The sequence below is a fragment of the Balaenoptera ricei genome, chromosome 8 (genome assembly GCF_028023285.1).
Source record: "Balaenoptera ricei isolate mBalRic1 chromosome 8, mBalRic1.hap2, whole genome shotgun sequence".
NCBI classification, from domain to species: Eukaryota; Metazoa; Chordata; class Mammalia; order Artiodactyla; family Balaenopteridae; genus Balaenoptera; species Balaenoptera ricei.
This window is the reverse complement of record NC_082646.1, coordinates 34,603,291-34,891,648: the sequence shown is the minus strand read 5'-3', so window position 1 is coordinate 34,891,648 and position 288,358 is coordinate 34,603,291. Positions and strand designations below refer to the sequence as shown.

At 37.0% G+C, this 288,358-nt stretch overlaps 1 protein-coding gene, 1 long non-coding RNA gene and 1 pseudogene across 5 annotated transcripts; 1 reads left to right on the top strand and 2 right to left on the bottom strand.

Moving 5' to 3' along the window:
* Positions 1-3,066: 3,066 nt before the first annotated feature.
* LOC132369697 (calponin-3-like) lies at positions 3,067-4,276 on the bottom strand (annotated as a pseudogene).
* Positions 4,277-63,899: 59,623 nt separating this feature from the next.
* On the bottom strand, positions 63,900-185,137 carry TRPC6 (transient receptor potential cation channel subfamily C member 6). Of its 4 annotated transcripts, none has more exons than XM_059930529.1 (13): positions 184,581-185,137; positions 113,044-113,818; positions 96,310-96,495; positions 94,261-94,425; positions 88,248-88,464; positions 82,186-82,419; positions 79,547-79,811; positions 78,107-78,302; positions 77,096-77,299; positions 75,358-75,432; positions 67,906-67,989; positions 66,035-66,110; positions 63,900-65,333 (listed from the first exon to the last, which is right to left on the bottom strand). In XM_059930529.1, exons 1-13 carry the CDS (start codon positions 184,748-184,750, stop codon positions 65,182-65,184), a joined length of 2,799 nt encoding a protein of 932 aa, XP_059786512.1. In that variant the 5' UTR covers positions 184,751-185,137; the 3' UTR covers positions 63,900-65,181. The 4 variants fall into 4 exon arrangements, with proteins under 4 accessions (XP_059786512.1, XP_059786515.1, XP_059786513.1 ...); XM_059930532.1 differs by lacking the exon at positions 184,581-185,137 and adding an exon at positions 184,391-184,410; XM_059930530.1 differs by lacking the exons at positions 63,900-65,333; positions 66,035-66,110; positions 67,906-67,989 and adding an exon at positions 69,546-69,777.
* LOC132370474 (uncharacterized) lies at positions 184,843-195,986 on the top strand. Its single transcript, XR_009504588.1, has 2 exons — positions 184,843-185,273; positions 195,679-195,986. It is a non-coding gene; the product is annotated as an uncharacterized LOC132370474 (long non-coding RNA).
* The last annotated feature ends 92,372 nt before the right edge of the window (positions 195,987-288,358 follow it).

Here is a 288,358-nt window from a genome sequence, read left to right as displayed (position 1 = left end):
TAATTAAGCTTAAAAACTTTTGCATGGGAAAGGGAATCATCAACAAAACAAAAAGACAACCTACAAAATGGGAGAAAATATTTGCAAATGATGTGACCAACAAGGGGTTAATATCTAAAATATACAAACAATGCATACAATTCAACAACAACAACAACAAAAACAGCCCAGTGGAAAAGCGGGCAGAAAACCTAAATACACATTTCTCCAAAGAAGACATACAGATGGATAACAGGTACATGAAAAGATGTTTAATGTTATTAATTATTAGAGAAATACAAATCAAAGCCACAATGAGATATTACCTCACCCTTTCAGAATGGCTATCATCAAAAAGTCTACAAGTAGGGGACTTCCCTGGTGGCTCAGTGGTTAAGAATCTGCCTGCCAATCCAGGGGACACGGGTTCGAGCCCTGGTCCAGGAAGATCCCACATGCCGCGGAGCAACTAAGCCCGTGCGCCACAATTACAGAGCCTGCGCTCTAGAGCCCATGAGCCACTACTGAAGCCCGCGGGCCTAGAGCCCGTGCTCCGCAACAAGAGAAGCCACCGCAATGAGAAGCCCACACACTGCAACAAAGAGTAGCCCCCGCTCACCGCAACTAGAGAAGGGCCGCGCGTGGCAACGAAGACCCAACGCAGCCAAAATAAATAAATAAATAAATAAAATAAAAAAGTCTACAAGTAACAAATACTGGGGAGTATGTAGAGAAAAGGGCACTGTTGTACACTGTTGCTGGAAATGTAAACTGATGAAGCCTGTATGGAAAAGAGTATTGAAGTTCCTTAAAAAACGAAAAAAAGAACTACCGTGTGAGCCATCAATTACACTTCTCTGTATGTATGTGGAAAAAATGAAAACACTAATTCAGGAAGATATGTGAACCCCAATGTTCATAGCAACACGATTTACAATATTCAAGACATGCAAGCAACCCAAGGGCCCATCAACAGATGATTGGCTTAAGAAGATGTGGTATGTAATATTACTCAACCATAAAAAAAAAAGAAATTCTGGTATTTACAGCAACGTGGATGGACCTAGAGAATATTATGTTTCATTAAATGAGTCAGGCAGAGAGAGACAAATACTGTATGATATCACTTATATGTAGAATCTAAAAAAGAATACAAATGAATGCATATGCAAAACAAAAACAGACTCACAGATTCAGAAAACAAACTTGTGGTTACCAAAGGGGAGAAGGCAGAGAAGGGAGGGACAGATTAGGGGTATAGGATTAACAGATACAAGCTCATACTTATAAAATAAATAAGGAAAAAGGATATACTATATAGCACAGGGAATTATAGACATTTTCTTGTAATAACCTATAATGAAGTATAATCTGAGAAAATACTGAATTGCTATGCTGTACACCTAAAACTCACATAATGTTGTAAATCAACTATATTTCAGTAAAAAATTAATAAGGGGAAAATAAAATAAAAATAAAAAGAGAATATCAATCTGTACATAACCATGCTTACATATTTTAGACAATTTTCCCTTAAAGGAAAGCTAATTGATGCTGTCCATTTTTCTCAGCACCACTTATTGAAGAGACTGTCATTTCTCCATTGTATATTCTTACCTCATTTGTCATAAATTAATTGCTCATATAAGTGTGGGTTTATTTCTGGGCTCTCTCTTCTGTTCCATTGATTCATGTGTTTCTTTTTGGGCCTGTACCATACTGTTTTGTTACTGTAGCCTTGTAGTATAGTTTAAAAGTGGGGAGTTTTGTACCTTTGTTCTTCTTTTTCAAGATTGCTTTGGATACTCAAGCTCTTTTCTATTTCCACAAATTGTTGTATTATTTGTTCTAGTTCTGTGAAAAATGCTCTTGGTGTTTTGATAGAGATTGCATTGAATCTGTAGATTGCCCTGAGAAGTACGGCCATTTTAACAATATTAATTTTTCCAATTCATGAGCATGGTATGTCTTTCCATTTGTTTATGTTATCTTCAATATCTTGCCTCACTGTCTTATAGTTTTCAGAGTAAAGGTCTTTCATCTCCTGGTTAGATTTATTCCTAGGTATTTTATTCTTTCTGATGCAGTTGTAAATGGGATTGTTTTCTTAATTTCTTTTTCTAGTACATTGTTATTAGTGTATAGAAATGTAACAGATTTCTGCATATTAATTTTGTGTCCTGAAACTTTACTGAATTCATTATTTCTATTAGTTTTTTGATGTAGTCTATAGGGTTTTCTATATATAGTATTGGGCTGGCCAGAAAGTTCACTCAGGTTTTTCTTGTAACAGCTTACGCACAAACCCAAATTAACTTTTTGGCCAACCCAATATTATGCCACATGAAACAGTGACAGTTTTATTTCTTCCTTACTATTTGGAGTCAGTTGATTTTTTTTTTTGTTGCTGTTGTTGTACGATTTCTATGGCAAGGATTTCCAATACTAGTTTTTTTTCGAAAAAATATTTATTTATAAAAAATACAATGGGATAAATTTATGCTGAGAAATGCAGCAATAAATACAGTGGAAGAAAACAGAGCAACTCTACATCAATACATTGGCACAAACAGGAAGAGCAAACGCACCCCCCAGACCTCGATGTCTGCAGGCCAGCTTTGTACACACTCCTTTCAAAACACCACTCGGAAAAGATCTTGTCGGCTTAGCTAAGAATGAGTACACATATAGTCACAAATGCACACTGATCAGGACTTTATTTAAAAATTAGCAAACAATACTGTAGAAACATTGATATGTAAATTTCTAAAAAGCTGCATCTTAAATTTAGTTGGCAAAGACCACATTTAGCTATAAGCATGAGTTTAGTCTTCCATGTAGAACAGATACTAAACTGTAAAAAAAAAAAAAAAAAAGCTTCCTATTGTTTGAAAATACCAATTTAAGTAGAGGATTGTAAAAATGTATAGATCTTTAATAAAAGAATTGACTGTACAATAGTACTCCCCTTTCACCGTACTCCTTTTTACTTCATATGCGAGTTATTGGTTATGCTGTAGGATTTAACTGTTACAGCACTGAAAGGCAACTATTTAGGGAAGAGGCAGAAAAAGGAAAAAAGAATGTATGTAAGGCAGTATTTCCTTTAGGTACAATAAGCATAATAGTGTTTTAGGAAGACAAGGTAAAAATTACTCAAGGCTAGCTTGGTTCTCACTGAATAAAAATAACGGGCTAAATACTGAGCTCCTCTGTGAATCTAATAATCAATGCCTTGGTCTGTATATTGGTAATCTCTGGGGTATTTGGTCATCTTGGTACTCGCCATGATATTCATCTGGGTATTCTGCCTGATAATCATTATCACTGATTTCCGACCCATCTGTTCCGGTTCCTTGGCTTCCATTGTGAATGACAGGTTCTGTGGGAGCAGCACAGTATTTGGGGTCATATACTTGCCGCCCAAGCCCATACACACTCATTCCTTTCTGGGAAGCGACTTTCTTGGTACCCATCTGTAGAGAAATCGTCGAGTTGTCCACGGGTTGTAATGTTAGCTTCTGATCGTAGATGTCTCTTTGGGTACCCCGGGGCTAACATCCCCGCCTGGCTGGCTCCTTTGTTGGTGCTCATCTGCAGACTAATCGTGGTCTGATCAGAAGGTTTGTCAGTTTGCATTTTGGGATCATAAAGATGCCTCCTAGTCCCATAGGCTGTCATACCTGCTTGGCTGGCGCATTTGTTGGTTCCCATCTGTAAACCAATTACACTTTGTCCAGCTTTTAATTTTCCTTCATCAAAACGTCTTGTTTGTTTTTCTACATACTTAACTCCAATGTCAATGGTTGTATGGAATCCTTTTGTTTTAGCCAGACCTGCTAGGGCCACCAGCGTAGTCTGAACCTGGGTCATGTTTCCATTCTCAAAAAGATCATTTGCTTCAAATATGTCATGTGGCTTCATACCATAAGCCTGAATAGCTTTGATAAGGTTGCCAATATTCTCCAACTGAGGCCAGTTTAATGAGGACTCATTGACCTTCTTCACTGAGCCCGGCTGTTAACTTGTTTATGAGTTCACAGAGGATTATGCCATCTTTTAAGCCCAGCTGAAAGTTGGTGCCAATGCTCATGCCGGTCACCTCTTCTATCCAATTGAGAAGATCTTCTTCTGCTTGATGATCATACTTGGAAGCAATCTTGTTCTTGACTTCGGCCGAGAGTCCATAGGAAGGGCCCTTGTTGAAGTGGGTCATGATGATTCGGTCGGTGGGAAGAGGCTGAGCTCTGGTCCGGGGGTTTCTCGCGCTCGGCTTCCCCGCTCCTGGCCCCGAGGAGTGGCCGCACCACAAGATGCTCGGAGCTCGCTCCCCTGGGCAGCGCATGAACCGCCAGGAGGCGGCGGCGGGGCGCGGGTGGTGCCTTGGCTACTCACTCGGACGAGGTCCCGCAGAGCCTCCCGGTCGGCTCCGGAGTCCCGCATGAACTATCCAATACCATCTTGAATAAACATGGCAAGAGTGGGTGTTCTTGTCTTGTTCTTGAACTTAGAGAAAATGGTTTCAGCTTTTCACCATTGAGTATAATGTTGGCATTGGGTTTTCATATATGGCCTTTTTAATAGTATGTTCCCTCTATACCCACATTGTTGAGAATTTTTATCATAAATGGATGTTAAATATTGCCAAAAGCTTTTTCTGCATTTTTTGGGATGATCATGATCACTTGATTTTTTTTCGAATGCGTTAATGTGATGTATCATTGGTTGATTTGTAGATACTGAACCATTCTTGCATCCCTATGATAAATCCACTTCATCAAAGTGTATGATTTTTTAATGTATTGTTCAATTTGGCTAGCTTTCTTTTCTGTTAAGCTTGTGTGATTTCCACTACTCTGCTTCCAGTTCACTCATCCATTCCTCTTTCTTATCTAATCTACTCTTTATTCCTTCTAATGTATTTTTAATTTCAGTTACTGTATTGTTCAGTGCTGTTTGGTTCATCTTTATAGTTTCTAACTCTTTGTTAAACTTCCCACAGTGTTCAGCCATTCTTCTCCCCAGTTCTTTGAGCATCTTTGTAATCTTATCTTGAACTCTTTATCGGGTAGATTGCTTATCTCCACTTCACTTAGTTCTTCTTCTGGGGTCTTCTCTTATTCCTTCATCTGGATCACATTCCTTTGTTTTATTTTGCCTAATTCAGTGGTTTTATTTCTATGAAATTAGTAGATTGGTTACATTGCCTGATCTTGCAAAAGTGGTCTTATGTAGGAGATGTCCTATGGCACCCAGCAGCACACTCTCCTCTGCTAAGCAGAGCTATATGCTCTAGGAGTATCCTCTATGTGGGCTGCATGGGCCCTTCTCTTATGGGAGAGCTGACTGCTGTGGGCATGCTAATAGGCATGGCTGACTCCTGGCCTGGTTGGTTGCCAGGCTCTGCCTAGTGTGGAGACTCCAACCAGTGGTGGGTGGGGCTGAGTCCTGTTGTCTGGCTGCATGACCCAGGGAGTCCCAGTCCTGGTGCCAGCCCACTGGTGTACAAGACTGGGTTACAGGATAGCTGGCTGCAGGACCAGGGGTCCCAGAGCTGGTGTTGCCTACTGGTGGGTAGGCCAGTGCCTGGGCTTGTGCTGGCCCACTGGTGGGTGGAACTGGTGCCTGACATGGCTGGCTGAAGGCCCCAGGGTGTGCTGTAGCTAGGGTCTCCTGCTGGTGGGTAGGGAACGTACCAGGGGGTACCAGGGCTAGAGCCCACCCACTGTTGGATGAGACCAGATCCTAGGGCTATTGCCTGCTCACTGGTGGGCGGAGCCAGGTCCTGGGTTCTTTTACTCTGGAGCCCAAATTGTGAGCCAGCTGGTGTGTGAGGTTGGATCCTGGGCTAGTCTTGGCCCACTGGTGGGTGGGGTCAGATCCCAGGGTGGCTGGCTCTGGGGCTGTGGTGGTCCCAGGACTGGTGTCCACATGTTGGTGGGCAGATCTATGGCCCAGGGTTTCTGGCTTTGGGGCCCTGGGGCTCCTGGAGCTGGTATTGGCCTGCTGGTTGGTGGGGCCAGGTCCAGGGCCCTCTGTTGTATGGTGTTGTGTCTCAGGAGACTGGGGTGCTCAGTGGAGGTCTATGGAAGCCTGTCTTCTGGTTGGGAGAGCTGTGTATCCATGTAGTTAGCTGCTTGGCTTCGGGGTTCCAAGGACTGTTCCTTACTGGCTGGTGCCTACTGACTGGCAGGGCTGGACTGCAGCACTAATAAGCTAGAGGGAGGACTCCAAAACTGTGTTTACCAGCATGGTAGAATGAGTTCCCTAAAATTGCTGCTGCCTGCATCTATGTTCTGAACATGAGTCCTAGTTGCCTTGTGCCTCTCCAGAATACTCTCCAAGATCAGCAAGTGAGTCTGACCAAGGCACTTTTCAAATTATTTCTTCTGCCCTCGGTCTTGGAGCATGTGAGATTTTGTGTGTGACTTTTAAGAGCAGAGTCCTGGTTTTCTACAGTGCTGGGGCTCTCCTGAAAGTAAGTCCCACTGGCCTTCAAAACCAAATGTTCTGGGTGCTCTTCTTCTTGGTACAGGACCCCTAGGCTGGGTAGTCCAAAGTGATATTTGGACTCCTCACTACTTGGGGAGATCCTCTGCAATTGTGATTATTCACCCATTTGTAAGTTGCCTACCCAGGGGTATGGGTCTTGACTATACCAAGTCTCTACCCATCCTACCTGACTCATTGTGGTTCCTTCTTTATATCTTTGGTTGTAGATGTTTTCTGCTAGTCTTCAGGTCATTCTCATCAATAGTCACTCTATAAATATTTGTAATTTGGTTGTCCCCATGGGAGGAGGTGAGCTCAGGGTCTTCCTACTTCTGTCATCTTGGCCAACCGATTTCAACTAAAAAAAAAGAATGTGTCTCAGCCTCTCCAACCACTTCAGTGTGGGTTATTTTCTTGTTTACTGATGTGTAGGAGTTGATCAGCTAGTTTTAGTATTTTTTCAGAGGTAATTGTTCCATATGTACCTATAGATTCTGTATGTCCCTGGGATGAGTTGAGTTCAGGATCCTCCTTCATCACCATCTTGAACTGGAACTAGCTTTGTTTTTAATCCCTGAATATTTGAGAGTTGAGTGTAAAAAGTGGAATTTCTATGTCTTTAGCATTACCTTCTATATCCTGAAAAATTACCTTATTTTTCTATAAATGATTTTTTAAAATTATCTTTCTCCTGAACTCTTTTGCATATTCAGTTTTACTCTAATAATTTTTTAGTTTCACAAGGAAGAAGCATCCATGTGTGGTTACATATTCTTTAGGATTCATTGAGCAGTTTTGCTGTCAGAAATTAACATGGCAGAATAATGCATTTCTATTTGTTTCTTCATTGTGTATGATTAGACAGGTATGAAAGGTTTCATTAAAAAAAAACAGTATTTATGTAAAATTATTATTTATTGGAAATTCCCTTGAACAATTACTGTTTCCATCCTCTGATAAGGTTTCTCTTTCAAGATTATTTTGTTAAAAGGTAGAGACTGCTCTCTGTTGAGCCTTGTGTTACCCCAGGTAAAGCAATCTAATCTATACGTTGGAAGACTGCTAACTTTTCTTTTTTTTTTTTGAGAGGGCTTTTAAGGACACTGGATTTTGATTTGATTCATTCATTTTAGCTCCTTAAAGTTGTAATAAATTCTACAAGTTATTCATAAATCAACAAACAGAGCACATTGAAACCAGAGTTTATACGTTGTAAAGTATTGCATTTCATAAATCCCTGCTTTTTACATGCATTAAAGTAATTATTGGGAAAGGAAACACACTTATATCATCATGAAAAATAAAGTGAATTATGAGAAAAAAATCACAGATGCAACTCAGTAACATGCTGATGAAGTTGCTCATTTGAAATATATCTTCATCCTATATTTGACTATTTTTTGGAATAGTCAGATCATATGCACTTGCCGAGATTTCTTAGGTGTTTTTATGACAACTCAAATTAACATGTTTGAAATGGAATCTAGAAAAAATATGGACTCTTAAATGCAAGACCCAATTGAAATCTCAGTTATATATATATATATGTATATATTTTTTAAATATATATATATACATAAATATGTGTGTGTGTGTGTATATATATATATATATATATATATATATATATATATATACACACACATATATGCTAGCTTTGAGTTGGTTAATAGATTTGAAGCCTCAGCTTAACTGAAAATATTAACAGGTGCAGTTCAAAGGGCGGTCATGAGAATTAATAAGACCCAATATGTAGAATGGCACAGTACTGGTAATGTTTGCATTCAACATGTATTTCCTATATTTGGTCAAGTTGTTCATCAATTCCCAGTGGAAAAGAATTTGAATTAATCCCAGAATTGGGGAATACACCTTAAAATCTCCCTTCTCTTCACTCTTCTATATCACTTGATTCGCAGAGATTTTTTTCCTGCCTCATACTATTTCTTTTTTTTTAAATTAGAGTATTGTTGCTTTACAATGTTGTGTTAGTTTCTACTGTACAGCAAAGTGAATCAGTTATACATATACATATATCCATTCTTTTTCAGATTTCCTTCCATTTAGATCACCACAGAGCATTGAGCAGAGTTCCCTGTGCTATATAGAAGGTTCTCATTAGTTATCCGTTTTATATATAGTAGTGTATATCTGTCAATCTCAATCTCCCAGTTCATCCCATCCCCTCTTCCTGCCTCATATTATTTCTCGATTTAGTCTTCTTTTCTCCATCTCCAATGTCACTAAAGAGATTACTTCCAATTGAACATTTCACTAATCTTTAACTGGTTTCCCACATCTACTTTTATTACTTCCTTCTACCTATCCGTTTTGGGGGGTTTATTTTGCTCTTATTTTTCTAATTTCCAAAGATGAATGCTTAACTCAATAAATATTAGCCATTTTTCTTTCCTAATATAAGGTTTAAGTCTGTAAAAATTATCTCTATTTCTTTAATCATATGACACATGTTTTAATATAGTATTTATTGAGTTCTAAATACTTTCTAATTTTCATTGTGATTTCCTCTAGACGTATGAATTATTTGGATGTATATTTCTTAATTTCCAAACATACAGAGTTTATTTAGCCACCTTTTTATCAATATTTCCAGCTTAATGTTATTGATATCAGAGAAAAATCTCTATTGTCCCTTTTAGAAATATGCCTTGTTGTATTGTCCAGTCTGCAGTCTGTTTTTGTAAATGTTCTATGTAGGCTAGACAAAACAAATGTATATCCTGCTGTTTTGTGGTTTAGTGTTTTATGTTGTATTTATGTTGTGTTCATTAAATTATCTTATTATTTTATTCAAATATTTTATACCTTACTGATTATCTGCTTAATCTACAAATTTTTAGGCACATATAAATTACATCCTCAACACATATAGAACAAAAACTCACAGAACAAGGGAAATAAATATGTGTGTAAAAATCTTCCACTGTTCTAAGTGACCAAATTTTTTAAAGAGTTAATTCTTGGTGAATTGAACTTATAATTTGTATCAAGTTCTCGTCTACATTTCTATGAATACCTTGCCTCAAAGTCCATTTAGCCTGATATTTACATAGTTTTTGAACAGTTTTCTTTTGGTTATTATTTGACTAAAATATAATTTTTATTCTTTTACTTGTAACCTTTCTGTATCCTTATCTTTTTTTCTTATCTTTTAAATAGTTTTTTCATAGAGTTTATACCTAGGATTGATTTTTATATTATTTAATCTGTATTTTTGTTTTGTTTTTAAACTGGGGAATTTAAGTTATTTATATTTGCTGTGATAATGATTATTTTGGTTTGTAGGAACCAAATCATTTTATGCTTTCTACTTGTTCTGTCCTTTCTATATTTTATTTCCTTTCCTCACTAGTTTTCCTTTGGACTGATTCTTTTTTCCTATTTTCCTCTACTAGTTTGGAAGTGTTACACCATTTTTATTCTGTAAGAGGCTAGGCTAGAAATTATTACATGAATCTTAACTTTTCAAAAACTAAAATTAATGTCCTACTTGCTTTTCAAACAGTATAAGGACTCAGAAAACTTCAATTCCATTTAAACCTACTTCCAAATTATATACTATTGTTTAATGTTTTATTTTCATCTTTTTAAAAACCAAATAAGATATTATTATTGACTCGATAAACATTGATTTACCTTTATCTGTGCAATTAATAATTTATTTGTTCACTATTCCTTCTTGTATCACATTCTATTTGATATCAGTTTTTGCATAAATTACATGATTTAGAACTTACTTTAATGAGTCTGCTTTAACAAGCTCTATGCTGTTATATTTGTCTGAAAATGTCTTTATTTTGCCCTTATTTTTGAAAGATATTTTCACTGTGTATAACCTTTTAAAATAATTTTTATTAAAATATGATATACATGCAGATGATTAATAATTCATGAGTATTCAGTTTGGTGAATTACCACAAACTGAGCACTCCAGGGTAACCACTACTCAGATTAAGACAGAGAACATTTGGAGCTCCCTAATGACCTTCCTCTCCCCCTCCTTCCCAGAGGTAACTTCTATCTCGATATGTAACACCATGCATTAGTGTCACCTGCTTGCAAACTTTATATAAATAATTTTACATACTATGTATTCTTTGGTTTCTTCTACCTTATTTTGTGTAATATTATGTTGGTGAGATTCATCCATGTATGTAGCAATAGTTTGGTCATTTTCATTGTTTACAGTGTTCCACTGTATGGATATTAGAAATTACTTATCCTTTCTATGGTTGATGGATATTTGGATTGTTCTAGCTTGAGGCTATTCCAAATAATACTAAGTGGTATGCCTACATATATCCTTCTATGTACATATACTGATCTGTTAGCTATATACCTAGGAGTGGAATTGTTTGGGAATAAAGTATGTGCATGTTCTGAAATTTAATAGATTCTGCAGAACAGTTTTCCAAAGTGTTTGCACCAGTCTGTACTCCTACCAATAACACATGACAGTTTCACATCCTTGCCAACATTTGGAATTGTCAGTCTCTTTAATTTTTGGTATTCTGATGGGTATGTAGTAGTATCAAATTGTGGTTTTAATTTGCATTTCTCTGATGGCTAATCTGTTTTTTTTTTTTTTGAAGAATAATCATTTACTTTGCTTCTGTCAACCAGTTAAGGTTGGAACAGATTGTTTCAGTTTAATTAAAAATTAAAACTGTTTCCAAGCTGGGCTTCAGGGTTTGTATTTATTTCTAATTTTCCTCTATTCTTATAGTGTAGAACTTTGGGAGTTCAAACGGACAGTTTGAGGTGTTTATCAGTCCCCCCCATCCCTTCTGGCCCTGAGCTCTATTTTCCCCCAGCCCTATAAGACCACTCAAAGCTCTGCTCAGTTTCTCAGTCTTTAATCATCTAAAGTCAGCAAATGCCTCGGAGAGAAAAGTGACAGTGGATGTCAAGATCACTTCCCTGTGCTTGGTCCCTCAATTCCTTGGTGCCTGGATAGGTCTTTGATACCTTCAAACAGATTTTTGTTTTACTTTGTATTTGTTTAGTCTTTCTAGTTGTTTCTGGAGGAAGTATTGACTTACAACAAGCTGCTTTGCAGTTACCAGAAGCATCTAGTTAAATATTTTAATTGTTATTTTTTCAACATGTTGAAGATTTTATTTCACTATAATTTCCCTTCCATTGTGTTGCTATTGACAAGTCAATTCTCAGTCTATTATCCTTTTTAAAAGTGTATTTTTGTATGATTTTAATATATATCTTTATGTTTGGTGTTCAGATGAGTGCCTAAATATAGACTTGTTTTTATCCTACTAGAAAATTATTAAACTTCTAGTATTTGTGAATTGGTGTCTTCTATTAGAGTTGGAAAATTCTCAGCAATTATTGCTTCAAATATAGCCTCTGTCCTATTATTTTTCTGGGAGTCTGGATTGATATATATTAGGTTTTCTTATTCTATCCCTTATGTATGTTATCTCTCTTGGTTTCCATATATTTGCCTCTTTTGTTACAATGAAGATTTCTTTTTCTGATATATTTTCCAGTTCACAAATTCTTTACTTTTGTCTAAGCTGTTGTAACAACCATCCATTGATTATTTTAAACATTAGTTATTTATTTCTTTATTGAATTGCTACTTGATACTTTTTTTCTAAGTCATTTTAGTTTTCTGTTCCCTGCATTGATATTTAAGGGTTTTTTTAATTACCTTAAATATAGTAAACAACTATTCCATATTATCTGCCAGTCTGTTACAACTCTTTGTTATTTTTTCTGGTCTTCACGCATGATGGCTTGTTTTATTTAGTGTCTAGTAATTTATTTTTATCATACTTTTACTGTGAGCTGCACATTTTCATCATATGTTTTTTTGTGGGAATTCTTTGATGTGTAGGATAAAGGCAATTTACTTCAATGCAGATTTGCTTTACTTCTCTAGCAGCTAGAGGCACTACCTGTGTGGGATCATTTTAACTAAAATCACAACTTAAGGTATTTTGCTTTACCCAGGCATGGGAATTTGATGTGCAAATCCATGAGAAAGTCAGCTTATGTTACATTTCACGGGGGTGTTTTCCCCCTTCACTCAGTGCCATGGTTGAAAGAGGCAGTTTTCCTTAACAAGAGAGGGATTAGGAGGAGATGAGTTTAGGTATCAGCTTCATGAGGGCAGAGTCTCTTTTTATCTTCTTTACTTTCGTTGGTTTTGCCCTGTCTTATTTTGCCTGTACCCAAAAAGAATGAAGAACGAAGCTCAAGTTCTGCAGGTTTAGCTGAACCCAGGCCAAAAGCTTGTTTCTATGTCCCTTTATCTATCTGGGTTCTTGACTTCATGTGGATTTGACTTCAATGTTGCATATATTCTTTCTAGTTCATTTGATTACTTTATGTTTTATCTAGAACTTTTTAAAAATTGAAGTGTAGTTGCTGTACAATTTTACATGTTACAGGTATATAATATAGTGATTCACAATTTTTAAAGGTTATACTCCATTTATAGTTATTATAAAATGTTGGCTATATTCCCTGTGTTGTACAATAAATCACTGTAGCTTATTTTGTGCCTAATAGTTTGTACCTCTTAATCCCCTATCCTTATATTTCCCCTCTCCCTTTCCCTCTCCCCACTGGTAACCACTGGAAAGTGTTTTTGGTTACCTACTCTATCATAACTGGAAATGGAAAGTCCCTCCAAACTAGTTTCCACTGGCAGCCATATGATCTGTTTTGTTTTGTTTTCTAATTTGTCATGCTACATCAAAGACGAAAACCCTTTAACAGATTTCTGTTTCCCTTAGGATGAAGTTAAAATGTTTTCTTGGCCTACAAAGGCCTGCATGATCTACTTTCCTAATGCTCCAGTATCATCTCATGCCATGTTATTCCTTGACATTCTGTTATTTAGTCAAACTGTTCTTTTTACAGTTCCTTGCATATTTTGTTCAGATGGCTGGTGATTTTGATTGTGATTTTTATCTCTGAATTTAAGAATTTCTGTTTTCCATTTGCTAGGTGCTGGTTATGTGATCATGGTAAAGTAAGAGATGGGCCAGTAAGTGTGGTGTCCCTCAGCTTGACTCCTAGGAGTGTGTGATTCCTTCTCCTCCAAGAGCTCTGTGCTGCCCTTCCCACCCCTGTGTCCCTGCAGAGCTGTAACCTGTGAGCTAATGTTGCTGCTGCCCATTGCTCAGCTCAAGTCAGGAAGGGCAAGGAACCAACTGGTCTACCAGTTTTGAACATAGTGACCAAGGTAATAATCCTGTTTTCCTAGGGCTCCCTTCTGCTCACTGTGTCTCTTGGTGCTAATGTGAAGAAGAAAGTGGATCCTGGCACAACCTCAATCTCACTCATTTCCCCCTTATAGTTTAGAGTATAATTGCCTATTTTCTGAGTGAATAAGATTGCTTTTATTTATTTATTTATTTAGAAATTTCTCAAATATCATCTGTGATGATTAATTTTGTGTGTCAACCTGGTTACACCCAGATATTTGGTTGAATATCATTCTAGAAGTTTTTGTGAAGGTATTTTTCAGATGAGATTATGAGTAAAGAATATTATCCTCCATGATATGAGTGGGTCTCATCTAATCAGTTGAAGGTCTTGATGGAAAAAGACTGTATTCCCCAAAGAAAAGGGAGTTCCCCCAGCAGACTGCCTTTGAATTAAACTGCAGCATCTACTTCCTGGGTCTCTAGTCTACTGGCCTAATCTGCAAATTTTGGACTTTCCAGCCTCCACAATCACATGAGGTAATTCCTTATAATAAATCTCTCTCTCTCTCTCTCTCTCTCTCTCTCTCTCTCTCTCTCTCTATATATATATATATATATATATATATATATATCCACGCATGTGTATGTGTGTCTGCATATACATGCATCCTATTGGTATGTTTCTCTGGAGAACATTAATTAACACATCACCCCACCTTTCTTCTTCTTTTATACATTTATATAATCCTTTCTTCTTTTATATATTTGTTATAGTTTTGTTCTCCTTTCTTTCTTAGTAATAAATAAAATTGTATATATTTAAAGGGTACAACGTGATGATTTGATATATGTATACATTGTGAAATGATTACCACAATCAACTTAATTAACACATCCATCACCTCACATAGTTACCTCTTTCTGTATGTGTGGTAAGATTACTCAAGATCTACTCTCTAGCAAATTTCAAGTATTATTAAGTATAGTCAGCATGCTCTACATCAGATCCTCAGAAACGAATCCTATTACAACTGGAAGTTTGTACCCTGGTAATCACTGTTGTACTTTCTGGTTCTATGAATTGACTTTTTTAGATTCCACATATGAACAAGATCATACAGAATTTGTCTTTTTGTGTCTGGCTTATTTCACTTAGCATAATGTCCTCAAAGTTCATCCATGTTGTCACAAATGGCAGGATTTCCTTTTTTTAATGGCTGAATAATATTTTATTGTATATGTATGTATGTATGTGTATATATATAATTATATATATATATATATATATTCACATTTTCTGTATCCTGATCTGTTGACAGACACTTACATTGTTTCCATATCTTGGTTATTGTGAATAACAACGAATGTGGGAGTGTGTATATTTCTTGGAGATACTGATTTCATTTCCTTCAGGTATATACCCAGAAATGGGATTGCTGGATCATATGGTAGCTCTATTTTTAATTTTTTGATGAACCTCCATACTCTTTTCCATAGTGGATGCACCAATTTACATTCCCACAGACCATGTACAAGGGATCCCTTTTTTCCACTCTTTGCCAACACTTTTTAATCTCCTGTATTTTTGATAATAGTGATCCTAACAGATGTCAGGGGATATTTCATGGTAGTTTTAATTTGCATTTCCCTGATCATTAGTGCTGTTGAGCACCTTTTCATGTAATTTTGGCCATTTGTATTTTTTCTTTGGAAAAAATATCTATTCACATCATTTGCCCATTTTAAATTGTATTTTCTTTTTGCTATTTAGTTGTATGAGTTCCTTATATATTTTAGATATTAACCTCTTGCTAGATGTATGGTTTGCAAATATTTTCTCCCATCCTGTAGGTTGCATTTTCATTTTGTTAATTGTTTATTTTTCTATGAGATCTTTTTACTTTGATGTAATCCTACTTGTTTATTTTTGTTTTTGTTGTCTTTGCTTTTATCCCTTGCTTTTGCTGTCATAGCCAAAAAATTGTTGCCAAGACCAATAAAAATGCCTCAGTCTTCCTTTGTAAATAATTAAATCTATGTTTCACAGGAATACATTCCATGCCATTAATCCTTCTATCATTTTTGATGATTTTTATTCCCTCTGAATTCACAGATTTGCAAGTCCTCTCAATCTGGGATTGCATACGGTTTTTTCTCCATTTGGTAGTATCATCTTGTGAAAGCTAGACTGAAGAGTATGAAAAATCTGCTTAACTTTCCATATACACTTTGAATATAATGTATCTGTGGCAATATTCACTTGTCTTTTCAGACTAGCCACAAGTCAGATTGCCACTTTCAATGATATATTACAAAAACCATTGCACAGTACTCAGACAGCCCTGTTTTATTCCTGCACTGATTAAATACAAAATGACTGTCAGACTTTCTAGCCTGCTCCAAACTTGAAATGTGATAGACAAGAACACAGTGGACTTTTATCAAATTGCTATACTGGCGACAGCATGATTTTTCTTCCAAGGGAAAGAGTGATTCTTTTTCCATTTGCTTTAGTGGAGCTATCAGGGGGTAAGTTAGCCCAAGATTCTCTTGCTAAGATTGAATGATAAATGGTAAGAAAAACACTTGGACTATGTACAGGTAGATTATAAAATAAAAAATATGCCTCTGCTCTGTTGTTTTAAAAAGAGGAATGCCTAGAAGAGAGGATGTCTTTTGCAAATAAAATAATAATTAAAAGGAAATGTTTTATTGAAATTGAGGAAAAAGTAAAAGAAATTAATTCAACAAACATTTATTAAGTGGTTTCCAAGTGCTAGGCATCATGCTAAGTACCTAAAGATAGTAAAATCTGGTATCTGTCCTTAAAAAAGCTTATGGCCCATTGGAGGAGACATGACACTCAGTTTCACTTCACTTGGTATGTGAATTTGATATTGCAACTCGGACATGTAAATGAAAAATGAGGAAACACAGCAGAAAGAGTGATTATCTTTATTTAATGAGGTAGGGTCCAGAAAGATGTTCTTGATGATGTTATATCTGAGCTACAATGAAAAGGCTGAACTGGGGTTCATCAAATTCCTATGGTTAGGGATATGTAGTAGTTGAACAAGCATTTCAGGCAAAAAGATATGTGCAGAGGCTCAGAATTATGAAAGAGTCTGGTACACTTATTTGTTCAGAAACAGGTTGGTACTTTTAGAGTATAGAGCCCCAAGGGGACCAGGTTAGAGAAGCAAAAGACTCACTGGTGACACAGGAAGGAGAGGTCAGGTTATGATGAGTCTTGTTTCAAGATAGAAACTTAGATTTTATTTTTAGGACTATGATTCACATCTTGGATGCACATTAATATTCTGAGGGAGCTTTTAAAAAGTCTATATCCCATTTCCAAAGATTTTTATTTAATTTTATGAGGTAGGGCATGGGCACCAGTATTCTTTAAAAGTATTTATTTGTTTGCCTTATTTTGTTTTGCTTTTGTTTTAATGAGCAGCCAGGGTTGAGAACCACTACTTTAGAAGTTGGTTAGTCAATAAAGAGTAGGAAAATATACACACACACACATGTATCTTCAACAGTTCATTCTGGCCATAAAATTGAAGAGAAAATTTGGATTTGGGGGTCATGTCTTAAAATAAAAGGAATAACTCTATCACTAGCTGCTAATCCCTGCCCATTCACCTCACGCCTCATTCAATGTACTAGCATTTTCACTATGGACAGACACTTACCCTCTCTGAGCCTCAGTTTCTACATCTGTAGAACTGGAAATCAAGTAATATCCATCTAACAGCATTGTTATACAATTATATATGTGAGAGCTATGGTTAGGTGTGAATCTACCTGGGTAGAAGCAGTCTACAAATTGAAATGACAATGTTCTTGACTGTCCAACACCGATACACCCAGACAATCATGAGAATTCCATCTTCATTCTACAAGTTTTACTGCTCCTAAGAGAAATCAGTATAGAGAGATGGTTCCTCTTCTTCCACTAGACCCTGTTATTTCTGGGGGCAACTCCTGGAACTGCTACAGACACTTTGCTATTGAGAAGAAAATGCTTATTCTGTATACTTGAAGACAGTGTTGAGGATGATATGACTAACCCTGGAGCCCACGTTACTTCTGGGTTTATTGTTATGTGAGATAACACATTTCCTTATTGTTTTGCCAATTTGAATTGGGCTTCTTGCAACAAAAAGATGTACAAACTATGGATCAAAAAATCAGAGCACTCATGGAGCAGATACTTAACTTGTTGAAAGCAGACTTAATTTTATCTTGAGCTTGAACAGTTTGGGCTAAATAAAACAGGCCAAAGGGGTATGCTTTAAATGTGATTTAAACTTACTAAGAATGGAAAATTGATTCCAGTTAGATGGGAGAAGTTCCAGGACTATAATGGGGCATTAAGGACACATGGGGGAAACTGTGAAATCCATTTAATCCTAGGTCCCTGGAGACAATATGGCTTTACTTTTCTGTGTATCCTTGGAATACCAGCCTCCAAGGAAATCATATGATACAATGCAAAACACAAGCTCTAGGGGATCACTGATACAGTTTAACTTTATTACTTTCTAACTGTGGGACTTCTGAAAGGTTATTTAACCTCTTTGAACCTCATTTTCCTTAAATGTAGCATAAAGAAAATATTACCTACCTCAAAGCGTCTGCTGTGAATATTAAATGAAGTATTATAAAGCACTTAGTACATTACATGGTAAATGATAATAATGATGGTAATGATAATGATAGAAAAACAATAGCAGCAGCGTTGGTGGGCATATCCATTTGTTGAGTATTTAAATAGAGAGACAGGAACCATGTATGGTGGTGGTGACTAACACTAGACTTGTTCCAGACTAAAGTTAGTAGCTGGAGTTATGTCTAAACACACTCAATCCCCAGAAAATATGGTAGGGAGCATGAGCTGTCTTCTTTCTTTAAAAATTGTAAATAGCTTAAGTATAGAAGCATCTCTTTATTCAGTGTAGAGTTTCTACAGGGAGCTTCAGCAATCCACTAGTTACATAAAAACCAGAAATTTCAGTAAGTAACATGATAACTTCACATAGGAAAAATTTGGTACAAAATTAAAATGCATGGATGATTACCTTTCGACTTGAGTTTTGACCTCTTTCCTTAGACTAACAGCCTGAATTTCAGGAATTAAGGAGTTATCTTGTAGTAATTAATGTCCCACATGCTTCAAAGATGTTCGGACTCTGAGAACTCAGATAGAAAAATGAGATTTTTCTGGGAAAAGAGAAAATAATTTTCTTTAGAGTAAAATGGCAAAACTGTACAATTTGGAAGGATGTTAGGGCAGATGAAAGAAATATAAAATATGAATACTCTTTGGAGTAAGAAAAGATGTTTAGAAACAAGTACTATTACTTAAGAATTAGGCTAGATGATAAATCTTTCAGGAAGAGATGCAACTGAGCTTTAAATCAAAACCAAGCAAAGTTTCAAGAACAGAAAAGGCTGGAATGAGGGGTTTTGATGGACCGTTAAAAGGAAAAGATGAAAGTAGCAGATTTAAGGAATGAGTTTCTTTTTTTCAGGATTGTTTCCAGCTTTCTTTTTCATTGTCATCAGAAATCTAATCTGATCAAAATCCTTACTCAATTTAACTCCTGGGTCATGCTACTCAGCCAACTGTATAAAAATCTTCAAATTATGTTAGATTGTCCTCGGAGCCCTGCCTCTGCCTAGCTGTGTGCATGGCAGTGCATAAACTCTATCCTGCTTTTGCTGAATGTACTTTAACGCTGCTCTGTAGGATAAAGAATCTCATTGTGTAGAACAAAAGAAATGAATCTGGTATTTTGTCTTCACATAGAAAGCAAATACAAAAATAGAAGATTAAGAAAATATATATTTGGCAAAATGTATTATGATTATATTACAGGTGGTTTTCGGGGGGGTTGTTTTGTTTCTTTGGCCACGATACGTGGCATGTGGGATCTTAGTCCCCAACCAGAGATCGAACCCGCACCCCCTGCACTGGAAGCACGGAGTCTTAATCACTGGACCTCCAGGGGAGTTCCTATTACAGGTGTTTTTTTACTGCTATAATTTAAAAAATCTTGTCTTTGTTGGAATAAAGTTCAGGCATTATTAAGTAGAACAATTATACCTTTTAGATCAATAACATTTTCAACTGCCTATAGGAAAGATGCTGTGATTAAGATGAGTATCTACTGAAAGACTGTATCAAAAGAAGCCTATGTGACTTAGCTAGTGTGTTAAAAATTGTATGTATTTCATGGACTAATAAGTAATATAAATCATACATTCCTGTAATCCCCAAAATTATATATCTAGTTCAACTCCATCATTTTACTAATGAGGAAAAAGACCCAGAGAATAAAGAAACTGCTCAAACAGGATCATACAGATCTTGAGTGAATCAATGGCCTACATCTTTTTTTTTTTGACCTCACAGTCACTTTTATTTTATTTTATTTTATTGGAGTATAATTGTTTTACAGTGGTATGTTAGTTTCTGCTTTATAACAAAGTGAATCAGTTATACATATACATATATCCCCATACATCTTTCCTCTTGCATCTCCCTCCCTCCCACCGTCCCTATCCCACCCTTCTAGCTGGTCACAAAGCACCAAGCTGATCTCCCTGTGCTATGAGACTGCTTCCCACTAGCTATCTATTTTACATTTGGTAGTGTATATATGTCCATATATACACTACCGCTCTCTCACTTTGTCCCAGCTTACCCTTCCCCCTCCCCGTGTCCTCAAGTCCATTCTCTAGTAGGTCTGCATCTTTATTCCCGTCTTGCCCCTAGGTTCTTCATGACCATTTTTTTTCTTTTTTAGATTCCATATATATGTGTTAACATACGGTATTTGTTTTTCTCTTTCGGACTTACTTCACTCTGTATGACAGACTCTATCTAGGTCTATCCACCTCAGTACAAACAACTCAATTTCATTTCTTTTTATTGGCCCACATCTTCTAATGCTTAAAAACCATTCCAAAATAAATTCTACACTAATTATACAAATATGCTTGACATTTGCTAGAACGAAGCTGGGCATTTAGATTAAGAGTTAATTTTATTTCATTAAATTCATCTTTACTTAATAGAATGTTTTATGTAAATTTGGAACTGGTGATTATGAGGTGAGACAGTAGAATCAAAACTTAGATGAGTTCCTGAAATCTCATCAGTAGTTCTTAATCTTTGATTGAACTCAGCTAAGTTTAATATACACAAAGTCAAAGTTACCTTTTCTAGGATTTTACCATCAGAGAATTATTATTTTGTGAGGTATTGGACTATTCTCCAAAAATGGAAATATCTTTGGGAGGTATGAAGTGGAATCTCAGTAAGTTATTTACAACTTAGTGTGATTCTTTTTAATGATTCATCTCTCCACTCCCATCCCAACATCAAGCATAAGCTAAAATTATCTTTTTCTTTTGGGAAAAGAGTTTGGATAGTAATGTGGCCAGTAGGAATGGATGATTGTAGATTATTGAAAATTGTCAAGTGATGGCATATTTAGGTCATTGCAAAGAGCAGTCAATTACAGAGTAGATGGGGGAAATTGGGGCACACGGACATGAGGAGAGAACTTCAAGAAGAGGAGAGGAAGAGCTTGGGCTCCTTGACAGCTCTCTAGAAATGGTCCTTAATCTCCTCAGTCTAATAAATTAGACTCCAATATTCCTTCTAAGCCAAACTAGTGAATAGTTGTCCAACACTAAAACATTCCAGTATTATCACTAAAGTTCCTAGGCTTAGTATGAGCTGTGGCAAAGCCCTGGTGGATTGAACAGAAAAGCATCTTCAAAAGGTCAGGCAAGGTCTTTGAGATGAAGGGGCTCCTTCAGGGAATTGAGTGAGGAGTCAAGGCAGCTTGTCTCATTCTACCTGCCCTCTGGCAGGTTCAGAGGAAACTGGTGTGGCCGATGGCACTGTAATCCTTTCCCCTCTGAAACTGAACCTCAAGACAAGAATCAGGTGTCCTGATGTTCACGTGAGGATATCTTCATCTAGTCTGTTCCATGAAGAAGGGGAAGAGGGCTGTGAGGTACACTGCTCTCTCCCCTGGTTTCCATTTCCAAACCACTTTTCAGCCTCCTCCCCCAAATGTTCTTCTCTCAGGCTGCCCACAATCCCTTCAGTTTCCTCTAAACGCACCAAGCTTTTTTCTTCCTCAGGGCCTTAAACCCACTGGCTCCCCAGGTAAATTACTCTTTCTCCAGCCCTTTGCATGACTTGCTTTTTTAAAGCTGAAATATCATTTTTCCTGACTGCCTTATTATAGAAAATGTTTTCTCCTTATTTTCTTTCTCTGCCCCCTTTTAATTATTTAAATGCCTTAAAGGAAGTAAATCTGGGCTCTAATCTTTTATTCTCTGGCCTCTTCTCACTAGAATGTGAGCTGCCTGTAAGGCAGGCTGTGCCTTGTTTTCTATTTCTGTCTTACCTACCACAGGACTGAATTTCTTAAAGCACGGATACTGTGCTGGTTTTAGTGAGAGTTAAGTGGTGTAGTTCTCAAGTCTGCAAAGGGTCAGGCTGCCACTATGCTGTGGAAGATGGAGAGAGGGGTTTGTAGACTTGCCTTGACAGAGGGGCAGGCGGGAAGCCCCTTCCGGCATGAGGTGGAGGGAGTAGCAAGAAGGGTTGCAGCAGGAGGAAAATGCTGTTTCCTCAGGAAGGAGCTTGATCTCTTCTCCAACACTGGCACAAGCTTTGGGGTGAGGCTCCAGAATTTTGCACTCTGTGAAGGGAGAGACTTTAGTCTGGAAAACCTGAAGGAAACATGTTTTGATCAGATGTTACCTACTGATTATTACGTCCAGAAAAAACAAGCAGACTGTATAGCCTGTGTGAAACCTGAAATTTAAGAATTGCTATCTCAAGACTGGAACCTCCTTGAAGGAAGGAATTTTGCCTTATTCATCTCTATAGTGTAAAGCCCTAGATAAAAAAAAAAAAAAAAAAAAAAAAGTGATCCATCATTTTAAAAATACTAACTGCAGATTGTCCCTAAATACTACTGCTAATACTAAATTAAATACTAACTGCTCCCTCCAGCATGAGAAGGCTGCCAATAGCTAGAGTAATAACCCAAGGGAGAACATGTTGGTTAAATTTAGTTAAAACTGGCATGACTATTCCTAAGGTGATAGCCACTTCTAGCTTCCTACTTTCCTTTTCCTTCTATCTCCCAGACATTGGGATTGAATAATCCTGGGGAACAAAGGTGGCGGCAGGGCAGGAAACAGTTTACCAAGTGTTTCCTGTATAACAAACCCAGATCTACATGCATTTCTTCCAGTATCTCATAAGAATTACATGAAATAGTCTACAAAGTTGTTATAATTTTTACTGTTAGATCTAGGACTAAACTGAGTTGCAGAGTGCTTATATAACTCACTTACAATCACAAAGCTAGGAAGTGGCAAGGCTGAAATTTGACGTGACTTAATAGTTTGACTTAGAAACAAGTTCTACTTCCATTACAGGACACTTAAGTAAAATACTCTGAGAAACTGAAGAAATCACTCATGCTAGTAGTACCCCTGGCCTCCCTTCATAATGGCTTCCCTTTTAAAAAAGAAGGATAGGTTTAAAAGAGTGATACTTAGACCAAAGAAGGACTCTCCAATAGCAGAATCTCAGGCAGAGTTAAAAAAAAACACAGCCTGTTGTACAGGTAGTTCACATCCTAGTGAGAGGAAGCCAGAGAATAAACAACAACAACAAAAATACATTAGAACCTGGAATTAATTCCTTTAAGGGATTTAAATAATTAAATGGGGGCAGAGAAAGAAAATAAAGAGAAAATGGTTTCTAAATAGGTCCAACAGGGAAAAAGATATCTATACTGTACAAATTTGGGGGAGGAGAAATGCTTCTGTGCTTATAAAGTGGCATTCACATGATTTTCCCATGGGCCAGCCCTCAAGCTGCATCATTTCTTTTCAACCACTCTTATTTTACATCTTATTTCCCTTGGTTAGCCAATATTTCCAGTATCTAGTAGTTTTTGCAGCATTCAGGAAATGTTAGTATCCAGTTTCTTAAATGCTATTAAATAGCATTAGTTTTTCTTCTGCAAGTACAAACCTTGACTGAAGCTCCAGGTTTGTTTTGACCATATGACTGCCCGTGATAAGCATGCCAGATGTTGTCCCAATCTTTGTTGTTTCCCCTTTAAGGATCAGAGTGACAAACTGACAGTTAATCCAGGTTGGCAAAGCCCAGGTCAAAATGTTTTGTTTGAAACTCAACTTGGTCATAAAATAATCTGTAAGTCAAACTGAGTTTCCAAAAAAATCGGGGCACAAAGATAGAGACATACTCCTTTAAATTCAGTTATGAAAAGCATCTCTTGGAAGTCACTCCACAGTATTACCATAAGTTCCACAACGCACCACATCCTGTTATAACAGTGACAGATCCTAAAATCTAAATATTTTCACTCCTACATCCATTATCTCTGTCATTTCCACAAAGGTCCTCTGAGATAAGTGTTGCTGTACCCTTTAAATAAGTAACTTAACTGAGGCAAACAAGAGGAAGTCACAGCTAAGTTCCAAAACTAGGACTAATATGAATCTATGTTCTCTGGAGCATGAGAGCCTGTTGGTGGAGAACAGAGATGCTGGAATCACAGAGTTGCGTTTGAATCATGCCTCCATTAAGGATTAGTCAGACAGTAGGTAAGTTCCTTAACTACTTTACGCTTTGGTTAAAATAAGGATAATAGTTATACCTATTTTAAAGGATTATATGAGGATTAAAAAACATGATCTATGGAGTTATTAATTATTATTACTAGTCTGTCTCCAGATTCATCATTCTTTCCAGTTCCTTTCAGCTGCAACTAAACAGTCCTGCCACAGTAAGTAACTTCAATCCAACTGCTGACAAGGGACTATCTCGCCGTTTCCCAGAATGCCTGGTGCAGACATCTTTATTGTTACCGCAGACAGCATTGACAAGGAACAGCACTGTTTTTTTCCAAAACTATATCGCAAAATGAGAATGGTATTTGGTTCTGCCTTTAAGCTTAGATGAATGTGAACACAACTTTGAGTCCTGATGCCTGTAAAACCAAGGTATTAGATTCTTACTACCTGCAAAGAAAGGTATATGCCTTAAGCATGTAAGGCCCCCTGTACGGTTCCTTTACGATTCTTCCAGAGGAGTAAATCCTCAATCACGGGCAACTGTGGTCCCTGTGCATACAGAAAAAGAAAATTAGGTTTCTTTATAAGAGTTGCCATGAGACATGATGAGTCATGGTCATGGGGATGCTAGACTGCAGGGACTAGATCTGAAGCAGTGTCTGGAGCAGTGGTGGAACTGGGAGAGCAAGGGCTTGTGGAAGGTCCCCAAGGCAGCCTTGAATAATGAAGAGGGAGACATTTTTAAGACACCTGCACCAAGGCCAGGGGTGGAGGGCTGGGGGACTGGGGGGGTGGGTTGGTGGTAGAGTCAAGACCTGATCATTCAGATGATACCTTTGCAAGATCGGGTAGCCGTCTTTTAGGCTATGTACTGCCCCTGTCTCAAACACGATTCTCATACAGAGAAGTCCCAGGGTAGTAAGACTTCCAGGACTCTGTGTGGGCTGCTTCCAAAGCCAGGAGGAATGCAGCAGGCTTGCCAAGAGATGAGCTGCCCCTGCCTGAAAGCAGAAGAAAACAGTTCTTTTTATTTTTTCCTTCTCCCATAGCAAAATGAAAGTATACCCAAGGCCATGGAGACCTGTTCTGCAGGACGACATGACCTTACATGTTCAAGTCTGAGCCAGGAAATAAGGCAGAATCTGCCTCTTAAGCTATATATCCCATTCGGGAAAATATTTTCTATTCAGGTTTCTAGAAAATGCCATGTTGCACACTTGTGTATTTTTTTTTTTAAGCTTCTCCTTGTTTAAGATTTGATTAATGCAAACATTTGGATATGAGATAAATAGATTTTAAAAGATCAAATTTAAAAGACAGTGTTCCTTTGTTTAATAATTTAGTAACTTGTTCAATGATTTGTCAATAAACAAACACATGTAGAGTTAGGTTTAATTCCTCTCCTTAATTCCATTTTTAAGTCAGAGTCAACACTAAAGGTAGTGAAAGCATTCTAGAAAATTTAGAAAATCAGTATTTAGATTCATGTAATGACTTTTGTCAAATGTTGACTTTGGTGATAGTGAGGCTCCATCTATGTCAAAATGAATTTTAATAGGTCATGACTAAATTAAAATTTGACTAAAGTGAATAATTCTATTAAAAATGGTTAAACTATCATTTTATTTTTTTATAAATGATAACATAAGATAAAAAGGTGAGAGGATTCCAAATACTAAAAATAGGCCATTTCAACGTTTCATTTTGCATGTCAACAATGTTCTATAAATAATGTTGATGTAAATAATATAATTCTTCCTTTGGAAATTGTTCTAAATATGAAGACCATCATGTTGGTCTTAATTTATTTTTAAGTGGAAACTTTAAAAATAAAACATCATTCACATGCCAGTGGAGGCAGGTTATTGCTGACATTATGAACTATCCTGAAATAATTAAATTGCTAACGGGCATCTCTCCCCCACTGTATGCAGGAGTTTTACCTAAGCGCACTGGTAGACAAGCATGATTTCTGCATGGGTTGCTAATGCAGCAACTGGAGTGGACATGTGAGAAAAGATTGAGAGGATGGAAACTAGAAACAATGGAATGTGAAAAACACCACTAAAGCAGCCGAACATGCTGACAGCAAACCCAAAATGACTTTGTTGCCAGTTTTTGCTAAATTACACCTCTTTCTAAAGACATCCTACATCAATCAGCATTCAGATTCAACAAGTGCTTCCCAAGGCCAATATGAGCCAAGAAAAGTATGTCAGGTGTTCTTACACATTTTATCATGTGTAATTTCCACCACAAACCTTTAGAGTAGGCTTTATTCCCATTGTAACTCAACTGAGGATTGGGTTTGCTCTCTCACTTTGGAGTCATGTAATTTTGTTCATGCCAACTGACCTTACACAAGGATTTGTTTTGTTTTGTTTTCCTTACTGCTTTGTACCATAAAGTCCCAGGCACATACAAGCAGTGGTTCGCAACCTAGGGTGATTTTACCTCACAAGGAACATTCGACAATGTCTGAAGATTTTTTTGTTTTGTTTTGGTTGCACTGCGCAGCATGTGAGATCTTAGTTCCCCCACCAAGGATGGAACCCACGTCCCCTGCAGTGGAAGCATGGAGTCTTAACCAGTGGAATGCCAGGGTAATCCCTGAAGACATTTTTCACAATTACAACGAGGAGAGGGCTATTGGCATCTAGTGGGTAAGGCCAAGCGTGCTGCTGGACAACCCGTAATGCACAGGGAAGCCCCCTGCAACAAAGAACTACCTGGTCCCAAATGTCTACAGTGCTGAGACTGAGAAACCCTGGACAAAAAGAAGAAATTGGGAGACTAAGTCATGAAATAGTAAGTGTTGAATTGGCAGTAGCTCATGGTAAAAAGAACAGAAGCATTTTTAAACTGCATCTCTCTCTCAACTCATTCATTCTTTGACAATCCAAAGATATTTTTTTGGAGGGAGCAGTGACGCAGAGTTCCATTTATTCAATATTTATTAAACATTGATTGTGTGCTAAATACTATCCATGAGGACATAAAAATAAATAAGCCATTATTGCTGTCCTTAGGAAGTTCAAACTCAAGGGAAAGTAGGTTGACTAAAAATCCAATTATTTTTATGTAATGTAAGTGCTGTAATAGAGGAAAGGAAGTCAAGGAACCCTGTCTGGGGCAAGCAGAAAAAACTTTTAGTTATGAAAATTTAAAAAAAAACATTTTTAATATTTGGGAATTTTGACTACAAGTTGAGACATTGTATGCTGGCAGAATAACAGTCTATTGCATTTTCAATGTGCTTAGTTATTATGTACCTTCTAATATGCTTTTAAAACCCCAGATTTCATTTCAAATTCATTCATATGGGCTTATGTTTTATCAAGTATGGACAAACCAAAAGTTGTTCTCTACTATCTTTGTGAATAGGGTCATAAGTTAATAGTCTTTTTCTGTGGAAAATGGCCACTCCAATGTCAACCCACACTCTTCAAATTCTTAGAATTTTGATAATGCATTCACTACAGTCTTTTTAAATGAAAATCAAGAGTCATGGTCTGTTTATTAAAATTTTTTATTTCCTTAGCAAATTTTACATCTAGATAATTTTTATAACACTTATTGTCTAACTTGCAACACCCAGAAAATAGATCAGCATCTCTTGAGTGTTATTTGAGAATAAATATGTGTTGAGTGAACCAATGAACAATTCACAGAATATTTATTATGTGATAGATGTTATGCTAGGTATTGGGGCTATGAAGACAATCAAGGGAAAGAGACAAGTGAAAGAATGAATATGATCAATTTGCTGTGTGCAATCCCCATCCTTTCCCTTCATCCACTTAATCATCAATCATGTTGATTACGCTCAATACCTTTTGAATCTGTGCACATCTCTTTAACTTCACTGCCACTACCCCAGTCAAAGCCACCAACATCCTTCTTTGGTGTTTTGCAATAACTTCTTTTTTTTTTTTAATTAAAGTTTTTTGGAGTATAGTTGCTCTACAATGTAGTGTTAGTTTCTGCTGTACAGCAAAGTGAATCAGCTATACATATACCATATCCCCTCTTTTTTGGATTTCCTTCCCATTTAGGTCACCACAGAGCACAGAGTAGAGTTCTGCCAACATTCTCTCTGGCTTCAGAATAAGGAATGGCCCAGATGGAGGGAGGGAATAATCTCTTAAAATACAATTCTAATCACTTCATCTCTCTGCTTAAAACACTTCAGTGACTATGTAGGCCTTTTGTGAGAAAGTAACTCTTAGAAAACCTAAACAGATCAATGATTTACAAGAAATCAAAGTGTTATCAAAATAACCTGAGATACGGTGCTTTGTGACCACCTAGAGGGGTGGGATGGGGAGGGTTGGAGGGAGGTAGAAGCAAGAGGGAAGAGATATGGGAACATATTGTATATGTATAACTGATTAACTTTGTTATAAAGCAGAAGCTAATACACCATTGTAAGGCAATTATACTTCAATGAAGATGTTTAATAAATAAATAAATAAATAAATAAATAAATAAATAAATAAATAAAAGACTATAAACCTCCAAAGAAAAAAAAATAACCTGAGATAGATAATTCATATTTCCTTATGAATTTATACATCTCATTTATCTCTTCAAATCTGTTGCCATATTTTTCAAAGTACTCAATAATTTCTGATAGAATACATTTTTCTTTTAGTGCTCAACCTTTTTGTCTTTGAATCTTCTTTCTTTTTTTCCTAATTAGGTTAGCTACGGTCTTATATATTTTAATGTGTGTACCTTTAAACACATCATATATGTTTTAGTGATCTTATTGTTTTCCTCTTTTTTTTTATTGAAGTATAGTTGATTTAAAATATTGGATTAGTTTTAGGTGTACAACATATTGATTCAGTATACTTATAGACTATAGTTTATTTAAAGCTATTATAGAATATTGGCTATATTTCCTGTGCTGTACAATATATCATTGCAGCTTATTTATTTTATACGTAGTAGTTTGTACCTCTTACTCCCCTACCCCGATCTTCCCCTCACCCCCAGCTCCCTCTCACCACTGGTAGCCACTAGTTTGTCCTCTATATCTGTGAATCTGTTTCTGTTTTGTTATATGTATTCATTGTTTATTTTTTAGATTCCACATATAAGTGATAACATACAGAATTTGTCTTTCTCTGTCTGACTTACTTTGCTTAGCATAATACTCTCCAGGCCAATCCACATTGTTGCAAATGGCAACATTTCATTTTTTATGGCTGAGTAATATTCCATGGTGTGTGTGTGTGTGTGTGTGTGTGTGTGTGTGTGTGTGTGTGTGTATCACATCTTCTTTATCCATTCATCTGTTGATGGACACTTAGATTGCTTCCATATCATGCCAGTTGTAAATAATTCTGCTATTACATTAGGTTGCATGTATCTTTTTGAATTGTTGTTTACATTTTCCTCAAATATATACCCATGAGTAGAATTGCTGGATCATATGGTAGTTTTGTTTTTAGTTTTTTGAGGAACGTTGACACTGTTTTACATAGTGACTGCACCAATTTACATTCCAACAGAAATTAAAAGGTTCCCTTTTCTCCACATCCTCAACAACAATTTATTTTTTATTTTTTTGATAATAGTCATTATATGACTATATCATTCTGTGGTGGTGTGAGGTGATATCTCATTGTGGTTTTGATTTACATGTCTATAATGATTAGGGAGGTTGAACATCTTTTCATGTACCTATTGACTGTGTGTCTTCTTTGGAAAAATGTCTATTCAAGTCTTTGGCTTATTTTTTAATCAGGTTGTTTGGTTTTTGATATTGAGTTTTATGAGCTGTTTACATATTTTGGATATTAACCCCTTATCAGTCACATCTTTTGAGAATATTTTCTCCTCTCCAGTATGTTGTCTTTACATTTTGCCAATAGTTTCCTTTGCTGTACAAAAGCTTTTAAGTTTAATTAGGTCTCACTTGTTTATTTTTGCTTTTGTTTCCTTTGCCTTAGGAGACAGGTCTAAAAAATATTGCTATGATTTATGTCAGTGTTCTGCCTATGTTTTCTTCTAGGAATTTTATGGTTTCCGGTCTTACATGTAGGGCTTTTATCCATTTTGAGTCTATTTTTCTTATATGGTGTGAGAAAATATTCTAATTTCATTCTTTTACGTGTAGCTGTCCAGTTTTCCCAGCACCTCTTATTGTAGTGACTGTCTTTTTCCATTGTATATTCTTGCTTCCTTTGTCATAGATTAATTAACCATAAATATGTGGGATTACTTCTGGGCTCTCTATTCTGTTCCACTGATCTATATATCTGTTTTTGTGTCAAACATACTGTTTTGATTATTGAAGCTTTGCAGTATAGTCTGAACTCAGGGAGCATGATACCTCCAGTTTTATTCATTTTTCTCAAGATTTCTTTGGCTATTTGGGGTCTTTTGTGGTTCCATATCAATTTTAGGAGTACTTGTTTTATTTCTGTGAAAAGTGTCATAGATACTTTGATAGGGATTGCATTAAATCTATAGATTACTTTGAGTAGTATGTACATTTTAAAAATATTAATCCTTCCAATCCAGGAACATGAGATATTTTTCCATTTCTTTGTATCACCTTCAATTTCCTTTATCAGTGTCATATAATGTTGAAAGTATAGGTCTTTCACCTCTGTGGTTAAGTTCGTTCCTAGGTATTTTATTCTTTTTGATGTGGTTTTCAATGGGATTTTTTTACTGCTTTCCCTTTTGGATTGTTCATTATTAGTGTATAGAAAAACAACAGATTTCTGTATATTAATTGTTGATTACTAATAAATGAATTCAGCAACTTTACTGAATTCATTTATTAGTTCTAATAGTTTTTTTATGGAGACATTAGGGTTTTTTATATATAGTATCATGTCATCTGCAAATAGTGACAGATTTACTTCTCTTCCAGTTTGGATTTCTTTTATTTCTTTTCTTTGTCTGAGTACTATGGCTAGTACTTCCAAAACTATGTTAAATGGAAGTGGCAAGAGTGGGCATCCTTGTGCTTTTCCTGATTTTAGAGGAAAAGCTTTTAGCTTTTCACCATTGAGTAAGATGTTAGCTGCAAATTTGTCATAAATGCCTTTATTTTGTTTAGATATGTTCCCTCTATACCAACTTTCATGAGAGTTTTTATCATGAAAGAATGTTAAATTTTGCCAAATGCTTTTTGTGCTTCTGAGATGATCATGTTATTTTTATCTTTTCTTTTATTGATGTGGTGTATCACATTGCCTGATTTGCAGATATGAACCATTCTTGGATCCCTGGAATAAATCCCACTTGATAATGGTGCATGATCCTTTTAATATATTGTTGAATTAGATTTGCTAATATGTTGTTGAAGATTTTTGCCTCTATATTCATCAGAGATATTGGCCTGTAATTTTCTTTTTTTTGTAGTGTCTTTGACTGGTTTCAGTATCAGGGTAATGGTGTCCTTGTAGAACGAATTTGGGAGTGTTCTCTCCTCTTCAAGTTTTTAGAATAGTTTGAGAAGCTTAGGTATTAGGTCTTCTTTATATGTTTGGCAGAGTTCCCCTGTTAAGCCATCTGGTCCTGGACTTTTGCTTGCTGGGATTTTTTGATTACCAACGCAGTTTCACTACTAGTATTTGGTCTGTTCAGATTGTCTATTTCTTCCTACTCCATCTGGGAAGACTGTATGTTTCTACAAATTTATCCATGTCTTCTAGGTGGCCCAATTTGTTTTTATGTAACTGTTCATATTTCTATTTTTGTGATATCAGTTGTAATTTCTCCTCTTTTATATCTTACTTTGCTTATTTGGGTCCTCTCTCTTTTTTCCTTAATGAGCCTGGCTAAAGGCTTATCAATTTTGTTTATCTTTTCAAAAAAACAGCTCTTGATTTTATGGATCTTTTCTATGATTTTTTAATGTCTATTTTATGTATTTATTTTCTGATCTTTGTTGTTTTCTTCCTACTTCTGATTTTTGGGTTTGTTTGTTCTTCTTTTTTTAAATTCCTTTAGATGGTACAATAGGGTGTTTATTTGTGATTTTTCTTGTTTCTTGAGGTAGGCCTATATCACTAAAAATTTTACTCTTAGAAGGGCTTTTCCTACATCCCTTAGATTTGGGAAAGTTGTGTTTTCATTTTCATTTGTCTTGAGGTATTTTCTGATTTTCTCTTTGATTTCTTCATTGGTCACAGGTTTTTTAATGGCATGTTATCTACTCTCTTCATGTTTGTATTTTTCCCCCCATACTAGTTTCATACCCTTGTGGTCAGAAGAAAATGCTGTATATAATTTCTGTCCTCTTAAATTTGTTGAGACTTGTTTTGTGCCATAGCATGTGGTCTAACCTGGATAGCATTTTATGTGCACTTGAAAAGAATGTGTATTCTGCTGTTTTGGGGTGGAATGTTCTATAGATATCTATTAAGTTCAACTGGTCTAATTTGTCATAAGACCACTTTCTTTATTGGTATTCTGTCTGAATGATCTGTCTATTGATGTTAATTGGGGTATTAAAGTCCCCTACCATTATGTATTATTGTCAATTTCTACCTTTATGTCTGTTAGTATTTCATTTATATATTCAGGTGCTCCTATTTTAGGTGTATATATGTTAACAAATATTATATACTGCTCTTGTATTGATCTCTTTATCATTATATAATGCCCTTCTTTGTCTTTTGTTACAGACTTTGTTTTAAAGTCTACTTTTTCTGATATAAGGATTGCTACCCCAGCTTTCTTGTCATTTACATTTGCATGAAATATTTTTCCATCCTCTCGCTTTCAGTCTCTGTGTGTCTTTAGCTCTGATTGAGTCCCTTGTAAGCAACATAGCAGCATATAGACTGGCCTTGTTTTTCTTTTTTTTTTTCTTTTTAACCTAATTAGCCACCCTATGTCTTTTGATTGGAGCATTTATTCTCTTGACATTTAAAGTGATTATTGATAGGTATGCACTTTATGCCATTTTGTTACTTGTTTTCTGCTAGTTTTTGTAGTTCTTCTCTGTTCTTTTCTTCTTCTTTTAGTTTCTTCCCTTGTGGTTTGATAATTTTCTTTTGTGGTATTCTAGTGTTTCATTCTCTCTAGTTTTTCTATATCTATTGTAGATATTTGATTTGTGATTACTATTGTGTTCATATACATTTACATATAACTATATCTACTTATTTTAAACTGATTGTCATTTACGTTAAAACACATTCTAAAAGATATACATGTTTTTAGTTCCCTCCCTCACATTTTGTGTTTTTGATGTCATATTTTACATCTTCGTGTTTAGCCCTTAAATGTTTATTTTAGCTATAGTTGATTTTACAATTTTTCTCTTTTAATCCTTGTACTAGCTTATTTAAGTGGTGGATTGACAACATTTACTGTATATTTACCTTTACTAGGTAGATTTTTCCATTTCTATAAATCTTATTTCTTGATGTAACCTTTTCTTTTAAATTTAGAGAAGAGTTTTTAACATTTCTTTTAGGGTATGTTAATTACTGATGAACACTTTTAGTTTTTGCTTTTCTGAGATGTCTGTATCTCTCCTTCAATCCTGTATGATAATCTTGCTGTGTAGACTTTCCCAGGTTGTGGGTTTTTCCCTTTTAGCAATTTAATATATCATGCCACTGCCTTCTGGCCTGCAAATTTTCTGCAAAAATGTCTGCTGCTAGCCTTGTATGTAACTATTTGGTTTCTCTTGCTGCCTTTAGAATTCTCTGTTTATCTTTTACTTTTGCCTTTTAATTATGATATGGGTTGAAATGGATCTCTTTGAAGTCTTCTCTTTTTATTGGAGTATAGTTGCTTTACAATGTTGTGTTAGTTTCTGCTGTACAGCGAAGTGAATCAGCAATATGTACACATATATCCCTTCCCTCTTGGACCTCCCTCCCACACCCCCCTATCCCACCCATCTAGGTCATTACAGAGCACCAAGCTGAGATCCCTGTGCTATACAGCAGGTTCCCACTAGCTGTCTATTTTACACATGGTAGTTTATATATGTCAATCCTAATCTCCCAGTTCATCCCACCTTCCTCTTCCCCCCCTGTGGCCACCTGTCTGTTCTGTATGTCTGTGTCTCTATTACTGCCCTGCAAATAGGTTCATCTGTACCATTTTTCTAGATCCACATATATGAGTTAATATACAATATTTCTTTTTCTCTTTCTGACTTATTTCACTCGGTATGACAGACTCTAGGTCCATCCACATCTCTACAAATGACCAAATTTCGTTCCTTTTTATGGCTGAGTAATATTTCATTGTATATATGTATCACACCTTCTTTATCCATTCATCTGTCAATGGACATTTAGGTTGTTTCTATGTCCTGGCTATTGTAAATCGTACTGCAATGAACACTGGGGTACATGTGTCCTTTTGAATTATGGTTTTCTCAGGGTATGTGCCCAGTAGTGGGATTGCTGGGTTATGTGGTAGTCCTATTTTTAGTTTTTTAAGGAACCTCCATACTGTTCTCCGTAGTGGCTGTATCAGTTTACATTCCAACCAACAATGCATGAGGGTTCCCTTTTCTCCACACCCTCTCCAGCATTTATTTTTTGTAGGTTTTTTGATGATGGCCATTCTGACCAGTGTGAGGTGATACCTCATTGCAGTTTCGATTTGCATTTGTCTAATATTAGTGACGTTGAGCATCTTTTCATGTGTTTGTTGGACATCTGTATGTCATCTTTGGAGAAATGTGTATTTAGGTCCTCTGCCCATTTTTGGATTGGGTTGTTTGTTTTTTTGATATTGAGCTGCATGAGCTCTTTGTATATTTTGGAGATTAATCTATTATCTGTTGCTTCGTTTGCAAATATTTTCTCCCATTCTGAGGGTTGTCTTTTCATCATGCTTATGGTTTCCTTTGCTGTGCAGAAGATTTTAAGTTTACTTAGGTTCAATTTGTTTATTTTTGTTTTTATTTTCATTACTCTAGGAGGTGGGTCAAAAAGATCTTGCTGCGATTTATGTCAAAGAGTGTCTTTCCTATGTTTTCCTCTAAGAGTTTCATAGTGTCTGGTCTTACATTTAGGTCTTTAATCCATTTTGAGTTTATTTTTGTGTATGGTGTTAAGGAGTGTTCTAATTTCATTCTTTTACATGTAGCTGTCCAGTTTTCCCAGCAGCACTTACTGAAGAGGCTATCTTTGCACCATTTTATATTCTGGCATCCTTTGTCATAGATTAGGTGACTGTAGGAGTGTGGGTTTATCTCTGGGCTTTCTATCCTGTTCCATTAATCTATATATCTGTTTTTGTACCAGTAGAATACTGTCTTGATTTCTGTACCTTTGTAGTATAGACTGAATTCAGGGAGCCTGATTCCTCCAGATCCATATTTGTTTCCCAAGGTTGCTTTTGCTATTCGAGGTCTTTTGTGTTTCCATACAAATTGTAAAATTTTTTGTTCTAGTTCTGTGAAAAATGCCATTGGTAATTTGATAGGGATTTCATTGAATCTGTAGATTGTTTTTGGTACTATAGTCATTTTCACGATATTGATTCTTCCAATCCAAGAACATGGTATATCTCTCCATCTGTTTCTGTCGTCTTTGATTTCGTATCAGTATCATATAGTTTTCTGTGTATAGGTCTTTTGCTTCCTTAGGTAGGTTTATTCCTAGGTATTTTATTCTTTTTGTTGCAATGGTAAATGGAATTGTTTCCTTAATTTCTTTCTGATCTTTCACTGTTAGTGCATAGAAATGCAAGAGATTTCTATGTATTAATTTTGTATCCTGTGACTACTAAATTAATTAATTAGTTCTAGTGGCTTTCTGGTGGCATCTTTAGGATTTTCTATGTATACTATCATGTCATCTGCAAACAGTGTCAGTTTTACTTCTTCTTTGCCTGTTTGGATTCCTTTTATTTCTTTTTCTTCTCTGATTGCCATAGTTAGGACTACCAAAACTATGCTGAATAATAGTGGTGAGAGTGGGCACCCTTGTCTTGTTCCTGCTATTAGAGGAAACACTTTCAGTTTTTCACCACTGAGAATAATGTTTGCTGTGGGTTTGTCATGTATGGCCTTTATTGTGTTGAGGTGGATTCCCTCTATGCCCACTTTCTGGAGAGTTTTTATCATAAATTGCTGTTGAATTTTATTAAAAGCTTTATCTCTTGAGATTATCATATGGTTTTTATCGCTTTGTTAATATTGTGCATCACATTGTTTGATTTGTGTATATTGAAGAAACTTTGCATCCCTGGGATAAATCCTACTTGATCATGGTGTATTACCCTTTTAATATGTTTTCTGGATTCAGTTTTCTAGTATTTTTTTGAGGATTTTTGCATCTATGTTCATCAGTGATATTGGTCTGTAATTTTCTTTTATTGTGATATCTTTGGTTTTGGTATCAGGGTGATGGTGGCCTTGTAGAATGAGTTTAGGTGGTGCTCCTGCCTCTGTAGTTTTTTGGAAGAGTTTGAGAAGGATAGGTGTTAGCTCTTCTCTAAATGTTTGATAGAATTCACCTGTGAAGTCATCTGGTCCAGGACTTTTGTTTGTTGGAAAATTTTAACCACAGTTTCAATTTCATTACTTGTGACTGGTCTCCTCATATTTTCTATTTCTTCCTAGTTTAGTCTTGGAAGGTTGTACTTTTCTAAGAATTTGTCCATTTCTTCCAAGTTGTCCATTTTCTTGGCATACCATTGCTTGTAGTAGTCTCTATGATCCTTTGTATTTCTGTGGTGTCAGTTGTAACTTCTCCTTTTTCATTTCTAATTTTATTGATTTGAGCCCCCTTCCTTTTTTTCTTGATGAGTCTGGTTAAAGGTTTATCAATTTTATCTTCTCAAAGAACCAGCTTTTAGTTTTATTGATCTTTGCTATTGTTTTCTTTGTTTCTATTTCATTTATTTCTGCTCTGATCTTAGTGATTTCTTTCCTTCTACTAACTTTAGGATTGTTTGTTTTTCTTTTTCTAGTTCCTTTAGGTGTAAGGTTAGATTGTTTATTTGACATTTTTCTTGTTTCTTGAGGTAGGACTGTATTGCTATAAACTTCCCTCTTAGAATTCTTTTAATGCATCCCATAGGTTTTGGGTTGTCATGTTTTCATTGTCATTTGTTTCTAGGTATTTTTTTATTTCCTCTTTGACTTCTTCAATGATCTCTTGGTTATTTAGTAACATATTGTTTAGCTTCCATGTGTTTGTGTTTTTTACATCTTTTTTCCCTGTAATTGATTTCTAATCTCATAGTGTTGTGGTTGGAAAAGATGCTTGATATGATTTCAGATTTCTTACATTTTCCAAGGCTTGATTTGTGACCCAAGATATGAGCTATCCTGGAGAATGTTCCATGTGTACTTGAGAAGAATGTGTAGTCTGCAACTTTCAGATGAAATGTCCTATAAATATCAAAGAAGTCTATCTGGTCTATTCTGTCATTTAAAGCTTTTGTTTCCTTATTTATTTTCTGTCTGGATGATCTGTCCATTGGTGTAAGTGGAGTGTTAAAGTCCCTCACTATTATTGTGTCACTGTCGATTTCCCCTTTTATGGCAGTTAGCATTTGTCTTATGTATTGATTTGCTCCTATGGTGGGTGCATAAATATTTATAATTGTTATATCTTCTTCTTGGATTGATCACTTGATCATTATGTACTTTCCTTCCTTGTCTCTTGTGACAGTTTTTATTTTAAAGTCTATTTTATCTGATATGAATATTGCTACTCCAGCTTTTTTTTGATTTCCATCTGCATGGAATATCTTTTCCATCCTCTCACTTTCAGTGTGTATGTGTTCCTTGGTCTGAAGTGGATGCCTTGTAGATAACATATATATGGGTCTTGTTTTTGTATCCATTCAGCCAGTCTGTGTCTTTTGGTTGGAGTGTTTAATCCATTTTCATTTAAGGTAATTATCTCTATGTATGTTCCTATTACCATTTTCTTAATTGTTTTGGGTTTGTTTTTAGAGGTCTTTTTCTTCTCTTGTGTTTCTTGCCTAGAGAAGTTCTTTTAGAATTTGTTGTAAAGCTGGTCTGGTGGTGTTGAATTCTCTTAGTTTTTGCTTGTTTGTAAAGCTTTTGATTTCTCTGTCAAATCTGAATGAGATCCTTGCTGGGGAGAGTAATCTTGGTTGTAGGTTTTTCCCCTTCATCACTTTAAATATATCCTGCCACTCCCTTCTGGCATGCAGAGTTTTATCTGAAAGAGCAGCTAATAGCCTTATGTAGATTCCCTTGTATGTTATTTGTTGCTTTTCCCTTGCTGCTTTTAATATTTTTATTTGTATTTAATTTTTGTTAATTTGATTAATATTGTCTCAACTTGTTTCTCTTGGGTTTATCCTGTATAGGACTCTCTGTGCTTCCTGGGCTTGATTGGCTATTTCCTTTCTGATGTTAGGGAAGTTTTCAACTATAATCTCTTCAAATAAGAAAATAAGAGCCAACAGACAGTAACTCCTTAAATACCCTCCCACCAAATTCACACAGTTATGGAACCCACACTGGCATCCTTCCTCTTTCTTGACCATTAAATAAAGAGGTATTGCCTTCCTGTCCAAGGATAAGCTCTTCCTCTGTACTCCTGCAAGTCCTCTTATTTCCACAGGTAACTTGCTTTCCTACTTTAATGATCTCTCTCATCTCTTCAACTTGAGGCTTATCAGAATTTAAATATGTTTAAATGTCTCCTATCTTAATAATAATAACCTCTTTCCAATATGATAAACTTCTAGCTACTAAAGTGTAGTTTTCTACATCTGTTTTCACTTCTTCAGCTTCCTTGCACTCATCAACCCTCTGTAATCTGGGCTCATCTTCTTCAGCTCCATTGAAACTACAACTATCAAGGTCACCAATGATTTTCTTCTTGCTAAATCCAAAGTCACTTTTACATTCAAATGCCACATGACCACATATTGAAAGTGATAACCACTCCTTCCCCCTTCTTGAAACCATCTCTTCTCTTAGGAACAGCATGTCCTGACTCTCTTACACTCCTTATTAGAGTTTTCTTTTAACCTTCTCTTTTACTGTCCACCCTTTCAGTATTGGCACCATTAGGATTCTGTTCAGGTACCTCTTACTTTCTTACTCTTTCTGGTTATTCTTATTCATGTCAATTGTTTAAACTGTTATATATAAGCTGATGACTCTAAAGTATCTATCTCCCACCCAAATCCTACTCTTTCCTCTTGAAGTCCAGATCATTATTTACAGCTGCTTACTGAACATTATCTTTCATTTGACTTTCCTACAAATACCTCAAATCAGCACGTCTGCAAATAAAATCATTATCTTGTCCTCAAACATGCTATTTCCCATGTTCCTTATCTAGGTGAATGGCAGTGCCATCCACTCAGTTGCTCAAGCTGGAAACATGGAAATTATTCTGACTGTTCCACCTCTCCCCACCCCCAATATCCAGTTAACTACAAAGGACTTTTAATTCAATTCACTTTGCAAAATTCATCTCTTGTCTCTATTTCCACCAACACTATTCCACCTTCTAGTTGCTTTGCCTCCTTCTAGCTTGATTTCCAAATGCTCTCCCCCTGCCATTTGCCCACACACAGACATTCTCACCTACAACCCATTCTTCACATTGTGCCAAGTGATCCATCTAAATGTGAATATGATCAATTGACCCTCTTCCTTTAAAAAATTTTATATCTCCTCATGGCCCTGAGGAGAACTTCAAATTCTTATAATTAGCTTGTTGGACTGTCTCAATTTGGAGGCACATAACCTTGAAATGGTTTTAATTTTCTCCATTCACTGCTGGTGGTCAATATCAACACTTCCTGCTCAGGAGCAGGGTCTTTCATGATATATTGGGCAGATTTTTCAACCCCAGGTCATTTTTGTCTATCAAGTTTAGCAAACTAAGTGTCCATCGACAGATGAATGGATAAAGAAGATGTGGCACATATATACAATGGAATATTACTCAGCCATAAAAAGAAACAAAATTGAGTTATTTGTAGTGGGGTGAATGGACCTAGAGACTGTCATACAGAGTGAAGTAAGTCAGAAAGAGAAAAACAAATACCGTATGCTAACACATATATATGGAATCTAAAAAAAAAAAAAAAAGGTTCTGAAGAACCTAGGGGTAGGACAGGAATAAAGACACAGATGTAGAGAATGGACTTGAGGACATGGGGAGGGGAAAGGGTAAGCTGGGACAAATTGAGAGAGTGGCATTGACATATATACACTACCAAATGTAAAATAGATAGCTAGTGAGAAGCAGCCGCATAGCACAGGGAGATCAGCTCGTTGCTTTGTGACCACCTAGAGGGGTGGGATAGGGAGGGTGGGAGGGAGATGCAAGAGGGAGGGGATATGGGGATATATGTATACATATAGCTGATTCACTTTGTTATACAGCAGAAACTAACACAACAATGTTAAAGATGTTAAAAAAAAAAAGAAAAAGGACACAGTATGGAGTGGTAAACCCATAGGAGGCTTAAAAGATATTGATGATTCTTGACCTCTTGAGTTAGGCCGTGTGTTTGTTTTAAGGTTGTTTTTTTTTTAACATATATATTAAACTAAAAAGTCTATCAAGTTTAAAACTCAAATCTCCTAGTGGAGATTAATCTCATCTCCTCCTCTGTTCCTCTTGTTAGTCAGTTGGGTGGAGTTGGAGGAGGGAGGCTCTTGCACTCTTAGCTTGGGTGAGACCAGAAGAAGCATGATCTGCCTCTGGGATACTTCCTTTTCCTCTCTTTTTAAAGCTCTAACTCCCAAGCTATGCAAGGCAGAGTAAGGGCAGACAACATTTGTCCTTCCCTAAATCATGTTGGGGGCTGTTGCAGTCCTCTCTCTGTTGGTTGTTGCAGCCTCTCTGGCTAACACCGACTTAACCCTTCTTCATTTCTGGTTTCTACTTTTCTATTAAATTTTAACAGAAAAGAGGCGCTACTTCATCCTTCAGTTTTGGTAGGAGTCAGTCACAGGGATAATATGTGTCTACAGAATAGGCCTCTTTAAGGTGTGGACAGACTCCTCCAGAACGCCACTTCAATGACAGGTAGGTCTTGAGGACAGCCACACTGTATCAGGGAGGTTGTGGTGCCAGGAAAATATGACGCTCAGATCTCGAGGCAGGGAGCATAATTGACTGGTGGCCTCAGCTGCTGCTCTTCTGGGTGGCATGCTAGGACCATGCTTCCCATGGGTTCTTCCCCGCTAATAGATGAGTGTAGTCAAAGAACTAATGAAGGACTGTTCCTGCAAAACACAGACTCTTTTAGCAGGTGACTTTGCTTGGGAACTTCCAACTGGCTGAAATTTTCATAGAACTGGGCTGTGGTCTGAGACTCTTACTACTCAGTTCCTTTCACTTTCTCAAGACCTCCTTGTCTTCACAGGGTTAAGACTTGTACCATGGCCTAAAGGCTCTCCCTGCCTTCTCTGGTGTTGTCCCCTTAATTCTTCATTGACATCTCCTTCACTAAGTCAAATCTCATCTTGACATCTGCTTCTCACAGGAACTGAACTAACACAAGTGGAGCCTGGAGTGATCCAAGAAAAAGGCAGTAAGATGGCAATTTGGTACTGGCTTGCTCCTTGCCCAGGGAGGATGCCATCCTGAATGGTGTATATAGTACATGGGTAGTCTCTGGCACAAGGTGTCATCTCAGATGATAAAGATTTCACAAGTCGTGACCTGGAGAAACTCCCCCATGGAGGGGAACAACACTGCAGGTACACAATTCAAGTTTTTGAAAAATTTGGGTGGTGCAATGTCTGGGGGACAGAGAAGTTGGTCAGTGACTGCTAAACTATAATGATGTCCTATGCAAGGATAATGAAAAACTGAAGACCTTTAACAAGCATTTAAAGGCTAAGTGTGAGAGCCAGAGGGCTTCTTTAATACCTTATCTCCTGCAGTGGGAAAGCTGACACAGCTGAGTAGCTGACCAGAGATCTGAATTTTGAAGTTGGAGCTCCTAAAATGTAAAAAATAGTGAGAAAGCTTGGAAAAGGTTGAGAAAACTTGGGACCCTGAAAAATGGGATGAGGGCATCGAGAAGTACAACAATAAGTATGAGAATGTTGGCTCTGTACACACACCATAGCCCCCTTGACAATCCTCAGAGCTTGTAGCAAGTAGCTACCCTTCCCTAGTAAGAGCTAACATTTTCCCCTATACTGGAAGATGCAGCAGAGACTTCTTCCCAACAATACAAGAGGCACCCCCCCATAAGAGCTACTCCTACTTTATCTCCTGTAATCCAGACTGATAACCAGTTGAAGATATGCTGGGTCTGATAAGAGAAAGAAGAGACTATATACTAGGAGGAGCCACAAAAACTGGCTAGCCTATACCACTATTGTATTCTGAGGGTATTTGATCAAGGGTGATGGAATGAAAGAGTGGATAAGCAAGAATTCATTGACTTGGGGGAAATTTCTCAAGACCCTGGATTTAACACCCACCCTGGCAAGGACCCTAGGGGATGAGGCAAATTCACTACTAGGGTGGCTATTGGAAACCTGGAGAAATTGATGGCCCAGTTTGAGTAAAGTGCAAATGCTTGAGTCCTGGAAGACAGCAGAGGAAGGAATAAAGGGGCTGAGGGATGTGGACATGCCAGCATGGATATATTCTGTGAGGGCAGAAGAGCCAGCAGAATTCTGTTTTGCAGGAAGGCCAAGAGGACACACCATTCACCAAGGCCATCAGGAATGTACTGATGACAAGGACAGCAGTTTGGTGGGAGCTCTCCTCTGCAGGCCAGTGCTTACAGTGGGAGGGGAAGTCACAGAGCTGACAGAACTGGCCTTGTTAGTGTCTATGGGGCTGACGGAACCTTGAGGTATTAGATGTTAGGTGGCAGCACTTAACACTCAACTGCCAGAAGCCAGGAGACCATAATTACCATAATAACTGGCAGGTAGAGAGGGCAGTCAGGAGGGCTTGATCTTCAGGGAGTTTTGTAGATGGTTAATTGAGCATATCGTTCCCAGGAGCAAAATGGACAGCAGCCAGAAAGGGAGTCGTAAAAACCTACAGCCAGAAAAGGGAAGAACGGAGGATCACGAGGCTGAAGACAGCTATCCCAATACAAAGTCAAAATTCCTTGCTCAGTTCCCAGACCTAAGCCAAATTTCAGAGACTGATTGATATAGTTCATCCTGAGAGGGATGGTGCCTCCATTAAATACCTAAAAGATGCAGAGCTCATGGACCCTGTCATATCTCCATCTAAGTCATAGGCTGGCCTCTACAGAAACAAGACGGATCCTGGAGACAGACGGCAGTGTGGCCCAAGCTCAGCTGCCTGGTAAACCTGATCACACTAACCTGGTAAACCTGATCAGTGACTTTGAGCTCATCAGACAAGACAAGGAGAAGGTGGCTAGTGCAGTGAAGACACATGCACTCCAGGTCCAATGAGTCCCTTCCCACCCGACTGGACTGTCCTTCTTGCCCCCTTTCCCTCACAGGTGCCTGTCTCTGCCCACCTTCTCACTTTCTCTCCCCTTTATCCTTACAGTAAGTCTCCTATGCATCCAATCCTGTCTTGAGTCTGCTTTTAGGAGGGTCCAAACTAACACAGGAGCCTTTGGTGTTAGTCTATGGGGAAAAAAGCCAGAAAGAGTAAGAAACTCCATCAGGGCTTGTTTTTCTTGAGGAATTTTTTTCCCTTGGATATTTTCCCCAGATCTCTGGTAAACTATCTCAAGTAATGTGTTGTTTGTCCCCAAGCTATCCCTATACTCTCAGACTAGGAATTCTATTTCCTAAGGCTACTCCCATCCACAGCAGAGCTATAAATTTTAACTACAGCAGGGCTTGAAGAATGTGAGCCCAATTCAGGCCTCCCAGGGCAGAGGCCTTCAATTTATGCTCCGGGCTCCCATTCCAAATCAGCTGTAACTGGTGATCATTAAAGCGAAAGGAAAACTGCTGATCTTAGTCTGTGTGGTCTCCCCCTCCCTCCCTTTACTCTTATTCTTCATAGTATTGTAGGTGGGCCATGCGGGAGCCACAAGGCCTGTTCCACATGTGGCCCACCCGAGGCGAATCATCGTGTGGTTCTGATAAGGTTTCAGGATCCACCCTGCCCAGGGCTTTTGTGATCTGACAGGTAGAGCCCCCTTGGGGTCTGATGGAACTATCTAAACGTTGGAGCCCCTGCTGTGCAAATAACCTTTCCTTTGAGCTGAAATTATCACTTCCACCAAGTACACCCTCACTTGTAAGCAAGGAATCACCTGGCCAGTACTGACCGCCTACATCATAGTATTCCCTGAGGCTCTGAGATCATGGATTTACACAAATATTTGTATCCTTCCTCACCTGCGGGTAGCTCTGTATCATGTTAACTTGCTGTGTGAGGTGCTTGCCACTTTTGTGTGCCTTTTTTGTTCATTGCAGCCCTATTTACAGTAGCTAGGACATGGAAGCAACCTAAGTGTCCATCAACAGATGGATAAAGAAGATGTGGCACATATATACAATGGAATATTACTCAGCCATGAAAAGAAACGAAATTGAGTTATTTGTAGTGAGGTAGATGGACCTAGGGTCTGTCATACAGAGTGAAGTAAGTCAGAAAGAGAAAAACAAATACCGTATGCTAACACATATGTATGGAATCTAAAAAAAAAAGGTTCTGAAGATCCTAGGGGCAGGACAGGAATAAAAACACAGATGTAGAGAATGGACTTGAGGACATGGGGAGGAGGAAGGGTAAGCTGAGACGAAGTGAGAGAGTGGTATTGACATATATACACTACCAAATGTAAAATAGATAGCTAGTGGGAAGCAGCTGCATAGCACAGGGAGATCAGCTCGTTGCTTTGTGACCACCTACAGGGGTGGGATAGGGGAGGTGGGAAGGAGACACAAGAGGGAGGGGATTTAGGGATGTATGTATACGTATAGCTGATTCACTTTGTTATACAGTAGCAACTAACACAACAATGTAAAGCAATTATACTCCAATAAAGATGTTAAAAAATAAAAATTAAATAAAAATTTAAAAAAATAGAAATGTGTATTGCCGAACACTCATTTCTTTTTTTTTTTTTAATTTTTATTTATTTATTTATTTATTATTTTTGGCTGGGTTGGGTCTTCGTTTCTGTGCGTGGGCTCTCTCTAGTTGCGGCGAGTGGGGGCCACTCTTCATTGCGGTGCACGTGCCTCTCACTGTCGCAGCCTCTCTTGTTGCGGAGCACAGGCTCCAGACGTGCAGGCTCAGTAGTTGTGGCCCACGCATCTAGTTGCTCCGCGGCATGTGGGATCTTCCTAGACCAGGGCTCGAGCCTGTGTCCCCTGCATTGGCAGGCAGATTCTCAACCACTGCGCCACCAGGGAAGCCCCGAACAGTCATTTCTTGAGATGCTAATAATTGGTCTGCAAAAAGGGTTCCATGGTGTCAAATTAATTAAACCTGAAGGCCATTAGACTGAGGCGACTCTAACATCATGGTGATCTATGCAAGCAAACCAAATCTAAGCCTGTAACGACCTCAAGATTAAGGAACTGATACCTAAGGACAGCCGATCACAAACAGCCAACTGGGATTTAAGCCATAGATAATCAGTAAATTTTTTTTCTTCTTCTTCACTTTATAAGTCTTTCTTCTAGCTCCTATTGGAGTACTCCTAACCACTTCAGCTTGGTGCTGCCTGTTATAGATTGATTTTCCTCAAATAAACTCTTAAGGTATTCAATATGCCTCAGTTTATCTTTTAACAATGGTTAAAGAAATTTTGAAAACGCTGGACCAAAAAATATGTAAAGGAATACAAAAAAATGAAAATGTTTTGACTTCAGAATTTCTGATGTCTTTAAAATGACCAAGAATATTGTGACTCTTCAAAAGAGAATAAAATAGTTAATATTTGCCAAAATTATTTACCACAAAACCCCCAGAGTCCATCCTGACTTTTGCAGGGTAACTTTCCACAGGTAACGCCTCAGGGCCTGACATGTGCAAAATTCAAGGTGGAGTGATGAAAAGGATGTAGGCTGCTGTCCTCTGTCTAATGAGTAAAGCCTTGAGGTCCCAGTCTCAAGTAGAATAGGCCTGATCCCTGCTGCTCCTCTCCATGGAGCTTCCTGCAGCCTGAGCCATTAAGACTGGAAACAATCTGATTTTTCTTTATACATCTTTATTGCAGTAAGACTGCTTCACAGTGCTGTGTTAGTTTCTGTTGTACAACAAAGTGAATCAGCCATATGCATACACATGTCCCCATATCCCCTCCCTCTTGAGCCTCCCTCCCACCCTCCCTATCCCACCCCTCTAGGTCGTCGCAAAGCACAGAGCTGATCTCCCTGTGCTATGCGACTGCTTCCCACTAGCTATCTATTTTACCCTTTTTATGTTATGGCTGAGTAATATTCCATTGTATATATGTGCCACATCTTCTTTTCCATTCATCTGTCAATGGACATTTAGGTTGCTAAGACTGGAAAAAAAATTGATTTTAATGTCCTGTGTGCGTCTCTGGCAACATGAGGGTTTAAATCTAGGCCCTGCCTTCAACTTTAAGTGTTGCCACCAGATCCAGAGTGTGAGGTGTGCAGTTAATTGTTTTAGTTCCTTTTTCCCAGGTTCAACTGAGTCTCATCAGAAGACCAACTCATGGTGGCAGAGAAAAACAGGTCACAGTTTGAATTCATTTGGCAATGAAGGGGAGCAGATTGTGTCCCTGGATGTCTCCTTCCGCAACACTAAAACTTCCAAGCTTTTGCTAAATAAAAGGTTCCTGTTTACCTGACACACCATAACAGTCATGAGTCCACACTGCCCTTTGGTTTGAAGGCCTCCTAAGTTGTGGTTTGTCTTTAAACCTGTTGCACATCCCCATCCAATGCTTAGCAAACCCCTCCAGGATGCATATACGTTCAGAGGCTTCCTGATATGTGCTGCAGCCTAAACATAACCTGAATTGCTTCAGAGTGAACCCCTTTGCCAACTCATTTCTGGAGGAGAGTGTGTCATTGCCACATAGATGAGCATGACAGACTCAAGTAGAGAAAACTGCCTAAATCAAATGCAAAAGACTTAAGTGCTTGGCTGATACAGCAAATCCTAGGATTAGAGAGGAATACCCTTGTGGGGACATTTGTTGGCTTTCTGACAATCTTGAGGCTCCATCTGGCTTCAGGGGACTGTCCTCAAATGTAAAGGGACTTGCTGCTGCACAGTGGAATATTCCAGTTGTTACATGTAATTTCTTTAAAAATCTCCTTGAATTTTCTTCATTTAACATGGAGAATTTACTTCAATTTATATTTCTATTTATGGATTTATTACTCTCTTCCATTAAGGATCTGAGGTCATGGATTTATTCCAAGAATATGAGATTTTTTTCCAGATACACAGACTTGTTTTCCATCCTTATATTGCTTATTCTGCATCAGTGTCCCAAAGTGAATACATTGACACTCCTGTAACAAGAGGACATCAGGACTTTCCTCTTTGCCATTTTTTTTTCTGGAGAAGTGTCAGGTGTCGATAATATTAATTCATATATCAAGACCTCAAGATGGAGGCCATCCCAGTGACCCAGCCCAGATCACAAATCTAAACCTACATCAGCCTGCACTTATGGGAAACACTTGTCAAGGAAACCTAACAAACACCAATCGCAATCCTCCAACTCAGCTTTAGCTACTTTACCTTTCCCTAGAAAATAGGACCCACTTGCCTTGACCCTGACCTTCCAGCCAGTTATGCCCTGTTTCTATATTGCTGCTTCTAACTCTCATTAAAACTCACTTTTGCCCCAAATCCCTTGGGCAGAATGCTCCATTGCTTGTGAGCAACGTACTTCCCCAACCCATGGATTGTTTCCCTTGAATAAAGGACATCAAACTTTGACTAAACTGTTTTAGTTTTGTCAAAATTTGACAGTTTGTATGATGAGGACTTTGTTGAGGTATCACAGGCAGACAGGGAGAGGGCCTGTGAGAGGAGGGTTAGGGGGAAATGAGGACAGACTTAATGGGCATGTAAAGAACAACTAGAAGATGTCAGGAAACCCTGTGTGCCTGACCCTCTAAACTACCGGCTTTAATTACATGCATTCACCCTGTGGCTTAACTTCATGGATCTTGACAATGCCCTTTTCTTAAGGGAAATGTTGGCACGTCTGGCTTGTAAAAGACAAGGACACTCTAGCTGAATGCATTTGCCAGAATTTTTCTCTTATTGTCTAAAGGAGATAAAATGAAGATCACAATTTTGTAGGAGAAAAAAAATCAAGAAATGAAATAAAGTTGGGTGCACAGACCCTAACGGCACCATCCTGGGAGCGTGAGTGGTGCAGCTGCCAATGGAACAGGCCAAATAAGGAAGCTCACCCCTTGGCACGGAAGGGAGGGTGACAGTTGGGGCGTGCTGGAAGGAACCTACTGCTATCTAGACGAGTCCTTTCACCTCTCAGCTCTTTTCTAATCAATTTACAGGAGGGGAACGTTAGGAGTATGTGCCGGAAAGCCATTCTCATTCCTTAGTGTGATGTTCTCATATCCACGAACTGAGACGTTTTCTACAATTCTCCTTATCTATAGCAATAGAATAAATCGCTCCCTTCTCTGTACTGCATCTTGTAGCTTTTACGCATTGATCTATTGTCAACGATTACCACTCTATATGATCACTTGTCTGCCTTCTGGATAAAACTAGTCCTGGAGGTGCAGGGAGCAGGCCACACTCACCTCACTGCCTCAGCGCCCAGCATGGTGCGAGGTGTTAAGAGCTCCGTTGATGTTTGTTAGACTTAATTGAATTGAAGGTGGGAGTGGAAAGGGGAGAGAGAGGTGTAAAACTGACTTTCTTTTCATGCTCAGAAGGAAATTAGGGACAGAGCTCTTAGAATCATTAAGCTTCATTTTCCCACCTGCAGCCAGAAGTCTGTTAACTCCAGTTAAGTTTGCACAGACATGCAAGCATGAACCACACGCTCTATCTCCTGTATAGCTCAGACCCAAAACCAAGGCTCTATCTCCATAGTTTACAGCCTGAACAAGCCAATCTTGGTTTGTACTACCCACCAGCTACTCCTTGTCCTTGTCGGACAGAAAAATAGATACATGACCTATAGCTGTCACAAATTACAGTGCTCATGCTACCCAGAATAGTACAAGCTGTTCTTTCTTTTCTCAACAGTCAATCAACCTAGATGTGGAAAACCCATTAGGGCATCTTTACTGTGCTTCTCCTATCTCTCTCATCCTCTCATAGCATCCCTGCAAGACGGCCTCTGGGCCGAGCTATTTCTTTTTCTAAGTTAATTAAGGTAGGGGACAGCCACTGCTATTGATGGGAGGCGATTACACACAGGAGCAGATTTTACCATTACTCTCTCCCACTTAAACTATTCCATCTTCAGTTTTCCAGGGCTCAGTTTCATCTATTACTCCTAATTAGAGCCAGCTCCTACTTATTCAACTCATCAGGTATTTATAAAGCATCTACCAGGAGCGTAAATTGTGTCTGTAACCACGGACAGGCAAAGGACAAATCTAAACGTCATCTATGCTTGATCTTCAACATGCTCACTACTGATACGTATAAGGCGGACAGCTCAAGACCGTGGCAGGAGGCGTAACTGGGGAAGGTTTCCATCACCTTGTTACTGTTGGTGGTATTTAAGCAGAGATTTGAGTCAGTCAATCATTTGTTCGATTGATTTATTAAGTGAGCAGTTATTAAGTGCTCACTGTTGACAGAAGTCCCTGTATTGTCCACTGTTTTACTCCCATGTCCAGGAAAATGGCTGGATGAGAATTTAGAATTGGTGGTGGTTGCGGAATAGGGTTAGAGATCATTCTCTGTCAAAGTTTAAACTCTCTGGCTCTCCTGACAGAACTAGGCAAAGCTGATTATTTACAAACGAATCCTTTCTGCCTGAAAGAGGAAATTAAAGTTATTTCAAGAAAGACAATATGAGCTATTGTTTTCCTCCTGGGTCTCATTTAGTCATTTAAAAATATTTTTTAGTGAGTTAAAAGATCTTTTGAAGACAGCTTCAAAGACATCAAGTTATCTATATCCATAAAGTGAAACTCCCTACTTGCTTAAAGGAAAATATTCTTATTGATCTCTTGAATTTTGAGGAAAGCAGATGCAGGGGCGTATATCCTCATATATATATATATATATCCTCAGAAGTTTGGGGACCTCTCACCTGGACCTCTTCCTGAAGGCAGGCTGGGCAAGCATCATAGGAGTGCTTTACCACGTGTGCACAGAAGGGCAATGGCACCCTCTAGTGGCTGACATTTTTCAAGATGCTTTCTGCTGCTCTCCTTGCCTGGTAAATTGAAAGACAATTTGTTCTTCTTTGCCTAACTTCGCTGCTGATGGACAGGAGCAACTTGACCAGCGTCTGAAGATTGCTTCAACACTCTTCCTTTTGGAGATAGTCTCTTCTTTTCTTGCTATGGAAAATGCATGCATAAAGTACCAGCCTTGGCATCAAAAGATCTGGGATTAGAATCATGGTCTCAAGCCAGAAAAATGTTAGCTCCTTTTTTCTCTAAACCTCAATATGAGCGCTGATGTGAAGATTAAAATAAGCAAATGTGTCAGATATCACATGAAGCACACCCAGAGAAAAACAGTACGCATTAAACAGGTATTCCCCAAGGGCTCACCTATTTTTTCTTACTCTGGGTATCAGAAATTTGACTTTAATAGTCAGATGGGATCCAAATATATAAAAATGACCAGAGGGGCACAGGGATTCTTAATAAATCTTTTAGTCATCTCTATTTAGTATGGCGTTAAATGCTCTGCTAAGAGAATTAAACACAGCTTGGTCTGTATACTCATCAGAATCTTCTGTGTATCTCTTTCATCAGTTGCAGAACTCAGGCTCCAAGTTCTTCCTACTGTGGAGCTAGCGTTTGTTTTAACCCATATGATAAGGGAATGGAAGAGAAGTCTAATTGGGTAAGCAGCTAAACCACTCTTTGTATGTTAGCTTCATATTTTTGGACCTTTGGAACCAACCAAAGTAAGTTTTTTTGTTTTTGTGATCTCGGGACACGGCAGTGCAGAGAGGGAGCTGTGGCTGTGACGGGGGGACTCTGCAGACTTCTGCTGTCACCGTCCCCCTCAGGAGCAGTGTTCTCCATGGGCTGTGATAGCAAGTGGGGTGGGGACTGAAGTGGGAGCTGAGATACATCCTTCCATTTGTGCAACACTGTTACACCCACTGTGCAACACCATTAAACACTTGCAAACCACCCTCTGTCCAGAGAAGCCACCACAGCTCTACGAATCGCATTTTAACTCCCAACACCTTCACTGCTTCCACAGCACTGTAGTTTTCAGACCTGTATTTAAGTCCTGATTCTACCTCATTAATATGAGGTACAGTTAATGCTGCATGGTTTTGGGCAAATTATGTGATCTAACTGAGCTTGAATGTTCTCATCTCTGATAAAACAATAATATCTCCTTCATAGGGTTGTCTGAAGATTACATGAGACAGCAGGGAGAGATCTAGCACAGAATCTGGCATTGATGTGTATTTCATAGATGACAACTGTTGCTGACTGATCTTACTAAATCTTCTACAAATAATAAGGATTCTTAAATGATAAAATCTCAAACTATAAAATAAAAATGTTATCATTTTAAAACCTTTATAATTTTAGATTTTCTTCATGTTATATTTGAACACATTTACTTGCAAAACTCAAATACCACAGCAGAGTCCCACACATAATTGGGGAAGATAATATGATGGAAAACTTGTGTGTGGCCCTTATACAAGTCGAGGCCATAATTGCATTCCCTCTTCAGGCAGTCTTCAGGGCCGCTTCTCAAAGGCCATGGTTATAAGCAGGGTTATGAGAGGTCACCAGGGACCTTGGAAAAGCTACGGAGCCAGCACAGTGCTCTGGGCTGCCAGGCAGGCTGCTTCAGAAGCTGGAAGACATGCTGGTCCTCAAGCCAGGCCAGCTAACTGAAGAACCACAGCATCACTCCTCCCTCAGCCAGAGAGTGATGCTGGAGGGTGACCTGGGTATATGGCTTATACTGGCCCCTGAGTAACCAAGCGCATCTTGTTCTGAAATACTGGCTCAAGTCAGTCAATTTCATGAAGAAAAAAGATGATGAAATCTTTCTCTCTCTCTATCTCCTTCCCTCCTCCCTCCCTCCCTCCCTTCCTTCCTTCCTTCCTTCCTTTATCTGTTCTCCTCTTGACCTATAATTCTTGAGGCAAGCACTATGTTACTTTTATTATAATTTCTTGATAGAAATGGGCAGAGAGGGGGATACAGAATCTTCCCACTAATCACCAGGCAGCTTGGCATCTGTCACTAGCTTCTAGCAGATATTTAGAAAACCCTGAGACTGGTGCCAGTTTCATGACATGATAAGGGCAAAATAGCCCATTTCAAGGAAATTACGGGGAAAGGATGGGGGAAAGGAGAGAAAGAAAGATTCAGCTAGAAGCCTGCATGTATAACTGCGATCAGGGAGAGTATAAACAGGGATGTGATTGACCCAGTTCATTTCCTGCAGGTATGTCAAGAGCAAAGGTGTGCAGAGAACGTCACCAGGTGGGCTCTGACCCAGCCAGTTCTGATGCTCCCAGCATCTCCTCACCAACATGCCATTCGTGAGATGATGGCAATGTGAGATGAAGAAAGACAGGGCTCAGCTTCTAGAAATGAGGGTAAGAATCAGGCCCCAGAGAGATAACTGGGGAAGAATGTTGCTTTCACTGACTGAAGATCTTGCTACGGTTTCCGATGCCACTCAGAATAAAAGCCTCTGCCATCTGTGGCTTCAAGGCCAGCAACCTGGTCAGCACTTGTTTCCTGTCTGCCCTCATCTCCTCTTGCTTTCCCCTCCGTCCCTCTGCTCCAACCACACTCCCCTCCTCGCTGTTCCCCAAACACACCAGACACGCTCCTGTCTCAGCGTCTTTGCTCTCAGGTTCGCCCACGAGAATGTTCTCCTCACACATCTGCTAAATCCCCTCCCTTACCTCCTTCTGGTCTTTTCTCATGAGACCTTTTCCAGCCACTCTACTTATTTATTTATTTTTAACATCTTTATTGGAGTATAATTGCTTTACAGTGGTGTGTAGCTTTCTGCTGTATAACAAAGTGAATCAGCTATACATATACATCTATCCCCATATCCCCTCCCTCTTGCGTCTCCCCCCCACCCTCCCTACCCCATCCCTCTAGGTGGTCACAAAGCACTGAGCTGACCTCCCTGTGCTATGCGGCTGCCTCCCACTAACTATCTATTTTACATTTGGTAGTGTATATATGTCCATGCCACTCTCTCACTTCGTCCCAGCTTACCCTTCAATTGCAACTCCCTCACCTCTTTATTTTTCTTCATAGCACATGTCACCCTTTTACACAATGTGTGCTTCACTTATTTATTCTGCTTCTAGTCTACTATCCCTTCCTGAATGCAGGTTCCATGAGGAGGCAGAGGTTTCCCGTGCACTTCACCATCCAGAGGAGTGCCTCATACACATGAGTGCTCAGTGCATATTTGTTCCACAGGAAATTAGTGTTGGACTTGCCGTTCTCAGCACCGTATCTTGGGTGGGGCACAGAAACTCAAGGGACTCAAGAGTCCTGAGCACAAGGGGCTCACAAAGGGGTGTCAAGGTGGGGCTTCTGATCCAGTGGGGTTTCCGCATGCCAATGTGTTTAAGACTCAGCATAGAGCCCTTCGGTCTGTGGTGGGGGTAACTTTGAGGAATAGTCATAAGATTGGGGGTGCCAATAATTAAGCCCCTGCCATTGGGACCCCAGGGGTATCAGAAAACAAAGCCCAGGATGAAGCTGTTGTCTCTATCAGAAAGAGCAGTCATATATTGAAGGCAAATTATTTGTGAAGTTTGGAGGGGAAACTTCAGATCCAGATGAACCAAGGCCTACAGACGAGAAGGGGGTGTATGGACCTTGATGTGCCTCTGGACCACTCCCCTCCCCCAACTACCTGGCAAAGGTCAGCACACATCTTAGCCTGGTCTTTATTGGCCCAGATGCATATCCTGAGGCTTGTCCTGAGATTATTTTACAGGTATTTCAAAAGTGAGTTGGGCCACCTAAATGTCCTTCAACAGATACGTGGATAAAGAAGATGTGGTATATTTATACAGTGGAATATTACTCAACCATAAAAAAAGAATGAAATAATTCCTTTTGCAGCAACATGGATGAACCTAGAGATTATCATACTAAGTGAAGTAAGTCAGACAAAGAAAGACAAATATCATATGACATCACTTATATGTGGAATCTAAAATAACAATACAAATGAACTTATTTACAAAACAGAAATAGACCCACAGACATAGAAAACACACTTATGGTTACCAAAAGGGAAAGGGGGAAGACGATAAGTTAGGAGTTTGGGATTAACATATACACACTACTATATATAAAATAGATAACCAACAAGGACCTACTGTATAGCACAGGGAAATATACTCAATATATTTAATAAACTATAAGGGAAAAGAATCTGAAAAAATAGATATATATGTATGTATAACTGAATCACTTTGCTGTACACCTGAAACTAACAGAACATTGTAAATCAACACTACTTCAATTTTTCAAAAACTGAGTTGGGTGTCTGGGGAAGACGAGGGGTAAAAGATGTCTGAGGATTGTATCACCCAACGTCTGACAGAGATGCTCAATTGTAAGATCCTCAAAGATGAAGTGCTGAGCTTCCCTGGTGGCACAGTGGTTAAGAATCCGCCTTTCAATGCAGGGGACACAGGTTCAGGCCCTGGTCCGGGAAGATCCCACATGCTGTGGAGCAACTAAGCCCGTGCACCACAGCTACTGAGGCTGTGCTCTAGAGTCCGCAAGCCACAACTACTGAAGCCCGTGCGCCTAGAGCCCGTGCTCCACAACAAGAGAAGCCACCGCAATGAGAAGCCCGCGCACCGCACTGAAGAGTAGCCCCTGCTGGCCGCAACTAGAGAAAGCCCACACGCAGCAACAAAGACACGATGCGGCCAAAAATACATAAATAAATTAAAAAAAAAAAAAAAAGATGAAGTGCTTCTTGCACATATTCTTATTTAATCCTCACGTTGACCTCATGAGGAAGGCATTGTTAAACAGCTGAGGAAAATGAGCCTCAGAAAGTTTCAACGTTAGTCCAAGCTCACACGGGGGGTGGTAAGTGGCAGCATGGGGTCTCCCTCCAGATCTGTCTCTGAAGCTCTGTGTGTTTCTCTGAACCACACTGCCACACATTGGCACCAGCAGGCTGGGGCCATCCTGCCCGGTTCCTCACACATCCTGTCGCCAACCTGCCTGAACTGTGTCAGTGTGACCTCCCAGGTCTGTATAGAATACCTTGTGGTTTGGCTAGCAGCCAGGCATAATGGGAACAAAAAAAGCCCAAGTTGGATGTAATGTACAACATGGTAATTATAGTTAATAATACTGCATTGTATATTCGAAAGTTGCTAAGAGAGTGGATCTTGAAAGTTCTTGTCACAAGAAAAAAATTGTAACTGTGGTGATGGATGTTAACTAGACTTATCGTGGTGATCACTTCACAATATACACAAATATAGAATTATTATATTGTACACCTGAAGCTAACATAATGTTATATGTCAATTATATCTCAATTTTTTAAAAAAAGAGAATGAAAGGAATTCTGAGAGGTAAAAGCCAAAGTCACAGGATTCCATGGACCCACAGATTACCACCTTCCAGGAAACCAGTCAAAGACTGGGTTGATATTTGCTCTCTTCCCATTAGTTGTCAATGAGAATTTGGTAGAAGAGTCTCAATTATTCCAAGCAAATGGCAACCCTTAAGGGGTAGAATGCCATCACTGACTTTCTGTTCAGGGTAGCTGTCTTGCTCTGTGGAGAAATTTTTAAAAACTTTAGAGACATCACTTTTTTTTCTTTTTTTTGCACCTCACATTAATCTCAGGATGTCAAGTGTACAGCAAGGATTACTCCCCTCATCTGATGATAAAGGAAACCAAGGTGGCAGAGATAAAGGCTGCTTCCCGCTGCCCCTTTCTCCTTGGCAATTCTGATTGCACGGTGTCACCCAGGGAGACTTCTTCTCAACTCTAATCTCTCTTCTGGTGTGGATGAAAGGTGATACCCAGAAGGTTGGGGCCAGAATACAGTCCTCAAAAAGTGAGGAAACAAAGAGCCCAAGTCAAGGCAGATTTGTGTGTTCTCTCTCTCAGTCTATGGGTAGATCCCTATGGTGGCCAGATAGAGAGAGCCTCGCAGCATTAGAGATCTGTGTCCCTCACTAGACCGCACTGCTGACCAAGCCAGCAGGAGGTTACTGGGGGTCTCATGTCAAAGTGTTTGGCCAGCAAGTCTTGAACAGGTCTCCCTCAGGAGTTTTCTCTGCCTAAAGCCTGTTCTATTTTTCTTCTCCCGAGGTATAGCAAGCCCTGTTGGGGTATCAAGTGGCACCAAATACATTCATCCAACAAATGTATTCATTCAGAAAATATTTTTTGAGCACCCAGTATGTGCTGGGAACACTGAAAGTGCCTGTGACATAAATCCGTGGGTTATGGTTCTCAAAGGGTTATGCAAAGTCTTTTTTGGCGGCAATAGCATCATGAATATGGTGAAGTAGACCATGCAAGGGAAAAATCAGTCATTGGTGCTCCTTGATGCACTTTGCAAAGGCTGCCCTTGGCTCCTGCATTCTCCACAGCCTTCTATTACATTTCTGCTGTGCCTTAAGCCAGGGACACTGCTATGATATTCTTGGTTGTAAAGTGTCTAATTGAATGGCCCCATATTCTGGATTTTTTCTTGGACCCACCTACATCTAAAGTTACCAATTCTGGGTCTCATTCTTTAGAGGTCTAGATAAATTCATTCAGTTTGATGTTCATAATTGGTTAATATATCACCCTTATTAAAATTACATTTCAGAGGGACATATTATACCTCTACTTAAAGTAATACCAACTGGTGGGCAATTTGAAGGACCTAGCTGCCTCATGAGGTATGTTGGTCCAGGATGTATGTGTAACTCTCAACACTTATTTAGCTTAATGAATTAAGCAGCCACCTGTGGAAACAGCCCTGTTTCTGGAGGGTACACACGTGGGGTTAAACCACCAAGTACAAGTAACCCAGAATCTCCTTGATTTCAAGAAGATCTTAACCATCTCCTCTGCAGACTCAAAAACAGATACTATTTCTCAAATTTCCAAAGATCCATAGAAAACCAGGTAGCATTTTAGAATTCTGACACAATCTATGGTTACAAAGAATACCATCCTTGGCACTGTACATTGGGAGTGGAGTGGACGTTGTCAGTGCTTCTCCAGATGCCAGCAGACCTCTTTACAGCGCATCTCCTCCTGACATCTGTGTGCTTCTGCTTCTAAATGCCTGCACCTGACGTGTTCTCTGGGAGGCTGCCCTTGGGCCACTGAAGGTTTATATTATATATTAAATGCCTGGGAGTTTGCATCACCCTGGGTCAGCCCTTAAGCAAAGGACTGATGGGCCAGGGCATGAAAGTCCAGAGGCAGAACTTCAGAATTCCTCTGCAGGACCAGGCTGAAGTTACCCTTAGCGGGGTTTTGCCTGCGTCAGACAGTTGTGTGGATTTCTTCTTCCCTGTCCTGCTTTCCCCAACTCTTCATCAGTTTGTCCTGGGCCTGGAAGCATAGCTTCATTCCAAGTCTGCTTCTGGGGAACGTTCTTTAAGACAGGCTACATAAAGACAAGGAGCGTGCTAAGCCACAGATGTACTTCCAATACCGCTGTTCCCAGAGGGTAAAAGGAGCAATGCTTCAGCCTAATGCAGGCTTGTCTGAAATGTATGCTACTTCCAACCAGAAGCCTCTCTGACCTGAAATGAAGCACTCCTCCTCCCCCCCACACCTTGATGCTCCTCCTGGGGGCTTTCATGGCATCGAACTGACAAGTGACATGACTGACTCCTGTGTCTGACTAAGAACTCCTTGAGGGCAGAAACTGTGTCCTGATTGTTGTTTGAATTTTAAGTGAAATGACTGAATAAACCCCTATTGCTGACACCCACAACATCCCAGGTGCTGCACCAGGCATGGAGATGCATAAAAATCACTGGAATGAAAGTATCAATAGCATTAGATGCATCTCTTGTAAAGCACAGGTCAAAGCACACTGAATATTGTATTATTTTAATTTTATGATAATGTATTTGATATTAGTATATTTGCAATTTTCATGATATATTGTAAAATACTAGCAGGCTGCAGGCCTGGCCCCTGCTTGGAGGAGGAGGAGGAACGGGATGATCCTTGGTTACAGTCAGCTGCAGATAGGCTACAATTAATGTCCAGATTCTCTAACAATAGGTATTAGTGAATTGCTGGAAAAATCATTATTCTCCCATAATGCCACAACCTCAGCCCAGATTGCTTAGAGGATAAAGTTGTTTTTTTTTCAAATGTGCTGATCCTGTAACATATTAAATGATATTTCCAAGTGCAAACAATACTTCAGGACTTCTGATTTGTCCTGAAGGATGGACGTTCAAAACGCTCTAGCCTTTGACCACTCCTCACACCAAGGTTATCTTTATAAAGCCTACCGAGCTCTTAAGCCATCAGCCAGATGTCATCGGTTTAAGAGAGAAAAACTCAAACATATTCCAGGGTCAGACCTGAGTTAGGGGTTTGTGAGGAAAAGTAACTGGGCTCCAGAATGGACAGCATCAGGGAGAAGCAACAAACTATGACAGTCTGTTCCTCATCATCAGTGAGGCTAAACGCTGAGTGAACTAATGACACAGCCAAGGATTAACAGTATCCTCTTAGTCAGTCGTGAAAGACGACTGAATCACGTCTTTGAGAAAACTCAATAGGCTAGACCCATAAATGAATTAATAAGAAAAAAGCTGGCATGCGATCAATTCATTACTGCCTACTACTTCTTGAGCCAAAGGATAACTATCTTATTAAACAAAAGTATGAAGTGAATGAGTCATGTTGATTACCCTCCAAGAAGGAGGTAGAAATCAATCAGGAATGCCAAGATTTCCTTACATGGGTTTGGTATGTCCTCTAAGAAATGAGATGAAACCACAAACCCTAGCAGGTAAACTAAACCTAACACAAATGAGTCCAGGCTTCATTTCCTACTTTGTGGATGCTGAAGAGTTTCTTCCCAAGTGTTGTATAGCTCTCTAGGATAAATAAATTAAAATAGGCCTCATCAAACTACTAATTATAAGTCAGTTCTGTATTCTGTTTCTAGTACTGCTATTGACATTGGTTCACAGCACATTGCAATGAATATAATAGGTTTTAAATAAAAGTTTTATGAGTTGAATCTAATATGGTACCTGCCCTAAACCATCTTATGATATTATTTTAAAATGATAACAAAATTATTACAGTGAAAAGTAACAAATATGCCTTGAAATTTTCCAAAATATTGTTCAAATATGATTCCTTTTTTTCAAGGATGACAAATATGTGGCATGAGGGCCAACTTCCCATGTGCATGGCAAGCATTGTTAATTGTCTCTGTATCTCTCTTTCCTCCTTTTCTCCACAGGGGCCTCAGATTCCTTCTCAGCACAATGCTCCAGACACTGTGTATCAACCAATCAGAGAAACATGAGTTGAAACTTAAATGTCATAAGATTTTACGAGGTTTAAGAGGGAGAAATTTAAGACAGGGTAGAAAAAGGAATTTGAGAGCCATATCCTTTCTCCACAATTGCTAACATTAACTGAATGCTTATATGTGCCAAGTACGATTTTCTGAGTCTAAGAGGTATTAACCCATTTCATCCTCACAGAAATTTTATGCAGGAGATGATGTTAGCTTTTTTTTTAATCCATGGAATTTGGATAATGAGACCCAGAAAGGTTAAGCAACTTAGTGAAAAATGCACAGCTGGTAATTGTCAGAGCTGGGATTCAAGCCCATATTTTCTGGCTCTAGATCCTATACTCTGTGCTACTAGACTGAAAAGAACTCAGTAGAAGAGGTAGATAACATATAGAGACTAGGAAAAAAAGTTGAATCATTGAAATGAAAAAAGAAAGAAAAGGACAAGTGAGAAAAGAAACAAAATAAAATCCAGATTTGTAAGCATAATGTTTTTTCTAAGATCATTACTATGCTTTGAAAAATGTCATTGATCATATATATATACACGTATATATGTGTATATATATATATATATACATAACATGCATATATTATATATGCATTATATGGTTATAGACTAAATATAATGACAAACTATATATATGTATAGTGTGTATATATATTCTTCTACATATTAATAGTAGCGACGATATGACATGTTAACATTTTTTGAAATATGAGGTAACACTGAAATTTGACCTTTTCCAATTATTCTGAGAGTACATTTTCTGAGGAAGAGTGAAAGGTAAATGTCAGATGACTGAATCACAAAATACTGGAAAGGTTAAGGCAAAAGCAGAGCATTGCCATAGTACTTTTAGTCTCAGACATGATAATTAGTAAACTTAATTTATTCTGAGTCTGTTCTTGTGGTGCTATGAAAGTCTATTTTCATGAACAATGATGAGGACAAAAAGGCAGGGCAGTGAAGTTCAAGACTCACTTCTCGAATGTCATCATCAAGGCTTCCTCTAATGATTTAGGAAAAAAAGTAATGTTCTGTGCATTTACTAGAGGACATGCCTCTCTGCCTACTTTTTACACACTGTTCCTACAGTTTATCAGTGGACAATGACAAAAGCCTTTGGCTTTCAGAGTGGGCATTAGAAAAAGAAGAAAGGTAAAGCATTCTTAGATTCTGTACATACCTATTTTCTCTTGGTTTTTACTTCAGTGTCTTCGATAACATGATACTTAGGGAGTGCTATGACTATGATGAATCTGAAAAACTAATTTTTAGTACCGTGACTTATGTAATCTCCTTAGTATGTACAACTCCCCTTACCATTGAATATGTGGGCTACTTGATCTGTCATTTTCAAAGAGTTTGAAAAACATGAATCGATATCCCTATGATCCACTTACACTGGATAAATTATCTATCAAGTGGCACTAATATAAAAAAAGCCTATCATACAGTTGGTCAATGTCTCTAGCTATTTACTCAGTTGTACAAAATTTCTACAAAAATTGATTCCAAAATGAAAGCTTTTTGTGACTTGTGAATAGGTGTTATCATATTCATCCCGGAGAAGTATTTTTAAAAGTTTCCATAGAAACGTTTACAGTTGTTGCTGTAAATAGAGTAAAGAAGAAACTTCAAGCAATCATTCTAGTGATTCAAGAAAAACAATACATTTGCCTTAATTACCTGGGTCTTTCATAGAGTTTGTGGTGTATCTCTAACCTCAGCTAGTCACAGGTAAAAGTAAAGACTCAGAATATAAGTCAATGTTGTGTACGGTAACAGATGTTTGGCTGAATTTTCAACTTCTGCCAGTGGTAGGCTGCCGAGCTGTGCTCCTTACACAACCTCTGGTTAACTTGCTCAGGTAAGTTTCCAGAGTACAACACAGAGGTCTGGGTCAGGAACTCACATCCTTTTTTGTTCTCCAGTGATTCAACCTGCACCCTCTGCACTGAAGGGCAGAGACTCTAACTGCAGTGTAGGACCTCCCACCCAGCACCACTCAACAGACTGCAGGGACAGCTGCCATGGCTTTCATAAACCCTGCCTGGCACACAATGACGAGGGACGGTTTCAGAGTGAAGAAGGAGGCTGTATCTGCTTGTTAGAATCAGAATAGATGCAGGCCATACTTAGAATGTGGCACTTAGAGAAAACCCTTGGCCCAAAGCTGGAAATTGGTCTTGACAGTGATTCTATTGGGGCACTAATAGGTCAGGCTGCCTGTTTGGCAAATAATACTGTATAGTCTCTCCATTTTAATTAAAATTTTACTTTTAGGTTTTCTTTTACTATTCACATAGTGATAAGATTAATACTGGAATAGTGCTGGATGGGTGGCAGAGACTGTCCAAATAAAGTCAATCTGTTCTCACCAAGTCACAGCCACTGAATTCACTATTTCTCCCTTAGTGTCCCACACTCATGCCCAACTCTTGGCCTTGCTCACACTATCCCCACCCCTTAATATACATCTCCATCTTTTATTCTTTTTTGTATCTGCAATCGTTTTGAAGCCAAATATTCTTTTTACCCCTAGCCTGTCATGATTAACATGATTGTGTATCTCTGGACTGGGTATAGAATGGAACTTTGGCTTTTCAGATACAGCCCATTTTTCCTAACCTAGAGGTTGAAATATAAGCTTCACAATGAGACAACCACACTCCAAAATAGCTGTTCAAGATCCCAGGTAACTGTGAGGCCTCTGCTGTGAGGCAGGCCTAGGTTTTGTTCCTGGTTCTGACACTTGCTCTATGTGCAAGTTACTTAACCACTAAAAGCCTCTGTTTTCTCATTTCTAAAACGAGTATAGTAACAATAGTTACCTCATACAGCTGTTGTAAGCATTAAGTTAGACTTAATTATACAGAGCATGGAAAGCATTTATCACAGTGCCTGGCACATGGTAGGTGCTCAATAAACACTTCTTATAGTTGTATTAAGTCTTATTTCTTTACTTTGTTGTAGGTTCCTTGAGGTCAGACACATTTTTGATTCCTTTTAATCCCTGGCAAAGTTTTAAGCAGGCAGTAGATTCTGGTGATTCATTTTATATCCCTAGTAAAATCATATTGAATTTGTGTTATTTCTCAGTCTCAAAGTAATGAGAACAGCAGAGAGTAAAACTAGGCAGTGATGTACAAAACCAGGGGCTTCATTTTGTTCTTTGGTGAATGGTCTGCCATGAGGAGTCAGCAGGGCTTGGCCCTCAGGGAGTAGCTGTATGGTCAGAGTGCCAGATACCATTGTTCTGTCCTCCTTATGGTACCCAAACTTCCAGAAAGCACCAAACCACAGAAAAGAAATATGAGAGACAGCAGTTTGGATAAACACATTTAAATTTCTTAACCACCTAATTTTAAAAGATTAAGCTAACTGCAACATGAATACAGGATTTAAAGCCAGTGGTCTTGAGATATTTGAAGGATCGTTGTGCTTTGACAATCCTTTGCCAATATGCCTTGAATTAAGTTCTTGCTGGAATTTTTAAAGCCTTTCTTAAAATATGCTTGAGTTGTCTTTTCATCTTCCAATTAAAAGGAAATTAGAAGAGATGCCAATTCAGTTGCACTTCAAGGAAAATATGTTGACTTCAGGACATTTAAATTTGAACAATAACAGGTGGCACTTGATGGCAGTGCCTTTTACTAAGGAACTCATCGTCATGCCTGTTGCATTTCCTAAAACTTACATCTTGTCAAGTCAACCCAATTTAAAAGACACTGAGAAATCTAAATACCTTTTCCAGAATCTTCTGGAGTCAAGCCCATTTGCTGTCATAGAGCGCTCCTTGGCTTGGAGGCCAATCTCTTGCATGGCATGACACACAAGCTTTGTGCATTTAGATTATTTTAATTTGCAGATAGTGCATTTGGTTATGAAGTTGATTTTTAAAAATTCTTATTCAAATGTTGTCACAAAACATTTGAAAACAGACCTTTTCTGTATCACTAAATAATTTCTCAATAAGTAATAACCATAAATATAAAATCACTGTATATAAAAATCTCAGCTGTATTTTCTGATCTGGTTACATAAAGGTTTTTTGATGTAAACTAAATCAAAGTTGGGGCCAAATAGATTCTCTGTGACCATTTTATCTTTAAAATGAAATTTAAAATTTGCATTTGAAGCCTCTCTTTATTGAATTTAAAGCAGCACTTCAGGTCAATGCCCAGCATCATCCAAATGTTGACAGTCTTTGGGTAGCTGAATAGTGAACCTTCATTTCTTTCTTTTAGTTGTTTTAGATATGGCCTCACATCATCAGTAAGTAATAGCAACCTCTTGGTAAATGCTCATGAATTCAAATTCCTGTTTTATATATTTTGAGAGGAGGGTAGGACATACTAAGTATTTGCAAGTTCCCTCAACACGTTTTTTCCTTTACATTTGAGGCCAAACGTAGGAATTCACCTGTAAAGCCCCTTGGAAGTGGCACAAAAATTGTACTATAATTGAAGCAAATAACGATAATTGTTTGTGGCTTTGATACTTCTCCAATAAAGTGTTCTTATTTGGCCAATAATTTTTCAATAAAATAAAAAATTGTACATCGTACAATATAAAGTATAATATAAAGAGCTTTTGAGTGTCTGTATTGGCTGCAAAAGAAAATAGGACAAGTATTTCACATGCACATGTGCAAACACACACACACACACACACACACACACACAGAGAACTGAACTGTTTCCAGAGTTCAGTGAAGGAAATACTTTTTCACTGGTAAGTGTAACATTTTCAAAGAGATGAATCAGAAAATTTAGGAAAGATTTAACCCCATTTTGCACAGATATTATCAATCATATTCTGTGTGGGCTAAGAAGGGTAGATGATTAAACAGTATTCTCTAAATGGCAAGAGATTATTTTTCTCTAGATTTCAAGTCTGGAAGTCACCAGCAAGGGATCCATAGAGCAGGCAAGAAGGTACCTGAAATCTCCATCAGGGAAAATACCACAACATGGTGTGTCTGCCCTGTCAGCTGAGATGATTCCCAGGCAGACACTACATGGCAATCACGTCATCACAGTAGTTGTACCCAAGAAAGCAGTTTACAAAACAAGCACCAAACAACTGGGCATAATTTTTGTCATAATCTGCAAACTTTAGCCTGAATAATGAAATTTAATCACCAAAAATATTAGAGTTCCAAATAATAGGATGACCCAAGTTATCTTTGAACTTTTTCTTCTTTAAAAGCTGGTCATATTGGCACTTGAAAAAATAAATCAGAAAATAACATGGCTTCAAGTGGACAAATAAATATGAATTTTAAAGAAAGACTTTGCATTATCTATTGCTTTCCTCCTGATTTGGTTTCATTGATAATTTCTCCCCAAGTTTTCTAATAAGTTCTGCCAGGTCTTCTGAATTTTGAGTTTTTTCTTCAAGGAGTTCATAGCGGAGACTTGAGATGTCCTGTTTAATTTCCTTCAGTTCCCCTTTGCAAAACAAGAGTGATAAGAAGTCAATTGTAAATACATAATGCAGAGAAACTAGTGATTCTGGGATAGACTGAAATCAGCCTTAATGCCACACACACCTGTGTTTTGAATCCTTTCAAAGGAAATCACTTTTTAATGGGGGCAGGTTTCTATTTTCTCAGCTCAGTATTTTGGTTAGTGAAAAGATTATAGAGAAAACTTATAACGTAGTCCTCCTGAAGTCAGTGGAAGGGAAACATTGGTGGCAAATGTTACAGGGTTTGGGGCAACGGACCCTCACTATCCCCAACCACTTCCTTCTCCCTCCAAGCCCCCCACGGATATAATACAGTTCGCTCTCCCTATCCTCGGGTTTTACGTGTGCGGATGCGGAGGGTAGACTGTAGTAGTTACTTCATTTATATAACGGACTTGGGCACCCGTGGATTTTGGTATCCACACAGGTCCTGGAACCAACCTCCCACGAATACCAAGAGATGACTGTAGTTACTTATCTAGCAAGTGGCATCTGCCCCCAACTGCGGAGAAATAGCGTATTTCCCCAGTATGTAGCAGTACTGATGGTTGGTGAGATCCTGTCTTCTCTTGTTGAAGCTCACCCTTCCCACGCCCATCTCTCCAGCTCTCCCTCAGCTCTGCTTCAGGCCCCAGGTCCTGGCTCATGCTCAGGGGCTGACTTGTCCCTGTGTTCAACTCACCTTCATTCACTTCATCACTCTCCTTATCTATCTGGGCTTGTAATACATATCTTTTAATGAGTCTCTTCATTATTTTCTAGACAGAGAAAAGAGAAATCCATCTTAGTTTTATGTTCATGATAAATCTCTCATTTGGAATAAGTTTCTGATTTTTTCTCTCTTTAGTAAGCACTTCAGAAATGATAGCTATGAAAGATTAAGATGATTTATCTGGTAGGGGATGCATACTATCTCCAGATTTTTTTTTTTAAATTGTATTTATTTATTTATTCATTTATTTATTTTTGGCTGTGTTGGGTCTTCGTTTCTGTGCAAGGGCTTTCTCTAGCCGCGGCAAGCGGGGGCCACTCTTCATCGCGGTGCGCGGGCCTCTCACCATCGCGGCCTCTCTTGTTGCGGAGCACAGGCTCCAGACGCGCAGGCTCAGCAACCGTGGCCCACGGGCCTAGTTGCTCCGCGACACGCGGGATCCTCCCAGACCAGGGCTCGAACCCGTGTCCCCTGCATTGGCAGGCAGACTCTCAACCACTGCGCCACCAGGGAAGCCCTATCTCCAGATTTTAAAAGTAATTTTCACATCACCAGGACGAATGACTCAAAAGTTAATTCTTGAGAAAATAATAAGTTCAGAGCAAACATCTAATCCTTGATGTTCATTGCTTGTATTTTACTTGAAAAGTGTTAGAACAAGACACAGCCTTAACAGCTGGGCGGGTCAGAGGTGTGCACTTCTGTATGTGGAAATGGAAAGTTAAGCAGATGTGCCCTCATTTATGGCTTTTCCCCTCCATTACAAAGAAATGGAGCCAGTTTTGATTTTATACTTGCTAATAATTTAGGAATGGCTAGCTTCAATGTAATAATATTTCTCCAGCACCTGAGCTTCCACCATGAGGATACTGCTTTTACTACGTACTTTTCATAAAAAGTAAGAGGCTCAGCACATATGCAGGAAGTCCTAGGTGGATATATAGCTAAACCAAATCTTACTACCTAAACCCTAAACTAAATGATAGTCAAATCCCACTTTCAAGAACTTATCCTAATGATGTAATTAGGTACATGGACAAGTATGTTCATAGTAGTCCTACTTATAATAGTGAAAAAAAAATAAACCTTAAATGTCCATCAATAGAGAATTATTTATTTGTACAAAGGAATATAGTATATCCATTAAAATGAATATGAATATATGTTTTGTGAAGTGAAAAACTATTATTCATTCTATAAGTATTGTTAACTCATTTATATATATTACATATACATTTCTATAATAATATTAAAATATATGTAAAATTATATACATACATATAATCATCTGGCAGAATATTCACGAACAGTAAGTAGTCTTTACTTCTCAGTGGTGGGGTTTTTTACTCTCTTCTTTATGTTTTTTGTAAGATAGACTTTTTTTTTTTTTTTTGCTGTGTTCATGTATTGGAAGACTTTATATAGTTAGGACAACAATTCTACTCAAATCAATCTATAGATTCAACACAGTCACAATTTTGGAATACACAATCAATTCTAAAATTTATATGGAAAGGCAAAGAAACAGAATAACCCAAACAACTTGGAAAAGAACAACAATGGAGAATTCACATTAGTAAGATAGACTTTTTACAATAAACATGTAGGCTCTAAGTTCCATGATGGCAAGACTTCATCTATTTCGTTCACTTCTATATCTTTAGTACTTAGAAAGTGCATGGTACGTGGTAGTTACTCAATAAATATTTTTTTGAATTAGTGTATTATTTTGATATTGAGAAAAATATCGTAACAGTTCATTTTCATTTAAATAATCACATAGTTTGAGTTTCTAAATATTACAAATAACTAGTCTTATTTCTTTAAAAATTCATGCTTACCTGATATTGTCTTGGAGGATTATTGAAACTGTTTAACTGGAAATCTTCTGAACTTCTTAAACTTGATTGTTTACTATGTCCAAACTGTATTTTGAAAAGAATTAGAAATTGATTATTATTTAACTTTTTAAAAATGTGATGATATTTATCTCAGTTATATATGTGAACTAAGTCTCATATATATAAATAATCTTTTCTATATGTATAGTGCCATTTTAACTTAATTTGCTTAATATTCTGTCTTCCAAGACAAATCATAGACACTTTAGGTGTGTTCAGCCTCTCAGTGTCTATTAGAGGTTGTCTGAGGACTCTCTTAGACTTTGTGGCTATCAATCATTTTGTCATGAGAGTCATGCTTTAACATTCCCACAGATACATCCTTGGTGGAGCAAGAGGCAAACAAGTTGAGAAAATAATGGTGGTGATCTCAGAAGTCCATTGATGAGGGATCCACAGTCTAGCATGATTGACTACACCATCCACACCTGCAGTAGAGACTGTGATAAGACTCCTGAAGAAACACCAGGGTAAGACTTTGTTGTAGGATAGGATTCAGGTGCCAAGAAAGCACTAATAAACCATTTGAATTTTAGGATATATATAGTATCCTATCTGGGCAGCACTTTTCAAATAATACATTTGCTTGAATAGGAAAATAACAAGGAAAGTAATCTGCAAGAGAGGTGGTAAAGTACCATATTAACATGCTAAGAGGATGATTAAAAACCTCTTTAAGGCATTTTCTAAAGGGAAAAAATGGTTTTACAAAAATAAGTAGGAGAAACTGAGCAAAACACAGCATCTCCAAATATATATTTTTGGGGGTGCAAAACTCTTTTCCAGGGGAAAAGAAACTTCAAGACTATCTACTAAGACAGCCATAATTTATATTTCCCAATGACATCTAAGTTGCTACAGGTAAAGCTCAATGAGACTCAATTAAAAACCTTGACTAAACTTCAATGCATTGATGCTTTAAATGGCCACATGCTGAATTCAAGCAGCTATGTACACATTCATCCATTAAACAGGTATGTGTGAGTGACCTCTATATGTAAGGTGCTGTGCTATGTTCTGGGTATTTAATGAATAACATAAATAACTATGATCTAGCCGAGTTATAGTAATAGGAAAAGTATGGCAAGGCTGACAAGATTCATACTCATTGTGAAGATATTGTTTAGATAGCATCCTTTTCCATGTAGCTATTTGCCTTTTTCTTTCACCCTCTCTAATAATGTCAGCAAAATTACCGTATTTTTTTTAACTTTATATTAACTTTTAAAAAATTAAGATAAAATTTTACAATTGACCAAATTAACCAGAGAGGCGGCTTGGGTTCTGTAGAAGAGCACTTGACAGAAACCTGAAAACTCAAATCTGGCTCTGCCACAAGTTAGCTGTGGGATACTAGGTGAGAAGCTGAAACCCTACAATCTCTTCTGACAGTGAAGGGAATGCCTTAGTTGACCTCTACAGTCCTTCAAGTTCTACTAATTTATGAATTTGTGAAACAAATGCAAACTTCAACATATTTTAATAATATTTTAATGTTTATTTTCAAATTACATAATCATTTATTTTTATAATATTATAAAATATAATGATATTTAAGATATTAGATATGATTCCTGGATTTCAAACTATGATTTATGCTTTAAAGACATCATTAAACATGACGACCAGAGTCATCACTTCCATCCCCCAGTTTTTATGATAAAGCATGGAGGGTGAGGACAGGTTCATAATCAGAGCGAAAGGATCCGGGCAAAGGGAATCTTTGTGTGCATCACGTCCATCTCTTCATGAATGCACAGCCTCATGGTGGCAAATCATTAATTTGATGTCTCCTTCTTTTGTTAGAGGCCACTAACACATCCATATGGTGTTCATGGAAAAAAGAAAGTGAAAAATTATACTTCTTTGAGATTTTTTAGAGATGAATGTGTGGACCTTAATACTCGTTGTGCCAATCATTCCAAATTAAGGCAGCTCCACAACCCACCATGCCTATGGCAATAATCCTTTTCTCGGAAACTTAATATTATATTAACACTATGCCGGCTGTTTTTCATTTGCTCTTTTCTAATTTAAGGTTTGTTGTTCCCAATTCCTGAAACACTCTTTTCCTGGCTCTTTTCCTGTCTGACTTGCTTTGTCTGATCCTCTGGAGTTTAGCTCAACACATAAGCTCCTCAAATGGCTTTCTCTGCCTACCCCATGAAAATAGATCTTGAGCAAGCTAGGCCTTTTGTACCCTTCATAACGTGCTTCACAATTGCCAATTACTTTATTCACTGGCTTGTTTACATGGTTATTGTCTACATCCTCCTGGGCTCTACAGAAGGAGGGATGTTGTTTAGTTTATCTCAGTGCCTTCAGAGCCATCACTGTCCAGCAGATAGTAAGTGCTCAGAAGTTGTTGGTTGGTGAAATGAATGAAGGGAGAAGTGCTTTCGGGTCACTTACAGAGTTCACTTGGTTTCTGGACAACTTGCTATACAAGACGTGTACAATATAGGTTCATGAACCAATTGGCTGCAGCTCAACCACACAGGAAAGATAAATCTGAAACATGGTTTTAAGGTCTGAGGCAGATGACTTACAAATTAATACCCTGGATGACACAGAAGAGGTAACAGTACCAAGAAAGCCAGAAAACAGTTTTCTGTTCATTTGAGAATGGGTATAATTGTAGATTTTCCGGATTGCAGATCTTGATGTGTCAATGACTGCAGCTACAGTGTGTTGTACAGTTTTATAACACACAGCTACTCTTTGCATGCATCCAATGGGTAGAGCCTGGGATTTCTCAACTGCAACATTTTTGACACTTTGAGCTGGGTAATTATTTATTGTGGGGGGCTTCCAGTGCATTGTACAATGTTTGCCAGCACCCATGGCCTTGACGCCCTAGATGCCAATAACAGTTCCCCTCTCTAGTTGTGACAACCAAAAAAGTCTCCAGGTATTACAAATGCACCCTGGACTGCTGGTAGTGTGGAATCAAAATTACCTCTCAGTGGGAACCACTAGAATAGTTAAATGGTATATGACTAAACAGTTACAAATTCATTTGGATCACTTTTATGTGAAGAGTTCTGCTCTAAATCTGAAGTATGAATTTGGATGCAAATAAAACATTTGTTTAGCAAAAATTTCTAAACAGTTTCTGATATATAGTAGGTATTCAACAAATACATGTTTAAAAATTTAATAACACAAAGGAGTAATATGTAAGAAGAAACTTACCCAATGGTGCAAAGAAGCATTATTACCACTTGGTGGCAGAAAATTCTAATTTATATTTGTTTTGATGTACAGCTACTAAAATAGACTGGGAAGCCAAGGGAATTCAGTTGGCAATATGAATAGCATTTAAACCTTAGTGATTTGGACGTTTATAGATGGCACTGACGCATAATGCGATGGGAGTGGGAAAGGGGAGCTTGTTGAGTAGAAGCAGGAAGGAGGAAGGACTGGGTGTAAGCTTTCTTCCTGTCTAATGCAAATACACACTCCGATTCTGAATAAAGCACTGCCTGTCCTTTTTTCCCCCCGTACTTTCTACCGCATTTCCTGCATTCTTTATGTTTCTTTTTTTTTTTTAATCCTAGTAATTAGTTTGATATTAGCATTTCTCATCTTGCTGCAGCTTCATTGTAGGATTAGAGTGAGGAACACTAAATAACTTGTTTGTTATTCATTAAGAATAACAAGTAAGCCTCAGTCTTGGGAATTTTTTATGTTGTTGGACATAGTACTAGGAGTCAGTCTCCCATTCCCCACATTGAGGGGTCTGAGGCTGGGATCAAAGCAATGAACTGAAAATGTAGAGGAAATATGATCAGTCAGCAGGGGGTGCACATATGACATGAAACCATGTGGTACAGTTCTTGTAAAAGCTCTTGCTTGAAATCAAACAGATATGGATTTGAATTCTGGCTCTGTCATGTGTCTGAAGTGGAACTTTGAGCAAGTCATTTCACCTCTGTTAACCTAAGGTTTCTCATGTATAAAATAGGGAAAATAATATTACCTACCTTCTAGAGCTAATATGAGGATTAAAGAGATAAGGTGTGTAGAATGAGTAGCTTGACATAGTAGATGTTGTATAAGTGTCAACAGCTATTATTATTGTACAGAAGGATAAATATCTACTATGTGGCTTTAGGCCTATTTCATGGTTAGTTTTAATCTGCTCTATTTCTTTTGGAGACACTTTGCTGAATATTGCTTTTTACTGATGTGTTCATGTCCCTGACTAAGTCATTCAGGGAATGAAATACTCAGTGATTCCCATACCCAGATGAGCATTAGAATCTCCTAAGGACTTATTAAAATACACATTTCCAGGCCCCATGGCCAGAGATTTTAACTCTATAGACCTGGAGAAGAGGATGGGTAATTTGTACAAATTCATCTGGTGATAGTAACAAATTGGAACCACTACATTACATAACTGGTTCATCAGATGACTAAAAAGAAAGCCCCTGACCTAATTAGAAGCTAAAGGACATAGTTCCTGGATATGTAACTGATTAAAAAAAAAAAAATTCTCCACATCTCATTCAATCCAGTACAGAATGGACCCCAAATGCTAAAATAACGTCTATGCTCCATACTGGCCTACGGTCCATGGCATGTAAAACCTGCTCTGAAACTGACAACTTGAAGGGGGTTTGATCTAGAGCTGGAACAGAGCAAATATTCAAGCAGTTAGTTGGCATTTTCAGGTTTACACGTGTAATACAGTATGGCAGAGACTGAATATTAATGTATGCTGTCCTTTCAGACTATATGTCCGAAAAGCTAATGCTAACCACCAAAGTCAGTGATATTCGGAGCTGAAGGAGATGATTAAAGATAATAAATAGATATGCTAAAAGGTATTTTTATATGGCTCATCTGACTGATTTATATAGTGTCCGTGGAGTAGATGTGAAGGAAGGTTTGTGCGACTTAACCACTTTAACTCTCAAGGAGTCAAGAAAGAAGACCCCAGCAAACTAGAAACGTAACTGTGCCATTTTAGACATAGACTTTATGAAAAAGAATGAGCAAAAGCCATGCAAATTGGGTTAGGGAAAACACACCATGAGAGTTTTTCTTAGTACATATCAGCATTAAATGTGTTCCAGTAGGAGTTCATCTCAGCAACAACAGGCAAAACTGATTGGGACTATAAATGGTTGCTTTAAAAAACGTTTTCTCAGGAATATAGTTCATGTATCAAGCAAAAGCAAGCTATGTGAAATATGCCTCAGTTTTGTTCACCACAAGCTTAAATGGTAAGGGAAAATAGACACTTGTGTTGATTTGGTCCTCTAGGAATCAAATGCCAAGACAAAGTGAGAAATATGAGATGTATTCAGAATTATGCCTGTGAAAGATAATGGGAAGTGGGAGCAAAAGGCAGAAAAATCTCCCAGACTGTGAGGCGTGACTCACCTGTGAAAGAGGGAAAGGTAATAAGATTGTCTGAGAAAGTCAGCCAGCCCAACGGGGAGCTGCGGTGCAGAGTACCCCAAGAGAGGTCCTGTGTTGGCATGAACTATCCGGGACCTAAAGAGCATGGCCATGGTGGGAAAGCTGAGGGGACCCCAAAGATGCTGCAGCCGGAGGCTGTCAGCTGACCTAACTCTCTGAAGCAGGCTCTCTTGAAAGAAAACATGAGCCCTACATTCCCATGGCTGCCACAATAAACAGTCTCTCAAAAGGGTCTCTAGAAGGTTCAGCTGACATTGGAATCAACATTTTATTGATCTACCACTGTGATCAGATACCAGAGGCTTAGTATTGCTGTTAAAGAATTTGCTTTCACCTGGGATTGAAATATGTGCTATCGGAAAGTGTAGAGTAATCCAAGCCATGTTTAAAAAATATAAAAAGTATTTTCCAGATGATTAAAACAAATTTTAAGTTTCTACATTTTCTGAGAAACTCCAAAGAAAATAAAATTATTTGATTTGAAAGACACTATAGTTTCTATCGTAAAGAAAAAATGGCATGTTGATCCCCCTTGAATTTTTCTTATATTTGTCCAACGCTTTATTGTTATCATGCATTCATCATACTTTCAGCACAAGTAATTTCTTACTGGAAAACTATAAAATCCAACTTACACTGACCTATTCTTGAAAAATTTTTATTGAGTTATTCATAACCAAATAACAAAAAGCTGCTTCTTTATAACAAGTACTTCACCATTTGTATAATAGTGTTTGTGATTTACAAAGCATCAGCTGAATCCTCTCAACAATTTTGTGTGATGGGCTGTACAACTTGATCATTCCTATTTTGTAGATGAGGAAATTAAGGTTCAGAGAAGTCAAACGAATTGCTAAAGGGGCAGAGATAAGATGAGATCCCAATCTTCTGACTACTTGGTTCAATGATCTGGCTATATCAATACTACATCAATGCATAAGAGTATTCCTATTTTGTTGGAGGAGGTAACATACTTGGCTTAAAAACAAAACAAAATAGCATCCCTCCTTGGCATTTGTGTCCCATGGGGTGGCCCTGTAACAGAGTTCTGGCTAATGAGATATAATAACAGAAATTGTTGGGAGGCATCTCTGAGGGTGATTCAGCTAGTGGCCCACTTTTCCTTTGACCCATTCCTTCTTCATGCCTGAAAAGTGGATGGGATGTCTGGAGGTGAAGGTGTCATCTTGCATCTGACTATAACAAAAAAATCCAGGAGAATCACAGAGACTCACTCCGGACAACAGTCCTGTACTGCCAACTCTGGAGAGTTAAATGAGAGGGGGAAAAACAACTGTCTTGTTGAAAACACCATGATATGTGCAACTGAATGCAAGTCCCACCTGATACACTGCCCTTCTCCTAATTAATTCACTCATAATTTCCCTCAGCAACACGCATTTATTGTACCCCTACTATGTGCCTGCTGCCAGAATGAAGCAAAAGTCCTCAGCATCAGGGATTTTGCCACTTCAAATTACGGAGCTGATGCAGCTGCAGGGTACATTGCTCATTATAAACTGGGCTGATGACAGGAGCCATTAAATTCTCAGGGTGCCTTTTTTTGACAGCTTCTCGATTACTGACAAATAATGAAGCTCTGTTAGGTGTGCATAATCTCCACTTGAGCTGCCGAGAATTAAGTTAATTATATCTCCATCAGGTCCCTATTGTTTTAATTTTCCCTTCTTTACATCATAATTCCTATATTCCATCACCCATAATTACCCCAATATACGTGTTTACTATCTGTCTTAAACAGCCATGTAATTCTTTTTGCTGATTAACAGGACACAGCCTTATTTTCACTTCTCAATAACAGATTCTTTGAGCATTGTTAAATTGTTAATTCTTTAATGTGTCTACTGTTTCTTGAAATTGCTTCTGAATATCTGTCCTTTTCTCTGAGTAGAAAGCCTGAACCTATGTGTGGCTTCATATTTTCAAATGTAATCTTACCTGTTTTTTGTCAAGTGATAATTTTGAAAGGTCTTCATGACTTCCCAGAATTCCAAATTTCTTTTCTTCATTTCTCTTTTAAAGATAGAGAGTAAAATAAGTACAATCACTAATTTTACATTGGGAATTATAAAACGAATTTCACTCTTTCTTTATTCCATATTCTAAAAGCCATCTGGTCCAATTCTCCAGCAAGTTTCAGTGAGAGAAACATATTCTTATTGAGGTCTTCCCTTTGGTGAGTACTTGGACATTTCCTTTTGGAGACTGAATTGTCTTGGGTTGCAGATCTAATCACACCTGTAAACTACACACTTAACAACATTAAGTAAAGTGAGGGAAAATTTTGCCACTCAACACACTGAGTTCTGTAAGTTATACATCTGGGAGAGCACTAAAGATGGCATATTTTTCCAAAATTCCTATACAAAATAATGATAATACATTTAAAGAGGGCTTTAGAATTCTCAAAGCACTTTTACATATTTATCTGATTTGATTTTCATGATGTAGATGCAATTTTTGATCCCATATTACAGTTGAGGAAATTGGAGCTCTGGGAGCTTAACTTGAGAATCTCATGTAGTAAGTAGCAAATCATTCAATAATAGAATCTTATAACTGCAAGGAACTTTTACAATCATTTGGCTCAGTTGCCCACCAGTGTAGAAAAACCTATAAATTCCTAATGTTGGTCAGCTAACATTTATTGATTACTTGCAATGATGGGGAGCTCACTATTTCACAAGACAGCCCACCACTCTGTTGGGCAGATCTTGTTGTTACAAATTTCTTTTTTTACATAGAACTAAAAATGAACTATTTGCAACTTTTGCCCATTGTCTCTCTTCCTATTTTTGAAGAGAGAATTAAATGTGTTTCCTCATTAAAATTGGGAATTGGAAGCAGCCAGCTCCTTCACATTCCCATAATATGACACCATATCCACATCTGTTCCTTTCCTGGCCCTCCTCCTCTGGAGGCATCTAGTCTCTCAGTGCTCCTTCTGGATATAGAGTTCTGTCCCCTGCAGAGTTCCCTGCTGAGAGTAACCTCCCCACCCCCATGCATTTCACACAGCATTCCGCATGCTCCACACATTTCTAAACCCACTGTGATTGTTCTACTCCCTCATCTAAGCACTAGACCTCTTCTCTTTCATGGCTTCTTAAGATGGTACTGCCTCATGGGATTATTGTTTCCAGTTAGTCTCCTTAGATATTTCTTTCTTGAACTACTTAATGCCAAACCTGGTCTCCCATATTACATGTGAGCAATTGATTTCTGAACGTTTCAATGTAGGACTTACTTGTCTGTCAGATTCCCGCAAGTCATAATCAGCTAGCTGTATAAATTGAACATGCAAAAAATTGAAGCTGTATAAATTGAGGTATATAAATATACCTAGCTGTATAAATTGAAGGTGAAGTGAGGGACGTGTAGCCACAACAGCAGAAATGGGGCCCAGAATAGCTCTCCCTTTCGGTACCCACTCCAGATAATGTAATACATTATTTTAGTTACATTTCATGAATTTTTCTTATATTTTTAAGCAGAAATGTCCAGTGTGCTCCTAATAAACAGACACAAGCCAAAGGACTGCTCTGAGCTAAGTGATTACATTTGGGAATGGATGGACATGTCATCACAGACTGCTTCTTTATAAAGGGATGTGGCACAGTGGTTATAATGGTCTCAGCATTTAAAAATATAATTTTAAATTATCAAGTCAAATCACCTTGTTCATTTCCACATCCTCCTGGAAACCTTTTTTATGGCCCTGGAACAGCTCAGAAATCCATTTTTTAAGCCTCAGTAGGAGATAAAACAGGGACTTTGGACTTGGCACCAGGTTGAAGGGAACAGGAAGAGTTCTTCCCTCCTCAAAGTAGGAAAACCAAAGTTTGGCCCTTGCAAATTTCCACTCCACATCAGCATCATCCTACACAAATACATATGACAGTTCAGCCAGGAAATGCATAAAAAGAATTACTGGGATGCTTCTAACATTGCATGACTAGATGGAAGTAATGATGCCTACAACACTCTCAGACCCCAAAGACCACTCCAAGATTTTTTCAAAAGTGTTAAGGTACTATTCACACACTCTTTCCTAAATCTGCCTAAAATTTTACCAGGCTTATAGATCTATAGATCTCAACACTTGCATGTGTTTATAAATACACTGAAAGATATAAATGCATTTTCCTACATTCCAGAAAACACTATGAAAAATTATTCACTTTTTTATTCTGCAACAGATCACTACTTTGATTAATTTGGGAGACAGACCAAGATTTCTGGAAGAAAAATGTATACTATCACGCTGAATTTGAGAAAGGGTCAATTCTGAACATCACTCAAAACAAGATTTGGAGAATAGTGGTATTCGGAAGCAATAATTTTTAAAATAAAGTATAAATTCATGCTGATATAGTATTTCTAAACTCTAAAGAGTTTGTAAATAATAATAACAAATCACACAACATTTCTCATCCTTACGCCTTACTATCCCACCACACCCATAGATATTGTGTTTGGAAGCAAAGCATTAAAATTTTCTAGATTCCTGTATATAAAGTATACAAAAATATAGATATTTTCTACAGTATATACAGTATATAAAGAAGTATGTAAAAAGGGAAAGAACAGATGGAAAGCAGTCTATACTGTCGCCACCAATGCTGAGTTGATCCCTGGAATAGTTAAAACATGTAACATATAGTATACAAATGTATAGAGGTTATACCTCAATTTCCTGGAATGAACTGTTGATCATTGCAATTAACATATTTAGCAAAACAATGACCATGGTAACATTATAGACTCCATAAAGAACATAACCGATGTTTTCAATGAATTTGTGATTATAGTTGATGACCACTGATTTCACTTCAGAAAGTCCAAATATAGCCCAAAACAGTGTCTTAAAACTCTCTTCCACTCTGGGGAAAAAGAAGGAGAGAAAGGAAATGATAAAGTGTACAAATAAACAAAAATGGTACCATAATAAAAGTGAGTTGCTTTAGTGTCTTTGAAAATTATAAGATATTCATGAGAAAACTCTTTACTTCCCTGAGCCTCATTTTTCTTTTCTGTAAAATGGGTACAATAATTATTTATTTCTAGGATTGTTGCAAGGATGAGGAAATATTGTGTATATGAAGCACATAGCTCACTATCTGGAACATAATAAGCACTCAGTAAATGCTAGCATAATTACATAACCACAGATATTAACATTTAAATAATCCATAGCTTTGGCAATGGAAGTGTTAAATGTATTACTTAATAAAAAATAATGCTATCTGTTAGAGTCCTTTTGGGTTTCCTGCTCATCTATACTTCCACTAATTTCCAATAAAAAGATTACAATAGTATGTGTCTTAAGGTGTCTTAAGGAAAATATGACAATATAAATATAGTCAATGTTACCAAAATCACTGACATGTCTTACATAGGAATTTCAATGCTTTAGGCATAATTACTGACCCTAAACTAAGCCCCTCTGCTTAGCCCAGGTGGTTTAATTTCTCTCATAAACTGAACTTTACAGGAATATGGGTAATAGGTTATGCTTCCGTCAATACTTATTGTAACACTGAATACCTAACATTTGAATAATGTATTCCAAACACACTTTATAAAAAACATGTGTGTCTATGGTGAACATAAGTTAAAACTCTTGTCACTATTGATAAATTGGATCGTCTCAGTGATAAGATCCAACAAATTGAATTAGGAAGCAGCTGTTCTCATGGTCAGCATCCCAGGAGTCTGTAGTAAGTAGAAGGACACAGCAGTGAAGAGCACAGATGCTAGAGTTAGTGGACAAGGGAGTATGTCCTGGCTTTTCTACCTACTAGCAGCTATGCAGTGTTCAGCACATCATTTAACTTTTCTGAACTTCAGTTTCCTTTTTTTTTTCTGAAACAGACATAATAAAATGATGTGTGTGAGGTAGTTCCTAGCCTTAAAAATGTTAGCTACAATTACTTAATATTACGGAGGTTGCCTACATTATTGAGTTCTTCCAACCCATTTTAAAATCCTCTCATTTTGCTAAAGAGTAACTGGAGATGAAGTCTTTACCAAAACATTATTTATGCCATGGATGCATATGAACACTGTTAAGCTAACATTTATTTAATTGACCATCTCCATGATCAAAATATCTGAAAGCACATACGTTGTGAAGGCTTCGTTTTGCTTTGCACCAATGTAGTAGGAATAGAGGTTGAACATTCCAATCATAAAGGCCACAAACACCATGATGAATATGACCATGAACTTGAAGATGTCTTTCACTGTTCTTCCAAGTGATATCTGCAGAGGTCCAAAGCTTTCATTTGCTGGTAAAATGTAGGCTATTCTGGAGAAACTTAAAACTACAGCAATTGCATAAAGACCTTCAGATATAATTTGAGGATCAGAGGGGTCCCACTTTATCCTGGCTAGGAGAAAGGAAAGACAAGAGTTATGGTGAGTTTATTTAAGTTTTTTACTTAGGTAACCTCTTTTCTGGGATAGAAATAAAATTACATTAGCAATCCAGTTCCTGACGGAAGTCTTTTATCTTAAAGGGCTTCTTTAAGTGTCAGGTGGATTTGAGCTTCTGAATTTACTGAGAAAATTACCCCCCTGGTTTGCTGGAAGTTTTCCATAGGGTATAGCATAATGGTTAAGAGTACACATATATATGGAATCTTAAAAAAAAAAAAAAATGGTCATGAAGAACCTAGGGGCAAGACGGGAATAAAGACGCAGACCAACTAGAGAATGGACTTGAGGACACGGGGAGGGGGAAGGGTAAGCTGGGACAAAGTGAGAGAGTGGCATGGACATATATACACTACCAAATGTAAAATAGATAGCTAGTGGGAAGCAGTCTCATAGCACAGGGAGATCAGCTCGATGCTTTGTGACCAGCTAGAAGGGTGGGATAGGGAGGGTGGGAGGTAGGGAGACGCAAGAGGGAAGAGATATGGGGATATATGTATATGTATAACTGATTCACTTTGTTATAAAGCAGAAACTAACACACCACTGTAAAGCAATTATACTCCAATAAAAATGTTAAAAAAAAAAAGAGTACAAACTGTGGACTCAGCATATGTAAAAATTCCAATATCTACCTGTCTGTCTACCTATCTATCTATAAGTCAGCTGGAAGAACTGGTACAAATTACTTATCTTAGTTTTATTTTCCCATCTCTAAAAATGAGATAATACAGCTTCTACCTCTGTCATCTGTTGTGAGAATCCAGTGGGTCAACATACATTCAGTGTTTAGCAACTGCTTGCAACTAACTAAATGATAGCATTTACTATTTAATCTTAAATTATAATAAAAGAAAAAAGGCCCTAAATAAATGATATCATTATTTATTCTTAAACTGTAATTACACTATAATGTAATTTGGGGCTTTTGGAGTTATTTAACTTACTAAAGTAATTTATATTGGTCACTCAAGTCTATTTTTAACATAAAAATGTAGTAATTATTCACTTATGAATTTTTCTGGCATTATTACATCAGGTCATCAAAAACCTAATTAAGAAACCATTATGAAGAAAAGCAGTGTGTAGGAAAGAGGAAAAATATAATTATAAATTTGTATTTGCTTATTTGCTGAGAAGTGGAATCAGGAAAGGATACAATAAACTCATAAAAGCAGTTTCCTTTTTTATAGCACTTTGAATATAAGTACAATATATAAATAGATAGTTCTGATTTTAAAATTCCATATAATAAAAATTTTTGTTTTAAAATAATGGCTACATTCCCTGTGCTGTATATCCTTGTATAAAAGCCCTACATTATGCACTAAAAGTTGTTAAATATTAAAATAAATATTAAAAAGAAATAATAAAAAAGAAATCCCTATGTGATATAGCCAGTAAAACCCATAGAGATGTCAATTGACTTGTTAACTGACGTCTTATCAGAGGATCTGAAATAAGTATTCAAAGAGAATCTTTTTTCCCCACTCTAGGTTTCTACAAGGAGAGATTTTCCCTAAGCAAATAACTGAATCTACTTCTATCGCTTAGTCACTTTCCTCCTGGGGATGTGGAATGACTTATCTGATTGCTAAACTGGGGTGGAAACTGAGCATACTTGGTTCAGCTCTGCCCTCTTTTTTCTTGAGAATTTTCCTCTGGTCTTCCATGGGGGAATCTCACATGATCAGACACTTGCTGCCATACCCCTCTTTGGGGAAGACTGCCCTGTCCATTGCTGTCCATACATCTGCCTAAGCTTGAGGTTCAATATTACTGAGCCGGCTGGCTAATAAACTCAGAATTATGTCATCCACCCTGAATTTTGTCAGTATTAGAGGTGATGATCTGGCCTCCGTGTTCGCTTTTGGTTTTATCTCTCATCTAGTTTCAAAGACTCGGTGAGAAAAAGTGGTGTTACTTATTGGGGGCCCTCTAGAGCCTCCAATGGTTCCTTTGGTTTCAAATAGTTTATATGCCTTAAATGGAAATGGTACTTAAATGTGTACTATTTTTAATGGACAAGAGGAAAAAAATAAATCCAAGACGTAATACAGGCATTCTCAATGAAGTTTTGTGGTTAGCCAATTAAACCCAGAGATAAAGTGAGATGATTCTTGTGATTAAAAGAGGTTTCCAGCCAGAAGAAATATCAAGGGAAGAGGTAGAAAGCATGCTTCTTCAGATACAGATACTCTGAAGAAGCTGGAAACTGACCAACAATTCTATGAGAGCTGAGTAGTAATCAAACTGTTACTGATGTGTACTTTTATAAGAAAATTCTGCATTTTATAAACTTATATTGACTGTGTCCTATAAACTCACCCAAATTGTAGTATTTCACATTGTCTCCCAACGTGACTTTTGTCAAATCCTTCAAAGTATCATTTGCATCAATGATGCTCTGGGCTTTGGAAGCATGCCAAAATGCCATGAATCTTGCAATGAATGATGCCGCAAAGATTGCCAACATTCCAAAATCAAGCATATTCCACAACTCAAACAAGTACTCCTTGGGGCCTTGAGTCCAAATTTCTTTACATTCAGTCCATATCATGCCTGTATTAGAAAGAGGTTAAAATATCAATCCAACTTCATTCCAGCTTTAGCTCTTCAATAAAACAAAATAAACTTGGAAGATCTCAGGCTGATATTCAAAACCCTTCAAAATTTGTCCTCATCCCACCCATCCAGCCATAATTATCCTGTCCCCACAAATCCTAGAGTCCAACAATATCACTGCATTACCTTATAGCAATTTGACAAATTTCATCAAGGGCATTCAATCAACAAACATGATTTGACCCATTAATTCTATACATAAAAATACATTAATAAGATGTTCATTGTAGGGTTCTTTTTAATAATCAAACCATACAAACACACCCACATTCACACACTCAAAATAGAAGTAACCATGGGATGTCTACATATGGGATATTATGCAGCCATTTCATATGATATTTTAATTACCATGGGATAGTGGCCACAAGAATGTACCTCACAGACCTCCAACTACAGGAATTTAATTGGCCATGGGCCTCAGCTACAGCACTCTGAAAACTACTGCCACTTTTGCCCTAAGGCCATGCTTCCCATGGGCTGCTCCCCAACAATGACTGAGGGCACTCCTTCTTCAGAGACATGGGACTCCTTTGATGGCTGACTTTAGCTCAAGGATTTCCTGACGGCCTTGTTAAACTTTCTTTAGACTGGATGGAGATCTAGGATACTTCTACCCTACTTTCCTTCCCTCTCTCCTTCCCTCAAGATCAGATTTGCATCCCAGTCTTACAGCCCTTGCAGCTCTCTTCAGTTCTCTCCTATTTTCTCTCACATGGAATTTCCTTAATAACATTGTTGTACGTTAAATCCTGTCTTGCATATGCTTCTTGGAGGACCTGGACTAATACACATTGGAAAATGTTTCTGTCATAAACATTCAAGCATGCTAAGTAAAAAATGTTATATATTGTATGACTTTATGTTTAAAAAAAGCATATAAAAGACCAGAAGTAATTACAGGAACGTATTAATAGTAGTTGTCTCTTGATGGTGGAATTATTAATAATGTTGCATATTTGCTCTAAAACTTAATGTGGTACTCAGGAGCATAGGTTTTGGAATTAGACTGCTGCAGATTTGAGACTTTGCTCTTCCACTTATTAGCTGTGTAATCCTTGGTAACTTATTTAAACTTTCTAAAACTCAATTTGGAAAATGGGGATGATAGTAGTTTGTACCTACTTCACAGGATTGTTATGAGACTTAAATAACACATGTAAAATGCACAGCACTGTGCCTGGCACTTGAAAAAATAACTAACATTGATTGAGCATTTACTATTTAAAATTTTCTATGTCTGACACACATTTTCTTTTTTCATCTGAAAAATCTTACTTTATTAAAAAAAGAAGTTACTTTACCCCTATTATCTTTAGATCCCTATGCTCTGATGTCCCGCCTCCTCCTAGAGCCATCTGGAGAAATACAAGCCAAACTCCAACAATTCATCAAAGCCTACCTCCATCAAGAAGTCTCCATGGTCCCTTAGTTGAAATTAATCTTCTCCCCTTTCTCCTACCAACCACCTTCTCCAAGTCCCCACATTTGTCATGAACCTTTATCACCGAACCTGCCATGTGAATGACTTTAGAGCCCTTCAGGGGTTTAAAAAAGCCATGGTCTCTGCTCTTCCAACAGCTTACTATGTGCTTTTCTCAAAATGATCATTCAATGTAGCACACAACTTACTTATTTGGAATTATTCCAAATTCAGAGGAGACTAGAATTGAATTCATATATACTTTAGTGGATCAGATTTAAAACAGGAAACACTACATGTGTACACTCATGCACACATACGTGCACGCACACAACTATGAGCAGGGGTGAAAAAAATCTGAGGGCAGCCTTTTTTTGTGGTCCCTGGATTCCTGCCAGCTTCCTCAACAGGACAAAAGGGTAGTTTAGAGTAACTGAAGAATAGGGATTAAAGGGCGGTTTAAATTCATATCGTTTAGTCGTTTTCAAAGCTTCTCTCCTTCTTCCTCTCACTTCTCCATCTTCTCTCTCTTTAAGATATACAGTTTTTGGTAAAAAATGATATCTCACCAAAGCTTAAAAAGTAAAACAGATACAGCGAACTCTTCTGTTTGAAGGAAGAGTTCCCGTCTTATTTCCCCTGTGGACCCCCAGGAGCTGCCAAGCATAGATTGAAATCCCCCATCTAGTCCAACTTCTCCAGCAAGCAGGGGACTTCTCCACAGGGTTGAGCCCCTGCTTGAATTCGTCCTGAATGACTACTTCTGAAGATGGCTCATCCCACTGTTGACTTTTTAGGAAGCCTCCCTTCACTGTGGACCTGTTAGTGCTAATTCTGCCCTTGAGAGAAGAGAATGAGTCTGCTCTCTCTGCCTTTAAATATCTTAAAACAAAACAGAATAAAACAAAGCACAAACTCCTGTGCACTCATTAAATCTATGCTTCTACAGCAGAGGCAGGTTTCCCACGAAGCTAATAAAATTTAACCTTCAAGATGCCTTATCTGCCCAGGCTCCTCCTAGGGCTCTGTTTTGTCTTCTTTTTCTCTAAAGGGGGCCCTCCAAATAACCAAACCTCCGGCTCCACAATCCCGGGGTTCTGCCCTACCTCCACACTCCAGAGTAAGCTTCCCTAGTTCCCACAAGTGCTGTTCTGTGGAAGAGCCACTCCCTTTTCTGGTTGTTTTCAATTTGGGATGCTCCCTAGTTTGCCAGTTGCCTGCAGACGGGGTGTGGCCAGAGCGTGGAGCAGGGATGTAATTACGGCCCTTGCCTGCAGTCCTCTCCTTCTGTTGAAGGGTCAACCCAGCACTGCATTTGCTTCCTCAGCAGCTCACACTGGACATTAGGTTCAAAAGTGCTCCTTAGGTGAAGTGTCATCAAGCGTGTCTCCCCCTCCCTGTGTTCCTGCTACACTTCTCATTGGTTTCAGCTTGCCCTTCAGCCTTGTCAAGATCTCCTGGAATGTCAATTCCATCATCCAGCCTTTCAACTTTTTGTCTACTAAAAATTATATAAATTTGCTTTCTGTGACCAATAATGTCAGTCTTTTCCCTCAAGCCAACTAGCATCTTGACCTAAGTAGTCCACTTCTTATTAATATTTCCAGAAAGTACAGCAACTGTCTTTCAAGAATAACTTCAAAAAGAAAAATAAATACCAGTGTCAGAAACTGAACCAGGAGTCTAACATATGCTACAAAGTATCAGCTGTCAATTCTGAGTTGTTCCTTGTTTTCCCTTTAAATGAATACTGTGAGATCATCTCTGAATCTCAGACGCAAAGGTTATCCAGCCAGTTGTTCCAAGGAAAATGCTTTTATTCATAAAATTAAAAGTTAACATTCTTCGTTTAGGTTTCCAAGTGAAAAAGGAAAAACTTCCAATGTTTATATTAAAATATTAGTATGAGGAGAGTCAATTATTTTTGATAAAGAATAAAATGAACATTCATTGTATTTAATCCTCTTACATAAAATTTAATGTTTTCAAAGTTTAATCTTCAACTGAAGTGTCATATCTTGCTTAATATGTCTTCAGTAGGAAATACCACTTCCATATAAAACACATGAACTCTTAATGAAGAGTTTAATAGTAATCATAGTTATCTGAAATTTATTAAACATTTCCTATGTGCCAAGTGCTGTAATATGTACTTTAAACATACTAACATTAAAAAAACCTATAACATATAGGCTCTTAGCTTGAGGTAAAGGTAATGTCCAAATGATCATTCTTATTTTAAATCAAATATTCAAAGTGAAATGTAATTTATTTCTTATAGCATTATGTTATAAGGTAAATATCAATTAAATTCGAAAAGAAAAAGTGGAAAATCAAACTCTTCTTTATCTAAGGTTTAATTCACGTGTTAAGACACTATATTTCTCCTTGGAACATTTCCAGGAAATGAAGTGATTCAGAAGTTTTGAATAACTCTCAGTGCTGTTGAATTACCTCATATGCATTTAAAATGATCATATGGTAATTTGTATAGTGCTTCGTAGTATTTCAATTGATCATCCTATCAGCCCCAGTATGAGGAAGCCAAGAAGACATCCCCTGCCCTAGAAGTGATATAAAACTGACTGCAGATGCTTCGCCAGATCACTGGAAGAGAACCAAGCTTATGGGCTACCAATGGTTTTGTATAAAGATTCCTTGAGCCCTCTTTTCTTGACACTCTCCACATGTACACCCTAGGTGACTTCATGCATAGTCAGGGCCTTATGAAGATTGCTGAAACTTTATCCACAGCCTGGCTTCTCCCAGGGGTTGCATTTTAGTGGACATCTTCAACTGGAAATCCCATGGGCACTTCAAAGTCAATCACAACCCAAACTTACCTACCAGCTTTTCATTCTCCCAGTCTCAAGCATGATCTTCCCTCTATATTCTTCCTCCTAGAGACTTGCAGTCACCACCTAGTAATCCAAGGCAGAATCCACAGCTCTCCCTTTCCATGTACAATACATCACCAAGTTCTTTGAAGCGTGTCTTTTAAGAAGCTCTCAACTCCTTTCCCCACGCCCTGACTTCTGGTCCCATGTTCCTCACAGGGATCACTTCAATTGTCTCTCAGCCTCCACACTCACCCCTCCCCAAAGCCACCCTCTACCTCACAACCACTGTGACCTTTCTAAAATGTGATGGATCACATCACCAACAGCTGAAAATCATCCTCTGGCCATGTCACCACCCTTTTCTCCCATCACCCACATCCATAAGTGAACCTGCCTTATAGCTGGACCTAACACATGACTTTGCAAATGAGCTGCCAGCTGTCGACCTAGTTTTGCATCTTTGCATCTAACATTTTGCATCCATGCCTTGTAGTGTCCTTACTCCCCATAAACACTCTGTAGGATTAACATGTCCTTATCTTCAAAGTCTCAGATTGAACATACTGTTCAGGGAGGCCTCCTTCGCCCCGTCCACACCTCACCCCATTCAGATTTAGATGCCCAATCTATGTGTGTTCATAACACCCTAATAGCTCCTCCGTTACAGTATGTGTCACATAGGTTTTCTTTATTGATTTACTTATTGACCTGCCCCTTCCCCCCAGACTTAACTTCCTTGACTATAAAGACTGCATTTCATTCACTTCAGTATCCTCATTACCTAATGAGGGCACTTTGTTAGACAGCTATTAGGTAGGTAATAGCTACTGACTTTATTCATTCATAAATATCCAATTGAAATATCTTCCATTTGCATTATATTTAATGACAAGCCATATGGATGATTGAGTCTAAAGACAAATAGCATAGTAATTAAGACCACATTCCCTCTGTTTCACTTACCATCTGGGAGATCTAAAGCAAATTAATCCTCACATTAATGTTGTAGTGTAGACATTATTATATGACAGACTGGACCACTAAGGCACAAACAGAGTGCGTGATATGATGTACGTAAAGTGATTTGAACAGTTCTTGGTACATAACAAACGTTCAATAGATGTGAGTGACTACTACCTTCAGTTCCTATTAAATTGCAATGTAAAATCATGTGGTTATTTTTAAACTTGAAGTCACAGCTCTCCTAAAACACGAATGGCAGTTTTTCATCACTGGCAGGGTTTGATTCATACTATCCTGTTCATTTTCTTCCTGGGTTTTTCTTGGAAATCTAAAAAGCGTGTGGCATGTGAGAAGACTGTGGTACTGATAATGAACCCAAGATAACTGTGCTTTAAAAACAACAACAACAAATTCATGCTGTGTGGAGCATTGTATCATGCTGTATACGTCTGTATAACTGATGTGTGAGGGAATCAGTGTCATTCAGTCCTACTGCTAAGGCTGTAAAAATAAATGATGACAGAATAATCAGTCTTTACCTATTACCCAGGAAATAATGAGCATCTCCATCCATGAGAAGCAGGAGGTTTTCATCCTGAACAGCTGTTTTGCATTATCTGTGCTGGTTTCATTAGGAAGGAGTTTGGTGCCTTCAAATCTGTCAGCTGCATTCATGACTAGTAGTCCCAGAAAAATGGTGAAGGAGGCTGCATGTGCTACAAACTTCATGAATGGGCCACGCATTATCTTCCCCATCTGCCACAACGCACACCAAAAGAAAATCTTAGCTTTGTTCTGTACATTTTGCAAAACACACATGCGTATACACAAGAATAAATATCTGTGCATTCCAATGGTCTCCTAAGATAATTATGTACCTTTATATAACTAATAATAGAAAAATAATTCCTTATGCTGATATAAAATTTTGGTCACGTTGCTCAGCTACATATGCTGATATTCTGGATTGATAGTTAAATAAATTAACTTCTATTCAATGACATTTAAGTTCTTAAGATATTATATATAATACTGACAAAATATTTTATGAATATAGTAATGACAAAAGGCAGAGCATAGTATCACCACTATTCATAAAAAGAAAACGAATTTAGTGGGTGTGAAGTATTGAGGAAGCAGCAATGAAAATATTAACCTGAATCTGCTTTGCAGTGTATACACCCTTGGTTGATATTTGTCTGCTGGTTGTCCTCATGTTTCTCATATTTCACTGACATGGGTGCAAATCAGGCTTCAAGTGATGCTGTAAATGGAGTAAGAGTCAGGAGTACCAAGAAGAGAACTCCCAGTCCAGGACAGGACAGCAGGGCAGTTCCCATCACATACTGGAAAGATGTCTTGGAATGACACTGGACTGAAAAAAGTCCAAGTGTCTGTCTTTTTTTTTTTTTTTTTTTAACGTCTCTAAATCTTTAAATATGGGATAGGAGCAAAAGGTTAAAACATTTGGTCTCGCGTTGGGAAGGGAGTTTTGAGGAAGAATGGGTGAATTCACTGGAGTTGGCCCAGGCGACGGAAACCAAGTAGGGGGTGGGTCTCAGGTGCAGAGGCTGGAAACGGGGACTCAAGGGGACCAGTTTGTAAGGGTGGCTGTAGGGTCTTCAAACCGTTTTTTATATTTTCAAAAGCCTATTGGAAATCACTTTATATTTGCTGTTCATAGGCTTCGGGAAAAGTTTTAAAAAAAAAGTTTTGTGGGATTTTTTGGCTAGAATTGCATCAGTGTGGTAAAAAATGCAGATTGGCAATTACATACATCTCTGGTCACATAACCAACACATTTTAGGTTCAGGTTCCAGTTTCATTCCCTCATTAGCTGAGTAGCAATGAGTGAATTTCCTAAATTATGTGAAAGTCAGATTCTTCATATGAAATTTGGAGACAATAAAAGCTCTTGTGCATCTACAGTACAGGAATCATTTCCATCTAAGATGCACGAATCCTAGCTGGGCAGAGGGATGGTGTGTGCCCAGGATGTGTCTCAAGGGCTCTGTGTATCCCCTGTAATGGTAAACAAAACTCAAATACATGTATGCAAGGATTTTTTCTTAGGAGAGGGCCATTAGCTTTCGACAGCTTCTCAAACGAGTTTATTATTACAGAAAAATGTAAAAATTAATAATAATACCACCAACACTTGGCCAGTACTTGTATGTACTGTTTTAAATGCTTTACCCTGTTAATTTCATGATATAATTACAACAATACAAAGAGGTATATGCTGCTGAAATGCCCATTTTATGGATGAAGAAACTGAGGAAGTGAGGTCCAGAAACTAGCTTAAAGGTCACACAGCTTATAAGTGGTAGAGCTGGAATCTGAACCCAGGCATACTTGTTTGAGTTAATGTTTCTATTTGGTTTACAAAACAAGTTCATATTTTCTCATTGAAGTATATATATATATATATGTAAATTCTTAGAGAACAAACGGTTCTAAGATTTTAAAAAGCTAAATGCTATAATGGTAGGAATGCAATCAATGTTCTCTATTCCTACACACTTTATCTGTCTATATGGTTTTCAAAATCATAAAAGTTAGAGCTAGGATGAATCACATAGTTTAGTCCCTTCTCTCTTGATATTTAGAATCTTAGGCCAGGCAGAATATCAGGGTGTGCATGTGCATGCGTGCATGCATGTTTGTGTGTGTGTGTGTATGTTTATCTAGATCAATCACTCTATCTATCTAGTTTTAAGCCAATGGATCTATACAGTTAGATATATTGCAGACCCAATCCAAAGTTACTTTGTAAAAGGTTGCTGTAAAAATGTTGTCCAAAAACCATACTTCCATAAGTAAATGCTCATTAGATTGAATCAAAGAGTATTTTTTGTGTTTTTTTAAGATCTTGTTTAAATAGAACTCTCAAATAAAGTTAAAACAAATGGGAGAGAAAGTAGGTTTGATTTTTTTTTGCCTATTGTCCTTAGCAATGTTTTCTAAAAAAATATGGACTACTAAAAACTGAACATTAATGCGACTTTAATTTCTTTTCCTATGGTGTGCCACATATACAATTTTAATTCTACATTTGCTTTATATACAATTTATTGTAATCATGGCTATTTAATCATGTTTTATATAAGATTTAATCACGTGTACAAGATTTATTTAATCATTTATTGCAAGGTTCAATATCTTCCTGGTGAAAAGAGCTATTATTATAAATATTAAACTAATTTTTTAAAGTTCTCAGTTTATTTGACTGTTGAAAACTGGGATTGGGGCATTGACTATTAGTAGTAAAATCCATGGAAAACTTATTTATTCCCTGCTTTGTTCAGGAGAGAATCAGAGGCGGCCTTCAAAATACAAAATTACGAAAAACTCAAGAGAGCACAAATTAAAATAGGAGAAGGAGAAGAGAAAAGGCTGGAGACATAAAACGGGGTGACAATAAAGCTACCCACATTAGAGTGTGCCTCAAGCCTGAGAGGTCTGGAACTTGAGTTCAGCTGTCTGGACACATCTAAAGCCAACGTTCAGTTATTCAGGGCACGGTGTCTGATCTGCCCCTCGCTCCTGACCTGCTTCACCTTCCTTCTTCCCTGGGTTCCTGGTTCTTACACAATACGACTCCTTTATTTTATTCAGAAGGGAGAGAAGAGAATCAAACCAGGGACTTTTGTTGCTTACTAAATATATACTACCAAACGTAAAATACATAGCTAGTGGGAAGCAGCCGCACAGCACAGGGAGGTCAGCTCAGTGCTTTGTGACCACCTAGAGGGGTGGGATAGGGAGGGTGGGAGGGAGACGCAAGAGGGAGGATATATGGGGATATATGTATATGTATAACTGATTCACTTTGTTATAAAGCAGAAACTAACACACCACTGTAAAGCAATTATACGCCAATAAAGATGTTTAAAAAATAATAATAAATAAATAAAAATTTAAAAAAATAAAACAAGTAAACACATAAACAAAAAACAAACAAAAAGTTGGTTGACAGGAAACTAAAATGGTGTGTTTGGATAGTCATATCTTCTATTTCTTATTACAAATCATTGAGAGTTGTGTTTCTCTTTAAACTAAAGGAGATTCTGGCACCACTCAATGGACTTTAGGAACTGAAGTGAGTTATTCATTTTAGTAAAATTTGCCATCTATATATTCTGTAACGTAAACAGATTTCTAAAAAAATAACTGTAAAGAAACATTGAACAAGGTGAAAAATTGATGCACCTGGAAAAATGACTGAAAGTAAGCACTGAAAGAAACACCTGCTTTTAAATATTATATCATACTCTTTTTAGGTATTTACTGATGATCAAATAACTATCAAATACCAATAGTAGCAGAAAAGGTTGAAGATAGCTTAAGCCAAAATGATTTGAAATCACAGCATGACCTATTTTTACTATAGTGAGTATAAAACACATTTGGGTTATGGTGGAAAAAGAGAACAAGTAAGGACAAAAAGAATTTCTTACAGAAAAGAGCAGACTTGAGGAAAGAAAACCAAACTTTAAATAGAAACAGGGACTCTGTCAAGGTGCATAGGCCTGCAATTTGATCTCGCTTAATTTTCATGGATGCTTTGGAATTTTTTAATATTTTAAATAATATTTTAAATAAAAGCATCAATATAGCTTGAGCAATCTCCCTCCATTTAAAAAAATCAATTCTCTAAAACTGTAAATAATATTTATATATATTACTAAAGGGAAAAATGTAAAATAGATTTTATCATCATGCTTCAAACATTAAATAACAGTAAAATAGATTTTAGATATGAGAAAAAATACCTTGACAGTGCCCTTTTAATTTGATTATTTGCCTCAGGGTTCATAAACGAGGATGGAAAACAGATGCCAGAAAGAAACATGGCCAGGGAAGAAGAAATAGTGAAGGAAATCAGGTTAATTAGGATTCAATCAAAATTTAAGAAATGTGCAACTCTAAGGACTGCCAAAACTAGTCTGTTAAAACACCAAACACTCTGGAAGGCATTATGCTTTTGAACTCACTGGATATGGGGAGGGACAATTATTCACTTTAGAAGAGATATTATAATTTAACTGATCACAGGGTAATAACAAGGATAATTCAGAGCCCCCCCCCCACCGACTTTTAATTCAGCTTAAATCTCTGAAGACCCAGGAAATGTGAGTAGAAGCAGAACAGAGACTACATACATAGATGTAGCCTATGTTCTAGTAAGGAGAATTAATTCTTTTTTCAAAGTGAAATCTGTCATTCCTATGAAAAAGGAAGGAAAAGAAAAATCTAGAAAGAAAACTTTCTAGAAAAAAATCCATGCTATAAATTTCTAATTCTAGTAAATATCACTATTTTCATTTTATTTTCCTCCTTTATATTTTATTTATAAATATATAAGGCCAACTTTTGGCCTTATATATTTAAGGGAAAAACATTTATGATGACAGATTTTACCCTCAGGAAAAAATGCCAAGTTTCCAGCAGTTCCTATCATCATCACTGGAAGTAATTATGAAGTTCCCACTATGTGAAAAAGGCTTTAAACCAGCTTCCTACCATGAGCCACTTACTAACATTCCTATAAGGTTAAATCACCAAATATATGACTAATTAATAATAAGAAAATATGTTGGTAATGGTGATATATGTCTTTGCACCCACATGCTACAAATATTTGAAAATGAGTCATGCCCAGATTTAACAACAGCAAGTGATTCAACTGGCATATCTACATGGCACATAAATAGATGGTCCAGCAGACATTTCAGCCACATAGCTTTAGAATTATTTCAGCCTGACTCTAAGAGTTGAAACTTAGACAGTTCCAGAAATGTGGCTTCAAAAACATGAAGAATAAGATTGTTGGCAATGCAGGGCGGACAAATCTCTATGCCTGTTAACAGAATGACAGGTTAACATTTTCCAAACTTCTTCTGTCGCACTAATGAAAGGCTAGGTCCATCTGAACAAATTAATTTCATCAAATTCTGGGCAGAGTTTGCCAAAAACAAAAAACCCAAAAAAACAGGCTATCTTTGTTGTCAGGTTACAATGTACTCTGTCCTTAAAACAAATAGTCTTCATTGAAACAAGCATTATAGTAATATTTACACAATTGTCCTTTATTTATATTAAGATTTATCTGGTCATATTCACTAAAATAAATAAAAAACAAAACCTTTCATCTCAAATTTTGCCAGAGGAGAAATAACAAAAGGAAACATGTTCTTTTAGGGTGTTATTTGAGATTATCTGCTCAATTCATACCTCATCAAAAATGTAAAAATATATGCATAGGCGTAACTAGAGAGAAGACAAATAGGAAATATACTGAGGTTTTCTTTGGCATATTAATAGTGGTAATATTACAGGTGAATTTTCTCTTTCCATTGCTTTCTTTATTTCTTATAGCAAATATATGTTATTTTTATAATATTAAAAACAATAAGATTATTTAAACCCAACTCTGACTTCCCTGAAACTTTTATTTGGGAAATAGAATTTTCTTTGCTTAACTGGCTCTGATATATAAACCAAATACACTTCTAGGAGATAACAGAGGTGCAGGCCTCACAGACATACCTTGCTGCATGGAGCAAACCAGTAAATGAGAGCCAGGAAAGGCAGTCCGATGGCAACGGCGAGGACCACAAGAAACTTGACTGCCGTGGTCTGCTGCCGCAAACCGGAAAGATTCTCATACCATATGGACAAAAGCTGCTGTTGACAGTTTGGATGAGCTACAAACTAGGAGGGGAGTGACAAAACATTTAACAGCTTGATTAAAGATTCAGCATAAACTCTTTTCTTGCATTCTAATATTATGTTCTGTTCTTGCTCATGAAAAATATTGTTAGAATTAAAGAACAAATGTAAAATATGTAGTGGACAGGTATCAAGCAAGATGGCAGGGGGTTCTAATATGTATTACATAAATTCAAAGATTCCAACTTTTGCTTTATGACTAATGGGTTTTCTTTCAAAGCATAAACAAATTTTGGAAATTTAATATTGGAAAAAGATTCATCAATATTTTACAACAGGACTTTTATGTTTTGCCCATCTAGAAGGAGTGATATAAAGATCCTGCTAGATCAGATGTCTAAATACTTTTTTTTTTAAAGTATACGACCTTTTCTGCACTGACCTAAAATGCTAAACTTATTTTATACTAGGCTCCCATTTGCATATGGGTCTTTTTCTGGACTGCCTATTCTATTCCACTGATACTTCTTTTTATTCCTGCACCATAAACTCTTTCAATTAACAAAATTTTATAATTAAATTTCACTCTTTATTTTTCAGAATTTTTTTATTCTTACACATTTATTGCTTACAAATGAACCCTACATATGACAGAGAGCTGCATTATTTAATATACAAAAAGCAACAACTCAAAATAATAATTGGTAAAGAATATTAAAAATTAGACAAAGGACAGGTTATATAAAGGAACTAAATATGTTTCTTAAGGATGGTTAACCTGGAAGATAATTAAATCAAGATACAATGTTTGTCTTCTCAGAATGGTAAGGTTTAATAATACCCATTATGTAGCACAGGGAGATCAGCTCGGTGCTTTGCGATGACCTAGAGGGGTGGGATAGGGAGGATGGGAGGGAGGCTCAAGAGGGTGGTGATATGGGGACATGTGTATGCATATGGCTGATTCGCTTTGTTGTGCAACAGAAACTAACACAGTATTGTGAAGTAATTATACTCCAATAAAGATCTATTTTAAAAAAAGAAAAAAATAATAGTACCCATTATGAGTGGAAGAAATTATCCCTCTCACACACTGTTGACATGTGTAAACTGGTGCACCTTTTTTGAAGGGAAATTTAACAAATGTTTTGAAATAACAAAAAAATAAAGAAAATAATAAACACCCTTAAATAGTAAACTGACTAAATGAACATAACGATATAAATAAACATAACGATATGCAGCCTTTGAAAAGATTAAGTGGATGTTTATTTACTGATATGTGAAGATGTCCAAGGTATAAATTTATGGAGAGAAATATAATATTGATTAACTACTCTCCTTTAAGAATTGAGAAGACAGAAAGAGGGCATGTCTATATTGTTTGAAAGCTTACCATAAGTCTGTGTTACTTTTATTAGAAAACCTACTTTTAAAAACTGTTTTTTGTAAAAGATATCTTACATAACCTAAGAAAGCAGTCAAGGATAGGGGGCACCACATGAAGACAGAGATAAAAATACTCCACAAATAAAGATGAAGGAGATTCAAATGCTCTAAAGAAGGAATAGAAGGCATTGGTCTGGAATTGGAATATATTAACAAATGGGAAAACCGAGTTGGGTCTTAAATAATGATGTTCCTATCCTATAACAAATGCTTTGTAGTTTGAACACACAAAGTCATTTTTATATCATTAGTTAAGTAAAAGAAAGCGTCAATCACTGCATACACAAGTCTAGGTTTTAAAGACTGGCATTAGTGTAGGTTAAATGCCTCACAACCAGGCACTTAGAATTGTTAGAGAACCTACCTAGTGCAATTAATTAGAAAAACCCAGCTCAATCTAACTTGCCAACCCTTCATCCTGATTTAGCACCAATAAAAACTGAAATAAAGTAAAAGGGGCTTCAGGCCTGACCTTACTTTTTTTACGTCATATTTAATGGCAAGTTTTAAACGGCTGAGATTTGGACGACTGTGATCTCCACCACTGTGGTGTACTTCAACATCCCCGTTCAGAATGGCCTCTACTTCTTCGGTATTTCTGCACAGATCGAGGAGTCCAACAACAAAATCTTTGCACTGCATTGACAGTTTTTTGTAGTCATTCTAGGAAAGACAAAGCAAAGCAAAAAACAATAATGTAGAAGTAGCAAATTTTACTATGTTATGCTGCAGAATTTATCAGTGATTTGACAGTCTGTAGAGGAAAAAAACTCTATTTGTAGGTTTACTATTCTTTTAACATCTTCAATTGCCGTTCTGCTGAGTGATCTCTGAAATATCCTAGCACAATAAAGATTTTCTTTATATGCTGAAAGAGGAAATTTGTCTAAAACATAACCAAAGTTATCAAAAAGTACTGCACTGTGCCAAACTCATCTGCTGATTCAGGAGAAATATAAAGTAAGCAATGTTTCCCACAGCATGCTCACACTATTTTGAATACATATATCTCTTATGTTCATAACTTCATCAGCTAGGCACATAATATATATTTGCTAGACAAAAGCAAACATATATCACTTATCTATTTACTAAATTGTTACCGAGGAACATTATGTACCAAACACAGGGTCAAAAGATGAGATCTAATATAAAATCTGCAAATTGAGATTCTTCTCTTTGGAGAAAAGGAAATTTAATGAAAATGCTTTCACTGTAATTTACTGCTGATGAACTAATGGTATTTTGGGAGGATTTAGAGAGTACAGATCATATTTAAACACCAAAAACTCATTATGAACTTACATACACCATGCATTCATATCTTCATTCAGGTCTTTCTGATATTTCCTTCCTCTTTATTCTCTTACATTGAAATAAGGCCATTTATAACCCAATATTAATAAAGAAAACCTATTAGCTAGAACTTGTTGCATTCCAAGTGGATCATATTAATCTTCACAGTTTCCTTGATCACTTAGGTTAAATAATATGCCCAAGATCATGCGGCCACTAAGTATCAAAATGAGGCTTTAAACATAACCCTGTTTATAACCCTCTAAACCCTTTGCTTATAAGAATTGTGTCACTTTGTCTTTTTGTAGAATGCTTCTCTATTTTGATCTATGAAGAACTGGGAGGCAAGCCAGGGAAATACTAGTCCCATTTTGCACATCAAAAAACTAAGGTCCCTTGAGGTCACTGCCTCCATGGCATAGTTTACTCTTAACGCCAGCTTTGCAGGTTCAGAATTAGTTGTCTCCTCCATCTTGAAGCCACCATTGTGTTGTAGGATAAAAAGATTCCTTGCAGGGGGAGTTAAGATAAAAGAGAAGTAGGAGGACGTGGAGTTCATCTCTCCCCACGGATGCATCAGGAATACATCTACAGATGCAACAACTCTCACAGAATACCAGCTGAACACCAGCAGAAGACCTTCAACACCAGAAAGGATTATAAAGATCCCTGAATAACTGGGTAGTATGAAAAAAAGGAGGGAGAAGGAGGAGGAGAGGAAGCGGTATGGGACCTGCACCTCGGGGCAGGGGAGCTGAAGCAGAGGAGAGATTCCCAAATTCAGGGAACCCCCCCCACCCCGACAGGGAAATCGATTGGGACAAAAGGGAAAAGCATTTGAGGCTGTCAGAAGAGGGTGAAGTGGCCGATCTATGGCAGACGGGACAGAGTGAGAAATATACAGGTGGTCTGTACCACAGTCCTACGTGCCCCAGACTGGGACGTGTGTTCACAGGTGTGCAAGGGGGCTGGGAGCTGGACTGTGGGGATTGGAGAACAGACCCGGAGCGAGAACTGCTGTTGGCTGTGGGGAGACAGACTGAGGGGACGGGAGGGAGGAAATTCGCAGCAGGGAATACCTATGGAGGAAGACTGGACTGCCATGGAAGCAGGGCACTATTGCTGAGTCACACACAGGGGGAGGAGCCACTATTGTAACCTCTCTCTCCCCACACACCGGCACCAATAAAAGAAGCCCTCTCAGGGCTGGCCCTCACACGTCTTATGCTGAACACCAGAAAAGGTCCTCACTTGGGCCATGTCTCTTGTGCCCGTGGTCGCCAGCTTCCCTGTGCATTTGGCGCCACCAGGGGTCCTGTGATCCAAGCAGCCATACCACCTCTGCGCCCGGTCCTCACAGGGGCAGACCCAAGAGTTCCAAGGCAGCCTCAGGACCAGACTCCTGTGGGTGGACCACAGGGAGAGGTGGGGATACAACCAAAGCTGAACCTCAGGAACAGGGCGACTAAGGAAGAAGATCAAAAATCTTTCCATCAGCTGTTCAAGCTGCAGATTAAATCCCCATGATCAGCTAGGTAGACCCTGTGTCTATGGAATATCTGAGCAGACAATGAGTGTTCCCACAAATGAAAACAGTCTAGCTCTGGCAGCTGTGGACTTTGGGGGCCAGCACACGCAGGAATTGGGCCTGATAGAGTCTGAGTGGTTCCCACAGGGCCCACAGCAGGTCCAGAGACCAGCCCAGAGGCAGAGGAGGGCCTCTTGGGGAGGCAGAGGTGGGCTATGTCTCACGGTGTGTGCAAGGACACTTACAGTGGAGACCCCAGGGAAACATAATTATTACTATGAATTTTATCATGTTTTCATTCATTCTGTTGTTGGTTCTGGCTTTTTTGTTTGTTTCTTTTTCTTTTTTTGTTTGTTGTTATTGTTTTAGTTTTTTTTTTATTTAGTCTTTTGGGATCTTCGTGTTTTATAACTTTTTTTAATATATATTTCTATATTTACTTTGCTTTTCTGTTGTTCTGTGTTCTTTTCCCTTATTTTTTTTCTTCTTCTTTTTCCTTAATATATTATTTATTTTAAAAGTATTTCCATTTCTACTTTGCTTTTCTGTTGTCCTGTGTTTTTTCCCTTTTTATTTTATTTTATTATTATTTTTTTAATCCTTTTTATCGGTTCTGTTTCCTTACTTTATTCTTCAGTTGGCACACTGCTTTGGTTTTGTGTTTTTGTTAGTTTTGATCCTAATTGTTTGATTTCGCCTTTGAGTTCCTCTATTTGACTGGTTGTTCTTTGCTTTTTGTTTTATTTGGTTCTATTTTTATTTCTTTTGTACATGTGTGTGTTTCCTTGCTTCTGTTTTTGTTTGATTTAACTTTTTACCATTTGTCTTGGGTTTTGTTCGTCTTTTTTTTTTTTTTTAATCCCCTTTATTGTGGGAACGAGTGACGTGCAGGGTCTTGGTTCCTCGACTGGAAGTCGGGTCTGAGGCTTTGGGGTGGGAGCACTGAGTCCAGGAAGCTGGCCCACTAGAGAATTCCTGGCTCCAGGGAAGATTAATCACTGAGAGCTCTCACGGAGGCCTCTATCTGAATCCAAGGCCCTGTTCCACCCAACTGCCAGCAGTTCCCAGCGCTGTACGTTTCACACAAAACAACAAACAAGACAGGAACACAAACCCACCCATCAGCACACAGACTACCTAAAGTCATACTAAGCTCACAGACACCCCAAAACACACCACCTGACATAGCCCTGCTCAGCAGAGGGAAAAGACTCAGCTACACCCACCAGTACCAGTCCCTCCCATCAGGAAGCCTACACAAGCCACTGGACCAACCTCTCCACTGCAGGCAGAGAACAGCAGGAAGAGGAACTATGAACCTGCAGCCTAGGGAAAGGAGACCTCAAATACCGTAAATCAGACAAAATGAGAAGACAGAGAAATATCTTGCAGGCAAAGGAGCAAGATAAAAACCCACAAGATCAAATAAATGAAGAAGAAATAGGCAAACTATCTGAAAAAGAACTCAGAGTAATGATAGTAAAGATGATCTTGGAAATAGAGTAGAGAAAATACAAGAAATGTTTAACAAGGACATAGAAGAACTAAAGGGCAAACAAACAGTAATGAACAACACAATAGCTAAAATTAAAAATACTCTAGAAGGAATCAATAACATAACTGAGTCAGGAGGATGGATAAATGAGCTGGAAGAATGGTGGAAATAACTGCCGCAGAGCACAATAAAGACAAAGGAAAGAAAAGAATGGAGGACAGTCTCAGAGACCTCTGGGACAACATTAAGTGCACCAACATTCGAATTATAGGCATCCCAGAAGAAGAAGAAAAAAAGAAAGGGTCTGAGAAAATAATTTGAAGAGATTTTACTTGAAAACTTACCTAATATGGGAAAGGAAATAGTCAATCAAGTTCAGGAAGCACAGAGAGTCCCATACAGGATAAACCCAAGGAGAAACATGGCAAGACTCATATTAATCAAACTAACAAAAATTAAACACAAAGAAAAAATATTAAAAGCAGCAAGGGAAAAGCAACAAATAACATACAAGGGAATCCCCATAAGGTTAACAGCTGATCTTTCAGCAGAAACTCTGCAGTCCAGAAGGGAGTGGCAAGATATATTTAAAGTGATGAAAGGGAAAAAACTACAACAAATATTACTATACCCAGCAAGGATCTCATTCAGATTTGACAGAGAAATCAAGAGCTTCACAGACAAGCAAAAGTTAAGAGAATTCAACATCACCAAACCAGCTTTACAGCAAATGCTAAAGAAACTTCTCTAGGAAGGAAACAAAAGACAAGAAAAACACCTATGAAAACAAACCCAAAACAATTAAGAAAATGGTAATAGAAACATACATATCAAATATTACCTTAAGTGTAAATGGATTAAATGCTCCAACCAAAAGACACAGACTGGCTGAATGGATACAAAAACAAGACCTGCATATATGCAGTCTACAAGAGACCCACTTCAGACCTAGGGACACAAACAGACTGAAAGCGAAGGGATGGAAAAAGATATTCCATGCAAATGGAAATCAAAAGAAAGTTGGAGTAGAAAGATTCATATCAGAAAAACTGACTTTAAAGTAAAGACTATTACAAGAGACAAGGAAGGACACGACATAATGATCAAAGGGTCAATCCAAGAAGAAGATATAACAATTGTAAATATTTATGCACGCAACATAGGAGCACCTCAATACATAAGGCAAATGCTAACAACCATAAAAGGGGAAATCAACAGTAACACAATAATAGTAGGGGACTTTAACACCTCACTTACACCAACAGACAGATTAACCAAAATGAAAATAAATAAGGAAATACAAGCTTTAAATGACACATTAAACCCACAGCCAACATCGTTCTCAATGGTGAAAAACTGAAACCATTTCCACTAAGATCAGGAACAAGACAAGGGTGCCCACTCTCACCACTATTATTCAACATAGTTTTGGAACTTTTAGCCACAGCAATCAGAGAAGAAAAAGAAATAAAAGGAATCCAAATCTGAAAAGAAGTAAAACTGTCACTGTTTGAAGATGACATGATACTATACATAGAGAATCTTGAAGATGCTACCAGAAAACTACTAGAGCTAATCAATGAATTTGTTAAAGTAGCAGGATACAAAATTAATGCACAGAAATCTCTTGCATGCCTATACACTAACAACAAAAAATCAGAAAGAGAAATTAAGGAAACACTCCCATTTACCACTGCAACAACAAAAAAATAAAATACCTAGGAATAAACCTACCTAAGGAGGCAAAAGACCTGTATGCAGAAAACTATAAGACACTGATGAAAGAAATCAAAGATGATACAAACAGATGGAGAGATATACCATGTTCTTGGAGTGGAAGAATCAACATTGTGAAAATGACTATACTACCTGAAGCAATCTACAAATTCAATACAACCCCTATCAAACTACCAATGGCATTTTTCACAGAACTACAACAAGAAATTTTACAATTTGTATGGAAGCACAAAAGACCCTGAATAGCCAAAGCAATCTTGAGAAAGAAAAATGGAGCTTGAGGAATCAGGCTCCCTGACTTCAGACTATACTACAAAGCTACAGTAATCAAGACAGTATGGTACTGTCACAAAAACAGAAATATAGATCAATAGAACAGGATAGAAAGCCCAGAGATAAACCCACGCACCTATGGTCACCTTATGTTTGACAATTTGGCAAGAATAAACAATGGCGAAAAGACAGCCTCTTCAATAAGTGGTGCTGGGAAAACTGGACAGCTACATGTAAAAGAATGAAATTAGAACACTTCCTAACACCATACACAAAAATAAACTCAAAATGGATTAAAGACCTAAATATAAGGCCAAACACTGTAAAACTCTTAGAGGAAAACATAGGCAGAACACTCTATGAAATAAATCACAGCAAGATCCTGTCTGATGCACCTCCTAGAGTAATGGAAATAAGAATAAAAATAAACAAATGGGACCTAATGAAATTTAAAAGCTTTTACACAGCAAAGGAAACCATAAACAAGATGAAAAGACAACCCTCACAATGGGAGGAAATACTTGCAAATGAAGCAACTGACAAAGGATTCATCTTCAAAATATACAAGCAGCTCATGCAGTTCAATATCAGAAAAACACACAACCCAATCCAAAAATGGGCAGAAGACCTAAATAGACATTTCTCCAAATAAGACATACAGATGGCCAACAAACACATGGAAGGATGCTCAACATCACTAATCATTAGAGAAATGCAAATCAAAACTACAATGAGGTATCACCTCACACCAGTCAGAATGGCCATCATCAAAAAATCTAGAAACAATAAATGCTGGAAAGGGTATGGAGAAAAGGGAACCCTCTTGCACTGTTGGTGGCAATGTAAATTAATACAGCCACTATGGAGAACAGTATGGAGGTTCCTTAAAAAACTTACAACAGAACTACCATACAACCCAGCAATCCCACTACTGGGCATATACCCTGAGAAAACCATAATTCAAAAAGTGTCATGTGCCACAATGTTCATTGCAGCACTATTTACAATAGCCAGGACATGGAAGCAAACTACGTGTCCATCGACAGACGAATGGATAAAGAAGATGTGGCACATATATACAATGGAATATTACTCAGCTATAAAAAGAAATTAAATTGAGTTATTTGTAATGAAGTGGACGGACCTAGAATCTGTCATACAGAGTGAAGTCAGAAAAAGAAAAACAAATACTGTATGTTAATGCATATATATGGAATCTAAAAAAACGGTACTGATGAAACTAGTGGCAGGGCAGGAATAAAGGCACAGACGTAGAGAACAGACTTGAGAACACGGTCAGGGGGAAGGGGAAGCTGGGATGAAGTGAGAGAGTAGTATTGACATATATACACTACCAAATGTAAAATGGATGGTTAGGGGGAAGCTGCTGCTTAGCACAGAGAGATCAGCTCCGTGTTTTGTGACCACCTAGAGGGGTGGGATAGGGAGGGTGGGAGGGAGGCTCCAGCAGGAGAGGATATGGGGATATATGTATACATATAGCTGATTTACTTTGTTGTACAGCAGAAACTAACACAACATTGTACAGCAATTATTCTCCAATAAAGATGTTAAAAAAAAAAAAAGATTCTTTGCAGGGATCAAGAGAGAAAGATGTTGGAGAAATATGAGAGGCTCTGGATGTGAATCAATAGGTAATATTTGCGGGGGCACTAAATGGAAAACAGCTTCACCTTGGGTATTTGCAAAGCACCTTCTTGGGCTCCTCCCCATAAATCATGCCAAGCTTCACTTTGCTAACTGTAGGTTCAAACAGATTCTGTAAAATAAAATTAATAAAACAAATTCTGTCTTAACTGAGAATGGCTCAAACTACTTCTAAACAGGTATCTGGTCAGATAGTATAAATAAGGTCACAAGGAAACAGCTCTACCCCTTTCATGAAATAGTCAATTAAGGTCATGGGGAAGAACTTTGAGGTGTGGAAGTATCAATACATATGTTGTCCATGCCCACTATTCCATATTACAGTGGTTAGGAGCTTGGGCTTTTAAGGTTAGATATACCTGTAATCAAATCCCAGCTCTTCTGTTTTATAGCCATGTGATCTTAGGTAGCTTCAAATCACTCTATGAGGTAGGTGCTATTATTATTTTCATTTTACAGATGAGAAAACTAAGGCTTAGTGAGAGTAATTGTTAAAGAAATCACACACTGCAAAGAACATAGCAAGCATTTGATAAAACATAATTATTTTATTTATACCATCAAGGGCAAGATCTGAAAACAGGCCATTTCTTGACATTTGTACGTACCTATGGAGTTATGACAAAATTTAATGCATCTAGCCTTTCTTGTTTGTAGCACTCAATTCTAGATGTATCTTTAGTTCTTTTGGAGATAAAAATGTAAGACTCAAAACCAATACTCTCTAGAATTCAAAAAAAGCTCAGGTGAAATTAGGTATTTCAAAGGAGGGTATGACCCTTCAAGTGTAGAGTAACATTTTTTAGTAGAAACCACGTGGACTGAAAAAGTAAAGTACAGGAGCTCTGTGCTGTTTCATACCTTGACTTAAAAAATTGTTTCCAATTCACTGCTAATTCTCAAGACATATTCCAAGCAAAAACAAAACAAAACAAAAACCAACAATTAAAAAATAAAATAAAGAATAAGACTGCTTTTAGAAATGCATGCTTTTTTCACCTTGGGAATCCACTTACAAATATTTTCATATTTTAAGTTTTCTCAAATTGAAATGTAAACTCACTTAAAATGAGATATGGGCAGTTCATTAGCCAGACACAGCACTGTGATTTTGGTTTTTTGAAAAAGTGAAGCTGGCGGTTGATTTAATTCTGCCTTTGGCTCACACACCCACACCATACATTAATAAATTAGAAGTGGGTGCTTGCCTATTAACCTTTGAGTTATAAAGAGGTGACTGATAGTGGGTTAATAGAACAGAGTTTAGAGATTAATAGACATAAAATACCCTGTTAAAAGTATCCTGTCAAAGGGTCATCTTAGTTGGATTTTACATAGTAGAAGATATGTTATGGTGTGTAATTTTAATGTCTGGATCTATACATAGAATAACATTTGCTTTATAGAAATTAAGAGGGTGGGGGGAAATGCATGCCTTAATTCTCACTAATCAACCCTGTGGGCTTTGGAGAAGGGCAGACCTGGATTTGAAACTAGGTGCAAACACTTACTAGCTGCATGACTTTGGGCAAATTACTTAATCCCTTAAAGCCTCAAAATTCTCATGTGTAAAACAGGGGTAATGTAAGTACCTACTTCCTAGGGTTACTGTGAAGATTATATGAGATAACAAATGCCACTTCCAGGCCCAGGGTTGGGATGAATCAATGGCAATTATTATTGTTGTTGTTTCCATCATTTCATAAACAATATCCAAGTAGTCTCAGTACCTTGGCACAAAATTGTGCTAAAAAATAATAAAGCCATGATGGGATTCCTGGGGATAAAAGATATTTCCACATACTGAGGTATGGGTAAGTCATTCTAGCTTATACATAAGTTAACTTGAATTTTATGCTAACTAAAATAGCCTGTTTGTGGCCTGTCAAACATACATTGTGCACCTGCTTTAATTATTAAGAAAAGGGCACATTGACCAGAAGTAAAGAATGTCCATTTTAAAAGTAAAGATTAAATGCCTCTCTTCCTGGGAAGCCAATGCTAGTTCTCCTTCTATGATAAGACTCCCTTCCCAGGTGCCAAGGCCATACTGACTTGCTGTGTACATGCTAATCTTTTTTTTTTTCAAACCTTGAAGGAACATATCCCTGATTTGTTTAATGTTCTTGGTTCTGACAAGATATAATACTGTGCTGAAAACCATGCTTTTTCAGATCAGTTCCTCAGAGTTATCTGAGAGGCTGTCTTCCAGGCTATAGTCCTCAAATAAAACTCTTTTCTATTCCTATTGTAGATTGTTTATGGATTATTTTCATCAACATTGGGTATCACTTGAATGTACTGAAAATAAAATGATTATTCATTCATTCATTCTTTCAACAAATATTCTACAAATGTTCAGCAAGCAATCAGCAACTAGTGCTGTGATAGATACCGCAGTCTTACTAAGATGAGAGTTTGGTAAAATGAGATTATGTTCCTAAAGAGTAAAGAAAGTACAGAGTATCATTATCTATCTAGTGATCGAGTTAACCAGCCATGCTTCCTGGGACCATAAGTAACTCTAAGGCTCTTCAGAATAATTGTCACTCAATGGCACATTGATCATTGAGCCCTGTCACAGCTGATGTGAGGATGATTAACAAGCATTTTTACAGCACCTAATATGTGGGGTTGTGAGGGACATAAAAGGTAATCAGACACTACTCTAAAGAAAAGGTAAAAAGAGATGAAATACATTTTCAAACAAGAATTGAAGACAGATATTTTCCTAGTTTTGTCAGATGCTACTGACTTTTATGTTGATTGTTGCCACAGCAGTGGATACTTATTTAACTTAATAGAGTGTTTGATAACCAGGTTTTATCCTTTCCTTCGCATAGAAATTCTCAGGTCCCATTGAAGCTAGGAAGATTGAAGGGCAGCAATGAAGGTAAACAGGTGCTTCAGGGGCTGAGGTCTCTCAGGGTACAAACTGTTGCACGTAACTTCCATCCCTAACTGTTGACTTGCCTTAGATCTAAAATTTTGCCAGAATGGATTTTTTCTGCCCATCTATTTAAACTGATCGGAAATTCAAAGGCAAGAACAAACAGACTCATACACTTTACTGCATTTGTTCATGTATCCGTCTCTCTTGAATAGACTAAAATATACTTCAGAACAAAGACTGTATCTTACTCACCTTTGAGTTTCCAGCACAGTGGGTGGCACACAGAAGGTAACCAAAACTTTTGTTGTGTCATATAAAGAAAGGAGCATGACTGGGTATAAAACATACCTGTGTTTGAATTTTTGCTCTGCTACTTAACAGCCATGATCTTGAAAGGCTACTTTATTTTCTGGCCTTTTGATAATTTCTCCTAATTATGGAGAACTTAAATGCTGCTATATCATAAAGTTAGAGTGTAAATCACTTAGAATAATTCATGAAGCTCAACAATGGTCCATTTCCTCCTTCCCCTTCGGTCTGGATCCCTGCCCTGTGCTTCTGTAGGCTATTTAGCATGCAAGCGACACCTTTGTCACCCTGCTAAGGTCTGATAATTGTCAAACTGCCTTTCTGCTAACAAAAACTGCTTTTCAACTCAGTCAGTTTCTTAGAGGGTATTTCTTTTTCAAACAATGCCAGGAATTTTTGAACATTTTGAACGCCAGAACATAGCAACAGTTTAAAAACGGACACAGCAGAGTGTCTTTCCTTTCCTCAAAGTCAGTGGCAGAGGCATCTGGAGGGCCATGTGCCTGTTTAGATACACACCCCTCAGGAAGGCATGAAGGATCTGGAAAAGCTTCAGAAAAGCTGCTTATCTAGAATGACAGGGAAGAGGGCAAACTCTGATGCATAGAGGGGGTAATTTTAGGGTAATTAAAGGAAACCTTGTTTATTACCACAAACAACCTAAAATATAAATATATTCAAAAAAGGGTTTAGAGACATAAGTCATAGGTACATATTGATATACTAAAAGGAAGTTCTAAATTTGGGAGAATGCATTTGCTGAAAAACCATCCCTGGTACTGATCTCCTTGTCTTTATGATAATTCTTAGTCTTGAGTCAAGGAGAAAAACCAGGAGTTATGCTCTCCTTCACCAGGATCAAAAACAGTCAAAATTCTGTGTGTGTGTTTTTAATCGATTTGGTGTTTGTTGCCAAAATTAGGCTTAGCCCAAGTTTAAGTTTAAGGTGGCTGAGGTCTCTTGCTACCAAAGCAAAAAATTATTTATAAAAATTCAGTATAAAAATTAAACTTGAATGGGTGAAAACTTTTAAATCTGGTTTCTCCCCCATTCACTTTGAAGACCTGCAATCCCTCAGGCCTATTGGTTTTCTTCTTATTCCTGTGGTTCCATCTAATTGTTAGATTTCTCTGCTGTGGTCTGGTTGTCACCCCCGCATGGAGCCAGCTCCAGACCTGATGATACGGGTCATGAGCGCAATTTGTTCGGTTTAGAAGATTCAAGGTGCAAGACTACAATTGCCTGAGGAATTCCGTAGCAACTACTCTGGCCTCTTTTGTTAAAGGACTATGGGTTAATTATGGAAAAAGAGAATTTAGGAGGAGCTTAGAGAAGCTATATATTGGAGTTTACAAAATCTTTGTGAAAGTTCTCATTCTCTAACTCTCATAAAATAGATTAGTTGCCTTTGAACAGAGATGTGTGAAGGCTTTCCAAGGAGCCAGAGAACACTGATAGTTTTAAGGGAATCAATTTCCAGATCTTCAACTTTCCTAAAACTGATTTCCTTGAAAATAGATCTTTCACCCCTTTACAAAATAATTCCCCACTCTCACTCACCCATGTAGCAAACAATGGAGAATTCCCCTTTAATAGTTAACCCAGGTACCATAGACCTGAGGGGCTTCCTGTATTTTCCTGCCCTAATACACATTCCTGTTGAAGATGAAGCTTAATGATCGAAATACAACATGCTGGTTCATGTTGGGATGTTCTAAATTTAGATGTATGGTGCAGTGTAGTGATAGGAACAATGATAATTTTTGTTTAATGTACTTTGCCTCTTCATTCTTCAACAACTGTCAAAGAATGCATCCTTCTTGAATGAAAGGACGGCAAAGAAGGCATCAGTAGGGAATACTGAATACAAAAATCACTTCTTCATGTATTTAAATGTAAGTGATTCTTTTAAACTATTAATACTCATCTTTTGGATGTATTATTAGCTTAAAGGAAAGACATCTCAAATGGGCAAGGCAGAAAACGTTAGGAGGATGATTCCTTTTAATGTGATTTGGAATGGTTTCCAGGACTCAAAATTTTCATAGGATATTGGCTAAAACACATGGATAAAACTTTTATGTGATTTCTTTCAGATTCAATGTGGGTAATTCAGTAAGGCAGTTATCAAATCACATCAAGAAATAGTTATTCCAACTATAGTCAGCTCTTTTAATTTTATTACATAAAATAATTTATATTTAATTTTATTAATTTATATATCCTATTAACAAAAACTAAAATAATATGATAGCTGACAAATCAAGTTATTTTAGCAGGCTATAACTTTTTCTTTCACTAAATACATAACAAAAGTATGGACATGATTAATCCCATTAAAAATTCATTTCCAATAAGAACTGTGTCATATATTTAAAATTTACTTTTCAAAATTTGTACATATTTGTTATTTTGAAAAATTATGTTCAATGTATGTAGTTTTGATCAAATATACTGCTAATGTGTGTTATATAATATATATCATATATATTATATATGTAATTGGGTGATCTATAAAAGACTTTACACAATAAAAAGCTATTACATCAGGAATCATATTTGTGGAGGAAATTGGACTGGAAATACAAGCTCAGGGAGAAAAGGAAAGATGTAGCTATTCTGAATGTTAAAAAGGAGGTTGTTTACTTATTTTTAAAATAGGTGATGGTACACATAAAATCACAGCACTTAAAGGCCCCTAGATACATCTGAAGGAGCACTTTAAGAGTTCTATTTTTAAATGTCAATATTTACACTATGCAGAAACTGTATCTTTTAAAAATATTTAAACTTAAAAATAAAAATATTTAGATGCCAATTTTAAAATGTGCACATGAGCACAGAATTTTTCAAATGTCTTTCAGGTGAAAAAGAAGCAAAAGAATTTAAAGACCATGAGCAGAAAGGATTGCCTGCGGCCAATACAATCTCTCAGGTCCCTGTGAGGCATCCCAGGACTCAGGTGGTCCAGACTCTGCAATCTTTGTTCCCTGAGACTGTAAGGGACTTGACTACTAAAAATACAAATAAAAGGATATGTGCTGGCGTGTTTGCAGTATCAGTGTTTATTTCTTGGTGGCAAAATAGAAATGATTTTTAAACTTTTCTTCATTTTTATATTATTATTTTCTAACATGACCATATATAGTTGACCTCTGAACAAAGCAGAGGTTAGGAGCACCCATCCTCTGCGCAGTTGAAAACCTGCATGTAACTCTCCAGTGGACCCTCGGTATCCACAGTTCCACATCTATGGATTCAACCAACCTGGGATTGTGTAGTACTGTAGTCTATATTTAGTGAAAATAATTCACATATAAGTGAACCCGAACGCTTCAAACCCATTTTGTTCAAGGATCAACTGTATTCTTTTAAAGTAAGAAAAGAGAAGTTATTTTTGAAGAGTAGAGCAGCAGACTTAGCAAGAAATCTCACCAGAGACACCAATCTCTTTAGCCCTGTCAGGTCCCATCCTGTTGTAAACTGAGCTGGGCTGCTGGGAACAGGTTTGGCATCACAACACCGTGGATGGTGGTGGATGGAGGATGTGCTTTCCCTGAGTTTACACACAAAGGCAATGGCAGTTCATCCTCATATGAGGCTGTTCTTGCCTCTGTGGACCAAACTAGTCTGGAGAATGAAATATTTGTTTTAGAGTGTTCTGTCTGGTGAGAAAGAAAACCTTGTGTTTTTTTTATTTTGTATTTGCCAAAGACTTTTTAAAAAAAGCCAAGAACTGGCCTTTCTCCTTGTGTAATACAAGAACTTTTGGAGTCAAATTTCTAATTAGAAAAACTGCTGATGGTTGAGTTCTAGGATATACCTTTAAAAACATTTTTCTGAACTGCTACCCTCTTTCAACAGTAAACTAATGTAATATTTGAGAAGGATTTTTAAAAGATATTAGGGATAAAATACTATTAAAGAGATCTGTGTTTTCAGAGAGATTTGTTTTTTCTTTGCCTTCAAACCTTCACAGAGGCAGGGCATTAAGCAGAGAGTAAGCCTGAGTAGAGGCTCTAGGTAGCTGCCAAAGAGAGTGGAACTACACAGAGAAAGTATGAATGAAGGGAAAGTGCCTGATCCGTATACCTCGCACCTCCTGAGCAGAAACAACGTGTGGTGAACAAATAAAGGAATGTCCGGATCTTTAAATCCTCTTAATCCTAAAGGGGCTCTTACATTATGCAATGCATTTAGGGACAGTGGAAAATTCACATTCTGGTTAGATGTGATTCTTCTCACCTTTGGCCCACCTGCCCGCCCCCTCACTCCACAAGGTCATGCCTTATATTAAGTTCCTACACACAGGTCTTTCCTCTCCTATTAGATTACAAACTAATTGAGGGCAGGATTACTGACTGAATTGTCTTCGTGTTTGTGCTACATCTCCATCCTCCCTTCTCAACTCTCCCCAGTACAATATTTGGTACAAACGTGGGCTCAAAAGATGTAAGCAAGTGAATGAATGAATTAAGAATGTAATATTCTTCTGTGGTCTAGAGAAGTGTGTAAACAAAGATACAATTACAGAAACAGAAATGTTGAAACCTAAGCAGTGAAATTTCAAAAAAATTAAATACAAATTTTAAAATAATATTGAGCAGATTTTGAAGAAACTTCTCTAATTGAAGATAGCATAGCTCTCTGACTCACTGAGTCCTGGGAGTAAAGTGAGAAGGAGGAAAGACTGAGACAGGATTGTAAGAGATCATTTGCTTGTCCTGTACCCTCAGCTGCCAGGTAGCTAAAGGAAAAGCAGCATCCTCCATCCTGGGGGCCATTGAAAGGTTCCAGTCACCATTTACCTCCCCCTCCCTGCCTGGATGGATAGGACCCAAGGATAGATGGACACATGACATACCATGCTGAGTTTAACAGTGTTCCTTCAATGACAGAGGCACCGAGAAACTGCACAGGAGAGACCCCCAAAGTGTGGAATGTAGAAACATGCTTTCTCATAGCATAGAGAACAGAGAAAATAAAACCAATATTTATCTTTGTGTCATACTGTATTTGATGAATCAGACCTGATTCCAAGCAGTGTATAGCTGAGTAATGGAGAAAAGCTCACCCTAAATAACAATAACGTGCAGCAGAACGTGATGAACACTGTAAGACAGGTCAGATAACCTATGGAAGGAATTTAAAGGTGTGTGTGTGTAGGTGTGTGACCTTAGACTAGGAATCTGAACTTTCACCCTCTCCAGATGTAGCACAAACCATGGGGAAAATGGCAGCATCTGACACGGTATCTCTCCACTTACCTTTTATTCAGAGACTGCAGCAAAGTTCCCTCGAAGCGACTACTTCTTCCATATCTACAAGCTTTTGTTTTGGATGTTACCTTGGCCTAAAATATCTTTTCCCTCATTCTCTGCCTTCCAAAATGCTACTTATTCTGCCATATACAGCTGAAATACCATTTTACACGTAACTTCCCCGACACCTAATCAGAATTAAATACTGCTTTCTCTGAACTGCTACAGCACACAGCTTATAGCCCTATCTAGTAGTTTCATTTCTCTTTATACTATATTTATGCATGCATGCATCTGTCTCTCAAGTCAAACTATGACTTCCTTTATCACATTCATCTTTCTGACCTCAACAGCAGCTATCACCATGCTCTGAATATAGAAACAGTGTTTTACAGGAGACAGAATCTGGATTTTAGAGATCAGCATCCATGGATTCTGATCCCAGCTCTGTCATTTTACCAGTTGTGGATCTTGGGCCTTACTTAACCTTTCTATGCCTCCATTTCTGCATCTGAAAAGGAACTAAGATCTTCTCAAGGTTGTGATAAGAATTAGACATAATAAATGTAAAATGTCTAGTGTATAGTAGATCACCTCCAAATGGTAGTGATCACAACTTTTACTCTATATAATAAAGAGCTTGTTGGCAAAAAAACATATAAAATTGCCTACTTTCTACGATACCTAGCAGAGTGTGAGTACATAGTGGAAGCTTGTAAATATACCTTGACTTCGACTTTTAAAGACCTACCTTGAACTCTTTCTCAATGTTGGCCAGCACTGCCAGCTCATTGCTAAGCTCTAAAGCTGTCATGACTGGATCTTCACTAGACAATGACAGGTAAGCTGGGCTTGCCAGGCCTTTGTAGGCATTAATTCTAGATCTGGAATGGCTGAAGGAGTCATGCTTCTGTTTCTGGTTGCATTCGCTGCACTTGCAGAAATAGTCATGAGGCCGTTCAATCCGAGCACCCTTCCGCAAGAGGGTGTGCACAATTTCATATTCCTGGCAGTGGGCAGCCAGAACGATTGGAGTCACATCATGGGAGAACCGTGTTCCGTCTTCATCATAGGCATAAAAATCATCTTGCTGGAGTTCAGACTGACTGGGGCTGGTTGCTAACCGCTTGCCTTCAGCAAAAGCTGGATGACTGAGAATGGCTTCCACAATCCGAACATAACCTTTACTAATAGCTAAAAGTAAGGCATCCCCAACACGAGACAGATTTTCTTTCTTGAGAAGAAGTTCTGTAATTTCCAGATGTTCATTGGCCACTGCCAGCTGCAGGGCATTCTGGCCCATGTAATCTACACAGTTAACATTGAGTGAGAGGCATTCTTCTAACATCTTCCTTACCACTGGGATGTTGCCATATTCAGCTGCATCTAAAAAGCGTTCCTCCTCAATAGATAGGTTTGTTGAGTGATCATTAAACATGTATGCTGGTCCTCGGTTAGCTAACCTTCTTCCCTTCTCACGGAGAACTGTCTGCCGCCGGTGGGTCAGTCTATTGTCAGTGCCCCGGCTGTAATAAAATAGAAAGATTGTGAACAAATCATATTAAGAGCATTTTAGTGTGTAAAATGACCTACCATTCATCTAATGCAATTCTCAAGTATATTAGATGTTGTCTCATCGTCTCTAGACCAACTATAATACAAATGAAGATGCATTTATTTGTTAATGGATTCCAAGAACTTCTCTTTTTAGAAAGCCAAGCACTTTGCAGATTTTAACATTTTAATTTGGGGTGGAGATTCTGGCAATTCCCATAATCTCTCTGTGCCATGCACACAGAGATTAATGTGTGTTTTTCAATCACAGATAGTATAGATATAAGAAATACCCAAAATGTCACCATTACAACATACAGTGTGAAAATATAAAAAATAAGTAGGAAAATAGCAAATCCATTCAAGTCAACATATATTTATTGAGTCCCTCCTATGCCAGGGCCAGACATTATATAAAGTCTGGAAAAAAGCAATGGTGAAAAAAAAAAATTGAAACATTTCTGTCTTTAAAAATCTTGTATTTCAAAGGGAGAAATGGGCAGTTAGCACATTACCTTGTTATCAGCTGTTTAATTGTCATGATAAACCTATAGCAGGGGCATCTAACCTACCTTCTGGGAGAAAGTGACATGCTGAAAATGGAAGGATAGTAGGAGTCAGGTGACAGTGTATTTGGGGAGAATGTGACGAGGTCAGGTATAGGTAGAGAGCTTCCTCCAGCAGAGGGATCAACTATGTCACAGCGTAGGTTTCATTAACAGGGACAATTAATGGATTGGACTCTGTTAGGCATTGTTCTAAAAATCACTGGTCACTTGAGAAAGTTGTGATCCAGGTGGTACGTGGGAAGGAATGAGTCTGTGACGGAGACCGTGGTCAAAGAGGTGGTCAGCCTTCAATGTTGGCTTTCGTTCTGTGGTAAGAAAAAGTGATTCCTCCTCTGATCGAAATGCTACAGTGAGGATTTTTTTTCCCTAGTGATTCATAACTTTATGTCTTAAGGTGTTTTTGAGTTTGAAGGGCTGAAGCTTTGTCACTATCACTAACTGGAAACCCAAAAAGGAAAAGTTCCTGAAGAATACGGAAGAGCCAGGTTAAAGGGGAGCCTGAAAAGAAGAAGACAGGTGTGATTGATGATTAATGTCATAGACGTTTCTTTTCTTTATAAATGTTCTAAAAGCCATCCCTCTTCAAAGACTGTCACAAACTTCCCCATATAAAGAGAATTTAAATAGATCCAAAGACCCCATAAGCCATCTTCCCCTCCGATGTGGCCAGGCTAAGAGAACCTAATTTTCTTTCCATACTAACGCTTATCCATCTTGATACCAAAGCTCCAGGAAATGTTGACAATGGCAGTGTGATGTCCAAAGAAGTTAGCAAAATGTCAGCCACTCAGAAATAGGTTGTGGCTCTCCAAGGAGCTTCAAGAGTATGCTGCCATATTCACAAAATTTTTTCATAGATTTTCATTCAGCAGTGAACCCTTTAGCCAGCCACGGCCTCTTCAAAACTAACCAGGCTGATGTTTTACTGACAACTATGTAAATTTTTAAAAAATGACATTAAGGGCCATAGCCAAACATATGCTATAATACTAATAATTTTTAAGATAGATCTTTAGATAATGTATCCATAGCTTTTATTAAGTAATAAGAGAATGATTTATATATCTATTTTGCTTTCTATAGCTATTGTTTTGTTTCTAATTCCATTTTAAATTGTACCCAAGTTATGCATGTGCATGTTTACACACTCTAAAAGCTTGTTACAAAAAACAGCAGTCACTTATTCTTCACCTTCTCCATATCCTGATCCCCAAAGGAAATATATTTCAACTATTTTAGCTGATTATTTTATAATTTAAATCCTTACATCCATATAACTTCATAATATTGCTATTTCTTGCTTTTCCAGATTTGGTATTATCTACAGACTTCCCATTATGAAAGTTGAGTATTTAGCTCACTTTCACAATCTCCCACCTTACCTTCACATCCTTCTCTCTCTCCCTCTCTCATACACACACACACACACACACACACACACACACACACACACACACACATGCTTCATGGTCCCTTATCATTCCAGTATAGTTATATCATAACTTTTGGTAGGTAGCTATTTACATTATGACAATGCAGGTGCTAGCTATAGCTATGACAAGTAGTATATACTATACTGTGGTATCTTTTCTGGTGCAGCTTCCCTGTGTCCTGCAACCCAGGCTTTAAAAATCATCTTTCTGTATTCATATGCTTAATGTTCTATGTATTTATGAAATTCAACAAAACTCTTCTCCTTCAGTATAAATCTTCTTTTAATACATTCAACATACTATGTGTTTTTTTCAATTTTAGCTTCTTGAAGAATCTCCCTGTCACCTTCTGATCTGCTCATCTGGACCAGCTGCTGTCTAGACTTGGTGAATATATGTTGTCTTTGAATCTTCCTTTTAGCATTATTCCAAGGATTCTGTTTGCTTTGCTCTTGTGTTGGGTTCCTTATTGTCTGTATCTCAGATCTTCCTCTTTTTTAGTTTACTCCCTGGAGGATGGAGTACATCCTCCAGAAGCTGACTGAGAAAGCAGGCATAGGAAATAAATTTCTTGAAAGGTTGCATGTCTAAAAATGACTTTGTTTTACCTCCAATCTTAATTGGTAGCTTGGCTGGGTAGAGAATTCTAGGATGACAATAATTTTGAAAGTCTGGTTCTGTTAGACTCTAGTTTTTGTTAGTTGTTATCAAGGAGTATGATTCTAGAAATTCTCTTTCTCTCTGGTGCCCTACAATTACAAGATCTTTTTTATTGAAGGGAATCTCTTTTCCTCTATAGTTCTAGGCACTCAGTAAACCTCTTAATGTGGAAAAACATGTCCTTCTTTTCTGAAGAATATTTTTGACTTATTTCTCTGATAGTTTTGATTCTTGCTTACAGTGTTCTTTGTTTCTGGAACTCCTTTGTTTTGGATGTTGGACATTCTGGAATATCCTTTTACTTTCTTATCTTTTCTATTTTCCAATGGTTTATCTTTTTGCATTGTACTCTGAAATATTTCTTCAACTTTATCCTCTAATATATCTTTTGAAAATATTTTTCTGCTATTAAATTTTTAAGAACATCTTTTATTCTTCAAATGTTTCTGTTTATAAGATCTTTTCTGCTTTCAAAGACACAGTATCTTACCTAATTCTGGGGACATCAGTGATATAAACTCTAACACAGATCAGAACACTTCAGATAATTTATTCCTAAGTTGCTTTTCTTATGTTTGTTTTTATATTTTATATTTTTTATGTTTGTTTAATACTTTATATTAAAGTTTTTCCTCAAATAACTAGTGATCCTTAGGAGATATTCTTTTCCATTTTTAAAAAATAAATATTATTTCTAAAGTCTTTACAAAGAGAATGTAATTTTCTCCTACAAGAATCAGCCAGCGTCTAATGTTGATTTTGGCAAAAGGTGACTCTTGACTTAGAGGTGAGTTTCTAGAAGAGCAGCATTATTTCTGAGTTAACAGGATGGATGAAGTGAAAGAGATAAGAAGTCACCAAGATTTGTTGCATGAGCAACCATCCATCATTTCCTTCTGAAATTCTGAACCTTCTTCCCTTTTTCAGTCACTTTTCTGACTTCTAATAACCTCGTTAGCCTTTCACTTCCTCTCTTGTCTTCTGTATAAATTACTTTCCATAGTTTCTGTTGTAGACAAGAGGAAGTTCAAAGATTAGGGGGAGGGGAGGTATCTGCTGAACATGGTTAATGTTTTGAAAATGAAAACCTGTAAAATTAAAGGAGAAAAGAGCCAGGATCAGGGGATTTATAAAAGTGAGATGAAAGTACTGATAGCGCAAGAAAGGTTTTTGTGTAACTAAAAAAAAAAAGACACAAAATTGACACAAAATAATGCCAAGTACCAAAAGATGAAGGATGAAGCCTCTTTGTTTTTCTTTTTTTTCCATAAGATTGAGAGAAATAATTATACCAGCCTAATTTACAGGATTACTTCTAGGGTCAATTGAAATTATGAATGTGGAAAGCACTTAAATTTGGATTTCATCGTTTTTACAGCCATAAGAATATGCATTTTTATGAAGAAGAAGGACACTGACTTTATAATTTTTCAGCTGTTATTCAATTAGAAAACCCATGAAAAGCCAAGGACTGTGATGGTAATTGATATAAGTGGTTTTTGTCTTTTAATAGAAAGAAAAATTATGATTAGTAACTTTACTCATATCTCAATTTTTAACCTAGTTTCCAAAGTTTTATTTGTTCATATAACACCTCTAAATTTACATTGAGGTAGAATAAGCCTGAGTTGTGACATCTTTAATTCTAAACTTTTAAAATAATGATTTATGATTTTAATGTTATTAATTTGAATAATGGCAAGCTCTATACTGGTAAGGCACTAATCCTAAGGATATATCCTATTTCCTTCTAAACTATTATGGCTTTCATACCTATAACTTCCATCCTTTTGAAGAACAGGAAAGACATTTCCAGGGAAAATGTTTTCTTCAGTTTCAAATCCTTTCCTGTCTCTATCACAAATTTTAATCATTTGCAGTTACATAACTTTCAGATATGTTTTTATTAAAAGGCCTGGATCATTATCATCTCTTTAGCACTCTGTCAATGAAAAAGCCAGATAAAGAATGTTTACAGAGGTGTTTAAGATTGTTTTAGGAAGAAAACTCTTAAATGTACAATGAAGGCAGTACTCCTTGCATGGGTAGTGAGATAAAGGGAAAGTGCTTGCACGTTGACAAAATGCATGCTTTACTGTCTCCTTATCATTCCCAACTGCAGTCTAAAGAAGCAACAAAAGGCTTCATGTATAGTATTTTGTCATCAGTGGTGCTGCTTAATCCTTGACTTTCAAACACAAAAGCAAAATGTGTAAAACAGCTTTTTAAATGACAAACATTTGAAGCCTTTCAAGAAAGATACTAGATGTTGCCAGATTATAGAATGGATTTTATAAGGCTATATTATAGAACTGTACATTAATTGCAAATGTAACCTAGAAAAATCGTCTACTAGAAAGAGGAACAATAGCCCAAAGTATTATGTCAACAAAAGACACACTTTCGTTCCACCTAAAGGGCACACTTTTGCAAAGTGGGCTCTTCTATTTAAGAAAAATATTTATTAGGATTGTTTTCTTCATCCTTTTAGCTATATTTAGCATGGCTGAATGTTCAGTAACCTACATATTCATGACTGTATTTTTGTAATTTGCTTTATCACAATACATAAATACCAGTTCTAGGAAGAGTGTATCTAGTCACTGCTCCCATGGTACTCAAATATTGATTAGGTCATGAAAACAACAGTTTTTACATACCTCATTTTCCTTATTCTTTTTGCTGGCAGAATAGTGCCTGTTGCCCCAGATAGTGAGAGATGGAATAATCCATCTCTACTGAAAGTGCCAGCAATGTGAATTAGCTTCTGAGTCAAATGGACTGTGTGCTTGAGGCCAGAGCATGTGCAGTAATTTCCTCTACATCCTGTTCAAATATGATGCACTTTTATCAAATAGAACTGCTCCTATACAAACTAAGCTCTATATTAAGTATCTAGCTTCACTTTTATTTTTTGCTTCAAAAATCCTTGAAATATTTAAATAAAGCACAATTCTACTAAAGCAGAAGTGTTGAAACATAAATGGCATGTAACTATTCCAGGCAGCATGGAAGAGCCACAGGAGTAGACTTATAGATGTATCCTAGGAAGGTGAAAATTAGGAAAATTCTAGAATGTATATTTTATTACATGCACAATTATCCATGGGAAAAATTACATGCACAATTATCCATGGGAAAAATTAGATGTAGATATTTAGAGATTAACAACAAACACAACTAGCAATTTTGCATACTACTTTAGGAGGATAAATGATAAAAGTAATTTTATTCTAATTTTATAACAATGAGACTGTTTTTACTCTACTTAATCTCTAGCCTCACATTCCTGGTCCTTCTTCTGGGGTTGAGGGAGCAATAAACAATCAGAGTGGTTTTCCTTTCTCCCATGAGAGCAAGGACTACTTTGCCTTATTCACCACTGGATTCCCAGCACTTAGTAGAAAGGCACACTGCAAGTGCTCCGTACATAACTTCAAATGCATGAGTCCCTCTTGTCAAAGTAATAAAAGTCAAAGCCTGTTTGTCCTCTATTAAGCCAATAGCAAATCACTACGATATACAACCCTATTAAAAAAAAAAAGGAACACAACATGAAGGTTTAACCACAATGTGTCCTAGAGTACATATAATAGTTTGTATTCATTTCAAATAAGCATCAAGCTCAATAGGGTATGAAGAAAATTGAAAGGCATATTTTTTAAATGGCATCCTTGTGATTTGTCTTTGATCCAGAAGTAGAGATTTTCTTGTCCTTAAAGGCAAAACTAATATTCTCTCACCTCTATTGCTCTGTCTGTCCTTGACACTGCGCATAGAGCATAACCACCCATCTTCACACCCATCTTCACAATGCATTACCAAATCCCTTTAACATCCAGATATTTTTCAAAGTAACAGTTCTTTATTTTGATTCAGTTAGCTTCGATTTTCCCCATGGACTCCTCTCATTTCATCAAACACTAACGTTCTATTTGATCAGTCACACTACATCACAACATTGCCTTATAACTCTGAGAAGCAAAATGATAGAAGCCTGAACTCTTTGTCACTTTTAGTTGGGAACCAGCAAAATGTGACTGAAAAATGTCTTGTGCATGTTATATATTTTTTGTTTGTTTATTTTTATCACCAGTTGACATCTCACTTGTACAAAGTAGAAACCAAACTATATGAGAAAATGAAAACATGAGCAAATAATGGAACAGTTATAGAAACTTTACTTTTTGTAAAACAACTAAGTTTGAAATTTCATTGTTTCTTTTCAGCCTTCAGCTTGTGGTTTATTTCATGTGTCATGTCATCCTTCTTTGAAATGCTCTTTTGTAGATCTCTGGGCACATGCATTTATTTTGATCTATTTTGATAGGGTACTCTTGGAAATATAAAAAAGTTTATGTGTAATACAACCAAAATATATCTCAATTATCTCATCAAAGAAACAGGTTTAAACCTTTTGCTTCTATTATCAACAGCCGTCATAGTCTTGTGTATTACACAAGCATATTTTCCCGTTCAACAATAACTTCTGTATAAGACAGATTCCAGGCAGGAAAAAGACAGAATACCTAAATTGGGTAATCTGATGACTTTAATGAAGAGACTCTAGGAATGTGTTGGCAGGAGTTTGGGAAATCCAGCATGGTGCCCTACAGTACCCAGTCTAGGACAGTGTAGGCTTCAGCCTGAAGGGGCAAAAGGAAGAAGAAGTTATAAGCAGTTAAACAGGGTATCTGTAAGGCAAGGGCCACTTGACAGCATTTCTGACTTTTGGTTGAGGGTAACAGCCAACCCACCAGGAGAGAGCTAGTGGAATTGATACCTTGACCTCACTCTCCTGCCCTCTGATATCATGGAGGGGCTCTCCCATGGGCTGTACCCAACCCAAGGGCTGGGGACAAAGGAGCCCATTGACGCCATCTACACAGTCTGCATTGATGCCAACCTGCCAGGCAGAGGAGAGTGTGCAAAGGGTGGAGAGTGGATGATGAGAGCCAAGCCAACAACACCCAACACATGCTCTCTAGGTGAATTTGACTTTGCCATGATTATATCCTTCAGAAATCACTGATGAAAACATATGCATAGAGAAAATGATGTGTTTAATTTTTTATTATGAGTCACTGATGCATCATCAGTTCTCACCTTTCTGAGCTTAATTTTCCCTCTGTAAACTATCTGTCAGGAAAGATACCCACATTCAATTTCAGGCAGTCCATTATTTTAAAAAATGAGCCTTTAACTAAGATTCATCCATCCGCATTTAAGTTAATGTTCATATGAGGCTTAGGAGGAACAACTCTGATTCTGAGGGTGAGAAAGAGGGTAATGTGATATAGAAACATTCAGAATTGTTGAGACTGTGTGTTCAACACAGGCTGAAGCTGCTGACTGCTGGAGATAACAGTGCTAGACTGCAATAATAAATCTGGAACATGCTCTCAATCTCTACCTCCGGGGCTAGATCCAACCACTCACAATGCAGGTTTAAGTCTATATGCACCTGGAATGTATAAGAGAGTACAACTATAGAGAAAGATGACTAAAGGATGCAGCACATATTTTAATTTGTTTAGAAAACAAAATTATGGAATGCCTTTCTTTGCTGCTGATTCAGCACAATTTTAGATACCACTATCACACCTCACATCCACCATCAGGATCTTAACAGTTCACTCATTCATCAGTTCATATATTTGCTCTTCCAGGCACTATGCTAGGCACATGGGGGAATACAGCAAGGAAAGACACTTAAGGCATGGCAGAAAGGAGAAAAGTAAACAGAAGATTAGAAGGTGATGCATGTTATTAAAGAAAAGGTATAATGTGCCATATAAATGAATAATAAGGAGTTTTCAACTCAATCTGTTGGTCAGGGAAAGCCTTCTGAAGACATTTGCCTTCTTGTAAGAAAGAAGGAAAAGTTAGCAGAAGGGATGGAAGAGGAGAAAAACACTCCAGGCAAAGAGAACCATACTTGTATAAGTCAGTAGTCCAGAGAAAATGGAAAGATGTCCATTATGGCTGGAATGTACAGGAGCTCCCTCCCCCAAGGGACTTCTTATTCCTGGCTCAGTTTAACTGAAGATTGAGGGCTCAGGGTTTAGAAGTTGAGGTCTGGGTTCCATTGCTGATCTCAGTTCAACACATAGCATTTATACCTTAGGGCAGAAAGGTGAAAATTTAGGTAACTCCCAACGAGCTAAGGATTCCATTTTAGGAGATTCAAGCTTCAGAACTCAACTATTGGGTCTCCAGCTCAAGGGGTTTTGTTCTGAGGCATTTGGAGCTTACATAATTCAAGTTCACAAGCTTAGAAAAATTAAGAATAAATTTATGGTTACTGAGAACTGAGTCTTTAGGAATCTGGACTTGAGGCAACTCTGGGGAGCTATGCCAAATACTGGGAAGAACATTGTTTTGAAGAAAGAAGGACTTTGTTGGGAATCTGGACTCTGTCACTTACTAGCTGTATCATCTCTCTGAGCAACAGATTCCTTAGCTATTAATGGGTGGATGGGGGGTGGGGAATAGTAGTTACTTTGCAGGGTTACTATGAAATTGGTGACTCATGACATTCAGCTTAAGGCAATTCGACGCCTCATCTCTTATAGACTTCAAACCCTTCTGAACTATAATTGTTCAAAGCTTTCCAGTTTGAAGATGTTCTGTTTAATAAACAAGGTGGAAGGTAAGTAGTCATTAAATGGCTTTCCTTTCCCCATTGCAATCTCTTAAATTTGTACCATGTGCCTAAAATAACAGATTGGCCCTTCCTTGTTTTTCTCCTTGCTCTGTATGTAAACATGGCTAACAAGTCATTTTCATTGTCTTAGTTTTTTTTTTTTTAATCTTCAGAATATTCTGTACTTCATTCTTGCTCACACTGTTCTTAAACTATGTTCTATTCTTTTCTCTTCATCCCTTGATTGTGTGTTTCCCTTACTCTTCTTGTATACATGAGCTCTTTTTTTTTTTTTTAAGATTTTTTTGATGTGGACCATTTTTAAAGTCTTTACTGAATTTGTTACAATATTGCTTCTGTTTTACATTTTGGTTTTTTGGCTGTGAGGCATGTGGGATCTTAGTTCCCCAACCAGGGATCGAACCCGCACCCCCTGCATTGGAAGTGAAGTCTTAACCACTGGGCCACCAGGGAAGTCCCCCTTACATGTGCTCTTAAAACCCAAATCCATCTTCAATTTCCAGTGCCAAGCGCAAGTCAGGCACAAAATGTCTATGAATCTACAAGTGAATGAATAAGTAATAGAAAGAAAAAAGTATGAAAAGAAAAATTAATGGAGAGCATTCTGTTTTGTCACATTTTTAGGAGTTTCCCAACCCATTTTATTCCATATCAAGAACTTATTTTTTACTATACAATTAGAATATCATTTATCATCATGACCAAATGTATAACAACCATACTACACAGGCTTCCTGTGCTGTCAGAGAGTCAAATTTTGAAAAGTGTATCCTGTATTTACCAAGTAAGGGTGACTCTTCATAATGTCCCTGCATCATTCAGGCAGTTGAGGGGAAGGTAGACAGACTACACTGAAGGTGTAACCACATCTGCTTCACTTCCTACTAAATGACAGTGTATTCATTTAGGATTTCTCCTACCTAGAAGGATGTAATCTAATTAACAACACATCAGGTTTTAGCTCATGAATCTGTGGGATAAAATAATTTTATGTCTGAATATTAGAATGGTCACAAGGTTAAATCAACCAATTTTTATATACTCACTTGATACAACTAAGATCTTCCAATAATCCACAATGCTCTCTTTTAAATAGGCTGGTTCCTTTGAAATATAGGGCAAAGTGTTAGAAATCATCATAAATAGTAAATGTTGCCCCAATGACTTTCAAAACTAATCTATATAACTCTGTCCTTTATACCATTCCTAGTATAGCAACGTCAGACTTTGTAAAGCTACACATTTTTTTTCCTCATCCTGTGACCAAATTCGTAAATTTTCATCAAATGCTTCAGATTCACAGTGGTTTAAAGCACAAATGCTTGAGTAACCAGACACGGATTCAGGTTCTGATGTGCCCATTTGTTGACTCCCTGGCTTCCTCCAAAATAAGGATAATAATGACCCTATTTCACAGGATTTGTGGGAGGATTATAATATTGTATGTATTTTATTTGGAAATATCAGTTATAGCCCTTGCATAATACTAAGTGCTCTGCACGTCTTAAGGAAGCTTAACAATCTTATGTAGTAAGTACTCTTATTATTCTCATTGAGGTAAAGATAATGTAAAGCATTTACTACTTGATAATAAGTGCTCAATAAATAGTCTTCATTTTTATTATTATTCTACTGTATTTTAAAGTAATTTTTACTTGTAATAAATTCAAATATATTTGTCCACCCTCAGTGAGAATGAAACATGGTAATTTGGTAGAGTTTGATTTTGAGCATGCCAATTGTGTCAAGTAAAGTTGTAAGTTCACGATATAGTTACTATAATTTTTCTAGCTTTATAAATAAAATTATATAAAATTTATGTAAGTAAAATTAAAACACATGTGCAATGTTGGTAGGAATGTAAATTGGTGCAGCTGCTATGGAAAACAGTATGGAAGTTCCTCAAAAAATTAAAAATAGAACTACCATATGATTCAGTAATCCCATTTGGGTATGTATTCAAAGAAAATGAAATCACTATTTCAAAAAGATATCTGCACCCCTCCATGTTCATTGCAACATTATTTACAACAGCTAAGACATGGAAACAACTTTAGTGTCCATAGGTGGATGAATGGATAAATAAAATGTGATGTATATATACAATGAAACATTATTCAGCTGTTAAAAAAAAAAGAAGGAAACCCTGCCATTTGCAACAACATGGGTGGGCCCCAAGGGCATTATGCTAAGTAAAATAAGTCAGACAGAGAAAAAAAAAAAAAAACACTGTACAATCTCACTTATATGTGGCATCTAAACAAAGCAAAACAAAACAACAACAACAAAAAACCTGAATTCATAGACACAGAGAACAGATGGATGGTTGCCAGAGGCAGGGGGTAGGGAGTGGGGTCAAAATGGGTGAAAGGGGCCAAAGGTACAAACTACCAGTTATAAGATAACTGAAAGTTGCTAAGGGAGTGGATCTTAAAAGTTATCATCACAAGAAAAAAATATCTGTAACTATATGTGGTGATGGATGTTAACTAAACTTATTGTGGTGATTATTTTGCAATACATACGAATGTCAAATCATTAAGTTGTACAGCTAAAATTAATACAATGTTATATGTCAATTATCTCTCAACAAAAAACAAAATAGTATAAATACAATTATTGGAAAAACACTTATGAACATTTTTTTTTTCCAGCCATATTTATTTATTTATTTATTTTTAGCTGTGTTGGGTCTTCGTTTCTGTGCGAGGGCTTTCTCTAGTTGCGGCGAGTGGGGGCCACTCTTCATCCCGGTGCGCGGGCCTCTCACTGTCGCGGCCTCTCTTGTTACGGAGCACAGGCTCCAGACGCGCAGGCTCAGTAGTTGTGGCTCACGGGTCTAGTTGCTCCGCGGCACGTGGGATCTTCCCAGACCAGGGCTCGAACCCGTGTCCCCTGCATTGGCAGGCAGATTCTCAACCACTGCGTCACTAGGGAAGCCCCTGAACATATATTTTATATTAATTTGACTAGAACTGGGAGGATGAGAACCGACAACTACTAGAGTTTATTATGTGCCAATCACTTTATAGATGTTATTGTATTTACTTTTCACTGCAGTTGGTAAAGTTGGCTTTGTTCTTCCACTTTACACATGAAGAAATGTTCGGTGATCAATAAGGATCAGAAATGGTATGCATAGGGAAAAGTGTTGTTTTTGTTGTTGTTTTATTTTTTAATACAGCTGAAAAAAAAGCTAAGACTGAGTACCTTAAAAAAATGTTTATGAATTCTCTACAGTACCTAGAACTAGTTATGATCTATAGAACACTCGTTGAGTTCATACTAGTAACAAATAGTAAAGCAAGATTGTAAACTTAGCTTTGCAGATATTGTATTTCATTTTTTAAATCTTATTTTTATTACTGTGAAACATACATGCTGAAAAGAGCTACGATTTAAGTTTAATAATAAAATTAACACCATTTACCAACCCTGCCCCCCATCCGTCCTCTAAGAATTAGACCACTGATAACTTTGGAAATCTCTGTGTGCCCATTTTGAATTAGTACTATCTCCCCCTGCACTCCAACAAGTGACCACTACACCACCACCTAGCTTTTGGGTTAAATGTTTCCAACTTTATTGTTATAGCTTTTCCATCTTTGTATGCCCTAAATAATATAGATTAGTTTGGAAAAATTAAGTCCTTAGCACAAACCTGGAAGAATAAGGAAAAGGAACTATTGCCACTGTTACACTGTTGGGGGAAGGCTCCTATGATATGACAAGAAGAGTAGAGTCTGTGGTTCACTGTCTGGCTCCAGCTTTCCTGACAGTTTACAAAGGCCCCTGTAGGTTAGGCGGTGACGGATCGCCTGAGTCCTAGGAAACACGGGGCTCACCAGAGCTGCAGCATCTGGCCAGACATCTGGCAAGGCATCTGGCCAGATTTCTGCTGCTCGTGACTCTGCTACAAAGGAGTAGGTCAAGGCAAATCACCTCAGAGAGGAGAGGGGGCTCACCCTTTTCCTACTTATTCCATAAGTCCTCTAGATGTAGGTTATCAGCCAAGGTCTTCACTTCATCTCCTCTTTTGTCTGTATCTTTAAAAACCAATTTCACAAAAACAAAACACTGAATTACACTGGAAGTTACGTAGTGAGACTAGCCGTACTAGCTGTAAAGCTACTAGTTATGCTGAGCCAAGGATGGAATGTGTCTATCTCCATTTTCAGCTATATTCAACTTTTAGAGGCATGGTCAATGAGCTTCTATTTAAAATGGGACTTTCAAGACAACTTGAGCTATAAAAGTTATATGACTTCTCTAAAGTAAGGTGAAAAGGAAAAAACAAACTCAGTGAAACCAGTGAAGTCATTGCTTTGATACAACACAAAGCAAACCTAGCTGACTAACTTCTGGAGGATTTGGTATCACGTGAACAAAAAATAAGGGTCTACGATTCTACAGAGAAGTTATTCTTAACTTACAATTCTTCTTTTATGGTAATAATGAACTTCAGTTCCTATAGTTATAACTCAAACCATTTTTTATTAACTGCATTATATTGCTCTGCTAGAACGTTTAAAATTAAGAACCCTGCCCAAGGGTCATAGTCTCTCTAAGCATCCTATTCTATGATTATTATTGCCATCAGTCACTTAGTGAATGTAAGTTACTTAAATGTCTGAATGTATGGGATACATTTCTGCATCACTTTCACTTTATCTACCAAGGCAATAATAGTAGAAGCACAGACTGAAAGTATCAGAATGGCACTTAGAAATTGTCTCTTTCAACTTTCTCACTTTTCAGGTATCTGCCTTAAACTTTTCTGTAAGAGGGAATATATATAAATTATTTTTAAAAATTATATAGTTACCTTCTATATGAGAAAACTGAGGCCCAAAGTAACTTGCCCAATGTTAAATAGCTTCTTATAACCCTGAACTGTTGACTCATTTTCACTCCAAGATGCTATTACCTTAAAATAAATTAGTTAGTTAAAGGAAATTAGTTTCTGGTCCTGTTAAGAGGAACTTTCTTACGATAAAGATCAAATTTAACAAACAATTATTGTTCCTCAGATATTTCCATAGCTGGTGCTAAATTTATTCCCATATAGATTGTGGCCAGGTCAAAGCAGAAAAGGCCAAAGAGTTGGCTGAGTCTATAATCTTCATCTCTTTGCTGAAGCCCAGAGTAGTAATACAATCCATGAGTAAATCCACTCATTGATGTTACTGTGGCACTGAGCCAACTGGGTCACTCCGATGTTTACCACCAATTCAACTCAGAGAAAAGCATCAGTTTTCCTCTCTGGTCTTCTATTTTCTTGCTTTTAAAGCAATCTCTAAGGGCCATTACAGTTAATGTTAATTTGATTCTCTTTATTTTAAATAAGTAGAATATTTATCTTCATTTTCAACAGCTTTGAGGATACAGACTAAGCAGAATAACCTGAAATCAGGTGAAAACTGGGGGAAAACATTCAGCAATATGTTTTCTCCAAAACTGCTTCTCTTATCTTGTTCCCCATCTCAGTTAATGGCACTCCAATCTTCTAGTTACCCAAGAAAAAAAAAATCCCGGTGTTATGCTCCCATCCTAGCCCAGGCCTTTTCATCTAGATTATTGCTATAGTTTCCATCCTGCTTCCCGTGCCTCTTTGCAATCACCACCATCCAAGAAAGACTATTATTACCACATAGCAGAGTAATACTTTTAAAATGTTAGTTAGATTGTATCATCTCTCATCTCAAAGCCCTACAAAGGCTCCCTGTCTCAAAACAAAAGCAGAGTCCTTACTATGACCTATAAGGAAGGCCCAGCACAATCTGACTTTGTATTGGTTCTCTGTATCGACCCTGTATTGGAACCCAACCCCACTCAATCCTTTTTCTCCAGCCACACTGACCTCCTTGCTCTTCCTTTATGTACCAAGTGTGCTGGTGCTTTTGCACTTCTTCTACCCTCTGCCTGGAAACTCTGCCCCTGGTATCTGAGTATACACCCCCAGTTTCTTTAGGTCTTCACCTTCTCATTGAGGCCTTACCTGGCTACTATTTAAAGGTAAAATCCTAATCTCTAACATTCCCTGCTTTTTTTTCATCTTGCCACATATCACAACATCTATGTGTTTTAATTATCTTGTTTACTGTCTGCCTCTCTCACAAGAATGTAGATTCTGTAAAGGTATAGGGTCTTTTTCCTAATGTATTCTCAATGCACCTAGTAAATTCTCAGTAAATGTCTGCTGAATGGATGAAAGCATGAGTAGATATAACCTGGATTGACTGCCTATAAGAAATTGTTTGGTGTAGCTTCAGTGACAGCATTATATAGAGGGGTTTTTTTTAGAAATCAATGCAATCTATAAAGTTCTATCAGATTAGAAACAAAAAAGATAGAAAACACAAATTATCAATGCCAAGAATGAAAAACGTGACATCATTACAGATTCTACGGATGTTAAAAGGATAATAGGAGAATATTATGAACTACCTTATGCCTATAAATTTGACAACTTGGAATAGCAAAAGATTTTAGATATGACACCAAAATAATAATACATGAATTTTAAAAAATTGGTAAACTAGTCTTCATCAAGATGAAGAACTTTCACTTTTTGAAAGACAATGTTAAGAGAATTAAAAGGAAAGCCACTGACAGGGAGAAAATGTTTGCAAATTACCTATCTAATAAAGGACTTGCGTCCAGAATATATAAAGAACTTTCAAAATTCAATAATAAAAATTCAATTAAAAAGGCAAGAAAGAATCCAATAAAACAAAGAACCCGCTTAAAAATAAGCAAAGATTTGACAGATTTGAAATCATCAAAAAGTAAATATCAATGACAAATAAGCATAGGAAAAAATGCTCAATATTATTAGCCATTAAAGAAATGCAAATGATAACCTTTATAAGATACAATTGCATACCTATTAGGATGGCTAAAATTAAAGAGAATGATCATACCATGTTTTGGTAAGGATTCAGGACAACTGGACCTTTTTTCTGTTCCTTTTTTTTGTTGTACAAGATTCCTAGTTCAATTGCACCCTCTCTGTCAGTATTTCAAAGCTCAGATAGGTTAGTGGATTGTTGCTATTTTGGTGGTGGGAGATGAGCTTGTATATCCTCCAAATTTCTGGTTATCTATTGTCTTCCAGGACAGACAATAGATAACCAGAAATTTGAAGTGAAGTTTCTTTTTCACTTCTTTTACCTTTCACTACCTAATAGCCAAAGGGGGCTTTTCACATCATTTTTACCTTTCCCCCAGATGGTACACATTTTGAAGAATGCTCTTTGAAACGATACATCCCCTATAGTCCTTTACCTATAGTTCAGGCTCTGATCTACCAGGGCACCTTTTTTAGTATTTTTCAGACTTAGGGTCGGCTTAGTATTTCTGACAGTAGTTATAGATCAATGAGAGAGTATTCACTAGCCTTCTTCTTCTCTCTTCCCTGTAGTTTTTTTCTTGGTCTGTCCTTGCTTGCACCAAAGCAAGCCAGGGTAAAGGAGGAGAGTCAGGAAGATGACATCTTGCACTAGGATTTAGTAGGTTTTTTCCTTTTTCTTATTACTGTTATTTTGAAGTTTGATCATTCTCTGTTTTCAAGTTATACCATGAGCATGGTTTCTGTGAAATTTTATTTACCCTTTCTTGTTCCTTACTGTTTGTAAGATATATTAGAAGACTGGAAGCTAGGCAGTGGCCCTTGTCTTCCATTACCTGGAATTTTCTGTTCTTTTGTCTTTATTCTGAAATATTTTAAATCAACAATAGCAGAAATAAAATATAGATTCCACTAATCTTCGGAGACTAACTCCGTGATAAAACCAATTTCAATCTTCAGTAGAGAGTAGACAAGCAAATGTTCCATGTTTCCCCTTAGGTTAGACAGTTGTTCACTTCAAAAATACTTATCTCTGGCTGAAATTGAAACAGAACAAATTGAAAAAGACCATACCTATTTATTTGACATAAAAATGTATCTAATCACTACTCGAATACTCTGCTCTGCTTGCAATGATTATTTGTCATGTATATATAAATAGAAAAAAAGTTGTTTAAAATTTTTCTGATGTATTAAAAGATTAAAAGTGGATACAGTGATTCCACATGAAATTTTCTGCCCCTCCCATGTCAAAATTTGAGGAAAACATTCTTTCCTCTCTCACCTCTCTGCCCCTGTATTCCTTTGTGGTTCTAAAATTATAATGGCTAATTTGGAAGCTATCTCTCTAAGCTAGACAGGCTCTGTCCTTGCCAAAGTCAACGCGGAATTACTCAGTGATAGCCAGCGGCCTGCCTCCAATTGGTTCATTAGCATTTCTCCAATCTAAAAGTAGACTCTCATTTGTATTACTTTTTATTTTTACTGTAGTCTTACTTTTACAAATTTGGGACTGTGGGCTCATCAAGGGACTCAGGTGAATTTACCAAGAGATGGGGACTTCATTGTCTGTCAGACCTTTTTTTATCCCTTAGATCTGAATGTATTTAAGTCAAAAAGTAATTCTACCATATTGTAAGAGCTTTGATTTCAAGACTGGGTCTTTCATTTCAATATTCCCCATTTCCCAAAACAGTGAGTATCAAGAAGTATGATATGTGAGTATAGTGTTATAAATATGATCTTTATAAAATACAGCAAAATTTGATAACAATGGTTATCTATGGGTGGGTGGTAGAATTTCCTATAGTTCACTTGCAATATTTTTTAAAATTTTTATTTGTTAATAGCAGATTCATAACTATAATCACATTTTTGCCTGATTATTATTTATTTATTTTTTAATAAAAATTGATTATACTGAAGGTTTACAATATGATGATTTGATATATGTATACATAGCAAAATCATTACTACAGTCAAGCTAATTAACATATCCATTTATTCACATAGTTACCTTTTTTGTGAGGGTAAGGGACCTGAAATCTACTCTCTTAGCAAATTTCCAGTATTCAATACAGAATTATTAACTATAATTATCATGCTGTATATGAGATCTCTAGCCTGTTCATCTTACATAACTGCAACTTTGTACCTTTTGACCAACATCTCATTTCTCCCCCCTCCCTGTCCCTGGTAACCACCATTTTACTCTATGCCTCTGTGTATTCAACTTTGTTAGATTCCACATATGAAGTGACATCAGCCTGAAATACTTTTTAAATAATTTATTTTTCTTTGATTTAAAATGAACACACCTGCTTCATTCACTTTCCAATTATTTCTCACTTTCTATCCCTTAGAAATATAAAGTAAAAGTCTAGTGCCCAATTTTGTTAGCCACTGATTTTATATAACCATGAAAGAAACAATTAAACAAAATGAAATTAAACATCTCAAAGTAATAATATTTTTGGAACAAAGACATAATGGTCATTAGTCTGGAAAAGTAGTGGAAAGGCAATGTGGTAGAGCATTTTGGCTTTGGAGTCAGATGGAATTTGATTTGCATCCCAGGTTTGTGACCTATTAAATATGTGATCCTGAATTGGTAACTTAATCCCTCTTAGCTTCAGTTTCACCAGGGGAGTAAGAATACCAATGTTGCAGGGTTTTTTTTAATAAGTAGGAAAAAAATGTAAATAATCCACAGCAAAGATGCTTAGTCTTAGAATTTTTAGGATTTGATGATTGATTAAATGGAAAGGACAAGATAAAGGGAAGAGAGAAGGATGACACTAATATTTCTGGCTTGGATGAATACATCTGAGCTGAAACCTAAACAACGAGAATGAATTAGCCAGGTACAGGTGCAGTAAGGGAGAAGAGAATGTTCTAGAAAGAGGAAGTACATGAACAAGGGGCAGATGATGAGCATGAACATAACATGTCCTTGGAACTCAAGGTAGTTTAGTTACACTTGTGTAACAGGATAGCTAGAGATTAGGATGGGAGGAAATGGCATCCCAACTAAGAAAGACTTTTTGAGATATAATGCTGTGTTTGGACTTAATCCGGAGGGTGATGTGGAGACACTGAAAGCTTCTAAATTAGATTTAGAGTGGACAGAAGCAAGGGACAGGAGGCAGGATGACCAGTTAGGAGACTATGGCTAAAAGTTGGGTGTAAGACAATGGTGACCTAAAGTAAGGTAGCAGGAATGGGGACTAAGGAACACACCAGAAAAGCCTTCCCTGATCCCCTAGGATAGGAGCAGCTACTTCTCTTCTGTGCTCCATAGCCCTTTGTGCTCACTAGTTGCATTGTAGGGTGCTTATCACAATGTATTTTCATCACACGGTAGAATGTAAGTTCCAAGAGGACAAGAACCGTTTTTTCCCCAGGCTCTCACACAATTTCTGGGACGTGGAGAGTGTTTAATATATATCAACATTAATGAAAAAGCGTAAATATGAATCTCTCTCCCTCCCATTCTGCATCTTTCCTTTGAACAATGACTACTCGTGGGGATAATGCAGACACCTCTAAATAATGGAATTGTTTCCTCCAATGGAGAGAGGACCACTATCATCCCCATAAAAGTTTTGAGTGCTAACTTCCATGTGAAATTGTATTAAACACTGAACATAAGTTAACTATGGTATATTTTCTGTCCTTAGAAGTTTAAATATGATACATACTTTTTAACTTTCAAAAAAATGTTATATATCTTAGTTTCCCTTTCTCCTTTTAAAGTCAAGATCAATAACGACAGTTATTTTTTACGGAGTGGATTTTTCCAGATGTGTTATTCCTAAACTGTCTTTTGTTTTTATATAAAAATCCTTTCTAGAATGTTCTGATACCAAAAGATGATTTTATTAGATAGGCTTATCTCCCAAAGTATAGGAAATGTACATTTTTAAATTAGGTCACGTTTCTAATGAGTTATACTATTTCACGGTACACACAAACGCTGAAGGTATGAAAAAGATTACAATTTCAAAACATATTGTATAGGTACAAGGTTGTGTAGTATTTTATACATCATTGTACTGAAACTGGGGAAGGTAATATGACTAGCATCATAAGAGCACGACATCAAAATACTGGTGAGTCAATCTTGATGTGTTTTAACTTTACACATTTTTCATAATTCTCTGATTCAATCCACTCTTCCAATTAAGCTGTTAACTACTAGTCCCATTAGGGTCAGATAAGGAGGCATTTACTGTATGTTCAACAGGTTAATGTGGGAAAGAAGAGGCAAAAAGAGGGCACTGGATGTTTGGTTTAAAAAAGTTACCCCCAGGTAGCAAAAGTTTTCAAAAGTTTTGAATAGACCTATTATCTCCATCCTCTCAACCTTATACTCTCCTCAACTTATTCTAATCAGGATTTTGTATTTAACTACTGAATTGAACACTTTTCACCAAGGTGGTTATTGACTTCTATTGTGAAAATTCAAAGTCAATTCATCTATACTCATCCTGCTTGTTGTCCTGGCATCAAAGACACAAATAAGTACTTCACCTTCTTAAAAGATTTATTTTCTCTAGGTTCTTGAGATACCAGATTCCCATGTTCTTCTCCTATCATACTAGCTTCTCCTTTTCAGCCCCTCCTCCTCTGCCTGACCTCTAAATGTTATAATATCCAGGGTCCTTGTTCTGGTTCCCTTTCTCTTCTCTATTTCCACTCACTTCTTAGAAGAGCTCAACCAGTATCTGGCTTTAAATGTCAAATCAATATACCCAGATCTAGCCTCATCCCTGAGGCCATTGATCCCACTTCATGATGCCTAATACTCATTTAAAAGTTAATATGACCAAAATGGTACTCTTATATCCCATTTTTTCCTGTTTCCCAATTTTCCTTAACTCAGCAAATGGTCCCACCATCGACCTTAGGCCAGAAAACTTAGAGTAGTCCTTAATCTCTGTCTTTCCCCTACATCTAATATCTATATATCAATAAATTTTTCAGTGGTTCTGCCTCCAAAATATATTTGGAACCTAATACTTATCAATGTTTCTACTCGTAAAATCCTGGTCTAAGCCTCCATCACCACTTCCCTGATCTTCCACAATAACTCCATAACTGCTCTTTTGCATCCATTCTTGCCTCTTACACAGAGGTCCAAATATTTTCTCAAAATATAAAATCAGACAGTATACTTGTTTTGGTAAAAGACAAACAAACAAACTCCAATAGTTTCCCAATGCAATCAAATAGTGTTAAACTCTTTCCCAAGGCAGATTAGTAAAAAAATCAAATAGGTAACTAGCAGTCTGATTATATATGGCTCACTCTTCTCCCTATTTTCTATTCTGCTCCAGGGATACTGGTTTTGTTGCCATTGCTGTTCCTGGAATATGCCAGGCCCACTCCTGTTTCGGGGTCTCTCTAGTCTACATGGAATGAACTTCCCTCCAGATTTACATATAGCTCTCTGCTCCTCAGACAGTACTTCCTTGCACAGCCTAGCTAAGGAAGCTCTACAGCCTATCATATTATGTCCCACTGCACAACTTTATTTTCCTAAAGTAATATTTACCACTCTTTAAAATTACTTTGTTTGCTTAACTTATGTATTTGTCAGGTTTCCCCATTAAAATGTAGTCTTAAAAGGAAGAAACTTGGATCTATACACTGGGTTACAATTGTGAGTGCGAAAGTGCTGATAAATAAATAAATGATTGAATGAATAAATAAGAGAAGAAAAATAAGACAGAGTCTCAAGGCTGTGGTCCCAGGTAGAGAGACACCACAGAAAGAGACAAAGGCCTTTTATACCCAGGGTTCTCAATATCCCCAAAGTATCTTTATACTAGGAGCAAGGCGGGGCCTAAGATTCCTAGGCGCTCATAAACTACCATAGTAAAATTTTCCTTTTTTGATATGGGAAATAACAAAGCAGCTCAAGTTCTCCAAAGTGTGCACAGGATGAATGGCAGGGAAAAAAACTCTGCTGCCAGGAAAATTTTTCAGAATTCTAGTACCTGATTTAGAAATCCCCAAAACCTCCTTGGTTCAAACTAAGGAGAATTTATGATCCCTGCAGGTTATGCCAAGCATACCCCCAGGCGGCCATCAATTACTGTTATAGCTTAGTCTTAAGAATGTCTCTCCTGTCTGTAATTTAGAAAGCAGTGAGTTACCAGAAACCTTGTATAGAAGACAGGCTCTTCTAAAAGACATCCAGGTGGTAATCTTCCTGTGAGTGTTTCAGACTTGTGTCCTAAGAGACAGCTCGAAGGCCAGACAAGGACTAACACAGGGACATGGAGAATGGAACAGGTATATTTTACACAGTTATATTTTCTTAGGTCTCAATAGGCGCTATATTCTCCTAGCCTGCTGCCTCTCTCCTCCTATTTATTAATTTCTGATATTCATGACTATAAAGCAAACTAAGGGGCACTAAAATGAGACTACTAGCCAATTTCAACATCAGAACTGTTATGGCAATAAATATACAATATTCAAATATATTCACACATACTTATCACATGTAAACTGTCTCTAGGGGATGCCAATTATGACTTTAAGATTCCTTAAGGCTGTTCAGAGCACAGAAGTCTTGCCATATACTTTGAATCTATTGTTTCAGTAATGGGTGTAAAATAGGATTTTTATAAAACCAACCAGAAACCAAGTGAACTTCAACAAAGTAGGCTTTCTAAATATAGTTCTCTCCTTTCTTCTCTTCATGTACTATACACTAGGCATTAAACATTTACTACCTCATTTAATCTTTCCAACAGCCTAACAAAATACATATTATACTAATGTCACAGATGAGGAAAGTGAGATTTAAAAAGGTTAAGTACTTTGTCCAAGGAGAAAACAAGCCATTTAACCAAAATTAGACTTCAATCCTATGTGACAGCAAAGCCCATACCCTTCCATTGCTGCATTCATAAACAATCATGCTTATTTATAAAAAGAAGACTGAGATAAAAGAACTATTAAAAACTTTTTAGAAATTATTTCTATACAATGGAATACAATGCAGCTACTAGAAAGAATGGAATAAATCTATATGTAGTTACTAAAACGCAAGATTCGGGACTTCCCTGGTGGTGCAGTGGATAAGACTGCATGCTTCCAGTGCAGGGGGTCCAAGTTCGATCCCTGGTCAGGGAACTAGATCCCACATGCATGCCACAACTAAGGAGCCCACGAGCCGCAACTAAGAAGCCTGCCTGCTGCTACTAAGGAGCCCACATGCTGCAACTAAGGAGCCAGTGAGCCACAACTAAGGAGCCCGTGAGACACAACTAAGGAGCCTGCCTGCTGCAACTAAGACCGAGCACAACCAAATAAATACATTTTTAAAAAGTTACTATTATTAAAAAATCCACATCTTAAAGAAAATAAAATGCAAGATTCTACAAAATACATATACTGTTGAGTAAAAAACTCATAGTGTAGAAAAGTATGAAGAAATAATCTGATTTTGCTTTGTAAAAAGAATATATATACATAGGGCTGCATATGTATAGACATTTTCTGAAAGGACATGCAAGGAAATATCAGTGGGTAACTCTGGGGAGTAGTACTGAGGGTAGGGCTTATGCAGTGAGATTTAAAGTTTTCCTTATTACCTTTCTATATTTTCTAATTTATTTCCTGCTCAAATATCACTTTTTTATTAAAGGAAAACCTAGTTTTCTTTAAAAAAGATGGTGTGATGTTCAGATAAAGAGTAAGGCCTACTAGTAGGAGGAACTGAATACTACATATGTCTGCTTTAATCTCCTGAAGTGACTAAAGAGCAAGTAAGATGCAAAATTAAACTCTATGTAAAATGAACAGAACGCAAAGCCTAGAAATACACTCGATGTATTCAACAGTTTGATGAAAAAAGAAGGATATATTACAAAATCAAAGGAATAATAAAATAAAGGAATTATTTATTGAAATTTTGTCAAATTCTGTGAGGCCATTTTACTTCTTCCTTTCCAATTTGGATGCTTTTTAATTTCTTTTTCTTGCCTGATTGCTTTGGCTAGGACTTCCAGAACTATTCTGAATAGAAGTGGCAAGAGTCTTGTCTTGTTCCTGATCTTAAAGGAAAAGCTTTCCGCTTTGCACCATTGAGTATGATGTTACCGTGGGCTTGTCATATATGGTCTTTATTATGTTGAGGTACATTCCTTCTATACCTAACTGTTTGAGAGTTTTTATTATGGGTGTTGAATTTTGTCAAATGCTTTTTCTGCTTCTATTGAGATGATCTGATAATTTTTATCCTTCATTTTGTTAATGTGGTGTATCACATTTATTGATTTGCATATGTTCAACCATCAGTGCATCTCAGGGATAAATCCCACTTGATCATGGTGCATAATCCTTTTAATGTGCTATGCTGTTGATTCAGTTTGCTAATATTTTGTTGAGTATTTTTGCATTAACATTCATCAAGATAGTGGCCTGTAATTTTTTTTCCTAACAATGGCTTTGTCTGCCTTTGGTATCAGGGTAATTTAGCCTCAAAATATGAGCTTGGAAATGTTCCTTCATCTTCAATTTTTTTGAAGAGTTCAAGAAGGGTTGCTATCAACTCTTTAAATATTCAGTGGAACTCATCAGTGAAGCCATCTACTCCTGGACTTTTCTTTGTTGGGGAATTTTTGATTACTAAATCAATCTCCTTACTTGTTATTGGCATATTCAGATTTTCCATTTCTGCATGATTCAGACGCGGTAGTTTATATGTTTCTGGGAATTGATCCATTTCTTCTGAGTTATCTAATTTGTTGGCATATAATCATTCATAGTAGTATCTTATGATCCTTTGTATTTCTGTGGTATCAGTTGTAATGTCTTATTTTTTATTTCTGATTTTATTTGCTTGAGTCTTCTCTTTTTTCCTTAGTTAGTCAAGCTAAACATAATCTTATATATGGAAAACCCTAAATACGCCACTAAAAAACTGTTAGGACTAATAAATGAATTCAGTTAAGTTGCAGGATACAAAATCAATATAGAAAAATAAGTTGCATTTCTATACAGTAACAACAAACTATCTGAAGAAGAAATTTAAAAAATCAAGTCCATTTGCAATAGCATAAAAAAATAAAAAAAATACTTAGGAATAAATTTAACCAAGGAAGTGAAAGAGCTATACACTGAAAACTATGAAATGTTGATAAAAGAAATTGAAGATGACACAAATAAATAGAAGGGTATTCCATGTTCATAAATTAGGTGAATTAATATTATTAAAATCTCTATACACCCAAAGCAATCCACAAATTCAGTGCCATCTCTATCAAAATTCCAGTAGCATTTTTCACAGAAATATAAAAAACAATCCTAAAATTTGTGTGGAATCCCCAAAGGCCCCAAGTTGCCAAAGCAATCTTGAGCAAGAAGAGCAAATCTGGAGACATCACATTTCCTGATTTCAAACTGTATTACAAAGCTATAGCAATCAAAACAGTATAGTATTTGGGGGGGACGTTCAAGATGGTGGAGGAGTAAGACGTAGAGATCACCTTCCTCCCCACAAATACATCAAAAATACATCTACATGTGGAACAACTCCTACAGAACACCCACTAAATGCTGGCAGGAGACCTCAGACTTCCCAAAAGGCAAGAAAATACCCACGTACCAGGGTAGGGCAAAAGAAAAAAAAAAGAAAAAACAGAGACAAAAGAATAGGGATGGGACCTGCACCTCTGGGAGGGGGCTGTGAAGGAGAAAAAGTTTCCACACAGTAGGAGGCCCCTTCACTGGCAGAGATGGGGGCTGGGCAGGGGAGGGAAGCTTTGGAGCCATGGAGGAGAGCACAGCAACAGGGGTGCAGAGGGCAAAGCAGAGAAATTCCTGCACAGAGGATTGGTGCCGACCAGCACTCACCAGCCCAAGAGGCTTGTCTGCTCACCCACCAGGGCAGGTGGGGGCTGGGAGCTGAGGCTCCAGCTTCGGAGGGCAGATCCCAGGGAGAGGACTGGAGTTGGCTGCATGAACACAGCCTGAAGGGGCGCTAGTGCACCACAGCTAGCCAGGAAGGAGTCTGGGAAAAAGTCTGGACCTGCCTAAGAGGCAAGAGACCATTATTTTGGGGTGCGTAAGGAGAGGGGACTCCTTCCCCATCTGCCCACAGAAGGCAGAACACCACCTAAACGAGCTTCAGAGATGGGCACAAGCCACGGCTATCAGCTTGGACCCCAGAGACGGGCATGAAACGCTAACGCTGATGCTGCAGCCACCAAGAATTCTGTGTGGAAAGCACAGGTCACTATCCACACTCCCCCCCAGGAGCCTGTGAGGCACGTCACTGCCAGGGTCCCGTGATCCAGGGACAACTTCCCTGGGAGAACACACAGCACACCTCAGACTGTTGCAACATCTCGTTGGCTTCTGCCACCACAGGCTCACCCCGCATTCCAATTATAACTACCGTACCCCTCCCTCCCCTCAGCCTAAATGAGCCAGAGCCTGCTAATCAGCCGCTGCTTTAACCCCAGGCTGCCTGGATGGGAACAGATGCCTGAGGGTGACCTACATGCAGAGGTGAGACCAAAACCAAAGCTGAATCCCAGGAGCTGTGAGAATAAAGAAGAGAAAGGGAAATTTCTCCATGCAGCCTCAGGAGCGGCAGATTAAATCCCCACAATCAACTTAATGTACGCTGCATCTGTGGAATACCTGAACAGACAACAAAGCATCCCAAAACTGAGGTGGCAGACTTTGGGAGCAACTGTAGACTTGGGGTCTGTTGTCTGGAACTGATTTGTTTCTGATTTTTATGTTCACCTTAGTTTAGTGTTTAGCGCTTGTTATCATTGGTGGATTTGTTTATTGGTTTGGTTGCTCTCTTCTTTTATATTATTATTATTGTTTTTTAATAATTAAAAAAATTTTTTAACTTTGTTGTAGAGCAGAAACTAACACACCATTGGAAAGCAATTATACTCCAATAAAGATGTTAAAAAAAAAAGAATATAAAAAAAATTTTTTTAATTTATTATTATTTTCTTTTTCTTTGTTTTTTTCTCCCTTTACTTCTGAGTCGTGCAGATGACAGGGTCTTGGTATTCCAACCTGGTGTCAGGCCTGAGCCTCTGAGGTGGGAGAGCTGAGTTCAGGACATTGGACCACCAGAGACTTCCTGGCTCCAAATAATATCAATTGGCAAGAGCTCTCCCAGAGATCTCCGTCTCAAAGCTAAGACCCGACTCCACCCAACAGCCAGCAAGCTCCACTGTTGGACGCCCCAGCCAAACAAGTAGCAAGACAGGAACACAACCCCACCCACTAGCAGAGAGGCTGCCTAATATCATAATAAGTTCACAGACACCCCAAAACACACCACCAGACGCAACTCTGCCCACCAGAAAGACAAGATCCAGCCCCACCCAGAACACAGGCACCAGTCCCCTCTACCAGGAAGCCTACACAACCCACTGAATCAACCTTATTCACTGGGGGCAGACAATGAAAATAATGGGAACTATGAACCTACAGCCTGAGAAAAGGAGACCCCAAACACATTAAGTTAAGCAAAATGAGAAGACAGAGCAATATGCAGGCAAAATCCATCAGACCAAACAAGTGAATTGGAAATAGGCAGTCTACCTGAAAAAGAATTCAGAGTAATGATAGTAAAGATGATATAAAATATTGGAAATAGAATGGAGAAAATACAAGAAACATTTAACAAGGACCTGGAAGAACTAAAGAGCAAACAAACAATGAAGAACAACACAATAAGTGAAATTAAAAACTCTCTAGAAGGTATCAATAGCAGAATAACTGAGGAAGAAGAATGGATAAGTGACCTGGAAGATAAAGTAGTAGAAATAACTACTGCAGAGCAGAATAAAGAAAAAAGAATGAAAAAAATTGAGGACAGTCTCAGAGACCTCTGGGACAACATTAAACGCACCAACATTCGAACTATACGGGTCCCAGAAGAAGAAGAGAAAAAGAAAGGGTCTGAGGAAATATTTGAAGAGATTATACTTGAAAACTTCCCTAATATGGTAAAGGAAATAGTCAATCAAATCCAGGAAGTGCATAGAGTCCCATCAGGATAAATCCAAGGAGAAACATGTCAAGACACATATTAATCAAACTATCAACAATTAATCACAAAGAAAAAATATTAAAAGAAGCAAGGGAAAAGCAACAAATAACATACAAGGGAATCCCCATAAAGTTAACACATGATCTTTCAGCAGAAACTCTGCAAGCTAGAAGGGAGTGGCAGGATATATTTAAAGTGATGAAAGGGAAAAACCTACAACCAAGATTACTCCACCCAGCAATGACCTCAGGCAGATTCAAAGGAGAAATCAAAAGCTTTACAGACAATCAAAAGCTATGAGAATTCAGCACCACCAAACCAGTTTTACAACAAATGCTAAAGGAACTTCTCTAGGCAGGAAACACAATAGAAGGAAATGACCTACAAAAACAAACCCAAAACAATTAAGAAAATGGTAATAGGAACATACATAGAGATAATTACCTTAAATGTAAATGGATTAAATGCTCCAACCAAAAGGCACAGACTGGCTGAATGGATACAGAAGCAAGACCCATATATATGCTGTCTACAAGAGACCCACTTCACACCTAGGGACACATACAGACTGAAAGTGAGGGGATGGAGAAAGATACTCCATGCAAATGGAAATCAAAAGAAAGCTGGAATAGCAATTCTCATATCAGACAAAATAGACTTTAAAATAAAGACTATTACAAGAGACAAAGAAGGACATTACATAATGATCAAGGGATCAATCCAAGAAGAAGATATAGCAATTGTAAATATTTATGCACCCAACATAGGAGCACCTCAATTCATAAGGCAAATGCTAACAGCCATAAAAGGAGAAATCGACAGTAACACAATCATAGTAGGGGACTTTAAAACCCCACTTTCACCAATGGACAGATCATCCAAAATGAAAATAAATAAGGAAACACAAACTTTAAATGATACCTTAAACAAGATGGACTTAACTGATATTTATAGGACATTCCATCCAAAAACAACAGAATATATGTTCTTCTTAAGTGCTCATGGAACATTCTCCAGGATAGATCATATCTTGGGTCACAAATCAAGCCTTGGTAAATTTAAGAAAATTGAAATCATATCAAGTATCTTTCCAACCACAACGCTATGAGACTAGATATCAATTACAGGAAAAAAAACTGTAAAAAATACAAACACATGGAGGCTAAATAATACGCTACTAAATAACCAAGTGATCACTGAAGAAATCAAAGAGGAAATCAAAAAATACCTAGAAACAAATGACAATGAAAACATGACAACCCAAAACCTATGGGATGCAGCAAAAGCAGTTCTAAGAGGGAAGTTTATAGCAATAAAATCCTACCTCAAGAAACAAGAATCATATCAAGTAAACAACCTAACCTTACACCTAAAGCAATTAGAAAAAGAAGAAGAAAGAAACTCCAAAGTTAGCAGAAGGAGAGAAATCATAAAGATCAGTTCAGAAATACATGAAAAAGAAATGAAAGAAACAATAGCAAAGATCAATAAAACTAAAAGCTGGTTCTTTGAGAAGATAAACAAAATTGATAAACCATTAGCTAGACTCATCAAGAAAAAAAGGGAGAAGACTCAAATCAACAGAATTAGAAATGAAAAAGGAGAAGTAACAACTGACAGTGAAGAAATACAAAGGATCATGAGAGACCACTACAAGCAACTATATGCCAATAAAATGGATAACCTGGAAGAAATGGACATATTCTTAGAAAAGTACAACCTTCCAACACTGAACCAGGAAGAAATAGAAAATATAAACAGACCAGTCACAAGCACTGAAATTGAAACTGTGATTAAAAATCTTCCAACAATCAAAAGCCCAGGACCAGATGAGTTCACAGGTAAATTCTATCAAACATTTAGAGAAGAGCTAACACCTATCCTTCTCAAACTCTTCCAAAATACAGCAGTGGGAGGAACACTCCCAAACTCACTCTACAAGGCCACCATCACCCTGATACCAAAACCAAAGATGTCATAAAAAAAGAAAACTACAGGCCAATATCACTGAATCTACAAACAGTAAATACTAGAGAGGGTGTGGAGAAAAGGGAACCCTCTTGCACTGTTGGTGGGAATGTAAAGTGATATAGCCACTATGGAGAACAGTATGGCAGTTCCTTAAAAAGCTTAAAATAGAACTACCATGTGATGCAGCAATCCCACTACTGGGCACATACCCTGAGAAACCATAATTCAAAAAGAAGCATGTTCCACAGTGTTCATTGCAGCACTATTTACAATAGCCAGGACATGGAAGCAACCTAAGTGTCCATCAACAGATGAATGGATAAAGAAGATATGGCACATATATACAGTGGAGTATTACTCAGCCATAAAAAGAAATGAAAGTGAGTTATTTGTAGTGAGGTGGATGGACCTAGAGTCTGTCATACAGAGTGAAGTAAGTTGGAAAGCGAAAAACAGATACCATATGCTAACACATATATATGGAATCTAAAAAAAAAAAAAAATGGTTCTGATGAACCTGTGGGCAAGACAGGAATAAAGATGCAAATGTAGAGAATGGACTTGAGGACACAGGGAGGGGAAGTGCAGGGGAAGTGTATGCTGGGACAAAGTGAGAGAGTAGCACTGACATATATACACTACCAAATGTAAAATAGATAGCTAGTGGGAAGCAGTTGCATAGCACAGGGAGATTAGCTTGGTGCTTTGTGACCACCTAGAGGGGTGGGGTAGGGAGGGTGGGAGGGAGTTGCTAGAGGACGGGGATATGGGGATATATGTATACATAGCTGATTCACTTTGTTATACAGCAGAAACCAACACAACATTGTAAAGTAATTATACTCCACTAAAGATGTTAAAAAAAATTATAAAAAAAAAAGTACAGTATTTGAATTAAAAAAAAAAATGACTCATAGATCAATGGAACAGAATAGAGGCTCCAGAAATATACCCACAGTATACAGTCATGAAATTTTTGACAAAGCCACCAAGAACACATAACGGGGGGAAGAACAGTCTCTTTAATAAATGGTGCTGGGAAAATTGGACTACTGTCTTACATGCAAAAGAATGAAACTAGACCCTTATCTTACGACACAAAAATCAACTCAAGATGGTTAAAGACTTAATCATAAGACCTGAGAAATAAAGTCCTAGAAAGACACATAGGGGAAATGTTCCCTGACATTTGCTTTGGCAAGAACTCTTTAGATCTGACAGCAAAAGAGCAGGCAACAATAGCAATAATAAACAAATAGGACTACGTCAAACAAAAAACTTTCTGTATGGTAAACAGTTAACAAAATGAAAAGGCAACCTACAGAATGGTAGAAAATATTTGAGTTATCTATTTGATAAGAGTATATAACATCCAAAATATATAAGGAACTCTTACAGCTAAATAGAAGGGGAAAAAACAATCCGATTAAAAAATGGTCAAAGGAGAGCCTCCCATCAAGCCTCTTAGATAGCCTCAACTGCCAGAGAGCAGATAGCAGAAGCAAGAAAAACTACAATACTGCAGCCTGGGGACCAAAAACCACAGTTACAGAAAGATAGACAAGATGAAAAGGCAGAGGGCTATGTACCAGATGAAGGAACAAGAAAAAAACCCAGAAAAACAACTAAATGAAGTGGAGATAGGCAACCTTCCAGAAAAAGAATTCAAAATAATGATAGTGAAGATGATCCAGGACCTCGGAATAAGAATGGAGGCAAAGATTGAGAAGAAGATGCAAGAAATGATTAACAAAGACCTAGAAGAATTAAAGAACAAACAAACAGAGATGAACAATACAATAACTGAAATGAAAACTACACTAGAAGGAATCAATAGCAGAATAACTGAGGCAGAAGAATGGATAAGTGACCTGGAAGACAGAATGGTGGAATTCACTGCTGCGGAACAGACTAAAGAAAAAACAATGAAAAGAAATGAAGACAGCCTAAGAGACCTCTGGCACAACATTAAACGCAACAACATTCGCATTATAGGGGTCCCAGAAGGTGAAGAGAGAGAGAAAGGACCAGAGAAAATATTTGAAGAGATTATAGTCGAAAACTTCCCTAACATGGGAAAGGCAATACCCACCCAAGTCCAGGAAGCGCAGAGAGTCCCATACAGGATAAACCCAAGGAGAAACACGCCGAGACACATAGTAATCAAAGTGGCAAAAATTAAAGACAAAGAAAAATTATTGAAAGCAGCAAGGGAAAAACGACAAATAACATACAAGGGAACTCCCATAAGGTTAACAGCTGATTTCTCAGCAGAAACTCTACAAGCCAGAAGGGAGTGCCATGACATATTTAAAGTGATGAAAGGGAAGAACCTACAACCAAGATTACTCTACCCGGCAAGGATCTCATTTAGATTTGATGGAGAAATCAAAAGCTTTACAGACAAGCAAAAGCTAAGAGAATTCAGCACCACCAAACCAGCTCTACAACAAATGCTAAAGGAACTTCTCTAAGTGGGAAACACAAGAGAAGAAAAGGACCTACAAAAACAAACCCAAAACAATTAAGAAAATGGTCATAGGAACATACATATCGATAATTACCTTAAACGTGAATGGATTAAATGCCCCAACCAAAAGACATAGACTGGCTGAATGGATACAAAAACAAGACCCATATATATGCTGTCTACAAGAGACCCACTTTAGACCTAGGGACACATACAGACTGAAAGTGAGGGGATGGAAAAAGATATTCCATGCAAATGGAAATCAAAAGAAAGCTGGAGTAGCTATACTCATATCAGATAAAATAGACTTTAAAATAAAGAATGTTACAAGAGACAAGGAAGGACACTACACAATGATCAAGGGATCAATCCAAGAAGAAGATATAACAATTATAAATATATATGCACCCAACATAGGAGCACCTCAATACATAAGGCAACTGCTAACAGCTATAAAAGAGGAAATTGACAGTAACACAAACATAGTGGGGGACTTTAACACCTCACTTACACCAATGCACAGATCATCCAAAATGAAAATAAATAAGGAAACAGAAGCTTTAAATGACACAATAGACCAGACAGATTTAATTGATATATATAGGACATTCCATCCAAAAACAGCAGATTTCACGTTCTTCTCAAGTGCGCACGGAACATTCTCCAAGATAGATCACATCTTGGGTCACAAATCAAGCCTCAGTAAATTTAAGAAAATTGAAATCATATCAAGCATCTTTTCTGACCACAACGCTATGAGATTAGAAATGAATTACAGGGAAAAAAACGTAAAAAGGACAAACACATGGAGGCTAAACAATACGTTAGTAAATAACCAAGAGATCACTGAAGAAATCAAAGAGGAAATAAAAAATACCTAGAGACAAATGACAATGAAAACACGACGATCCAAAACCTATGCGATGCAGCAAAAGCAGTTCTAAGAGGGACGTTTATAGCTATACAAGCCTACCTAAAGAAACAAGAAAAATCTCAAGTAAACAATCTAACCTTACACCTAAAGAAACTAGAGAAAGAAGAACAAACAAAACCCAAAGTTAGCAGAAGGAAAGAAATCATAAAGATCAGAACAGAAATAAATGAAATAGAAACAAAGAAAACAATAGCAAAGATCAATAAAACTAAAAGTTGGTTCTTTGAGAAGATAAACAAAATTGATAAGCCATTAGCCAGACTCATCAAGAAAAAGAGGGAGAGGACTCAAATCAATAAAATCAGAAATGAAAAAGGAGAAGTTACAACAGACACCGCAGAAATACAAAGCATCCTAAGAGACTACTACAAGCAACTTTATGCCAATAAAATGGACAACCTGGAAGAAATGGACAAATTCTTAGAAAGGTATAACCTTCCAAGACTGAACCAGGAAGAAACAGAAAACATGAACAGACAAATCACAAGTAATGAAATTGAAACTGTGATTAAAAATCTTCCAACAAACAAAAGTCCAGGACCAGATGGCTTCACAGGTGAATTCTATCAAACATTTAGAGAAGAGCTAACACCTATCCTTCTCAAACTCTTCCAAAAAATTGCAGAGGAAGGAACACTCCCAAACTCATTCTAGGAGGCCACCATCACCCTGATACCAAAACCAGACAAAGACACTACAAAAAAAGAAAATTACAGACCAATATCACTGATGAATATAGATGCAAAAATCCTCAACAAAATACTAGCAAACAGAATCCAACAACACATTAAAAGGATCATACACCACGATCAAGTGGGATTTATCCCAGGGATGCAAGGATTCTTCAATATACGCAAATCAATCAATGTGATACACCATATTAACAAATTGAAGAATAAAAACCATATGATCATCTCAATAGATGCAGAAAAAGCTTTTGACAAAATTCAACACCCATTTCTGATAAAAACTCTCCAGAAAGTGGGCATAGAGGGAACCTACCTCAACATAATAAAGGCCATATATGACAAACCCACAGCAAACATCATTGTCAATGGTGAAAAACTGAAAGCATTTCCTCTAAGATCAGGAACGAGACAAGGATGTCCACTCTCACCACTATTATTCAACATAGTTCTGGAAGTCCTAGCCACGGCAATCAGAGAAGAAAAAGAAATAAAACGAATACAAATTGGAAAAGAAGAAGTAAAACTGTCACTGTCTGCGGATGACATGATACTATACATAGAGAATCCTAAAACTGCCACCAGAAAACTGCTAGAGATAATTAGTGAATATGGTAAAGTTGCAGGATACAAAATTAATGCACAGAAATCTCTTGCATTCCTATACACTAATGATGAAAAATCTGAAAGAGAAATTATGGAAACACTCCCATTTACCATTGCAACAAAAAGAATAAAATACCTAGGAATAAACCTACCTAGGGAGCAAAAGACCTGTATGCAGAAAACTATAAGACACTGATGAAAGAAATTAAAGATGATACCAACAGATGGAGAGATATACCATGTTCTTGGATTGGAAGAATCAACATTGTGAAAATGAGTATACTACCCAAAGCAATCTACAGATTCAATGCAATCCCTATCAAATTACCAATGGCATTTTTTACAGAGCTAGAACAAATCATCTTAAAATTTGTATGGAGACACAAAAGACCCCGAATAGCCAAAGCAGTCTTGAGGCAAAAAAATGGAGCTGGAGGAATCAGACTCCCTGACTTCAGACTATACTACAAAGCTACAGTAATCAAGACAATATGGTACTGGCACCAAAACAGAAACATAGATCAATGGAACAAGATAGAAAGCCCAGAGATTAACCCACGCACCTATGGTCAACTAATCTATGACAAAGGAGGCAAAGATATACAATGGAGAAAAGACAGTCTCTTCAATAAGTGGTGCTGGGAAAACTGGACAGCTACATGTAAAAGAATGAAATTAGAATACTCCCTAACACCATACACAAAAATAAACTCAAAATGGATTAGAGACCTAAATATAAGACTGGACACTATAAAACTCTTAGAGGAAAACATAGGAAGAACACTCTTTGACATAAATCACAGCAAGATCTTCTTTGATCCACCTCCTAGAGTAATGGAAATAAAAACAAAAATAAACAAATGGGACCTAATGAAACTTCAAAGCTTTTGCACAGCAAAGGAAACCATAAACAAGACGAAAAGACAACCCTCAGAATGGGAGAAAATATTTGCAAACGAATCAACGGACAAAGGATTAATCTCCAAAATATATAAACAGCTCATTCAGCTCAATATTAAAGAAACAAACACCCCAATCCAAAAATGGGCAGAAGACCTAAATAGACATTTCTCCAAAGAAGACATACAGACGGCCACAAAGCACATGAAAAGATGCTCAACATCACTAATTATTAGAGAAATGCAAATCAAAACTACAATGAGGTATCACCTCACTCCTGTTAGAATGGGCATCATCAGAAAATCTACAAACAACAAATGCTGAGGAGGATGTGGAGAAAAGGGAACCCTCTTGCACTGTTGGTGGGAATGTAAATTGATACAGCCACTATGGAGAACAATATGGAGGTTCCTTAAAAAACTAAAAATAGAATTACCATATGACCCTGCAATCCCACTACTGGGCATATTCCCAGAGAAAACCGTAATTCAAAAAGACACATGCACCCGAATGTTCATTGCAGCACTATTTACAATAGCCAGGTCATGGAAGCAACCTAAATGCCCATCAACAGACGAATGGATAAAGAAGTAGTGGTACATATATACAATGGAATATTACTCAGCCATAAAAAGGAACGAAATTGAGTCATTTGTTGAGAAGTGGATGGATCTAGAGACTGTCATACAGAGTGAAGTAAGTCAGAAAGAGAAAAACAAATATTGTATATTAACACATGTATGTGGAACCTAGAAAAATTGTACAGATGAGCCGGTTTGCAGGGCAGAAGTTGAGACACAGATGTAGAGAATGGACATATGGACACCAAGGGGGGAAAACTGCGGTGGGGTGGGGATGGTGGTATGCTGAATTGGGCGATTGGGATTGACATGTATACACTGATGTGTATAAAATTGATGCCTAATAAGAACCTGCAGTATAAACAAACAAACAAACAAACAAACAAACAAAAATGGTCAAAGGACCTGCGTAGACATTTCCCCAGAGAAAACATACAAATGGCCAACAGGTATATGAAAAGATGCCTAACATCATTACTCATCAGGGAAAGGCAAATCAAAACCATAAGATATCACCTCACACCTGTCAGGATGGCTATTACTAAAAAGTAAAAAGTTTACAAAGTTCTCAAGGATGTGAAGAAAAGGGAACTCTTGTACATTGCTGATGGGAATGAAAATTGGTACAGCCATATGGAATTCGGTATGAAGGTCCCTCAAAAAATTAAAAGTAGAAAAACCATATGATCCAGCAATCCCGCTTCTGGATATATATCCAAAGAATATAAAATCAATATCTTGAATAGATATCTGCATTCCCATGTTCATTACAGCATCATTCAAAATAACCAAAATATGGAAACAAACTAAATGTCCATTGACAGACAAATGAATAAAGACATATATATATATAGAGAGAGAGAGAGAGAGAGGAATAGTATTCACTCAATAAAGAACAAAATCTTGTCATTTGCAACAACGTGGATAAACTTTGAGGGCATTATCCTAAGTGAAATAATTCAGACACAAAAAGACAAAATCCATGTTCCCACTTATACGTGGAACATATTATTTTAAAAAGCTGAATGCATAGTTAGAGAGAGTAGAATGGTGATTTACCAGAGGCTGGAGAGTGGAAAAAACTGGAGATTACAAAAAAAAAAAAAAAAAGGAAGAAAGAAAATAGAGTGTTGCCAGGGACTGGGGGGAGCGAGTCATGGGAGTTATTTTCTAAAGGATACAGAAATTCAGTTTTGCAGGATAAAAAGAGTTCTGGAATGTTTGGTGTTTGCACTACAATATGAATGTACTTAATACCACTCAACTGTACACTTTAAAATGTTTAAGACAGTAAGTTTTATGTTATATATATTTTACCACAGCAAAAAAATTAGTTTTTTGAAAAAGAAATTATGTGAGGATAATAAATCAGCTATAAGGAAAAATAATTATATTACTTACATTTCATATAATACCATATAACTAAAAAACTTATATGTGAAAAAATATTTACATGAGTTTTATTTAGTTTACTAAATAAAAACAAACCCAAGAAAACAGCAAAAAAGGACAATAAAAAGGAATTTAATATTTATCAGATCTTATGTTAATAAACTTTGATGAAATAGAAGAGACCATAATGAAAAGAAAGTTTTAAATGTTTATAATAAAATAAATTCAGTAAAAAGAAAGTGGTAGAAAGAAAAACACTATATTGAATAAGACAGCAAAGGGTTAGTTACTATATTTTGAAAAGAGCTTATATAAAATTTTGAGGAGAATAATAATGACTATAATAAATACATAGACAATATTCACAGAAATACAATTCACACATTATAAAATACTACAAGCCAAGCAAATTTGGAAAAACAGTCAATCAACTAATAAATAAAAGCAAATTAAAACTAAAATGAGGTATTATTTTTCATATACTAAATTACCAATAAAAAGAATGGTATCACCAAAGGTATACGACTGAAGTGAAATTTGTATCATCCCTTTTTACTGATGACACAGAAATTGGAAAAACCTTTTTGGAAAATAATTTAATAATATGGTCTAAGAATCATGAACATATATTAAATTTTTGTGCTTTAGAATTCTCCTTCTTGAAATTTAGTCTAAAAAAAAGTCTAAAGGAAAAAAATATGTTATGTTGGATGGTTTTCAAAATACTATGCATAAGAACAAAAATTTAGAATCAACTTACAAGTGTCCAACAATAAGGAAATAATTAATCATATAATAATTAATTCTTTAATAAAAAAGTTCCTCAGGAGAATTTTATGTGACTTTCAACATAACTATTATAAAAAATATATATCATACATGTGAAAAAATTGGTATAATACTAATTACATTTAGAAAGTTCAGAGTTATATACTATGATGGAAAATAATACATATATATGCATAGGTACATGAAGGTAACTAAAAGAATTATATTTTGATTTGTTAGAGTTCAGATGTATTGATACTTTTTCTTAATTTTAATTTGACTTCTATTAATGCTGTTATGAAAATATTTGTGCAACTAATGATAATAATTTTTATAACCCTAAAACACAGAGTAGTGTTTTTAAGCAACAAAAAGAAAGAAGAAAAATTATTTTCAATTGCTAAATTTATAATATATGCCATAAGCACTAATAAAAAAATGACAAAGGGCAGTTGAATACTATATTATTGTTTATATAAATGTTTCTTAGAGACTTTATAAGGTGATACATCATAAAACACAAACAGATTAAGTAAAAATGTATGTGATACATGCAGAGCAGGTGGTATAAACTTTCAAAATTTAGAAAAATGTGTTTGGATCAAATGTAGTACTTTTTAATATTTCATGTTGATGTTTCATTTTTATTTAAAAAATAATACACAGGCTAAATTATGTGTTCACTAGGTTCACTTAACATTGTTGTGGGATAAGAGATGATTCCTACATTTTATTGGATTGTAATATTAAAAAGAAATTGAACCAAGTGATTTAAAAATGAAACACTTAATTTTTGGTGCTGCATTAGCCAAAGTTAAAACAATCATTTTCATTAAGAGCAGTTATATGACTCTAAATATGTAAGTATTTAGGACAAAGTAGTCAAGTTCTACAGTCTAGTTTTCCTGGAGAAAATGCTTCTGTACTTTAGTAATCAGAAAATAGCTTCTCCATATAAGAACATATTTTCAAGTCAACATACTTCTATAAAAAATAGTTCAATTTCTAGCATCCTCAAAATGAGTATTTAACATTTAATCAGTAAATACATTCAGTGAAACTACTAAATGAATTAAAAGGACTAACTGAATATCATGAATTGGCACTCATTAAGCATGACAAACTTTAAAGCATTAGAGTAAACTATATTTATGGCCAATTTAGGGTGACAATATTAAAAAAAAATTTATAAACAGTTTGTCAAAAAGAAAGCCTAAAATATGTTAGATTTGACCATTTAAACTATTTTTCTTGTGGGAGCATAACTTCTCTTATTGAAAAATGAGTAATGTTATTTAAATTGCTCTCCTGAGAAATAACATTTAGAAAAACCTGACAACATTTTCAAACCTAAGTTAAATTGCTTTTCACTACTTCCTTATACAGTCATAAGTCTGTAATATTTTTCTGTAGTTACAAATAATTTTAAAATCACCTTTTCCTCCAATATATTGTCTCTACCAATTATTGACTTAAAAAGGCTCCTAAAATCCAATTATTCACAGATAAGTCTAGAGTTTCTACATATTTTATGTGTGTGGCAATGATTGTCCTTTGCTCTAAACTGTAACTCCAAGGATGTTAGAATAGCAAAGAGCCTTGGAAGACAGAAATGGTGTATTTCTCCAGAGCACAAGGGCAGTCATGGTTATTGCCCATTTCAAAAGATTTAGGTTCCCTAAACTCAGAGTTTCTCTCTTGTAATGCAACTCACTGTGAGTACAGCACCATCTCGACCTCTCATGTCTCCTTGTGGAAACTGCAGCTTGGGGAACCAATCCAAAAATGAGAATGCTCTGGCCACTGTTACTGCTAGGGTAATAAACTGTCCTTTATCTCTGACCCAGGAGGTTTGTGTCTTCTACCAGTATCCATGCAGCTATGAGAGGCCATCTTGTAAGTTTGCAAGTGAAGTAAAATCTCAGACCCTTCGCAGTACTGGACATCAGTAAGATCATGCAATTTACTTACAATTTATAAAGTATTTGCAGGACTTAGTTGGTTTTGATTGCCTTTAACTAAATGAAGCCAGGGCCACTCACTGCACATTTTCCAATGTGCAGCTAGCTACCCCTTGCTGTAAGAGACAAAAGAAATAGATGATAAAGAGAAATCAACATAACCCATATTTGAAACACAAAATGACCTATATTTGAAAAAATAATAATAAAGCCACATGAGGCAGAATTTTCCAAAATTACGTGGCTCTAAATATTTTTGTCACCTTCTGTCTTGGTGGTTTATATCAAGAACCAAAATGGTCCAGGAAACATTTGGATGAAATAATAAAACTTTAGTCAATCTATTCTGGCACAAAACAGATACTAAGGCAGTGAGCCAGAAACTTCAAGTTTTGCTTTTGAGACATCTTCTCTTCTTTCCATTTAGGTTTGTTTATTTGTTGCCCCAAACAGAAAGAGAGCAGTGGTCAATACTCCAACCACAAATTCTAAAAGAAATTGTCTTAGCCCTCAGATTACTCAATTTTTAAAAATTCTGTCTAATTGCTTATGTGTCTCAAACTCTGCATATTTCCTCTACAATTCCTACATTATTATGTTGTATTAGTACTGAGTATTTATCTTTCCCCAATAAATGAGGATCAGGTCTAATTCTGGGTTCTAGGCAGTGCCTAGAAAAACATATGTGTAAACGTTATTGCATGAACAAGAATGATAGTTACAAATATTGTTGGACTTTATCCAGTGTGGATTTCTGCTTCAAGTGGCAGAAATGAAATGAAAATATCAGGACTGGGAAATCATTCTTTTTCCCTGAAAATGGAGAAGAAACTAAGTTGTATTCAGTTAATGTGAAAAGAGAAGCTTCCTTAAAGTCTGGTTTTGCAGAAAACAGGAAGTAGGGTATTAATGGGAAGTAAGATAAGAGCTATGGGGTGGAATGTAATCAAAAAAGAGGCAGTTAGTCCCTTCTTTGCATGCCTGACTCAACAGCTGGTGCTCAACACCATGAACCTGAGCTAGTCTTAACCAGTGCAATTACTCTAGCCTGTGAAGTTAAGAATTGAAACAGGCCTGGTACAGAAACCAAATTCCCCCTGAGCTATACTCTTCCCTATAACCTATTCCACATTTGCCAACCCTGATACAGCCTTTTTTTGTTCTTATGTTTCTCCCCAACTAGGCTTTGTAATCCTCTCCTTGAATCTTTTTTAGAGTTGGTATCTCATTTCAAATTGGATGAATAAAAAATAATTAAGGTACTCCCCTGGTGGTGCAGTGGTTAAGAATCCGCCTGCCAATGCAGGGGACACAGGTTCGAGCCCTGGTTTGGGAAGATCCCACATGCTGCGGAGCAACTAAGCCCATGCGTCACAACTGCTGAGCCTGCGCTCTAGAGTCTGTGAGCCACAACTACTGAGCCCACATGCCACAACTACTGAAGCCCACATGCCTAGAGCCCATGCTCCGCAACAAGAGAAGCCACGGCAATGAGAAGCCCGTGTGCCGCAATGAAGAGTAGCCCCCGCTCGCGGCAACTAGAGAAAGCTCGAGGCAGCAACGAAGACCCAATGCAGCCAAAAATAAAATAAATAAATACATAAATAATAAAAAAATAATAATAATAATTAAGATGACACCATAGGATGAATCTAAATGTCTCACTACCAGTTGACTCCTGCTGCCTCATCCACCTGTTAGAACAGATCCTTTTGGATGCCGATGTTCACCTAAACAAAGTAATTTGGTCCCATGCCTTTGGACATTATAATCGAGACTTCTAATCAAAACTTTAGAATCAACCTAGACCGTGTTCCTAATAGCTTCCGGCTTTCTTCCCTTCTCAAACAGCTCTCCTGCTGAGATCTCAGCATACACTGTATCAGGTCCACTAAGAATTATAAAATATTCTATCACATATGTATCGAAAAGTTCCTTTATTGTATTCATGTCTTCTTTGGCTCCCATAGTTAGTTCTAGAAGAGTAAATACACCCGTACTTCATTCTCTCCACCGAAATTCACTTAACATTTGTCATGTTCCAAATGCGAAGCCCATAGTAAAAGGATGTACACAAAGGAAAATAAGACACTTGCAAACAAGAAGTATTTTGTAAACTTCTGCTCTGTCCTGGAAGCTGTTGTAAGTGTTCATACTTCAGTGGGAAAAATGTTCATGTGAGCATTTTTCATATTTGGCTTAAATGCTACACTACAAGTTTATATAATGAACATGAAAATACAGAAACAGACACACTGAACTCAGCCTGAGTTGGAGCTGAATTCACAGGGAGGTGAGTTTAAAGTACATGGATAAGATGGAAAGAGGTTCTCTAAGTGAAGAGGAAGGAAGACAGTTTGCATTTCAGGCAGACAGACCAGTATATGCAATGGAAAGGATGTATGAGACCATGTACTGTCATTTCAACAGGAAGAACTGAAAGTGGAAATTGTTCCTTTTTACTTTTTTTTTATTATTATTGAGGGGTCAGTTTCAGAGAAGCTGTACAAAAAAAGTTTTGATTTGCATATATTCATGCTTTTAAACTTTCATTTGCATTTATTTTATGCTTAGTATATTAACTAGACACCTAAGTTTATCTGAAAGTTGAGCAACCATGGAAAGTTAACCTATTAAGAGAATAAGCAACAGCCTGAGTATGCTGGAATCCTTCATGTTTCCCATGCCTGTATGACTCTAAGTATGAAGTATATATGGATTGGGTATATGGGGGGTCTTCCTGGCTACAAGGAGAGAAACTGACCTCTACAGTAACCTCTGTGCCCTGGTCAATTTCAGCTGGTAGCTGCCCAGGGCCAGGCAACAAGAAAGACAAGTTATTTGCCTCACTGCATCCTTTTCTGGTCTCACCCAAACAGTGATGAAAAATTTAAAACCAAAATGAAATACAACCAATCAAAAAAATTACTTATTAACTAAAAATGAAAGAAATTTATTTTAATCTCCAAGCTCAGACAGATAGCAGCTGGCCCAGCTATCAGAATAGGCTATTCCCTCAAGAGACACCAGTCCTATTTCTTTACCCTGGGTGTGGGCACTAGTCCTCCTGCTCTGTCCCCTCACTGGCCTAAGGGTGTCTTGTTCTCTGTACTTCAGTCTTAAAACAGGCCACAAAGATTCTATTCCACATATTTAGTTGCTTCAGGCTGCATTAGTGTTTACTTCCTCTCGTTTCCTACTGATTATGATTTTCAGTGCTAGCACAGTGTGACCTGATATTCACTGAGCCCTCACTGTGACAAGCCCTGTGCTAGGCTGTAGAGATACCGCAGAGGACAGGAGAGTTCAGGCTTTCGAGTTCTTTCTCTGTGACTGGTTATGGACGTGGAGTGTGTATTCACTAGGTGATACAACTGACTCTCTTGTTGGTGAAATCAGCTTTCTTCACCTATTCTTCAAAGCAGGATGCTTTATGCTTGGTGTCAACTGGTCGTGGAACATATGGGCGGCTCCATCTTATTTCTTCCGTTCCAAATACCTCTCTCTTCAAAATTGCCATATTGCATCCTACTCTTTCACCATGCCGAAAGGGACCTTCCTTGTATTCTATTATGTTAAAAAGGCTTCCTCTTGGCTCCCCTAACTACCTTTTCCTGTCTAGGAAGTTCCTGTGTGCTCAGTGTATTTGCTCATGGTCTGAGTTTGGGAAGGGATTGAGTTGACATTTTTTTTTTGCTCATAGTCACTGATGTGAATCATTGGCTTTCCCCCATCCTGTATGAGTACCACTGAGCATGTGACAAGACCTAACAGCACACAAAGCTATAGATAAACATATGACATCCTTTTGGAAGAAGGGGTGGTGGAAAGCTATTTTCAGATAAACATGGGAACATTATGGAATAAGGTGCAAACTTTTAATGTAAAACAGATGTCAAAGAATACTTGTGCTTACAGTGGGCTGTACCAGATTTCTATGAGAACCAGCCATTTTTTTTCCCTGTGGTTGGGGATATAAAAGGTTGAAAATTTTATATAAATAAAATTTTATTCATAAAACTTTGAGGAGCACTATCCCAGTTATTCCCTAGAGAGTGGTTTTCCATGAAATTATCTTTATAGATTTTAACAGAGTAAATAAAACTTAAAAATCGTAATATCATGAATGTACCTTTAAGTAAAGGTGAACTGTTTTTTACCAGGGAGTTAACAGAATTTCTTGATAATTTGGAGGTATTTTTATTACAGTGATTTTTCAAGATTTATTTCTCTAAAAGCATCAATTCACTCTTTTTTTACAGTTCTTTTTCAAAGCAACATCTAGCCATCTTGTGGAAAAGTAACATCTGTAAGTCCAAGTTGAGAAATAAAAATTAAAACCTATATGCCACCAAGATATAATAACATTATTTTTTTTTTTTTGATCAATAGAGTGGTAGGTTTCATTACAGTGGTATATTAGCAAGCAAAATTTATTCAACCTCTAAGTAAGTTTCATGGAAACTGACCTTTTATTCATTCTAAATCTTTAAAAATTGTCAGTCTGGGAGTTAGATCTGATCTATAGTCCTTTTGGACCATTTGATGTTTTAAAAACCAGGACATTGCACATATAAAATCTTACTTCTGGCTTCTCTTTAAAAACCAGAGGATTTAGGAACACAGAACTCTAGTGCCTCATGGTAGCAATTGACCAGGGCTAAGTGGAGACTGCCATTTTTACATAGGGCATCTTCTCAAGGTCACTACATCCCCAACACCCCCAGCCTTTATATCAGACTTGCTTTATTTGTTTTCATGACTTGCCTAGACATTTGAGTTGGCAAGATTGATTCATTCAACCAGCCTTCCATGCCTCAGATATTTTTAGATATTGTATATGACACACTGTTCTGCAACTAGCAAGTAATAACTAAGCCCTAGCCCCTGCCCTTGAATACCCAAAAGTCCCATACAGCAGATGCAGGAATGAATCACTGAACTATGGTGTTGTAAAAGGAATGAAAGAGATCTGCTCAGAACATGACAAGAGCTCTGAGGTGAAGCAACTCCAGCCTGGAGTGGAGAGGAGGGTTCAGGGAAGGAGCCTCTGAAGGGGTGTGCCTGATAAAAAAGGAGACAAGGGTAATTTAGGCAGAGTGAATAGCCTAAAGAAAGGCACAGCAGTCAAAATTATCAGTACATTTATTGTGAGAGCACAAAAATTGGGAAGAAGGTGAGGAGAGATGATGTTGGAGAAGGAAGGAGGAAGTCAGTCTGTAGAAGCCAGTATATCGAGTTGTCCCATAGTAAGGCCTCAGATTGCATTTGATTGGCATCAACAAACTAATCCACATAAGGGAACGTTACAGTTTACACCCACGTCTTATAGAATGAACATTTTTGTTAACTATGTTAGATTTAAAATCTTTCTAAAATGCATTGCATACATCTCCTCTTTCTTAAATTATGTTCAGAATGCTCAATTTAAGTTTCTTTTGATGACTCAAGGATAGCATTATAAATGTCAACGATTAAACCATGCTGCCAATAAAATATCAATGCTATAAGTGGGACTTTTCCTCCTACACTAATAATATTCTATTTGAGTAACTCATCTTTTTTGATATAAACCTGTTAGGCAAATTGAAATTAATTGACAGAAAAGTAAGAAGTCTCAAGTGCTGTCTCCCCCTTCTCATTTGTTGTTTCTGATACACCATAGGCTAAAAGTAAAGGATCAAACTCATTACAAATACATACAATATGTCTTTCATTTAGGTTCAGATGAGCACTCATAAATGGTATGCATGAGCTTCATGCCAACTCTTTTATTTACTCAGAACCACTACCCCCTTTTTTTTCTTTTAACTTTCATGCAGACTCTTGAGTACATTCGAGATCAGTGGCTCTCATCCCTTTATCCTTCCACTCTACACCTGAGCTGGTGAATATCAAAAGGGAGAGAAGCTTCCTTGGACTGGATATAGATGGTACAGGCTGGGTTATACACAATCCTCACTCCTCTCTCTCTTCCACTCAGGAAAACATATGAAAAGGCATGTCAATATCAGGGGATTCTAGGGATTACCTTAAGTCCCCTAAAATTTAATTAAAAAAAAAGCAAATTCCTTTAAGATGTTGGTCCTTTAACTCTCGTTATTAATGAGTTGCCTGGGGCACACCTCACAAATGTCTAAGATATACCATAACATCACAAAAAGATGGCCTCAGTTGCCAAGATGAGTGAAGTGAACCTTTGGTGAAATAAACATCTTGAGATACTAAAATTCCAAATCTGCTTGGACTATGAGTGGTTCCTAATTCTGATTTCTCTTTCTCCTCTAACCCTCCTGAAAATGGATAGGTCAGGTCATAGAAGAGGAAGAAAAGTAAGAAATTTAAAAATAAAGAACTGAAAAAGGAAAAGGTACAAAGAGGAAGGGAAGAAACCAGGGGAAATCACCCAATTTCAAGGGATTTGTTAGGATGTGAATGAGCCATCATATATTTAGTAATGATCATTTTGGGGCACTCCCTAAATTCAAGAAGCTATGACTTCATCCTGAGTCCCAAAATGTTGCCAGGGTAAATCCCTTTGCAAATCATGTGTTTTAAAATTCTTTCTCTCTTCTCTTTCCTTTTTACTCCTTTCATGAAAATGCTTCTTTCTGTACAACCTGAAATTTTAGAATAAGTGGTTTAAATTTTGTCCCAGATATTCCTACCAAAAATCCTAGTTTGCATAATTAAATAATGCAATTCATACCCGTATGTAGGTAGCTACCTACTATTTTGAGTTGAAATGTAGTAAGAAATGTGCCTTTGTCCTTGTTTTTGACTCTTTGGATTATGATATTGGAAGTGGGTATTAAAAATATCTTACTAGAGGGTACAGAGTAAGGATTTAGAATATAGACTCTGGAGTCAGACTGCTTGGGTTTGAATCCCAGGTCCGACAATTACCTATGTGTGACTTTGGGAAAGTTACTTTAGATGTGTCAGCTTATATTTCCTAATCTATACGGAGATAACAGTGGGTGGAGGTGTGGTCTCTGGGAAAGGTAAATTTGGTTCAGTTGGAGCCTGCAAGGTATGCTGTGTGACCATGGGTATGGCGGGGAGAATAGGTGTGGGTCCTGAAGGAGAGGCAAGGAGAGGATGGGCTGGGATGTGCTGAGCATCTGAAGTGGCTCATAGGAAAAATAAAAATAAAAATAGGCTGTGCCTTCTGGGTATTTATGATAAAAGACTCCACTTGAGTGGTTGTGAAAAGGTCACATCGATAACAACTTCATAAAAAAATCTATGTAAACAAAAAAAAACACCTTTTTGTGTACACATTCAGTTTTATGACAACAAAGCAACTTGTAAAACTTGCTTAAACCTGAGATTATCTTTCCAATGAAACAAAAAGAAAATTTAAAAATAAATAGGAACAAAATTAAAGAAGGTCAATTCCAAATAAGATCCTACACGTTCTGTTGATTCTCCCACTGAGTGGCACGGTTCAAGTCGTCATTATGAGAGAATTTTATTTTAAACGTGTCATCTTAAACTGCAAGGATGTCCATTAAACCCTACCTCATAGGGTTATAGTGAGGTTTAAATAAACTAAGAGATGTAAAATGCTCAAGACAATGTCCCCCACATAGTATGTTTTTTATTAAAGTGTCCTCTGCCAGAAATCTGGAAAACTAACCTGTGTAAAGGTGTTGGAACAGCACTGTCCCATATGGTAGCCTCTAGCCACACGTAGCAATTTAAGTTTTAATTCAAATTAACTAAAATTAAGTAAAGCTAAAAATTCAGTTTCTCAGTTGCACTAATCACATTTCAAGACCTCAATACCAGTGGCTGACATATTGGACAGGGCAGATATAGAACTCTTCCACCACTGCAGAAAGTTCTATTCCACAGTGCTGTGTTAGAAACTGATAATAATAATAATAATAGTACAACAGAGACTGGAATGGAATAAGGGAATGGAATAAGGACAAGAACACGTTGAGTCAGGCAGTCGTTAAACATGGAGTGAGGGTTTCATCTGGACCAGATGCTGTACGAAATGCGGAGGATACTATGATGCCTCTCTTCGTCCCCATGTGCCTACAAGGATGTGCGGGTGGGCTGATGTATCAGGAAAATTAATTGTAAGGAGAATGGAAGGGTGATTAGACTTTCGGTAGGAAAACGTTACAGAATTTTAAAGCTGATAATTGGTTATCTCCATAACTAAAATCTCAACTCCATAAGCCAGCATCATGTATGTCTCGTTCACCTTTTTAATTTCTTGTTCCTAGTACACAGTTCACTGCATAACAGGTGTTCACCATACATTTGTTGAATTAATGAATTTTAAAAGTCAAATATGAATGGAGTGAGGTTGGTGAAGATGAGATATATGGAAATGAAGCTGGAGGGCGGAGGAGAGAGGAGGACAGGACGGAAGGAGAGACAGGTTCTGGCATAACTGAGTAAGTGAAGCACAGCCTAGGAGGAGGTGAGCATGGAGAGGATGGAGAGCAAAGGTGAGAGCAGATCGGGCCTCTTCACGCTTTTGCCTAGGTATGCCCTGCTAGGTTCATATTAAGTATTTACCTTCTTCTTTTTTTTTTTTTTTTTAATAGGTTTACTTATTTATTTATTTATTTATTTACTTTTGGCTGTGTTGGGTCTTCGTTTCTGTGCGAGGGCTTTCTCTATTTGCGGCAAGTGGGGGCCATTCTTCATCGCGGTGCGCGGGCCTCTCATTATCGCAGCCTCTCTTGTTGCGGAGCACAGGCTCCAGACGCGCAGGCTCAGTAATTGTGGCTCACGGGCCCAGTTGCTCTGCGGCATGTGGGATCTTCCCAGACCAGGGATCGAACCCGTGTCCCCTGCATTGGCAGGCAGATTCTCAACCACTGCGCCACCAGGGAAGCCCAGTATTTACCTTCTTTACTCCACTTTCTACCTGTACATTTAGAGTAAGGAAAAGGTGGCCTGGCCTGAGAAAAGAGGGCAAACATATACTGTTTACTGAATGGAGCTATAGAAATGGAGAATGTCTATCCATGCACACACTGCCAGGGTGCAAGGAACTCCCCCGCACCCCGCACCCCCATCAGGAATCTAATGTGAGGGAAATTGAGTGGTTCCGCTCTGCTAATACCCTCTGCTGTTACTTTGTTTTCAAACTCCGCAGGCCTACAGGCAGCCTACAATTTCTTCTCAGTAATGTTGCATAATTGTTCAATATTAGAAACAATGTTTCGAACATTCCTGTATGTATATTCTGGGGCACATGGGTAAAATTTTCTCTTGGGTAGTAGCTCTCAAAATTTAGCATGTATTAGAATCACCTGGAGAGCCTGTTAAAACACAGGCTGCTGCACTTATAAGTGGAATCAAAAAACAAAAACAAAAACCAAACTCATAGCGACAGAGAACAGACGGGTGGTTGCCACTGGAGGGGGGTGAGGGGTGGGCAAATGGGTGAAGTGGATCAAAAGGTACCAACTTCCAGTTCTAAAATAAATAGGTCCTGGGGATGTGATGTACAGCACGGTGACTATAGTCAATAATACTGTATTATATATTTGAAAGTTGCTAAAAAAATAGATTTTTAGGAAAAAAAGATTTGTAACTGTGGTGATGGATGTTAACTAGACTTACTGTGATCCTTTTGCAATATATATACTTATCAAATCATGCTGTACACTTGAAGCTAATATAATATTATATGTCAATTATAACAAAATAAATTTTTTAAAAATAAAAGCTTGAGAAACACTAGGGTTTAAATTTTGCAACTCAATGTAAATTAATAAAATTAAAACATTAATTATTGTAAAAAATTTTCCACACATCAAAACTCCTTTCAGGCTTTAGTAAATCTCAATTGACACATTATTCAATTGTTTATTCGAAACATATTGATTGATTGTCTGCTATGAGAGAGGTGCCATTCTAGGCACTAGGAATATAGTAGAAAAGGTCTCCAAGTCCCTCATTCACTGAGATTATACACTAGTGAAGATACAAGGGGAAAAAAGTCAAACAGCATGAGTTCAGATAATGGAGAGACAAATACTGGTTAATCAGAGACTTCTCTCTTGACTCTAACTCCATATTTCTCACAGCAAAGGATACTCTCCCCTTTCTCACTGTCCAGGAATAGAAGCAGTGGCTATTTCCCTTCTTCCATAGCAAAGACACCACCAAGTTCTCAATTCCTACTTGACTCCAATTCCTGACACCAGCCTATGGCTCCTTTCATAATCGGTCAATGAATCCACAAATGTTTATTGAGCATCTACTATTTCCTCAGGATGAGGCTCTTGTCCGGGCAGAAAAGGGAAGAGAAAAGTAAGAACCCAGAGAACATGTAATAAACAAAGCAGCCTAATGTTGATGTGCACTCAGCAAGTCTTTACTCAACACCTCCCACGTAACTAAGTACTGAAGGGTGAGAGGAACACAGTGGGGAGGAAGCCACAATTCTTTCCTTCACATAGGACAAATCTTCTGCAAGGCAAGGCAAGGCAATACTTCATTCAATCAAAGACACCCATTTCTTTTACATTTTAAGATCTTTAAAATTGGACTTTATCTTACAATGGTGATGCTTTCAACTGGATGAAATCATAACGATAGCACAAAATAGCATCATGCCCTGAGAGCTGTGTAGAGTCTATGGCAATTAGAACAATGGTCCAAAGTCAGGCTGCACATTAAAAAAATAAAAATAAAAACCACACGGGCTGCTGGACTCCACCCTCAGTTTCTGGTTCAGTCAGTCTGGAGTAAGGCCTGATAATCTGGATTCCTAACAAGCTGCAGGGTGATGCTGGGCATGCACTTTGAGAAGCCCTGCTCTAGGGCTTCTGTCTTTAAACTGGAGCACCCCTACCCATGGAGCACACAACGACTTTGCAAAAGGTGCAAGGACAGAAATAGTTTTACTGAAATCTATTTTCAAATCCTCCATATCTACATGTACTCTCTTCTAAAACTTCCCTTAGATTTCCCTCAGAATACTCTTGTAGTCAATTAGTCATACTGATTCATCTTTCCCACCGCTCATTCCACAATCTCCCCTCTCTCACTTTGCAAAGGAAAAGCACAACTCTCACTCATTCTTGGCATTGCCCTAAGGTGTAAAGGCTTCTTGAACATTAAATAAATGTCCCAAAGTTCAAACTAAGCCTCTTTTAATCAGGGCACCAAAAGTGTCCCCATTCATCTTTTTAGGAGATGCATTTCCAGTCATTAGTAAACAAAAAATAAACTGTAATAGTACTGATCAAAATATATGAAGTTTTGATAAAAAAAAAAATCTGATAACTGGAGCCAAAATGTCTAGAATCCAATCCTGAACCCACGACTTAACTAGCTGTGAAATCTTGAGAAAGTTACTTAATCTCTCTGTGCCTCAAATTCCTCATCTGTAAAGTGCAGATGATAAGTTCCTTTTATGATTATTGTAAGCATTAAATGATATACATAAAAAATGTAAATTAAATTAAAATTATATATGTTAATATATGTAAAAAATGTTTAGAATTGTACCTGGCACATAGGAAATGCTGTCTGTGTTAGCTATTATTGTTGTTGTTGTAATTATTAATTGTAATAATAACTCAGAGTAATTTTTTTAATTTAAAAATTTTATATAGATTTTCTTTTGTTTCAGGAAACTTTTATAGGATCATCAATAAAAAGCCTTCAAAAAATATGTTGTGACATGATGGTTAAGTTATGTAAAAGTATGATTTCAAGTAAAAGGAAGTAAAAAATTTTAATTAAAGAAAGTATATATTTTTAAATTAATGGTGACGAGAACATATATATTTTTTAATTAATGGCGATGAAAATACAATTTTAAAAGTAATGGATCCATTTTATTTATAAACATTAATTTCACAATATACTGGCAATTACATTCTTTGCAACTATTTAAACTTATGATGAAAACTTTCAGATGTTAACATTCTTTTAGGGTAACCAACCTGAACAACATTAAGACCACTGCTTTAGGTATATGCCAAGGAGTGAAATTGTTGGGTTGTATGGTATTCTCATCTTCACCTTTACTAAGTTTTGCCAAATTCTTTTTCTAACAAGGTTGTTTCCCTTTGATGTATACTCCTACATGCTGGGTATATGGTTTCATTGATCTACATCATCATAGGTACTTAATCTTATTGAGCTCATTTATTTTTTGCCAATTTAGTGGATATCAAATGGTATCTCTTTGTGATTGTTTTGGCATTTTCCAGATTATTAATATGACTAAGGATGATTATTGGTCATTTGTGTTTCTGCTGCTGTGAGAAAGCTGTGTGTGTCTTTGCCCATTTATTAGAGAATTTATATATTGTCAAGTATTTTATATGCTGTCAGTATCTTTTTCCAGTCTGTAATCTTGTCTTCCTTTTCTACTTATGGTATCTTTTGGTAAGCAGAGTTTCTTAATTTTTATAGATTAAATTTATTAATTTTATGATTTCTGTTTTGTGATTTTTTTGTGTGCCATAAGAATCTTTTTCTACCCCAAGTCATTAAAATTTTTAGAAGAAAACAGAGACAGATGTTTTGCTTCTAAAAATTCATCTGTAGTGGATTTTTGTTGTAGGACGTGAGGTAGAGATCCAATTTCTGCTTTTTTACCCCCATATGGATATCCAATTTCTCTAACACTATTTAATGAAAAATCAGCTTTCTCCTCATTGATCTGCCCAGCCACCTCTTTCATATAAATTTAATTCAATCAATTAGTCTATTATCACAGCAATGTCATACCAGCTTAATTATTAAAACCTTAATATGTATTCTGATATTTGATAAGTCCCTCCAGATGATTCTTCTTCAGGACATTGGCTATAATTTGGTTCTTTGCACATATGTATAAATATTAGAATCAACTTGTCAATCTTCTGGAAAGAAAAAAATCTTGCAATTTTCATTGAAATTATACTTAATTTATAGATTAATTTGGGAAAAAAGCTGACATCATTAAAATATCAAGTTTTAATATGTGTGAAGATGGTTTAGTATATTTGCATTTACATGAACAACCTTTTATCTTTCAGTATAATTTTAAATTTTATTCCATTAAAGCATGCACATTTTTGGCTAGATTTATTACCGATGTCTTAAGTATTGTTTTTTCAGTGAATAGTAATTTTTGTAATTTCTAACAGCCCATTGCTAATATAAATGAATGTAGTTGATTTTATATGTTGATCTTAGAACAATGTGTTAAACTCTCTTATTATTTGTAATATGTGTCTGCAGAATTTGGGGGCTTTACTATGCAATCTTATGCTAATTATGGCAGGGGTTTTTTGTTGTTGTTATTTCAGCTTTATTGTGGTATAACTGACATATAAAATTATAAGATATTTAAAGTATACACCGTGATGATTTGATATACATATGTATTGTGAAGGGATTCCCCTCATCTAGTTAATTAACATATCCATCACCTCACATATTTACATATTTATCTTTTCTTTTTTTGATGAGAATATTTAAATTCTATTCTCTTAGCAAATTTCAATTATACAATACAATGTTATCAACTATAGTCACCATGTTACACTGGATTCTCAGACTCAGACTTTTTTCATCTTATAGCTGAAAGTTTGTACCCTTTTACCAACCTCTCCCTATTTCCCCACACGCTATCCTCTGGCAACCTCTTTTCTACTCTGTTTCTATAATTTTGATTCTTTTTTTTAGAGTCCACATATAAGTGATACCAGTACAATATTTGTCTTTCCCTGGCTTATTTTACTTAGCATAGTGCCCTCAAGGTCCATCCTCTTGTTGCAAATGACAGGATTTCTTTCTTTCTCATGCTAAATAATATTCCATTAAACATATACACCACATCTTCATTATCCATTCATTCATTGATGAACACCTAGGTTGATTTGGCTATTATAAATAATGCTACAATACTTATATAATAATGGCAGTTTTATTTCTTCCTTTATAAACCTATCATTTTTATTTCTTTCTCTTTTCTTCTGTGCTTATTAAGGTTCCAGGACACACTATAGAAGCAGTGATGTGGTTATCAATGTCTTACTCTTGAATTTTACAAGAAATGTGTCAGAATATTTTCATGTAGATATGGGGATATTCCTATTTTATTGAGCTTTACTGTGAATTAATACTGAAATTCATCAAATGCTTTTTCACTTATCATTGAGATGATCATATATCTTACTTATCTTTTCTCCTTCAACTTATTGATCTGATGAATTAGATTATTTACTTAGAATAAAACCGCTGGGTTTGGTTTACTAATATTTTGTTTAGAAAGTTTTACATTTATGCTGATGAATAAAATTGTCTTATAACTTTCTTTCCTTATACTCGTTTTGGACTGTGTATCATGGTTACAGTGGTTTCCCTATAAGAGTTCGTGTGAGATTGAAGTGATCTATCCTTAGGAAATTTGTTTTATTTATAAAACTCTCTGAGCGTGTCTTTTCTTTATGAGAAGATTTTTATATAATCTTCTTGAGTCAATTTTGATATGTTCTATTATTCTAAAAATTGAACATTGTGCCTTAAATTTTCAGATTGTTGGCATAAATTTGGCCTATTATCATACCTTTTCAACCTCTGATAACTGTTATTATGTTCTATCATTCCATATTATCTCTTTTTTCAATCTTTCAGGTACCTGTGAATATATCTATTTTTCATGCTTAATATTGTTTATCTGTGAATTCTCTTTTCTGGATAAGTCTCACCAGCCTTTTCTACTTTCTTAGTTTTTGAACATAATAAACTTCTGGATTTGTTGATCTCCATTATTTTATTGTTTTTTAATTTTATTCCATGTCCTTATTTTTAAGGTATCTCTCATATTTAAATGAAAAATAACTAGATTAATTTTATTCATTAGCTAAGTGTTCAATTTATGAAAAGAGAGAGCACAGAAGAGAATAAACACACACAAAAAATAACAATCAAAATAAAAATATTTGCTAGCTTTTGTTTCCTCTAATTTAAGCATTTAAGGTTAAGTACCAAATCTTACTGCCGCTACTACAATTTGCTATTTTCATTGTAATTTATTTTAAAGTATTTTAAAATTTCTATTATGATTTCTTCTTTGCTCCATGAAATGTGTGTGTATGAGTGTATATATATACATATATATATATATATGTATATTTATACATATACATTTTTAAGTTGATGGGAACAGTTTATTTTTGTTACTCATCTCTAATTCAAATGTATCATGATAGGATAGTCTTTCTGTGAGATATATATTCTTTAGTAACATTTATATGTGTTAGACCATAAAGTTATCTCAACAAATTTTAATGTTTCACATGTGCTTGAAAAAAAGTGGATATTATTTAAACAGCCAGGTTCCATATAAGTCCAATAAATAATGTTTGGTAATTTTACTTTCAAGTTTTTCTTATTTAAATGTTTTTATTTGCTCAACCTATCAAAAATTGAGATTTCCCACTATGATGACAGATTTGTCAGTGTTGTTCTTACAGTTCCTTTGATCTTCACTTTTATGTTTTTAAGACTACATTATGATGGGTATGCAAATTTTTAACTTCAATACCCTCAAGATGAATTATAACTTTTATCATTTTGCTGTTGTCTCTATTTCCCTACTAATGATTTTTGTTTTAAAACATTTGTTTCGTTTGATGTTATTATACCTACCAATATTTCTCTTTGTGTTTGCCAGATACATCTTTGTTGCTGTCTTGATTCCCAGTCTTTCATGTTCTTATTTTTTAGGTATGTATCATATTTAAATGAAAAATAACTAGATTAAGAAAAATCTATTCTCTAAATCTCTGGGAATTTTTCCTGGTGAATTTAGTCAGTTTATATTTATTATCATAACTGATACATATGAACTTGTTTCTACCATCTTACTTTTGCTTTGAATTTATCCTAGTTTTTTTTCTAGGCGGCTTTTTTCTTGCTTGCTTTTTTTTCAAGTTCTCTGTCCATTCATTTTCCTCTTTCTTTTTATTTTCCCTCTCTGATTTGTACAGTTATATACTCTATTTCTATTCTTGTATGGACTTCCTTTGAAATTTTACAATGTAGTTAATTTAAGCCCCACCCCTTCTCAAGCAACATAAGGACTTTAGAATTTTTTAAGTCTGAAAATTCCCTCCCAGTTTACATGAAATTGTTCAGTACTTTAGTTCTGTCCTTTTTTTAAAACACAAATTAAACACAACTATATTATAGGAGAATGACTATTTAATGCTATCTACGTGTTTATCAATTTCATTGCTCTCATTCCTTTAATATCACAGACCATCATCCTAGGATAAGTTTCCATCTTTCCGAAGTATGGTACATCCTTTACAAGTTCTTTTCATGTAAGTATATTGGTAATAAACTCTTCGTATATTTTTTCCCTGAAGATGTTTTTATTTCAAACTCTTTCTTGAAAGGGACTGTTCCTGAGTACAAAATATTAATATGACTTTGGATATATCATTCTCTTATCTTCTGCTTTCCATTCTTACTGTTGAGATGTTTGCTGGAAGAAAATTCTCTTTCTTTGGTACATAATCTGTATTTTTCTCTCTGGTTGCTTATAAGATCTTTTTAAATAAATTTTTTATAATGTAGTTGCAGTTCCTCGTATCTAGGTGTGAATTTCTTTTTATTTATCTTATTTCATATGTGTTGTGGCTCCTTTCTCTGTAGCTTCATATCTTTCATCAATTCTGAAAAAAACTTAGCCATTATTTTTCTAATTGTTTCTTAACTACATTCCCTTTCTTCTTTGCTTATGGTTCTTTGAATATATGTAAACTGGTCTTTCCAATTCTAGCCTTTATATCTCTTAACTTCTCTCATATTTTACATTTCTTATCTTTCTGTATTGCATTTTGAGAAACTTTTTAATATCTATCTCCCAAATTATAAATTCTCTTGCTAGCTGCACTTAATCTTCCATGAATAACTCTGGTCCATTGATACTTTTATTTCAATAGTTTTTTGTTGTTTTTTTTTTTTTTTTTCTGAAAGCTGCATTGTTGTCTTGTCATTTTTTTCAATACACTTGCTCAGAGAAAGACAAATATCATATGATACCACTTATATGTGGAATCTAAAAAAAGCCTACAAATGAACTTATCTACAACACAGAAACAGAGTTACAGATGCAGAAAATAAACTTATGGTTACCACGGCGCAAAGGGGGAGGGATAAACTGGAAGATTGGGATTGACAGATACACACTACTATACATAAAATAGATTATTAATAAGGACCTACTATATAGCACAGGGAACTCTACTGAATACTCTTTAATGGACTATATGGGAAAAGAATCTAAAAAAAGTCAATATATGTATACATATAACAGATTCACTTTTCTGTACACCTACTTCAAACTAACACAACATTGTAAATCAACTATACCCCAATAAAAATCTTTTAAAATTATGCTTGCTCATTTTTGATAGTCTTCTTGTGCTTGTTCACTTTTGGGATTCCATCTTTATGTCTTTATACAGTTCAAACAAAGTAATTTTATGTTCTTATCTTTAATCCTTATATTGAAGTCCTTAAGGGTTTTATATCTTGCTTATTACTTCTGTTTACTCCCACTCAGGATGGCTGTTTTCTTGTGTATCTAAGGTAAATTAAATATATACTCACAATTAAAGATTACCAATTTGTAGAGAACGCAGAGGACCTGGATTAATTGAGGATTACCAGGTCCAAGGCAGAGTCTCCTGACCACGATGCTGACATTAGCACCTTATTTATGGAATTCCACCTTTCAAGCATTCACTGCTGCTCTGATAGAAGCCTATGACTTGTGCATGTTCGTGTTTGCATACAGGGGTTGGGTTAAGATTTCCCTTGCTTCCTACAAGCACAGAAATATAAATTATATTTTACACAGAATCTAGTTGTTTTGTAACAGGATGACCATGAAGATTATCTATTCCACTGGAGGCAGAATTTCAAGAAAGTTTTACAAAATCTCATAATATTCAGAAAAAGAAATCCAGTTAAGTGATAATAAGCTTATTTAATAGCAAAATTTTCACCCTTTTGGAAAATTTTACCCCATAAAATCTTGGGTGATTTAAAAAGGACAAACTTCCTCTATATTTTCTGAAAATACAGATAATTCAAATCAGAAAGAAGGTCAACATTAAGATAAAAATAAAATTCAAATAAATTACTTTCTCCTCTAATTTAAATATAAAATTATTGCATCATGTTTTGATTTAAGAAACAAACTGGAAAGGTAGTTTTTCTCATAAAACAACATGCTACTCTCCTGACATCTCATCAAGCATATCTCCTATCTCATCACTTATGCTCCTAAAATATATCAAGAATAGCATCTTGTGTATAGCAGGTATTTGATGAGAATCTGCTGAATTAAAATATACTATTTTTCAATTTATCTGATAATAACTAATCATTGGATCTTAGGTAGAAAAATGAATTTCAATCTCACATTTTTGCATGGATGAATACACTGTAATGGTTTTCTTGATTGAAATTAGGTTTAGTTCCTAACTCTGGTTTTCATAGTGAATCTAAAGTAGCTGAAACAATAAGTTTCTAAACCTGACTACATATTAGAATCAACTAGGGAAATTTTTTAAAAATATTATTCCTAGGCCATAACCCCCAGAAATACTGATTTATTTGAACTCTCGTAATTATTAGGGAATCTATATTTAAAAAAAAATTATCCAGGTAATTCTAATATATAGCCAGATTCTCAAACCACTGATAAAAACATTTTTTAATCCTCATCATCTGGTGTACATGTTTAGACAAGAGGCTGCTGATTTTTTCTGTGTTTACATCAGTCGATGTGCAACACTATTCCTTTAGTAATATCTCACTGCAATTTTCTAGTGAGGGTATATCAAATTCTTGCATGTAAGAAAGTGAGGATAATGCCTAAGTCTGAGCGTAAGGTGGATTGCAATACAATTTGAGAATAATTGATCTAATTTCTAGAAGACAGATTACCATGAAAATCAACTAAATGTGTAAATTTTGCTCTGCACAATGTGATCCAAATCAAAGTTACAATATCATTAACATGTAATTTTAAAATCATTTTTACTTAACCATTCTTTTCTCACTTTCTCGATTTTAAGTTGGATTATTTCATTTAAGTATTTAAGACTTCTCAGGATGTAATGAGCTTTGGTCACAGGAAGTTCAGTTTTCACAAACTTTTTCAACTTAATTTAAATAAAAAGACAAGAACCTTTCCTGTTGCCATTTTAGTAAAAACAAAAAAGACTAATCTCCATGAGTGTTCTATCAACACAATGTAAAAAAATAAATGGTTTATATTCATATTTTCTTGTTTGCAGGATTATTTAAAAATATTTGATAAGCACAATTTTAGGGATCAAGCAGATATATCACAAAGTTCTTAGAATTCATTAAATGACCTACACTGCAAGAATACAAAACTCCAATACTGTAGTATTTCTGAAAAGGCTAAGATGAAAATGTGGTATCTTAAAGGCAAAGTCTCACAAAACTGTATGAAGCCCAAAGAGAAAAGAATTTTAGAGATAAGGCCAATCTACTGGCCTTCCACTTTGTATAAGGAAGACATTGTATTCATCCAGCAAACATTTATTGAGTCCCTACCAAACGCTAGTCACTGTTTACAGACTGTATGCCCGCCCTCATGGAGCTGCCATTCCAGTGAGGGGAAGAAGTTCAGACAGTGAGGGTCAAAAGCAAACAAACAAAACAGTCAAATAGGAGTTTAAGTACAGGTTCAGATTTTTGAGAGCCATAAATTCTTAGACAAGTTACTTAACCTTTCTGAACTCGCTTCCTCATTTACAAGTAGAAATAATATTACCCATCACACAAGTTTGCTGTGATGATCAAATAAGCTAATATAAATAAGGCAAAAGACTGGCATAGTCTTATCTGTGTTTTAAAGTCAGAGAATAAAGTTCAAACTTCTCTAATTCTGGACAGATAATAAAGTGTATTGTCTGCCTTGTAATCTTTCATATCTCACCTCCTCTTTCATTTACCCTGACTCTGGCACACCAAACACCAAATTTCATTGATTCTAGGATACATAATTCTCCCACTTTAACTTCTCTGGAATAGAACATGGCTTATCAGTGCTGCCAGTTGGGTGTCAGTCATTATCATGACAGTTTTCCTTTAGCAGTGCATGTACAAGCATTAAAAACAATGGCTCCAAAGTTTCATAATGGATAAGAGTGGCTTGAAAATAAATCCTGGAAACAGTAGCTAAGAATTCCTTTCAAGCCTAAGAAACAAATACATGTGTGTATGTGCATATGTGTATTGGGGAGAGTGGATCATACATGGGGATGATGGTGAATCAGATTTGTTCAGCAACATTCAGGAACTGCTAAGTCAAAATAGTCTAGCTCTATATAATTGCAAAGTCAGTTTAACTGCCTAGCACCGAAAGCTTTTGGTCTATCATGGTTCTTTGGATTCTTTAAAGAAATGCTGCATCACCAATGTCTTCTTGGCAAAAAGGACAAGACCGTGTGGAGAAACATAGACATTAAAAATTTTGAGTTGAAAATGACTCAGGAAAGTTCATCTCTGAATATGAAGAAGCTTTAGGAATACCTTAACTAAATTTACTTTGTTTAGACTTTTTTTTTCATATGTGTGTAAGAGTTATATATGACCCAAACCTACACCTAATTAAGTATAAAGATCTATTTCAATAGTTATAATATAAAAATCTAAGGTATAATTTAATTGATACAGCACTTTTTTTCTTGTTTTTCAAAGGCACATAAAACATCAGGACAGGTTAAAATTGATACAACCCTGGGCTCTATGAAATACAGTATCAGTGGTTCCCAAATACAGTGCTAAGCACATCAAAGGAGCTAAACAAATATTTGTTGAAAGAAATTAATGCATTCTTCAAGATGAAATACAGAGTCTGGCCCTGAATGCCCCTCCAAGAAAAGGGGTCCTGCAGAAAACATTTTCCTGGGGAGAAGAGAAGATTCTTACAGTGCCTGGGAATCAGCTTTTCATAGCAACTACTGCCATCCTTCAACCTATTCAATGCAAAATTCTGTTTCAGAGAGTTTAACATAGTAATAATAAAAATAAGTTTTATCTATAACAGTTTAAACTGCCTAAAAGAATCTTTAAAAGAGTTTTAGAAATCATGTCATTTCCAAATCCTATTATAATTCTCAAGATAATCTTGTTAGTAATTCCCATGAAGAGAACTCTTCCCAGTTTTGTGCAAAGGTTTTGTGCTGACCCATACACGTCAGGACAAGATGTTCTTTATGCTGCAACCAGAGCTTCTGTAACTGAAGCATGAAATCTGCCTTGAAAAGGTAATCAATCTTAACATAACTATCCATGCTGTAATTGATTTCTGGGGCAATATATACTTTCAGATATGTAAAATGCTTTAAACATTATGCAAATCCTGCATTGAAATCCAGTTTCACACTACCATTTGAGTCAGGTCAGTTTTTCTGATACAACCTGTTTCGTAGCAAAGAAGCAATTTCATCCACATGATAGAAATCAAGAGTAAAAGAAAGCTTCCTCTTTTGTAATCTTAAAAGAGTCATGATCAACTTGTGTACCATTGCTAAAATTAGTAAGCAATTTACAGATTACTTAGTTTTGATGCATTCACAGTCTTCCTTTGGTGACAAAGATTGGCAGTTTTTCAAGACCTAGTTTCACTGTGTGTCTAGATAAGTGATAGAATCTTTCCTTCTTTCCTTTCTTTCTCCTCATTTCTGTCAACTACTGGCTGTGTAATCCCTGGCAAGTCACTTAACCTCTCTTTGCTGTGGTATTTTTTTACTTTTTTCTTTCTTATCATTAAAACATCAGTAAAACAGAGATTTGCTGGAAGTATTAAATGTGTTACATATAAAGCACTTAGAGGAGGGCCCAGCACATAGAAATCCCTAATAAATCTAGTTATTTTTATTATTATGTGACAAAATCATATAAGGTCAACAAAGATGAATGAATAAACAGATTAATGAATTAGTGGAATATAAAGCTTGATCTTCACGGATGATTAAGATTTCAATAGAAAGAAGAGGTAGAAGTGAAACACATATATTACTGCTATTCATAACCTTTCTTCCTGTCTTCTTCCCTCACCAGAGAAGAACTTAGATAAAAGGAGCACAGGTCAGGAATCTTGGTGCCGTAGATCAGAGCCAACCTGTGGCTTCTCAAGTACGTATGAGAAGATAGAGGAGAAGGAAGTGAGTGTGCTCTCCAAGAGGACACCCACCACGTACCCAGCTGTGCCGGGCACAGGCATGATTATATGGGATGCCGGGAGATTAAGGGACTCTGTGCAACCTGCCAGCCCTTCTGTTTATGCGTTCCAGCCTGCGTTACCTAAAATGTATAGGTTTTTGTCCACTTGACAACAACTTTCCAGCCGTGTAACTTTCTAAACATTGCTTAATGTCTCTAAACTTCAGCATGGTCATTTATAAAATAGACATTAAAAATATCCAAGTGGCTGCTCCAAAGAGCAAATTACATTTGTATGACAACTAGAAAAGGACCTGCTACAGAGTAGGTATTCAAAAAATGTCAGTCCCCAAAAATATACATAAATACTTTAGACTAGTCCTCTACAGAAACAGCAACTTGCACTGACCTGTAAATAACTCTAGTCAGTACCACTACTCCTCTTTGTCCTGGCTGAGTTACCTGAATTAGGTTGAGAATAGTTAGACTGCAACTAACGTGTTGTTTGGGTATTTGTGCCATTCATTTCTATATGCTGCTCCAAAAGGACATTCTATAAGAAATGTGATTCAATCCATTCCAATACCTTAAGGGTCTTAAACAGCATACCAAGTTTTAGATGCCAAAGTTTAATTGAAATTTGACATATAGATGAGCACTTCTGCCTGTCCTGAAAGCCAGCAGAAGCTTCCTAAACAAAGAGCGATCACAAACGGTAATTTTATCCAACTGGTTCCAATTACATTTAGCATTTTTTATGAAAGAGGGAGAAAAAACAAGAATGGACTCAAGAAAATGTTTTCCTTTTATGATTTACTCTCTAAGAGGCAAAGATGAATTGCCTTATGAAGTCAACTTACTTCTTATAACTCAAGGAACATAACTGTCTAGAGAAAAAAAATTACGCAATGTCTTCCTAGAGGTAAACAAACATTATGTTACAGAATAAATGTGGGCATTTCAGCACATCTGGAAATAACTCCACAACCTACGGTGTTGGACCCCTAAAAAAGATATTTCATGATAATAAATTGTTATCAGCAGATGTTGATTACTTTGAGCCAGGGGAGGTTTAGAAACAAAATAGATGGTTTCTGTCATGCAGAACACAGACCTTCAAAGTGGTCAATTAAAAGAGACACACCATTAATCCAAATGGCAGCTGGAGGAGTTGTTGATTCCTAAATGAAGAAGGGGAAGCAGATCCAAAGGTGATTTTTACACTTGTTTTTCCCGTTAGCACAGCAGCTTCCAAACTGCATACCCTTAACCAAGGTCCAAGTCTTAGCTTTATGGTTATAGATGCTATTTTTTTCAAAGGACATAATAGATACTAGCATTCCCTCTGAATTCTAAACCACTACATATGTTTGTGATATCATAAGAAATCATGATATCACACATACTCTATTTGATTGATTTTATTTTTCATTTGATATGTATGTTCTTATAAGGAAATGAGTCCTTGATTTTACTTGGAAATCCCTTGTACTGCTGCTGAGTGGCTGTGTTCTAAGGTAACTGCCCCTATGGGTCAGAGAGTGAAGCCATACCTGTGTGGGTAAGTGGTAGAATCTCTGCTTAAAAGAGTAGACATACCTAATGTCAATGATCCAGGAAAGAAGGAGATCCTAGAAAAAGAAATGGAGTTTGAGAGGCATATCTTACACTGGATAAAGGGAGGAGGGTGGTATTCCTTTGTCCATCTGGGCTAAGACTGACTTTTCTTTTTTTTTTTTTTTTTTTTTACTTTCTTAAAGATTTTTATTGGAGTATAGTTGATTTACAATGTTGTGCTAGTTTCAGGTGTACAGCAAGGTGAATCAGTTATACATATACATATATCTACTCTTTTTTTTTAAGATTCTTTTCCCATATAGGCTATTAGAGAGTACTGAGTAGAGTTCCCTGTGCTGTTCAGCAGATTATTACTAGTTATCTATTTTATATCTAGTAGTGTGTATATGTCAGTCCCAATCTCCCAATTTATGGAACACTGACTATTAAGGGCTAGATTGTCTGGGGATGGTCTGAGGAGGGGAGGGAAGAATACTCTCTGCCAGTTGGATAAAACTTGGGGTTAGGCAGGGGTCAGTCCTCAGGAGACTCCACAAATGAGCTGAAAGACAGTTATAGCCAGCCAGGAGTTTTTCTCTGTATGTTAATTCTCTTTGGTTATTCCTAAGCATTTGACAAGTACTGATAAAGATACAGCCTCATCTCAGGTGAGGAGAAGGAACTTGAAGGGAAGAGTCTGGGGCTAGAGCTAAAAGGAGAGCAGCATGGTAGTGGCATAGTAATTAGTGACAGATCCCACAGAAGAAGGTGAATCTCAGTGGACAGGCAGCTGGAATATAAGATCTGGGTATCTCCTTCTATGTGGACATTCACTCTTCTGTCTTCCTTAAAGGACTCAGATGCTATTTTATGAAAAGAGCTGGCATCACGTTATTCCTTATTAGAATAAATATTGATGAGAGGATAATGTCTTTGTTGAGGAATAAATTAATTTATACCTTCTCTTTGCTAGATGCTATGCTAAGAGTAGAGAAATGAAGGACTAGAGGCATACAGTCTGGTAGAAAGAGATTTGTGAGCAAAAAGTAAAACAGATATTTGAATAGACATATTTATCAGACATAGGGAGGCAAAAATAATGGAGGGATAACAAGCACATAAAAATGTAATGTGGGGCTTCCCTGGTGGCGCAGTGGTTGAGAGTCTGCCTGCCAATGCAGGGCACACGGGTTCGAGCCCTGGTCTGGGAGGATCCCACATGCCGCGGAACAACTAAGCCCGTGAGCCATAGCTACTGAGCCTGCGCGTCTGGAGCCCGTGCTCCGCAACAAGAGAGGCCGCAACAGTGCGAGGCCCGCGCACCGCAATGAAGAGTGGCCCCCGCTCGCCGCAACTGGAGAAAGCCCTCGCACAGAAACGAAGACCCAACACAGCCAAAAATAAATTAATTAATTAATTTTAAAAAAAATTCTATTAAAAAAAAAAATGTAATGTGATTCATAGGCTTGAGTCCATACTCTAACTTCAGTCCTAAACTTTTTCAAGGGATTCGTGTACTCTATCAGCAGTTAATGTCAGAAGACATTTTCTGGCCTGCAGTCTGAATTTTTCATTCCCTTTTAATACATAAATGAATTCAAGGCATATTTTATTTTGCCTAGAGAAAAGAAGGCTATGTTGGGGGAGTCTATTTATCTGTGGTCTCTGACCTTAGGCTACCTCTCTTAAATCAAGAGTTCAAAGTCTGGGTCCTAGGGCTTATAGATGGGTTTCATCCAAAACCATCCTGAGGTCAATTAAAATTTAAAAAGATCCATGACCCATTAAAACATTTTTTTAAAAGGTCATTTTTGTTTCATAATATGAATTAAAGTATACAATTAAGAATCTCTTTGGGTTTCTCCTAAGACCATGATTTAATGACCCTTGGAATCCCTTTTTGTCCATATCCATGTTTAAAGAGATCCTACCAGCAATGGAGCACTGACTTTGTATAAAAAACTACACTAATAACTAGAAAGTAAACAATGCTTCATGTAAAAGAAAAACCATAGTTCTTATAAGCTACACATTGCATAACCTGGGTATCAAAATACACTATGAGTATATTTTCTTATTTTGAATTTTAAAACTTACTCATTTGAATCTCTTATATTTTGGTTCATTTTTATATTTCTTATCTTTAGTGTTCTTCAATTTCAATATAATACATTTAAATGGGCTTATTTTTCTGTATCGCACTAATATTCTTATACTTCATAAACATGAGAGTTAATCACTTCTGGAAAATTATCACCCAGTATCTATTCAAATGTTGCCTCTCCCTCATTCTCTATATTTTCTCCTTCTGGAACTCCTACCTTCTTGTTTCTTAACTCAGTAATGTTTATATTTTCCATTTATTTATGTCTCTGCATTCTAGGTATTACCATCGATTATACCATGGCTAATCTGCATTTTTAACCCTTCCATTGGGTTTTTATTTCAAAATTATATTTTTCACTTACAGGTTTTCTATTTGTCTGTTTTTTAAAAATAAGTCGTTCTTTGTTAGGGTTTAACTTCTTTATATACTGTCAACATTTTATACATATTCATTTTATATGTTCTCTTTCATGTTGCTATATTATCTCAAGTTATTAAGGATCCAATACTGCTGTTATGTCGCATGTTAACTCTCCCTCATGGACTGTACTGTCTGCTAACTTTTGTTCTTAGTTGATTGTTTCCTTGTGTGTTTCGTCATGTATTATAGTGAGCATATCTTTAGCAGGGCTTGCTGTTTTCTTGAAAATCTTTGGCAGTCTAGATAGCTGGTATTATACTTTCAGAATGGTTTTCTGTTTTACTCTTCTAGGAGCCTCAGGAGTATTTTTCAACTTGAAGATTTCTAGGTCAGTTAGGTAGTGTAAAATACAAAAGCAAAAATAGAGTCACACGATGTTCAGGCCCAAAGAATGAAATTCTTAGGAGAAGATTCCTTTTCCTCTTACTAACAAAGTTTCTTGTTCTCACTCTGTGCTGATGGCATATTATTCTAGCCTAACTTTTCACTAAAATAAGGGTCCTGGTTTTATGCAGCGGACAGGGATGTCTCAGTTCCAACTCTCTGCCTCATCTGGAACCAAGGCCTTAGCTTTTCTCCATCTCACATGGACATTAGACTCCAACCTCCTGGTCACCCAGATCCATCATCACTGGGGCAACCACAGCATCAGTTCACAGGATATACTCTGGCTTTTAACTTATTTGCTTTTAGCAAATGGTAATCCCTTTTATTTTTTGCAAAATTGGGTACCACGTTAAAATCATTTAGATTATTTTATCCAGTACTGCTAGGTGTTTGTAACCGTAATTTTTTTTAGAATATCTCAGTCTATTGTTTTGCCAGAGCTTTAGTTTACAGTTTGTTTCATTATTCATAATTAGTCTTTTCCAAGCAGAAATTTCAGTTGGACTGTTTCAGATGTTGAGAATTTAGAAACACTTAACATTTTTTATGTCCAGAATTCTTCTCCATGTTCAGAAGGGATGGACTAGAGACATTTTTAAGTTCTAAATGAAGGAACTCTCTGATATAACTCCTGGGATCCTCCTAGGACATGGACATTTCTTGCTAACCATCATTACAAACTGATCAAAATAGATTGTATTAATTGATTTCCAATTAGAAGTTGAAAAAATGGAGAATTTGAATCTTTTTCTTCTAAGCACCACTTCAAAATGTTACTTCTTACACTTAGGTTCTGAGAATATGTAATTGCTCTCAAACAAGATAATTTTCCACAATTTTCAGTAGTAAAAGCCTCATAAATATATGTAAAAATCATCCTACATAAGTGAACTATGACACAACATTTTAGCAAGAGTCATAGAACTTATCCCACAGAATTGACAATTTGCAAAAATCTGTTATCTTACAAGGGAAAAAATCTCAGTGATTTGAGATAATGGCAGTACCCATATCTAAAGTATACTAGTGATTGCCACTTTCACAAATATAATGCCTCTCACTCTAGGAAAATATACAAGCAATTGTTTAAATTACAAGTCAAAAGCATATAGAAGCTCTTATCTGTACTCTCTATCAGAGGGAAATAATTTTCTTTCATTCTTTCTCATACATCACAGGTGTGAAGTACTATTGTTTATTGGTTAAAATGTTTCAGTTACTTGATTATTCAATTGGAAAAAATAAAAACCTTGCCAGAGTAAATAGTGATGAAAAGTAACTAAGAACCTTTTGGAAATAATAGATTTGGACAAGACCAAAGTCTTACTTGGAAACATGGCTCACTCTTAAATTTACTATCATACCTCTGACATGACAGGGGGTGCTCATTAAGAATTGAAGCACATTAAAATATTTCTGTTCATCTCTCTACTGCCAAGGCCTATCCATTAAGAGTGATCTAGGATTCCTGAACGAAGGGAGAAAAATGTTTATTCTCTAAATAGTAGATGATGTGAAAACTAGATAAATCAATAAGGCAGTAAACCACATTTGAAGTAAGCATTGGGGAAACGTTTCAGGACAACTTGCAATTATTGTTTTATTTAGTCTCTCTCACTACTAACATATAGCCACAAGTGTTTAAAGTCAAATTATTTTCCCCACACAGTAACAAGTGACTGTAGAATGATTAGATGATAAAGAGAAAAAAAAAGATTTTGTCTATGGAACAGTCTAATTTTTAAAAAGCAATATAGCTTTTATAAGTTGCTTAACTTACCCACAGGTAACATTACCAAACATAACCCTCAGGCTTAAGGGTAGATCTTAAGTCTAAGTCAATGAAAAAGTCCATCTATGTTTTAAACATACCCTCAAAGCAAATTTGAAAGTAGCTGCATTCAGAATATCCAGAATTGATTTATTTATTTTTATTTTTTCTTGGCATATATCTCCTTGCTACTCAAAGTGTGCTCCACAGACCAGCAGCCTCTACATCTTCTCAGAGATTGTTAGAAAGGCAGAAATTTGGGCTGCACCTAGACCCTACTGAATCAGAATCTGCACTTTAACAAGCTCCATAAGTAATTCATATGCCATTAAAATTTGAGAAGTTCTGTAGTAAAAGACACAGAAATATTTTCTAATTTAACGTCAAGTACAAGATTTCTTTTGAGGGTGATGTCCTGGAATAACATAGTGGTGATGGTTTCCCCAACTCTGCGCATATACTAAACACCACTGAACTGTACAACTTAAATGGATGTATTTTATGAAACGTGAAATATATCTTAATTTTTTTTAAAGAAAAAAATAAGTAACAGTAAATGCTTTCAAACCATACAGCACGTAGATGAATGGAACCAGTTCCAATTTTTTTTTCCTTTTATCTAGGGGAAAAATTAGATGCACCATTTCCCGGGGCTCACTTCTTACTGGAAAGGGATCTACAGCAGGCCTTGACTCTGGGCAGCCCTGACCAATGATCTGAAGGTGCACCCATCCATCCTGCCCCCCATCCCACACACACACACACACACACACACACACACACACACCCCTCTACAGCTGCTTACAGAACTGCTACTGAGAACTGCTTTCCTCGGGAAACCGCATGCGGATGGATGTGACATGTCAAGAAACCAGACTGCCCAATCAACTAAAGGAGCAAAGAGGCAGACACGCTATCTGCCAGCTGCACTTGTGGTCCCAGGCGTGTGGGGGAGGGGAGACTTCCTCATTCCGTCCTCTGCTTGCCCCTGCCACCCATCCCCCGCCAAAAAAGAAACTCCAGATTCTTAAATAAAATCTCGTAGTCACTCAGGGTCCACAGCAGACGACCTTCTTTGGCTTCCACAATTATCAATTTCCGGCCCGCACCTGTAACAGGCTCGCCTCCCCCGGACGCCCTTGGTAAAAGCTTCGCGCTATGGGTGGGAAGGCCTAGAGATTCTATTTCTCGTACTTAACCCGGCGAACCGGAGGCTGGGGAGAGGATGCCTGGGGTAAGTGCACCCCCTCCCACGCGCACCTTCGAACTTTGCGGCCGTCTGGTAGCCGAGGACCTGTGCGCGCCACCTGAAGGGCTACGGCGGGGAGCGTGCAGAGGGCGGGCGCGCAGGTTCTCGAGTTCCCCCGGCAGGAGCGCCGAGCTGCTCCCAGGACCGAGAGTTCTGGTCTTCCCTCCCACAGTTGCTAAGAGTCACAGGGGACGCAAATTTGAATAAGTCCCCCGCCCAGACCATGCCTTTGGCGCAGGGACACAGGGTCTCTTTGAGGGCGCCCGATTACTTGGGACTAAAGAAACCAACAGACACCTATCACCTGTAGTGGCGTCGGTACCCCACGGTCCCACTCTCTCGGGAAAACCTACCCGTGCGTGCTCGCCCGGAGCAAACCTTAGATCCGCGCGCGCCCTCCTCTCACTCGGGTCTCAGCCCGGCTCGCGCGGCCCTGGGAAGGCAGACGCGTGCGGAGACGCGCGCGGAGCCCCGAGTCTTCTCCGGCGAGCGCACACTTCCCGCCTGCAGCCCCCCCGGCCTGCCCGCAGCGCCCGCACTCACAAGCAAGGGTAGTAGCCGTAGGGAGGCAGGGGAGGCTGCGGACAGCCGTCGTCTCCCAGCTCCGAGTCCATGAGCAGATAGTCTTGGCTCTCGTTGCGCCGCGCGCGGGCCGGGGTAGCCACCCCGGGAGAGCCTCCCCTCCCGGGCCCGAACGCTGAGCTCTGGTTCATGGCGGGAACGCCCGACTGGCCGAGATCCAGCTCCTGGGGGAGGCGCCTCGGCAGTTCCAGCGGGGACCCGGTGCGGAGGGGTCCGCGTCACCTGCCGGACTGGCCCGCGGCAGACTGGTGCCCAGGGGGCGAGGGTGAGGCGAGGAGCGCAGACGCCCTGCGAGCTGAGCTCCGCGAGCGGCTCACCCGCTGGCCCGGGGACAAGTCACCACGCAGCGGGTCGCAAAGGGGACCTTGTCTGGGGTGCGTCCGGCCAGGGGACCCCTCGAGGAGGCGGCCGGGGCTCCCGGGCCGAGCGAGCGCAGGAGGGGCGGCGGGTGGCAGCGGAACCTGAGAGCTGAGAGCAAGGGAGACAGAGCTGAAGAGTTACTATGTCAACCGAGACTCTCCAGCCCTCGGCTCCCGCCTTCTTCCCCCGCATCCTCCGTCATGATTCCACCTTTAAAGAGATCGGAACGACGTTCCAGAAAGCAGCCAAAGCCTGTCGTGTAGCCACAACTTTCAGGGCCAAGATGAACCTAAAGTAGGTGGAGCCACACATGCACTTTTTTGGGGGAGGGGGGGAGGCCTAAGAGTTTGCTTATATAGAAACCATACAAATTAAGAACTTTCTAGGAAGCTTCTCTTAAGGAAGACTCAAAGAACTCTTTTTTAAAAGAGACAGGAGCCTCTCCTTTCTCCTGTCTGCCTTCATTTCTTAGGACATTTTCTCTCCCACTCCCAACCCCCGAAGTTATAACTCTTCACTTTAAAATGAACAACATTCTGTGTTCCCAATGCCAAATGTTCCCAGTTCCTGAGCAAATCAACAAAAATAGGCATTTTCCGATGATACCAATAGAGACCAACAACCTGCTTACTTCAGAGAAAAACTTTCCTTCCATCATTGCAAATGCCAGAATTATCTCTCTGCCAGATGTTTCCCACATTTCCGAACTGTTTTTAATTTTAAGACTTAGTTTTAAATTCAGATTTAATCTTCATACATGTGCAAAGTAAAAGAAACTCAACAAGGATGAATCACTATCTGTAGTAGTTCGAGTAGTTGTCATTTAGGAATCCATTCGTTCAACAAATATTTAATTGATCCCAATTGTGTGCCAAGAACCATTTTAGGATTCAGAGGCAAACTAGCCAGATAAGGTGCCTGTCTGCCTTCCTGGAAGAGAAGGAGACAGAGATTAAACGAGCAAATGAGAAAGTATCAGAGAAAAAGGCTACAATAAAAATAAGACAGGTTGATGTGATAGTAACTGGAGACTGACTACTTAAGATTATTAGGAGGTTAAAAGAGACCTTTCCAGGCAGGTGCTAGTTAAGTGGAGATGGACAGGGCAAGGAGCCAGACATGAAAAGATCAGAAACTGGTTGCAATAGGATTGAAGAAAGCCAGACAGTCTGAAATTCTGTTGACAAAGAAGGTACTTTTGCTTCCCATAAATAGGTGGACGATAAAATGGATGTTGGAAGTGTGAAAGCAGTGAACTTGATGGAGGAGAAAAGAGGTCACAAATTTAGTGTTTTTGACTTTGCCAGTACACTAAGAACTAAAGCTCAGAGAGGACAGGAACTGTTGTATTCTGAGGGCCTGGGTCTGTATTTGTCACTGGTATGTGGAATGAGTGAATGAACAGATGGATGGATGCAGTACAGAAAAAATAAGAAAACAGTCTTGGCCACTAAAAGAACATTTACCCTGAAAAACTAATCACCATCATTGTGAAGTACATTATTCCTGATTTAAGAATCTCCTTCTTTGATTTCCCATCATGTGGAGCCATGGTTTGAAATTCTTACTTTCGCCTAATAATTATGCATAGTGAAATTTGTCTGTGGCAGTTGCCATCTGTAAGAACTCAGTAGGTTTGATGCTTGAATGAGTTAGTTAATAAATGTTTAATTTAAATAGTGCCAAAGTAATCTGTTTGGGAACATCAAGTATAGTAAATAATTTAGTGGGGAAGGTAATATTCAAATGTTTTTGACATTTCAAATTCTATGAGTTAAAGAAAAGTTAGAAAAGACCAGTGGTGTTAGTTGAAGTGTTTCATGAAGTGTTTCATTTCAAAAAATGAAGTTTTTCATTCTCAGGTAGCAACCTTCACACTGAAAAAATTATTACAGTAAACTTATAATGTGATATCAACTTATCACTTTGCAAGATAAGACATGCTTTTCTCTGTTTCTTAAATATAGTTAGTACAGGACCAATAAATCCTAGGGACATTTTCCCAGGAGGGAGAAGGTGGTGTACAAAGGATTAGAGGATTCTGAAAGAGTTTAATGATCTGAGGAAGTGGAAAGAGCATTAGATTGGAAGGCTGAAAGCCTTGTTCTAACCATTCCCCTAACTGAAGCTGTATGACTTGAGAGAGGACATCTAATCTCTCTATGCCTCCTTTACTAATCAGTAGGCAGATATATAATTACTAAGTACTCCTCAATCTCTAATTTTCTGCATTTTATGCTTATCTATGAAGTTTTATCTATTCAATTATGTTAAAAAAAAAAAAACAGTGAAACAAAGACAACCCAGACAGTTAATATATTTTTTAATCACGTGAGGCATTGCTGAGTAGATCTGGAGTAATGAAGAAAATTGGTGAATGAAGTTAAAAATTAAAAAATAGTTGGATGAGTAAAGAAAGTATAGTTTTCATGAGCTAAAAAAATTGCTATGCAATTTTATGTATGTTTATGTAGTATGTTTATGGTATTAAAAAAAAAAAAAAGAACACCAAGTTGTAGGTCCAAGATATGGAGATGAAGGTAGACTGTGTGTCTCTATGTGGAAAGGGAGGGATGCCATTAAGAGATGACTTTTACCTCATTATACATACCTGCAGTTTGATTGATTGATTTTGATATAACACAGTATTTTGAAAAGTCAAGAAAAAGAGTTGCCCTCTAGAAGGTCTCAGGCTAAGAGCCCAAAGGGAAAGAAAATGATATTGCTACTGGCATCAGGGACAAAAGGTTGAGAAAACATTATTAGATGCCTAATGACTCAAAAAGAAGGTGTTACATTGAAGACTTTGGGCAGCTGCGGTTTATGAGGTGCTATTGTTGATGGGAAGCCACTGACACAACAGCTTTTCTGGGAAATGCAATTTGGGGTTAGCTGGCCAACAGCTACAAACAATAGTTTAGTCAGAAATTCGTGCGGATAATTCAAAGCATGGAGACCCAGAGCCCTGACTTCTAATGCATGTAGAATCCGCAGGGAAAAAAACAAAAGCACCTTAGAAGCTTCAGAAGGCTTGATCTTCTATAAATAAAGGACCTCTGTAAATTCTGGACTGAGTGAAATAGTTGCAGGTGATATCACATCTTTGAACCTCAATTGCTTAATTTTTAAAGTAAAGGGGTTGTAATAATTACATTTAAACCTCTACTGCAGATATTAAAATTTTACTATGTTAAATATTAGAAACAGTAAAATTAAAGTAGCAACCGACTTTAATATTTTCTTTGATTTGAGCTTAACATAACTATCCAACATTCTAACATTATCGTATGGGTATTTTTTAAGCACTTGTGATTACCATGGTCTGAGAACAAGTCATATTCAACTAAATTTATCTCTCTTTTAATAGAGTTATTAGAATGCTTTCAGTAAACTATTGGCCAAGGGCATCGTATAATATATTTGTCAGCAAGATTGAAAAATATGGACTGAGTAATGGAGGAATGACTTGTAAGTAGTCAGAAGACTGTTGAGAAGACTGCTGACCTATGGATCAGTGTCACCCAGGCCTAGTAGGTGGAGACATATCAAAAATGGAGGGAGTTACTTTATAAGTAGTTAGTTTCCTATCACTCAACATATTCAAATGCATCATAGACCTCAGTTTTTTACATATGCTATAAAATAAATGAATATATTTGTGGCAAATTAAATGACCTCTAAGATCCTTTAAGAAAAAGGCTGAAATTCAAAAACTTATTATCATCTCAGTGGATCCAAAATGCACAATTGATAAAACACAATATCTTTTCCTGATTTATTATTTTTTTTCAAAAAAGCTTAGTAAAAAGGCATGTCTTTAACATGGTGATGATCTATTTCAGATAAAACCAACATGGAGAAATACCAGAGATGCTTTCATCAATGTAAGGAATAAGATAAAGATGTTACAATCATTATTAATAATTATTAGCTAAGAACTTCTATAATAAGCTCAATAAAACATGATAAATAAATAAGAGGGAAAAGTCTGAAAAAGAACATAAAGCTATTAATTTACAGATGATATAATTGCCTACTGTAAAAATTTCAAGATTTTTAGCTGAAAATTATTAGAACTGTAGAGTAAGAAATGTGTTTGGAACATTGTTGTATTATAAAGGCAAGCATAGAAATTTCAGTAGTTTTTCCTATCTACTAGCAATAGCCAAGGATCAAGCATCAAGGATTTGATCCTTGATGTTAAGACTGAGATTTATAGGCCTTTGAGGCTCAAATAATTTCACAGTTTTATAGTTTACTGTCTGGGGATGAAAACCAACAGCCTCTTCAACCTTACAGGTCTCTGCATTTCAGGACTCTATTCTCTTTCAGTTTTGCTTGCAAACTTTCCAATACTATTTAGAGATCATCTCTTTCTTATATTAAATTGCCAAATGCAGCCAACAGCAACCAACATTTGCTATGAACATTAGTTTTTTTCAATTCTTCTTTACAATTAAAACCTCATTAGGTACATTGTCTGTCTTCCAAGTAATTGAAGGTGACAGGTTTTGCCATTTTTTCCTACCACATGACACCAGTTACTCTTGAACTACCCTCTTTCCTGCATTTGATAACAGATTCCTTGTCTGTCATCACCTGGCATCTGAGGAAATGCCACATATTTTAGTTTAGTTTGTTTGTTTGTTTGTCTTGTTTTGTTTACAGAATCACCCCACTTCTAATTATAATTTTGGTGACAGAAATAAAAAGGGTTACTTATGTTAGAGGAGGTCATCAAGAGGACATGACTCCCAGTTGACCCTCAAGCTGGACCTGAGCAATCGGAGACTCCTACAACCTCCCCTGTCCTTGCAATGTATGGAAATACCCATAGTGGGACCCGTTTCAAGGACACAGCCTTGAGAGACCATGTGTTGTTGAGATCATCTGGACTGTATACATGACTGGGCCCAGTTAAGATCTATATATAAACTTTTAAGATTCCGGCAGGTGGAAGCAGAGATCTACTCATCTCTTGCAGCTGCCCAAGACAAACCTTGGTTATTAATCCTGCCACCGACGAATCTGGAGTGGTCTGCTCTTTCTTCAGTCTCTCCTTGCCTTCTGTGTATGGGGGGCCAGTTTCAGATTTCACTGGAGAAACTCCCGAGTTTTCGAACTTCATAGTGACAAAATATTTAATTTGTTAGAAAATACGGTCATACCACACAAAGCACCCCCCTATTAATAATTTTCCAATTTCCTTCAATACCCAAACTTTATAGAAAGTACCTAGTTCTCAATACATTTTTGGACACTATTTCTAAGTGATAAATTAATATTTACATACTCAAACTAAAAACAACAGTTTTAACAAAATTATGTGTGTTTCATTGATTTACATTTCAAATACAATAGGTGGAACATCGAAAATCACAAATACATAGAAGTAGGAAGTTTTATTGAGAACCTCCTGCTGTGGCAAGATGGTAGCTTGATATGTTACTTCTTTCTTTTAAAATTTTCATTTTGAAATAATTTCAAGTAAAAACTTACAGAAAAGTTTATAGAAAGTAGAAGGAACTGACATATACCCTTCATCCAAATTCACTAATTGTTATATTTTTATTTATATTCCATACTTGGTACATCATCATCTCTATACACAGATAACATTTTTTCTAACCTATTGGATAGTAAGCTGAAGACCTCATTCCCTTCTACCCCGAAATACCTCAATGTGAATTTTCTAAGAACAAGGATATTCAGGTACAGCTATCAATTTAACATTATACAATTCTCTTATATAATCTCCAGAACTTAATCTGATTTTGCAAATTGTTCCAAGGTTGTCCTTTTTGGCAGTTTTCTTTTTTTGGTCCAGGGCCCAGTCCAGGTTCATGCATTGCATTCACATGCCATGTCTCTTTGGTCTCCTTTCATCTGGAACAGTTTCTCAGCTTGTCTTCACCCTGAAGTTGGTATTTTGAAAGTACAGGTCAGTTATTTTGTGAAATGCCCCCCAATTTCAGTTTATCTGACACTTCTTCATCATTAGATTGATGGGTAGGAATACCACAAAAGTGATATTATGCTCTCCTCGGTGCAGCACATCAGGAAGCATATGATATCATTTTGTCCATTATTGGTGATGTTAACCTTGATCACTTGGTTAAGATGGTATTCTCCTGGTTTCTACTGTGAAGTTATTATTTTCCCTTTGTGATTAATAAGTAATTTATAGGGTGATAACATTGGGTCTATGAAAATAAATACCTTGTTCCTTACCAAACTTTATACCCACTAGTTTTAGCATCCATTGACGATTCTTGTCTGAATTAATTATTACTATGATGGTTACAAAATAGTGATATCTCTAATACCATCATTCCTTCCATATTCATTTGTTGACATTCTACTGTAAGAAAGACGTTTTCTTTCCTTACCATTCGTTCATTCATTTTCCATAAACTCATGGGTATATATTTTATTAAAAGTGTTATAATCCATTATTGTCATTATTTATTTTAATACTCGAATGGCCCTTGATTAGGCCCTTTTTATTTGGCCTCTTTAAACTTACTGCATGTGTTTATAGAGAGTCAGTTTTTTTTTTTTTTAAATAGGCACATAGTACTCCATTATGTAAATCAGGGGTTGACAAACTGTGACCCACTGGCAAAATCTGATCCTACCGTCTATCTGTTTTTGTAAATGAAGTTTTATTGACACACAGCCATGCACATTTGCTTACAGACCGTTTATGACTTCTACAACCACAGAGGTAAGTAGTTGAAACAGAGACAGTATGAGCCAAAAATTACTCTCTGGCCCTTTAAGAAAAATTGGCTATCACTTGGTGAAAGTTATTCATAATTTGTTCAAATAATATGCAATGTATTGATATTAAGACTGTATCTGATATTTTTAATTATTAATGATGCTATAATGAATAACTATACCTAGGTATTTTCATATTGTTGTAGGTACATTTTTATGGTAAATTCCTAGAAGCAGGATCAAAAGCAAATGCAGAGTTTCTTGAATCTAAAACACTATGCCTCACTAAACTTTGATAAAATTTAGGCAATTATATGTTTAAATACTTTTTTCTGTCCCATCCTCTCCTCTCCTGTGACTCCAAATACATGTATGTCCCACTCAATATTGTCCCACAGATCCCTGAAGTTTATTTTCTTTCAATCTTTTTCTTATTCTTCTTCAGATAAGATATATTCTATTGGTCTATCTTTAAGTTCTCTGCTCTTTTCCTCTGTCATGTCAATTCTGCTATTAAAACCATCCAAAGATTTTAAAACTTCAGATATTTTGTTATTCTATTGTATTTCCATCAATATTTCTTTTTGCCTCACTGCACACACTTACAGCAGCTCCTTTTAAATCCTTGCCTACTAATTCCAGCATCTGCATCATCTCTATTCATTATCTTTTCCCTTAAAAATGGGTCACATTTTCCTGGTTCATTATTTGTTAATCAATTTTGATTGTATCCTGGAAAGAGTGAATATTATGTTTTGGAGACTCTGGAAAAAGTCTGATATTTTTGTTTTGAAAGCAATTTATTTGATCCAAATTAAATTGCAAACAATTTCTCCTGGGTGGCAACTCAAATCTCAGTTCAATTCTTTTATATGTGGTTGTTGCTTTGAGTCTGCTCCGTGTATGCATAGTTCAAGGGCCAGCCAAAGACTTGGCTAGAGTCCACTCACATAATTTGAAAATTACCCCACACTGGCTCTCTACTTCAGGGCTCTCCCCTGACTTCCCAGCAGCTGAGATTGCCCTGAATTCTGTTCTCTGTTCTACAGTCTTGGAGGTTTACCCACCCTACTTGGTGGCTGTTTTGGCCTGTTCTCAGATAAAAGCTGTACAAGGGGAAAACTTGCTGTGTGTGATACTCTTCTTTCAAGTTTTCACTCTCCTCAAAAAATCCTGAGTTATTCATTCACTCTTAAGTGCCTTTGTATATTTTTGTATTTTATCCAGAGTTAATAGTTGTTACATATGGGAGGTTTGAGTCTGATAGGAATTTAATTTGCAGTATAGAAGTAGGCACATCATAGCTTAACTGCTGAAAACCAAAGATGAGGAGACAATCTTGAAACAAGCCAGTGGAAAATGATATGTTATACTCAGGGAAACAACAGTTCAGTTAAACAGTGATTTCTCCCTAGAGGGCCAGAAGACAGTGGTACAACTTCTTTAAATCTTATCAAATCTGGGATTTGAGTCACAGTTAGATTGTATGGGTGTAGAGGAAGTTACCCTTTCTAGTACCTGAATGACTTTATTTTTATACCTAAATATCTGGTCCATTTTGGAGTTTATTGTCGTGTATGGTATGAGATATGGATTTACTTTTATATTCTTCCACATGGCTATCCGCTTATCCCAACACCATTTAGTAAAAACTTCACTCATGTCCCAGTGATTTTAGATACCATCTTTATCATATATTAAATTTTCATGTGTACTTGGGTCTATTTCCAGACTTGCTATTCTATTCCATTAATGTTTGTTTATTCATATGCAAGTTCCAAACTGTTTTAACTACAGAGGATTTATAGTATATTTTAATATATCGTAAGACTAGTCCGTTCTCTTAGCTTTTCTTTTCTGTGTTTTCCTAGCTATTCTGGTATGCTTATTTTTCCATATGAACTTTGGTATCAACTTTTCTGACTCCAGAAAAAAATATTTGTTGGTATTTTTATTGGGATCACATTACAATTATAAATTAATTTAAGCAAAACTGACATCTTTATGACTCTATATTCAAATACAAGGGATGACTTTATTTGCTCGTATCTATTTTCGTGTCTTGTAAAATCATTTTAAAGTTTTCTTCATATAATTTTTACACATTTCTTTCTAAACACAATCCCGTTTTAAAATTTTATCAACCTATTTTGAATATGGTTTATCTCCATTACATTATTTAAACAGTTATTTTTGCTTACATGAAGTCCACTGATTTCTAGTTTAATTTTATATCCTGATACTTTACTGAATTCTTTTATTGTTTCAGTTTATCACTGATTCTTTAGTTTTCTAGGAATACCATCATATCATTTGAACTAGAGATAGATTTTCTATTTTTTTCAAATTTCTATTACTCTAGTTGTTTCCTGTTATCTAATTACATTGGTTAACACCACGAGTACATTGTCAGTAGTAATGTAGATTAAAGACAAATACATACAAATGTATGCTTGTGTGTGCGCACGTGCACATGCTAAGGAAATGTCCATTAATTTCTATTTTCTTGAGTTTTTGCATTTTTTTAAGAGGCTTTCCAAGTAACTATGGAGATAATCATATGACTTTTATCCTGAGATGTATTAATGTGTTCCATTATATTAATGGATATCTTAATACTGAACCATTCTTGCAGTACCAGAATAAATTCCACTTGATCATTATATGTTATGTTCTACATATGGTGCAGAATTTTGCTTGCTAATATTTTATTTAGGATTTTTACACCAATATTCACAAGAGATATTGATCTGTAACATTATTTTTGTGCTATAAAAGTAGATGTTTTGAAAAGCATTCAGAGTGTCAACAAAGGGAATGTTTATCTCAGGTATTATTGATGCTAAAAGAGACTTACTTCATACAAAGCAGATATTGGTTAACAAATAAATTAGTTTTTTGGTGATTAGGACATGGTGTTTTGAACATTTTGTAGCCTAACATGTTAGTTTATAGCCATATAGATAGTTACAAATAAGTTTTTTACTGTGTTTTAGTAACATTTTAGGAAATTGGTTGAGCGTTTGCCATTGACATAGATGCGTTATAGTTTTTTTCCATTAAAATAATGATAAATTGGCTCCCATTCGTGTTTTTGCATATAACGTCATTTTTCCATGGGCATATTACTGATGTTAAGCAGAAATTGCTTATATAACAATTCTCAACTATAAAGCCTCAAAATGTATAAAGCAAAAACTAATAGACCTACAAATAGAAATAAATCCACAATCTCAGAGATTTTAACATGCCTCTTCTCATGTTTCACATGGGAAATCTTTCTTTATTGAAAGATGTGAGTTGAACACAATTGGCAAACTTGACCTAATAGTCATATATAGAGCAATGAACTGGAGCAGGGGCCAGCAAACTGGGCCAAATTCTGCCTGTGACCTGTTTTTGAATGAAATGTGAGCTAAAAATGGTTTTTACATTTTAAAAGAATTGTGAAAAAATAAAGAAAAATTTGTTACAAAGACCATATGTGGCCCACAGAGCCTAAAATATTTACTATTTGGCTCTTCAGAGAAAAAAAGTGCTAACCCCTGCACAGAGTGTAGGACATACCCTTTATAAACATACCTGAAATATTAAAATATCAGTCAAAGAGTAGCTCATAATGGTTTTTTAATAAATGATAAAATATCCTGCTGCATCTACTTGTGATATATTCACCAAACTCTGTTTCATTTTCCTCTTTCTGAGCATGTAAGAAAGTAACACTTATCAGATTCTTCTGCACTTAAGGGCCATGTAACTGACTATGAGGGGGTTCTAAACATTTCTGTACATTAATTGACACTATTCCAATTGATATATGGGGCCTATGCCCCCTCCCCTTGAATTGCGATCAACTTTAATGACTCACTTATAACCATTAGACTGCAGCAAAAACAATGATGAGTAACTTCCAAGGCAAAGTAAGAAAAGGCCTTTCTGTTTCCACTTAACTCTCCTGGGTCACTTGCCTTTGCAGTGACCCTACTGGAAGTCCAAATACCTTGAGACCTTCATGCTGTGAAGAACACAGACCACGTGGAAAGGCTAGAGGCAGGTATTCTGGCTGAAAGTCCCAGCTGACAACCAGCACCAACAGCCAGACATATGCATGGAGACAGCCATGATTTCAGTCCTGAGCCTTGAAGTGACTCCCAGCCATCAAGTTTTACCAACTGAGGCCCCAGACTTTGTGGAACAGAGACAAGCTATTCCTGATGTACCCTGTGGGAATACCTGACCCACAGAATCTGTAAATGTAATAAAATGGTGATTTCATGCTACTAAGTTTTGGGGTAGTTTGTTATGCAGCTTCAGTAACTAGAACACTAACCAATGGAAGAGAGGTGGGAATTATGTATGACACTTCAATACCTAGCCATAAATCCCTCTTACTCTTAAATTCTCTTCCATAGTGACTCTCTCAGAGCAGGAGTTTTGGTTGGCGTATGTTAAGACGGAAGGAGCCTGGGTGTTTCAGTGACCACCTGAAGACTGGCCCATGAGATCTACTTGACCCACATTAGACTCATACATGAGTGAAAAATAAATCTTTACTATGCTGAGACACTGATTTTTGGATTAATAGCCCATCCTATCTTGCTAACACAAATACATTTCATAGTTTAAGAGATGAAGCTAAGGCAGCATTTAGAGGAGAATTCAGCTTTAAATTCATATATTACAAAAGGAGAGTGGTGAAAAATTAATGATTGAAGCACCCATCCCAAGGTGTAATAAAAACAAAAGCAAAGTGATCCCAAAGAAAGTAGAAGGAAATAAATGAGATCAGAAAATAAAGGAATAAAATTCAATGTAAATAAAATAAAAAGTCCAATTTTTAAAAAATTAATAAAATTGATAAATGTAATGCAAGACTTATCAAGAAAAGGAGAGAAGGGGCAAAAAAAGCAATTCCAGAATTGCAAAAGGGAATATCACTGTACCTCTTATAGACACTAATGGAAAAAAAATATTATTAACAAAGTTATAACCATACGAAAGCTACAAAATCCTTGAAAAATACAACTTATCAAAACTAACACAAGAAGAAATAGGAACTCTTACTAGTCCTATAGTATTAAAGAATCGAACCAGCATTTAAAAGTGTCCCATAAAGAAAACAGTACCAAATGACTTCATAGGAAAATTCTACCAAACATTTCAAGAAACAATGAGTCCAGTCTGAAACCAACTTATACACAGAATAGTAAAAAAGGGTACTTTCCAATTACTTTCATAGGACCAACATAGTCTTAATATCAAAACAAACTAGGCCATGTAAGAAAGAAAATTACAGGCCAATCTCACTTATTATGCATTCATGTATCTCCAGAAGTCCATCCAGAAGCCTAAACACATATAAGCAAACCAAAAACATAAATACATAAATATCATGTACATGATGAACAAATTGACCTTATTCTAAGAATGTAAGGAGGATTTAATATTAAAAAATCTAACAAGCTATTTGGTGCATTAGTAATTTAAAGGAAAACACTCAAAAGATCATTCATCTCTTAATTCCTGTTTTTTTTTTTTACTCTAAGTGAATAATTAGGTGTGTGAGCAAAGATTACCTAAGATAATGTCAATTTTTCATCCATTTTTCTGTCTATGCCCTTTGCCACGTACCTTTGTAATTTCTCCTGCTAAAGAGACAGAGTCAATTTTCTCATCCTTTGATTCTGTGGTTGGCTGTATTACTTGCTTTGGCAAGGAGGTATTAGCAGATATGATCACTTCAGAGACTGGCCAATGTGGTTCTTCATTTCCACTTCCTTTCTTGGCTCTTCTTCAAACATGCCAAGAGCACTTCTGCCTTCCAGCCTTTGACCATCCTGTTCCCTCCATCTGAAATGCTCCTCCTTGTAGATACCTACACAGCTGACTCCTTGCCTTCATTCGTGTCTCTGCTTAATTGTTACCTCATCAGAGAAGCCCTCCCTGAATATCAAAGTTAAAAATGTGTATCCAATGAAAAAGAAATTCAGGACATCACTCTCTATCCTGTTTTCCCAGTTTTCTTTATAGCTAATGCTAATTTGTTCATTGGCTGTCTCCCTGACTGGATTATGAGATCCTTGAGTACAGGGACTTTTTCTACTTTACTGATGAATTCTTAGTGCCCAGAGGACAATGCCTGGCATGTAATTAGTACTCAAGGATTATTTGCCACATTAAAAATATGCCTTGGGTCTTACCAATTCAACCACTTTACCCTTTATTAATTTAGCAAAATATAATGCACCCCAGAACCTGACACTTGTTGGGGACAAGCGTGATGAAGTGAGGCAAGACTTAGAAGTTGCTGAAAGATGGAATAGTTAACTTAAAACATAGTTAAGAGAGTGCATAACCAGAAAGTAGTTAACTATGGAAAGTACACACTTGCCATTAGTCTTTATAGCTATTCTACACACTGAAAGAATCACAAACTGATGTTCATAAAAAGCCATATGAAGAAATAGAGAGGATAGACATATTTTAGATAAATTGAAGAAAATTTCAAGGAAGAACTTGAAAGATATAATGAGTAAGAAACCTAAGCATGGATGAAACATTAATGAATAATGATCACAGTGTGCAAGGAAGAAATGAAGAAAGTATCTTCACTCAAATAAACTCTATATGTGCAGGGAAAAACTACAGAAACATCTAGACGCAAATACTCAATATACAGTGACCTATGAAACTGAGAAATTAAAGAAAGGGAAATGTATAAAACTATTTAATTTTCTCCAGTTACAACCAAAATATTTAGATGTTGAGAATGTACTTGTTTGCATAATTGAATATGTTGTTCTGTAACTAGGCAGATGATAAAGGATTTGTGGTTATAATGTGGTAACAGTGTGTAACAAAATGCAGTTGGAAAGACAAATATAGATGCTCAACAAAAGTTGAATTCTGAGCATTACTTTCAAGGAAGTGACTCAATATGTACAGCAGTCTTGTTCATACCACATAGATGCTTTCATAACATTAATGGAATGACTAAATGTCCAAAAAGGAAAGAAAAAAAAGCAGCTATGCACAACAGGATAAATAGCTTGTCTAACTGAGCCTAAATTAGTCTAAGCTATTTTTAGTCTGTGATTCTGCCCTAGAAGCCCCCTGGGATTTGGAGGGAAATATGGAGAGAGAAAATTTGTTTTTTCCCAGCTGAATGATACCAAAATATTCCTGAAATTCATTTTAAAAGGCTTTATGTTCCAAAGATAACTCAGTTTCTGTCAGTTACTGAGAAAATAAAAAGGTGGAAAGTTTATTTTTATAACACAACATTTCCTCCAGTGGGCCCTCTCCAGAGTGATTACTGCCTCCTGCTACACGTAGTGGAAATAGACAGGGATGTAAACTCTGTGAGTAGATTAAACATCTGTAAGTTAGACCAAGAACCTGGTTTTGTTCAGTTTTGGAAAAATTCTTTGAAATTTTATTTGTCTGGATATCCCTGATCACCCTCTCAAATCCAAGTCGAGATGGCCCTCAGTCAAACATTACTTGTCCAATATATTTGTTTAAAATGTATTGAGACTTTCAGTTTCTGGTCCAGCCTTTAAGGAGCTTGGAAGAAACCACTGCATCCTAACAACAAATAAAAAGCTGAGCAAACTGAAAACTTAACAACTCTTGTTAGATCCATAAAAGAAGTGAGCTCACAGGGCAAACTGCTGCTCCCCTAAATTGAAGAGACCTAGGAGCAAATACAGAGAATCATACTCACTGGAGCAGGAACCTCCATGGGAACCAGTGGTGGAGTAGGAAAATCTAAACTGCAATTAACAAATTGCTGCTTGGTGTGAGCAATCTGAGAGATTCAACTTTCAGGAAAGCCAATCACCAGGAGGCCCCCACACTTTTGTGAATTCTACCTTCTGAAACTCTACCAGGTTCTCACGGTAAATATGGAAGAAAATCCCCCAGTACTTCCTGCAGAGGAAGTGGAAAGGAAACCATTTTTTAAATATTCCAGAGCATTCTTTTCTTCTTAATAAAGTCTGACCTCAGGAGAAACTAGTTAACCAGAGCTTAATCTGCTGGTGATTTATCAGAGCCTAACTGACCTGGGGGAAGGGAAATACTTGACTCCAGCTGGATCTAGTCTTCCATGTGGAAGAAGGGAAATACTCCACTCCAACCTCCTCTAGCCTCTATATGGGAGATGACTGGAGTGAACTCGAATATGGTATCCCAGTCCACTCCAGTCATCCTGTCTCACCTGAGTGGGGGGATGGAAAGCCTAAGAAGTGAGGAGAACTGAGAAGCCTGTGTGAAGTTCACATTCCAGTGGTAAAGGCTCACTAAAAGACTCAAACATAATGACAGGACTGTAGAACACTTCCCCTCCTCCCCCACATCTCACCACTACATTGCGGAAGGCCTACTTACAACCATTCTACTTACCCAGTACACTATGTCCAGCTATGAAGAAAAAAAATTGCAAGACGTACTAACAGACAAAAAAAAAAAGTTTAAAGGGACAGAGCAAGCACCAGAACCAGACTCAGATATGACAGGGATATTGGAATTATCAGACCAGGAAATAAATATGCTTACTATGCTAAGGGCTCTAATGGATAAATACGAGGAAATACTGATACTGAGCAGGACCATGTGGGGCTCCTGGGTACAAAAGCCTTTCTGTGTCCCCCATTTCTTGATTACAGAAAATAGTCTTCATTCAGCCTCCATGACCGTCCCTGAGTTCCAAGGAGTAGGTTCAAACCATTGCTAATTAGGAAAGGAAAGGGATATGGAAACAAAGAAACAGTCAAGGGAAACAATAGTGCAGCCTTGGGGCAAGGTCCTGGTTCCCCATCTAGGGAAATACATAACAATATCTTCGAGCTGTTTTGTGGATACTGAAACCCCCATCAGGTGAGTGAAATTAACAGTATGCTGCCCTCAAGCATGATGATGCTGACTCCCATTTACCTCACAAACAGCCAACCAAAGAATGTCCACAAGCTGATCGTGCCCTCTTTGAACCATTACTATAAAACTTTTCACTATCCCCTCCAGGTTGGGACACACAGTTTTGAGGGCATTAGTCCATTGTGGCCCCCTTTGCCTGGCAAAGCAATAAAACTATTCTTTTCTACTTCACCCAAAACTCTTTCTCTGAGATTTAATTCAGTGTTGAGGTACAGAGGTCAGATTCAGCTTCAATATGGCAACATACGCAGAGAGATAGACATTCTAAGAAAGAACCAGAAAGAAATGCTAGAGATCAAAAACACCAGAGTAGAAATTAAGAATGCCTTTGATGGGCTTATTAGTAAACTGAAAACATCAGAGGAAAGAATCTCTGTGCTTAAACATATCTCAGTAGGAACCTCCAAAAAATGAAAAGCAAACAGAAAAGAGACTGAAACAAATCAGAACAGAATATGCAAGAACTCTGGGATGATTACAAAAGGTGTAACATATGTGGTATTGGAAAGCAGACGAAAAAAGAGTGAAAGGAAAAGAAGAAATATCTAAAATAATAACGACTGAAATTTCCCCCAATTAATGTCAGACATCAAACCACAGATCCAGGAATTGCAGAGAACAACAAGTAGGATAAATGCAAACAAATAAACAAAACCCCCAACATCTAGGCATATGATTTTCATATTACAGAAAATCAAAGATAAATTAAAAATACAGAAAGGAGCCAGAGGAAAAAATACCTTATCTATAGAGGAACAAAGATAAAAACTATATCCAACTCCTCAGAAATCATGCAAGCAAGAAAAGAGTGGAGTGAAATATGGAAAGTATTGAGAGAAGAAAACTACCAACCTAGAATTCTGTACCCTGTGTAATTATCCTTCAAAAGCGAAGGAGAATAAAGAATTTCTCAAACAAAAACTGAGGGAATTTTTTGGCAATAGAATTGCCCTGTAAGAAATGTTTAAAAAGAGGGAGTGGCTTAGAAATAAACTACAAGAAAAAAACTGTAAAACACAGACACGTGGAGGCTAAACAATATGTTACTAAACAACCAATGGATCACTGAAGAAATCAAAGAGGAAATCAAAAAATACCTAGAGACAAATGAAAATGAAAGCACATCAATCCAAAACCTATGGACATAGCAAAAGCAATTTTAAGAGGGAAGTTCGTAGCAATACAATCTTACCACATAAAACAAGAAAAAATCCCAAATGAGCAACCTAACCTTACACCTAAAGCAACTAGAGAAAGAAGAACAAACAAAACCCAAAGTTAGTAGAAGGAAAGAAATCATAAAGATCAGAACAGAAATAAATTAAATAGAAACAAAGAAAATAATAGAAAAGATCAATGAAACTGAAAGCTGTTTCTTTGAAAAGATAAATGAAATTGATAAACCTTTAGCCAAACTCATCAAGAAGAAAAGGGAAAGGGCTCAAATCAATAAAATTAGAAATGAAAAAGAAGTTACAATGGACACCACAGAAATACAAAGGATTATAAAAGACTACTACAGGCAACTATATGCCAATAAAATGGACAACCTGGAAGAAATGGACAAATTCTTAGAAAGGTGCAACCTCCCAAAACAGAACCAGGAAGAAATAGAAAATATGAACAGACCAATCACAAGCAATGAAATTGAAACTGTGATTTAAAATCTTCCAACAAACAAAAGCCCAGGACCAGATGGCTTCACTGGCAAATTCTATCAAACATTTAGAGAAGAGTTAATTGATGAGAAAAACTGGAAGAATAGCAGAAAAGATCTTCTACAACTAAAAATATAAAGAACCACAATGAGACAGTAGGAGGGGCGGAGATGCATATAGTCAAGACCCATACCCCCTGTGGGCAACCCACAAATGGGAGGATAATTACAATTATAGAGGTTCTCCCCAAGGATCAAGGGGTCCAACCTTCACACTGGGCTCACCAGCCTAGGGTCCCTGCACCAGAAAGATGAACCTCCAAAACATTTAGCATTGAAGCCCATTGGTGCTTCCTTTCAGGAGAGCCAGAGGACTGTGGGGAACAGAGACTCTACTCTTAATGGGCACACACAAAATCTCACATGATCTAGGAAGAAGAAATAATTTGAAAGGAGCCTGGGTCAGACCCACCTGCTGATCTTGGAGAGTCTCCCAGAGAGTCAAGAGGCAACTGGAGCTCACTAAGGAGACCTAGACACTGATGGCAGCCATTTGGGTGAGCTTGTTCTACCAAGTGGACACTGGTGCTGACAAGTACCATTTTGGAATCTTCCTGATAGCTTATTAGCACTGAGACCCAGCACCATCCACCAGCCTGTCCATTACTGGGATGCCCACCAGTACTGGGACACCACAGTCCAAGCAACTAGCTGGGCGGAGACACAGTCCTACCCACCAACAGGGCTACTGCCTTAAGAACCCATGGACCCACAGCAACCCTGGGAGACTGCCCTGTCCACCAGAAGGCCCAGAACCTGGCCCCACACACCAGCACACCGGCACTAGTGCATGAGACCCCCCAGGGCCCTGCGGTCAGAGACCCCTGGACTCTGCTCTGCACAGCAGTGCACTGACACTGAGCCTCAGGATCAGCCTCACCCACCAGTGGATATGCACCAGTTTGGGGACACCCCAGACCCTGCAGCCAACTGTGCCAGGGACTGTCCTTTCCCACCAGCAGGTAGAAACTAGACCACCAGGTCCACAACCACCCACTTCATAACCCAGCTTTGCCCCAGTAGGTCAGCACTAGCCCTGGGACCCCCCAGGGCCCCACAGCCAGCAGCCTCATAACCTGGCCCTGCCCACCAGCGGCCAGCAGTCTCTGCATAAGACAAGGCCTGGCAACCAACCAGACTTGGGGCCAGCCATGCCAGCCAGACCACCAGCAGTCAGCCTGCCAAAACAGGAGGAATTATGCAGCACAAATAGAGGCCATTCCTAGAGTGTATAGCCCTGGTGACCAGAGGGAAGTGCACTGCTCGGACACATAGAATATCTCCTACAAAAGGCCACTTCTCCACGATCATGAAACATAACAAACTTACCAAATACATAGAAATTAAAAACAACAATTTAGGCAAAATGAGGCAAGAGATGAATATGTTCTAAACAAAGGAATAAGACAGCCCCAAAAGAAGAGCTAAGTAGAGTTAAGTGTTTCTACTCAATAAAGATTCAAGATAAGGATCATAAAGATGTTCAAAGAACTAAAGAGAAATTAGATGAACAGAGTGAGAAACTAGAAGAACCAAACAGATGAAGAATACAATAACTGAAATGAAAAATACACTAGAAAGAAATGACAGCTGTCTAAGTGACTTACAGACTGAAAGTGAGGGGATGGAAAATTATATTTCATGCAAATGTAAATGACAAGAAAGCAGAGGTAGCAATTCTCATATCTGACAATGTAAACTTTAAAACAAAGTCTATAACAAAAGACAAAGAAGGGCATTATATAACAATAAAGGAATTAATACAAAAAGATGATATAACATTTGTTAACATATATGCACCTATTATAGGAGCACCTAAATATAGAAAGCAAATATTAACAGACATAAAGGGAGAAACTGACAATAATACAATAATGGTAGAGGACTTCAACACCCCATTTACATCAATGGGCAGATCACTCAGACAGAAAATTAATAAGAAAAGAATGGTCTTAAATGACATGTTAGACCAGTTGGACTTAATAGATATCTACAGGACATTCCACCCCAAAACAGCAAAATGCACATTCTTTTCAAGTGCGCATAGAACATTCTCCTGGATAGATCACATGCTGGGCTGCAAAACAAACCTCAACAAATTTAAGAGGACAGAAATTATTTAAACATCTTTCCCAACCACAATGGTATGAAATGGTATGAAATGGTAGAAATTAATTACTGAAAGAAAAATGGGGAAAACACAAATGTGTGGAGACTAAATAACATGCTACTGAAAAAAGCAATGGGTCAATAAAGAAATCAAAGAGAAAATCAGAAAATACCTCAAAACAAATGAAAATAAAAACATAACTTTCCAAAATCATTGGGATGCACAAAAGCAATTCTAGGAGAGAAGTTCATAGCAATACAAGCCTACCTCAAGAAACAAGGAAAATCTCAAATAAACACCCTATCCTACCATGTAAAGGAATTAGAAAAAGAATACAAACACAGTCAGCAGAAGTAAGGAAATAATGAACATTGGAGCAGAAATAGATAAAATAGAGCCACCCCCCAAAAGAAAGAAAGAAAGAAGGAAAGAAGGAAAGAAAGAAGGAAAGAAGGAAAGAAAGAAGGAAAGAAGGAAAGAAAGAAGGAAAGAAAGAAAGAAAGAAAGAAAGAAAGAAAGAAAGAAAGAAGAAAGAAAGAAAGAAAGAAAAAAGAAAGAAAGAAAGAAAGAAAGAAAAAGAAAGAAAGAAAAGAAAGAAAGAAAGAAGGAGAAAGAAACAAAGAAAGAAAGAAAGAAAGGAAGGAAGGAAGGAAGGGATTAAGGAAACCAAGAACTGGTTTTTAGAAAAGAAAAACAAAATTGATAAGCATCTGTCCAGACTCATCAAGAAAAAAAGAGAGTGGACCCAAATTAACAAAATAAGAAATGAAAGAAAAGAAATTACAACTGATACCCCAGAGATACAAAAAATCATGAGAGAATATTAAAAATAGTTATAGGTCAACAAATTGGACAATCTAGAAAAGATGGATAAATTCCTATAAAACTAAAATCTTCAAAACTGAATCAGGAAGAAATAGATAATATGAACAGACCAATCACCAGTAGTGAAACAAATCAGTAATTTTAAAAATTCCAGCAAACAAAAGCCCAGGATTGCACAGCTTCAAAGGAGAATTCTACTAAACATATGAAGAAGAGGTAATACCTATTCTTCCCAAACTATTCCAAAAAATTAAAGAGGAGGGAACACTCCCAAATTCATTCTATGAGGCTACAGTTACCCTGACACCAAAAACCAGACAAAGGCACTACCAATAAAGAATATTATAAGGGCAATATCTCTGATGAACATAGGTGCAGAAATCTTCAACAGAATATTAGCAAATCCTATTCAACAACATATAGAAAGAATCATACACCATGATTTAGTGAGATTTACCCCAGGGAAGCAGAGTAGTTCAATATCTGCAAATGAATAAATGTGACACACCACATTAACAAAGGAGGGATAAAAATCACATGATTATCTCAATAGACATGGAAAAAGCATTTAACAAAATTCAACATCCATTCATGATAAAAACTCTCATCAGAGTGGGTATAAAGGGAACATATGTCAACATAATAAAGGCCATTTATGACAAACCCACAGCCAACATCATACTCAACAGTGAAAAGCTGAAAGGCTTCCCGATAAATTCAAGAACAAGACAAGGATGCCCACTCTCACCAATTCTATTTAACATAGTATTGAAAGTTTTAACCACAGCAATCAGATAATAAAAAGAAATAAAAGACATCCAAATTAGAAGGGAAGGAGTAAAACTGTCAGTATTTGCAGATGACATGATACTATATACAGAAAACCTTAAAGTTGCCACTAAAAAATGATTAGAACTAATAAATGAATTTGGTAAACTGCAGGATACAAAATTAATATACAGAAATCTGCTGCTTTTCTATACACTAATAATGAACTATCAGAAAGAGAAAGTAAGAAAAAAAATCCCATTTAGAATTACGACAAAAAGAATAAAATACCTAGGAATAAACTTAACCACAGAGTTAAAGACCTATACTCTGAAAATTATAAACATTGATGAAGGAAACCGGAAGTGATACAAAGGAATGGAAAGATATCCTGTGCTCATGGAAGAATTAATATGTTTTAAATGTACATACTGCCCAAAGCAATCTACAGATTTAATGCATCCCTATCAAAATATCCATGACATTTTTCACAGAACTAGAAGAAATAATTCTAAAATTTATATGACACCACTAAAGTCCCTGAGTAGCCAAAGCAAACTTGAGAAAAAAGAACAAAGCTGGATGTATCTCACTTCCTGACTTCAGACTATAAAGCTACAGTAATCAAACCCATATGGTACTGACATAGAACCAAACACAAAGGTCACTATATCAAAACAGAGATCCCAGAAATGAATCCATGCACTTATGGTCAATTAATCTATGACAAGAATGCAAAAATATACAATGGGGAAAAGACAGTCTTTTCAATAGTGGTGCTGGGAAAACTTGATAGTTACATGTAAAAAAGTGAAATTAGAACATTTTCTGACACCATATACAAAAGTAAGCTCAAAATGGGTTAAAGACATAAATGTAAGACCAGGAACGATAAAACTCTTAGAAGAAAACATAGGCAGAACACTCTTTGTCATAAGTCATAGCAATATTTTCTGATCTGTCTTCTCAGACAAAGGAAACAAAAGTAAAAATAAACAAATGGGGCATTGTTAAACTTAAATCCTTTTGCACACCAGAGGAAACCATTGATAAAATGAAAAGACAACCTACTGAATGGGAGAAAATTTTTGGAAATGGTATGTCTGATAGAGGTTAATATCCACAATATGTAAACAGTTCATACAACTCCATATTCAAAAAAACCAAACAACTTGATTAAAAAATGTGCAGAAAACCAGAATAAACATTTTTCAAGAAAATATACAGATGGCCAACAGCAACATGAAAACATGCTCAACCTTGATCGACTTGGAGGGCATTATGTGAAATAAGACAGAGAAAGACAAATAATGTATGATATCACTTATATGTGGAATCTAAAAAATACAACAAACTATAGAATAAACAAAAAAGAAGCAGACTCACAGATATAGAGAACAAACATGGTTATCATTAGGGAGACAGATGGGGGAGGAACAATATAGGCATAGGGGATTAAGAGGTACAAACTACTAGGTAAAAGTAAGCTACAGGGATATACTGTACACCTGGGGGAATATAGCCAATATTTTATAATAACTATAAATAGAGTATAACCTTTAAAAATTGTGAATGTCTATATTGTACACCTATAACTTGCAGAATATTGTACAGCAACTATGCATCAATAAAAAATAATAATCATGAAAAAGATATTCAACCTTGCTCATTATCAGGGAAATGCAAATCAAAACCACAATGAGACATCACCTCATACCTGTCAGAATGGCTGTCATCAAAAAGAACACAAATAACAAATGTTGGAGAGGATGTTGAGAGAAGTGAACCCTCGTACACCGTTGGTGGGAATGTAAGTTGATGCAGCCACTATGGAAAACAGTATGGAGGTTTCCCAAAGAACTAAAAATAGAACTACCGTATAGTTCAGCAATTCCACTCCTTGGTATATATCTGAAGAAAACAAAAACAAAAATTTGAAAAGAAAACATGCACCCCAATGTTCATCGCAGTGTTATTTACAATGGCCAAGATAAGGAAGTAACCTAGGTGCCCATCTATAGATAAATGGATAAAGAAGAAATGATATCTATATATACATATATATAGATATATATGTGTATGTATATATAAAATTGAATACTATTCAGTCATTTTTTAAAAGATGAAATTTTGTCATTTGCAACAACGTGGATGGGCCTAGAGGGTATTAAGCTTAGTGAAATAAGTCAGATGGTGAAAGACAATACTGTATGTTATCACTTTTATGGTATCTAAAAAATATAAGAAAGGAATGAATATAACAAAACAGAAACAGACTCACAGAGCAAAAACTAGTAGGTACCAGTGGGGAGAGGGATGGGGAGGGGCAAAATAGAGGTAGGGGATTAAAAGTACAAACTACTATGTATAAAATAAGATACAAGGATATATTGTACAGCACAGAGAACATAGCCAATATTTTATAATAACTTTAAAGAGAGTATATTCTATAAAAACATTGACTCTCTACATTGTACACTGAAACTAATATAATATATTGTATAATATAATATTGTAAATCAATAATATTTTAATAAAAAAAGAAAAGAAAAATAAAATGTAAGGGAGAACATCACTGCTGATCCCATGGACATTAAAAGAATAATCAAGAAATACTATGAATTTTTTTTCTGACAGTATTATATAATTTTTTAGAATGGGTAGACGGAGTGTTGCTTGTATGTTACCATACAGCTCACATGTATTTTTGTCTATTCTTTATTATCTTAGTAATTTCATGCTATGTATGTACTATAACCAAGTTATAGCCTATAAGAAACATGCAACACAATTTATTTACATCCATTATTCCACACTTATATTTTCTATCCAGTTTTATATGTGTCATATAACATTCAAAAGGAATTTTTTCTTGATAAAGGATAAAAAATGAAAAATCCACAATTTTGTTAACTGAAAAATGCCAATTGTTTTGCAGTGTTTTATTATATTGGGTGTCTTGTCTTTCTTGGGCTTTTAGTTAACTAATGTATGAACACATTAGATAATTTTGGGTTTTAGTTGGGATTTTACATAGCTTGCATTTTAATTCTTTGGTTCCTTGTTTTTTCTATTAACCCATAGCATTATTTTAGTAAATGTTATATAATCAACCTAAAAAAAAAAAAAAAAGAACTACTGTAAATAACTCTTTGCCCATGAATTTGATAACGTAGATAACCTTGAAAGACACAATTTTCCAAAATTCATACAAGAAGAAATAGATAGTATGAATAGGCCTATATCTAATAAAGAAATTTAATAAATAATAAGTAACCTTCCTAAACAAAATATAACAGGCCAAGATAGGTCACTGTTGAATTCTATCAAACACTTCATAAATGAATTATATCAATTCTCTACAATCTCTTTCAGAAGACTAGAAAAAACCGAAGATATTTCAAGAAAAAAAAAAAAACTACAGAGCAAACTCTCATGAACATAGATACAAAAAAACCCTCAACAAAATATTACCAAATTGATTTCAACAATATATGAAAAGAATTATACACTAGGACCAAGTGGGATTTATCCAGGGTATCTAAGACTAGTTCAACATTCAAAATCATTAGTGTAGTTTCATCACATAAACTAGCTAACGAAGAAAAATTTTTTGGTCATATCAATAGATGCAGAAGAAGCATTTGAGAAAAACCAATACCCATTCAGGACAAAAACTTTCAGTAAACTAGGAATAGAGGGGAACTTTCTCAACTTGTTAAAGAATATCTACCAAAAAACCTACAGCTAACATCACACTTAATGGTAGAAAAATATTACATCTTTCCCACTAAGATCAGGAACAAGACAAGGATATCCCCTCTCACCATGCTTTTCAACATCACATTGAGGTCCCAGTTAATGCAATAAAACAAGAAAAGGAAATAAAAGGTATAAAAGGTATAAAAGGTATAAAGATGAGAAGGAAGAAAGAAAACTGTCTTTGTTTGCAGATGACATGGTCATCTATGAAGAAAATCTCAAAGAATTGACCATAAGGTTATTGTAGCTAATAAACAATTAGAGCAAGGTTACAGGATACAAGGTTAATATACAAAAATCAATTGCTTTCCTGTATACCAGCAATGAACAAGTGAAACTTGAAATTAAGAAACTAATACCATTTACAATAGCACCCCTCAAAAAAATACTTGGATATAAATCTAACAAAATATGTACAAGATCTATATGAGGAAAACTACAAAACACTGATGAAAGATATCAAAGAACTAAATAAATGGAGAGATACTCCATGCTCATGGATAGGAAGACTCAATAGTGTCAAAATGTCATTTCTTCCCAACTTGATCTATAAATTCAATGCAATCCCAATTAAAAGCTCAGCAAGCTATGTTATGGCTATCAACAAACATTCTAAAGTTTATATAGAGAGGCAAAAACCCAGAATAACCAAATCAATATTGAAGGACAAGAACAAAGTTCAAGGACTGATATTACCCAACTTCAGAACTTACTATAAAGCTGTAACAATCAAGACAGTATGGTAATCATGAGAGAATTGACAAATAGATCAATGGAACAGAATAGGGAGTCTAGAAATAGATTTATATTAATGTAGTCAGTTGATCTTTGACAAAGGGGCAAAAGCAATGGAGAAAAGAAGTTCTTCTCAACAGATGGTGGTGGAACAAGTAGACATCTGCATGCAAAAAGATAATAGATCTAAAAAAAATAAAATAAAATAAAATTTAAAAACAAGATAATAGATCTAAACAAAAATTTTCATTCTGCATGAAAATTAAATGAATCACAGACCTAAATATAAAATACAAACCTATAAAACTCATAGAAAATAACACAAGAAAATCTAGATGACCTTGTGTTTGGTGATGAATTTTTAGATATAACATCAATGTCATGATCCATGAAAGAAAAAATTGATATGCTGGACTTCATGAAAATTTAAAATCTCTGCTCTGCAAAAGACATCATCAAAAGAATAAAAAGACAAGCCACAAACTGGGTGAAAATATTTGTAAAAGGCATATTTGATAAAGGACTGTTATCCAAAAAACTCGAAGAACTTTTAAACAAATAGCCCAATTTTAAAATGACCCAAAGACCTTAACAGACAGACACCTCACCCAAGAATATATACAGATGGAAAATAAGCATTTGCCTCTGAAAAGTTACTCCACATGATATGTCATCAAGGAAATGCAAATTTAAAAACAAAGAAGTACCACTGCATACCTATTAGAATGGCCAAAGTCCAGAATACTGACAACACCAAATGCTGGCTAGGATGTGCAGCAATGAAACTCTCATTCATTGCTCGTAGGAATGCAAAATGGTACAGCTGCTCTGGAAGACACTTAGACGTTTTTTAACAAAATCAAACATACTTTTACCATATGATACAGCAATCATGCTCCTTGGTATTTACCCAAAGAAGTTGAAAAATTATGTTCACACAAAAACCTGTACATGCATGTTTTTTCATAATTATCAAAACTTAGAAGCAATCAAGATGTACTTCAGTAAGTGAATGGATAAATAAACTGTGGTACCTTCAGACAATAATATATTATTGTTTCACCTTGCATTCACTACGGGGACAAAATCAGGGAATCTCTTTATCTCCATATAGCCAATCTGAGTCTAGTGCTCTCCAAACTGGTCAACAAAGCTTGCATTATCTACCTACTTTTTTCTAGTATCTATCCTTGCCGAAGAACAAATTTGATAGTGTCCAGGCATTTCAAATTGGACTGTGCCACCTGATATAGATTTCCTTTGACTTGATCCAATAGCCAGGCAGGCAGATTGCAATTAGTTGATTCTTTATACATTAAGAACAACCTGGCACCATTTTCCTCTGAAGAAGATGGTGTAGCCAGAAGGATCTAGGGGCTTCGAGGTGTACCCAGAACCTGGAGTTTAGTAGTAAGGCCACTGAGGTAGGGCAGAGAATACCTGTATTCTTTGTCATTATCTAGTACACATACTTGGCACATTATAGGCCATTAAAATAGGAATAAATGAATGGGTTATATGACTTTGTCTAAGTCTCTTTCATCTTTTGGGGCCTTTTCTCTCTCCACTACAAAATTTAAATGTTGGATTGCTTTATTTCTAAGAGCCTTATAACTCTAAAATGGTATGATCTAAGCTAAGAATGCTTTCCAAAAGTCATTCTTACCTTTATATTAAACCCTTTTGAGCAAAATGAAATTGATTTTTAAACAAACTACCAAACAAAAATATGTTTAAAACCTAATTTTCCTTTACATATACACTGTAAGAGGAAATTCAGTGGTCTAACCTACCTTAATAACAGCCTCAAATTCCCACTTTACTAGTACAGAAATGTCACAGAAATTTTCCAACAAATTTTCATTTTGTAGTCCTCTAGCTTAGGTTTTTCTTTTCCATTCTTTTCACAACTAAATCTTAGCATGATAATATATGTTAAGATTTGAGATGGAAAAGATTTAAGGATGGCCCTGAGTGGCTCATAGACAGGGATGAGTGTCTGGTGCGGTGACTCTTCTATCAGTAACAGATAGAAGATGATGGAGAAGATGCTGTAATGGTACTTTCAAGTCACCAGGCGGAACCATCCAGGGTAGATCTAAGCACATCATGAATGCTTTCTAATCCCATCCTACCTTTCTGCATCACCCACAACTACCTTGAGGGCTTAACATTCACTTGTTAACAGTGCAGTGTTCTAAGCTGCTCACAGTTCTGTGTTCCGCTTCTAGCTGTGGTCCCTCACTTCCATTCTTCCCAGGTTTGACCTAGGATCCCACTGTTTACCCAAATGACCTAGAGTTCCAGGAGAGTAAAGGTCATAAGTATGAGCTATCTCAGTTCAGCTAATGATCTGATCTAAGTGATTGTCTCTCTTTGCCTTCACTCCAGCTCTTTCTCCTAAGACTTGTTTTTCACACTTTGCAACTTTTCTCCTGGTGAGGGAATGACCCACCAGTATTTCTCTCACATTCCAGTCTTCACTGTCAGTTGCTTTGATAATGTATGGGACACACACATTTAAAGAAATATACTATTATGTAAATATCTCAGGTTAGATATTGGATAAATCAGTACTCTATTAGATAAAGCTTCTTCACTCTAAAATATAGATTTAAAATAGAAATTTGCCTATGTTTTCCTCTAAGAGTTTTACAGTGTCTGGCCTTACATTTAGGTCTTTAATCCATTTTGAGTTATTTTTGTGTATGGTGTTAAGGAGTGTTCTAATTTCATTCTTTTACATGTAGCTGTCCAGTTTTCCAGCACCACTTATTGAAGTGGCTGTCTTTGCTCCACTGTATATTCTGGCCTCCTTTGTCATAGATTAGGTGACCATAGGTGCATGGGTTTATCTCTGGGCTTTCTATCCTGTTCCATTGATCTATATTTCTGTTTTTGTGCCAGTACCATACTGTCTTGATTACTGTAGCCCTGTAGTACAGTCTGAAGTCAGGGAGCCTGATTCCTCCAGCTCTGTTTTTTTTTTTTTTTTTTTTTCTCAAGATTGTTTTTGCTATTCAAGGCCTTTTGTGTTTCCATACAAATTGTAAAATTTCTTGTTCTAGTTCTGTGAAAAATGCCATTGGTAATTTGATAGGAATTGCATTGAATCTGTAGTTTGCTTTGGGTAGTATACACATTTTCACAATGTTGATTCTTCAAATTCAAGAACGTGGTATATCTCTCCATCTGTTTGTGTAGTCTTTGATTTCTTTCATCAGTATCTTATAGTTTTCTGCATACAGGAAAACATAGGCAGAACACTCTTTGACATAAATCGCAGCAAGATCTTTTTTGACCCACCTCCTAGAGTAATGAGAATAAAAACAAAAATAAATAAATGGGAACTAATTAAACTTAAAAGCTTTTGCACAGCAAATGAAACCATAAGCAAAACAAAAAGACAACCCTCAGAATGGGAGAAAATATTTACAAACAAAGCAACTGACAAATATTAATCTCCAAAATATACGAACAGTTCATACTCAATATTAAAACAACACACAACCCAATCAAAAAATGGGCAGAAAACCTAAATAGACATTTCTCCAAAGAAGACATACAGATAGCCAACAAACACATGAAAAAATGCTCAATATCACTAATTATTAGAGAAATGCAAATCAAAACTACAATGAGATATCACCTCACACCGGTCAGAATGGCTATCATCAAAAAATCTAGAAACAATAAATGCTGGAGAGGGTGTGGAGAAAAGGGAACCCTCTTGCACTGTTGGTGGGAATGTAAATTGATACAGCCACTATGGAGAACAGTATGGAAGTTCCTTAAAAAACTAAAAAGAGAACTACCATACGACCCAGCAATCCCACTACTGGGCATATACCCTGAGAAAACCATAATTCAAAAAGGGTCATGTACCCCAATGTTCATTGCAGCACTATTTACAATAGCCAGGACATGGAAACAACTTAAATGTCCATCAACCGAGGAATGGATAAAGAAGATGTGGCACGTATATACAATGGAATATTACTCAGCCATAAAAAGGGAAAAAATTGGGTATTTGTAGAGACATGGATGGACCTAGAGACTGTCATACAGAGTGAAGTAAGTCAGAAAGAGAAAACCAAATATCGTATATTAATGCATATATGTGGAATCTGAAAAAATTGGTATAGACCACCTTATTTACAAAGCAGAAATAGAGACACAGATGTAGAGAACAATAGTATGGATACCAAGGGGGAAAGGGGGGAGTGGGATGAATTGAGAGATTGGGATTGACATATATACACTATTGATACTATGTATAAAATAGATAACTAACGAGAACCTACTGTATAGCAGAGGGAACTCTACTCAGTGCTCTGTGGTGACCTAAATGGGAAGGAAATCCAAAAAAGAGAGGATATATGTATAGGTATAGATGATTCACTTTGTTGTACAATAGAAACTAACACAAAATTGTAAAGCAACTATACTCCAATAAAAATTTTTTAAAATAAAATAAAATAGAAATTTGATGTTATGTTTCAATGTAATGTTTGCTTTCTTAGATTTTGTATTAGAAGTTCACAGATTTTTCGGGAAGAGAGTTAAACTAACTTTCATAAGGTGCCGGCTCAGGATGTACCTTGTTTTATGACATTTACTGATAGTTACATATGTAAGGACATAAACCCTGCGTCTCAGCTCTCTTAAATTTGGTTTGTTTTCCACGGCGTCTTTGTGGTTCCGTGTCCTCTGTTTTCTCAGTGTGTGTTTTCAACACTTTGCACAGATGGACACTATTTAGAATGCAGTGGAACTGAAAAAGTCCAGCAGTCAGATAACCCAGACAGTCTCAACTTCATTCTGTTTTAATACCTTGAATATATTTAAGTCTGCCTCTTCTCTCCCTGAAACAGCACAAATAAGCAAGGGTGACCTTTACTATTCTGCTTAAGCAGCACCTCTTTCCTTTGAGCCTCCCTCTGAGGATTTATTGGACATTCCCCCACTAGTACTATGATCCTTATTTCCTGGATTTGCCTACTCCCATCCTCCTTGATTTGCCTTTATATATATATGGAATTAACAATTAAGGGTGAATTTTAAGTTAATTTTTGTTTCTCTGAAATAATGTGACATATTCCATTAATGTCAGAGCTCTGGTGGCAACTAACATAGATGTTAGGAAAAATCAGAACTCATTCTCTGCATATTGGTAAGAGGAAATACAGTTTCTGCTCTGTACAAAATACACAAAGCAACAACAAAATGGCTCACGAGAAAGAAAATAAAGAAGGTGACTCAGAATCTTTAATTCTTTTTTGTTCATGACTAAGCACATACAAACAGCTTTGAAACAATATTTTCACCTTTTCGATTCCTGTTCTCATGTCCTAAAATAGTTATAATATGAGCTACCAATTATTGAGCAATTTTGATACATCAAGAACTATGTGTACTAGACATTTTTACCCTGATATTTTAAGAAACTTTCCTGTCATACAGTTAAGCTGTAGACCTGAGATTTCTAACACAGAGTTACTCGAGTCCAAAGCTCATGATCTGGGATACATGGCCTTTCCATCTTTGTTTACCCCAGTCTAAGTGATGAGCTAGGCAGGATGTATGTGATCAGGGATAATGACGGATGGAAATCTTCCAGGGGGTGAGTGGCACAGTGGGACAGTCCCTTAGGTTAGAGAGGTGGGGAGGAAGTAGGAAGGGAAAAAGACTAGTTCAGTGGCGTTTATGGGAGAAATTATTCCCTTTCTTTATCCTGCCTTCCCAACCCCCAAATTTCTCAACTATTTACTGGAGTTGGTTTTAGAGATTGCCCTTGGTTCCAAACACCTGTTAAAGGACACGTATATTTTAGTGTTTTTGAATACTGGTCTATGGTAAACTTTTTAATGATCCCAGTCAGGAGAGAAAAATAGGAGCACTAATGAATTTTATATTAAGCAAAAAACTACCAAATTGATGTAATATCCTATATTCTGAAAGATGTCTATACTGCTATTTTCAAAATCATTGTATTAAAATGTTAAATAAAAAAGTAAAAATTGTTTTTAGCTTTTATTTTGTTCTATTTTTGAGACTGCTTGGAAACACTCTTGGAAATCCTAAACTTTATAACCACAATTCTAATCAAAGTAAGATTTAGAGCAGATTATTCAGAAAGATAAATCTAGCACGCATGTATGGAAATGGAAGGACAGAAATATAGGTGTTGAAGAGATAACGAAATTATTGCAGTAATCCAGCATGGGGTTGAGAGCCTATGGTTATATGGTAGCAAAGGGAATAGATAGAAGGGATGAAATGTAAGGCATATTTCAGAGGAAGAACCAGTAGGACTTTGTGCCATGGCAAATAAATAGAAGAAAAGAATTGTTAAATGCATGTGGTGCTCATATACTTAGCTCAACAGCTATAGTACACCTAGCCAACTTCCTTGAAGTTAACTCTGTAGCTTCAAATTCAGTGAGACTTCCATATCACCTGGAAAGCAGTCCAAAGTGTTACCCCACTGGGAATAAGTCGTGTTCTAGCAGATTAATGGCTGACAGTGCCAGGCTTATAGTAAATGCATAATCATTACCGTTCGTTTCCAGCTATGTGATTTTCTTTCACCTTCACAGCCCTCTGAATGTAACTATGGTGAGCTCACAAATGTGAATGCTGAAGTCAGAGAAGCTAATTTCGCATGAGTAGAGACTAGTTTTACATGGTACAGGGGAAATCTGAATACAGATCACAGAGCATGAGAGGGGAAAATGAGTCCACCCTTTGTCAGAAGCACTACTTCAAGTCCCATTTGGACAATTCATCAGAGAAACAGAAGAGACGGAAAGAGTATTCTCTTGCGACATCATTGGTAAGAATATTCTGCAGTTGATTAAATGAGAGCAAATTGTCAAACATGCACTCGGACCCTACTGTGTGCCAGACATTGTGCTAGGTCCTGGGCATCAGAAAATAAGATACATCTTGCCCCAGAGGAGCTCAGCGCCCAGTGGGCGAGCAAGATAAATGGGAAGGAAACAACATTGTAGAGTAGTACAGAAACTCTTTAGTATGAACCTCACCACTACCAATTTACTGTGTGGGAAGAAACACACAGGTTTTTCTGCTTCATGATCTGTCATTTGAGATAGCCAGATTTATATTACACAGAGACAGCTAAGAAAATTCATTAGAAATAGAGCTGAATTTTATGACATTATAAATTTTCAAAGCAGCCGTGTAAAAATTTCTGTAAATAATCATTTAATCCCGTCTTATATTTACCGAGTAAATTCAGGTATATTTTAATTATGACTAAATCAGGAAAACTCTTGAGAGAGTCTCCTTTGCATTTGTAAATTATTTCCATGAAAGGTATGAGGTTTTGAACTTAAACTGCTCTACAAAATCAAATCTTTTTTTAGAAAGTACGGGTTTCCATTTCTTACTACCCAGATAGACCAGCAGGTAGATTATTGAGACTAGCCACCACTTAAATTTTAAGTACTAAATCTGTTTGGCTCTAAATGTCACCAGTGTTTGCAAGGCCCTGGCTTGGACACTATATCACACATCTTGTCGCTGCTCTCGCTCAGTAATCAGCAATGACTCCCTATTGCCATTGCTTCAATCTGGTTTTCTTAAACATGATCACTGGCTACTGTCCTGGACTTACTCTTCCTAGGGCCCCCACATGCACTTCTGTCCCCCACCAGTGTCATCTCTGTCTCCAGCACATATACACTACACATCCCTAACCCTACTCCCCACCCAACCCAACACACTACACCTACAGCGAGTGCTTGTGCCAATGCCATGCTTGCCCTTAAATCTTTTTCCCTGGCTTCATTGAAGGGAGAGTGAGGGAATGGAGGATAAACTTTTCCAGCTTCACTTCCCAGTTCTGAGTAAGCTGGTTTCCAGCAGGATTCAGCTAATGGGAGGCATTCCCTGAAGATTGGGGGGCAGAATGAAAGGAGAAACCAGGGTATTTTTTTCCCTCTCTCTGTGCCAAGGGCCCCTTCTCCAGTGGTTAAGGGCAGCTTCTCTGTGGCTCCAATTCCTGCTCCATGTATTTATATTCGTATGCTATAGGAAAGACAAGTGCTTTATCTATTTAAGCCTCAAAGTCACACCGTTAGTGACAGAGTTCAGATTGGAACAAAGGTTTAATAACTTGTTTATATGTCTGTTCAATTAGATCATAAACTCTTTAGAGTCTGGGTCTATGGGTATCCTTTCTATGTCTCCTTCCTAGATATTTGGCACAGTTGGGAACAGTGTGAGTAGAGACTCGATAATACTGATTGAGTAATTGTATAAGCAGTTTCCAGCCACAGAAAACCTGTCTTCTAAGAGCATGCTTTAACTATTTCAGTTGCTTGCTCCCATCCATGTTCTCTCTTCCAAGGAAGACGTATGAGGGAGGAAAGAATTAGCAGAAGTGAGGAGACGCCACCAGGGTTAGAAATTTTTGACCCTAGGAAAGGGTGGCTACCAGGGTTCACATCAAGTAGCAAAGCCTCAAGTTCAAGAAACAAAGCAAAGGTTTGATTTCAGGAGGGCAGAGAAGAGAAAGACATAGCAACCAGATGGCAGAGACATACCCTGGATAATGTCTTTCTGAGATGAACCATGGAATACTCATAACAGAGCTGAGTCCAAAGAAACAAAGCTCGGCAGGAATGAGAAAAGAATGCAAGTCCCAGCCAGCTGGCTTAAGTACAGTACAAGATGCCTGGCAGAGTCGTGACCTAGCAGAGAGAAAGAAATTCTGGAACCCAAAAGATTGGACAGACTATCTTCCATGGGAGTGGCCAATTGTTAGTGTTACTAAAACTCACACCAAAGAACTTAATTCCTTCCAATATTTTAGCCATTTGACATAAAGCTATACAAGACTCGATAATACTGATTGAATAATTGAGTAATTTCCAACCACTGGTAGGGGTGACATTACACCCAGCTCAGCTTCATTGCATTATGAGCACAGCTTGCATATGGTATCTGATTTGTAGCTGGGCCTGAGGGTAGGGGCTGACAACATCCACTCTACTGGGAACTATATGATCTTTTATTAGATTTTCTTTCTTTTTCAAGGGAAATATGGCATATTTCCAAGGAATCTCATAGTTACTAGCATCCATTTAGTTGGAACAAAATAGAAGATTTGCCCCGAGAGATTACTGGAGATGTTGGGACCTACCTTCCAACTTCTTCTTTCCAAGAAAGATAGTCCATTATTTCCCCCCACCTGGCCTTGCCTTCCTCTTCTTGTCTCCTTCCCATCAAGATAATAAATTTATCCCTTGCCCATTTAAGAAGAAAGAGGAAAACTTAGAGGAACTGGCTTCACAGCTACAAGTAAAGAGAGAATATGAAGGAGAGAGAGGTCAATAAAAGCAAATTCAGCAGCAAAATTATTTTTCTCCTGGCTTATTGAAATATAATTGACATATAACATTGTGTAAGTTTAAGGTGTACAATGTGATGATTTAATACACATATATATAGCAGAATGTTTAGCACAAAAGTTTGTTAACACATTCTTTACCTTACATATTACCATTTTGTCACTGTTGCTTTTATTACGATGAGAACATTTAAGCTTTAGTCTCATAGCAACTTTCAACTATACAATACAGTATTATTAACTATAGTCACCAGGCTGTATCTTTTATCCCAGGAACTTATTCATCTTATAACTGAAAGTTTGTGCTATTTGACCAAATCTCTTCATTTCCCTCACCCCTCAGTCCCTAGCAATCACCATTTTACTCTCTGTTTCTACGTGTTCAGCTTTTTTAGATTCCACATAAAAGTGAGATCATACAGTATTTGTCTTTCTCTGTCTGACTTATTTTACTTATTATAATGCCCTCAGGGTCCATACATTTTGTTGCAAATGACAGGATTTCCTTCTTTCTCATGGCAAAATAATATTCCATTGTATACATATATGACCTCTTCTTTATGCATTTATCTATGATGGACACTTAGGTTGTTTCCATGTCCTGACTATTATGAATAATGCTGCAATGAACATGGGGGGTACAGATATCCCTTTGAAATGGTGATTCCATATAATTCCAGATATATACTCAGTAGTGGAATTGCTGGCTCATAATGGTAGTTCTATTTTTAATTTTGCGGGGAACCTGCATACTGTTTTCCATGATGGCTGTACCAATTTACATTCCCACCAACAGTGCACAAAAGTTCTCTTTTCTTCACACTTGTTATCTCTTGTCTTTTTTACTATACCCCTTCTAACAAGCATGAGGTGATAGTTCATTGCGGTTTTGATTTGCATTTCCCTGATGATTACTGATGTTGAGCAACTTTTCATGTACTTATTGGACATTTGTATGTCTTCTCTGGAAAAGAGCCTATTCAGGTCCTTTGCCCATAGACCTTTTGCCAATTCAGGTCTGTAATAGAATTAATTATTTTTCTTTTGTTATTATATTGAGTTGTATGAACTTCTAATATGTTTTAGGCATTAATCTCTTTTCGGATACATGGATAGTGGTTACCTTGTCTTGCTCCATAGCTAGGCTTTCAGTTTGTTGTTTCTTTTGCTGTGTAAAAGCTTTTTAGTTTGAGCTTCCCTGGTGGTGCAGTGGTTGAGAATCCGCTTGCCAATGCAGGGGACACGGGTTCGAGCCCTGGTCTGGGAAGATCCCACATGCTGCGGAGCAACTGGGCCCGTGAGCCACAACTGCTGAGCCTGTGTCTCTGGAGCCTATGCTCCGCAACAAGAGAGGCTGCGATAGTAAGAGGCCTGCACACCGTGATGAAGAGTGGCTCCCGCTTGCCGCAACTAGAGAAAGCCCTCACATAGAAACGAAGACCCAACACAGCCAAAAATAAATAAATAAATAAAATTTAAAAAAAAAAGCTTTTTAGTTTGATGCAGTCCCACTTGTTTATTTTTATTTTTTGAAGCTATTTCTGAGTTTATTATTTCTTTGAATTTATAAATTTATGTATAGGTACTTGACACTATGTTGAGTGTTTCTCAAAGTGGAATCCAAGGACCATCTGAAAAACAATTCAGAGAAAAGCTTATTAAAAATGCATATTCCTGGACTTCAGCATGTTTCATTCACACATACTGAATGAGAATTCTCAGAATGAGAATATTTGCATTTTAATAAACTTCCCTGGTTGTATTTATGCACACTACATTTTGAGAATCACAAATGTAGAGACGGTTGGGGCGCAGTGCTATTCCCGTGTTCCTGCCAAGATCAATAAAGAAAGAATTTATGTTTTCTTTGCCACTTGAAGAAATTTAGAATAAGCATTCTAGAACATTCCATGACCTTTACTTTCAGGAAGTAAGGAGGAAGTATGTCTTTTCTGGTGAAATGAGGGAAAGTCCAAAAAGTCCATTGAAAAAAGGCAGAATCACCAAATTAAAATGAAATAAGCATAAAAATGTCTCTCTTATTTTCCTTTCTTTAACCATTACTATCTAAAGGAGAACAATTTTTTTCTCCTCCTCTTTCGACATTCACTAGTAAACTGACAGAGACAGGAACTCTCCCTCAATGGGGAGGTTTGCAATCTCCAGTGAAATGGTATTTATTTATTTATTTTATTTCTTAACATCTTTATTGGAGTATAATTGCTTTACAATGTTGTGTTGGTTTCTGCTGTAAAACAAAGTGAATCAGCTATATGTATATATATATATATCCCTATATCCCGTCCCACTTGCGTCTCCCTCCAACCCTCCCTATCCCACCCCTCTAGGCGGTCACAAAGCACCAAGCTTATCTCCCTGTGCTATGCAGCTGCTTCTCACTAGCTATCTATTTTACATTTGGTAGTGTATATTTGTCAATGCAACTCTCTCACTTCGTCCCATTTTATGCTTCCCCCTCCTCGTGTCCTCAGGTCCATTCTCTATGCCTGTGTCTTTATTCCTGTTCTGCCCCTATATTCATCAGAACCATTTTTTTTTTTTTTTTTAGATTCCATATATATGTGTTAGCATGTGGTATTTGTTTTTCTCTTTCTGACTTACTTCACTCTGTATGACCAACTCTAGGTCCATCCACCTCACTACAAATAACTCAATTTCATTTCTTTTTATGGCTGAGAAATATTCCATTGTATATATGTGCCACATCTTCTTTATCCATTTATCTGTTGATGGACACTTAGGTTGCTTCCATGTCCTGGCTATTGTAAATAGTGCTGCAATGAACATTGGGGTACATGACCCTTTTTGAATTATGGTTTTCTCAGGGTATATGCCCAGTAGTGGAATTGCTGGGTCGTATGGTAGTTCTCTTTTTAGTTTTTTAAGGAACTTCCATACTGTTCTCCATAGTGGCTGTATCAATTTACATTCCCACCAACAGTGCAAGAAGTTTCCCTTTTCTCCACACCCTCTGCAGCATTTATTGTTTCTAGACTCTAGATTGTTTCTAGATTTTCAATGTCCTTACTCATTATTAATCTGTTTAGATTTTCTGTTTATTCATGATTCAGACTTGGTATGCTGTATATTTCTAGGAATTTATTCATTTCTTCTGTCCACTTTGTTGGCATATAATTGTTCAGTGTAGCCTCTTATGATCCTTTGATTTTTGTGTGTCAAATGTAATGTCTCCTTTTTCTTTATTACTTTTATCTGAGTCCTTTCTCTTTTTTTTCTTGGGTAGTTTAGCTAAGATTTTGTCAATTTTGTTGATCTTAAAAAAAAAGCTTAGTTTGATTTTTTCCTATTCTTTCACTATTTTCTATTTCACTGATTTCTGCTCTAGTCTTTATTATTTCCTTCCTTCTGCTAAGTCTTTATTATTTCCTTCCTTCTGCTATTATTTCCTTCCTTCTTCTTTTTTAATTCCATGAGGCATAAAGTTAAGTTGTTTATTTCATATCTTTCTTTTTCTTAATATGGACATTTATCATTATAAATTTCCCTCTCAGAACTACTTTTGCTGCATACCATAAGTTTTGGTATGTTTTATTTTGTTTTGTTTTGTTGTCTGTCTCAAAATACTTTCAGATTTCCCTTTTGATTTCTTCTTTGACCCACTGGCTTTTCAGGAACATGTTGTTCAATTTCCAGGTGTTTGTGAATTTTCTAGTTTTACCCCTGCTATTGCCTTCTAGTTTCATTCCACTGTGATCAGAAAAGATACTTAATATGATTTCAGTCTTCTTAATTTTGCTAAGACTTGCTTTGAAGCTCAACATGTGGTCTATCCTGGAGAATGTTCTGTGTGTACTTGAGAAGAATGTGTATTTTGGCGCTGTTAAATGGAATGTTTGTTTATGTCTGTTAGACCCATTTTGTCTATAGTGTTGTTCAAATCCACTGTTTCCTTATGGGTTTTCTGTCTGGATGATCTATCTAATGTAATGGAGTATTGAAGTCCCCTACTATTATTGTATTTTTGTTTACTTTTCCTTTCAGTTCTGTTAGTATTTGCTTTGTATGTTTAGGTTATCTGATGTTGTGTGCATAAATATTTACAGTCTTGGCTGAAAAGAAAAAGAGAGAGAGAGAAGTGGGAGAATGGGGGAGAGAAGGGTGTTAGAGGAGGATCCATGAATTAATAGATGAAATATAATTATGGCAGTACAGCATCTGAGTGCAGTTAGATTTATGAAACTTGGATTTAGTAAGGACAGCTTTTCTTTAAGAAAGGAAGTAGAGAATTCACGGCAAGATGGCAGAAGAGTAAGACGCGGAGATCACCTTCCTTCCCACAGATACAGTAGAAATACATCTACACATGGAACTGCTCCTACAGAACACCCACTGAACGCTGGCAGAAGACGTCAGACCTCCCAAAAGGCAAGAAAATCCCCACGTACTTGGGTAGGGCAAAAGAAAAAAGAAATAACAGAGACAAAAGAATAGGGACGGCACCTGCGCCAGTGGGAGGGAGCCGTGAAGGAGGAAAGGTTTCCAGGCACTAGGAAGCCCCTTTGCGGGCAGAGACTGCGGGTGGCAGAGGGGGGAAGCTTCGGAGCCACGGAGGAGAGCGCAGCCACAGGGGTGTGGAGGGCAAAGCGGAGAGACTCCCGCACAGAGGCTCGGCGCCAACCAGCACTCACCAGCCCAAGAGGCTTGTCTGCTCCCCCGCCGGGGCGGGCGGGGCTGGGAGCTGAGGCTCGGGCTTCAGTGCTAGCCGGGAGGGAGTCCGGGAAAAAGTCTGCAGCTGCTGAAGAGGCAAGAGACTTTTTCTTGCCTCTTTGTTTCGCGGCGCGCAAGGAGAGGGGATTCAGAGCGCTGCCTAAATGAAATCCAGAGACGGGTGCGAGCCGCGGCTATCAGCGCGGATCCCACAGCAACAGGGGCGCAGAGGGAAAAATGGAGAGATTCCCGCACAGAGGCTCAGCGCCGAGCAGCGCTCACCAGCCCGAGAGGCTTGTCTGCTCACCCGCCGGGGCGGGCAGGGCTGGGAGCTGAGGCGCGGGCTTCGGTTGGATCGCAGGGAGAGGACTGGGGTTGGCGGCGTGAACACAGCCTGAAGGGGTTGGCGTGCCACGGCGAGCCGGGAGGGAGCCGGAGAGGAGGTCTGCAGCCGCCGAAGAGGCAAGAGACTTTTTCTTGCCTCTTTGTTTCGCGGTGCACAAGGAGAGGGGATTCAGAGCGCCGCCTAGACGAACTCCAGAGGCGGGCGTGAGCCGCAGCTAACAGCGCGGACCCCAGAGACGGGCGCAAGCCGCGGCCATCAGCGCGGACCCCAGAGGCTGGTAGGAGACGCTAAGGCTGCTGCTGCCGCCACCAAGAAGCCTGTGTGCGAGCACAGGTCACTCTCCACACCGCCCCTCCCGGGAGCCGGTGCAGCTCGCCACTGCCAGGCTCCCGTGATCCAGGGACAACTTCCCCGGGAGAACACACAGCATGCCTCAGGCTGCTGCAACGTCACGACGCCTCTGACGCCGCAGGCTCGCCCCGCCTCCTCCGTACCACTCCCTCCCCCTGCCTGAGTGAGCCTGAGTGAGCCAGAGCCCCCGAAGCAGCTGCTCCTTTAACCCCATTCTGTCTGGGTGGGGAACGGACGCCCTCAGGCAACCTACACGCAGAGGCGGGTCCAAATCCAAAGCTGAACGCTGGGAGCTGTACGAACAAAGAAGAGAAAGGGAAATCTCTCCCAGCAGCCTCAGAAGCAGCGGATTAAAGCTCCACAAACAACTTGATGTGCCTGCATCTGTTGAATACCTGAATAGACAACGAATCATCCCAAATTCAAAAGGTGGACTTTAGGAGCAGGATATATTAATTTCCCCTTTTCCTTTTTTTTTGTGAGTGTATATGTGTATGCTTCTGGGTGAGATTTTGTCTGAATAGCTTTGCTTTCACCATTAGACCTAGGGTTAGGTCCGTCCATTTTTTTTTTTTTTTTTTACTTAAAAAAAATTTTTTTTCCTAATATATGTTTTCTTAATAATTTTTTCCATACTTTCTATTTTTAGAAATTAAAAAAAATTTTAATAAGTTTTTTCATATTTTTTATTTTAAAAAATTAAAATATTTTTTTCTTAATAAATTTTTTTCTTAAAAATTTTTTTCTTATTTTTTACTATAAAAAATTAATAAATCTATTTTTAAAAATTAAAAAAAAATTTTTCTGAATACATTTACTCTTAATAATTTTTTTCTTATTTTTTATTATAATAGCTTTATTTTATTTTATTTTATCCTCTTTCTTTCTTTCTATTTTTTTCTCCCTTATATTCTGAGCTGTGTGGATGAAAGGCTCTTGGTGCTCCAGCCAGGCATCAGGGCCGTGCCTCTGAGGTGGGAGAACCAACTTCAGGACACTGGTCCACAAGAGAACTACCAGCTCCACGTAATACCAAACAGCAAAAATCTCTCAGAGATCTCCATCTCAACATCAAGACCCAGCTTCACTCAACGACCAGCAAGCTACAGTGCTGGACACCCTATGCCAAACAACTAGCAAGACAGGAACACAGCCCCATCCATTAGCAGGGAGGCTGCCTAAAATCATAAGGACACAGACACCCCAAAACACACCACCAGACATGGACGTGCCCACCAGAAAGACAAGATTCAACCTCATCCACCAGAACACAGGCAATAGTCCCCTCCACCAGGAAGCCTACACAACCCACTGAACCAACCTTAGCCACTGGGGACAGATACCAAAAACAACGGGAACTACGAACCTGCAGCCTGTGAAAAGGAGACCCCAAACACAGTAAGATAAGCAAAATGAGACGACAGAAAAACACACAGCAGATGAAGGAGCAGGGTCAAAACACACCAGACCTAACAAATGAAGAGGAAATAGGTAGTCTACCTGAAAAAGAATTCAGAATAATGATAGTAAGGATGATCCAAAATCTTGGAAATAGAATAGACAAAATGCAAGAAACATTTAACAAGGACGTAGAAGAACTAAAGAGGAACCAAGCAACGATGAAAAACACAATAAATGAAATTAAAAATACTCTAGATGGGATCAATAGCAGAATAACTGAGGCAGAAGAAAGGATAAGTGACCTGGAAGATAAAATGGTGGAAATAACTACTGCAGAGCAGGATAAAGAAAAAAGAATGAGAAGAACTGAGGACAGTCTCAGAGACCTCTGGGACAACATTAAACGCACCAACATTCGAATTATAGGGGTCCCAGAAGAAGAAGAGAAAAAGAAAGGGACTGAGAAAATATTGAAGAGATTATAGTTGAAAACTTCCCTAATATGGGAAAGGAAATAGTTAATCAAGTCCTGGAAGCACAGAGAGTCCCATACAGGATAAACCCAAGGAGAAACACGCCAAGACACATATTAATCAAACTGTCAAAAATTAAATATAAAGAAAACATATTAAAAGCAGCAAGGGAAAAACAACAAATAACACACAAGGGAATCCCCATAAGGTTAACATCTGATCTTTCAGCAGAAACTCTGCAAGCCAGAAGGGAGTGGCAGGATATACTTAAAGTGATGAAGGAGAAAAACCTACAACCAAGATTACTCTACCCAGCAAGGATCTCATTCAGATGTGATGGAGAAATTAAAACCTTTACAGACAAGCAAAAGCTGAGAGAGTTCAGCACCACCAAACCAGCTTTACAACAAATGCTAAAAGAACTTCTCTAGGCAAGAAACACAAGAGAAGGAAAACACCTACAATAACAAACCCAAAACATTTAAGAAAATGGGAATAGGAACATATATATCGATAATTACCTTGAACGTAAATGGATTAAATGCTCCCACCAAAAGACACAGGCTGGCTGAATGGATACAAAAACAAGACCCATATATATGCTGTCTACAAGAGACCCACTTCAGACCTAGAGACACATACAGACTGAAAGTGAGGGGATGGAAAAAGATATTCCATGCAAATGGAAATCAAAAGAAAGCTGGAGGAGCAATTCTCATATCAGACAAAATAGACTTTAAAATAAAGAATATTATAAGAGACAAAGAAGGACACTATATAATGATCAAGGGATCGATCCAAGAGGAAGGTATAACAATTGTAAATATTTATGCACCCAACATAGGAGCACCTCAATACATAAGGCAAATACTAACAGCCATAAAAGGGGAAATCGACAGCAACACAATCATAGTAGGGGACTTTAACACCCCACTTTCACCAATGGACAGATCATCCAAAATGAAAATAAATAAGGAAACACAAGCTTTAAATGATACATTAAACAAGATGGACTTAATTGATATTTATGGGACATTCCACCCAAAAACAACAGAATACACATTTTTCTCAAGTGCGCATGGAACATTCTCCAGGATAGATCATATCTTGGGTCACAAATCAAGCCTTGGTAAATTTAAGAAAATTGAAATCGTATCAAGTATCTTTTCCAACCACAACGCTATGAGACTAGATATCAATTACAGGAAAAGATCTGTAAAAAATACAAACACATGGAGGCTACACAATACACTGCTTAATAACGAAGTGATCACTGAAGAAATCAAAGGGGAAATCAAAAAATACCTAGAAACAAATGACAATGGAGATACGATGACCCAAAACCTATGGGACGCAGCAAAAGCAGTGCTAAGAGGGAAGTTTATAGCAATACAAGCCTACCTCAAGAAACAGGAAACATCTCGAATAAACAACCTAACCTTGCACCTAAAGCAATTAGAGAAAGAAGAACAAAAAAAACCCAAAGCTAGCAGAAGGAAAGAAATCATAAAAATCAGGTCAGAAATAAATGAAAAAGAAATGAAGGAAACAATAGCAAAAATCAATAAAACTAAAAGCTGGTTCTTTGAAAAGATAAACAAAATTGATAAACCATTAGCCAGACTCATCAAGAGAAAAAGGGAGAAGACTCAAATCAATAGAATTAGAAATGAAAAAGGAGAAGTAACCACTGACACTGCAGAAATACAAAAGATCATGAGAGATTACTACAAGCAACTTTATGCCAATAAAATGGACAACCTGGAAGAAATGGACAGATTCTTAGAAATGCATAAACTGCCGAGACTGAACCAGGAAGAAATAGAAAATATGAACAGACCAATCACAAGCACTGAAATTGAAACTGTGATTAAAAACCTTCCAACAAACAAAAGCCCAGGACCAGATGGCTTCACAGGTGAATTCTATCAAACATTTAGAGAAGAGCTAACACCTATCCTTCTCAAACTCTTCCAAAATATTGCAGAGGGAGGAACACTCCCAAACTCATTCTACGAGGCCACCATCACCCTGATACAAAAACCAGACAAAGATGTCACAAAGAAAGAAAACTACAGGCCAATATCACTGATGAACATAGATGCAAAAATCCTCAACAAAATACTCGCAAACAGAATCCAACAGCACATTAAAAGGATCATACACCATGATCAAGTGGGGTTTATCCCAGCAATGCAAGGATTCTTCAATATACGCAAATCAATCAAAGTGATACACCATATTAACAAATTGAAGGAGAAAAACCATATGATCATCTCAATAGATGCAGAGAAAGCTTTCGACAAAATTCAACACCCATTTATGATAAAAGCCCTGCAGAAAGTAGGCATAGAGGGAACTTTCCTCAACATAATAAAGGCCATATATGACAAACCCACAGCCAACATTGTCCTCAATGGTGAAAAACTGAAACCATTTCCACTAAGATCAGGAACAAGACAAGGTTGCCCACTCTCACCACTATTATTCAACATAGTTTTGGAAGTGTTAGCCACAGCAATCAGAGAAGACAAAGAAATAAAAGGAATCCAAATCAGAAAAGAAGAAGTAAAGCTGTCACTGTTTGCAGATGACATGATACTATATATAGAGAATCCTAAAGATGCTACCAGAAAACTCCTAGAGCTAATCAGTGAATTTGGTAAAGTAGCAGGATACAAAATTAATGCACAGAAATCTCTTGCATTTCTATACACTAATGATGAAAAATCTGAAAGTGAAATTAAGAAAACACTCCCGTTTACCATTGCAACAAAAAGAATAAAATATCTAGGAATAAATCTACCTAAGGAGACAAAAGACCTGTATGCAGAAAATTATAAGACACTGATGAAAGAAATTAAAGATGATACAAATAGATGGAAAGATATACAATGTTCCTGGATCGGAAGAATCAACATCGTGAAAATGACTCTACTACCCAAAGCAATCTACAGATTCAATGCAATCCCTATCAAACTACCACTGGCATTTTTCACAGAACTAGAACAAAAAATTTCACAATTTGTATGGAAACACAAAAGACCCCGAATAGCCAAAGCAATCTTGAGAACGAAAAATGGAGCTGGGGGAATCAGGCTCCCTGACTTCAGACTATATTACAAAGCTACAGTAATCAAGACAGTTTGGTACTGGCACAAAAACAGAAATATAGATCAATGGAACAGGATAGAAAGCCCAGAGATAAACCCACACACCTATGGTCACCTTATCTTTGATAAAGGGGGCAAGCATATACAGTGGAGAAAAGACAGCCTCTTCAATAAGTGGTGCTGGGAAAATTGGACAGGTACATGTAAAAGTATGAAATTAGAACACTCCCTGACACCATGCAGAAAAATAAACTCAAAATGGATTAAAGACCTAAGTGTAAAGCCAGACACTATCAAACTCTTAGAGGAAAACATAGGCAGAACACTCTATGACATACATCACAGCAAGATTCTTTTTGACCCAGCTCCCAGAGAAATGGAAAAAAGAACACAAATAAACAAATGGGACCTAATGAAACTTAAAAGCTTTTGCACAGCAAAGGAAACCATAAACAAGACCAAAAGACAACCATCAGAATGGGAAAAAATATTTGCAAATGAAGCAACTGACAAAGGATTAATCTCCAAGATTTACAAGCAGCTCATGCAGCTCAATAACAAAAAAACGAACAACCCAATCCAAAAATGGGCAGAAGACCTAAATAGACATTTCTCCAAAGAAGATATACAGATTGCCAACAGACACATGAAAGAATGCTCAACATCATTATTCATTAGAGAAATGCAAATCAAAACTACAATGAGATATCATCTCACACCAGTCAGAATGGCCATCATCAAAAAATCTAGAAACAATAAATGCTGGAGAGGGTGTGGAGGAAAGGGAACTCTCTTGCACTGTTGGTGGGAATGTAAATTGATACAGCCACTATGGAAAACAGTATGCAGGTTCCTTAAAAAACTACAAATAGAAGTACCATACGATCCAGCAATCCCACTACTGGGCATATACCCTGAGAAAACCATAGTTCAAAAAGAGTCATGTACCACAATGTTCATTGCAGCTCTATTTACAATAGCCAGGACATGGAAGCAACCTAAATGTCCATCGACAGATGAATGGACAAAGAAGATGTGGCACATATATACAATGGAATATTACTCAGCCATAAAAAGAAATGAAATGGAAGTATTTGTAATGAGGTGGATGGAGTTAGAGTCTGTCATACAGAGTGAAGTAAGTCAGAAAGAGAAAAACAAATACAGTATGCTAACACATATATACGGAATCTAAGGAAAAAAAAAAAAAAAAAAGGCCATGAAGAACCTAGTGGCAAGACGGGAATAAAGACACAGACCTACTAGAGAATGGACTTGAGGATATGGGGAGGGGGTGGGGTGAGATGTGACAGGGTGAGAGAGTGTCATGGACATATATACACTACCAAATGTAAAATAGATAGCTAGTGGGAAGCAGCCGCATAGCACAGGGAGATCAGCTCGGTGCTTTGTGACCACCTAGAGGGGTGGGATAGGGAGGGTGGAAGGGAGACGCAAGAGGGAGGAGATATGGGAACATATTGTATATGTATAACTGATTCACTTGGTTATAAAGCAGAAGCTAACACACCATTGTAAGGCAATTATACTTCAATAAAGATGTTTAAAAAAAAAATAAAAAAAAATAAAAAATAAATAAATAAATAAATAAAAGAATTCAGAGAAAAAAAAAAAAGCTATTTGAAGCTCAATCAATTTACTTTGATAATAATTAATACTCCCTTTAATTTAAGGGACATACATTACACTACATAAACCAATTTAAAACTCTGGTTGAATTTATTTGTAATTTTGTGTGAATTCTTGTTACCTGAGTAATAAGCTATGTGCATGCTTGTTTTATAGTAATGTTGGTGGGAAAGACAAATATCTATTAGGCTAAGTGAATTGGTATGAAGATTAAGTTAGCTGTGAGTATGGCACAGTGCTGGACAAGAACTAGTCTGATACTTGTTTACATATTGATAGTCCACCTGTACTAAGATGCACCCTCTTCTTTTCTTGCCAGTTGTTTGAAATAGCACAGATGCTATATATTTAATGTTGTGTTCTAAACTTTCATGTAATATTATAACCCATTCAACTTTTCATACTTATATATTATCTGTTTTATATATATAATATATATATTATGATTATATGTAATCTTTTCCCTGTATAAAAATATTTTATGAACTTTTAAATTGAAAAATAACATATATATGCAAAAGTGCACGTAACATAAAACATAGGCAGAAATATTTATCAATTATGAGAATGAATACACCAATAAAATGACTAACAAGATCATGAAATAGCACATTAGCAGAAGACTCTAAAGCTCCTTCCCAGTCACCACTCCCACCCTGTTCCTTACGGTAATTGTTTAATTTATAATACTGAAGATTAGTTTTGCTTCTTCTTGAATTTTTATGAATGAAATTAAACGGCATGTATTTGAAATCTTTCACTAATTATTTTGCTGTGAAATCCATCCATAGTTTTTTATGTATCAGAAATTGTTCTTTCTATTACATTAAAATTTTACATTTTGAGACTATAAAAAAAAAAAAAAAAAGAAAGGAAGTAAAAGAGTAAGGATGGGTGTGATGAAGAAGAGCTTGGTAGAGTGATGAAGGACAATGGAAAAAGTTAATGTCTATGTCCCCTCTAAATGCTTTTCACAAAACTTATGCCTTATTAGCCTCTTCTTAGCACAAATACAGATTATCAAAATAGCATTAATGCAGGTCAACACTCCATTTTCTCTTAGATTAATTTCCTACCTTTTCCTTCCTATACTCTGTGTTATGGGGAGCTACATTTCCTAGCACCTCTTTCCTCTGGCCTCGTGGTAATTTTGACTAGTTGGTGTCATTGGTAGAAGAAAGGAGGACAGAAGGAAGGGATAAGCCAGGGTATTTCTTTCCCTCCGTCTCTCTCTTCTTCTTATGGTGTTTGGCAGCAGATAGAGCTTCACTAGAGTTCAAGATCTTAAAAAGCTGTGTTCTCTGCTCTCAACCAGTAACTCCTATCTTCTTCTGGCAACTTCCAAACAGCCCTTGCTTTTAGAGTCTGGAATCATTTCTCTGTTATCTTCCTGCTGTTGCTAATCTATAAGTTGCCTCAGCACCTCCTATTGGCTTTTTAAAAAAAATGATTTCTACCCCTGTATAACCAATTTCTTGTATTAAATTTACTCTATTTGAAAACGATAAAGTGTTTCTCTTTTCCCAGTTAGATGCTGACTTATCAAGCATCCAGCTCCTCTAAACCATTTATATGACCACATATAAGGTGTGATCCCAGTGCCAAAATAGATTAACCTTAATCAAATGTCTTCTGTCTGAGAAACATTCTCAAATACAGTACAGCTAAATTTTTTTCCAAAACATAGACTAACAACTATTGTAATTTTTTCTTTTTAGAATCACTATTGATAATTGATTATGACATTGTATACTAGATTTTTAAATAATTTTTCAATTATTGATTATAATTAACCAGTTAATCCACAGAAGAGTATAAAGTACTATTTCTAGATAGATCTCTAATCTATAAATAATAGAAGTTTGTGGTTTATCTTTATTTTTAATTGTCCTAAATATTAAAAAAACTTCCTCACTCTATAGCATACTGTTACTGCACAATCACATGACAATAAGAATATTCTTCATATTGTTACATAATAAATAATAATGCAATTTGTCCCTTAGGACCTAGTATAGGAATCTTTCACACCGCAAGGCCAATCTGCTTATAAGTCTCTTGAGGTGAGACAAAGAAATCCCCCAAAAGGGCTGGAATATTTCAAATTCCCAAAGGAAAATCTGAAAGGAAGGAAACAAGCATCAGTGAGGTGTCAGTGATGCTACTTGAAGAAAAGAGAGGAAACACTCCATTTCCTCTAGTCCCAGGATCCCTGGCTAAGAAAGAACTTGAAAAAAGTCAGTTGTCTTTTCTTCTAAATTGTTGACTGTGGGATTTGTGAGGTAAATCTCTTCTGTATCCTCCAGGGAGTCTTCAAAAAGTTGTATTTTACTCATGTTTTTATGCAAGTAAATTCAAAGTGAATTTTACACAAGTGAACTCAAGCTGATAGAAGAAAACTGATAAGTGAGGGACAGCGTTTAAGAGAAAAATGTGTCTAACTGAGCTTCCATGAGTATGTTGTCTACTTTGTGCTCATATGAATTTGAACTTATGAAATGCTCCATAAATAGAAGACTTCACTCATTCGTCCAGATGGTCATCTCCTGTCCTGAGATGTGGTGTGGACACGTGTGCATTGAGTGTGTTCAGTGTTCACTTACTTCTAGAGTTGGAAAATTATTAAGTCAGACTAAAATATTCAGGTGAATTTTGAATTTATGCTATGAAGTTGTCTTGCAACACTGGGATTCAGTCGGGTTTACACAGATCTGAGGAATCAAGAAGCAGGAACAAGGTCACAGGAGGGATGATGGGAAGTACTGGCATAGGTCACTTTTCCCATGGCCTGCCTAGGGCCACAAAACGGATTTCTTTTAAGAGTACATTTTCTTATAATTTTCTGGGCACTTACATGCTAACCTTAGGGTCCAAGAAGTTCTCCAAGTACATTTATTTCTCCTGTCCAAAATGTGCATGCTCTGTGTGTAAGAGTAGGCTGATGTGTGGGGGGAAGCTGCACTTTCTGAGAAAATACCTCTGCTTTGTAGGCCCAGAGACAATATTTGGTCAGTGACTCAAGGTGGTCAAGCCCTGAGAACCTGACTCATGCGGGGCAAAATACACAAGAGACTAGCATTACCCAGCGGAAAACAACTGCCACAGTGACAGCAGATGTAGGACAAACACATTCTTTTCCTGTCATAAGCAGCATGGGAAACTATTGAAAAATTGTGAAAAGTCTCTGTCTTAGAGATTGAAAATACCTGAACACTTTATTGTCAATGCACTTTTCCCCCATAGGCAGATCTAAATGTGAATTGTGATGTTCCTTTGTTAACTTTGACTCAGAACAAGGGGAGTGAGTGCTATTCTAGTATTGTTTGAAGGCTCCTTCTCAAAAGGCTCTCTCTTCTGCACTCCACTCTGTGAGGCGGCAGTAAGGGCATGCCAAAATGATTTGGGTTAATAAGTACCAATATATTAATGAAGCAGAAAAAAATGATACACACACACACACACACACACACATACAAAAAAAAGGAATAACTTCATGTAATGCTTCATCCTAACAGATTGGACACATCTCATTTGTGAGGGATATTAAGTAACCAATATTGCTACGTATTGTCCCCATCCCTCAGATTACAATTTGTATGGGTTTCCCACTTCATGTTGGCTCTTCTGTCTTTCATGAAACAAGTTCCAGTTCAAGCTGGATATTTGGATCATAAGGTGGACCACACCAATGAACAATTATTTTAATGACGTATTCCTGGTGAAGGTTTGCAGACATGCCCTGACCTTCTAATTTTCTTGCAAATCTTCTGGCTTATGAGTCATTGTTTGTACTATCAAGTTAATGAAGTCATTAATGTACAGTCATTCCTAATTTATAAACAGTGAAAAATGAGGTATAGAATGCTAACTTTCTAAAGCCACAAGATAGCAAAGCTGATTTCTAGTCCATTTGTGTGTGGAACAAAGTCAGGGCTCTTTCCAGTGCCTAACACTGCCTCCATCAATGTCTGAGCCCCCATTGCTCTGGGTATGTATGTGAAGGTTTCCTTTACTGCCTTAGCAGTGGACCTATATCCCTCCAGGGTGAGTTATGTTGGGATAATCATAACTGCCCAAAGCTCCTGTTAATTCAGAGGTAAGAAGCTTCAGTATGAATTCTTGAGAAAATTTCCAAATGATTGCTGAGAGTATTAAACATTCTGTTACATGATACAATTAACTTCTACCACCATGTCATGTCTCTACTGGCAAACTACTTTGTAAAGTGCCTTTACGTCCCAAGTTACTCTACCACTTAATAGCTCTGTTACCTTGAGAAAGTGATTTAAACTCCCTAAGCTTTAATTTCTTCACCTGTAAATATTGGATAAAAAAGGTCATTATAGGGCTTCCCTGGTGGCACAGTGGTTGAGAATCTGCCTGCCAATGCAGGGGACATGGGTTTGAGCCCTGGTCTGGGAAGATCCCACATGCCGCGGAGCAACTAGGCCCGTGAGCCACAATTACTGAGCCTGCGCGTCTGGAGCCTGTGCTCCGCAACAAGAGAGGCCGCGGTAGTGACAGGCCCACGCACCGCGATGAAGAGTGGCCCCCGCTTTGCCACAACTAGAGAAAGCCCTCGCACAGAAACGAAGACCCAACACAGCCAAAAATAATAGTAATAAAAAATAATAATAATAATTAGTGTTTTTTTTAAAAAAAAAAGGGTCATTATATCAAAGGTTTTGTGAGCTTTAAATGAAATCATGTGGAGAAAGCTCTTGACATGGTTATAGAAGTATAAGTACTAGGCATAGAAGGAGTGGTAGAAGTTATGGTAATTTTAGTGGAAAACACTAAAATATTATTATTGCAAATACTCTTATACAAATCATCTCATTGTGTCTTTATAATAGCTACATTATCTCCATATTACAACTAGGAAACAGAAACTTGTAGAACTTAAATGACCTGCTCAAGACCAGGTTAATAAGTGCCAGAGATATTTGACTTTCCTGCAATAGATACATACAGATGTTAGACTCTAAATAATTTAACATAATAATATATATCTGCATAGTAATACCTATGTTCCTAGCGCTGTGCTAAGTGCTTTGTATGTTACCTTAACTCTCAAAATCATGCTCTAAGGGAGATATTTATTATCATTATTTACATATTAAAAAACTGGGGATTAGAGAGAGTAAATAGTTTGCCTCAGATAATATCTGGGAAATGGTTAAGGCTAATGCTTGAACTCAAAGCCTGTGCTCTTTTCAGGGGGTATCACTATTTCTAATTAATGTAGGTAGCCCCCAGTTTCCATGTCTATAAATTTTAGGGAATGCCTACATTGTAGTACTATGTGAGGATGAGATAAGATGAGATAACATAAAATAAATTAGAAGAAGTTCGGGCACATAATAGACAACAAAATGTTAGTTCTCTTCCTCTTTATTTGAGAGAACAGTTGTCTAGAGAGAGGAGAGGAAGACAGGTGCAGAACCATTGGTCTTATCTCCAAGTGACATCTGCAGGCAGCTCAGTGACATTAGAAACAGATTGTTCTTTTGTCATCACTCGGTATGCTCGGTACATAGATCAGTTATGGAGGGAGGCAGTGACGTATCAGGTGGGGACTGCATCATTAACTTCCAGATTTAAATGATGCAATTCTAAACTTCTTCAAACTTTTGTACTACATTGTTACTCCTATACTCTTACTTTTTCTTAGAAATGCTAAACAACTCTTCAATAGGTGAAACTTAACTTTTAAAGACCAACTATTTATCACCATTTCTAAATAGCAAAATGCTCTATCAATGGTGAAAATAATGTTTCATCTCCATTGAGGATAGATGTGAGAGCAGCACCAAGAGAGAAGAAATGCAGAGAGTGAGGCTGAGCCCTGTTGGATCTCACAGTTAATTTCTCTGTAATTGCAAAACTTAGCACAAAGCTTTGGAATTTAAAGATAATTCCCTTTTAAAAAACTCTTTCCAAGCTTCCAGGTTGGTGAACCAGTGGAGGTGCTGGGAGAGTGGCATATTAGGGAAAGGCATGGAAGCTCCACACACTTTCCCCATACCTTGTCCTAATGCATCTCTTCCACATGGCTGTTCCTGAGTTATATTTGTTTATAATGGACCCGTAATCTCGTTTCCATATATGGTACTCCACACAAGATAAATCAGGCAGACTATGCACTGGATACCCAGTGCATAAAACAAAACAAAACAAAACAAAAACAAAAACAAAAAATCTTTCCTTGAAGTATAATAACTTTGTCAGTCCAGTGCTATCATCACTGATGTTAATATTGAGATACTTTCTCTGGAATTGCATGTGATGTATCGCTGTTTAAGAAATCATAAATAAAAGGATTAACACAGCATCAAGAGTCTGAATACTGGTGTAGCTTACTAAAAATTGGTATATTAATCAGTTTTATTAAATTCTTACACAAAGAATGGGTGTTTGATTCAGAATTTCATTTTCAAATGAAATTGAAATTTCAAACAAAATTGAGTAGAGAAGCATTTATATGGTCTCGAATGTTAAAAAGAAACTGATTATACCTTTCAAGTGTTTATTAAGGAATTACTTAATAAACTATAAGTCACTATGCAAGGATACATGCATACAGACATTAAACAAAAATACAATCCCAGGCTTCAAGAGCCTGATCATTTAGTTGTTTGGGAGACCAGAAAATAAACTAATCTTCACTTTGCAGGATGTGAGGAGTTGTGCAGAGCTGGGAAGGAGCATCGGGGGAGACACATAACTAAAAAAATAAACTTAGGGATGAGGGGACTTGGAGGACTTCCTGGAAAAGCTGATGTGGAACAGCTTTCATCAGGCAAAAATATATATATATAGAAAAGTATATACTAGACAGAGGGAGGAGCATGTGCAAGGAGGTAGGAGGCAGTAGCTTGGAAGGGCATCAGTGAATTAATAAAATGATTAAACCTGGGAACAGGATGAGACAAGAAGAATCATATAGCTTGGGGGAAGATAGGGAATTTAAGTTGTTGGAAGTAATGAGGTGCCAGTAGATATATTGTGTGAATAAGCTTCATAATAAACTTCATGAAACGTCCATGGGGTGAGTGGATGAAATGAAGTGGCCAGGAATACAATTGGAATAGAGAGGGTCAAGGAACGTTGATGATGGAGTATTCTATGGGCTAGCATGTGCACACTGATGTCCTCCACGATGTCAGAAGTTCTTAGTGGTGCAGATAAAGACTGTGATCCTGGTGTCAATGATAAACGTTCACCCTCTCGGCTTCTAGGAGCCAATGCTTCACAGCTAAATTAATTGGAAATAGTGAAAATCTGTGATCTTGAAACTCAGCTATTTCTGCTCAGGGAGTCTCCTGTGATTTCCAGGTAGAGCTCACTCTCAGCCCCTTCACAACTATTTCCAACCTTCAAAATCCAACTCCAGTCTTTTACTGTGTAAGCTTCCTCCTCATTCTCAGCAGGTTTCCTTGCCTTCTGCTTTCTAGGGCCAAAGTGAGGTCTACAAGCAATAAATACCTTGATATCTTTCTCCCAACTAAAAACTCATCTGCATCTACACTCTCCTCTTTGTGTCTCACTTTCCTCAGCTATAAAAATGGAGTAATAATTACACACATCTGACAATGCTTTGTGGGGAAAAGTAAATAATATGTAATACTGAGGCAGGTGTGTCATGCAGTGATCAATACTTAATAGTCACCATCACTGCTATTATTATGGTTGCTGTCCAAAGCTGATCCCAACATTTGTCCTCAAAGTCCTATCCCAGGCGGCCTCCTGGGGGATCTCACTTCATCATTTATCTTGTCTCTCTCCTGTATTTTCCAAATTTTCCTCTCTAGTAGCTCTTTCCTCTCAGCATAGATCAGTTCTCTCACATCTGAAAAAATTTTCTTCCTCTACATTGATTCCTCTCCTCAAGTCACCCCCAGCATTTTTCCTTTGCTTTACATTGAGTTCTCTGGAAACTATTCAGAACCTGCTGTGTCCACTTTCTTCCTTAATATGAAACCACTACACTCTGGCCCCTTCCCTGCAGAAACCAATTTTCAAAAGTTACTTATAGCGCAGCTCCGCGGGGCGGCGGCGGGAGCGGCCATGGCGCACATCACCATCAACCAGTACCTGCAGCAGGTCTATGAAGCAATTGACACCAGAGACGGGTCATCCCTTGCAGAGCTGGTGTCTTTCAAGCACCCTCATGTTGCCAACCCACGGCTTCAGATGGCCTCTTCAGAAGAGAAGTGTCAACAAGTTTTGGAACCCCCTTATGACGAAATGTTTGCAGCTCATTTAAGGTGCACGTACGCGGCGGGGAACCACGACTTCATAGAGGCGTACCAGTGTCAGACCGTCATTGTCCAATATCTTTTGTCGTGTGCGTTACTGTTCAATGTCTGACAGATACAGCGGGTTACTTGGGGGCTAAGATCTTGAAACATCAGGCCAGTTTTAGTCACACCTTTAATTAGAAAGCAGGAGAAGCTCATTTAGCTCTTCCACTCAGGTACTTAAATTTAGTATGGCCTTCAGACAGGTGTCCAGTCACCTATATGGTAGGGAAGAACATTGGTTATGATTAAGGATTTTATTTAATTCTATTGTGAAGAATAATATTTTGTTGCCTTTCCAACATTCAGTATAGTTACAGGGATGGGTTAGTCCCCTTGGAGAAATAGAAGAACTTCCAGATCTGGGCACAGATAGAAGAGTGGACGCAACACACAGCATCATTGAATTGTGGTCACTGAGGGCCTTAATCAAGCCAATTCTGATTTAAATCGTTTAAGTGATATCTTATGGCTAAGGCCCTGGTCAGTGAGTATTCTAGTACTGTTTATATGTATCTCCAGACTTTAGTTGCTTTTTTTTTTTTTTGCCAAGCTGCACAGCTTGTGGAACCTGGCAGTGAAGGTGCCGAGTCCTAACCACTGGACCGCCAGGGAATTCCCTTTAGTTGCTAATTTTTTAACCATCTTGCTTAATATACACAGAAGAGAATTGGTTACTGACCAGCCAAGCCTCCTTTGAATGCAAGAATTCTGTAATCAATGAAATAAACTTTATACTACAGATTCTAAAGCACATTATATATAAGTTGTGATCATCTGGGCTCAGAGAAACCAAATAAAATGTGTGAAATTGCCACTTAAAAAAAAAGTTACTTATAATGAGCCAGGTATCAAATCTAACGGGTGCTTTTTGGTTCTTACTGTATTTGAACCCTCGGAAACATTGAAACTGTCAAAAATTACTTCTTTTTAGACATTCCCTCTTTTTTCCTCCTTCCTCATCTCCCTCCTCCTCCCTCTCTTCTTAGCTGATTTTATTCTTTCATAAACTTAAATCCCCCTGTTTAGCATGGTATTTGGTACATGTTTAGTACTCAATAAATATTTTTGAAATTAATAAACATGGCCTTGATGATAACATATTGAGCAAAAATGAATTTCTTTGGGGTATTAACTATATTTTACTGTTTAAGAACTATTATGTCTGAGGTATGGACATACTCAGGGTAGAAAGCTGCCTCTACCAGTGTAGAAATTATGCTATCCTCTGAACTATCTTTCCTTAATAAGATAAAAAGCCAGTTAGCTGGTGCCCAACTAAAATATTTAAAATTAGTCAGGTTTTATTTACCCTCAACCTTTAGTAGGAAGAAACACATTACAACAGAACAAGCTCATTTACTGTAAATTCTGTTTATCATCTTGCTTTATTTTTACTAGATCATAAAATAAAAGTGTTGATTTAAAAAAAAAAATTCCTGGATGCTTCACAGTTACAAATATTTGGATCTGGTTAGGTGAAGCTTCAGTGTACCCTTTTATAAAGCTCGTGCCTTAATTGGGAAAAAGGGCCATTTCAGGTTTCCCAGCTGGTGATAAGATGCACCTATTTAGGGTATCTCAAATCCCTGATTAGCGTTCATGGGACTTGCAAATGTAGCAAAGTAAATATCTCATTGAAAATGTTCTGCACTGCTTTACTCATCCCAGTTTTTGTATATACAAGTACAGCAGGATCAGATTCGAGAACAAAGACAGCCAGTCAGCTTCTCTGTGTCTTATTACTGTAGCCCTCCAAACAGTAGAATCTGTATTTCTGGCCCCACTCTATTCATGGAACTATAAATGGACTTGCCACATCTGTTTCACTTGTTGATTTATTCATTAATTTATTCACTCATTATGTTTTCACATATACTTTGAATGGACTAGGCTGAATCATTTTTGCAGTCACATATATTTGGTCCTAGTGAATCCTAATTACAGAATCCCCAGCGATGTCCACATGACAGCAAAACCATTCAATGGATGAGCTGACTTCTTTATGTCTGACCTTTCTATTCCAAATGACACTAATTTATGTCCTTATTGCCCATCATCTAGACTAGTAGTGTAATCATATCCTGAGTAATGTCACAGATTGTTTTCCCTGGAAAACAGGTTCTGAGATGGAGTTTAGGATACAGGATATTTATTAAGAATTTCCCTTGGGATCAATACCTGTGGAAGGGAAGAGAAGGAAGCAGGAGAGAACAGAGAGAGAAGTAAAGCAACAGTCAGGTCCAAGGACAGCCTGAGCTCAGCCCCTACCCCTTGGGAAGCTCAGAAGCCAAGATGACTCTTCTGAGTTGTACCAAGTTGGGACAAGATATGCAAGCCTTTATAGTCCTGCATAAGTAGTTATTGGATATGAGTTGCTCCTGCTAGCGGCCTGACCTTAGCCAAGGTAGCTGAGCCAATCCATGGCAAGCTGGATAACTGAAGGCTGTCTATGAACAACACTCCCAGCATCATTTCCCCCATTTGGGGGGCACATCCCATTGTTTACCATGACTAGCTTCCCCCTTCACCCTCTCCACATTGTAGTTCACCACACATATTATCCCAGATTCCCCAGATTAATCTCCAGACAGGCCAGGCTTAGTCATGACACTCCACTGTTCAAAAAAACCTTCATCTAGCTAACAAATACAATAAAATTATATTTAGCTAGTTCTCCTTTATTTTCCCCAAAACTACCTTGCTCAAGTTTCATCCACAGTACTCTTACGTGCATCCTCAATTTAGCCAGACCACTATCCCTAAGCCAGTGAAAGCCTCTGTTGTGGCCAGATTAAGAGTGTATGTGAAGGAATAGTGGTGGACAATCTGGAAAGGTGTTTTCATGAAAGATCATTGTTCATGTCCCACTCCCTATTCTTACCTTTGTTTCTAGCATTTCCTCTCCGAATGCCCTTCTCCCTAGTTTCTAAATGTATAAATCCTATTGTTCTTCAAGTACTAGCTCATTACACTATTTCTTCCACATGATTCCTCACACAGGGAATGCCCGAGTGACTTTTATGAACCATAAAGTTAAATATTAAATTTTATGTGATTTGGTATGCTGCAGTGTGCCACTCCCTTACACTCAAAACTGCTGACAGGGGGCTTCCCTGGTGGTGCAGTGGTTGAGAATCTGCCTGCCAATGCAGGGGACACGGGTTCGAGCCCTGGTCTGGGAAGATCCCACATGCTGCAGAGCAACTAGGCCTGTGAGCCACAATTACTGAGCCTGCGCGTCTGGAGCCTGTGCTCCGCAACAAGAGAGGCCGCGATACTGAGAGGCCCGTGCACTGCGATGAAGAGTGGCCCCCACTTGCCGCAAATAGAGAAAGCCCTCGCACAGAAACGAAGACCCAACACAGCCATAAATAAAAAAATAAAATAAAAATAAATAAATAAATAATTAAAAAAAAAAAAAAAAAAACAACTGCTGACAGCCTTGTGTGGGTGATGCTTCAGAGACATCAAAGACAAGGAACTATGTTCCATCTCTTGAACATCTCAGAGACAGAGGACTGCGTGATTGCAGAAAGGAAGACTTGAATAAGACCAAGCATTCTTAAAAACATAGGAGTGGAATGGGCCCATAAAAATTTAAATCCCTGACAAATTGTATACATTTGGCAAGACACACTAGTCCCTCAATACAAGGAATGAGGACTTGTAGCCATTTAAATTTGAACATTAAACTAAAGAGCCCATGAATTCAGAAGATCTGGGAGCTGCAGACATCATTTAGAGTTGGGTTTAATGTATAAAATGAGCAGGATGGGCTAGATGGTTTCCAAGGGTCCTTCAGGAGCTACAGTTGACCTAGGTAACACTTCATATTCGCATGGTCACTTTGTTGATATTCACATTTGTGAGCTCTTTGAGGGCACAGGCTTGGCCTTGTTCATCTTTCTATCACTGAAAGGACAGTATCTGACACATAAAGGATATTCAGCGAGTGCTCAGTAAATGTTCATTGAAAGCAAACCCTCATCACAAGTCAGTTCACCGTGAAGAAAATTCAACTAGGGACACTGTTTCAGGGATGAATTTAATTAGAGAAATAAAATATTTCCAGTGAGTAAGCTTTAAAGACATCTTGGGATATCTCAGTATGTACCCTTTTCATATTCTTAACCTCTTGACAGTTGTCAACTGAAAGGGCCAAACATTATAACATAGAGTTATATACTCATATTCAGTAAAATCCCCACAGTCTGGAGTGAGTTTTCATTACTCTTTTTGTTGGGGGAGGGGGAATGTAGACATAATTAAATGGCATAATGAATGTAAAGCAGTTATCCCAATATATGGTAATCATTAGATAATCCTAGGTATTATTTACTATTTCCATGATATTTGTGTTCAGGGGTTTGACCTTAAATGACATATTTCAAACCCAACTACTTATAAAAGCTCAAACTGCAAGATAGATAAAAGTGGAGCTGCTCATGCAAAGGGGGTTGCAAGGGATGTTGAAATCTTATATGCTCAGCTCCTCCATTAGTTCCACAGCCTGGGACCCTACCTGTTTCCAACTAATATGGTTGAAAAATCAGTATTTTATTAGATGATGGCTGAAGTCCCTTCTGGTTCTGATTTCATGGCTCTGTGATTCAAATCTCCAGTGAACCTGGAGCCCAAAGCTGCAAGCTAGGTAAATCTCATTTTTAAAAAAGACTAGACAGAGTTCCATGAGGCTGCCAGGCTGCGGCTGCACTCTACACACATCCTCTAGAAATGCAATAGAGATAAATTATTTTAAAACTGAGGAAAACAACTCATGTTTTCTGAGATGGTCACATATTCAAGTCTCATTTTCTTTTGTTTTACATTAAACAGATTAATCACAGTCTTGGGAGATAGCACACCAAAAGAAAGCAAAGAGACTTTTTTGAAGAAATGATTTAAGAGGCTTAGGCAAGCCCTGGAACTCATAAGGAGTGGTGAAGAATCCTGGGACTAGAAATCACAGGAAGCTTCTACCCTCCTTTGGCTTGAAGGGGTAAGGAGAGGTAGCTTTTAAGAGAACTCAGCAAAATTTATAGTTGTGGGAGAGGTGTCATATGACAATAACCATGGCCTTAGATAAAGGAATACAGCCACTATAATACCCCCAAAATAAATACCCCCATTTCTCTCTATTCCTGTTTACTAATATCTGGCCAATAAAAGTCACCTGCAAAATCCAACCAGAATCTAGAGAGTGAAGGAATATGAGTGATACAGTTAAAGTAGTCAGTCTCCTAAGGCACAGAGCCCAGTGGCAAAGGTCGAGAGTAGACATGGAAAAGCAAACAGAAATATTCAGAACATTAGGTAACCCTATATTTATACCATATCTTAAGACAGTAGGTACATATTAAACACAGAATACTATACAAATCCAGAAAGGCTGAGTGAAAAGTCACCAGTAAAAAATGCAATAGGAAGTCATTATCTTGAATTGTAAAGGGGATTATGAGAAAAATGATAGAGAAAAGAGTTGGGACAAAAATATTATGAAGGCTTAAAAGAGGACACGTGATGAAGATGGAGAATAAAGTGGGAAATTGGTTTAAATATCATGGGTCATAATATGCTTAGTTGGGCCCGGCAGAGGCCCCTGAATCTGTAGATGCCAGTATTAAAAGTAGAATCAAATAATAATTGGGGAAAGTGTCATCATGCTTCTTTATTATACCATCTTCACTCTCCCTGAGAAATGTTCAAGGTCTTGAATGATGGTGTGACTTTTAAGAATTAAAAAGTAGGGGGTCAGTATGAGAGATACAGAGAGAAGGAAAATGACAGAATTTGAAAACCATAAAAGGAAATATGTGAAATGTACAAAGCATGGTTTATAAATATGTTCCATTTTTGCTGCTGAGATAAGTATTTGTGTAACTTATTAGGATGTTAAGCTGTTTATCTCATGGAACCAGAGGGAAGGTCACCTTGCTGTTATTATAGGTTCATAACTCCTGTCCACAGTATGGTGTAGTCTATTTGCAACAGTCTGACAGGACAATTTCTGTTGTTTGTAGGGTAGAAATCATGGTTTCCTTCTTTCTTCAGTTAAAAAGAGTTTAAAATTTTGGCTCAAAATTCTGAATATAAATGATGTTGCTTTAGCATATGTCATTACTTTAAAGCAACATGCAGCATTAATAAGTGCTTAAAATCAACTGAGATAAATGTGGTTCTAAAGGAAAAATGTATTACAGCCTTTGTTGAACACTTTTTATGTAGTAAACAATTTCCTTTTTCTCAATTCAATACATATTTTCTCTTTTTTATTTAGTCTAATTATTAATGAACTATAATTTACATGCAGTAAAATGCACAACTCTTAATTGTATAGTTCAATGAATTTTTCTTACGTAGACATTCATGTAACCACCACTCCAATTTAAAAAATATATATATATAGAACATTTTCATCACTCCCTATGTATCTTCCCAATCAATCCTAACAGATCATTTTCATCTGTTCTTGACCCTCAAACGAAAGAAATCACATACTATGCACTCTTTTGACCTCTTTCACTCAACAAAATGTTTTAACATTCTTCTATGATGTGGCATATATCAACTGTTCATAGTGTATTCACACCATTCTCCATTCTCCATTTAGGATTGTTTCCAGTTTGGGCTATTATTTTTTTAAAAAGCTTTCTATCTGCTCAAAATTCTTGGAAGTACACTTGGTATTGTCAGCCATTTAAATTTTAGTCCTTTGGGAGAATGTGTGGTGGTATATTATGGTTTTAATTTACATTTCCCTGATGATGAATTATGCTGGTCACCTTTTTACACATTTATCAGCTTTGGAGATATTTTATTTTGCTTGTGTTTAAAAAATAGGGTTGTCTTTATTTTTCCTTATATAGTCTTGATACAAGATCTTGTCAGATTTATGAATTATGAATATCTACTCCCAGCCTATGTCTTGCCTTTTCACTTTCTTTTTTTTTTTATTAATTAATTTATTTATGGCTGCATTGGGTCTTCGTTGCTGTGCACGGGCTTTCTCTAGTTGCGGCGAGTGGGGGCTGCTCTTCATGGCAGTGTGCAGGCTTCTCATTCCGGTGGCTTCTTTTATTGCAGAGCATGGGCTCTAGGCATGCAGGCTTTAGTAGTTGTGGCTCGCGGGCTCCAGAGTGGAGGCTCAGTAGTTATGGCGCACGGGCTTAGTTGCTCTGCGGCATGTGGAATCTTCCCGGACCAGGGCTTGAACACGTGTCCCCAGCACTGGCAGGCAGATTCGTAACCACTGTGCCACCAGGGAAGTCTGCCTTTTCACTTTCTTGATGATGTTTTTTGATGAACAGATTTTAAATTTTGATAGTGTCTAATTTATTTTTTTCTCTTATGCCTAGTGTTTTAGTTTTCTGTTTAGGAAATATTTGTATACCCCAAGTCTTAAAGCTATTCTCTTGTTTTCCTCAAGGAATTTTACAGTTTGTTTTCACATTTAAGTCTATGTCGCATCTAAAATAAATTTTTATATATGGTGTAAGTTAGAGGGTAAAGGGTCACTTTTTTCCATATGAATTTACCATTTCTCCAGTATCATTAATTGACAAAACATTCATTTTGCTTTTAATTACATAAAAATCTTTTTGAAATTGTCTGCATTCTTGTGCTCTATATTTCTGTTTACCTATCCTTGCATGAATACTATACCATCTTAATTATTGAATCCTTAAAATAATTTCATTCAAAAAATATTTATTAAGCACCTAACATCTGTTATAAGAAACCAGTATAAGCCACTGAGCCCCTATAGGAGCAGAGCAAACAAAACCTGGGGGACAAGACCTATAACCTATGATCAGCATGAAGACATTCCTACCACCTGTATTCATTACACAAATATATATGAAGTGCCAAACCACGTTCCAGGTTTAAACTCAGTGAATATAGCAGTGAACAATAAGGCAAGGATGCTGCCTTCTTGGGATAAAAGTGGCAGCATGCAACTACACATTCTATATAGTAAATGAATAAATAACATTATTTCAGATAATGATAAAGTTCTGTGCTCAAGCATGGTAGAGAGCAATTTTGGACAGGGTGATTCAGGATGGATGTACAAAGCTGCACCAGGTTGTGCACTGCTCAACTCCAGTGCTATTGCACAGACAATGATGTGAATCATGTCCCCTTGAGCTGTACTGTATAGCCCTGGCTGGTCAAGGAAGGGCCTTTTTGATGGGATGACATTTGAGTGGAGTCCTGGATAATAAGAAGGTATCATCCGTGTGACCCTCTTGAGTAGGAGTGTTCCAGACAAAAAGAACAAAAGATTCCAAGGCAGGTAGGAGTTTGGTGTGTTTGAGAACAGAAAGATGACCATGATAGATGGAACACAGTAAAAGATGAAGACAGTGTTAGAAGAGATTACATGGTAAGTAGGGGCCAGATCATGTGAGGCCTTGTTGATTATGGTAAGGTGTTTGAGTTTTATTCTAAGTGCCCTGAAAAGCTTTCAAAAGGCTTTAATTAGAAAAGTGATCTGATCTGATCCATGATTTGAAAACATTATTTTGGCTGTTCTGCAGAAGACTGGTAGAGAATTCTGCTTCGGCATATGGAAGGTTATCAGACTAATCTTAAAGATAAGAACAACTAACAAAGGTGGATAAAATATATGTTTGAGGGCATAAGAATGCTAATAAAACAATCAACACTGAGTGCCCAAGGTATCAAAGACTAACGTAGCAAGGAGAGGTAAACCAAGCCTTCATACTGATGGTCTCCTCTAGGTATTTTGCCAGTTCTCAAGTGGCAGCATAGAGATAAACAAGCATTGCTTAAGCTCTCAATGGTCTGACTGTGAAGGGAAAAAAATCAATGGAGTTCAGGGCTTGTCAAGGTGGGGAGTTGCTACTGAACACTTTTGGCTTAGAGGAGACACATAAAGAACTATGTACCCCAGGAGAAAGAGCACACTGGACATAATCTGAGCCCTCACAGAGCCAAAATTCTAGCCTCACATCAGCTTAATCCCTGATTGAATTAAAGTGGTCTGCCATTAATGTAACAAGACTGCTAGACGAAAAAGTAAATCCTTTCTGGATGAATATACCATTACCAGAGCCTCAAATGTTCTCTTGATATTTTTACACACAGAGGCTGTCATTCAATCAAAAACATACAGACATTAAAAGATAAGAATGGATTGGAGGAGAGAAGATGGCGGAAGAGTAAGACGCGGAGATCACCTTCCTTCCCACAGATACAGTAGAAATACATCTACACGTGGAACTGCTCCTACAGAACACCCACTGAATGCTGGCAGAAAACGTCAGACTTCCCAAAAATTTTTCTCCCTTTTACTCTGAGCTGTGTGGATGAAAGGCTCTTGGTACTCCAGCCAGGCATCAGGGCCATGCCTCTGAGGTGGGAGAGCCAACTTCAGGACACTGGTCCACAAGAGACCTCCCAGCTCCACGTAATACCAAATGGCAAAAATCTCTCAGAGATCTCCATCTCAACATCAAGACCCAGCTTCACTCAACGACCAGCAAGCTACAGTGCTGGACACCCTATGCCAAACAACTAGCAAGACAGGAACACAGCCCCATCCATCAGCAGGGAGGCTGCCTAAAATCATAATAAGGCCACAGACACCCCAAAACACACCACCAGACGTGGACGTGCCCACCAGAAAGACAAGATCCAGCCTCATCCACCAGAACTTAGGCACTAGTTCTCTCCACCAGGAAGCCTACACAACCCACTGAACCAACCTTAGCCACTGGGGACAGATACCAAAAACAATGGGAACTACGAACCTGCAGCCTGTGAAAAGGAGACCCCAAACACAGTAAGATAAGCAAAATGAGACGACAGAAAAACACACAGCAGATGAAGGAGCAGGGTCAAAACACGCCAGATTTAACAAATGAAGAGGAAATAGGTAGTCTACCTGAAAAAGAATTCAGAATAATGATAGTAAGGATGATCCAAAATCTTGGAAATAGAATAGACAAAATGCAAGAAACATTTAACAAGGACGTAGAAGAACTAAAGAGGAACCAAGCAACGATGAAAAACACAATAAATGAAATTAAAAATACTCTAGATGGGATCAATAGCAGAATAACTGAGGCAGAAGAAAGGATAAGTGACCTGGAAGATAAAATGGTGGAAATAACTACTGCAGAGCAGGATAAAGAAAAAAGAATGAGAAGAACTGAGGACAGTCTCAGAGACCTCTGGGACAACATTAAATGCACCAACATTCGAATTATAGGGGTCCCAGAAGAAGAAGAGAAAAAGAAAGGGACTGAGAAAATATTGAAGAGATTATAGTTGAAAACTTCCCTAATATGGGAAAGGAAATAGTTAATCAAGTCCTGGAAGCACAGAGAGTCCCATACAGGATAAACCCAAGGAGAAACACGCCAAGACACATATTAATCAAACTGTCAAAAATTAAATATAAAGAAAATATATTAAAAGCAGCAAGGGAAAAACAACAAATAACACACAAGGGAATCCCCATAAGGTTAACATCTGATCTTTCAGCAGAAACTCTGCAAGCCAGAAGGGAGTGGCAGGATATACTTAAAGTGATGAAGGAGAAAAACCTACAACCAAGATTACTCTACCCAGCAAGGATCTCATTCAGATGTGATGGAGAAATTAAAACCTTTACAGACAAGCAAACGCTGAGAGAGTTCAGCACCACCAAACCAGCTTTACAACAAATGCTAAAGGAACTTCTCTAGGCAAGAAACACAAGAGAAGGAAAACACCTACAATAACAAACCCAAAACATTTAAGAAAATGGGAATAGGAACATATATATCGATAATTACCTTGAACGTAAATGGATTAAATGCTCCCACCAAAAGACACAGGCTGGCTGAATGGATACAAAAACAAGACCCATATATATGCTGTCTACAAGAGACCCACTTCAGACCTAGAGACACATACAGACTGAAAGTGAGGGGATGGAAAAAGATATTCCATGCAAATGGAAATCAAAAGAAAGCTGGAGGAGCAATTCTCATATCAGACAAAATAGACTTTAAAATAAAGAATATTATAAGAGACAAAGAAGGACACTATATAATGATCAAGGGATCGATCCAAGAGGAAGGTATAACAATTGTAAATATTTATGCACCCAACATAGGAGCACCTCAATACATAAGGCAAATACTAACAGCCATAAAAGGGGAAATCGACAGCAACACAATCATAGTAGGGGACTTTAACACCCCACTTTCACCAATGGACAGATCATCCAAAATGAAAATAAATAAGGAAACACAAGCTTTAAATGATACATTAAACAAGATGGACTTAATTGATATTTATGGGACATTCCACCCAAAAACAACAGAATACACATTTTTCTCAAGTGCGCATGGAACATTCTCCAGGATAGATCATATCTTGGGTCACAAATCAAGCCTTGGTAAATTTAAGAAAATTGAAATCGTATCAAGTATCTTTTCCGACCACAACGCTATGAGACTAGATATCAATTACAGGAAAAGATCTGTAAAAAATACAAACACATGGAGGCTACACAATACACTACTTAATAACGAAGTGATCACTGAAGAAATCAAAGGGGAAATCAAAAAATACCTAGAAACAAATGACAATGGAGATACGATGACCCAAAACCTATGGGACGCAGCAAAAGCAGTGCTGAGAGGGAAGTTTATAGCAATACAAACCTACCTCAAGAAACAGGAAACATCTCGAATAAACAACCTAACCTTGCACCTAAAGCAATTAGAGAAAGAAGAACAAAAAAACCCCAAAGCCAGGAGAAGGAAAGAAATCATAAAGATCAGGTCAGAAATAAATGAAAAAGAAATGAAGGAAACAATAGCAAAAATCAATGAAACTAAAAGCTGGTTCTTTGAGAAGATAAACAAAATGGATAAACCATTAGCCAGACTCATCAAGAGAAAAAGGGAGAACACTCAAATCAATAGAATTAGAAATGAAAAAGGAGAAGTAACCACTGACACTGCAGAAATACAAAAGATCATGAGAGATTACTACAAGCAACTTTATGCCAATAAAATGGACAACCTGGAAGAAATGGACAGATTCTTAGAAATGCATAAACTGCCGAGACTGAACCAGGAAGAAATAGAAAATATGAACAGACCATTCACAAGCACTGAAATTGAAACTGTGATTAAAAACCTTCCAACAAACAAAAGCCCAGGACCAGATGGCTTCACAGGTGAATTCTATCAAACATTTAGAGAAGAGCTAACACCTATCCTTCTCAAACTCTTCCAAAATGTTGCAGAGGGAGGAACACTCCCAAACTCATTCTACGAGGCCACCATCACCCTGATACCAAAACCAGACAAAGATGTCACAAAGAAAGAAAATTACAGGCCAATATCACTGATGAACATAGATGCAAAAATCCTCAACAAAATACTCGCAAACAGAATCCAACAGCACATTAAAAGGATCATACACCATGATCAAGTGGGGTTTATCCCAGGAATGCAAGGATTCTTCAATATACGCAAATCAATCAATGTGATACACCATATTAACAAATTGAAGGAGAAAAACCATATGATCATCTCAATAGATGCAGAGAAAGCTTTCGACAAAATTCAACATCCATTTATGATAAAAGCCCTGCAGAAAGTAGGCATAGAGGGAACTTTCCTCAACATAATAAAGGCCATATATGACAAACCCACAGCCAACATTGTCCTCAATGGTGAAAAACTGAAATCATTTCCACTAAGATCAGGAACAAGACAAGGTTGCCCACTCTCACCACTATTATTCAACATAGTTTTGGAAGTGTTAGCCACAGCAATCAGAGAAGACAAAGAAATAAAAGGAATCCAAATCAGAAAAGAAGAAGTAAAGCTGTCACTCTTTGCAGATGACATGATACTATACATAGAGAATCCTAAAGATGCTACCAGAAAACTCCTAAAGCTAATCAATGAATTTGGTAAAGTAGCAGGATACAAAATTAATGCACAGAAATCTCTTGCATTTCTATACACTAATGACGAAAAATCTGAAAGTGAAATTAAGAAAACACTCCCGTTTACCATTGCAACAAAAAGAATAAAATATCTAGGAATAAACCTACCTAAGGAGACAAAAGACCTGTATGCAGAAAATTATAAGACACTGATGAAAGAAATTAAAGATGATACAAATAGATGGAGAGATATACCATGTTCTTGGATTGGAAGAATCAACATTGTGAAAATGACTCTACTACCCAAAGCAATCTACAGATTCAATGCAATCCCTATCAAACTACCACTGGGATTTTTCACAGAACTGGAACAAAAAATTTCACAATTTGTATGGAAACACAAAAGACCCCGAATAGCCAAAGCAATCTTGAGAACGAAAAATGGAGCTGGGGGAATCAGGCTCCCTGACTTCAGACTATATTACAAAGCTACAGTAATCAAGACAGTTTGGTACTGGCACAAAAACAGAAATATAGATCAATGGAACAGGATAGAAAGCCCAGAGATAAACCCACACACCTATGGTCACCTTATCTTTGATAAAGGGGGCAAGCATATACAGTGGAGAAAAGACAGCCTCTTCAATAAGTGGTGCTGGGAAAATTGGACAGGTACATGTAAAAGTATGAAATTAGAACACTCCCTGACACCATGCAGAAAAATAAACTCAAAATGGATTAAAGACCTAAGTGTAAAGCCAGACACTATCAAACTCTTAGAGGAAAACATAGGCAGAACACTCTATGACATACATCACAGCAAGATTCTTTTTGACCCAGCTCCCAGAGAAATGGAAAAAAGAACACAAATAAACAAATGGGACCTAATGAAACTTAAAAGCTTTTGCACAGCAAAGGAAACCATAAACAAGACCAAAAGACAACCCTTAGAATGGGAGAAAATATTTGCAAATGAAGCAACTGACAAAGGATTAATCTCCAAGATTTACAAGCAGCTCATGCAGCTCAATAACAAAAAAACGAACAACCCAATCCAAAAATGGGCAGAAGACCTAAATAGACATTTCTCCAAAGAAAATATACAGATTGCCAACAGACACATGAAAGAATGCTCAACATCATTAATCATTAGAGAAATGCAAATCAAAACTACAATGAGATATCATCTCACACCGGTCAGAATGGCCATCATCAAAAAATCTAGAAACAATAAATGCTGGAGAGGGTGTGGAGGAAAGGGAACACTCTTGCACTCTTGGTGGGAATGTAAATTGATACAGCCACTATGGAGAACAGTATGGAGGTTCCTTAAAAAACTACAAATAGAACTACCATATGACCCAGCAATCCCACTACTGGGCATATACCCTGAGAAAACCATAGTTCAAAAAGAGTCATGTACCACAATGCTCATTGCAGCTCTATTTACAATAGCCAGGACATGGAAGCAACCTAAATGTCCATCGACAGATGAATGGATAAAGAAGATGTGGCACATATATACAATGGAATATTATTCAGCCATAAAAAGAAATGAAATGGAGGTATTTGTAATGAGGTGGATGGAGTTAGAGTCTGTCATACAGAGTGAAGTTAGTCAGAAAGAGAAAAACAAATACAGTATGCTAACACATATATACGGAATCTAAGGAAAAAAAAAAAAAGGCCATGAAGAACCTAGTGGCAAGACGGGAATAAAGACACAGACCTACTAGAGAATGGACTTGAGGATATGGGGAGGGGGTGGGGTGAGATGTGACAGGGTGAGAGAGTGTCATGGACATATATACACTACCAAATGTAAAATAGATAGCTAGTGGGAAGCAGCCGCATAGCACAGGGAGATCAGCTCGGTGCTTTGTGACCACCTAGAGGGGTGGGATGGGGAGGGTGGGAGGGAGGGAGATGCAAGAGGGAAGAGATATGGGAACATATTGTATATGTATAACTGATTCACTTGGTTATAAAGCAGAAGCTAACACACCATTGTAAGGCAATTATACTTCAATAAAGATGTTTAAAAAAAAAAAAAAAGAATGGACTGACAATCGAGAAAAACATAGGTAATAAGAAAAACTCATGAGTTAAGCTACAGCTGTGCTTAGAGGAAATTTTATAGCCTTGAGTGCAACTTATCAGACAAGACGAAACTATTAGCATGCATGAGCTAATTATTCATCTCATGAAGATAGAAGGAAAACTATAACATTCAAAGAAATTAGAAAGAAGAAAATGATAAAATAAGAATTGAATGAAATAGAAAACAAATGAACATCAATAAAGCCAAAAGTTTTTTCCTTTAAGAAGACTAGTAAAATTTATAAACCCCTAAGGGACAAAAAAGAATGTTTTTATGACCTTGGGGATAGGCAAATATTTCTTAGAGATGACAGAAAAAGAATTAACTTTAAAGGAAATTTTGATATATTCTATTAAGCTAAATTTTAATAGCTTGAGCTCATCAAAAGACAATATTAAGAAAGTGAAGATACATATATAGTCAAGAGTGATCTTATTTGTGCAAGGGATGATCATCCCTCACCCGGCATCACTGAAGACCAACACAGGAACACACAGATTCCCCACGTTAATCAGAGGCAAGAGAGAACACAGCCCTGAAGCATTACAATTGTGTTTAAGCCAAAGAGAAGGGACCAGCAAATAAGTCTGAGAAAGATTCATTACAGAAGGTATAGGACACCAAGGCTAGACCTTGTCTATTCTCACTCACTGGTCTCCTCCACTGAATGACCCAACTTGCTATCTGGCAATGACATGCCCAGCACTACACACATACTTCTAATGCTATAACTTGCCCCATTCAGCACCCCAGGCTTGGATGTCCATGACCAATCAAGAAATAAGTTGAATTTGTGATGACTTATTTGGGCTTGATTTCTTTCTTTTTTTTTTTAACATCTTTATTGGAGTATAATTGCTTTACAATGGTGTGTTAGTTTCTGCTGTATAACAAAGTGTATCAGATATACATATACATATATCCCCATATCCCCTCCCTCTTGTGTCTCCCTCCTACCCTCCCTATCCCACTCCTCCAGGTAGACACAAATGGGCTTGTTTTCTGATTGTTCCTGCCCTGTCGACTTCTCCTTATTTACTCCAAATTTTATCATTGTACTGTGAACTTCTAGCATATCTCATTGCTTTTGTAATCTAATCCTTCACTAAAAGTATTCCCAGACATTGAATATGAAATTAATAGGGCATGAGTATTTATTTTAGTGGTTTTATTTAAGACCTAAGATGCTGACCCTGAATATCTATTAAGTACCGACTAAGCTGATACTAGCTTAGAAAGTTGATTTCTTTGAGAAAAAAATAGAATTAGCATTTTCTTTATTAATATCTAATATTAGGATAAGGTATGTGAGTTATGTACATATTCAAAATATTCTACTTTAATTTGTTTATTTTCCAAGAAGTATTTTCACAGCCCCTGTTTGTAAACATATAGTCAGGTGATTTTTAAAAATAATCCCTGTATACATTCTAAAACTTTTGAAGATCTATTTCAGTATAAGAATTTAGATTGTACAAATTAGTTTTTGGCTCAAATTTGATTATGCCCATGATTTAAATGTGTTTCCAAATTTATAATAACACTTGAACTGTAATGACTCTATAGTGATGTATATTATAAGGTTTGTTTCAGAGGTGGCACTTAATCAGCATTACTGACATTTTTAACGACAACATAAATTTGTGTGCATTATTCGCCTCACTGCCCAGAACTCATGGCTACCTGCCACCTAAAGATTAAGGCCGATTACTGAGAGAAATGATGAGTTTTGTGGGCAGCTTCTAAAATGGCCTCCAATTATCCCCACCTCTTGGTATTCACGCCCTTGTGTGATCCCCTCCCCTTAAGTTTGGGCAGGGCTTTGTGAATTGTTTCTAATGAATAGAGTATAAGAGAAGTGATGGTATATGAGTTCTGGGATTCAGTTACAACAAGCCTCTGACTCTCATCTTGGGAATTCTTTTGTGCACTCTTGCTCTCTCTTGGACTGCTCGCTCTGGGGGAAGCTAGATACCACTTGTGAGGACACTCAAGCAGCCTAAGGAGAGGTTCATGTGACAAGGAACTGGCCAACAGCCGATGAGGAACTGAGGCTTACCAACAACCACATCAGTGATTTAGAGGTGAATCCTTCAGCTCCAGTCAAGTCCTGAAATGACTGTAACCCTGGTCAACAGCCTAACTATAACTTCATGACAGAACTTGAGCCAGAGACATCCAGTTAAGTCACCAATATTTCTGCCAACAGAAGCTATGAGATAACCTAATATCTATCTGACGCTGAATGTTTTTTAATCAAAATTCCCAACAAAGAAAAAAACTATAGGCCTAGATGTTTCAAATGTATCAAACATGTAAGAAAGAGTATTAATATTATACAAATTATTTCAGACAACAGGATGAAGCCACACTGTTCAACTGGTTTTAGGGTGCTAGTACGACACTGATAACAAAACTTGCCAGATACCTGACAACAGAAGAAAAGTACAGAACAATATCTACCATGAACAATGAATACGGATGCAAAAATCCTTAAAACATTATCAAATAAAACCCATTAATATTAAAAAAAAAAAAAGCCATTGTGACTGAGTATGGTTATTCCCTAGGAATGCAAGTTGGCTTAACATTACAATCTTAATAAATGTTATTAACCACATGAAACAATAAAAAGGAGAATTACTTTGATGATCTTGTCAATAGATTCCGAAAAGGCATTTAACAAAATTCAGCACTATCCTCTCCTGGTTTTTATGGTTTTATACTCTAGGTTTTCTTCATATCTGCTGATTATTTTTTCTTTATCTCTTTTATAGACTCCTCCTCTGTTATCTCTAAGTGTTGTTCACAGGTCTCCAGCCTAAGCCGTCTTCTCTATTCCACTACCTCTTTAGGTAATATATTGTTTCCGTGGCTTTAATTTCCACTCATGTTTACAATTCTCACTCAACCCTCTCCTCTGCATTCCAAACTTATATACACAATTGCCTATTTGGATATTCTTTGGGAAATCTCACACTTAATATGTTCAAAGCTGAACTCATATCATACATACTCCTACTTCCCTAGAAAATCAATTTCTCCTCTAGTCTCTTCCTTCACAATAAATGTCACTATGATCTACACAACTGCTTGAGTCAATGGCTCTGGTATCCTGTTTGATTCCTCCTTCTTACTCAGTACTCTCTCCTTCCAATTTGTCAAGTACCATAATTTATACCTCCACAATATAGTTCATATTTTCTGTTTCATCTTGTGTCTATTTTGAAAAGTTTTTTTTCCAAGAAATTCTTCTAATTCAAAAAAGTATCCAATTTATTGTCAAAGTTATAGTGATTTATGCTAGTCCCTGCTTTACCTTTTTAGGTCTGTGACATTGGTAGTTAAGTTGTTAATACCAGGAATTAAAGAGGAGATATATATTTTTCTCTCTCTTTTCTTTCTTTCTTGATATACCTAAACCAGGTTTTTAAAATATATATTAATCTCTTCAAAGAATGGACATTAGGTTTTGCTAATTTTATGTATGTGTGTATCTGTTTTCTACTGATTGATTGGTTTTTAATTTGCACATCTTTTGAAGCTTTTTAATTTGGAAGGTTAAAAAAACAAGTTTAAAATTACTGATATAAGCATTTAAAGTTATAAAATTCACTCAATGCAATTTTAGCTGCATCTAACAATTTTTATATATTGCTTTTATTATCTTTAAGTTGGAATATTTTTAATTTCTCCTAGTGTTTTCTTTTCTTTGATCCATAGGGTATTTTAAAATTTATTGCTAACTTCTCCATAATTGACCTTTCCCATAATTTAATTTTTATTGATTTCTAATTTACTTTCTCAAAGAACATCCTCTGTAAGATTCAATCAATTTTAGCTAATTGAGAACTTTTTTAAGGTCCAACATATAATCTATCCTGATGTACATTTTATGTGTACCTGAAAGGATGTGTATTGTTCAGTTGTTCTATAACTATCAATTGGTCTAAAAATGTCAATTGGTCAAGATGGTTGATTATGTTGTTAAATACAATCTACATTCTTACTGTTCTATTGTCCAGTTCTCCTATTAATTAGAGGGGGGTGGTACAATACCCCACTTTGATTTTGGATTTGTCTATACCCTCTTTTATTTCTGTCGGTTTTGCTTCATGTATTTTGAAGCTCTTCTTTTTATATGTGTGTCTCTGTGTGTGTGTTTACGTATATGATGTCTACCTGTTGATATCATATATGTCATCATATATGTTTTTCTTTTATCATTATGAAATGCACTTTGTTAATACTCCTTGTCTTAAAGTCTGCTTTGCTGATATTTACATAGTCACACCAGCTTTCATATACTTACTTTTTGAATGGTATATTTTCCCCACCCATTTAGTCTACATGCTTGTGTCTTTACATTTACTACAAGTCAGATATTACTTTTTTTTGAAGATAAGCAATCTGCAATCTGATAACTTCTGCCTTTTAACTGGAGTGCTTAGTTCATTTACAGTTAATATAATTGTTTACATGGTTGTGCTTGTCTACCATTTTACAATATTTGCCTCTCTGCTTTCTCCCCTTCCATTCCTTATTTAAGATTAATTTACTAGTTGTATTATTGCTTTTTAATTCCTACTGACTATTTGGGCATACCTCTCTCTTCTTTTAAAATTGTACCTCTAGGGATTACACTAGGCAGCTTTAACTTGTCACATTCTACTTAGAATTAAAATTGTACTGCTTTTTTTTAAATGTAAGAATCTTGAAACATTGTAATTCTGTTCACTATCTCCTTTGTGTTATTGTTTTCATATATCTTATATCTGCATGTATTATAAATTTTGTTTTATTTTACTTGATTGTATGTATTTTACAAAAACTAAGAGAAATATCAGTTTCTATTGCATTTACCCACATATTTAAAATTTCTAGTGCTCTTCATTCCCAACTGTAAACATGATTTTCCATGTAGCGTTAACTTTCTTCTAAAGAAATTCCTTTAGTACTCCTTGTAGTGCAGGGCTGCTGGTGAAGAATTCTCAGTTTGGTTTTTTTTTTTGCCTAAGAAAATTCTTATCTGTTTCTACTTATCTTTATATATTTTTGAAGTATATTTTACTGAAGGAATTCAGAGCTGACTTTTTTTTTCTTCTTTCAGTACTTTAAAGATGTTTCCTGTGTTCTGGTCTTCATTAGTTCTGATGAGAGGCCAGCAGCCATTCACATTATTGGTACCCTTTATATAATTATCATTTTTCATTGTCTGATTTCAAGAGCTTCTATAATTAAATTTCAGCAATTTGACCATGTTATGCTTAAGAATGATATCATATATATTTATCTACTTTAGAGTTTCCTGAACTGCTTGAATCTATAGATTTATATGCTTTCCCAAGTTGGGAACTTTTCAGCCATTATTTTTTTTAAATATTTTTCTGTCCAATTTTCTCTTTCTCCTCTCTTTCTGAGACTACAATTATATGTATGTTATATTTTTCTGACAGTATTCCACAGGTCCCTAAAGCTCTGTTCACTTATTTCTTTTTTCATTCTCTGTTTTTTAAGTTCATCAGAGAAATACATAGACATTATTCAGTTTTTAAATTCAGACTTCTTATTTTGTCATGTTCAATCTGCTAGTAAGTCCATGCCATAAAGTTTTATTATAGATATTTTATATATTAATTATTTATTATAGCTATTTTATATTTTAGTCAGTTTATTTTTTTAACTCTAGAAACTCTACTGAGATATCCTATTCATTTTGAACATATATTTAGGCAATTTTGTGTGGACTTTGAATATATTTTGTAGTTCAGGGTCCAGTCGGGAGGTAGAAAACACACCAATAATTTGAATAGGAAAAATATAATAAAAAGAATTATTAACTAGTTCCAGGGAATTAACTACTGAGAGATAAAGAGAACTCTAAAGAATATATAAATAACTTACATAGGGAGCAGCCACTGCCACTAAGGCTGAGGCCTGGATAGACAGGGGATAAGTCACTTTCATCTTCAAAACTGAGATTCATCCATCATTAGACTGAGTGTGTCTTTGGACCACTGAATGGCAGGAAAGTTCATGATGTATTTCAGGCTAGGGATGGCAAGCAAGAAATCACCTGCTGGGATGCCAGTCCAGTGGAGAGCCAAGTGGGAAGCTCCCTGCTGAGGTGCTGCTAAAACTCATGGGAAAGCCACCTTCTGGGTGTCACACATTCTCCTGGCTGCCTCATGAAGCAGGAACCAGAATTTTTAAAAAGTTAAAAGCACACCATAACCGGGAAGAGAAGCCTCTACCTCCTGCAATGACCCATTCAGTACCTTCTATTAACAAAGCTTTTCATTGTGCCAACTGGCATAAGAGAAATGTTTACAGATTCTAGCTCCAATATCACAAAGCAGGGCAAAGAAAGGTAGAATTGGTACTGAGAAACAATAAATAGATAACTTCTAGTTTGCATAGTTATAAGAGCTGCTTTAAAATTCTTGTCTGCTAGTTTCAACATCTATGTCATCAGGGTTGGTTTCTTTTGGCTCATTTTCCTCTTGACCAATGCATCACATTTTCCTGTTTCTTTGCATACCTACTAATTTTTAACATGTACTAGACATTGTGGGTGATACAGACTCTAGATTCTGTTATCATCCTCTGGATGGTGTTTATTTTTGTTCTAACAGGCAATTACGTTACTGGCTGATTACGTCAAACTTGTGAAGGCTTTGTTTTATACTTTTGGGAGTGGGTCTCGCGGTTTATGCTCAGACCTAGGGTGAGCCCTTTAGATCTGGCGCATAGTCTTTACTCCAATGTCATGAAACTTGTGGGGTTTCCATGAATAGCTTGAGTTTACCAAGCCCTCCAACATGGCCAGACTCAAATTCTACATTCTGTCTCCACAGTGGAGGGCAGCAACTGACATTTCTTTCAACCTTTCCACTGTTGCTTTTTGTAGGGCACCTGAGCATCTCCCCTATGTTGGGAGATTTGAGGGGAATTTATACACAGATTTTGAGGCTCTTCCTTCTGTGGTTTGCTTCTTAGCAGGATTCCCTCACTCAGTTCCCAGCCCCTCTGGCAGCCCTCAACTCTATCCTTGGGTATCTCTAGTCAGTAACAAAACAGCCTTCTGCTTATTTCCAGCTGCTTTGTGCCTTTCAGACTAGAGACTTCCCTCAGAGAAAAAGCCTTATTAAAGTACATCCCATCCAGTGAAGTTTTCCTGCTTTTTGATATTCTCAAATTCCTGAGATAAGCGCCTCTGCCACTATCGGAACAAGATGATTTCTAAGGTACATTCTTACTCTAAGGGCTTTGGATCCAACTTCAAGAAGTAAGTAGATTGCAACACACATAGAAATGAATCTCTCTGTTTATTGAAAAAATTATAAATTGTCATTTTAGTACAATGTGTATTGTATTTCAGTACATGCTGACTGCAGTTCTAGGAAGAATATTAATTATCCAGAAGTATAATAAAATGGAAAAATGGGATAAATGTACTCATATAATAATTTGCCTGATTCCGTCTTTCAAAATCAGCAAGGAGTATTATGTCTTCATAATAAATAACTGTTTACTCAGTTGAGCATACTTATAATATATGCATGTATATAAAAAAGAGATCAGCACAGTATAAGAATTCATTTTTCTCTTGAACTTGCATAATCCTCCTCTTTGGAAACATACAACTGCTTTTGCATGGGTGAATTGTTGTTCCACCACAATCCATTGAACGTGGAAGGTCTCATGGGCAAAGCACTGGTCACCTAGCACAGCTGGCAAAAGAGAAGTAATTGGGGAAAGAATTTTTAGCTCAGTGACAAGCAGACATCTTCAGTGGCCTGTTTCTTTCTTCTCACATTAGCTTGTCTGAAGTGTCTTTTTCCTGAAACTATAAACTGCACATGGCTCCATCTTGTTCAGATGGACTGCTAATAAATCTAGTCTTAGGTAGTACTTAATCTAGATGCCCCAAAAAAAGTGTAAGAGAAGCTCCTCCCTGTGATGGTGAAGGTCATCAGCATTTATCTGCAGAAAGGAAATGCTTAGAAGCAGCCTGTCTGTATTCCTTTTCCTCTATTTTATGATGTACTTGTATTGCTTTTATTTCCTTATTGTAAGAAAAATCTTACACAGTGCAAGAAAAAAGCCAGAAAACACATGAAGAGCAAATTTTTAAAGATGACTCTTAACCTCACCACCTAGAGGCTGTGATTATAAACATTTTGCTCTATAAACTTGTACATACATTCAAACACACATACAGTTTCCTCTTTGCCTTAAAATCTTATAATTTATTCATTTTATAAATGAAAGTTTATAAACTTTGACCAGCCTCTCCCTATTTCAACCACACCCTCAAACCCTAGCAACCTCCATTCTGTTCTGTTTCTATGAGTTTGACTTTTTTTAAAGATAAATTCCACGTATACATGAAACCATACAGTATTTGTCTTTCTCTGTCTGCTCATTTCACTTAGCATAATGCCCTCCAGTTTCTTCCATGTTGTTAAAATGGGCAAGATTTCCTTCTTTTTAAGCCTGAATATTATTTCGTTGTATATATACCACATTTTTTTAATCCATTCATCTGTTAACAGATTGTTTCTATATTTTCTCTATTGTGAATAATTCCTGGCATATATTTTATTTTTTTTACATATTTATTGGAGTATAATTGCTTTACAATGGTGTGTTAGTTTCTGATTTATAACAAAGTGAATCAACTATACATATACATATATCCCCATATCTCCTCCCTCTTGCTTCTCCCTCCCACCCTCCTTAAACCACACCTCTAAATGGTCACAAATCACCGAGCTGATCTCCCTGGGCATTGTGGCTGCTTCCCACTAGCTATCCATTTTATATTTGGTAGTGTATATATGTCCATGCCACTCTCTCACTTCATCCCTGCTTACCCTTCTCCTTCCCCGTGTCCTCAAGTCCATTCTCTACGTCTGCGTCTTTACTCCTGTCCAGCTCCTACGTTCTTCAGAACGATTTTTTTTTTTTTTTAGATTCCACATATATGTGTTAGCATATGGTATTTGTTTTTCTCTTTTTGACTTACTTCACTCTGTATGACAGACTCTAGGTCCATCCACCTCACTAAAAATAACTCAATTTTATTTCATTTTATGGCTGAGTAATATTCCATTGTATATATGTGCCACATCTTCTTTATCCATTCATCTGTTGATGGACACTTAGGTTGCTTCCATGTCCTGGTTATTGTAATAGAGCTGCAATGAACATTGTGGTACATGACACTTTTTGAATTATGGTTTTCTCAGGGTATATGCCCAGTAGTGGGATTGCTGGGTCGTATGGTAGTTCTATTGTAAGTTTTTTAAGGAACCTCCATACTGTTCTCCAGAGTGGCTGTATCAATTGATATTCCCACCAACAGTACAAGAGGGTTCCCTTTTCTCCACACCCTCTCCAGCATTTATTGTTTGTAGATTTTTTGATGATGACCATTCTGACTGGTGTGAGGTGACACCTCATTGCAGTTTTGAGTTGCATTTCTCTAATGATAAGTGATGTTGAGCATCCTTTCATGTGTTTGTTGGCAATCTATGTATCTTCTTTGGAGAAATGTCTATTTAGGTCTTCTGCCCATTTTTGGATTGTGTTGTTTGCTTTTCTTGATATTGAGCTGCATGAGCTGCTTGTATATTTTGGAGATTAATCCTTTGTCAGTTTCTTCATTTGCAAATATTTTCTCCCATTCTGAGTGTTGTCTTTTCGTCTTGTTTATGGTTTCCTTTGCTGTGCAAAAGCTTTTAAGTTTCATTAGGTCCATGTCATAGAGTGTTCCACTGATGTTTTCCTCTAAGAGTTTTATAGTGTCTGGCCTTACATTTAGGTCTTTAATCGATTTTGAGTTTATTTTTGTATATGATGTTAGGGAATGTTCTAACTTCATTCTTTTACATGTAGTTGTCCAGTTTTCCCAGCCCCACTTATTGAGGAAGCTGTCTTTTCCCCATTGTATATTCTTGCTTCCTTTATCAAAAATAAGGTGACCATATGTGCATGGGTTTATCTCTGGGCTTTCTATCCTGTTCCATTGATCTATATTTCTGTTTTTGTGCCAGTACCATACTGTCTTGATTACTGTAGCTTTGTAGTATAACCTGATGTCCAGGAGCCTGATTCCTCCAGCTCCATTTTTCTTTCTCAAGGTTGCTTTGGCTCTTCAGGGTCTTTTGTGTTTCCATACAAATTGTGAAATATTTTGTTCTAGTTCTGTGGAAAATGCCATTGGTAGTTTGATAGGGATGGCACTGAATCTGTAGATTGCTTTGGGTTGTATAGTCATTTTCACAATGTTGATTCTTCCAATCCAAGAACATGGTATATCTCTCCATCTGTTGGTATCATCTTTAATTTCTTTCATCAGTGTCTTATAGTTTTCTGCATACAGGTCTTTTGTCTCCTTAGCTAAGTTTATTCCTAGGTATTATATTCTTTTTCTTGCAATGATAAATGGGAGTGTTTCCTTAATTTCTCTTTCAGATTTTTCATCCTTAGTGTATAGGAATGCAAGAGATTTCTGTGCATTAATTTTGTATCCTGCTACTTTACCAAATTCATTGATTAGCTCTAGTAGTTTTCTGCTAGCATCTTTAGGATTCTCTATGTATAATATCATATCATCTGCAAACAGTGACAGCTTTACTTCTTCTTTTCCAATTTGGATTCCTTTTATTTCTTTTTCTTCTCTGATTGCTGTGGCTAAAACTTCCAAAACTATGTTGAATAATAGTGGTGAGAGTGGGCAACCTTGTCTTGTTCCTAATCTGAGAGGAAATGGTTTCAGTTTTTAACTGTTGAGAACGATGTTGGCTGAGGGTTTGTCATATATGGCCTTTATTATGTTGAGTTAAGTTCCCTCTATGCCTACTTTCTGGAGGGTTTTTATCATAAATGGGTTTTGAATTTTCTCAAAAGCTTTTCTGATCTATTGAGATAATCATATGGATTTCTCCTTCAATTTGGTAATATGTTTAACACATTGATTAATTTGTGTATATTGAAGAATCCTTGCATTTCTGGGATAAACCCCACTTGATCATAGTGTATGATCCTTTTAATGTGCTGTTGGATTCTGTTTGCTAGTATTTTGTTGAGGAATTTTGCATCTATGTTCATCAGTGATATTGGCCTGTAGATTTCTTTCTTTGTGACATCTTTGTCTGTTTTGGTATCAGGGTGATGGTGGCCTCATAGAATGAGTTTGGGAGTGTTCCTCCCTCTGCTATATTTTGGAATAGTTTCAGAAGGTTAGGTGTTAGCTCTTCTCGAAATGTTTGATGGAATTCGCCTGTGAAGCCATTTGGTCCTGGGCTTTTGTTTGTTGGAAGATTTTTAATCACAGTTTCAATTTCAGTACTTGTGATTGGTCTGTTCATATTTTCTATTTCTTCCTGGTTCAGTCTTGGCAGGTTGTGCATTTCTAAGAATCTGTCCATTTCGTCCAGGTTTTCCATTTTACTGGCATATAGTTGCTTGTGGTAAACTCTGCTGATCCTTTGTATTTCTGCCTTGTCAGTTGTTACTTCTCCTTTTTCATTTCTAATTCTATTGATTTTATGAGTCTAGCTAATTCTTTTATTCTTGATGAGTCTGGCTAATGGTTTATGGATTTTATTTTTCTTCTCAAAGAACCAGCTTTTTGTTTTGTTGAACTTTGCTACCGTTTCCTTCATTTCTTTTGCATTTATTTCTGATCTGATCTTTATTACTTCTTTCCTTCTGCTAACTTTTGGGGGTTTTTTTGTACTTTCTCTAATTGCTTTAGATGTAAGGTTAGGTTGTTTATTTGAGGTGTTTCTTGTTTCTTGAGGTAGGATTGTTTTGCTGTAATCTTCTCTCTTCGAACTGCTTTTGCTGCATCCCATAGGTTTTGGGTCATCGTGTTTTCATTGTCATTTGTTTCTAGGCATTTTTTGATTTCCTCTTTCATTTCTTCAGTCACCTCTTGGTTATTTAGTAGTGTATTGCTTAGCCTCCATGTGTTTGTATTGTTTACAGATTTTTTCCTGTAATTGATATCTAGTCTCACAGTATTGTGGTCGGAAAAGAGACTTGATACGATTTCAGTTTTCTTAAATTTTCCAAGGCTTGATTTGTGACCCAAGGTGTGATCTACCCTGGAGAATGTTCCATGAGCACTTGTGAAGAAAGTGTATTCTGTTGTTTTTGATGGAATGTCCTATAAATACCAATTAAGTCCATCTTATTTAATGTATCACTTAAAGCTTGTGTTTCCTTATTTATTCTCATTCTGGATGATCTCTCCATTGGTGAATGTGGGGTGTTAAAGTCCCCTACTATGACTGTGTTACTTTCGATTTCCCCTTTTATGGCTGTTAGCATTTGCCTTATGAATTGAGGTGCTCCTATGTTGGGTGCATAAATATTTACAACTGTTATATCTTCTTCTTGGATTGATCCCTTGATCATTATGTAGTGTCCTTCTTTGTCTCTTGTAATAGTCTTTATTTTAAAGTCTTTTTTGTCTGAGATGAGAATTGCTACTCCAGCTTTCTTTTGATTTCCATTTGCATGGAGTATCTTTTTCCATCCCCTCACTTTCAGTCTGTATGCGTCCCTAGGTCTGAAGTGGGTCTCTTGTAGACCACATATATACAGGTCTTGTTTTTGTATCCATTCAGCCAGTCTATGTCTTTTGGTTGGAGCATTTAATACATTTACATTTAAGGTAGTTATCAATATGTATGTTCCTATTACCATTTTCTTAATTGTTTTGGGTTTGTTATTGTAAGTCTTTTCCTTCACTTGTGTTTCCTGCCTAGTGAAGTTCCTTTATTATTTGTTGTAAAGGAGGTTTGGTGGTGCTGAAATCTCTTAGCTTTTGTTTGTGTGTAAAGGTTTTAATTTCTCTGTCAATTCTGAATGATATCCTTGCTGGGTAATCTTGGTTGTAGCTTTTTCCCTGTCATCACTTTAAATATGTCCTGCCACTCCCTTCTGGCTTACAGTGTTTCTGCTGAAAGGTCAGCTGTTTACCTTATGGGGATTCCCTTGTATGTTATTTGCTGTTTTTCCCTTGCTGCTTTTAGTATTTTTTCTTTGTATTTAATTTTTGATAGTTTGATTAATATGTGTCTTGGCATGTTTCTCCTTGGATTTATCCTGTGTGGGACTCTCTGTGCTTCCTGGACTTGACTGACTCTTTCCTTTCCCATATTTGGGAAGTTTTCAACTATAATCTCTCCAAAATATTTCTCAGTTGCTTTCTTTTCCTCTTCTTCTTCTGGGACCCCTATAATTCAAATGTTGGTGCATTTAATGTTGTCCCAGAGGTCTCTGAGACTGTCCTCAATTCTTTTCATTCTTTTTTCTTTATTCTGCTCTGCAGTAGTTATTTCCACTATTTTATCTTCCAGGTCACTTATCCGTTCTTCTTCCTCAGTTATTCTGCTATTGATTCCTTCTAGAGAATTTTTAATTTCATTTATTGTGTTGTTCATCATAGTTTGTTTGTTCTTTAGTTCTTGTAGGTCCTTGTTAAATGTTTCTTGTATTTTCTACATTCTATTTCCAAGATTTTGGATCATCTTTACTATCATTACTCTGAATTCTTTTTCAGGTAGACTGCCTATTTCCTCCTCATTTGTTTGGTCTGGAGGGTTTTTGCCTTGCTCCTTCGTCTGCTGTCTGTTTCTCTGTCTTCTCATTTTGCTTAACTTACTGGGTTTGGGGTCTCCTTTTTGCAGGCTGCAGGTTTGTAGTTCTCGTTGTTTTTGGTGTCTGCCCCCAGTGGCTAAGGTTGATTCAGTGGGCTGTGTAGGCTTCCTGGTGGAGGGGACTGGTGCCTGTGTTGTGTTGGATGAGGCTGGATCTTGTCTTTCTGGTGAGCAGGGCCGCATCTAGTGGTGTGGTTTGGGGTGTCTGTGACCTTATTATGATTATAGGCAGCCTCTCTGCTAATGGGTGGGGTTGTGTTCCTGTCTTGCTAGTTGTTTGGCATGGGGTGTCCAGCACTGTAGCTTGCTGGTCGTTGAGTGGGGCTGGGTCTTAGCGTTGAGATGGAGATCTCTGGGAGAGCTTTTGCTGTTTGATATTACATGGAGCCAGGAGGTCTCTGGTAGACTAATGTCCTGAACTCAGCTCTCCCACCTCAGAGGCACAGGTCTGACTCCCGGCCAGAGCACCAAGATCCTGTCAGCCAGATGGCTCAGAAAAAAAGGGAGAAGGAAGGAAAGAAAGAAAGAAAGAGTTATTAAAATAAGAAAATATTATTAAAAATTCGTTATAAAAAAAAGGAAAAAAAATAATAAAGTAAGAAAGAAGAGAGCAACCAAACCAAAAAACAAATCCACCAATGTTAACAAGCGCTAAAAACTATACTATAAAAAAAAAAAAAAAAAAAAAAGGACAGACAGAACCCTAGGACAAATGGTAAAAGCAAAGCTATACAGGCAAAATCACACAAAGAAGCATACACATACACACTCACAAAAAGAGAAAAAGGAAAAAAATATATATATATTTTGGGAAGTCTGAGGTCTTCTGCCAGTGTTCAGTAGGTGTTCTGTAGGAGTTGTTCCTCATGTAGATGTATTTCTGATTTATTTGTGGAGAGGAAGGTGATCTCCACATCTTACTCCTCTGCCATCTTGAAGGTCTCTCCCGGCATATATTTTAATTCTTCAGAGGCCTTTCTTAACTATTTAAACCTAAGTCACTCACTAATATAATAGCTTATTTTAATTCCCTGCAATGCATTTATCATTAGGTGATGTTTTCCTGTCTGTCCATTCATTTCCCTGTTCATTTTCTGTGTCTTTCTCTAGATCATAAATGACTTGAGATTAAGGACATTCTTTCATTCAACCTCATCTCCCAAACACCAAGAACAGTGTCTTACACAAAACAAGGTTTCATAAGTATTGGTAGTGTGAATTAAAACTGAGACTGTGATGTCCTAACTGTTTTGAGTGGAGAGGGTGAGATTTTTGGCCACTATACTTCCAATTTCATAATAGGAACCTATGGGTCAATGTGGGTCAGACATCAGGGCAGAGAGATGAACTTGGAGAGTGGGATAAACTAAGGCAATCATATAACAGAGTGAAATTCGATGGGAGTAAAACATTTGTAGGATCTCGAGCAATAGTGGTGGAAAAGTAAGAAGAAAGGAGATTTGAGGTGACAACGGGAAATGAAAAGGATGGGCAGCAGACCCAGGCAGCTCAACAGAATTCCAATTCCCTTCCCTTTGTCCTGACAATCACAACCTCAGCAGCCATATTCCTGGGGACTCAAAGCCCTAAACACCCCCTCCCAATACTTCACCACTCATTGAGATTCCCACCCAAATTATTTGGGGAATTGACAAAGTTAGGTCCCAAGACCATTGCCTGAGACCTAAATGGTCTTAGACTTGTACTGGAATATTCTTGTAGAAGAAAAAAGCATAACCTGATTATGTGAGGGAAGCTGGCATTAGTAAGATCAAAGAATCTTCTCCTAAAATGCAGTACTCATTAAACCCATTTCAAATATTCACCAAGTACCTATCACACACCTAGGCTAGTACTGCCAGCTGTTCAACCTCTGGCATGGCATGGATAATTGCTGTAGGAGTGGCAGGCTGAGGCTGCAGATAGATAAACTGTGAACTAGACCCAGACAATGAGACATGGCAGGCACTGGGGTGAGTCCCAGCTGTAGCTGACAGAATAGCATGGTAACCAAGAGCACGGGAATAGAGAACATGACTCACCCAAACAATGACCTGGCAAAAAAGGAAGTGATCTGTGTCCTGAAATGAAGCCAGCGCACAGTGATGCAGATTCCAGAGCAGACAATAAATCACATAGTAGAAGGGAGGCAAGCACTAGGCCAGGATTCCAACTCAGGAGCTTTGGGATCCAAGAGTTGAAGATGAAGGATGGAATTAGTCAAACAAAGCACAGCCCAAGCACTGTTGATTGACTGCACGTTAGCTGCAACAGTAGCTTCATTTAAAGACCACATTTTTCAACCTCCCTCTCAGCTTTGTGTAACTAAGCTATATGTAACCCTCAGCTATATGTAAGGTTTGTCCAAACTGATGGACTATTCTGTGGGCTATACAGGAAGGCTATGGGAGCTGTTTCAGCTGGGTTGAACATTTTTTCCATCTACTTTTCCTCCTTTATGCTGGTGATGAATATAAGTATCAATAGCCATACTGAACCATGAGGTGATCTTAAGACTAGAAGCTTTGACTGAAAGATATATTAAAAATTGCACAGGACAAAGAGAGAGTATAAGCCCGAGATGAACAGGAGGGACTGCCATATCAGTCATGACATGCCTTCTTCTGGATTTATCTTCCTCTTTTTTCACATGAGAGAAAAATAAAGTTCTATTTTGCTTTAGTCACTATTAACTTAGCTTTCCTACTATCTGCAGCTTTCCCTAATCTCAGTCAATATAGGCAGGTTAAAGAGTAGTGTGAGCAGACTCTACAGTGGTCCTTATAATCCCCACCTCCTCATGCTCATGGCCTTGTACAATTGTCTTCCCTTGAGTGTGGGAAAAGCCTTTCACTTGCTTCTACCTAGTAGAAAATGGAAAAGGTGAAGGGATGTCACTCCTATGTTTGTATTACATTTATAAGACTGTGCCTTGTTAGTAGATTCACTCCAGGGTCTGTTTCCCTAGCTAACTTTGAAGAAGTAGCCGTATTGGAAGGCCCACCTGGCAAGGAGCTGAGAGTGGTCTCTAGGATCTGGAAGTGATCTCCATCCAACAGCCAGCAACTAACCAGGGTCCTCAGTCTTACAACCAAAAGGAAATGAATTCTTTTGACAACATGAGTAAGCTTGGAAGTGAATTCTTCCCCCATCAGCCTCCAGATGTGAACATAGCCCAGCTAACACTTTGGTTGAAGTTTTTTGAGATACTAAGCAGAGAACTCAGTTAAGTTGTCCCAAAACTTTGGACCCACAGATGTTATGAGATAATAAATGTGTGTTGTTTGAAGCCCCTGAGTTTGTGGTAATTTGTTATGCAACAGTAGGTTGCTAACGCAAGGAATCTAGCCTTAATCTGTAGTTCTCAAAGTTCTCCTTGACTGTAGTTCATCTTAGCCTACAAATTTATCATTCTATTATCCTGTAGAATGTGTATATTTGGAGTTCACAGTTACTTTGGCTATACCTATGATGTGAAAAATAAAAGAAGGTAAAAGCATGATCTTTACCTCCAAGAAGCCCATGAAATGCTTTTGTATGCTTACTAATGACTCCATTTGCACCTTCACCAAATGCAAGCAGGATAGTAGTTAAGGCCCATTCAGGCTCCCTGAGAACAACAGCTGAGTGAGACCCTCTTTTTATTTGCACAATGTACCACACAAATGAATTACCGGACAAAATGTGGGAACTTTGAATTAATGCACTATTTGTATTTAAAAAGAAAAAAGTAGAAAAGAAAACATCACAGAATCACATCTCCCCAAAGATATTATGAACATTAAGTAAACACTGAGATTCTCAGACAAAAAGGTGCCACAGAACTGCAAAACATTGTTATTAATTAACATAGTTGTAAAATTTCAGGTTCCAAAGAGAGAAAATCTTGGAAGCAATTATGAAAGTCATTGTATAACATTTAGATTAAATAAACATGTCTCTTAAGAAAAATAAAACATTAAATATATCCTTTGATTCTCCAAATATGAGTAATCCAATTTGCTAGCATTCACCTATCACTTAGTGGTATTGAAAAAATTGCATATGACTTAATAAACATAGATAGCATCTAACAATGTCACCCCAATCAAATGCATTATATAATATAAACATAGTTGCTTTTTATGTCATAATAACAGGATAACATAAATGTCATAGAAAAAGTCAGAGGAAATGGGGATGCATTCACTTCCTTTTGAGTTAATAAACAGTGAATAAATTATAGATAATAAAGCAGCTTGTGAGCCAGTGTTTTCCTGCAAGTTATATTTTGGGGGGGCATGAATGAGAACAATGAGCATTATGTATCTAATTTTTTAAGAAGTACAAGTTCTAAGTATATCAATTACCCCCACTATGTCCCAGACGAAGACAAAATATGTGAACTAGTTGTCATTTTAATATTTACAACTAAAATAAACCTTTTGACATGAAATTTAATTATCTGAATTTAAAATATTTTTTTCAACTAGAAATTGTATCAACTACAAGCTTGTCTGAAACACATGTAATATGGCAGCCTCTGCCTCTTCCTCCATCTCTCCACCCTACCAAAAGCAACAAATAACTAGAAAAATTGGTATGTTAATCCTTAAATATTCTGTATGTGATTCTTTGGAAATAAACTATTTGAAAGGAAAAATACTTTGGCCAGCAATTGTAACTCTTAATTCTGATCTCTAAGCCTTGTGGTTAGTAGGAAATTGCTCCATATTTTGGAACTAGGTTAACCATCAATCTTAGTTGTAAGTGATGGTATGAATTGTTAATGTTTTGTATCTTTGAAGTACATTATGTAGTGAGAAGTGGAGGGGGAATAGCTTGGCAGACTGAATCAGATGTTGTTTGCCTCATACCAACATTCCAATGGGATACAAGATTAATATTACAAAAATTAGATCTCCACATGCTTCTGAATTTCTAACAAATTAGAATCCCATGTATTTTGTGAGAGATTACTCCTATTTCCTGAGCTTAAGTATGTGATCACTTTTGAGTATGATCGTTTATATTAAATAATTGTCTATATTAATGATAATAGTTAATTGTTAAGTCTCAATTGATAAAGGGTTTTTTAAAGAAGATCTTACTGACTCTTCCAGGAGAAGTAGAATGGTTCAGGAGTTCTAAAGTGGAAAAAACAAAAACAGAAGTAAAAACACTTCAGAATAGAACCCAGGAATGTAGTTTTAAAAATGTGTCCTTATGAGAGAGAGAGAAAGTTTAGCTAAGTAGAAGCCAGGGACCAAAAGAGATATTCAGGTTGCATGTTATTACACAGATTATCGTGAAAGTTATACACTTTCCATGAAAACTTTTGCTGAAAATACAGATAACTTTGATGTGTATATTACTTGGTAATTTATAAAGGGTTTCACATGCATTATCTTCAACTTAACCTTATTATGAGCCTGTGAAGCTGATACTAATCATTGCCATCAGAGAGGTATTTGTGGTCACTTATAAATGGCTCCAAAAGGACTTAAATCCAAGTGTTCTTTTTTAAAAATGGTTGCATTTTATTGTATATAAATGATATCTTAGTAGAATTGATTTTAAAATGCAAGATCCATGGAGTATTTTTAATGTAATCTTGTTTATTGTTCCTCTAACATTGCATTTATTTATTTATTCATATGTCTGGTAGATCTTTTCTCCACAAGACTTCTTCCCTGGGTCAAGAGACTATGTTATTCACCTTTTCATCTCCCATAACATCTAATGCAAAAAACATGGTAATTATAGATACTCCATACTACTGCTTTTAGCAGTGGGCCTAAGAGCCCAGAAAAAATATATATCTATGTGTGTGGGTGTGTGTGTGTGCACATGCTTGCATACACATACATAAAGTCACTGTGAAAGCAAAATATAGCGTAAACAAAATTTAACAAAGCCACCCCTGCATTACTACCAACCTCTTTAGTATGTCAATACTCATGATCATTTGGAAAATTCAGGGTTTCACAGTTTGGAAGAAAACATCTTATACACTAAACATGTAAGTAATAATTAATCCAATTGTTCTTGAGCAGTGCTTTTCCAAACTTAATTGAAGATTTGTTAAGATGCAGATTCCAATCTGGTAGGTATAGGTTGGGTTCTGAGAGTCTGCATTTCTAACAAGCTCCTGGTAGCACTGGCATTGCTGGTCCATGTGGATCATTCTTTCATTAACAAAGTTTTAGGCTAGATAGTGTGCTCTTTCCATTACATTACACTCTTCTCACTCATCTTCCATAGCCACTGACAAGAGTACCAAATATTTTATGACTTAAATTACATCATATTTTGTGTTTTCTCATATAAATATATTACTCTTCAATAAAACATCTAGTAAAGTTGTGTTGAATAAATAGACAAACTACATTGTAAGAATCTGAAGGGCATAGTCTGTGTCTTAAGAGCCTTTGATTTCCCAAACAGCTAGGAACATAGAATATATTGAATCTGAAAATTGAAAGAAAAAACTTTAATACAAAAAAATAAAAATAAAAATTGAGTCAATTGTTTTGTCTATCCAGAGAATACAACTGGTACCTGCCCTGCACCACAGTGGAAAAGTAAAATGGAATTCAGGGAAATAGGAAGAGAGTCATGGACTGAGAAGAAGCTGGCGTTTGAAGCAGAGTCAAAAAGAACAGAAGGCACCTCTAAGTCAAACTCAAGATTCAAGGAGCACATGAAGCTGAAACTCTCTACCTCTCATTACCCACCTGCTCTAGTTTGTCACCTTTATCATTCCTGACAGCTGTGGTGAAGCAGTGAAACAGGATGTTAACATTAACGTTTTCACCAAGACACCACAGCACAATAGAAGCTGCATGCCCATGTGAGGTGCCAGAGAATAACACACAGTTTCCTGACCCAAGGACTCTTCACCCAGGGTTACTGACACCACCTCAAGGTTCCAGAACAGTATTGGGCCTGCCTGAGACAAAGATTTCATCCAGGCACAAGGACAAAATTTACCCGCTGTTTATTCAGCAGATTAAATTGTTTAAGACACAAGATACACTTTATGTAGTCTGGTAGTTTGGGTTGAATTTAAGAGAGCTGTCTTGAAAACATGTTGGACTAATCACAATGAGAACAAACAAGAGAAGGATGGAACTGTGATGTCATGGTCACAGGTACAGGAAGAGGCTTCATGTCTTAGTGAAATCAGGTAACCAGGTCACACTGTCATCATGTCACACCACAGGGTGTGGAGAACAGAAGCCCATAGCTCTTACCTCTTGGTCCACTGAACTAACGTTAATCAGAAGTTTGATTTTTAAAAATGTTCTGATAGCTAATAATTTTTAAATTTATGATCCAGTATTTCTACTTAGAGTGGAAACCTTACCGGGTTAAAATGAATGTATTCTTCAGCTTATAAGATAAATTAGCCTTAGAAAGATAGGTTGCCTAAAATGGAGAAATGCTAAAAATGTTTACATCGTATGCTTGTGTAATGTATTATGTGCATTGTACAGAATGATTTTTTCTTTCTCTTAGGACAGAAAAAGAAACATCTTGAAAGCAAAGCAATGATAAATAGTTTTTGACAAGACAATATAGAAAAAATAAATAACTAAGTTAATTATTTCAGATGTTTTTGGACAAACGCAACTATTCCTTTCAGTGGTTCCAAGTTACTACCTGAAATATGTGTCTATTTATCAACTTGGATCTAGAATTAAATCCAAGTTGATAAATTTCCTTTTAAGCTTCTATTTTCATAAAAATATATGAAAAATATAAATGTTCAAAGAAGTATTGCTTTCCTACAGTGGACATTTCCCATACATTTAAGGTATCAGCAAGATGATTAAATATTACTTGACTAAATTTTCTCATTTTAAGAGGAAGTATGAACATTCAAGTCACTAGTTTCTTTATCACTATGAAGTACAATAACTATTCCACACGCTGTAACTTATTATGAAGAGAATATACCACTTTGGAGGAGAAGACCATTTTGCTTAAGTTTCTTAGCCTGACAGCAATGCTGACCATATCCAAAACATATTTCAAGAAAATATACTGATGAAAATTCAAGAAAAAATAAGACAAATTAGACTTAAGTAAATTTAAATTATCAATATTTTTATGGGGAAAAGAATCTGAAAAAGAATGGCTATGAGATTATATACATGTGTATACATATAACTGATTCACTTTGCTGTACACCTGAAACTAATACAACATTGTAAATCAACTATACTTCAATAAAATATTTTTTAAAATAGATGCATAAAAGGTATCTGATAAAGTCCAATACCTTATCATGATGAAAACTCTTAGCAGCTAGGAATAGAAGGAAACGTCCTCAATTTGATAAAAGATATCAACAAAACCTCTAGCAAACATCCCATTTAATGGTTAACTATTGAAAGCTGCCCTTTGAGATAAGAATGCCACTATCACCACCTCTATTCATCATTTTTCTGGGGATCTTGGCCAGTGCATTGGGGTTAAATAAATAAATAGGAAAAGTTTTGGAATAGAAGGAAAAAATTGTCATTGTTTGTGTATGATATAATTTAGGAAAACTAGTAAAATTAATTGGTAATTTCAGCAATGTTTCTGTATACAATATTAATATAAACATCAAATTTATTTCTAAATATAAGCAAAATTTGGAAAATAAAAATTGTATACTTATAACTTTTAGAATAGCTTTAAAATACATCAAATACCCAGAATAAATTTAACACAAGATATGCAAACTCTCTACAAACAAAACTACTAGACATGAGAGAAATTAGAGAAGACTTAATAAATGGAAAGACGTACTATATCCAAGGTTTGTAAGATTCAGTATTGTAACAATATGAAATATACTTTCATTGATCTATACATGTAAAAAATATTTTTATTAAAGAACTGTAGGGAAAATTAACTAAGAATCACACCTTTTCTAGGTTCTAATTATTTGAAATAGCAATATTAGTTTAAAGAGATTTCACTGTATGCAGCATTCTATGAATAAAATGAGATGGTTGAAGACAACTCTTGTGGATAGCTTTATTTGAAATCATCTCCTTATATAAGAAAGATAATAAAGTAGGAGATTTTATTTGATTTTTTTCTTAAAGAAAGTTATCCGTTTGATAAAATTTTCAAGCTATTTTAAATAAAATGGGTACTTCTGAATTTCTTTATGCAATTATTCTGCTAAATATTATCAGGAATTCATTTTAAAAAGTTTTTGACATGTCATTGACAGCAAGATAAATATCCAGAAGGGAAATAAGATTACCACAGTAAACTACAAGCAAAATGATGAAATCCATAAAGTAGATTCAATGATTAATATGGAAAACAAGAAAGGAGAGATACTAGTGTGGGCTGGTTTAATCAAAAATAGCTTCCTTATAGATTAGTACCCAAATCACTAAATTTTTCTACCTCTGATCTGTTCTTTTTATAGATATGAATAATATATTAAACCTACTTTAAGTTAATTTTATCTTTCAGAGCTAAAGCTGTTCTACCTTGATCAAAGATCATCAAACAGCAGAGAGGTAATCTTTTATAAAGGCTCTACCTAGTTAATCATCTGATAAATATGCCGTACTGCTTTAGAGATATTAAACTTATGAAACTATAGATGCCTCTACAGCTGTTACTTTTCTAATTTATTAACTCAAACTTCAGTATGACAAAGGAAATTCTGTACTTAGCCATCTATTTTAATTTACTGGATTCTCTTACTTTTGACTTGCTGCTGGGAAAAACAATAAAAGAAGAGTCTATGGAAGAAACTTACATCCTCTTGGGTACCACACTTGGCATAGGGCATCTTCAGTCGGCTGACTCAACACCCACCTGTACCTTAATTGATATTCTTACATTATATTACCTTCTTTCCTTCCTCTTCTCTTCCTTCATTTCCCTCTTTTCTTCTTTCCTTCCTTCCTTTCTTCACTCTTTCCTTTCTTCCTTTCTCTCCTTCTTCCCTTCACTCTTCTTTTCACTCCTTCCCTACCTTCCTTTCTTTCTTTCTTCCTTCCTTCCTTTCACCCAAGTCAAATACTAGCACTTTCAGAAACCTGGCCTTTGGAATTCGAGAAGCAGTAAAAATCTTGGAAAAAGCACTAGATTTGAAAATTACAAGTAGATGTGATTGAAATTCTATTATTTACTAGCTGTGTGCCTCTGGCCTGGTCTTTTGTTTCCTCATCTATAAAATAAAATGAATTAGTTTTTATAAGCTTGATATAAATATCAAATGATAAAACATACTTGAAAACATTCATGAAACTTCAAAATCTTATATAAGTTAAGAAATTATTATAAATTGTATATTCCCCCAAAGCAGATATTAATTGGCCCTAGATGACTATGATTTTTTTAGGGTGCCACATTTGCCTAGTAAAATGTCTGGAGTTGTCACTCAAAGTTTATTTTTAAGTGAAAGTTTGAGAAGAAAATACCTCTTTAGAATCATAACTAAACTTAAAATTTTTTAGCAATGTTGTGTAAGAAGGGCAGCCTATTCATTTACTCACATATTAGGAGTGGTTTGTTATCAATTCAGAATAAATATGGAAACAGGTAAGTGTAATGGAAGGATCGTAAGGATGGAAAATATAAGAGAAAGAAAGTAAACCAAGGAGAGTAGTCTGAGCACCATGAAGAGACTTAAGATTAAGAAAAGCTAGGAAGGAAAGGGAGGATCCCAAAGACTCAGGCTTTCATTACATTCTACCTCCCACAATATGTGGGCATTTCTTGTCCATTTATCTGTCTCCCTAATTAAAATGTAAGCAGCTTGCTTGCAAAAATCATATTTTCTAACCTTGTGTTACTGTATATAATTGGTAAGGAACAACTGAGTAGATCAATGAAAAGTCTGATTCAATTTTCTTGAGACCAGGTCCAGATCAAGGTGGCACAGTAAGAAGATCCTTGGGGAGGGTGGGAGGGAGGGAGATGCAAGAGGGAAGAGATATGGGAACATATTGTATGTGTATAACTGATTCACTTAGTTATAAAGCAGAAGCTAACACACCATTGTAAGGCAATTATACTTCAATAAAGATGTTTAAAAAAAAAAAAAAGAAGATCTTGAGCTCACTTCTTCCCATGGACACATCAAAACTACAACTACATATAGATCAAATATCTCTGAGAATGACTTGAAGATTAGCAAAACAGATTTTATACAACTAAAGATATAAAGAGAAGGCCAGATCAAGAGATGTAGGAGGGGCAAATAACCCACACCCTTGATGCAGCAACTCACAAGTGGGAACGATTTCACAACCATGGAGGTCCCCCCAGAGGAGTTAATGGTTCAAGTCCCACATTGGGTTCCCAAGACCAGGGAACTTGTACCAGGAAAATGAACTCCTATAATGTCTGGCTCTGAAAACCAGCAGGCTTACATCCAGGAGACCCAGAAGGCTGTGAGAAACCAAGACTCCCACTCTTGAAGGGAGTGAGTCTGTACAAACTCACTCACTCTGAGTCCCAGAAAAGAGGCAGCAGCTTGTAAAGCACCTGGGTCATTCAAAAAGAAGATTCATTGACTCATATTAGGGCATGTGCTAGAGGGACAGGGATCTGTTGGAACTTTTCTCCAGGGTAGGAAATGCTGGTGGGCACCAATTTTCTTAAACTTTCCTTCCACCTAGCTGGCCCAGTGCAGATACCATTTCTGTCACTCTCAATCAACCTAACTAACACCATGTGACCTGCCCAGCCAGCTCTTCCAAAGTAGTTTCCACCCCACCCTACCCAGCAGGCAAATCCAGCTGGCACTGACACCACTCTGGAGCTCCTAGAGATCCAACTCTGCCTCACATGACAGGTGGTCTTTGCCAACACTACTCACCTCCAAAGTGGCTCCCACTCCAAGGGGCCAGCCCCACACACGAGCACACCCACAGCAGCCATGGCTGACCTCATACACAGCTGGACCAGGAACCAGACCCACACAGCAGAGTGTTCATTGCAGTTGCAGTTGGGCCTTGCAGCCAGCCAGCCTGGGAGCCAATGTTTCCCAAAAACACAGTCACAGCAATTGCAACACAACCACAAGAGTAGTGTGCATGCAGTGCACACTGGGGATACCCCTGGAGCACCTGACTCTGGTGAACAGGGTGGGAATTTTGCCTCTGGGCTTCACAGACGCCTTCTACATGAGGCCACTCTTTCAAAACTGGGAAACATAGCTGATATACTCATTACATAGAAACAAACACAGTTACACAAAATTAGGAGACAAAGGGATACCTTCCAAATGAAAGAAAAAGACAAACCTCCTAAAAAGAACTAAATGTAACAAATATAAGCAATTTATTAGAAAAAATTCAAATTAATAGTCTTAAATATGCTCGCCAAACTCAGAAGAATGGATGAACCCAGTAAGAACTTAAACAAAGAGAGAAAATATAAAAAGAGTCAGTCATAAATGAAAATACAATAACTGAAATAAAAAATACACCAGAGAGGAGGCAGATTAACAGTTCAGCAATCTAGAAGAGAGAGTAGTGAAAACTACACAATCAGAACAGCAAAAGAAAAAAAGAGTCAAAAAAATGAGGAAAGTTTCAGTGCCCTCTGGAACATCAAGCATACTAACATTTGAATTATAGGGGCAGATAATCTATTTGAAGAAATGATGACTAAAAAATTCCCCAGTCTGCTGAGGGAAACAGATATTCAAGTACAGGAAGCACAGAGAGTCCCAAACAAGATGAAAACAAAGAGACACATAACAAGACACACTATAATTGATATGTCAAAATTAAAGATAAAGAGACAAACTTCAAAGCAGCAAGAAAAAAATTTTAGTTACATACGAGGAAACCCCCATAAGACCATCAGCTGATTTTTCAGTAGAAACTTTATAGGCCATAAGGAATTGCACAATACTTTCAAGGTGCTGAATGAAAAAATAATTACAAACCATAATACTCTGCCTGGCAAGGTTATCATTCAGAATTGAAAGCGAGATAAAAAGCAAAAGCTGAAAGAAATTTGTCACCACTAAACCAGCCTTACAAGGCATGTTAAAGAGATTTCTTTAAACAGAGGTTTTTTAAAACAAGAAAATTATGAAAGAAAAAAATCTCACTGGTAAAGGCAAACATATAGTAAAGATCAACTACCTATAAAGCTAGTATGAAGGTCAAAAGACAAAAGTAGTAAAATTATGTATATATAAAATAATTAAGTGATACAAAATGTAAAAAGACATAAAATATGATGTCAAAACATAAAACATGGTGCAGGGGAATAAAAATGTAGTGCTTTTAGAATGCATTTGAATGTAAGTGAATGTTAACTTAAAATAGACTGCTATATAAATAGGTTTTTGTATTTGAACCCATGGTAGCCACAACACATTAGATCAGATGAGTTTAATAGATACATATAGGACATTCCATCCAAAAGCAGCATAATACACATTATTTTCAAGTGCACATGAAACCTTCTCCAGGATAAATCACATGCTAGGCCACAAAACAAGTCTCAATAAATTTTACAAGATAGAAATCTTGTCAAGCATCTTTTCCCACCACAACAGTATGAGACTAGAAATCAACTACATGAAAAATATTGGAAAAAGCAAAACATGAGAAGTATATGAAGTCCTAACCGCAGCAATTAGACAAGAAAAAGAGATAAAGGTATATATATAAATTGGAAAGGAAGAAGTAAAATGTCACTATTTGCAGATGACATGATACTATTTATAGAAAACCTTAAAGAGTTCAAAATCTATTAGAACACATTAATAAATGTATTAAAGTCACAGGGTACAAAATCAATATAACAGAAATCTGATGCATATCTACACACTAATAAGAAACTATCAGAAAGAGAAACTAACAACCTCATTTACAATTGCATTAAAAGAATAAAATACCTATGAATAAATTTAACCAAGGAGGTGAAAGACCTATACACTGAAAACTATTCATTGTTGATGAAATCAATTGAAGATGACCAAACAAATGGAAAGATATATAATGCTCATGGATTAGAAGAATTAATACTGTTAAAATGACCATACTAACCAAGGTAATCTATGGAACAATGCAATCCGTATCAAAATGCCAATGATATTTTCACAGGACTAGAACAAATAATTCTAAAATTTGTGTGGAAAAACAAAAGACCCCAAACAGCTAAAGCAATCTTGAGAAAGAACAAAGCTGGAGGTACCACACTCCTTGATTTAAAATTACACTGCTGAGCAACAGTAATCAAAACTGTAAAGTATTGACACAAAAACATAGATCAATGGAACAGAATAGAGAGCCCAGAAATAAACTCATACTTATATGGTCAATTAATTTACAACAAAGGAGTCAAGAATATACAATGGGGAAAATATAGTCTCTTCAATAAATGGGGTTAGGAAAACTGGACAGCTACATGCAAAAGAATGAAACTGGACCACTTCCTTACAACATATACAAAAGTAAACTCAAAATGGATTAAAGATGCAAATGTAAGACCTGAAAGCATAAGACTTCTAGTATAGATGGTATACTCTTTGACAACTATCTTAGCTATGTTTTTTTGGTTCTGTCTTCCCCAGGCAAGGGTAACAAATGAGTCTACATCAAACTAAAAAAGGAAACTATCAACAAAACAAAAAGACAGCTTACTGAATGGGAGAGAAGATATTTGCAAATGATAAATTTGATAAGGGGTTAATATCCAAAATATATAAAGAATTCACACAACTCAATATCAAAAAACAAAAAACTTGATTTAAAAATAGGCAGAGAAAATTAATAAATGTTTTTCTGAAGAAGACATACAGGTGGCCAACCAGCACATGAAAAGATGCTCGACATTACTAATCATCAGGGAAATGTAAAACAAACCCTCATGAGCTATCACCTCACACCTCTCAGAATGGCTATAATCAAAAAAACCACAAATAAAAAGTGTTGGCAAGGATGTGGAAAAAAGGGAAACTTTATGCACTGTTGGTGGGAATGTAAATTGGTGCAGCTACTATGGAAAACATATGGAGATTCCTTAAAAACAAAGAGAACTATCATATGATCAAGCAATTCCACTCCTGTGCTTTTAGCTGAAGAAAATTTAAATCACTAATTCAAAAACATATATGTACCCCTATGTTTATTGCAGCATTATTTACAATAACCAAGAAATGGAAGCAACCTAAGTGTTCATTGATAGATTAATGGATAAAGAAGATGTGGTATATGTATAAAATGGAACATTACTCAGGCATTAAAAAAAAAGAATTAAATCTTGTCATTTGCAACATCAATGGATCTGAAGGGTATTATGTTAAGTGAAATAAGTCAGACAGAAAAAGATAAATACCATATAATTTTACTTATACGTGGAATCTAAAAATCCGAACAAACACACAAAACAAAACAGAAACAGATTCATAGATACAGAGAGCAAACTGGTGATTGCCAGAGGGAAGCATGGAAGTGGGTTGGGCGAAATAGATAGGAAGATCAAGAGTACAAACTTCCAGTTATGAAATAAATAAGTCATGAGGATGCAATGCATTGTATAGAGAATATAGTCAACAATACTATACTTTGTAACAATTTTGTATGGTGACAACTGGTTACTAGACTTGTCATGATGATCAATTTGTAATATATGTAATCCTCAAATCACTTTTATGCTACTGAAACATATAATATTGTATGTCAACTATACTTCAATTAAAAATTTATAAGGAAACAATTAATACGAGTAAAGTGTTTTTAAAATTATCCTGACACCTGTCCTTCCATCCATCTGTCCACTGTTTCATCCTTCTGCCCTTGTCACCTGCAAACCTTCAGGAACTAATTGAATAAATACCGAGGGGAAGCACTGCAATGCTGTCAATTTAAGGGGAAAGAAAAGGACGTCCCATATAAATTGGAAACTTCCAAATATAAGATGACACCATTTTATTTAAATTTTATTAAATTGCTAATATGGAGTTCATTGAAGAATTATCCCTGGGCAAAACTGAAGCTGTTATACAAAAGATAATTTACTCCAATAAGTAAAATAATTATAGATAAGTATTAAAGATGGTTTGAAAGACTGGCAATTTTTCTTTTCCAATTAATAGTTTCAATAACATTCATCTCAGGGATTTCTGAAAACTTCCAATCTATAATGGTCAAGGTTAGATTGCTTCATGAGGCCTTTACTTACTTGGTAGAAGGGAGAGTTGATAGGTTTGGCTGCTTAGTGCAAGCTCTTTGAATAGTTATTTGTTAAGTGTGGTCATCAGGCTTTCACAGTGAAATTTATTTCCAGTGACTAGGATGCATAGGGGGAAAAAAATGCCTGAATCTTGGACAAATGCCAACAGTGTGTCTTTCCTGAGGGCAGCAATCAATGACTCTGGCCCTGAGTCAGATTAACTGCTATGCCTGGGAAAATGCTAGAGCAAATCCTGATAAAAGTCAATTTGCAAATGCTTCTAAAAGACCATGGCTCTGTGAAGAACAAAGCCTGGAAAATTAATCTCATATGCCAGAGTTCAGAGTGACATGAGCTTGATAGATTAAGAAGATATGTTGGAGTTTAATTTTATAAGGTTTTGATCCTTCCTGCATGAAACCACCAACCCAATGGAAAAATAATGATGGTGAGCCAAGGAAGCAGAGGTGTGTTTTCCTATGCAGGGATCCATGAAATCATGCTGTAAACTCAGCTAAAACCACATGTGGGACATCTGGCAATAGGGACAATCATTCCTGGTCAGCCCTAACTCTGTTGTTACATAGGACGCACCAAACTAGAAAGCAGCAGTCTTTTTTTTTTTTTTAACATCTTTATTGGAGTATAATTGCTTTACAATGGTGTGTTAGTTTCTGCTTTATAACAAAGTGAATCAGTTATACATATACATATGTTCCCATATCTCTTCCCTCTTGCATCTCCCTCCCTCCCACCCTCCCTATCCCACCCCTCTAGGTGGTCACCAAGCACCGAGCTGATCTCCCTGTGCTATGCAGCTGCTTCCCACTAGCTATCTATTTTACGTTTGGTGGTGTATATATGTCCATGCCACTCTCTCACTTTGTCACAGTTTACCCATCCCCCTCCCCATATCCTCAGGTCCATTCTCTAGTAGGTCTGTGTCTTTATTCCCATCTTGCCCCTAGGTTCTTAATGACCTTTTTTTTTTTCCCCTTAGATTCCATATATATGTGTTAGCATACTGTATTTGTTTTTCCCTTTCTGACTTACTTCACTCTGTATGACAGGCTCTAACTCCATCCACCTCACTACAAATAATTCAATTTCATTTCTTTTTATGGCTGAGTAATATTCCATTGTATATATGTGCCACATCTTCTTTATCCATTCATCTGTTGATGGACACTTAAGTTGCTTCCATGTCCTGGCTATTGTAAATAGAGCTGCAATGAACATTTTGGTACATGACTCTTTTTGAATTATGGTTTTCTCAGGGTATATGACCAGTAGTGGTATTGCTGGGTTGTATGGTAGTTCTATTTGTAGTTTTTTAAGGAACCTCCATACTGTTCTCCATAGTGGTTGTATCAATTTACATTCCCACCAACAGTGTAAGAGGGTTCCCTTTTCTCCACACCCTCTCCAGCATTTATTGTTTCTAGATTTTTTTCATGATGGCCATTCTGACCAGTGTGAGATGATGTCTCATTGTAGTTTTGATTTGCATTTCTCTAATGATTAATGATGTTGAGCATTCTTTCATGTGTTTGTTGGCAATCTGTATATCTTCTTTGGAGAAATGTCTATTTTGGTCTTCTGCCCATTTTTGGATTAGGTTGTTTGTTTTTTTGATATTGAGCTGCATGAGCTGCTTGTAAATTTTGGAGATTAATCCATTGTCAGTTGCTTCATCTGCAAATATTTTCTCCCATTCTGAGGGTTGTCTTTTGGTCTTTTTTATGGTTTCCTTTGCTGGAAAGCAGCCATCTTAAGTTTAAAAATTCTCCCTTGACTCCACTTCCTCCTCTGGCTCCATTTCTCTGATCTCATTTCCATAAAATTCCTTGACAGACTTATCCATAACCACTGTTTCCAATTCCTTTTCATCCATTGCAGGATCAGCTACATACTTTGCTGTGTTCAGTGCAAAATGAAATGTGAGGACCCGTTTTTTCAAAATTAAGAATTACCAGACAGTGCCAGTAGAGCATTAATCCAAATGTGAGGCTCATCTAAGATTGGGGCTTATGGGACTGCACAGATCTTATACCCACGAAGCTGGGCCTGCTCCATCTTCTGATTCTACTCCAGTCAGGCTTTCATCCTCCACATTTCCACTAATGTAGTTCTTGTCAGTGTCAGCAATGATTTCCATTAGGTTAAATCTAAAAGTCGATTCTCATCTGCATTTTCCTGGATCAATGAGTGACATATAACAGAGTGATCATTCCTCTCTCCTTGAAGAACTCTCTTCACCTCCTTCCAGAACACATTCCTCTGTTCTCTGTCTACCTCACAAGATGATGCTTCCTTTGACTTTATCTTCTGGTTCCTGCTTGTGGCGGGGGGGGGGGGTGTGAATATTGGTTCCTCAAAGGTATCCATGTCCTAATAGTGGGAACCTATGACTATGTTGCCATACATGGTTAAAAGGGCTTTGTCGATGTGATTGAGTTAAGGATCTTGAAGCAGAGAGATTATCCTGGATTATCCAAGTGGGTCCAATGTAATCACAAGGGTTCTTATAAGAGAAACAGGAGGATCAGAGTCAGTAGTAAGTGATGTGATGATGGAAGCAAAAGGTTGGAGTAATGCAAGGAAGGGGCATAAGCCAAGAAAAGCAGATGACCTTTAGAAGATAAAAAAAAAAAGCAAGGAAACAGACTATCCCCTGCAGCCTCCAAAAGGAATGCCATTTGAAGCCCTGATGAGAACTTGATTTTACATTTCAGATCTTCAGAACTATAAAAGAATAAATTAGTGTTTTTTAAGCCACTAAATTTGTGGTAATTTGTTTCATCAGTAATAGTAAAACAGTATACTCATCAATCCAACCTCTATGTATTGGCCTAGTCCAGGGCTCATCCTTAGGGCCTCTTGACTTCTCTACTTATACCCATCCCCTTATAGTTTTAAAATAACCAGTTTCAAGGCTTTAAAATACCAACTATCAAAAATGAAAATCAAAACCACAATGAGATACCACCTCACACCTGTTAGAATGACTGTCATCAACACATTCAAGAGGTAAGTGTTGAGAAAGTTGTGGGGAAAAGGGAACCCTTGTGCACTGTTGTTGGAAATGTAAATATCAGCCACTATGGAAAACAGAATGGAGGTTCCTCAAAAAATCAGAAACGGAACTACCATATGATCTAGCAATCCCACTTCTGGGTGTTTAGCTAAAGAAAACAAAATCCCTATCTCAAAGAGATATCTGTGCTCCCATGTTCATTGCAGCATTAT

What these genes read in the sequence shown, in the direction of transcription:
- TRPC6 (XM_059930529.1), bottom strand. Translation starts at nt 184,750, where the DNA reads ATGAACCAGAGCTCAGCGTTCGGGCCCGGGAGGGGAGGCTCTCCCGGG. An exon ending in ACATTGAGAAAGAGTTCAAG is followed by an intron (nt 96,496 to 113,043) that starts GTAGGTCTTTAA and finishes TGTCTTTCCTAG; the next exon opens with AATGACTACAAAAAACTGTC. An exon ending in CATTATTTCCTGGGTAATAG is followed by an intron (nt 82,420 to 88,247) that starts GTAAAGACTGAT and finishes TTTCTAATACAG; the next exon opens with GCATGATATGGACTGAATGT.